At 44.5% G+C, this 288061-nt stretch overlaps 9 protein-coding genes and 1 long non-coding RNA gene across 14 annotated transcripts; 3 read left to right on the top strand and 7 right to left on the bottom strand.

Annotated features, from left to right (window-relative positions):
* Window positions 1-13684: 13684 nt before the first annotated feature.
* On the bottom strand, window positions 13685-24056 carry COX4I2 (cytochrome c oxidase subunit 4I2). Its single transcript, XM_060285448.2, is given in 8 exon segments — window positions 13685-14723; window positions 16690-16821; window positions 17629-17793; window positions 19351-19432; window positions 20492-20527; window positions 22019-22172; window positions 22174-22641; window positions 23301-24056. Coding segments are annotated over 7 exon segments (750 nt in total). The 5' UTR covers window positions 22218-22641; window positions 23301-24056; the 3' UTR covers window positions 13685-14586.
* Window positions 24057-41023: 16967 nt separating this feature from the next.
* ID1 (inhibitor of DNA binding 1) lies at window positions 41024-42222 on the bottom strand. The gene is made up of 2 exons (XM_030830974.3): window positions 41716-42222; window positions 41024-41477 (listed from the first exon to the last, which is right to left on the bottom strand). Exons 1-2 carry the CDS (start codon window positions 42136-42138, stop codon window positions 41436-41438), a joined length of 465 nt encoding a protein of 154 aa, XP_030686834.1. The 5' UTR covers window positions 42139-42222; the 3' UTR covers window positions 41024-41435.
* A 24292-nt stretch (window positions 42223-66514) lies between these two features.
* On the bottom strand, window positions 66515-107818 carry HM13 (histocompatibility minor 13). 4 transcript variants are annotated; one of them, XR_004034039.2, is made up of 13 exons: window positions 107518-107818; window positions 100399-100497; window positions 94933-95015; window positions 88292-88380; window positions 86595-86680; window positions 86377-86502; window positions 85493-85550; window positions 82296-82379; window positions 76953-76989; window positions 74467-74569; window positions 69669-69754; window positions 67777-67979; window positions 66515-66924 (listed from the first exon to the last, which is right to left on the bottom strand). XR_004034039.2 is itself a non-coding variant. In XM_060284438.1 (13 exons), exons 1-12 carry the CDS (start codon window positions 107698-107700, stop codon window positions 67829-67831), a joined length of 1185 nt encoding a protein of 394 aa, XP_060140421.1. In that variant the 5' UTR covers window positions 107701-107818; the 3' UTR covers window positions 66515-66924; window positions 67819-67828. The 4 variants fall into 4 exon arrangements, 3 of the variants coding, with proteins under 3 accessions (XP_060140421.1, XP_030686837.1, XP_030686836.1); XM_060284438.1 differs by having other exon boundaries at window positions 67819-67979; XM_030830977.2 differs by having other exon boundaries at window positions 67833-67979.
* On the top strand, window positions 106466-181713 carry LOC138842322 (uncharacterized). Its single transcript, XR_011376713.1, has 3 exons — window positions 106466-106554; window positions 136839-137050; window positions 181322-181713. It is a non-coding gene; the product is annotated as an uncharacterized lncRNA (long non-coding RNA).
* Window positions 132448-141027, bottom strand: REM1 (RRAD and GEM like GTPase 1). 2 transcript variants are annotated; one of them, XM_030830978.2, is made up of 5 exons: window positions 140917-141027; window positions 139474-140056; window positions 138363-138451; window positions 134278-134479; window positions 132448-133005 (listed from the first exon to the last, which is right to left on the bottom strand). In XM_030830978.2, the coding sequence occupies exons 2-5, from the start codon at window positions 139811-139813 to the stop codon at window positions 132734-132736; spliced, it is 903 nt and encodes a 300-aa protein (XP_030686838.2). In that variant the 5' UTR covers window positions 139814-140056; window positions 140917-141027; the 3' UTR covers window positions 132448-132733. The 2 variants fall into 2 exon arrangements, with proteins under 2 accessions (XP_030686838.2, XP_030686840.2); XM_030830980.2 differs by having other exon boundaries at window positions 139474-140027; window positions 140917-140986.
* Window positions 143630-145609, top strand: DEFB124 (defensin beta 124). Its single transcript, XM_030830982.2, has 2 exons — window positions 143630-143687; window positions 145455-145609. Exons 1-2 carry the CDS (start codon window positions 143630-143632, stop codon window positions 145607-145609), a joined length of 213 nt encoding a protein of 70 aa, XP_030686842.1.
* Window positions 163231-181342, bottom strand: LOC115839201 (beta-defensin 36). The gene is made up of 2 exons (XM_030830575.3): window positions 181047-181342; window positions 163231-163522 (listed from the first exon to the last, which is right to left on the bottom strand). The coding sequence occupies exons 1-2, from the start codon at window positions 181102-181104 to the stop codon at window positions 163377-163379; spliced, it is 204 nt and encodes a 67-aa protein (XP_030686435.1). The 5' UTR covers window positions 181105-181342; the 3' UTR covers window positions 163231-163376.
* A 45975-nt stretch (window positions 181714-227688) lies between the features above and the next one.
* On the bottom strand, window positions 227689-235179 carry DEFB125 (defensin beta 125). Its single transcript, XM_060284051.1, has 2 exons — window positions 235122-235179; window positions 227689-228089 (listed from the first exon to the last, which is right to left on the bottom strand). Exons 1-2 carry the CDS (start codon window positions 235177-235179, stop codon window positions 227689-227691), a joined length of 459 nt encoding a protein of 152 aa, XP_060140034.1.
* A 34732-nt stretch (window positions 235180-269911) lies between these two features.
* Window positions 269912-271784, top strand: DEFB127 (defensin beta 127). Its single transcript, XM_030830577.1, is given in 2 exon segments — window positions 269912-269960; window positions 271531-271784. Coding segments are annotated over 2 exon segments (303 nt in total).
* Window positions 271785-285017: 13233 nt separating this feature from the next.
* On the bottom strand, window positions 285018-287613 carry DEFB128 (defensin beta 128). Its single transcript, XM_030830578.1, has 2 exons — window positions 287565-287613; window positions 285018-285253 (listed from the first exon to the last, which is right to left on the bottom strand). Exons 1-2 carry the CDS (start codon window positions 287611-287613, stop codon window positions 285018-285020), a joined length of 285 nt encoding a protein of 94 aa, XP_030686438.1.
* Window positions 287614-288061: the final 448 nt, after the last annotated feature.

Here is a 288061-nt window from a genome sequence, read left to right as displayed (position 1 = left end):
GAAGAACAGTTGCTGTGTCTGGAGGCTCCTGGGTCAATATGATGCCAGACAGGTGGAATGAGGGGAGTGTACTTGGTCCTGAGGGCAGTGAGAGCCAGAGAGAGGTTGTCAGGGAGTGCTACACCACTGAGAGCCCCCAAAGCACCCTCTGGCTGCTATGTGGAGAAGGTTCTGGAGGGGGAGCAGAGTGGAGAAGCCATGGTTTGGTTAACACTCCAGTTCTGAGAGTGGACAGGCCAGGGGTGTATCCTGGGTCGCCATTCCTGGTCTTTGGGCAAGTTACCTAGCCTCTCTATGCCCTAGCTTTCCCATCTATGAAATGGGTAAGATAGCAGTACCCATCTCAAGCGATTGTGGTTAAAATTGAGTAAGATAACCTAACGAAGACTGGAAGTTGAGGGGGGAGGCATCAATGACCTCGCCATCAAGCAGACCCCCAAGAGGAAGAAGGAGGTGCTCCACACGGAGCTCCACGTGGCTGTACCCGGAGGTCGGGGAAGGGCCTGGGAAAGGGAGCAGGACTCCAGAGGCAGGAGCTCCGGCCGGGGGGCGGGCCTGGAGGCGGGGGACCTGCCTCGGGTGCTCCTCCCTGCCCGCTTCCAGGAGCGAGCTTGACTGCCCCCTGGTGGCCGGGGGCTGCCAGCTGAAAGCCGCTCCAACCCCAGATGCCCTTGCGCGTGCCCACGACCTGTGTCTCCCGCCTGACCAGCTTTCCGTGGCGTCCTCCATCCTCTGTCCTGCTCACCAGAAGGACGTCTACACTACCACCCCTTAGGTACCGGATTCACAGCTTGCCACGGCTCTCTCAGGGCTCAAGGTCACCATTCTCCAAAGCCTGCAGGCTCCCGCCACCTCTAGGCCCATGACGCTGGCCCCCATCCCTTACCCTAGCCACTCAAGTCCCCTCCCCAGTTTCTTGAGATCCTTCCAGAAACGTCTTTTCACATAATACATAAATATAAATATATTCTGACCCTTTTTTTTTTTCAAAAATGGTAACAGATACACTGTGCCTTGCTTTTCCCACCTATAGTGTATCTTATAGAAGTTTCCATGTTCATACACAAATCTCCCACTGTTGTGCAGCTTCAACAGTTAACTCATGGCAGATTCATTCTTTTTTCTAGCCATGTAATATTCCACATTTTTTTAACCAGACCTTGAACTCAGTTTAAGATTCCAACCTTAAACATGCCATGGCACACACACAAAATATTGGAAATGCACACTGAGGAAAAGCTGGAAGTGGTTTTGGACTGTCTGCATGGGTCCTAGGGAAAAATTCATTCCATTTCTATATATTTTTATGATGAGAGATGAAATACAACATATTTCATCAGATATGAAGAATTAACTTTGATTAATATATCTAAATACACTATTTAAATTTTTTTCCTTGAGACACTTGATCTTGTTCCTATGAACACAACTTTTTTATATGAGGTTTTATGATCAAAATGGTTTACACAGTTCCTGATCAAAGTTTATTAACAATGATCTCTTCAAATTCTTGGTAGTCAGCATTGACAAGACTTTGTAACCTCAAGTAGGTGACAAAAGAAAATGTTAAGCCATTCCAGAACTTACAGTTGAAATTATATTTTAATGTTTTAATAGTTTTTCCCTTTCTTTAATTGACAAGTACAGTGTTGTAATCAAGTGGATTTCGAATCCAAATGAACTTTTTCATTTTGGGTATTTTAAAGTAATTGTGAGTTCCAGAGCACAGGAAATGACCTAGAGCTTTCAAACTCTTTTTCTTTTTTTTTTTGAGAAAATTATATAACTGTTATTAAAACGGAACAAGGCTGTATAGCGCAAAGGAAGAGAGGGGAGGCAGGAAGGCAAGGAAAGGAAAGCACATTCTAGGCCAATTTACTTATGAACATGCAAGCCAAAGTTCTAAGTATAATATTAACAAATGGAATCTAACAACATATAAAAAGAATAATAGTTCATGACCTAGTAGGGTTTATTCCAGGTAAACAAGATTGACTCAATATAGGAAATCTTTCGATGTAATTCATTGTACCGTAACATTCACAAAGAAAATCCTTACGGTATTTCAGTAGATGTTAAAATAGTATTTTGTAAAATTCACACCTATTTATGATTTTTAAAAAACCTTTTAGCAAGCCAAGGGTTTAAAGTTAGCTTTCACCCTTCTGAATTCCATAAAAGTTTAAGGTAATGATTGTGTGCATTGCTTGTGCAATTTTTAAAAATTAACAAGTTTTTCACGAAAATCAGCAACTTATATCATGATCAAATTCATTACATAATATCCAGCTCTCCATTTTTCTATCTCCACCATCACAGCCTTTGTCATGAGGTAAAAAAAAAAAAAACCAAGAACTTTTTCTTAATATATAGACAATAATAGAAACAAACATATATGATCCCTACAAGTTTGTCCTCTTTGATGTTTAATAAATATCCGTGCACTAATGTTACAATTCAGGGCATATGGAGTATTAATTCCCTCCTAAATTATATGGAGTATAATTCCCTCCTAAATTATTATCCCATTTCAGTAGGTTCACACGTGGATAATTAGCTTGAATAATTTCATGATAACCTTGCGAATTCTTATGACTTTAAATGGTCTTACTACAGAATTTTAAGAAGTCAGTCTTAAAGTTTGAGGAAGTCAAACACTAAGGTACCGAGAATAGGGACATAAAGAAAACGGTCTTCTACGAATAAAATTTTAAAATATATAACATAATGTAGCGGCCTGGCCTGCTACATTTGTCTTACACGTTTTACATGGTTTGTAAATTTGTTACTGAGTGGGAAATGACCAGTGCCCGCATCAGCTTGGCTTAAGTTGCACTGGTGTGAAAAATACTGCCCCCAAACCCCAACCCCCTACACCCCACCAAGCAAAACAACTGTGTTCTGTCCAATTGCACTGTAAAAACAATAACAATAAAAACAATGGTAAGGCCCTTATTTGCAAACTATTTATGTGGTGGGGCATCCCCCAGCAGCTAGTTGGCCATCCTTTTTAGGAACATCAGTCTCTCCTAGGCTTCGTGCCAAGCTCCCTGGGCACCTGGAAAGCAAACTTCTCCAGTGGCTCCATGGACTTTGTGGAGGGTCCTTGTGGAGGGTGGGTGGCCCTCCTAGATGGGTGGCCACATGCTGTGCAGGTGATCACTGCAGTTAGGTATCCAGGAAGGAAGAGCCCAAACTTGGCCATGCTTAGCTCATCCTGGTGGAACAGTGGGGGCCGCAGGAGAGACAGGCTGTGTAGTGGTTAGTAGCTGGACTCTGAAACCAGACTTCCAGGGCTAGCTGGGTGCCCTGGGACAAGTGACTTAACCTCTCTGTGCCTGAGTTTCTTCACCTGTAGAATGGGAATGATAACTATACCTACCTGATGGGTGGTTATGCAGATTTAATGCTAATTTTATGCTTGTAAAGTGCTTAAGAAGGGTTTCTGGCACCATAAATATTATACAAACTTCATCAGTCTATGCTGTCAGACCTCCCACCCCTCACCACCAGTACTCTGGGGACGCCTGAGGTGGCTAGTCTGGGGGCTATTTCTAACCTTATTATGGATACCCCCCAAATGCAAAGCCTAAAATAAGGATTCAGGTATAAGTAGTTTAAAAGGTGATCCCAGGGTAGTGGGGACAGTGAGTCAGGGAAGGACAGGAAGTCAACAGAGGATGCAATGATGAGTAACCTGCCAACTCAGACAATGGGGCTCCTTCCCAGGGGATCCTTGAAAGACCCGTGGAACATTCTAGGGGAAAGAACACGAGGTATTTATACACTAACTCCCATCCCTCATCAGCTGAGGGCTGCTCCTAGGTCATTTCTCCTCAGTATTTGGCACTTCCTTCCTGCCAAGCATAAACCTATGGTCAAGGAGGCACAGGCACCTGTTTCTTTTTTTTTTTTGCGCTACGCGGGCCTCTCACTGTTGTGGCCTTTCCCGTTGCGGAGCACAGGCTCCGGACGCGCAGGCTCAGCGGCCATGGCTCACGGGCCCAGCCGCTCTGCGGCATGTGGGATCTTCCCTGACCGGGGCACGAACCCGTGTCCCCTGCATCGGCAGGCGGACTCTCAACCACTGCGCCACCAGGGAAGCCCAGGCACCTGTTTCTTGAGTGAGAACTGTCCACCAAAGCTGCACCTGACCTTCGAGGGTGTTCTGAAGGCACATGGTGGGGGTACCATCACATCTACCACAACTTATGAAACTTAGTAGCATATCAGTTGGGAAATTCTGCTTGAGGGAGGAACAGTTGGTGGTTAGCCACTTTGCTAATCCAAACAATATGCAATAAAGAACCTCACTGATCCATCATTTTGCACACACGTGTGTGTATCCACAGGATATTCGTAGAAGTAGAATTGCTGGGCCATTTGTCATTTGGAAGGGGATGCCCAAAACCGGAATCCTGTGAAACTGCCTGTCTCCTGCACACTTGCCAACATCCATGTTAACACTCTTTGACCTCTGACAATCTGGCTGATGAAAAAATAGTATCCCATACTTTAAAATTTCATTTTCAAACCTCTAATTGAGATTGGCATCTTTCAATAAGTTGAAAGCCATCTGTACCCCTAATAAGTTAATGAATCTACACAATGACCAACGAAGGCTGCCAATGGCACACAAGGACAGTGAGGCAGCATGTGCCTCCTGGCAAAAGAACACCCATGAAATACGCTTGCCAGGGAGGGATAAACTGGGAGATTGGGATTGACATATACACACTACTAAATATAAAACAAATAACTAATAATAACCTACTGTGTAGCACAGGGAACTCTACTCAGTACTCTGTAATGGTCTATAAGGGAAAAGAATCTAAAAAAGGGTGGACCTATGAATATCTATAACTGATTCACTTTGCTGTCCACCTGAAATTAACAACACTGTAAATCAATTATACTCCAATAAAAATTTTTTAAAAAAAGAAAAAGAAAGAAAGTCGGTCCCAAAAGGGTACATACAGTATGATTCCATTTATGGAACAATCTTGAAAGGACAAAATTAGAAAAGAAGACCAAATGAGTAGTTGCCAGAGTTAGCAGGGGCTTGGGAGGGAGAGAAGTGGGCGTGGCTAGAAAGGAATCTTTGTGGCGATGGAAATGTTCTGTACCTGACTGCGTCCATGTCCATATCCTGGTTGTGATTTTTTATTTTATAAGACATTACCGTTGGGAGAAGCTAGGTGAAGGGTAGATGGGATCCCTCTGTATTATTTCTTACAGCTGCACGTGAACCTACAATTATCCCAAAATAAAAAGTTTAATTTAAAAAAAAAAAAAGAAATACTCTTGCCAAAAAGTCAAATCTGCATCTGACCAAAGCTTCTAAATGTGACCACCATTGATGGAAAATGCAGGGGACAGAAGGACACAATAAATGATACATGGGAATGCAATCAGTAAAATGCAAACTGGGGGAAACTCCTCAGGACAGATGACCCCCCTCTGTACTTCCATGTCTGGGAAGATGGCTAAGTAAAACTAAAATCCCTGGACATTGTATATGCAACAAGCATAAGAAAACTGAAAGGTAAAGAGAAGGCAGGCTGCACGGGGACCTCAGGACCTGAGGAACAACACGGTGGTGAGTTCCCTAGTTTTTCCTCTCTGCCTCAGAGACCCCAGACTTGGGGCCAAAGAAGCTGGAGTGGGCTACCCAAAAAAGCCAATGGGCACAGAACAGAAAAAACAGCCCCAACCAAAGCCGGCTCTCTCTATTCAAAGGATTAGGAAAGGATCATCCTAGCAGGACAGAAAAGTTTTAGACAATAACAGCTCTATTCCAGCCAAATACCACTAAAAAAACTATGAAGACTATGGCCAGCCACATCAGCAAAGGCTGAGTGGGGAGCCTAGGCTTCCACCCTGATTCAAGGTGCCCTGACCCCACTCCCACCAATGTGGGGTGTTGTGAGATTAGGCCAAGGGAGCCAGGACTTTCATCTCTGCTGGCCAGTTAATGAGCCCTCTCCTGCTACACCTTCTCCCCACAATGTCAGTGGAGACCACATTGGGAGCCTGGAATTCCACCCCTACCTGGCAATAATGAAAGTGGGTAAAGAGACATAAAGAAAGGTAAGCTTTCTACACTTCACTCAAATGGGGAAAATGATAACATCAGTAGACTGTGACAAATTATGTATATGTAATGTAATACCCACAGTAACCACTAAAAAAGCTGTACTTGAAAACACTATAGATAAATTAAAGTGGAGTTCTAGAAAACAATCTTCAAATAACCCACAGGAAGGCAGAAAAAAGAAAACAGGGAAATGAGTAACAAAGAGAACACACAGAAAGAAAATTAGGAGATATGTCTTAACGTATCAATAGTTATATTAAGTGTAACGGTCTAAATATACCAATTAAAAGACAAATATTGGCAGAGTAAATTTACAAAACCAACTATATGTTGTCTATAAGAAATCCTTTTAAAATATATAGGCAGGGACTTCCCTGGTGGCGCAGTGGTTAAGAATCCGCCTGCCAATGCAGGGGACACGGGTTCGAGCCCTAGTCTGGGAAGATCCCACATGCCACGGAGCAACTAAACCCATGTGCCACAACTACTGAGCCTGCGCTCTGGAGTCCGCATGCCACTACTACTGAAGCCCGCCCAGAACCCATGCTCCGCAACAAGAGAAGCCACTACAATGAGAAGCCCGTGCACCGCAATGAAGAGTAGCCACTCGCCACAACTAGAGAAAGCCCGCGCGCAGCGATGAAGACCACAGCCAAAAATAAAGAAAATTAATCTTTAAAAAAAATATAGATAGATAGATAGATATAGGCAGGCTGAAAGAAAAAGGATAAAAAAATATATCATGCAATCAACAATCAAAGGACAGCAGCAAAACTGATGGAACTAAAAAGAGAAAGAGACAAATCACAATTAATACCCTTCTTGCAACAAGTGATAGAATAACTAGACAGAAAATGACCAAAAATATAAAGAGTTCAACAACACGATCAACCATCAGGATTCGTTGACATTTATAGAACACTTAACACATTCTTTCCAAGTGCCCATTAAGTATATACCAAGATAGACGATAGTGTGGGCCATACAAAAACCTCAATAAATTTAAAAGAATTGAAATCATACAAAGTGTGTTCTCTGACCACAGTGGAATCAAACTAGAAATCAGAAACAGAAAGATAACATGAAAATGTCCACACTTGGAAACTAAACAACATAATTCTAAATAACTCATTGGTCAAAGAGGAAGTCTCAAGGGAAATAAAAAAAAAAATACATTGAACTAAATGAAATGAAAATTCAAGATATTAAAATTTGTGGGACAGAGTTAAAACAGTGCCAAGCGGGAAATTTAGGCAATAAGTGTATACATCACAAAAGAGAAAAATTGTCAACTCATTAATCTAAGTTCTCACCTCAAGATGTAGAGAAAGAAGAACAAAGTAAATTCAAAGCAAACAGAAAGAAGGAAATAAAGATAAAAGCAGAAATCAGTGAAATTTGAAGACATATGAAGAAATAAAGAACTCTGATAAAGACAACTACATAGGTAATATAAAGGGAGTATTGGGCTTCCCTGGTGGTGCAGTGGTTGAGAGTCCGCCTCCCAATGCAGGGGACACGGGTTCGTGCCCCGGTCCGGGAGGATCCCGCATGCCGCGGAGCAGCTGGGCCCGTGAGCCATGGCTGCTGGGCCTGTGCGTCCGGAGCCTGTGCTCTGCAACGGGAGAGGCCACAACGGTGAGAGGCCTGCGTACCGCAAAAAAAAAAAAAAAAAAAAAGAAGTATTAATGTATTTTTGGTTTGTAACTCTTATTTCCTACATGATTTAAAACACAAATGCATAAAAAATTAGAAACCTATGTTATCAGGGCACACAATGTATAAAGATACAATTTTTGACAAATATAAAGGGAGAGGTACAGAGTGGTATAGGAGAAATTTTTATGTTATTGAAGCTAAGCTAGTAACAATTCAAACTAGGTAGTTATAAATTTAAGATGTTAATGGTAATTAACTGTAACCATTAAGAAAATATCTTAAATATATACACAAAAGGAAATGAGAAGAAATAGAAGACTTTGGGACCTCCCTGGTGGTCCAGTGGTTAACACTCTGCACTCCCAATGCAGGGGGCCCGGGTTCAATCCCTGGTCGGGGAACCATGCCACAACTAAGAGCCTGCATGCCACAACTGAAAAGATCCCACATGTCGCAACAAAGATCCCACGTGCTGCAACTAAGACCCGGCACAGCCAAATAAATAAATATTAAAAAAAAAAGAAAAGAAATAGAGGACTTAAGCAAACTACAAACCAATTAGACTTAACAAACATCTATAGGACACTTTACCAGCAACAGCAGAATACACATTCTTTAGTGCATATGAAATTTTCTCCAGGATAGACTATATGTTAGTTCGCAAATCAAGTCTCTATAAATTTAAAAGATTGAAATAATATAAATGCATCTTCTTTGACCACAGTGAAAAAAAACTAGAGATCATAACAGAAGGAAAATTGGAAAATATACAAATACGTGGAAATTAAACAACACACTGTTAAGTAACCAATTAGTCAAAGAAGAAATCACAAAGGAAATTAGAAAATACTCAGAGACAGATGAATCATAACACACCAAAACTTATGGGATGCAGTAAAATCAGTGCAATATAAAAATTACCCTACCCCACCCCCAAATCTCCAGGCCCAAATGATTTCACTGGAGAATTCTACCAAATGGTTAAAGAAAAAGTAACACTATTTCTAGATAATATTTTCCAGAAAATAGAGGGAAGGAAACTACCCTGATACCAAAACCAGACAAAGATTCAGATGACCACCTGCAATCTAGATTTAAGGTTGATCCTCATTCCAAGAAAATTCAAATAAATAAAAATGTTTGAGACAATCAGGGAAATCTGCATACTGAATGGATATTTGATATTAAGGAAATATTAGGATTTTTTATGTCTAGTCATAGTATTTTGGTTATGTATATTAAAACAGTCCTTAATGACATACTGAAATATTTATGACTGAAATGATATAATGCCTGGGATTTATTAAAATAATTCAGGGGCAAGGGTGGGAAAATGAGGACCATGTGCAGATAATTGTGGACTCCCGGGAGACACATGGAGGTTTATTAAACTATTCTTTTTGTATGTTTGAACTTTTCCTTAAGAACTGTTTAGGGCATTTCTATTCTTTTTCTGTAATCTCCTTGGTCATGACTTTTGTTTACTTTCTACTGCATTCTTGTTTTTTTCTTACTGATTTGTTAGATGGGTTTAAAAAAATCTTTTTTTAAAGGAAATCAGCCCTTTATCTGTCATACAGGTAAATACTTTTTAGTTCCTCATTTGTCTCCTGAGTTTCTTTCTCATTTTTTACAGAAAATTTCAATATTACAGGATAATTTGACCCAAATGTTTTGACCTCGTATATGTGTTTACCCCAAGACTATTTTGACTATGAGTTTTGAATTCAACTATTTTAATCAGAATTACACTAATCCAATACATCAAGAAAGAGTTTTCTTGGGCAAGCTGAACGAAACAAATTTAATCCCTCCATCAGTTATTTTATGACCAAAATTAAATTCTTTCTAATGTTGCCCACTTTAAATTTAATTTTACGAAATTATTTTTTCATGAAAATCACTTAGTCTCATGGGGTAAATGCCACCATGAAGATTTAATTCTTCTCTCAGTCATTTTTAGTCTATATCTGATTTCACCAGTTTCCTGCCATTGTGCGTTGTCTACTATGTCCATTAATTTTAATTGGTCCAATTTTTTCAGGTCACATTTGATTATCTAAATGTCAAAATTGTACTCCCTGTTTGAATTTTAGTCAATATCTAATTTAACATGTCAGTTTTCGTTTCTGTCAACTTGATTTTGTGTTGGTTATTTCTATACATCTGTGGTAGTTTGTATTATTATTATTATTTTTTTTTTTTGGCGGTACACGGGCCTCTCACTGTTGCGGCTTCTCCCGTTGCGGAGCACAGGCTCCGGACGCGCAGGCTCAGCGGCCATGGCTCACGGGCCCAGCCGCTCCGTGGCATGTGGGATCTTTCCGGACCGGGGCACGAACCCGTGTCCCCTGCATCAGCAGGTGGACTCTCAACCACTGCGCCACCAGGGAAGCCCAGTTTGCATTATTTGCTCACACTTTGCCTTCCCTCCTCACGCTCTCCACATACCCTCTACTGGAGGACATTTCTCTACTCATTGATGTTGAACTTGACTGTGTTGGCAGTCTATATTTTCCAAAGATGACCACAATGTATTTCCCATCTCACATTCATCTCTCAACATTTTTAAAAAAATTTTATTGAAGTATAATTGACTTACAACGTGGTGTTAATTTCTGCGGTACAGCAAAGTGACTCAGTTATATACATACATATTCTTTTTCATGTTCTTTTCGTTCTGGTTTATCACAGCATGTTGAATATAGTTCCCTGTGCTGTACAGTAGGACCTTGTTGTTTCATTCATCTCACATCTTACATTGACTTTGATGTCTTCCCATCAAGTAGGGGAGGTCTCTGTCCTCTCCCTCTTGAACCTGAGTGGATCTCTGTGAGAGCCTTGAGCAACAGGGTTCAGAAGTGATGTGTCTTCTGCGGCTAGATCATAAAAATACAATACACTTCCCCCTGGCTCTCTTGGAACCCACCCACCATGCTTTGAGGGAGCCCAAACTAGCCCACACAGAGAGAACACCTGGGGAATGCCACAAAGAGTTGTTCTGGTTGACGGCTCCAACTGAGGTCCCAGCTGACAGCCAATGTTAACCACCAGATGTGTAAGTGAAAACACCTCCAGAAGATTCTGGCCACAGCCTTGAATGTTTCCAGCTGGCGGCGCAGACAGTCTAGAGCAGAGGCAAGCAGTTCCCAGTGTGCCCTGCCTAAATTCCTGAACTACAGAATCAGTGAGCATAAGGAAATGGCTGTTTCATGCCTTTAAGTTTTAAGGGGGGTTGTAATGTAGCAGTTGTAACCAGAGCACCACAGGACTTGCTTTGACTGGTGGAATGCGGTGCTGGTTCTGTGTGTGGTTCTGAGCTTGGGCTTTCAGAGCATCGTGGGTCCCCACTGTCTCTCTGTCCCCTCAGGAGTCTCTGACTACTGTCATGACAAAAACATGTGCCTGCTGGTCCCAGAAAAAGGAGATACATGAATAACCCTGAACCCAACTGTTACGGGCTGAATTGTGTCTCCTGCAAAGTCCTATGTTGAAGTCCTAACCCCTAATACCTCAGAATGTGAAAGCACTTGGAGATAGGGCCTTTAAAAAGGTGATAAACTTAAATGAGGTCATCAGGGAAGGCCCTAACCTGATCTGCCTGGTGTCCTTATAAGAAGAGGAAATCTGGACACACATGGAGACACCAGAGATACAAACAGAGAGGAGTGACCACATGAAGACACAGTGAGAAGGAGGCCATCTGCAAGCCAAGGAGTGAGGCATCAGAAGAAACCAATCCTACCAACACTTCAATCTTGGACTTCTAACCTCCAGAACTGTGAGAAAATACATTTCTGTTGTTTAAGCCACCCAGTCTGTGGTATTTTGTTATGGCTGCCCTAGGAAACCAAAACACCAACCCAGAGCCTGGAACTAAACCTGGAGGATCCCAGCAGAGCCTCAGCCAACCCACAAGCCCATGAAAGATAGAAATAAATGCTCAAAGTTATAAGCGATCAAGTTTTGGTGTTGTTTGTTACACAGCATTATTGCAGGCGAAAAAATGACTAGTATGACATCAAATTTTCCCCAGGCCAATTTTGACAATTTTCTTTATTACCCACAACATAATTCCTCAGTAAGTTATTAATCTAAACAAAGTTTATCACCTGCATAGTTCAACATCTTCAGTTATGTCGAAACTGCTCCTGCTGCTAGCAAAGCATCAGGGTCTGGGTCAAAATAATGGGGTCAAAACATACTATCAAACATTTCTATAGCTCTTATCCCCCTTAGCCTCCCACTGGCCATGTTCATGCCAGTCCTGCCCGCAGGCCAGGAGACCCGAATGCCAGGGCTCCTTTCTGCTCCATGTCTGCATCCCCAGCATCTTTCATGCTAAGGCAGTGAAATGGATCCCTCAGGCCAGACAGAAACTTGCACCAAGGCAGCTGTCTTTCTCAAATAAAAATTAAATGGATGTTCAAGGATTCCCATCCTCTGGCCCCCACATACTCCCTCAGCTCCATCTTTCCCTGCTTTTCCCCAGACTTGTGTCTTCAATAGAGGCAGCAGAGACTCCAAGGCCCTATATGAGTCTCCCACTTCCCTGTCTCCCCTTGTTCATCTCTTCCTTATCCTGTGACAGCCCACTGGCTTCCTTTATTTCCTCTTTCATGCCATGGTCCTCACTACCACAGGGCCTTTGCACATGCTTTTCTTTGCCTAAAATGCTGTTCCACCACCCCTTTCATCTAGTTTACACCCAGTCATCCTTCATATTGTAACCAAGCAGGACCCTATGAGGCCCTCCCTGAATAGGTCCCCACCCATGTCCTCCACCTGCTTTTTGTCTGTAGAAAAACTTTAGTCAAAGTTTTAAAGAATAAAGTTAATCACAGAAGTGAGAAAATGCAGAAAGAAAGGAAAACAGTCAAGCAAGACAAAATAATAATACTTTAGCCATTAAACAAAGTCAAGGACCTTTAGTTCTTCCTCGAGGACTATAGATAACATTCTGAGCCATGTCCTTTGAGCTGTTTTGCAAATACTGAAACCCCCACCAGGTGGGAGAAGTTAACTGTAGGCTGCCCGCAAGCATGTAGACACCAGTCCACTTGGAACAAGGCGGCTGATGATGCTGACTCCTGATTACCTCCCCACCAACCAGTCAGAACAATGTCCATGAGCTGATCACACCCTGCTCCTTGAATACTATAAGACTCCTCACTACCCCCTCCAGGTCAGGACACACATTCTTGAGGGCGTTAGCCTACTGGGGCCCCCTTTGCCTGGCAAAGCAATAGAGCTATTTCTTTCTACTTCACTCAAAATTCTGTCTCTGAGGTTTAATCTGGCACCAGTGTACAGAGGATGAATTTCGGCAACAATATCTCAAATATGAAGACACTTCTTCAGGGAAGCCCACCCTGACTTCTCTAGATTAGGTCAGTCCAAGTACCATGTATCTCCCCTTCTTAGCACTCATCTGTTCTATAATTTATTAGGGTAACCATTACCGACTTTCAGATTCATGAGGACTGGAAATCACGACACTGGAATGAGGTCTCATTCACTCTGTCCCCAGAGTCTGGTACATAGTGGATGCACAATAAATATTTGTTGATTGAATGAATATTGTCCCAATTGCCCTGCTGAATCCCTCCATTGGCATCCAGAGTGTCCTTGGAGGTGTGCCTCCAAGGATGTCTCTTCAAGAGGACCTGCTATGAAGAGGATAGGTGTATGACCACCTCCAGCTGCTGCACTTTCAGAGCTGCTGCAGTGTTCATGCCAAGGCCACAGCCCCCCCTAGGCAACCAAGGACTACAAAGGACAGAGCACAGTGGGACTCTAGGGATGGGTCAATTTTGCCCAACACAGGACTCATCTAATGGGCTTTTTCTGCTCTAAGCCTCCCCATTGGCCTGGCCAAGACTTTCTCAAAGATGCTGTGCCAGTTATCAATGTATTGCCCCTCCACCCCAAATTCACCCCTCAGTGCCTGCTCTAAGATAATGAGCAGGACTCTGGGCACCGCCCTCTTTACAGTGAGATGCTAAACTTCTCCAGTAGAGGGTGCTGGAGGAGACATACCAAGAGGAAAGTAGGCTTCTCTTCTTGGTTCTGGGGTATACGAGTGTGTATTCCTATATAATCTGCTTTCTGCCCCAAGACCAACCCTCTCCCACAACACACACCTTCCTACTATTCTCCAAGTCATTCTACTCCAGTCACTGTGGCCTCCTTGATGTTCCACGTTCCACAAACTAAAATCCTGCCTCAGGATCTTTGCACTTGCTGTTTTGTCTTGTCATATGCCACCTCTTCTAAGAGGCTTCACCTACCACCCCCAAACCCCTTTTAGCTCTGTCCCTTTATCCTGCTGTTTTGTTCCTTCATAGCACTGATTACTGTGTAACATACTGTATATTATACTTACTTATTCCTTTTTCTGTCTCCCCCCCTACACACACACACACACACACACACACACACATAAAGAAGCACCTCCTCCATGAGGCCAGACACTTTGTGTGTCTCGTTCACTGCTGCATCCCCAGGGCCTAGATTAGTACCTGGCACACAGCAGATAGTAAGTATTCTGCCTTTCCTAATCCCACCTATCATTTAAGGCTCAACCCCAACCTCTACTCCTCCAGGAAGCCCTCCCTGATAAGTGGGGCCCTGGAAAGTGGCTTACTGCCTCTCACCTACTGTCCTGCCCAATTTTAGGTGTAATGTAGGCTTTATGGCAGGTAGAGACTGCGGTGGAGACTAAAGGCAGATGAGAGCAGGCCAGCTTTATTGGGGTTAAGTGGCGGGGAGGGGCCTCCATAGGCTCCGGGCCAGGGCAGAGCTGCAGCGCGAGCAGCTGGGATGCCACGTCACTTCTTCCACTCCTTCCTTTCATAGTCCCACCGGGAGGCCAGGCCTTGCACGGGGTTGCCCTTCATGTCCAGGATGCGCTGGAGCTGCTGGGCCTTCCACTCATCCATCAGGGTGATGGGTTTCTTAGGGAACACTGCAGGGAAGGAACCGGGTAGGGACAGGGGCATGCGGGACCCTGCCAGGCCCACCCCCTCCCGCTGAGCCAGGGTATCCAGGCACAAGGTCAGGGTGCCCTGCATGAGGACCCCTCGCCACCCTGTCCATCCGCCACCAGACTCCCCACTAAAGCTGCACTCTGGGGACCTCTGAGTTATGATCCCTGCTCTGCCTTAGACTTGGTGTGGGAACTGGGCCAAGGCCCTTCCCCTTTCTGAGCCTCAGTTTCCTCACCTACTCTGTGACCCAAGGGTAAGAGGAGCACTGGTTTGAAGTCTTTCTGGGTCCAAATCCCAGCTCTACCACTACCTTGCTGTGTGACCTTGAACAAGTCACTTCATCTCTGACCCCCAATTTCCTTACCTGTCAAAAACAGGTCCTGTCCACCAGGGTTGTGGGGATTGAATGTGTTAGTATTTATAATGCAATTGGCAGAATGAGGGAAGATATGAAAACCCCTAATACATGATAGCTACTATAATTACTGAGTTTGCTCCCACTTATTGGGAAGGGTCCAGGATGAGACAGTTTCTTATGCTTCCTGAAGGGGTTGGGAGTGGGAGGTAGGATAGAGGTGTTCACTTTAAAGCTATGGGGACCCAAAGGGTGAACTCACGGAGGCATTTTAGGTGCCTTCATGTGTGGACCTAGAAAGGCCTGGGGGACAGAGCTCCCAGCCCTGCTCACATCCTACTTCCTGGTCCATCTGCCCCTGAGGCCAGCTTAACCTGCCTGACCTTTGTCTCTGGTACTTTCTATTCCAGTGGGTGTGAAAGAAGGGAAAGATCTTTATGGGCACCTATTAGTACCAAACATTGGACTAGAATAGAATTTTTCCCAAAGGTTCTCTCATTTCACCCTCCTGCAAGGTAGGAATTCCCATCACACTTTTACAGAAGAAGAAACAAAGTGAGGCCTCTGGAAGTGAAGTCAATTGAGGCAGAGACTGCCAGCTCATCCCCAACATGCTCCCCTCTACTTCCAGAGCAGTGCTTCTCAAACCTCAGTGCACATCAGAATCACCCAGAGGGATATTAAAACATAGATTGCTGGGCTCCAGCCTCAGAGTGTCTGACTCAGTAGATCCAGAGTGGGGCTGAGAATTTGCATTTCTAACAAGTTCCCAAGTGAAGCTGTTGGTCCAGAGACCCCACTTTGAGAATCACTCTTCTGTAGTAATAAATCACTCTTCTGTAGTAACAAATGTAGTAATAACATGGTCGGTTGGGTACATGATCACTCAGCTAAAGACTATATTTCCCAGCTTCCCTTGTGGCTACGCACGGTCATATGATCACTTCTAGCCAATAGGATGTGAGCAGAAGTGGTGGTGCAAATTCTGGACCTTAGAGAGAGTGTGTCCTCCCTTTCCCTCTTCTTGGCTGGAATGTAGGCTTTATGGCTGGAGCTGGAGCAGCCATTTTGTATGTCAAGAAGGAAGCTGCATGTTAAGGATGGCAGAGCAACAAGACAATAGGAGTCTGATATTGTGGAATCCCCATACTCCCCCTGGCCTTTTTTGTGAGAGAGGAAAAAAACTTCTATCTTGTTTAAGCTCTTGTACATTGGAGACTCTTTGTTACAGCAGCCAAAACAATATACTGAAAAGTTCACGGTTAGTAACAGCAATCAGTAACAACATCGTTCATAACTATGTGCCAGGCACTAGGCAACAGTTTTATAATTAAATCCTCACAAGAACCCTGAGATGTGGGCACTATTATTCCCATTTTACAGATGAGAGAATTGAGGCCCAGAGAGGTAGGGTCCCTACATTGCAACCCAGGCAGCCGTGCTCTGCCCTTCCCCATACACCTCTTTGGGGGACTTTTCAAAACTCTTCAGATGAGTGCCAGCATAATTCCCTTATCAAAGCTTGGCTGGTGGCTGTGGCCACAAGGGCATGGCCGAGGGCTGCGGCCAGCTGAGACACTGCCACTCACCATAGACCCGCTGCCACCAAATCAGCAGACCTGTGAACCCAAAGAAGAAGAAGACACAGCCCAACACTGTCTTCCACTCTTTGGAGCGACGGTTCATCTCTGTGAAGGTCTCATGGAACTGGAGCCGGTACACTGGAGGCAGGTGAGGGGTGGGGAAGGAGGGGCCTCAGGTGCATCCATTCCAAGGGCCCTGGGCCAACTCTTGGCCTCAGGGACCTCCAGCCTCCCCCTCCCTGCAGCAGATGCTGTCCATTCAGCAAATTCTTATTGAGCATCTAGCATGTGCAAAGCATGGCCAGGAGCTGATGGCAAAGCTGGCTCCCAGGGGCACTTCTGGTGGGCAGCACTTGGGGTCACACGTCCCTCCTGCTTCCCAGGGTCAGGCCCCTGCTCTCCCACCCACCTCACCTGCCTCTCTCTGCTCCATCTCCCCACACCACTCAGTGATGCCCAGGACCCTCCATGCTCTCCAGCTCTTACATCCTTCCCCATGCTGTTCCTACTACCTGGCAGCCCCTCCTCTTCAGCATCCAAAGCCGACTGGAACAACGCTCCTCTGGAAGGCCCACCAGGATTCCATCTTTCTCTCTCCCTTGGGTTCCCACAGCCCCCTGAACACACCTCACCCAGCCGCATATCCCGTATTACAGCTATCTGGGCTTGCGTTGGTTCCCCCACTGGACTGGGAGCACCCTGAGGGCAGGAACCCTCAGGGGGATTCACTTCCGTGTCCCCAGCATCGCCTAGCACCAGGCTGTGCACAAACAGTTCAATGAATAAAAAGATGAATGAACAAAGGAATGAATTTCACCCCTCAGGTACGCATTCGAGTCTTTGGGTGGTTCTGGCTGTCTTGTTGGGGGCTCTCCCTGCCCACTGCTCCGTGACAGGCCAGGCCCTTCTTTGCAAAGTTGCCCCCAGCCCCACCCTGAGACCTACAGGCCACCTTCTCAGCGTGGCTCAGCTGCGTCCAGCTGCCCTTCTCCTTCTCCTTCAGGGCCTGCTGCTCTGCGTTGAGCTCCGTGCAGAAGGGCTCATCGGGCATGGGGTAGGAGCGCTGGGCATGGTAGTTGGTGTAGGGGGGCATCTTCTCCTTGCCGTGGGCTGCGGGCACAGGGAGGAACTGAGTTCAGGCTGCCCCTGGGACGTCCTGGCACTAACCGCAGTATTAGAAAGTGGGTGGCACTTACTGAGCACTTACTGTGTGCCAGGAGCCATGCTAAGGCCTTCGGGCGAGTTGACTCATTGGCTCGGCATCACTCTGAGACAGTGATATTTTTCTCTTCATCTTACAGAGGAAGAAACTGAGTAGCTAAGGGACTTGCCGAAATTCACAGAGCAAAAGGGAGCCGGGCCAGGGCTGCAATTCAGCCCCTGTGGCTTCAAATCCTGTGTCCTCTGGAAAGATCTGGGGTGAGGAGGGCACATCAGGCAAAGGCAATGGGTAGGGAAAGGTTCATTGTGATGAACCTGAGATGGCAGATGGGAAACTGCCCCACAAACTGTAAAGCATTATCCCTATGCTTGTTTTTTTTTTTTTAGAAGATGTTGGGGGTACGAGTTTATTAATTAATTTATTTATTTTTGCTGCGTTGGGTCTTCGTTTCTGTGCAAGGGCTTTCTCTAGTTGTGGCAAGCGGGGGCCGCTCTTCATCGCGGTGCGCGGGCCTCTCACTGTATCCCTATGCTTTTAATGAGTGGTCAGGGGCACAGCTTTGGAGTTGCGGAACCCCAGTTCCACCCCGGCCCAGCTCTGACGAGCCCCTTTACCTCACTGTGTTCCACGTCCTCATCCGGAAAGTGGGGAGAGTAAAAGATCCAACTCCACACTGTTGTGGAAGCTTCAAGATAATGCACTCGAAAGGCTTAGCACAGCGCCTGGCACACAGTACGTGCTCCACGAATTCCACTGATAGACAGCGGCTGGCTTCACCTCTGGCTTCCATTCTTGGAAGCTTTCCCTGATGGCTAAGCCCTCAAGGGCTCCATGTGAGTGTCCAGAACAAGGCTGGGCACTCGAAGGGTCTCAGTAAAGCTTCTTCTGTTTATTGTCACCAGAGATGCCCTCAAGGAGGGCATTGGTACCACCGTGCCCAAATAGCATGGGAACTGCTTTGGGCAAAGAGTCCTGGCTCTGGGCCTGTGTGTTTACCTGAGCAATGGAGATGACAGCATAGTATCCACTTCATGTGTTTGCTCTGAAGTCTAAATGTGTTAATCTCTGCAAAAAGTTTATCACGGCTCAGGGTACATAGTAAGGGCTCAATAAATGCTATCTGTTTTTATTCTCCAGAGGGTCAGGAAGGCCCTTCTATCTGGCTGAAGTCTCTCCTACTTTAGGCCTCTTTCTTCTGACTAGCATGGACACAAGGGTCTGGAAAGGCGGTCCAAAGTTCTGTCAGCACCCTCAGCCTCAGGACACAAAGGTCTTAGGGGCCTGAGATACGGGGGTCAGACCCTGAGAAAGCTTGGGAGGAGGGGACGGCTGTCTCTATTTCCTGGAAGAATGTGGCCCCGGACCAAGGGGTAGGATCATGGGAAATGGTTTGGGGCAGGCCCAGGGCAGCATGAAAGGGACCAGGGGCAGCCTGCAGACAGGACCCTTGCCCCTGGCCTTGCAGTTAGGCGAGGGTCAGGGCGGGGTGGGTGTCCAGGTCTTACCAGTGCCTCCCGGGCTGTGGATCCCTCGCATTCCAAGTCCTCCTTTCCTCAGCACCAAGCTCCAGGCAGCTCTAAAGGACATCTGGTGGGGGGGGGGGGGTGTGGGTGAGTCCTGCCCTCTGCCCTCTGCCCTGCCCCTCAGGATCCAGAGGAACAGCTTTTTCACAGGTGTTGTGGCTGGGGGACTGGTCCCCAGGATTCCAAGGTCACAGCCTGCCCCTTCTAATTCTGTATGATATCCCTATGGGGGTTGATGGGCATCCTAGACATTTGGACCCCCCCTCCTGGGACCTCAGTTTACCATCTGAGAAGTGGGAGGAGGCCTAACTCTTAAAGGCAGGACCTGAACAGTTTGGGTCTGGGAGCCTGGGTTCCGATTCCAGCCCCAGCTCATGGTGGCTAGGTTGGGAAACCTCTCTCAGCTGTTTGTCCTCTAGAGGAAACAGGGTGGGAGTCCAGGTAGGGAGGGAGCAGGTCCTGGGATAACTCTCCTCGCTACAGGGCCATCTGCCAAGGTCTCCTGCAGATGGTTTGGCCCCCACCCCTTCCCCCATAATTGGCTGCCTACGTGCCTGGAGAGCCTGCTCTGCTGGACCTGGTGGGAGAGGGAGACAGGCGAGCCCAACCCTCCATCCCCAGGGAAATCTCAGGGTCTGGCATCCCAGGGGGGCAAGGAGGGGACTTAGAGGAGGACACGGACCAAACTGGGACAGAGGGAGGAAGAGAGGCACACATCTGGGGAGAAGAAGGGGGTATCCCACTTCTGGAAATTGAAAGAGGCCCCACATCTAGGGAAAGAGAGGCACCCAATCATTAGAGAGAGGGAGGGGTGTACCATATATGGAAAGTGGGAAGGGGCTGCACATCTGGAAAGGAAGGGCTCCCCATCAGTGATAAGTGGTTGAGAGCCCCATCTATGGGGAGGGAAGGAGTAATCTACATTTGAGGAAAGAGATGGCTCCCCATATGCGGACGGAGGAAAGTTCCCCTCAACTCTGAGCTGCCAGTAGCTGCCCGCCCGCCCCACCCGCCATGCTCCTCTATAGCAGCGCCCCCACGGATGGTAAAAGCCGGAGTCCCAGCCGCGTCTCCCACCGGCCCGGATTTGGGCAGCCGGGGCTCTTCCCACCCACTCACTTACCGTGCGGCTCAGCGGAAGCCAGAACGCGACCCGGGTCTGCGGAGCAAGTAACGGAGAACAGGCTGCAGAGGGACCGGAGCGCTGGCGCCCGCCTCCGGGCCCGCCCCACAGCCTTTCCCAGGACCGCCCCCGCGTGGGAACGTCCTGCCTGGGAGAGCCTAGCCCGCGTCCCTGGGGTCTCCCGGGCTGCGCAATGACTCCCCGCCTCAATTTCCCTGCCCACCGGGGTCCTGCCTCTGGAGGCCACCAGCTGACGCAGCCCTGGGACCAGCTGGCTGTGTGCCCTGGGCTGGCCCAGCCCTGTGAGTCCGCTTGTCCCAGGAGCTGGATCTTCCTGCCTTCACACCTTTGCTCACCGCTGTTTCTTCCACCTGCAATGCTCTCTTAGGGCTTTTGAGGACCCAAGTCTTGGCAACTTTCCAGCCCAGACCCCATGCCTTCCTGCTCCAGGAAGCTACAAGCATCTAGAATCTGGGAGCTGTCCTGTGGTGTACCACCTGGCACGAATGCCCTCATACTCAATGACAGGTGAAAAAAGCCTCCCCCTGGGTTCAAATCTTAGCTGTGTGACCTTCAACAAATGGCCTAACCTCACTGACTTCCTGTTTTCTGAAAAAGAGAGCTAATGATATCTCTTACCTTACATGATCGCTGGAAAGATTAAATATGTCAATAGAAAAATGTGCAACAGGCACATTTATTCAAGAACTATTTATTAAGACCTATTACAGCTGGCATTATTGTCTACTGTTTAACAGGTTAAATGCTTGGGGATTTAGAGACAAACAAAATCAAACACGGTCCCTGCCATTTTAGGGCTTACAATCCAGTTTCAAGCAGAGAGAGGCCTGTGCAAAGGCCCAGAGGCAGAAAAACACAGGTGTGTTCACAGAACAGAGAGAGGCCATCTTGGCCAGAGTGTAATGGGCAAAGGAGAAAGCTGGAGAGAGGCTGGAGTACCAAGCAGGGCTTCATAAGCCACGGTGTGGATCTTGGATTTTATTTTAAAGCTGGGAAGCCAAAAACGGTAAGTAGGGTAGTGATGTGGTTAAATGGAGCAGAACATGCGTCCAGTAAATATGGCTTGGAATTGTTAGAATACTGATTCTGGACTGATGGGTGAAGGCTGTGAATTCTTTCGTGGCCTGGGGCCAGAACTTTCTAGGTCTGCAAGCTCTGGTCCCCTGAGGTGTGCCGAGCACCCACCCACCCATCAGGGTTCCCGTAGCCCATTGAAGCCATACAGACCTGCTCTAGCCAGTGCCTGGAGGAAGGGGCTTAGTGCCCTGGAAGCAGATGAGTCTTAAAGAGCAGGGACTCAGGGGGAGGTGCTAGAGAGACCGTAGAGAGGGCAGGATGCATGTCACCTCCATTCTGGGAGGTGAGAAGGCAGTGTGGGAGTCTGCTGGATGTCAAGAGACCCCAGCTCCCAGGACTGGCCATGCTTACTCCTGGGGGCTGCTCCTCCCCCTTCCCCATGATCAAGGGAATTCCAGATTTGAGAGAACCCAAAGAGGACCACCTTACCCCTTGGATGCTGTCCAGGGTGTCCTGAAGATTAGCCCTAAGGACAGAAGATGAGGTAAGGCCCTCCCTCAGGCAACCTGGGGAGGACACACCTTGAGTCTTGTCAGATCTTTCCAGGGGCAGGTGGGTGCTGGCTGCATTGGGGTGAGGGCAATGTGTAGGCTTTACTGCTGCCACACTCGTGACTAAGTGGCTCCATTTCTGGGCCTCAGTTTCCCCATCCATTACAAGGGCCTCCCAAGGGAGAACTTGACCCTGGAGAACTTGACCCTCTGTTCTTCTCTACCGTCTCCCACCCCCATCTCTGCGGGAATGCCAGGCTCCAGATGTGGAGCAGTGCTGTGACAAGGAACATCTGTTTGGGAAGCCGGCCCCAGGGCTGAGGGTGATGGGGTGATGGCAGGCTCCCCGGCGGCTCAAGGTTGATATAGGGCAGCACCACTGCGTAGAGGGCGATGCCCAGCAGCGTCTTGAGGTCTGGAACCTGGAAATAGTCAGACTCTCCCATAAAGCAGGTCACTCAGGTGTGCTGGGGCCTAGGAGTAGGAGTCTTCCGTGGGAACCTTGGTGGGCACAAGGTGGGCTCCAGATGAGGCATTACACACCACTCACGGCAAGGGGCCCTACATGTGAATGCAGGCTGAGATTTCAGAAACAGCAGGAATAGGAGGTGAGAGGGATCTGTCCCTTTCAGGCGGCCCTGCGGCTCCAACCCCCCAGCAGGAACCCATACAGAAAGGAGCAGCTCTCTCTCACTTGATCAGATTCAGGGAGGCCCTGAGTTTCTGCTCAGACACAAAGACCTGAGCCACAATCTCAGCATCCTGCTGGTACGACCCCTTCCCCTCCCATTCAGGCTTCATGCAGGACCCACCTCTGGCCTCCCAGCCCAGAGGAGATACTGAGGAAGAGCTAGGCCTCATGGAGGACACAAAGCCGAAAGTAGGAAGAGGTGTCGGACAAAGCGTTGCGGACCCGTATCCCCAGCCCCTGGGGAGCCCCTGGAGCCATTTGAACATGGGGAGGAGGCCTGGGATAGGAGGGGGCGAAGCCAAGAAGTGCAGGGACTGGGGAGGAGATATAGGGTAGTCGGAGACCGGAAGGTAGGAGTAGGCGGGGCTTATCCTTAGGGGCGGGGACTGCGTGTAAGAGTGGGCCAGGGAAGAGCAGGGCAACCGAGGCACTAAAGGGATGGGGCCAGTTGGGCGGTGGAGGGGGGGGGGCGGGTGCCGGTAAACAGAGGGGACGTGTTAAGGACAGAGCAGAGCCCGATCCCGCCCACCAGCTGGAAAGCTGACTCCCAGCAGGGACACTGTGATTCCGGGACACTGCGGCCTTCAGGCGACGGGCAGCGCCAGCATGAAGGTGCCCGGACGGCAGCGCAGGCTCGGAGGACGTCGTGCGAAGATCCGCAGATCCAGCAGGGACCAGTCCAGAAAGCGCTTCTGCAACTGTAGACAGGAGGGCCGGCTCAGAACCGACGCCGAACCAGGGCTACCACGGGAGCGGTCGCTAGTGGCGCGTTTCCCGGCCCTAGGAACGATCCCGTGGCGCGATCAGGAGCAGGTGGACGCCCTCGGATGGATTTCATTGGGACGGGACGAGACCGCTGGTGGCCTGGAAGATGGAAACCTCCTTCCTGCAGGTCTGTTATCTCTGCACCACCACACCTGGGGCACGAAGTGAGCGAAGCCCGCGTTGTTCAGCCGGAAGAGGAATTCCTCGCAGAGTTGCAGGGGAGACGTTTGAGGCCGACCCCTCTGGCTGTCACTCATGGCCTCTTGGGCCCCCCCCCACAGGCGGCCGTTATTCTAGTTCCCGCCACCTGCCTCACTCTACTCACCTACGTCCCTCGTCTCCTCCCTCCTTCCCCGTCCTCGAGCTGCCAGTCATCTTTCCCTGGCCCCTTGCACAGTCATTGTGCCCGCACCTCTGGACTCTACGTAGTAGTCTAGCGTTCCACCATCTCCAGCCCTACCCCAGTCCCGTCAGTTATCCCTGGCCTCGCCCAGCTCGCCTAGCTGAGCCCGCCCGCCGGCCCCGCCCGTACCCTGAGGCTCCTCCTCAATCGCTCAGCCCGCGGCCGGCCCCTTGCCCAGTTAGTCCTTCCCGCACTGCCTTCGCAAGACTCGTTAAACCCTCTTCCTGGCTCTAGCCTTGCTCTTTCAGTCATTCTGTGGTGCCGCCCACTCCCGAGCCCCGCCCTTACTGTCAGCCTGCTCGCCACAGCACGCCCCAGCCGAGCCCCCACCCTGTCAGCAAGCCCCGCCCCCGCAGGGCACAGCTCACTTTCCCTAGATCCTCCCCGAGGCCCTGCCCATTCTGTCACTCCCCTCAGGCCCGCGCCTGCTCCGGCCTCGCCCCGACTGTCACGCAGGCCCTCCCTGTCCGTCCCCAGGGCCCCGCCCCCTCCAACCCGCTCAGGCCCCGCCCCCACCACGTGGTCAGTGAGGGTGCAAGCCGGAGCCCCCACGTTGCAGGCGACCTCTGAGGCAGAGGAGGCGAAGACGTTCCCCGAGCGGAGCAGGACCGTGAAGCCCTCAAGCTCTGACCGCAGGAAGGGCACGAAGCGGCCGGACAGGTATCCGAACTCGCCTCGAGCCAGGAGAAGGGGCGCGGGGGTGGGGCTTCGACAGAACTCGCTGCATTGGCATCCCGGGCCTGGGGTCCGGGTCCTCATCAGCACCACCCCCGACCTGGGCAGATGTATACAAACGACATCAAAGGACCCCCTGGTTATCAGGGGCCGTGAAACTGAGCGCTTAGGAGGCCCACATCTAGGATTCTAGTCCCAGCTCTATCCTCTGCTGGTTTCAACCCCTCTTCGTGGCTGCCTGCATGGCCTCCTTTCCACGTTTCTATAATGCCAGTCACACCCAAACTCTGCTTGGGGACCAGGAGGGTGAATGCGATGGTCTAAGCGGAGCTTCTCCTAGAGGTGCCCACAGCAGTGACGTATCAGCCAAGCTATGGATGGAGCTATGGGCAGTGTGGGCATTGCCTTGAGGTCCAGCCCAGTGCTCTGCTCTGACCACCAAGAGAATAGTCCAACTTGGCGAAGGGCTGTGGCCGTGGGATCCTGGGGGCGCAGGGGGTCAAATTAACTCTGGGGTAGGCACTGGTCCCTTCAGATCCCGCCCTGGGGCTCCACACGGAATGGTCTGCTGCTTCTGTTCCTGATCTCCCAGGGCCTTCTGCACCACAGGACAAACCAAGGGTGCACAGGGCAGGGTGTGAGGGACCCTGGCCAAGTCCCAAAGCCTTGTCTTCTCAAACTCAACTGCCTCATGGGCATGGGGATAATACCCCCTGATGTGACTCTGGCCCTTGTGGGGACAGCTTCATGGCATCCTTCAGACTTCCTTAGCACCCACTGGCCTCCCAGCAAACTCCTTAGCCTGATATTTAAGGTCCCTCCTGCCAAACTCAGCAAATGCAGCTCCCCCATCAACCTCTCCTCCTCTCCCACCATGCCCCAGCCATGCTGCCTTTCAGGTCTTGGAACATACTCCACTCTTGCCCATGGCAGGGCCTTTGCAACTACTCCCTCTGCTGAAATGCTCTTCTCTCAAGAACAAGGCTCATTTATTCCCACTGGCGTGTTCCCATGAGAAAGGCTTTACTGGAGCAGCACACCTCACTTCTCACCCGCAGACTTAAACTCTGGTCTACAAACAAGTTTATCAGTTATTGTGGCCTTAACAGTATCTCCAATTCCACACGTTCTCTTTACAATGTGACCTTGACACTCCTGTCATCAGGTGGTGGCATCTATGTCCCCATTCCTTGAACTTGAGTGCACCTTTGTGACAGCTTTAATCATAGGACATGGTCAAAGTGATGCTGTGTGACTTCCAAAGCTGGATCATAAAATGCCATGGACTCTCTTGGGATGCTCTCTCTTATAACCCAGCCACCATGCCGTGAGGAAGCCAAACTAGCCCATGTCATATCTAGGTGCTCTGGCTGCAGCCCAGCTGAGGTGCCAGCCTACACCCAACCTCAGCTTCTAGCCGTGTACGTCTCCAGACAATCCCAGGCCCTAGCCATCAAGTCCGCCTCAGCCATCGAGTCTTCCCGGCTAAGATCCCAGACATTATGGAACATCTCTGCTGTGCCCTTTCTGAATTCCCAACCAACGGAATCCATTAACATCAGACAGCTGTTTTACAACTAAGTTTTCAGGTGGTTTGTTATGCAGCAGTAGTAACTGGAATGGTAACAAAATGTTATTTGGATTCAATATATCTGACTCCTCATTTGACTCAGTTGTTTCAGAACTTGGGCAAGAAAGAGGGTATTAAGTATTGACACCCCAAACCCCACCGTTGTCCTCCCAATTTCAACTCAATATCATCTCCTCAGAGAGGCTTTCCTTGACCCCCGTGGAAAGTACCCTCTCTAATCAGTCCAAAATTACACACATAAAAACCCACAGGCTCACTTTTCCTGCATGCTCTACCCATCAAGCCTGTTCACTCAGGTCCCTCTGCTTCCAGACTGGGATGAAGTGGGATCTAGCTGTGCAATGGATTATTTTGTTATTCTTACTCTTCCATTTTTATTTACTTATTGGCCTTTTGGCTGTATATCTTTGTATTAATTTTCTGTAGGTTCTGTGTTTCTCTAGGGATTACAATATACATACTTAACGTTTGACAGTCTGTTTAGTGTTCATACTTTACACCTCAAGTAAAAGATAGATGCATTACAACCATAAAGGTGCCTTTACCTTTTCCCCTTTATAATAGTTATCATATATGTATTACATCTACATTCATTGAAATACCCCAAAAAATGTTAGGATTTTTGCTCTCAAGTCATATATATTTTAAAGAACTTAACAGGAGAAATACAATCTATTATACTTATTCATATTTTTACCCTCTTGTTGCTTTTTATTTATTCCTAAACTCCCAAGTTTATCTCTGGGGTCATATCCCTTCAGCCTGAAGAACTTCCTTTAACTTTCTTTTAGAGCAGGCCCATAGATGATAAATTCTCTTAGTTTCCTTCATTGAAAATGTCTTTATTTTACTTTCATTCCTGAAGGATATTTTTGCTAGATGTAGAGTTGTTGACAGTTCTTTTCTTGCAGGACTTTACTTTTTTATTATTATTGTTATTATTTATTTATTTTGGCCGGGTTGCGTGGCATGCGAGATCTTAGCTCCCCAACCAGAGATTGAACCCATGCTCCCTGCAGTGGAAGTACAAAGTCCTAACCACTGGACTGCTGTGGAAGTCCCTTGCAGCACTGTATTTTTATTTATTTATTTACTTATTTATTTATGGCTGCGTTGGGTCTTCGTTGCTGCACGCGGGCTTTCTCTAGTTGTGGCGAGCGGGGGCTACTCTTCGTTGCGGTGCATGGGCTTCTCATTGCAGTGGCTTCTCTTGTTGCGGAGCATGGGCTCTAGGTGTGTGGGCTCAGTAGTTGTGGCTCACAAGCTCTAGAGCACAGGCTCAGTAGTTGTGGCGCACGGGCTCAGTTGCTCTGCGGCCTGTGGGATCTTCCCGGACCAGGGCCCAAACCTGTGTCCCCTGCATTGGCAGGCGGATTCTTAACCACTGTGCCACGAGGGAAGTCCCAACCTGCAGCAATTTAAAGATGCTGTTCCACTATCTTCTGGTCTCCATGGCCCCCTAAATGTAAAGTGTTTTTGGCTTTTGGTTCTTTTTTTTTTCCTGGCTGCTTTCAAGATTGTTTTTTCCTTATTGGTGGTTTTTAGTTTGATTATGAGATGTGTGAGTGTGGGTTGTCTTTGAGTTTATCCTGTTTGGCGTTTGCTGGGTTTCTTGAATCTGTAAATTTAAGTTTTTCACCAAACTTGAGAAAATTTCAGTCGTCATTTTAAAAAATTCTTTTTCTGCAACTTTAAGGGACTCCAATTTCGTGCATATGAAATCTTTTGATATTTTCCCACATGTCCCTAAGTCTCTGTTCAGTTTTTAAAATATTTTCTCTCTCTCTTCTTTAGATTGCTTCACTCCTATTGATATAGCTTCAGGTTTACTGAGTCTTTTCTTTGTCATCTCCCTTTGCTATTGAGACCATCCTCTGAATTTTTAAGATCTGAGATATTGTGCTTCTTAAGTTCTAAAATTGTCATTTGTTTTTTTTTTTGTTTTTTCTTAGTATAATTCAGTGATTCTTTTTTAAATCATTTTATTAAGGTATAATCGACATAGAGAAAGCTACAGATATTTAATGTATACAACTTGATGAGTTTGAAGGTAAGTATACACTACTGAAAATTTCACCACAATAATCAAGGCCATAAATTTATGCATGACCTCCAAAAGTTTCCTCCTGCCCCTGCCTTTAAAAATATTGATTTCCTTTGTGTGGTGAGAGCAATTAACATAAGATCTACCCTCCCAGCAAGTTTTTTTCTTTTTATTCTGTAAAACTTTTTATTTCATTTTATTTTATTTTATTTATTTTTTTATACAGCAGGTTCTTATTAGTTATCCATTTTATACATATTGACGTATATATGTCAATCCCAATCTCCCAATTCATCACACCCAGCAAGTTTTTAAGTATACATACAATACAATACTAACTACAGGCCCTGCGCTGTACAGATCTCCAGAACTTGTTTGTTTTGTATTACTGAGGCTTTGTACCTTTTGACCAACACCGCCTGTTTTTTGGCTCTTTTTTTATGGTTTCTATTTCTCTGCTGAGAATGTCTGTTTTCACATTCATTCTAAAGCATCCATCTTTCCCTCACAGTGTACTGTTATAATAGCTGCTTTGAAGTCTTTGTCTGACAATTCCAACATCTGGGTCTTTTCACGGTTTGCATCTATTGTCTTTTGCTTTGAGAATTGGTTGGATGTTCCTTATTGAGCAACTTTTTATTGTATCCTGGACATTTTCAATATTATCTTCTGAGACTCTGGGTACTGTTAAAAAGCCTCTGGAAATTTGTTCTTTTTTAGTAGCAGGCAAACCTGGTTAGGTGCAGACTGCATGTTCTATGTCACCTGCTGCAGGCAGTGATTCTAATCAGTTTTACTTTCAAAGCTTTGCTATGTGGTTTGGGTCTGCCTGGTGCAGGGGTTAGTCTGGGATATGGGCAGTGGTTTACACGGTGTCAGTACCCAAAGCTTTGCTCACCTTCTTGGGGTGTCTTCCATACAGGCTCAGCTTGGAGTTGAGCCCAGGACTTGTGTTGGTTCATACACAGAATTAGAGGGTTTCCTTCATCCATTCTCTCCTCTCCAGCATTTTATCTACATTATCTGGCTCTACAGGCCCATTTTTTCTGGTCCTCTGGTCTGAAATATGAAGTTCTCTCAGAGTTCTAACCACCAGCACTGTCACCACTGGGCCTACCCCTGGGGCAAAGCATCAAGAGAAAAGACAGAAAACAGAGAAAAGACAGATTCGCCCCACAGTATTTACACTCAGGGGTCCCTTTTCCAAGTTCTTTTCTCCAGCAGGTGGGTTTTCTCAAGACTCTTCTCTCAACGACTTTGGGAACTGCAGAGCAGACTGGGGCTGAGAGCAAAGATTAAATAAAAATAATAACAAGGAGGGCTTCCCTGGTGGCGCAGTTGTTAAGAATCCTCCTGCCAATGCAGAGGACATGGGTTCAAGCCCTGGTCCGGGAAGATCCCATATGCCACAGAGCAACTAAGACCGTGTGCCACAACTACTGAGCCTGAGCTCTAGAGCCTGTGAGCCACAACTGCTGAGCCCGCGTTCTGCAACTAATGAGCCCGTTTTCTGCAACTACTGAAGCCGGCGCCCCTAGAGCCCATGGCTTGCAACAAGAGAAGCCACCGCAATGAGAAGCCTGCGCACCGCAACAAAGAACCAACACAGCCAAAAAGAAATAAATAAATAAATACATATATATATATATATTTAATTAAATTAAAAAAATAATACCAAGGAATTCCTCACACTTTCCAGCTTCCGGAGGTCCATTTTCCCCATTCTCTGGCCAGAATGTTGGGCTTCTCTATGGGAGTTTTTGCTGCTCATGTCAGGTGTGCAGTTTCCTGAACTCAGAGTACCCTGGGTCTAAGCAAGAAGATACAGGAAGAACATTTACCAGGAAACTCACTACTGCTGTGTGGGTTGTCCTTCATATTTTGACTTTTCACTCCAATCTGCTCTCTATTATTTACTTTACAGTGTTCTTTCTTATTTATTTATTTATTTATTTTTGGCTATGTTGGGTCTTTGTTGCTGCACGCTGACTTTCTCTAGTTGCGGCGAGCGGGCGCCACTCTTCGTTGCGGTGCGCGGGCTTCTCATTGCAGTGGCTTCTCTTGTTGCGGAGCACAGGCTGTAGGCACGTGGGCTCAGTAGTTGTGGCGCACGGGCTTCGTTGCTCCGCGGCATGTGGCAACCTCCTGGATCAGGACTCGAACCTGTGTCCCCCTGCATTGGCAGGCAGATTCTTAACCACTGCGCCACCAGAGAATGGCTTTCTTAAGTAGTTGCTTTTTGTATTTGTCCAGAGTTTTTAGCTGTAACCAGTGGGAGAGTTGGGCTGTAGGAGGCTTACTCTAGCTTAGCCTTCATTCTCTCTCTTTTTTATTTTAATGTTTTTTTCTTCCTTTTGAGGTAGTTTTAGACTTACAGAAGTTGCAAAACTAGTACAGAGTTCCTGTATGTCCTATGCCCAGCTTTCCCTTCTGCCAACATCTTACATAATGATAGAACCCTTATCAGAACTAAGAAATTAACCTTGGATATTACTATTAACTAAAGTTCTAACAACAGAAGTTATCTGGGTTTCATCAGTTTGCCTATTAATGTCCTTTTTCTGTTCTGGGATCCAGTCCAGGAAGGACCCCACATCACATGCGGTTGTCATGTCTCCTTAGTCCCCTCCAATTTGGACAGCTCCTCTGTCCTTCCATCTTTTTCATGATCTTGACACATTTGAAGAATACTAGCCAGCTCTTTTGTAGACTGTCCGTCAATTTGGGTTTGTCGTAGGTTTTCTCGTGATCAAATTGAGGTTACGCATTTTTGGGGAAAAACACCACAGAAGTGACATATGCCCAAGACTTCATGAGGTTGATGTGTATAACTGGTGACATCACCTTGATCCCTTGTTTAGGGGGGTGTCTGCTGGATTGATATTAAAATTAATATTTTACTCTTTGTAATTATTAAATACATTAAGGGGGATATTTTGAAACTGTGAAAATATCCTGTTTCTGCTTAAAGTCTGACCCGCTGAATTTAGCGTCCTTTAGTGGACTGTTACCTTTACAGTCAGTACTTTAAGAAATTACAATCATAATGTTGACGATGATGAATTGGATCCCAGAAGATTACTTGCCAGCCATGTACCTGGAACTTATTTTTCCTCTTGGAACCTCAGCTTTCTTATTTATAAAGTGAGATAATTATGAATCTGACCTCACTGGGTTGTGGAGGTGTTGAAATGAGATACTGGCAGCAAAACACCTAGCAGAGGGCTTGGCACATAGATATCTCGGGATGGGGCTGTCCTTGTCAGGGGACTGAACTGCAGGAAAGAGGGCTGTGTGTCCTTGTTGGGAGATAACAGTATAGGGCAAAGAGGTGTTCTGCAGGCGCTGAGCAGGAATGATATTAGAGAAATCCCTGGAATTGTCTGTGATCAAGAAGCAGTTGAGAGACTTCCATCGTGGCGCAGTTGATAAGACTCTACGCTCCCAATGCAGGAGGTCTGGTTTTGATCATTGGTCAGGGAACTAGATCCCACATGCATGCTGCAACTAAGATTTCTTATGCCACAACTAAGGAGCCCATGTGCTGCAACTAAGACCTGGCACAACCAAATAAATAAATAAATATTAAAAAAAAATAAAGAAGCAGTTGAGGGGACTTGTTTCTGGAGGTCAGGTAGAGAGCCTGGGAAAGTTCCCAAAGTGCACCAGCTTTCTGGAGGAAGTGACTTCAGGTAAAGGAAGCTTGAAAGACATCATTGGAAGGAACTTATGCAAAGCCCACAGGCTGGACCATAGAAGAGAGGTCATGGCAGGTGGGCACTTACTGGAGAGGCCCTGAGGCCCCAGTGGGCTTTGGTGATCAAAGCAACTCTCAGTACCCACTTCCAGAGCTAGGGACTGGGCTGCCAGGGGATGGCAGGAACTTGGGTACCCCTCTTCCCAATGCTGTCCCCAAAACCCCACCCAGCAGGGTGAAGGGAGCTGGAGCGGAGTATAGTGTGAGTACCTCTATTCATCCACGCTGTCTTTCATTCAACAAGTACTTACTGAGCGCCAATTGCATGCCAGGCTTTGTGCTGGACAGAGGTCATACAGCAGAGAACAAAGCAGCCCATGGAGCCCCCGTCCTAGAGAAAGGAGTCACAATAAACAAGGGAACAAACACACAAGATTGTTTTGGTTTTATACTGTTTGGTAACAACTACTCCAAAACTTTGCGTCTTAAAAGACAACAGCCATTTTATTATATCTCACAGATTCTATAGATCAGGAATTCAGGCAGGGCTTGGTTGGGCAATTCTGCTCCCTGTGGCGTCAGCTGTGGTCACTCAGTGGGATTCAGCTGACAGACGGGTTAGTCCAGAGGATCCAAGATAGCTTCTTGTAGACCTGAATGACCGGATGGCTGAGCTCAGCTGGCAGTGTCATCGGGAGTGCCTGCCCATGGCCGTGCCAGCAGGAAGGTCTCATGGCAGGCTCACCTGGCTGCTGCTTCCTCCAGAGTGAGTGCCCCAGGAAAACCAGACGGAGGCTGAAGGCCCTTTCCTAATCTAGCCTTGGAAGTCATGTAGCATCAATTGCTGTAAACTATTGGTCAAAGCAGTCACAGAAACCCATGCAGGTTCACAGGGAGGGGACATAGACCCACCTTTCAAAGGAAGGAATAATTGTGGCAATTTAAAAAACTGCCACAGGCTTCCCTGGTGGTGCAGTGGTTGAGAGTCCGCCTGCCGATGCAGGGAACACAGGTTCGTGCCCCACTCCAGGAGGATCCCACATGCCGCGGAGCGGCTGGGCCCGTGAGCCATGGCCGCGGAGCCTGCGCGTCCAGAGCCTGTGCTCCGCAGCGGAAGAGGCCATAACAGTGAGAGGCCCGCATATTGCCAAAAAAAAAAAAAAAAAAACCTGCCACAAGGATAATGAGTTGTTCTAAGTGCAACGAGTCCAGAGAGGTTAAGCAGATTTCCCCAAGGACAATTACAGATGTGAATGGTGCTAGGAAGGAAACAAAAAACAGGGTGAAAGGCAGGGAATGAAAGGAGATGGTGGGAATTCCCTGGTGGTCCAGTGGTTAGGACTCTGTGCTTTCACTGCCGAGGGCCTGGGTTCAGTTCCTGGTCGGGAAACAAAGATCCCACAAAAGGAGTGGCCAAAAAAAAAAAGAAAGAAGGGAGATGGTGGGACTTCCCTGGTGGTCCAGTGGTTAAGACTCCATGCTCCCAATGCAGGGGGCCTGGCGTCCGATCCCTGGTCAGGGAACTAGATCCCGCATGCATGCTGCAAATTAAGACCTGGCACAGCCAAATAAACAAATAAATAATTTTTTTTTTAAAAAAAGAAAAGAGATGTTATGGTCAGGAAGACCCCTCTGATGGAACATTTGGGATGAGACCTGAGTGACAAGAATGTTTATTTGTGGGGCATAGAATTTCAGGCAACAGGCACAGCACATGCAAAGGCCTCCCAGTCAGGGAAGAGTAATTGGAAAGTGACCAAAGTGACAGGAGAGCAGTGAGGTGAGTGCAGGCGAGTGGGAGAACATAGGCAGGAGCCAGGCCTTACTGTGCCTTGTGAGCTGTGGTACAGAATTAGGATTGTATTCTAAGAGCAACTGGAAGGTACAGGAGACTCTTATGCAGGCAAGTGATACGTTCTACCAACATTTTAGAAAGATCCCTCTGGCTGCCATTTGTAGAATGTTGGGGGGGGGGGGGACAGTGCTAGAAGCAGGGAGACCAGTGAGGAGGCTACTGCAACGTCCAGGTGCGAGGTAATGGAAGCCAGGGGGATGGGCAGAAATGCATGCATTTGGGATACATTTAGGGGGTTAGAATTGGCAGGACTTGGAGATGGAGTGAATGTGTGTGTGTGTGTGTGTGTCTGTGGCATGCTTTCCAAGGAGTGTCCTTGTTTCTACTTTGTCCAGAATTCTAAAACCAGCCCAGAAGACAATTTTAACGATGAAATAGTCTTGCTGATCCTCAAAATGGGGAGGTCAAGGCTGGGGACTCTGGGCAAGTCACTTAACTTCTCTGCGTTTTCCTTTTCTTATCTCTACAGTGAGTGTGTTGGGTTAAGTGGTATGTAAGGGACTTCCCAGTTCTGACTCCTCTGTTTAATCAAAATAGACTCCAGTCCAACCTAGTAACATTTAAACTGTGTATGCCCTGTGATGCAGCCATCTCACTCCTTCACACACATCTTCACTGGGAGATATGCACAAGGACATTCGGAGCAGCCCTGCTGATAACAGCAAAAACAATGCAACAACCCAAAGGTCCAGCAACAGAGGATTGGGTAAATAAATCACATTAGAGCGACTTCCTTGGCAGTCCAGTGATTAAGACTCCCCGCTTCCACTGCAGGGGTTGTGGGTTCGATCTCTGGTTGGGGAACTAAGATCCTGCATGAGGAGCAGCACGGCCAAAAAAAAAAAAAAAAAAAATCACATTACAGAATACTATACACAGTGAAAAGTGAGTGAATTAAGGCTACACACATCACTGTGGATGGCTCTAGTGTAATTCATATTACATGAGAAAAGCAAGTGACAGAAAACTACACACAGTATGATTCTATTTATTTATTTTTTAGTATGATTCTATAACAGAAAAAACCAGGTAAAATTAAGCAATAGATTATTTAAGGATGCATACTGGTACGTATGTGGGAAAAAATAAAAGAAAAGTAAATGATTAAATAACACAAAGTTCTGAATAGTGGTAATGTCTTTACAGGGAGAGAGGGGATTTTATCCAGAGGGGCACCGAAAGATTTAATATTCTATTTCTTAAGCACGGTGGCTGATACTCAAGTGTTTATTTTATTATTGTCTTTAAACTGTATGCATTCGTGATATGTACCCTTTTGTATGTATAATACATTTCACAATTTTAAAAAATTTCAAGAATTTGCCTAAGATCTCCTCCTCTTGTGGATAAGGTAATGAGGCTCAGAGGGGGCTGTCATACAGCAAGGAAGAAGGAAGAGTATGAAAGAATGGGGGACAGAGTAACTAAGGCCCTGATCAGAGCAGGAGCTGGGTGGAGATTTCTGGATTCGTCACCTGCTGTGTACATGTACACAGACACACAGTCACATACCAGACACAGAAATCACAGCTCTGGCTGCAGTTCCCAGACAGTCCGCCAGAGGCCGCCAAGGCACCAGCCTTCACAGCCCTCGGGAACCAGGCCTGGTTTCTCGCCGGCGCTGGCGCAGTTCCGGGTCTTCCCGGCAAGGGGGGCCAGTGGTCCGAGAAAGGGCGGAGCGGGCAGGGCGCCCAGGTTTGCTGTGAGCTGAGTGAGTTCAGCTGTGCTGGAGCTCGCTGATCCACCCAGCTCCTCTCTGCCGCTCAGAGACCGGGGTCTCAAGCTGAAAACATGAACTACCGAGTAGACATGATTCTGCTCCGCCTCCAGCAGCCTTGTCTTCAAGCTTGGATCCTGTTGCATGCCCTCTGCATATACAGGAGAGAATCTAGGTTTTGTGGGCCTAGATTTTTGCATCTAGGCACAACATCTTGCAAATTTTACAAAAATACACCCACACAAAGAAACAAACAAACACACAAAACCCCACATAACTCATTGCTAGGACTCCTTCCAGATGTGAAGACCTGAAATGTAAGCTTCAGTCATTTCAGGGTAAATCCACCTCTGATTATGCTTATGCGTATTTATCTACTGTCTGTCTTCTTCCACTAGGAACGTAAATTCCAGTAGGGCAAGGATTTTTATCTAAATTCTTAGCTTCTGCAACCCACTCCTAGCACAGGTAGAAACTTTGTAACTACCGTTGACCCTTGAACAATGCGTGGGTTAGGGACACCGACCCGACGCAGTGAAAATCCGCGTGTAGTTTATACTCAGCTCTCCTTATCGGGGATTCCGCATCCGTGGTTCTGCATCAGTGGTTTCAGCCACGCACCGATCTTGTAGTCCTGTAGTGCAGTGGTCCCCAACATTTTCGGCACCAGGGACCGGTTTTGTGGAAGACAATTCTTCCACGCACCGGGAAGGGGCGGGGGGGTGGTTCAGGCGGTAATGCGAGCGTGGGGAGCTGCAGACGAAGCTTCGCTGGCTCGCCCGCCACTCACCTCCTGCTGAGCGGCCCGGTTCCTAACAGGCCCAGGACAGGTACCGGTCTGCGGCCCGGGTGTTGGGGACGTGGACTCCGTGCAGGTCAAAACCACATTGTTCAAGGGCCAACATGTTTGTTGAATGAACCAGTTGGGGCCGGTACAGTTTTCCAGGTAGAGATGACAATGGCCTGGCTTGGGTGAGGCTTGAGGAGTGGATGGGACGGGGATGATGTCACTGAAACCTCAGAACAGTGGCTGTAACACCCATTTTAAAGCTGAGGATGATGAAGGCCAGGGAGGTGACAAGTGCCAATCAGAAGTGGCACTGGACCTAGAAGCCAAGTCCCACTTCGCTTGCCCCCTCTTGGCCTGCAGCATCGCCCTCCCCGCCAGCTATGCCTTGCACAAGGCCCTGATGCAACCCTGTATGGCCCGCGGTGCCCCTCTTGGGGGCAGCGCTGGGAAATCCATTTTGCAAGAGTTGGGGCAGGAAGCGCCAGCCAGGGCGGGTCCCGGGAAGATAAGAACGCCCCACCGCCTTGTGCGCCTCCAGGCCTTTTGATTTCCTCTCTTCCGTTCCCTTCCCTTTCCCGGAAAGCGGCGCCCGGGACCCTGGCTGAGCCATGACTCACCTTTCCCTCTGGTAGTCAGGCTGGACTCCCAGGCCCAACTGTCAATGGAAAGCCTTGCAGTGTGTGACCTGGACAGCCGGGAGCCCTCCCTGTGTGCAGTCCCTGGGACTCAATAAGAGTAGCTGGTGTGAGGAAAGGTTTTACCCCTGAGTCTTAGGCTCAGGAGGCAATGTTGGGGGGCGGGGAGGCAGCTCCAGGGGCACTTTGAGGTCTGGGTGACTCAAATTGGCAAGTGTAAGGTTGGTGTTTGCGCATGAAACCCCCTTGACCTCTGTGGAGGGGGGCATGTGCCTCCAGAGGTCAGGGCCTAGTGATCCCTAGCCACCAGGATCCAAGCAGACGTGTCCACAGTTTGGTTGGTCACTACCTGGTTCAAGACTGTGCCCCACTGTGGGACCTGTCTTCTCAGAGCCAGGTCACATTGGACCTGGCCCACGACCTCTTAGAGGAAGAGAGAGCCTGGGCCATTTCCATCTTTCAAGGCTCTCATTAGATTTTTTAAAATTAAGAAATGCCAAAACATGAGTTGCAAAAATTGTGATATGCGTTATGTCTTGCGTTTTTCCAGTTTATGTGTTTAAAACAAAAATATATAATGACCCGGTGTGATTTCGATTGGAAATAAGATGAAAAAGCTAAATTGGGTGCCGTGGAGCAACTAAGCCCGGGCATCACAACTACTGAGCCTGCGTTCTAGAGCCCAAGAGCCACAACTACTGAGCCCATGTGCCACAACTACGGAAGCCCACATGCCTAGAGCCCATGCTCCGCAACAAGAGAAGCCACTGTAATGAGAAGCCCACGCACTGCAATGAAGAGTAGCCCCCCCCCACCACAACTAGAGAAAGCCCGCGTGCAGCAACGAAGACCCAACACAGTCAAAAATAAAAACATTAAAAAACAAAAACTGGTTTAAAAAAATTCATTCCTATTTAAAAAGAAAAAAGAAAAGCTCAATTGGATGTCCAGTGGGAATGTGAAGCCCCTCAGAAGCCTAGTTTCCAGAAAGTTCTAAGTCAGTCCCTGTGTGGCCTTGGGTGGGTCACTTCTCTGATGTCTCCCTTTTATCATCTGAAAAGTAGGAATAGCGATGGGTTCACACATCTGATAGGGCTCATGAGACAATCCCCTTAGTGAGGGCACAAAACATTTTATACCAACATATACCAAGTGTCTACACTGAGCCAGTCCTGGTGCCAAGCTTTCCATTCACAACCCTTCAATTGATCCTTGAGGCTGAGGTTCTGGAGCCCATTTCCCAGATGAGAAAATGGAGGCTCAGACAGGCGAAGTGAGGAGCATCAAGGCTGATTCAGAAGCTGTGTTCTACCAGCCTCCCTACTAAAATGTTATCTTACCTTTACTGTTGTGCTGCTGTTGTTGCTATTATTAAAATGAGCATATGATAGCATTGCCCCCTTACAGCTGTGAGGAGAATTAACCAAATTAATTTTGAGTTTAATATAGTACCCGGCACAGAATAAGCGCTCTAGAAGTGTTTGTTAAAGAAAAGAAAAAAATCCTTCAGCTCTTGGGCCCCAAAGCCCTGGAGAGGCAGGGTCCAATGCCCAAAGAACTTTGTCCTGGTTTTTCTCTGCGGTCTCCCCCACCCCCTCCCCGCGCCCAGCTCCTGCCCCCTGTCTGGCAGGGTTAAGGAGTTAATGATTTCCCCAGCGGCGGCCCAAAGGAGCAGGGTTTTGTGTGCTACACACACACATACACACACACACACACACACACACACACACACACAAACACACGCAGAGAGCAGGGTTTTCAGTGCTGTACATACACACACTCGCAGCAGGGTTTTGCGCGCTGCGCACACGCACGCACACACGTGCACACACACACACTCTTGCTCTCACACCCCCCGGCGGCCCCCGTCCCCCGCTCGCCCCTCCCTCCGCGGAGCGCGAGCCTCTTATGCAAGCCGCCGGCGCCCGCCAGTTCCCAGGCCTGGCTGCAGCTGCGGGCGGAGGGGCAGGGCGGGGGCGGCGCGCTGTTTGTCTAGCGCGGCCGTGCCAAAGGCGGCGGGCCCCAGACAGCCAGGCGCCTCCGTACACCTGGGGATGCTCAGGTTAAATAGCTCCGCATTCCTCGGGCCCAGCTGATGGAAACGCTCCCAGGCCGCCGCCGAGCCGGCCTCCAGATGGGCTGGGCCCGGGCCAAAGGGGAAAAGAGGGAAACGTGGAAGCCAGAGTGTGCCTGCACTGCGGGGGAGGTGACCCGGGCCCCCACCCCTCCGGCACAGCCCCTTCCTCTCCTGGAAAAGGGTCGTGCCGTGGGGGAGTACTCGCGGGGACACGCCCACGGCCCGGTGGGTGGGCTGGTAGGCGGGTGGGGGGGCACGCGGGAGGGAGTGGGGCACACGTGTGCCTCTGAGGACACTGCAAGGACGTTCAGGGGACAGTTAATAATAACTTATAGCTCGCAAACACTACGTGCTAAGTGCTCTATTTCATTTATTCTCTACAACAGTTCTGTGAAGTTAATGCTACAAAACAGTAGCCGGTGGGGAGTTGAGTGGGCAGTAGCGAAGGACACGATTTACCTCCGAATACTGGGCTCTTTGATGAAGTCTAGAATGTGCTCGGAGAGGGGGTTGATATCTGGCTTATTGTTAGTGCTCATAGTTGATAGTCTTCATTATTATTATTATTATTATTATTATTATTCAGAATCCTGCCCTTAGCCCCACAGAGATCCATGAAATCCTTTCTGTAAAGGGTTTAGAGCACAGTGGGGCTCGTGGGGCTTGGTGCTGTTTATTTTATTCTATTTTATTTATTGACAAAATATATTAACAGTCCTTACACTCTCTGGGACAAGTTCTTTGCCTTTTCTGGGGCTCAGTTTCTACCTGTGTAATATCTGGCAACTGCCTGGTAGGGATACTTAAGGGTTGGTGTCCCCAAGGTCCTAACAATTGCCTGGAAAGGTGGTACTTGAACATTTTAGGGTTTTCCTGAATAAACCTACCACCCCACCCCCACTCCTAGACCAGCAGAGACCCAGGAATGCCAGCCAATTTACAGACATCTACTTAGAAACCCAGTGCAGTTCTGCAGCCCCCAGACACACAAACCCGTCCATCAAGCCAGAGCCAGGCCAAGAGCCGCACAGTGCATTTCAGCAGAGCACACCAGCCCAGACAGCTGGAGTGTGCTCACTTATCCTGCAGAACACACGTGTGCACATTTGCCCTTCTGCACACATCCCCCTGTGTATCCTCACCCACACCCCCAGGCCAGCACACCAACAGATGACCCAGCCCCACAGGGTAACTACCAGTTCACTCACGTCACACACACAGGTCCAGACACTCATATGCACTCCCCCATGAGTACAAACTTCACACATGTCCAGGCAGATAGGTCCTTGTCAATGACACCTTTTTCCTGCTCAGGAGCTGCAGACTGACTCGCGCACTCCTCCTCAGAGCCCACACAGGAGCCCTGGGGGAGAGAGAAGTTCTGTGAGCTGCTGGCATAGCCAGGCCAGGGTGAGGGGGCCGAGTCCAGACCCAGAGCAGGTGGCCCAGCAGCTGTGCCCAGGCTGGCCCTGCCAACTTGCTCACCCACTTGGACAAGCCTGGAGCCCGTGGGGGGGGGGGGCACCTCCTACAGGGGAATGGGGCAAGATGGAAGTCCTGCCCCCGACAAGCTGAGGTTCTGGGAAAGTCCCTTTCCTGTGGGTCTCGCTTCACCCATTTCGGCCAAGATGCAGGTGGTCCGGTGACCTGGTTCTCCAATGTAACTGACTTGTTGAAAACTCTTCAACCCAGAGGAGGCCTTGGCAGGTTGATCTGCATTTAACAACCTCCCCAGGTGACCCATACGACCCAGTGACCACTTTGAGAAACCCTAAAAGTCTAAAGGATTTAATTTTATGACACTAGGGAGCGGGGAAATGGCCAGGGATGGGGGGAAAGAATAGACTTTAAAGACACCGGAAACACTCATTTCAGGTCAGTAAAAGCGACAGTCCAGATGTGGCCTTCCAGTCCCCTCCCCCTAGCAGCAGCTGCGAAAAGGGTCAGGGGTCACCCCAGCCCAGACCCCTCCCCTCAATCCAAGAATTCACTGCAACTTCACCATCGAAAGTATTTGTTTAATAACAACAACCAAAAAAAAAAAAAAAAACCCCACAGAACTATTGTAAAACAATATTCTCAGTCGGTGATCATTGTAATATACAATACAAAGCAATTAATTTCCTCAGAAATCTGAGAAGCACCAAACGTGACCATTTTTTAAAATGTCTGCTTTTCAAAAAATAGAAACACACGGGGGGACTCCCCCAAGTCTCTGGTGGCTGGTGGGCGAGGAGGGAGGGTCAGCCTGCCCTGTCAGTCCCCCAGCCCCGGGCTGGATCCAGCAAGCGCCCAATGGCCGCCGATCTGTCTTGTTCCTCCCCAGCTCCGGCGAGGCGCTTGGAAGGACCAGAGAACAGTTATTCCTCTCGCCCCTTGAAGGGCTGGAGTCCGCCGGTCCCTGAGGGCGGCACTTCAGCGACACAAGATGCGATCGTCCGCTGGAACGCACGCCGCCTGTGATGAAACGGAGAGAGAAGTGAGACGGGCAGGTTGGAGGGGACAGGGCTGCAAGCCCCTCTTCCCCAGGAAACACGAGGAGGCAGCACCTCTTCCAATCTCCTTGGGCATCCTTGAGCAGCTAGGTGCCCGAAAGGATGGGGCGGACATAGGGTCAAGTAACCCCTCCCTCTCTGGGCCTCAGTTTCCCCATCCGTAGAAGGAAAATGATCTCGTACTCCAACTCGGACCTCACCTCTGCCGCCAGGGCGCTGATTTCGTCGTTAAGGGTGCTGAGCGGAGCCCGGACGGGGAGTCCCCGGCCCCCGGGGGTCCCGACTTGGGATTCCGAGTTCAGCTCCAACTCCAGGTCCCAGATGTAGTCGATGACGTGCTGGAGGATCTCCACCCTGCTCACCTTGCGGTTCTGGGGCAGGGTGGGCACCAGCTCCTTGAGGCGCGAGTAGCAGCCGTTCATGTCGTAGAGTAGCACGTTCACCTGCTGCTCGTCTAGCAGGGCGGGCAGGCGCGTCCCGGGGCCGCCGGCGCAGCGCGAGATGGCCACGCTCTGCTCGGACAGGCAGCGCACTACCTCGCCCGCGCCGCCCGCAGTCTTGCCCGCCTTCAGCGCGCAGCTGGGGCCCGCGGCGGCCGCGGCGCTGCCACTGGCGACCTTCATGATTCTGGCGTCTGGGTGAGAGAAGGTGAAGCGGACGGAGGAGGCGGACGACGGGAGTGCGGGATGAAGTTGAAACGGTAAAAAGACTGCTGTAGAAAGCTAGATGCGAGCCCCACCGCCCGACTTTTATAGAGACGCCGCGGCGCACCCACCCGCCCACCTTGGGGGCGGCCTCAGACGTTCAAAAACAGCCAATGGGAGGTCTGGAGGCGCGGCCTAGAGAGCTTCTGGGTCCCGCCTCCTGCTCTACTACTGCACCTTCACCGGCGTGGAAAGGGACCCGAGACTCAAGAACAGAGAGAGTGGGAGGACACGGTGCAAGGTCGCTAGTGGAGGCAAGGGCTGCCTTGGGCTCCTCGGGAAGGAGGCTAAACCGGTATTACCAATAACGAAAAGATTCCAAGAATCAGTTTTCCCAGGTTCATTTTCTCACTTTTCCAGCCCCATTTTACAGATGAGGGAAACTGAGGTCCCGATGGAGAAGCAGCGGGATCTGGGTCGCCCAGTACTTGAGCCTGGGCTTCTGGACCCTATTGGAAGATTATCTCTGGGACCCTGATCTCCCAAATATTTGAGCTGAAACTTAAAGCGGGCCCTCCTTTACACTCTGCCCACCGGGGCGGTGTCCTTTCCCCATTCCCAGAGAATGTTGCTGGTTAATGTTCCTGGGACCAGGCGGGCTAACCCAGGCCCCTTGGGATGGGAGCAATTAATTCTGGAAAGTCTTCCTCCAGGATTGGGGACTGGGTCTCTGGGACCTGAACAAGATAGAAGGCGCCCAGAGTGGACTGCCTTCCCTGATGCTCCCCTGGATTTACAGCCCCCTGCAAAAATTCCCCAAATCTGCATCATTAAGTAATTAAAATTTTTTTCTCCCTTTTTGCCTTTCCCCCCAAAGACCTCGGATCAGGGTCTCCCTCCCACGGCGCGGCAGCTGCGGAGCTCGAGTCTCCCCCCTCCCACCCACCCCACTCCCGGGGCTGCTCTGTGTCAGCGTCTGAACAAGCGGCTCAGACCGTTAGACGCCAGGCCCGTGACGTCACCCATTCATAAAACCCGGACGGGCTGTCAGGCTGGCGCCGCGCGGGCGGTCACCATGGAGACGGCAAACCCAGCCCCGGAGCTCCCCAGCTACCCCCAGCTCCGCCAGTCACCTGCAGGCCTCGGGTGGGAGGCCTGGGAATGCCCTCCTCGCGGGCGCGGTCGCTGGGCACCTTACCTCCCCGCCCCACACCTCTCCACCAGGCCCACAGCTCCGGCCACTTGGGAGGTTTCTTCACTGCCTCCTCCCCACCTCAAGCTCCCAGCTCGCGCCTGGGGAAAGAGTTCCGATTCCAACTCTGCTGCAGGATGAATTTAGTTGAGTCTCGGGCCCTCTCTGAGCCCGAACTTCTGCCTGGTATCTCGATAATGACAAAGGTGACGATTTATTGCATTCTTACTTGGTGCCAGGCACTGTGTGAAGAGTTTGCTTTGTCAATCTTACGCGGTCCGCGCCACAACTCTAAGAGGGGAGTTGTTTGGTTTCTTTATACAAAGGAGGAAACCGAGGCTCAAAAAGCTTCCCAGGAGCCAGAGCTGTTGTAATGGCTGCATTATTATAACAAGGGCACTTTATTGTAATGCAGTTCCTTCCTGCCAGGGTAGGCAGTCTGCCCCCAGAGCCCTGGATAGGCTAGAGGCGGGGAAACTGAGGCTCAGAATAGCCATCCAAGGTCACACAGCGTTAGCGGGGCTAAAATTCTGTGCTCACATAGGAGAGGATGATATTATGGCCCCTTTTCCCCCTGCAATTAATTCACTGGATATCAGCGAGTTTCCTTTTCCCACAGGTTGGGGGAGGGGCCGATAAACCGGCCCCCTGCCTCCACATCTGGAAACCAGGAAAGCTGATCAGCGAGACCAGCTTCAAAGGAGAGAGATCACTAATTAGCTGGACTCCTCATCCCCTTAGCACTCCCCTACCCCAAACTCTCCAAACGCCCTAGTCCTTCTTTAGCAATCCTCTAATGATTGGAGAGAACTTTTTGCTGTGCAAAGGAATTGGAAGGACAATGACCAACCAGAGGAAATTAGAATATTAATTCATTACCTAGTGTTTATTAATTGATCCAGCAATTCTACTTGCTGGAATCAATTCCAGAGAAACCTACACACAGGGGCACAAAGGATGTCTGTTCAGCCTGTTTCACTGAGGTGCTACTTGCAAGAGAGGGGAAGTTGAAATAACCTAAATGTCCATCAACATGATATAAATTATTAATGGAAGTCAATGCAGTGGCCTGGCTATGCAGCAGGTGGGAAGCATGGCTCGGAGAGATATCTAGATCCTACTGTTGATGGAGAAAGCAAGTTTTAGACTGGGGGTCAAGGTAGGACCTCTTATTGCTCCTGAGTACGTGTGTATCTGGAAATGAATTTAAAACAAGTGAGGAAATTATGCTACAGAAAAAAATTTCAAACACAGTACTGTGTGATTGCTCTTATTTGAAGTTCTAGAACAGGCACAGCTAATCTAGGGGAAAGAAATCAGAATGGTGGTTGCCTCTGGGAGTGGAGGGTGAGAATTGCCAGCGTAGGGTGTGGGGAACCTTTCTGGAGGGATAGAAATGGTCCATATCATGATGAGGTGCGGGTTACACAGTGTATGATTTAGTCAAAACACTTCGAATTATGCATTTCGAATTGTGCATAATTATGCACAATTATGCATTGTGCATTTCGTTGTATTTAAATTCCACCTCAATAAAAAATATTAGAAAGAAAAAAAAAGTAAGATAAACAACAAATTATTAACGTTACCTGAGAAGGGAAGGGGAACAATATGAAATCAGAATTTCACTTTGATCTTCACAGGGGTATTTAATTCTTCTGTTTTTTAAAAAAACAGTGTTTTTGTTTTTTGTTTTTTTCTGGCCATGCTGCTTGATTTGTGGGATCTTAGTTCCCCCACCAGGAATTGAACCCAGGCCCTCGGTAGTGACAGCACCAACTCCTAACCACTGGACTGCCAGGGAATTCCCTAAAAGAATGTTACTGAAGTATAATTGACATGCACAAAGTGCATATATTTAAAGTGTCCAACCTGATAAGTTCTGACATACATATATACTCATGCACCATCACCACATTTAAGAAAACTGTATACTTCATCACCCCTAAAAGTTTTAATCTGTCCCTTGTAACCCCTCCCTCCCCTCTCTCTTACCCAGTGCTCAAGCACTCTATAGATCAGTTTGCATTTTCTAGAATTTTATATACTCGAGTACAGTATAGACAGCATATAATGTATAGAGTATATACTATTTTTGGTAGTTTTTTCAGCCTAGTTTCTTTAAATCAGCATAATTATTTTGAGAATGTTTGTTCCTTTCTATTGCTGAGTAGTAGGAGGATGTGGATATACTTCAATTTGTTTATCACTCACTTGTTGATGGGCTTTTGGGTTAGTACAAATAAAGCTGTTATGAACACTTGTATACAAGAATTTCTATGAATCTATGCTTTCATTTCTTTTAGACAGATACTTAGAAGTGAAATGACTGGGTCACATAGTAGATATTTATTTAACTTTATAAGAAACTGCTAAACTCTTTTCCACAGTGAGTGCACCATTTTACATTCCCATCAGGAGTGTTAAGACTCCAGTTCCGGGACTTCCCTGGTGGCACAGTGGTTAAGACTCCAAGCTCCCAATGCAGGGGGCGCAGGTTCGATCCCTGGTCAGGGAACTAGATCCCATATGCTGCAACTAAGAGTTCACATGCTGCAACTAAGACCTGGTGCAACCCAATAAATAAATAAATATTCAAAAAAAAAGACTCCAGTTCCTCCACATCTTCTCTAACAGTTGTATGCTCATTTATGAGAATGGATAATAAAAGCTAAAAGTCACTCTAACAGATGTGTTGTAGTGTCTCACTGTGGTATTAATTTGTATTTTCCTAATGACTAGAGATGTCGAGCATCTTTTCATGTACCTATATACCATCCATACATCTCCTTTGGTGAAGATATTCATTTCTTTTGCTCATAAAAACATTATTTTTAGATAATTGTAGATTCACATGTAGTCATAAGAAATAATAGAGACCCCTTGTATCCTTCACCCAGTTTTCCTAATGGTAGCATCTTGCATGACTACAGTACAATATCACAATAAGATTCCTCTGATTTCTGCTTAAATTCAGATTTCACCTGATTACATGCACTTGTGAGTGTGTATTTTGTTCTGTGCAATTTTATCACATGTGTAGATTTGTGTGATCATCACCAGAGTGAACACACAGAGCAGTTCCATCACAAGGATCCCTCGTGCACCCTTTAATTTTTGTCCATTTCTTTTAATTTGGTTGTTTGTTTTATTTTTGAGTTTTGAGAGTTCTTTATATATTTTGAACAAATATCACTTGTGAGATATATGATTTATGAATGTTTCTCTAGTGTGTGTCTATGCTTTTTATCCTCTTAATAATGTCTTTTGAAGAACAGAAGTTTTAGGACTTCCCTGGTGGCACAGTGGTTAAGAATCCGCCTGCCAATGGAGGGAACATGGGCTCGATCCCTGGTCCAGGAAGATCCCACAGGCCATGGAGCAGCTAAGCCCTTGCTCCATAACTATTGAGCCTGCACTCTAGGGCCTGCGTGCTGCAACAACTGAAGCCCACGTGCCTAGAGCCCATGCTCCGCAGCAAGAGAAACCACCGCGTTGAGAAGCCTACGCACCGCAATGAAGAGTAGCCCTTGCTTGCCCCACAACTAGAGAAAGCCATGCACAGCAACGAAGGTGCAACACAGCCAAAAAAAAAAAAGTTTTAAATTTGATGAAGTCCAATTTATCAATTTTTAATTTTATGGGCTTCCCTGGTGGCGCAGTGGTTGAGAATCTGCCTGCCAATGCAGGGGATACGGGCTCGAGCCCTGGTCTGGGAAGATCCCACATGCCGCGAAGCAACTGGACCCGTGAGCCACAACTACTGAGCCTGCGCATCTGGAGCCTGTGCTCCGCAACAAGAGAGGCCGTGACAGTGAGAAGCCCGTGCACCGCGATGAAGAGTGGTCCCCACTCCCCGCAACTAGAGAAAGCCCTCTCACAGAAACGAAGACCCAACACAGCCAAAAATAATAAATAAATAAATAAAAATTTAAAAAAATTTTAATTTTATGAATCATGCTTTTCTTGTCGTATGTAAAAAATCTCTGCTTAACCCAAGATCACAAAGCTTTTCTCTTATATTTTCCAGAAGTTTTAGGTTTTAGGTCTATGATCCATTACACATAGGTATTTCTTGAATATATTTTTAAACAGAAGTGTTTTTCATGTACTACTTTGTGTAATAAAAAGCAACCTCCAAATGTTTAATATACCTCCCTCTGGCCTGACTGCTGACTAGGATGAGGTGGAATGTCAAAGACACTTTGCAGACAAATAGGGAGAGAAAGAAAGTCAAGGGACAATTAGGACCCCCAATAGCTAAGTGCACTTCACATTCATGAGCGTCCACCTCCTGTGCTAGCCATATCAAGACTGTATTACGAAAATTGCCTGCTAGGTGCCTTAACCACACAAAGAAAAGATGAGTTCTACTTTGGAGGAAATCAGGGAGGCTTCCTAGAGGAGGTGACTTATCCTCTGGGCACTTTATATGGGAAAAGCACAAGGAGAAAAGGCCTGAATGAACACATGTGAATGGCACGTAAAGCTTTGACAGTTTGAGGAGAGACAGTTGGCTGTGGAATAGTGTAAAGGGCTGGGGCTTGGGGTCCAAAAGCTTGGGATTTAAATCCTTGTTATACTATGTGATCTGGAGCAAGACCGTTCACCTCTCTGAGCCTCTGCTTCCTCACTGGCAAAATGATAGAAGTTCCTACCTCCTTAGGTTACTTCGAGGAGTCATTGAGATTAGGCTTGCAAAACTCCTACTGTGGTCTTAGCACAGAGTAGATGCTCACTAAACAGTAAAAACATCTGTTCAAGTCTAGGCCCGTCCCTCCGGGACCCATTTGGTTGTAATTTTGCTCTCAGGGGTTTTTAGTGAGCCCTGGAAGGTGGGCTTTCAGACCCCCCTGAAACGTTCCCTTCACTCTGCTCCCCTCAAACTTCCCAACTGAAATAATGACACCCCCCCTATACACACACCCATCCTAAGCCTCTGGGGAAAAGCTGGCTTCATTTCACTCCAGAAAATTTTCAGTACTTCCAGACATTGGTTTTTATCTCTAGCATTTTCAAGGCCTGACAAGGAATTTAAATAAAGACTGCCTGTTTATAGTTTTGCCAAATGGCCATTTTTTCTGGCCCTCTCCTTGGTAGTGGGAATTGAGAGAGTGTTTGCCTCTGAACCCTACTACCAGGTCAGCTCAGGAAAACAGACCCTTCTTTTGGTGGCCAGGAAGTTTGGAGGACTCATTAAATGAACCCCCATGGTCCCACCCCAGGGTTCCGCTGTCTCTCAGAAAGCCCTTCACACACACCTGGCACCATCTGAGTTTCACAGCTGCTCCCTGGGGCTGGCAGCAGCTGTGTGATTATAATGCACCATTTCACAGATGGGAATACTGGGGGCCAGAGAGGAGAAGGGACCAGCCCTTCACACCTTCAAATCCTGGCTCTGCCACTGACAAGTTGTGCCTCACTTTCCCCCTGTGTAAACTGGACCTAACCCTTATTCGTCTCTGTGGAGCGGTTGTGAGAGTGAAATAAGCTACGCCAGGAGGTGATGAATGGGAAGACCTTTCGTTATTGTGCCTCTGTCATCACAGCTCCCTTTCTGCCTTTACAATCCTTCCTCTGGCTCCCAGGACTCAAGGCAATGGCTCCCATTTTCTAAGTGCTCAGTGTGGGTCAGGCCTGGTTCCAAGTTTAACCTAAGACAGTGAGCTCAGGAGGGCAGGGACCACTGCTGTTCTCGTCATTGCTATAACCCAGGGCCGAGTACAGTGCCTGGCACGCAGGAGGCACTCAATGAGTATTCGTTGATGAGAGAAAAACCACCCATGACGGAGGTGGTAGTATTGTGTCTCCCTTACAGCTGAGGTCACCGAGGTCCAGAGAAGTTGAGTGACTTGCTTCAGATAGATCACACAGCTAGGATGTGGTGTCGAGCCTAGGTGGTCTGGCTCCTGAGGCAGTGGCTGTGAGGGGCTGTGGGGCTTGTGTGCACGTGTGTCTACACTGTGGGGATTCGGGTACATGTCCGGCACTTTCCCCACTGCCCCTCCAGGGAGTCTTGGCCTTGTAGGCTCCAGGGCGGTCCTGCCTGTGCCACGTGACCCGCTCTGGCCTGGCCAAGCAGCTGTTCCCCAGATGTGCCCACAGCGTAGTCTTCCAGCCGCCAGGCCGGCGCCTCTGGGCTGGGGCTGCTGGAGCTGCAGGGGAGAGACCTTTGGCTCTGGCTGTCCCCGCCCCCCATAATGGGAGACTAGAAGCGCCCCCTCCACACTCTACCCCCAGAACTGTGTGCTCAGCCAGCACTCCTCTCTGCCCATCATGCTGAGAAGAAAATCCAAACTCCTCCCGGGCCTGCAGCCCCTGCAGGCACCACCAACCACACCAACCACATCTCCTGCTCCTCCCTTTCTCTCACCAGCCACACAGCCTCCTTTACTAAACTAGTGCAGTCCCACCTCAGGGCCTTTGCTCTTGCTGTTCCCTCTGCCTTGAAGGCTCTTCCAGATCTTTGTAAGACTCTTCAGTCTTCGAGTCTCAGGTCAAGGGTCACCCCCTCAGAGGCCTTCTTAGAATCTCCCTTGGCTATTCACTTTCTTTCACATTCTCCTAGTCTTCATTATTCATAGAATTTATTACCATCTGAAATGATCTTTGTTTTCTTGGGAATTGTCCATCTTCTTCGCACCCTCCCCAGGCTGTGAGTTCTAGTGGGGCAGGAACCAGAGCTCCTTCGGTCACTGCTATGTCCCTAGAGCTGAGCACAGGGCCTGACCCAGAGAGGGTAAGTGACTTGCTCAAGTTCACACAGCATAGTACTTAAAATAGAGTGATATTTAGAGTAATAACTGTTGAATTCATGAATTGTTAACTTATGGTCCTCGGTTACCTCATGTGCAAAATGGAGCCGAAATGTGAACTGAATCCACAAGGTTATGACTCTTCAGTACTCAGCACATGGAAAGCATTCAGAAATGGGAGGCAGAACACAGTTTGGTGTCCTTCCAGGGGTCTCATTTTTTCATCCCCCCAAATCAGCAGGAGTCTATGGAGGAGTGCATGAGCGTGTGGGGACTTCAAGCTATCTGTCCTTAACAGCTGTAAAACCTCTGCCAAGTCCCTCTCCCATTCTGGACCTCAGTTTCCCCATCTGTAAAATGAGGCTTGTCACCATCCCTCCATCCTAGGGGTTCTGTGCTGGACTCCTGGGTCATGTCAGGGAATACAGGGGTTCAGCCTTGGGTGCACCTTTAGCTTCCCATCCCATTTTCCAAAGAGACCCCAGAGCAATGAACAGGGAAGCTGAAGCCTGCCTGTCTGGGCCGCTCCCTGGGTCCCCTGCAGATGTGGGGAGGGCTCTCTTGTGGCCTGACAAAGGACCACTGCTGCCCTGGGGTCTCAGGGCCAAAGGGAGGCACAGAGTCGGGGCCCAGGGACGTCCCATCTTAGGTCACTCAGCCAAACCTGCAGGGCTGCACAAACACACTGCTACACACACACACTGAGCGACACACCTATACGACCAACACAGCACATATGTGCAAACTGACATGACTGACACATCAACTGACAGCAACACCTCAATACACACAACCAACAAAGCAGCCTGCCAAACCCACAACACAACACTACGTGATAGGGACAACCAACACACAACCCAAACCCGAATCTGCACAACCAACACATCAACAAACATAAGAGACCAAGGAGGCAACACATCCAAATACCCAACTGTCACACCTAACAGAACACTAAAGCAACACACCACAGCAACACCCTCAAGAAACACAACCCAGACGCACACCTTACACTGCAACACACATTCACCAAACACAACAAATACTTACACCTAGATCAGTATTGTTCACACAGAGATGCTGACACACAGTGCCCGCATCTTAGAGAAAACAACCAAACAAATCAAGAAGCCAGCTTCCCCTGTGCACCGGCTCCCTGCAAGGCACATACCTAGCCAACACCACCTTCACCGGTTCAAAGACCCCGTATTGCCTCCTGCCACCCCCAAAGTCTTTTTATTTATTTAGTTACTGGCCACGCTGTGTGGCTTGAGGGATCTTAGTTTCCCGACCAGGGATTGAACCTGCACCCTCCTCAGCGAAAGCACAGAGTCCTAACCACTGGACCGCCAAGGAAGTCCCCCAAAGTCTTTTTAGATGTAGACACCTCCCCCAACACACACACACACACTTACTTCAGAATCCTATATAAGCCCTAAGGACACACAACCGCTCAACCACACCCACACAGACCCCAGGAGCTCATGCTCAGGAATGTGGACCTGGGCTCTGCCCAGGGCAGAGGCATGGGAGCCCGTCTGATCCTGGCAGCCACAGAAGCTGATGCCACCAGCCAGGCATGCCTCAAGCCAGGGTGCCCTCTGCAGAGACTGCAGAGACCACCACCCCTGCTGCAAGGCCCACGAAGGCCCACGGAGGTGGAAGGAGGGAGACTGGGCAAGAGGCCTCCGGTGTGGGGCTTCGGTGGGCTCCCCATATGTCCATAAGGGATGCACAGGAGGCCCCACAGCTCCCCTTTCCAGACACAGAAATCTCCACCCCTGCCAGGTGCCCAGCCCAGCCCTCCCTTGACTCACTTGCCCCAGTACACCTGGGGCCCCCTCCTGCCCTGGGGCCCGGAACCCGAACCTGCTGAGGGTGTGTCTCTCAGGGCCTGCCCATGTCCCTATCCACCCAAAAAAGCCTGAAGCAGTCCCACCCTCTCCGGTCTCCCCAACTCTAAGTGCCATTCGAATGCACCCTTGCCTCAGGTCATGGGTGAGGCTATGCTCCTCAGATACTGTGACTCAGGTCAACCTCTCAGGTCTTTTAAAAAGTCTTATTATTCTTTGCTGATGCGAAAGCAGAGCTGCTCTGGTTAAAAAGGAAGTCGACACCTCAGAGGCACTTAAGGAAGAAAGGGGCCCTTTTCCTAGAAGACTGCAGGGTGAGGTCTCTCAGGAAAAGAGCTCTGGGTTCACATCCCAGTCCACTGCTTATAAGCTGTGGGTCTGTAAGTCACTTCATTTCCTTGTGTCTCAGTTTCCCCATCTATGAAACTGGGGTCGGCAAGAGTTCCCATCTCTATGAGGATTAAATGAGTCAAGTCACATAAAGAGCTTAGAACAGCGCCTAGCAAAGTCGGTGTTCAATACACACTAGTTATTATTATTACTGTGACTCTTCCACCTCTCCCAGAGGTAACCCCATTGAAATAGTCCGGTACGTGCTTCACCACTGAATTATGGAACTTTAGAAGCATAAAGTGTCAGCCATTCATTCTGTAAACAATTATTTCACACCAACTCTGTGCTAGACACAGCGTTGAAAGAACAAGGTGCTAGTTGGTGCCTTCAGGGAACCAGGTGGTTGGTTCCTGGCTGCTGAGTCCACATGCTGGGGACCCAGATGCCATCGATATGTGAGCTGCTGCCCTCCCAAGGGGCACTTTGCAGGAGCTAGAAAGAGAAGGCCCTTATTTTGAGGGGATGAAGCCTTCCAGGAGCACTCTCTGTAGCACTTTCAGGCTCCTCACAGCCTGCAAACCTGGTCCCTGCCTGGGGAGCTCATGGTCTGGTGGGGCAGGCAGTCAACCCCCAGTTGCCAGAGCTGAGATGGGGAAGCACAAGGGGCTGTGGGAGGCATGGCCTGGGAGATATCCCAGTCAACTAAGGGAGCTCAGGGAGGCCTTCTTGTAAGAAGAGGCGATTTGCCAACTGAGATGAAACAAAGTGAGGAAGGACAAGGCAGAGGCTCCTGAGCCTGAACATTTGCACATCTGGGAGGTACAAAGGAGGCAACTGCCACATCAAACTGCAAAATCTTCAAAATCTGATCATGTAAATTGATGAGGATGTTGGTGACAAATTGGTGGCAAAAATTCTCATCCACCGTTGGTGAGTATGTAAACTGGTGTGATCACTTGCGAGCTCAGTTCGGCGATATTGAGTAAAAGTGATCATGGGAATGCCCTATGTCCCAGCAGTTCACTCCCACGGACATACCCTGACAGTCCTGCCCTCAAGATGCCAAAGACACAGGCAGCAACACCGCGGCTGTGCCGATAGCAGAGCAGATTGAAAAGTACCGACCCGTCCAACAACAGGAGGACAGGGAAATGAAGTGACAGTGGAGTGGTAGGCAGCGGTTAACAGGAATGAACTAGACGTGTATGTATTCTGCTGGATACATGCAAAAATATGATGCTGCTTAGGGAAAAACGCAAAATGATTTTTTTAAAGTGTAAATCTAAAAAAACCACAAACAATGTTAATAAATTTCTGTGTAGTAAAAGTATAAGAAAACATGGCCTGGAAGAAACATGCTCACGTCGTGTTGTTAACTGGGAGGTGGAGGGGTGGCAGGTAGTCTTGGAGAAAAGGGCAGGGACACTGGTTACCAGAAAGCTAGCACTACCTGTAAAGTTTTATTCTTTATAGAAGATGGGAGGGGGGAATTCCCTAGCGGTCCAGTGCCTTGGACTCCATGCCTCCACCGCAGGGGACTTGGGATCGATCCCCGGTCGGGGAAGTAAGATGGTGGTGGGGGCTGGTTTTTTCTTTTAAAGAAGATGGGAGGGGAGCAAACACATCAAACTGCCGGGTTGTTAGCTCTGGGCGGTGGGAATAGGGTACTGGAAACAGAAGTCGCTATATTTGTGCGTCATTTTTACACCTCACGAAATGAAACGTTAGGCAAGCAAGGAGGGAAAGGGGCGTTTCCAGGCAGAAGGGCCAGCGCAGTTAAAGGTTGGGGGCTAGAGGTGCAGGGGTGCGCGGGGAACCCGGGGCGTCCGGGGTTGGCGGGAGAGGTGGGGGTGGGGCGGCGAGCAGGTCATCAGGGAGGCGCTTCGCGAAGAGGCTGGGAGCCCGGGTGCCCCCGGCAACCCCGGCAGTGACTTTGGGCCGAGCGCGCAGGGAGCGGCCCCGCACCTCGGGCTTTGCTGGGGCGCGCATCCGCCTGAAAGGGGACGTTCCGCCCCTTGCGGCCGCCCGGCGGCCGGACCCGCCGCGCCAGGCAGATGGGCCGCCCCGCTTCCCGCGCTCACCCCGTGGGAACCGACCGGGCGGGCGGGGGTATCGGGAGCCGCCCTGCGGGAGCGGTTCACAGGTGGGCGGGGACCGCGGGCGGCGGCAGGCGGGTGCGAGGCCGGCCTGGGGCCCGGAGACAAAGGCTAAAGGCAGATGTTCGCAGCCAGATGTTCAGGGGATGGGGGATCGTGGGAAAAACAGGCTTGCCTTCCCGCCGCCCTCCCACCAAAGCTTCTCCGGGCGGGCAGGCGGCGAGCGAGGTGCGGCTGGTGTGGCCACCGGCAGGGGCAACTGGGAAGCGGGGAGCCGAAGTCAGGGTCTAAGGGCTTCTCTGGTGGAAGCATTTTACCTCTAGCTGCCCCCCACCCCAACAGTCCCATCCTCTTGTTGTAAAGTACCAGTGAGACATCTCAGGACTCTGGTCTGAATGTCCCTCCCCCACGTGACCTCCTTCCCCAGGAGAAGGGGCATCTGCGTGTGGAGGTCGCAGCACACACCCCTGTCTGTCGGCATCACCACCACCACCACCACCACCATCATCATCATCATCATCATAGCAGCAGCAATGCTGGCTGACTTTTATTAAGCACTTATCAGGGCTTTAAATCATTATCTTGTTTCATTCTCACAGCCACCCTGAATAGAGATGCTCGAGATGCTCTAAGCATCACCTCCAATTAAGGGATGATGAACACGGAGGTCCTGAATGACAAGTGACTTGGCGAAGGAGAGAGTGGCGTGGACATATATACACTACCAAACATAAAATAGATAGCTAGTGAGAAGCAGCCACATAGCACTGGGAGATCAGCTCGGTGCTTTGTGACCACCTAGAGGGGTGGGATAGGGAGGGTGGGAGGGAGACGCAAGAGGGAGGGGATATGGGTATATCTGTATATGTATAACTGATTCACTTTGTTATAAAGAAGAAGCTAACACACCATTGTAGAGCAATTATACTCCAATAAAGATGTTAAGAAAAAAAGAACAACAGTTAAAATTCAAAGCCGCATCTCCAGACTCCAGATAGAATGCTCACTTATCACACCATTTTGCTTCCCTGCCCCACTCACCAAAATTCAAGGCAACTGATCTGTAATAAAGCTCTATATAAATCCTGGAAAAAAAAAAGGATTGGGTGTAGGGCTAGGGTTGAAGTCTGGGGTTCTCAAAGCCTGTGGGTTCCCGTATATCACGCCTCCTTTAGCTTCCTGTGTGCTAAGTGCTTTGCAAACCTCATTGCTTCGTTCAATCAACAAATATTTGTGGAGCACCTACTGCGCCCCTGGCTCTGGGCCCGCGCTGGGATATTATAGTGAACAGAACAGACAGAACTCACTACCCTGTGGAGTTTATATTTAGGGGAGGAGGGCACACAATGAGCAGGGTAAGTGCAATATTATCTCCTCTGGTGATAAATATTATGGAGGAAAATAAGTCAGGAGACGGGGATATAGGGAGGACTGGGATTAGGGTGGGTTGCTGTCTTGGGTGGGGGTGATCAGTAAAGGCTTCTCTGAGAAGGTGATATCTCAGTAAAGAACTTATTCTCTCACTTCCTTCAGCTACTGGGGGCAAAACATTTCAGGCAGAAGTCACAATCAGTGTAAAGGTCCTGAGGCAGAAAGGTGCCTGGTATGTTCAAGAGGCTAATGTGACTTTAGCTGAGTGAGCAAGGAGAAGGCTGCTAGGAAGTGAAGGTCAGGGAGATATGGGGGAAGGGGCATAGCTGGAACTCAGAGGCCACAGTGAGGACTTTGGTGAGATAGGAGCCCTGGGATGGCTTTGAGCGAGGAGGATGGTGGCCCGACTCACTGAGCGGAATCTCAACAACTCTGAGCCCACTGCTGCAGGGTTGCTATCCCCGCTGTACTGGAGGGTTGTCCCTGCTCATCTCCGGCCTTGCGTTTCTCTGTTTGTGTGACAGCAGTCGGTTTAGATCAGAGTTTCTTAACTTTGAGGCTCCTGGTTGGGTTTCGATGTTGGGTGAATTTGATGCATTTTTTGGGGGGGAAAAGCTCCACAGCTTCTAACACATTGTCAAAGGGGTCTGCGAGGAATCTATAAAGTGTTCATAGCAGTCTTGTTCATAAGAGCAACCAATTGGAAACGATCTAAATATCCATCAAAAGGAGAATAGCTAAATACACTATGAAATACCGTGTGGCTCTGGGAAATCATGAGACAGCACTTTCACTTTCAGGAATTTATACTAAGGATATACTCAAATGTGTGAAATGATGTATGTCCAGGAAGAGCAGCCAACTGGAAAAAACCCATATGTCCATCACTAGGGGATTGGTTGAATAAAGGCTGTTCTCTCCATGTAGTGGAATATATACATGCAGCTGTGAAAAAATGAGGAAGCTGCCTTTATCCTGAAATACTAAGGTCTCCAAGTACTTTGTTAAGTAGAAAAACAAAACAAAACCGTTTGCAGAGTTGCAGGGTAATATGCATAGACTGCCACCCCTTGTGTTTAAAAAGAATAAAAAAGAAAATATATGCATTTACTTGTAACTCACTAGGAAACTGATCACCGTGTGGCTGCCTCTGGGGGTGAAAAGGGAGATGTCTGTACTTTTAAAATTATATACCATGAGAGTGTATTACTGATTCAAAAACGAAATAAAATTACAATGTAAAAGGGAGAGGTTTGGACCCAGAAAAGATTAAGGGAGAATGCTTGCTTTGTTTCTGGGGTTTCCCCCAGTCTGAGATTGTGTGGTAAGGAGACATCTGTGAACCAGTCTGAGGAACTCACCTGGACCCGTGACTGGACCTGAGAATCACTCAGTCACAGCCACCTGGAGGTGGGACCCGGGGCTTGGAGGTGGGAAACACCCTGTCAGTGGGCTGAGGGCTCCGAGGTAGGAGCATTTCTAGAATTTACTTTTTTTTCTTTAACATCTTTATTGAGATATAATTCACATATCATATTATACAATTCATCCATTTAAAGTGTACAACTCAATGGTTTTTAGTATATCATAGAGTTGTGCAACCATCACCACAATTAATTTTATAACATCTTCATTAACCCCAAAAGAAATCTGTTAGCAATCACTTTCCATTTACCCCTACCTCTCAGACCCTGGTAGCCACTAATCCACTTTCTGTCTCTATAGGTTTGCCTATCCTGGCTCCTTCCTATAAATGGAATCATACAATATTTGGTCTTTTGGGACTGGTCTCCTTCATGTAGCATAATGTCTTCAGGGTTTCTCTAGAATGTACTTTAAAAAGATTTTTTTAAAAAATTTTTTTACTTTTTATTATTATTTTTTAAAAAATATTTGTTTTATTTATTTATTTTTGGCTGCGCTGGGTCTTTGTTGCCATGCGCAGGCTTTCTCTAGTTGCGGCAAGTGGGGTCTACTCTTCGTTGCGGTGCATGGGCTTCTCATTGCCATGGCTTCTCTTGTTGTGGAGCACAGGCTCTAGGCATGCGGGCTTCAGTAGTTATAGCACACGGGCTCAGTAGTTGTTGTGCACGGGCTTAGTTGCTCCGCGGCATGTGGGATCTTCCAGGACCAGGGCTCGAACCCGTGTCTCCTGCATTGGCAGGCAGATTCTTAACCATTATGCCACCAGGGAAGCCCTAGAATACACTTTTAAAATGCCCAGAGAGGGACTTCCCTGGCGGTCCAATGGTTAAGACTCCACACTTCCACTGCAGAGGGCACAGGCTTGATCCCTGGTCAGGGTCCCGCATGCCATATGACGCGGCCAAAAAATAAAATAAAATGCTCAGTTACTCCAGCAGGATGCATAGGGGTTGTCTCTGGCGTTGGGATGTGGGATCAGGTCGAGGACTCAGATTGAAGGTGGACCTTCCCCTTTCTGTGGCATGTACTTCTACATGACTTGTTGTTTCATAATAATGTATTCCTTATATTAAGGCTGATTAAAATGATAACACATATTCATTATAGAGAGTTTGGACATATAGATCAGCTCTAAACAAGATAAAAATCATCCTGTCCCCACACCTATAAACGCACAGAGATAACTTCTGAATATTTAAGGATTTGGGTAGGGTGCAGGAGAGGCAATTTCTGCACTGGGGAGCAGCAGTGTGTGTGTGTTGTGGAGGTGGTGTGGTCCAGGGATTTCCAAGATTCCACTTAAAGAGGTCGTGACTTTGATTTTCGGTTACTTGCTGTGAATGCCCTCCCCCTCCCCGCCTTCGTCTCTGTTTACTTATTGCAAGTTGGAACTATGCATTTATTTGGGGAATCATTTATTCGTAAGCATTTTGCAGTAGATGCTCAACAGAAGGTAAGAGATAATGAAACAGACTCTATGACCCAGAAATAAATGTGTGTTTCATTTTTCAGTTATGTCACTCATGCAATCCTCAGTTATTAATCACCTACTGTGTGCCAGGCTCTGGCTAAGTCCTGGGGAGACAGAGATGAGTAAAGCCACCCTTCTTGGCTTCCCTAGGGACTTTCATGTGGCCTTTTCCAGGATCACTATCTAATTCAATAATTGTGATGTAATGATGATGGTAATGATCTAAAGTGGTGGTTAGGATTTCAGGCTGTGGGGTGAGGCAAACTGGATTCATGGCTCTGTGGCTTTGAGAACTGTGGTGCTCCGGGCACGAAGTCCATCTTCCCTGGGCCTCAGTGCCCTGTTCTACAAATGGATCCTAGCTGCGCCAACCGCAGGATTGTGATGGAGATGCACTGTGACAATGATGCAACGTGCTGCGTCTGGCCTGGTCCCATGTAAAGTGGTGGTGATCGCTGAGAGCTTAGCATTGACTCCACTCCCCCTTTGTCTGCAGTTCACTTAGCACCACTCCCAATGGAATCCTTCCAGCCACCAATGACTCAGGTACCACCACCTGCATTTTGCGGATGAGGAAACTGAAGGTGCAGTCAGCTAAGGAGGGAGTGAGGACACGGGCTTTCTCACTGTCTCACTCCCAGGTAGAAGGGGCCAGTGGGCTGCGGGTTGAGAGGAAGGAGTTCTTCTCCTTGACCCTCTCTCTCCCTTCCCTGGGAAAATCCAACAGGTGGTGGGGCCTCCGCTCTGGGGGGCCATTGTGTGGGGGGCCTGGGAGGGTCGGAGGGCCCAGTGTGTGTCTGGGAGAAGATGGATGCCTTCATTACCATGTGAATCCTGGGAAACTGCCTCCCAGGCTGGGTGGTGGGTGGGCGTGGGCCACGGGGCTGGGGGGCTGGGTGTTCTCAGGCCTGGACCACACAGCGGCTGGGAAGGGGGTCTGCGTGGAATCCTGAGGGACCCATTAAAAAGATAATGGGGTTTCCCCTCTTGTTTAATTTCTTATTTTAGGACATCTCCATCCTGTGGGGCTTAAAAGAGACACAGATTGAAAACAAAAAGTTTTTTTGTTTTTTTTTTTTTCCCCCTCTCAGTTGCAACTTTCCCATTGATGTGCTGCATATCTGGGCCTGAACAGTTAGAGTAGGAGACTTTCACAGCATAAAGCACAAATCAGCGTCTCTGTGGGGGCATTTCCCAGTGCTGTTCCCTGAATGGCTTTTTCATTCATGGAAAGTATGTCCTAGGTAAATCCAGGGTGATTAGCAAAGAGTTGCTGAGCAAATTGGGAGAAGCAGGTTTTAGGCTTAAAAAACAAGGTGTCATCAATTTGACTGGAGCGGTAAGGACTGGCCAGCATTTGGACAGAAGGCCGGCGGTAGAGAGAGAATAAGGTAATCAGAATCAAAACAGCACCCGGTGACTGGGTGTCCTCATCTGTAAAATGGGGCTGAGGCTTTGGAAGGACCCAGGCAGAGGGGAGCACAGACCATAGCACGAGACCTGGAACACAGACCTACTCACACACGAGGGCAGAAAGCAGGTGGATCAGCGCACGTTCACCAGCTCGAACCAGCAGAGCCTTTCCGCAAACCCCTTCCCACAGTCACACGGGATCGTCCTCTCTTGCTCTCTCACACACACACCAATGCAGGCCCTGGCTCACAAGCGTTCTCACAAACACACACTCTTAAACACGTCAAGATAGATCCAGACGCATAAGCATGAGTTCACAACCACCACCAGGTAGAAACACATCTGCAGCTGTGCCCCACGTAAGTTTTCCACATCCTCACGCTTACCCACACACTTCTACAAACCCCAAACTCACACAGATTCCACAAGAACACACACTCTTTCACCCTCACACACAGGTATAGTCGCACAGAGAACCTCTCAAGCAGAAAGGGGCCTGGCCCCTCCCCCCAGCTCCACATCATGGCAGCTGGCTTGCCGGCCTTGGCCCCTGGGTTTTCTCTACTCTCCCCCCAACCCCATCCCCCACGCCCCACGCCCCATCACACCTTTGACGCATGTGTCTTGTGTGCCTCCACCTCCCCTCCCCACTCCAGGGCCCCAGCTGGACCCTAGGGTAGCCTGAGTGGGGGTGGGCATGCAGCTCTTAGCAGCAAGGGGGGTGCCTACTTGCGGGGCACGGGCACATGGAGAGGCCCAGAATGCAGTGCCGAGGGCTGGGCCTTCTCTTGGTCCCCTCTGCCGCCGCCCACCCTCCCCAATAGCTTGTCTCAGGAGGGCAAGGGTCTGGGCCCCTCCACAGGAGGGCAGGGTGCAGTGGGGAGGAAGGGCCCATCACTGACCCCAGCGGGCCTCATCCGCCTCTCAGGCGTCCGCCTTCATATGCAGATGGCTTATTTGTCTCACCTGGTCTGCCTTAAAATGACAAAGAGGTTGGATGCTGTCTGGGTATTACAGAAGATGATACCTGACCAAAGTGAGAAGGGGAAGATTGTCAACTACGGAAACAAAAGAGATGTCAAAATAGTTTGCACTATAGATATTATTTGTGCTAAAAAATACATAATAGAAAATAACCCTGAAATCTATGTTTAGCTGTTAACAGCAGTAATCTCTGGGTGGCAGGAATACGCTGTTGTATTTTCCCATTTTTTTAAACACATATTCTAATTTTCTACAAGGCATGGATGTAACTTCTAGATAATAAAAGGTTTTTGTAAATGAATTTTGAATGACATGAAAAATGACAAGGGGGTGGTGGCCTCATGTGAACTCAGAGCTGGGGAAGCTCGTGGTTGCTGTGTGGGCAGCTCCCTTCTCTGTGCCTTTATTTCCTCATCTGTATGATGGAGACTTACCACATGGAGGATGTAAACACTTGGGATGGTGCTTGGCACACACTAAATGCTCAATAATGGCGCTGCTGTTCTTCTTCGGCCATGGCTCAAGGGCCCAGCCACTCCGCGGCATGTGGGATCCTCCCGGACCGGGGCACGAACCATGTCCCCTGCATCGGCAGGCGGACTCTCAACCACTGCGCCACCAGGGAAGCCCCATCCATGAAGGTTTCTGTTCACACTGCCCAGTACATGTTGGACACCTCCTGGGTGCCTGCAAGGACGAGTGTGCACGAGGCCCCTAGGCTGGAGCACATGCAGGTTCACACACATATAGGTCTGCCGTGCACTTATGTGTGCCTTGGGCACACCCAAAGCTTGCACATTGCACTAAGAGCACTGCACTCCCATGGGGGCATCAGGCATATGCACAAGTGCCTGCAAACAAGATCACAGGCCCTTCCCTCTGAGCACATGCTGGGGTGGAGGAAATGCTGTTTCAATCAGTTATCTACACCAGCATGCTCTCATCCCTTAGTTCCCTTCAGCTCAAAGCTGCTGGGAATTTAGGCTTCTTTCCTGGCACCAGACTAGACTCAGGGCCCCTTCAGGGGTCTTAGGACATTTTTAAGGGTGGGAGTGGTATGGGTTGAACAACCTCCAAGGAAGAGGAAATTGGTAAGTAGAGTTGGGACACGTGGGTTCATGGCCCTGCCATGCTGCTGAGGGATATCTGGATGACCGTGGGTCCACTCTCTGGCCTGCTTTGATTTCTCAATCTCTCTTGTTCATCTGCCCCCGGGGCCCTTGCCCTTTTATCACTCAGCGCATCACTATCACTGACCTGGGGCCCCATCCTTGGCTTCCAGGCCTTCCCAATTTTAACGCTTAGAAAGGACTATGTCACTCCCCGGCTCAGAATCCTTCCTTTGCTTCCAACGCCTCCAGAATGAAGCCAAAGCTCCACGGCCTGGCCTTGTGAGATCTGCTCGCCTTTCCTTACCTCTCACTCTTTTCCACTTTGCTGGCCTCTTCCCTCTACTCAGACAGGGATCCTCTCTTGGAAACAGTAATGAAGGCTAAATGAGCTTCCTTTCCTCACTCCTCTGTTTTTAATTTCGAGTCCGACAGATTTGTGTTCAAATCTCATCTTTGCCATTTCCCAGCTCCTTGTGACTCAGAAAGGTTTTGGACCCTTTCTGAGTTTAAGGGGCTTCCTTTGACAGTTGGAGATAATAGCTGATACTTCTTTTTGCCAGGGATGGATTTATTTTTATTTTCAATTGTATTTGTCTTTGAAAAATTCAAAAATTAAAGAATACAAAGTATACAAAAGATTACATGTACAGTAAAAATTTCCTTCCAAGCCACCTTCATATTTTTCTTGTCGTCAAATTTACCCAAATTAGTATCTCTTTTTACACATCTTGTAGACTCTTCCATACATATAATCTATTGGGGACCTGCTGTATGTGCTTTCCATGGATTATTTCCATGGATTATTTCAATTAAATCCTCACAGCCACCCGTGGGGCAGACGAGGAAACTGAGGCTCAGGTACCGGAAGCTGCTTGCCTGAACCCACGCTGTGGGTAAGCAGCAGACCCAAGGCAATGTGAGTGTGTCCATTTATGAAGTGCTTTCTATGTGCCAGTCCCCTAGGATTGTCCTAGACCTGGGACATTCAACAAGTCATTCAACAAATACTGAGTGCCACTCTTTAGGTCACTGGGCCAGATGCTAGGTTACAACGGTGGGGAGGAAAGCAAAGGCTCAGCCCTCCCAGAGTTTTATCTCAGTGGAGATGGCCCATCGCTGTTGCCCCATTTTCTGGGTAAGAAAACCAAGGAACAGAAGGGAAAGAAACTGACCTGAGGTCACACAGTGATAAGAAAAGAGCTGGGATAAGCAGACGCATTTTACTGGTGGGGAAACTGGGGGATAGAAAAGAGAAGTGACTTGCCCAAGGAAACCCTGATATGTAGGCGGCTGAGTCGGCATTCCACGGCTTACAGGGTCTTGGCCGCGCCTGCGCCTGACCCCTCCCCTCAGGGGCCGGGGCCACTTCGGCCCCGCCTCGCCACTCGCGTCCGCCTTCCTGGCAGCCCTGGTGGCTGTTTCCTGCCTGCGTAGCTGGGCGGGCGGCCGGCCCATCTGGCGGCCCCAGCCGGGCGGCGCGGGGAGGCGGCCCAGACTCGCTGGAGCCAAGCGCCGGCCCGGGCCCCCCTGCCCGCCTGGAGAGACCAGGTGTGGCCGCGGCGGGGGTGGGGGTGGTGCCTTCCTTCCCGCTCGGCCCTTCCTGACGCACCCGGGCAGGATGCTGCCTCCTCCCCAACCTCCGCCTCCCACGACCCGGCCTGGAACGTGGAGGGAATCCTAGCGGTGGGAGAGCCGGGTGGGCAGGGAGCAGCAGGCCCCGCCTCTGGTCTCCACTCCTTATGAGACCCCGGGCAAGTCTTGCCCTTTTTTTGGCGTGGGGCCGGTGGCACCTTTCCTGCCTGAGGTCTTGACATTATCATTGACTTGACATTATCCATTTGTTCAGCCGTTTCAAGTCTGTTTCCCTGATCACAAGGTCAGCTGGGGAACCCGCGCTTGCCCTGTGTTCCCTGCTGTGTCTAGCGGCTTGACCGATGCCCAGCTCATAGATGGTGCTGAAGCCCCAAAAGGGCATCTCAGGGCTTTACTCCCAGATTTGGAGCCACCCAGGAGGGTCTTACCCATTTCACAGCTGAGGAAACAGGACAGAGTGGGTAGGCCTGCCCGTCACATTGTGGTAGGCAGCCCTGCTGTCAGACGCTGACCCTCTCCTCCAACACCACCACAAGACCGGAACCCGGAATTTAGCATCCTGACTTGCAACAACACCACCTGTGGTGAATATCATGATTCTGGAAGCCAGGCACCCTGGGTTCAAATCCTCCCCTTGGGCACTTAAATGTCTCTCTGCTTCAATTTCCTTTACCTGTAAAAATGATAGTACCTACCTCACAGGGCTGTTATATCGATTACATAAATATTTCTAAAATACATAGCATAATGCTAGACACGTGAAATACAAATGAAATAATGTACTGGAGCTCTCGGCAGGGCTGGCCTCCCTTCCCCTACATTAGACCCCTCCCACCTACCATAGTCAAGGGAGACTGAGGCCACAGAGAGGGACACCTAACAAATCAGGGGCAGAATATGGGGGCTTTGGAGCAGTTTCCTAAGAACCCACTCCCACTCCAGGGTGAGGCTGGCACTAGGCCCACCCAGGGCCGTGCCCACCCCCCCCTCCGGCGTGCGGACCCAATCCGCGCCCGGCCTGGTGCCATTTTTCCATGGGACTCTGGCTGTGGCGGTTCACATCTGGAGTCTAGACTCCGAGGCTCTGCGGGCCGGGCCTACCGCCCGGGCTGGGCCACCGCTGCCCGCTGTTTGCTCAGCTGAAGCTGGTTAATTGGAATTAGAGTGGCCTCTGCGGTGCCGGCTGGCCGGCGGGCCCTGGCCGGCCACTGCCGAGGTCTGTGGAACATCTGGCCGGGCCAGGACGGCCATTAGGTGGCAGGCGCCCGGCGCCACGGCCACCTCAGCCTCCGCCGGGGGCCGGCGGTGACTCAATGAGGCCTTTGTGGGCTCCGGGCTGCAGAACCAACCGTGCTGTGTGCCTGGGCTGCCTGCCCCATCTTCCGCCCTCAGAGTGGCCTTGTTCCAGGACCACACGGCCTCCCCTCTGGAGGCGGCTGGAGTCGGCAGAGATACGAGAAGTCCCTGAAAGGGACCCCCTGGACTGGGAGAGGCTTTTGAGATTTCCTACCCCTCCTTTCCAGAAGGCCCAGAGAAGCTGGTAGGGATCAGGCCCAAGGGTCTGCAGAGGAGTTGCAAAGTCCTTAGGAACTCTGGAATTTGATTCAGATGGCTCAAGGTCAAATCCATATCTATTAGGTAATCTGCCTCAACTCTCTCACTTGTGCAATGGGGCTTATACTAGCACCCACAGCCTGAGCGTGAGAATTAAGTGAAATCCTGTATTGAGGTGCTCGGTACATGTAACAGCTCCCCTTCTCTGCTCCTACCTGTGCTTTAGCTCCAAACTGTCTGGCATCCCCTGTCATCTTCAGCCTTTAAACCTGAAGGTCAGGCAAGAGAGATCTCTGGGTGGGGTGCTGAAGGTCCGAGTCTCGGGCCAGCGGCCACCCTCCCCCACATCAGTTTCTCCACCCAGTGACCCCACCCTAAGCAGGCAGATGAGGGCTGTGCCCACCCCTGGCTTGGTCCACTGGGGGTTCTCCTACAGGCCAGGGCTGCTGTCTTCAGCAAACCTTGGAGAAACCCTAGCTATGGGATCTTCAGCTATCGGGCCTGGATGGCCTCTCGGAAGCACTGGGCCCAGTCCCTCCACCCCCACCCCACAGCCTCTCCAGGGGCCCTGGGGGCGGCTCCTAGAATCAGGATCTTTCTGGCCTTCTAGTAGTCGTTTTGGGAAGAATCTCAGGAATGGGCAGAATGGGAGCGGTGGGGCCTTCATCTCTAGGGCAACCTAGCGTCCAAGTGCTCTCCAGCTGAAGCCATGGGGACATCAGGATCACAGAGGATGACTTCTGCCATCCTGGGAATAAAATCCAAACTTTTTCCTGGGGCTCACACGGCCCTGCCCATTTCCCTGGCTTTGCAGATAATGATCCCCTTGCTGAGTCAGGTCAGCCTTTTGGTACCACGGCCTCCTCCCTGCAAACCTTTCCGCCTGTAGGTAATGCATCCAGCACCTGTCCACACCCTCACTGCCCCCAAGTATTGGGAGCAGCGTGGCAGGAAAACTGGATGGCAGGGGAGAGGGCTCGAGGGCCCCCTCTTCTGGCCAGAGGGTATCCTGGGGGCGCTGAGCTGGCATACTGGCCAGGCGCTGGGTGGGCATACAGGAAGGAGGGGCCCAGAGGTCAGGGCCTCAACACAGGTTGCGACGGTCCACAGTCCCCTTCCTTACAGAAAAGTCCCTGGGTGGGAAGGTGAGACCTAGTAAACCCATTGTAAGATACTGGGTAAGAACCTTCCAGAAGCACAGTGGACTGCCCGGGCAATGGGATGAGTTTTTAATGTGAGGCAAAGTCAGTCCACAATACAAAAGTCTAAAAATCAGACCCACTTTTCCCACCTGGCACCTGGGGGGGTGGGGGCAGTTGGGGGCTTCCTTTGCGGGCAGGGATGGGGAGAGGCAGAGCGAGGCCAGAGATGGCGGAGAGGGAACCAGGCCCCGGAGGCCCTGTTGGAGGGAGCCTGCTGCCCCTGCCCCTCTCCTGGAGCTGCCGTTCCCCTTCAGCAGGACTGCGGCCGTGTGGGCCCGTGTGTCTGGCCCTCAGAGGGTCAGGCACCAGCCGCATCATTTCTCCTTCTTCTCCAGCCCCTTCGATGTCGAGGCCTCTGTTCCCTCTTTGGATTCTGTCACTGCTGCTGGATCCTTTGGATTTGACTCCTCATAACTGACCAAAAGAACAAAACAACAACGACGACACATTTAGAGGAGGGAAGAGCAGAATCGTTGTGCCCCACCTCCCACCATCGCGGGGAAACCCCTGGGCGCGCACATCCTTGGCCCAGCACCTTCCAGGACTTGGCCCGGCCCCACTGTGCGCCCTCCTCAGACAGGCTGCCTGCTCCGCTTTCTCTGTGCCTGGTGGTGCCAAGAGGTGGCAAGGGCAGCGGCAAACGGGAGAGGTTGGACTTGGGCTTGTGAAGGCCAATTTTAAGCTTCTTGAACCTTCCACTGGAGAGAATGGGGGAAAAAAGGGGCAGCCAGGATGAGGCTACGGGAGATGCGCTGCCTCCCAGGGCACACGGCAGGAGTCAACCAGTTCAGCCCCAGGGGTGCGGGCAGGCAGGGGGCTGCTCTGCTGGCAAGGGGCAGGGTGCCACTCTCCCAGGCGGACACCCTGCTTAACTCTTACTATGGGCTCCACTTACTGAGCAAGTGAGCTCACGCCAAGGACAACACTCACATTTCCTTACCAGATCAACCACACAAGGCAGGCACGTGCCCGCTTACAGATGGACAGAGAGGTTTCTGAGAGAGGAAAGTGACTTGCCCAAGGCTATATGTATACGGTATACGGAGAGTGGTAACGGTGTCTACTGCTGCATGACAAGGGCTGCTGACACCCACTCTCACATGAGTCCCACCGTACTGGTGAGGACACCAGGGTTCTGAGGCCCTGCTCCCCCACCCTGCGGCTGGGCACCGTGACTGCCTGGTGGTGGTGGAGGAGCTGCCTCTTGCCGCCTGTCCCTGGCAAACCTCCCTGCCCTGTACACTGGAGCTGGGGTGTCTGCCCTACCTTGGGCCCCAGGGCAGTGGGGGGAAGTGGGCAGGTGGGCACCTGCTGGGCATTACATGGCGCTGGGATTCTGCGGGCGCCGGCGGCGAGGGCCAGCTAGCTTCTGCTGCATGGAGTCCGCCAGGCTGGCTGGGGAGCCCGAGACTGTGGGGAAGTGGGTGAGCCTCGGGGTATGAGGCAGGATTTCCGCTGAGGACTCGTAGCTGTGTGAGAGACAGACAGAGAGACAGAAAAAAGAGATGGAGAGGAAGAGACTAAGGGAGGACAGAGACTTCTCTTCCAAGGAGCAGGGAGCAGAACTGGGTCTTATTTTATCTATCTCTGCACTTTCAGGCTCTGTGGAAAGAAGCCAGTGTTACTTGGAGAACAAAGAGAAAAAGATGCACCTACATAGGGGGACACTCTGCAGAAGAACTAGGATGCCCTAGATGTATACGTGCTGCTGCGGAAACATCTCTCAGATACACCCTTGTGGGAAAAATCAAGATGTAGAATGCTCCGAGAATGCCACCATCTACACAAGAATGTGTACACACATTATGTGCTTTTAGGTGCAGAGATGTCTCTGAACGTCCAGGGACAGAGCTGGCCTCTGGGGGTGGCTGAGGTCTGAGGGGTTGTCCCTCTCATGCTATGGAATTTTTTTTTTCATGCTGTGGAATTTTGACCGATGTGCATGTGTTACCTATTTAAAAAGAAGTAAATGAATTTTTTAAAAAAAGGGAGAGTGCCAATAAAAAGAAAAGTAAAACCAAAGGTAAGGTGGAGAATTAGGGAGAGAGATGGGCAGAAAGAGAAGAGAGAGACCATTTGCTTTATCACCTCAATCTAAGAACCTCCTGGGGAGTGGGGGACAGAAAGGTGGGGCGCCCATGTGGGCGAACATTTAGAGAAACAAAGCACCAAGTGGTTAAAGGCAGGCACCCTCTGTCCTGGCTGGGGAGGTGGCCCCGAGTGGGGGCTGGGAGCCGAGGGTGAGGGTAGGGACTGAGCTCAGGGCTCAGGTCCACCCCTGCCCCCAGAGCTCCCCCAGATCTGCCCCCAGCCTTGCCTCAGAGGCCACAGGGCTCTGCCAGGCCGGGAGCCACGAGCAGGCAGGTTGGGAGCCTGGGGCTCCTAGGAAGGGCAGAGGCAGGTACGGGGGAGGGGTGAGTCACAGGTCCCCCTGCAGGCAGCCAGGTGCGCAGAAGGCTCGGCCAGGCAGGTGGAGCTGGTGGGAGGCCCGAGTGGGCAGCTTCAGTTGCAGCCGGCAGCTATTTCTGGGTCCCTGGCGGGCGGGGTCAGTGCTGCTGGGGAGCAGACACCTGTCGGAGTCATGCAGGCCTCGGGGTCAGGGTGGGGCTGATCATCGGTGTGGCAGGTGTGCGGATGGCCATGGGCAAGGGGTATATGTGCGACTGAGACAGAGAGAAAGCAGCTAGCTGTGGGTTACAGCCACAGAGGCGACTGGATGGGGATTGACACCTGACTTCTAACAGGGCATTTCCATCACACTAGGGTCCCCTCTATTACTCACATGTAGAAACTGAGGCCGGAGGAGGGGAAGGACACGCCTGAAGTCACATGGCAGCAGAGTCAGGAATGGGAACGCAGGGTTCCCCACAGTGGGGCCGTCTGGGGGGGAATCTACACCAGCCAGTTCCTTCTCAAGACTCAGCTGGCATCTGGGTGTGGGGGCTGCCTCGAGAGCCCCAAGGCCTTGCCCTCCCCTGGCTCCTGGCCCCCAGGAGGGTTCTGCTGGTGCCCACGGGTCTGGCACCCATGTGCTGGTGGAAAGGGCGAGGGGTGAGGCCGGTGGTGGGAACAGTGCTCCCCTGGAGACATGTACCAACAGCCCTGGCAGGCTCCACTAGCTGCCTGCAGGTGCACCTGTGCCCCCTGCCGCCTCTTACCTGAACATCTCTGTCACTTCTCCCTTGGCCAGTGCCACCAGGACAGGAAAGCCGATGCAGGCGGGGACCAGGTACAGGAGCGCAGGCTGAGAGAGAACACAGGCTGGTGAGGCAGTGATGGGCAGGGCACACGCTCAGGGCTGTGCCCATCACCCCAACCCTCTCCCGGTGTGACTGAGGGACACTGACTGCCCAGGTTCACAGAGCAAGTCAGTGGCTGGGCCCAAACCCAGGGCTCCTGACTCCAGACCAGGGCGGTTCTTCTCTGGGAGGGAACACAAGAAACCCAAAGAAACTCAAGTATGCAGGGCTTTAAGGGCGCCCATGAGTCTGGATGGCAGCATCCCAACTGCCCAGGACATCAGGTTCAAACTTGCAACCTCCTGAGTTGGTCCTATTCCCAGAGACCCTGCTTGCCTAGGTCTGGGGCTGGAAGTCTGCACTTTTAACAACGCTCCAGGAGATGCTGTTAGAATGACAACGATTACGACATAGCTGCTATGGATGGAGTACTTTCTGTGGCCTGGATTGAGGTCATTGGCTCCACCGGGATTCACGCCCAGGTGGTCTGGGCCTGGAGCCTGTGAGGAAACGCCTGGCGAAGCTGGGTCTGGAGGACGGGACAGTTTCACTAACAGGCCCTGCTCCCAGAGTACCTACTGTGTGCACCGAGCTCAGCCTCTGGGGAGCGCTTCAGTCCATCTCCACACCCGCTGTGACCATCCTCCTTGTGTACGGAAGGAAGGCTGATGCTTCGGGAGGAGAGGGGGTAGCCCAGGCCTTGGAGGCCTAAATGGCAAACTGGAGGTTGAACTTGGGCACCCCCCAGACTCCAAAACCATTCTTCTCCTTGCAGCATCTGAAAGCTGGACCTCATGCTACCGATCAACCCTCCACGGCCCCCAATGCTCCCAGCAGCCTGAAGTCCCCATGAGATGTGACCCCTGCTTCCTTCTCCAACCTCACCTGCCCTGCCCTACTCTGGCCACACTGGCCTCATTTTGGTCCTCCTTGTCACCTGAAGCTACAGGACCTCTGCATGTACCATTTCTGGGATGTTCTCCCACCTGTGCCTAGGTTCCTCCTCCATCAGACCTCGGCTCAGCTGTTACTTCTGTGGGGCAGCCTTTGCTTGCATGGAGTCAGGCCCTCTTGCTGCATACTCTCAGCTCCCCCACTCCCCCTGCAATTCTTCACAACATTCTCTGGCAACTTGGACTGAAACATCCCTGTGCCATTATAGGCTGGAGTTTCTCTCCTGTTACGCTGTGAACTCCATGAGGGCAGGCTCCACAGCTGTCTTGTTCACTGCTGTATTCCTGGTACTCAAAAGAGGGCCTGGTAAATACCAAGCCAATGGCTTCCTCACAGATGCTCACAAAATTAAGGGGGTGTCCTGGAGATAACTAGGGTGAGGGTGAAGGAGACATCGTTCCAAAGGCAAAGCCAACACCTGGCTAGAGAACACGGCTCCAGTCTCCTGAGGCTGACCATCAGACCATTTCCTGGCTCCTGCCATGGGTGAGCTGTGAACTATCCTACTTCATATATGTTATCCTTGAAACTAATAACACCCTAATCATTTGGATCTGAGTTTTACAGATGATGCTATTAAGGTTCAGAAGGAAATGACTTGCCTGAGGTCACACAGGGTGTTAAGTGGCTGAGTTGGGATTTGAACTTGGGCAGCTGAGCTTCTTCTCCTGCATCAGGTCTTTGCTATGAGATAGGCTTTGGGCCAAGAATGATAGAAATCACAACGACAAAGGCGTGCACCAAGACTTGTGAGAGGCAGCCAAAGCAGTACTCAGGGGAAAATCTGTAACCCTAAGTATATTTGCTAGAAAGACTGGAAAGAAACAATCTCAGTTTTCAAATCAGGAAGCCAGAAAAAGAATAAAATAAACACCCCCAAAGGAGGAAGAAAATAATAAAGGCAAAGCAAAAATTAATGAAATAAAAATAAAACAAATACAAACTGATTAAAATTTAATTTCTGAAAAATAGATCACTTTTATAGATGAAGAGACTGAAGATCAGAGGAGAAAAAAGGATCTGCCCTAAATCACACAGTTGGTCAGGATACAGACCCAGGTTCCTCTGTCTCTAAGTCCAGTATATTTTCTTCACCAAGGCCAGGCTGGGCCAAATAGAAGGCTTCCCAGGAGGAGGGTGCGTAGAACTCTGGCCCCACCATGGCCTGCCTCACTTAAGAGCTGACAGCAACTGAGGGGCTCTTTTTTTTTTTTGCGGTACGCGGGCCTCTCACGGTTGTGGCCTCTCCTGTTGCGGAGCACAGGCTCCGGACGCACAGGCTCAGCGGCCATGGCTCACGGGCCTAGCCGCTCCACGGCATGTGGGATCTTCCCAGACCGGGGCACGAACCCGTGTCCCCTGCATCGGCAGGCGGACTCTCAACCACTGTGCCACCAGGGAAGCCCTGAGGGGCTCCTTTGGGAAGAACTGAGTTTGCTTAGTATCACAGGGATACAAACCTATTCTTTTTTTTCCTCTCAAGGCACCAGGGAACCTCTCCAGAGAAAGTCAGTGCTAAGGAGAGGATGGGATGTACAGCTTGGGACAGTGAGCTGGGGGTCAGGACTCCTGCCTCTCCATCTTGCCTTGGCTTTGCTGTGTGACCACAGATAAACCACTTTCCTTTCTGGGCTTCCCTCTCCGTCCGTATGATGAGGACACCTGATCATCATTAAAGGTCTTTCTAGGAGGCTGCTAGTCCTGGCTTGGAGCGCATTTTTCTTTTTTTTTGCGATACGCGGGCCTCTCACTGTTGTGGCCTCTCCCATTGCGGAGCACGGGCTCCGGACGCGCAGGCTCAGCGGCCATGGCTCACGGGCCCAGCCGCTCCGCAGCATGTGGGATCTTCCTGGACCGGGGCACGAACCCGTGTCCCCTGCATCGGCAGGCGGACTCTCAACCACTGCGCCACCAGGGAAGCCCTGGAGTGCATTTTTGATAGAAGCCAAATGGGAACACAGAGGCAGAAGTGACCCCTACATAGGGAACTGCTCGCACTGGGACTGCCTATGTCTTGGAGAGGGAGAAGGAGCTCAAAGAACAGGTTTCTCTTGTGTCCCAATCCCCATCCCAAAAAAGATTTTCAGAGAGAAGCCCGTGTGGGTGACTGAGAACAGCTGGGCTGCTGCTGGGGAGTAGCAGAGGCCTGAGACCAGGAGTCTAGGGCTCCAGCCAGGTCTCAGCTTGACTTGCTGCATCACCCAGGGAAGGCTCCTTTTCTCTCTCCCTCAGAGAGGACCACCTCTCCCACCTCTGCCCTGAGCCTGTGTGAGAGCTCCCACTGGAGCCTTCTCTGAGTCTAGCCCAGGCAGAAGGCAAGCCTGCCACCTGGTGGCCCTCTGTGGAATAGCTCTGGGCTTGGACTCTCGCGGGACTGACAGCTGGAGACGAGACCGCTAAGGAGGCCCAAGCACTCTCTGCGCCCTCTTTGCCAAGGGCATGTCCCTCTTAGCTTGCGGAGCTTCCAAGGCCATTTGGGGTAGAAGTGAATGAGAGGTGCTTCCCCACTGGTTCTTGGTTTCTCTATGGGCCAGGGGACCTTGGACCTTCTGTAAAACGTAAGTATCAATTTCACAGACATTGTAGATATAAAAATATTGTAAGGACTAAATGAGTTAATGAGCGAGAGGGTTTAGCACAGTGCCTGGCACAGAGTAACTGGCCAGCAGCTCTTGTGATTAATTTAAATGTGGCTTCCCTGTGGCCGGTGCCCTGGAGAAGCGGGAAGGGAGGGGGAGGAGGGGAGGGTGGAGGGGGGTACAGTAATGCTAACTGGGCCGGCAATTCTGAGCACTTTACTTATATTAACTCATTTCACCCTCAGACGACCCCAAGGTGGCTACTATTATTTATCCTCATTTTCCGTTTTCACGAATCAGTGAGGAATCCTGAGTATAACTTCAGCAACTTGCCCAGAGTCCTGCAAAAGCAGATGGTGGAGCCTGGATTCACACCAGGGCTCCCTCGGCCTCCACTCCACACTGCCTCTCCCATGGCTGGGGGTTCAGAGCCTGGGCTTGGTCTTCACGTGACACAGGTTTGCATCCTGGCTCCACCACACACTTGCCACATAGCACCTGAACTCCAGTTCCCTCATCTGTTCACAGGATCCTCCTGAAGTACTGAGCAGAGCCTGACACATGGGGAGTGCTCTTATTTCCGGTAGAGAGCAACCTTGTCTGCTGGCTTTCCCCTGCCCAGCTCCTCTTCTCCAGGCCACACTGACAGCTTTCAGCCCCAGCCCAGCCTGGTTCACTCTGTGGCAGCTCAGTACCCATCTAGGTGGGAGAAGGGGGCAGAGCCTGGCCTGCTTGGGAAGTGATGGAAGGGGGGCCCTGACATCCTGTCACTTAGCTGGTGGGTGGACAATGGGCTGAGACCCCCAACACCCACCTGATCCTGTTCTTCTGTCCGCTCCCACTACCGAGGCTGAGAAGCCATGGCCACATTACAGCTGGGGCCCAGGGACACTGATCTGTCCCAGGAGATGTGGGCAAAAATCTGCTAAGAGGACTCGGAGAAAGGTGTCATCTTCCTGATGAAGGCGACAGGCATGCTGGCATCCTTCCTCCTCCTCCTTGCCACCAGTGTGCATGTGCTGCCTGAAGGAGGGCAGTCACCTTGCAACGACCACAGGTGAAAAGGCCAAGAGAAGTACAGACACGCCTGCTCTACACCACTGGACCGCTTGCATGTGGGACAAGTATGTGCCCGTCACTTGCAGTGAAAGCACTCCCGATACACCGAGGACAGTCATGCTCACCTGGGCGTGTTTGAAGATGTGCATGATGAAGATGGTCAGGCCCAGGCCGAAGATGTAGGCTGCAAAGCTGGTGTAGAAGTAGGTGTGGGTGTTCTTCTTCAAGCTTCAGTGATGGTGTGGGGAGAGAGGAGGGTGAGACTGAGGCACTGCAGAGCAACAGTGAGGAGGGGGGGAGCTGGGGAAGACCCTGGAGGCTGTGTGGGGTGGCTGAGAGCTCTGGGCCGGGGGCTTGGAGGTGAGCATGCACTCTGATTCTGCCCCAGCTAAGTGTCTTTGGACCAGTCACTTTCCTTCTGTCAGTCTCAGTTTACTCATCTGCAAAATGGGAAAACCACGAGCCATCTCCCTAGTGGTTGCTGAATGTCAAGTGCTATAACCTAGAACAGTGGCTAGGAAGCTCAGGCCAGCAGAAAAATCACCTGGACAGCATGTTAAAAAATAGAGCTGTATGGGAGTTCCCTGGTGGCCTAGCGGTTAGGATTCTGGGCTTTCAATGCCGTGGCCGGGTTCAATCCCTGGTCGGGGAACTGAGATTCCACAAGCCACGCAGCATGGCCAAAAAACAAAACAAAAGAAACACCCAGAGTTCTAGGTCCAATTTCCAGGGAGTTGGATCTAATAGGTCTGGGGCTCTGCATTTTTTTTTTAATTTTGTAATAACTTTATTTATTTTTGGCTTTTTTTTTAAATTGAAGTATAGTTGATTTATAATATCATATATAATATATGATATGATATATATATCGTATTATATATATAATACGTATTATTATTATATGTATAATATACGATATAATAATATAATTACTTTCAGGTGGAAAGCACGGTGATTCAGATATATATATAAATATATATATATATATATATATATATATATATATATTCTTCTTCAGATTCTCTTCCCTTACAGGTTATTACAAAATATTAAGTATAGTTCCCTGTGCTATACAGTAGGTCCTTGTTGGTTTGGGGCTCTGCATTCTGAATCTGATACAGGTGGATCATGCTCTGAGGAACACTGATACAGAAACTGAACACTGATACAGAAACTGCACAGCAAAGTTCTTCTAAGCGCAGTGGAGCTAATAGCTCAGTAACCTCAGTAATACTGAATGGATGCTGATTACATGGATAGAATGCCAGTGGCTTTCTGGGCGATTCACCCAAGATCAGCTTCAGAAGAGCTGACCCGTGCAACCTGGCACTGCCATCACTTGATGCCCTTTCACAATGGCAGCTCAGGACCTTTGCCTGTGTCCAGCAACATCTGTGGAATGAATGAGTACTTCTGATGCCCTTCCCTCCTTACCCTGGCGGCTTCTGAGCCTGGAGCTGCAAGTACACTGAGACCTGTCCTGTTGTGCAGCCTGGAGGGTAACGGATTCCCTTTGGGAATGTCACGCAGATTCTGGAACCACCTCGGAAGGACTTGCTTATCCTGCAAGTCCAGGCCAGGAATGAGCTCCTTCCTCCAAAGGTGCTGCCAGCTGAATCTGTATCTCTAGCAAATGGCCGGGAGACTCTCGTGGGTTGCTCTTTGTATTACCTCTGAACATCTAGGGGCAGAGCAGCTGGCACAGCTGTGCTTCTACTTACAGACTGGCCAGGTCCCTTCCAAAGGCTCCACAGTGGTACTACCCAAATAACCCAGATCTACGTCAGTGAGCAAAAGTTGAAGTTTCACATGCAACTTGGATTTCCACGCACTGGCACTGAGCTTCTCACGACCACTTGCAACACTATTGCTGTTTTGGCAACTACTGGGCACAAGGAGATTAAGAAAAGTTCATAAACCACCTCAAAATTAAGTGCACACACAGCAAGCCCTCCACTGGGAAGGCTGAGCACCACCTACTGGTGGCGGGCCCAGATGACCAGGTGCATTAACTCGGTGTGACCTTTTCTGAGTTTTAAGGGGTGGCTCAACTTGGCCCCCTTCCCTTGCCCTTGTGCTTTCTACAACGGACTGAAAATGTCTGAGTAAGGAGAGGGCGTGGAACAGCTAGAGCAGCTGGAACACGGTGACCTGACCCCGGCTGATAAAGAGCGATAATGATGATGACGGTGCCTGCAGCTGGACTTCCCTGGGAGCCGCTGAGGTCAGCCTGTGCTCAGCACTCCCTCCACATCTTCTCGGTCAGCCCCGGGCAGGAGCTCCTGTTTACTACTAACTTAAGGATGAGAAACCTTCCCTCAGAAAGGTCAGTTCACTTGCCAAGAACACACGGTAAGAAAGCTCTATGGGTACCACCAGGACCCTCTGGGTTTAAATCTCACTCTGTGATTCATACCTCCCCCACCCTCTCCAGGCTCTTTGAACACTTAGAACCTCAAGATGCAAAACGCAGATAAAATTGGAATTGCCCTGGCTGCTGTGGGGGTGGAAGTTGTGGTCCCAAGTTCTCTGTGGTCCCCAGAGAACCTCCCTGCCCAGGGGAGGCCCCTCACTTGTGGAACCTGAGCATTAGGGTGCCTAAGCGGCTTACCTGATGTCAAAACGCAGCAGCAAGGCGATGAAGATTCCTGTGGGGAGAAAGCCAGGTTAGACAGTGGTAGAGGAGGAGCAGGGTAGTCAGCTAATATGCAACTGGGTCCCCACTTGTTCTCAGCCACGGAGCAATCAACAGGGGCCAAGGGTGTGGCTGACGCTGCGAACTGCCAGCAGAAATCCCGTTCCTCTACCTTCAGGCCACCTGGAACAATGAGACGGGCCCAGGATTTTGCTTTGGTCTGGGACCACGCTGACCTGGCACCTCAGAGCACCACAGTGTGGCACACTGGGCCCACCCTCCCAAACATTTATAGGGTGCCTGAGCACTAGGCACTATACGCAGTACAGGGGGAAGCAAAACCACTGCTCTCAAGAGCCCAGCCGAGGGGGCAGGGCATGCTGACCGAACATTAACAAAAATCAGTGTAAATAAGTGGAAAAGAAGAAGTAAAGCTGTCACTGTTTGCAGATGACATGAGACTATACATAGAGAATTCTAAAGATGCTACCAGAAAACTACTAATCAATGAATTTGCTAAAGTAGCAGGATATAAAATTAATTCACAGAAATCTCTTGCATTCCTATACACTAATGATGAAAAATCTGCAAGAAAAATTAAGGAAACACTCCCATTTACCATTGCAACAAAAAGAATAAAATACCTAGGAATAAACCTACCTAAGGAGACAAAAGACTTGTATGCAGAAAACTATAAGACACTGAGGAAAGAAATTAAAGATGATACAAACAGATGGAGAGATATACAATGTTCTTGGATTGGAAGAATCAACATTGTGAAAATGACTATACTACCCAAAGCAATCTACAGAGTCAGTGCAATCCCTATCAAACTACCAATGGCATTTTTCACAGAACTATAACAAAAATTTTCACAATTTGTATGGAAAACACAGAAGACCCCAAACAGCCAAAGCAACCTTGAGAAAGAAAAATGGAGCTGGAGGAATCAGGCCCCTGGACTTCAAACTATACTACAAAGCTACAGTAATCAAGACAGTATGGTACTGGCACAAAAACAGAAATATAGATCAATGGAACAGGATAGAAAGCCCAGAGATAAACCCATGCACATATGGTCACCTTACCTTTGATAAAGGAGGCAAGAATATACAATGGAGAAAAGACAGCCTCTTCAATAAGTGGTGCTGGGAAAACTGGACAGCTACATGTAAAAGAATGAAATCAGAACACTCCCTAACACCATACACAAAAATAAACTCAAAATGGATTAAAGACCTAAACGTAAGACCAGACACTACAAAACTCTTAGAGGAAAACACAGGCAGAACACTCTATGACGTAAATCACAGCAAGATCCTTTTTGACCCACCTCCTAGAAAATGGAAATAAAAGCAAAAATAAAAAAATGGGACCTAATGAAACTTAAAAGCTTTTGCACAGCAAAGGAAAACATAAACAAGATGAAAAGACAACCCTCAGAATGGCAGAAAATATTTGCAAACCAAGCAACTGACAAAGGATTCTCTAAAATTTACAAGTAGCTCATGCAGCTCAATATCAAAAAAAACAAACAACCCAATCCAAAAATGGCCAGAAGACCTAAACAGACATTTCTCCAAAGAAGACATACAGATTGCCAACAAACACATGAAAGGATGCTCAACATCACTAATCACCAGAGAAATGTAAATCAAAACTACAATGAGGCATCACCTCGCACCAGTCGGAATGGCCATCATCAAAAAATCTACAAACAATAAATGCTGGAGAGGGTGTGGAGAAAAGGTAACCCTCTTGCACTGTCGGTGGGAATGTAAATTGATACAGCCACTATGGAGAACAGTATGGAGGTTCCTTAAAAAACTAAAAACAGGGCTTCCCTGGTGGCGCAGTGGTCGACAGTCCGCCTGCCGATGCAGGGGACACGGATTTGTGTCCTGGTTCGGGAAGATCCCACATGCCGCGGAGCAGCTGCGCCCGTGAGCCATGGCTGCTGAGCCTGCGCGTCGGGAGCCTGTTGCTCCGCAACGGGAGAGGCCACAACAGTGAGAGGCCCGCATACTGCAAAAAACAAAACCAAAACCAAAACCAAAAAACCCCCCAAAACCAAAAAAACTAAAAACAGAACTACCATATGACCCAACAATCCCACAACTGAGCATATACCCTAAGAAAACCATAATTCAAAAAGAGTCATGTACCACAATGTTCACTGCAGCTCTATTTACAATAGCCAGGACATGGAAGCAACCTAAGCGTCCATCGACAGATGAATGGATAAAGATGTGGCACATATATACGATGGAATATTACTCAGCCATAAAAAGAAACGAAATTGAGTTATTTATAGTGAGGTGGATGGACCCAGAGTCTGTCATACAGAGTGAAGTAAGTCAGAAAGAGAAAAACAAATACCATATGCTAACACATATATACATGGAATCTAAAAAAAAAAAAAAAAAGACTCTGAAGAACGCAGGGGCAGGACAGGAATAAAGACGTAGACGTAGAGAATGGACTTGAGGACCCGGGGAGGGGAAGGGTAAGCTGGGACGAAGTGGGAGTGTCATGGACATATATACACTACCAAATGTAAAACAGGTACTAGTGGGAAGCAGCCGCATAACACAGGGAGATCAGCTCAGTGCTTTGTGACCACCTAGAGGTGTGGGATAGGGAGGGTGGGAGGGAGATGCAAAAGAGAGGAGATATGGGGACATATGTATATGTATAGCAGATTCACTTTGTTATACAACAGAAACTTACACACCATTGTAAAGCAATTATACTCCAATAAAGATGTTAAAAAATAAAATCAATGTAAGACTGCCTGTGAAAGGGTGCTTCCTGTGTCATGGGAAGGTCTATCAGGGGATGAGACCCAGGCTGCGGGGAGGTGGGGAGGAAGGAGGGCTTCTTTGAGGAAGTGACACTTGCCAGGGAGAGGGAACAGCGTGTGCAAAGAGGAAAGAGGGCTCAGGAGGTGTGGCAGGGCTCAAGGAGTCAGTAAGGCTGCAGCCCAGAGCAGGAGATGCTGGGGATGGACCAACCATGCAATGCAGGGCTCCATGGGTACGAGGAGTGGAAGTCAGGGGACACACCGGAAAAATTCTAAGTGGGAGAATAACCTAAATAGATTTTGAGAAAAACCTCCATGGCAGTTGCTTGGCTGCAGGGAGAAAGAGCAGGAGCAAGCAGCCCACCGGAGGCTCTGCAGGAGCTGAGGCAAGGACGGTGAACTCTGTCCACCCACTGCACTATCTGCACTTCAGAACCAAGCCCAGTCACGCTGGAAACCTGAGTCCCTGAGACACAGCCAGCCAGTCCGGCCTCTGCATGTTGCACACACGTCCATCTGTGTGTCTGTCTCCCTGACTTATCTTGGGGCTCAGACAGAGCAGGGCTGAGCCTCATTCAGTTGACAGCAGGTTCTCAGTAGCCAAAACATTCTGTGCTCATCAGAAGCACTGACTGGCAACATGTGATTAATTTCAAAGAGGAAAATGAGTTAGTCCCCACTGAGGACTGTGAGTAGGGAGCTGGTGGGTGGTGAGAACAGACAAATGCTGCCGTTCTGGAAAAAAAACTGGGAACCCAGTGGCCCCTGGCAGCTGAATTCTACAACTGTTCTTCAACTAATCCATGGGCCAGAGCTCCCAAGAGCTTTTACTCATAATCATGCAACTCATCCTCAAAGCAACAGCCCACAACCCATTCTTCCCTCAAGATCATCCCCGAGGCTCTGTGAGGGTGCAATAACTCACACTGATTGTGACTGCTGAAAAGACTCAGAGACACAGGAATATGGGGACATGCAGAGATGTCCCATGCAGGCCTCAAGCCCAGAACCACCCAACAAGGACAATGGGGAAGTCTGCAGGTGCCTGTGACAGACCCTCCCCCGCAGGGCGAGACGAATGCTTTATGGGACTCAGTTTCTTCAGTCCCTCCTCCCAGCACCACAAGCTATGGGAACACCTGGCTTCAAGACCATGGCCCCACGGCCTTAGGCAAGTCTCTTTGAACCTCAGTTTCCTCATCAGTAACATGGAAATACCCTCTACCTCATCGGGCTGCTAGAAGTAGCAAAGATAACATATTAGAAAACACCCAGCATAGTGCTTGGCCAACAACAGGTGCTTGACAAATGATAGTTCTGGGACTATCTTATTGTTATTACTGTCATAAAAGCAGTTCTGATAATATAACATTTTTTGCAGTCAGAGAGACCTGGTCTGAGTCTTGGCCCTTTTGCTTCCTAGTGTGTGAATTTACCTTAAGTCCCTTCATTTCTGAGCCTCAGTTTCCTCACTGGCACAAGAGAGAAAGCCTTTGCTTCACCATCATACGTATCACAAAAGGAAGGTATCACAACACAGTGCCTGTACCATCCCAGCTTACTAGCAGAATTGCTATTATGTCCTACACTGGAAAATAAAGTGGCTTTTAATTCGTTCCAAACTTTCTTCTTTTAAGCAAGCACCAGGGGTGCTTCTAACCCTCTGACTCTGAGCCTCTGGGATTAGGGGAGTAAGAATGCTCTTTGGATGTTCCGTGCCCGTCACCAGGCCTGGATCTCGCAGACACACAGAATCCAAGCCTCAGCCATTTCAGCTGCCCTCAGAGAGGGAGCTCAGCTTTGCCCCCAGGTAGCTCGGGCTGCAGGCCGCCAGGGATGTATGTCCAGGCTCAGACCTCCACACAGGGCACCTGTCCCTGTGTCCACAGGTACGCTGACTACCACCCACACACGGATAATGGGCTCAAAGGCCAGCTTGTGCAGTCGAGCAGGTGCGTGCCACCCATCCCTCCGCTAACGCTGCAGACAAAGGAGCCCACAGCCATGGTGCCCCGTGTCCACACACAGTGCACGTTCTCCCTGAAGCCCCCCCAGCACTGGGGAGACGAGGACCTGTGGCAGTTCTAGCACATTTGTGTCACCTGAAAACATTGGGAAGGGGTGTGTACACATGCAAGTGTGTGAGGGGATCAGATTCCTTCAACACTGCCACAGAAGGTGCTTGTTTAGAGTGTATTGCAGTTTGTCATATACCTTTATTTCTGTAGTTCCTGAGTAATGTTTGCTCACCCAGTCAGAAGCTCCATGAGGGGCAGTCTTGCTCACCCTGTCCCTCCAGTGTGCAGCCCATGGCCTGGCCCAGGACCGGCACTCCACAATGTGTGCTGAGGTAGACCCCTTCACCAGACCCCTGGGCAGGGGGCGGGGGTATCTCCCAGCCTAATGCTTTCTCCTTCCCTCTCCTGGTGGGTAAGGCTGTGTTTCACAGGACTCCTCCTTCTCCAGGGAAGCCCCCTCCACCCTTTGCACTGTGGCCCCCACCTCAGCGTGGTCACCTGGAATGACGATGTCTCCGAGTCCCAGCATGGCAAAATTGTCCGCTTCCAGGCCCTTCTCCAGCAGATCCTGGGGAAACACCACTGCAGGGGGAGGCAGGGATGCGAGGAGGTGGTGAGAGCCCAGCTCACTCTGACTCCTAGCCCTCCACCTCTGGTGTATGGAACTCACACACTTGCATTTCTGGGTGGGGGGATGGGAATGGGGAGCTGAGAGGATGCCGAAGGGCTGAAGGGCAATGTCTCCATCTGGACTCACAGCTGGTTAGAGCAGGGAAGAATCTAGGATCATCTAGGCTAAAGGTTTAATGCCTTTATTCAGCTGTAACTCACATGTCATACAATTTCAATGCCCTTGTATAGCCAGAACTCTGGTTAAATGGGAATGACCCTAAAGCCTAGTATATAAAAGATGAAACAGCCCACACAGTGCTGGCATCTAATAGGCTATGCATCTCACTGCAGCTGGGGTGTGGGCAGACCCTTGTTCTGAAGCAGGGAGAGCTTGGGCTACAGGCTGTTTCTGTATCTGCTGAGGGTGAAGAGGTCACATACCTATAAATTCCTTGCTAGAGCTCCTTACTCAGAAATCCTACTGGCCAGCTTGTTTGGATAAATACAGATTGAGAGAAATGCCTCCCTGTATGTCCAGTTATGGCAAGGGGCAGCTGTAGCTGGATTTCATCCATAGGGGCCTGGAGCAGAGAGCAGTTATGTATGGGCTTCAGGGTCAGACTGTGTGGGTCTGAATCCTGGCTCTGCTGTGTGACTGCACAGTTTACTTAACTGCTCTGGGTCTTGGTTGTCTCACCTATAAAATGGGTATAACAGCTGAACTGACCCCACAGGACTGTGGTGAGGATTAGGTGATTTGCACACATTGTTAACGTCACGCCTTCTTTACTAACCCAGTCCTGCTTTTGTGTGTGGCCGCCCTCCCAGGGGATGAATCAAGTGTGGCATAAGGCTAAGACAATCAGGACAACCTGGTCCCCAAATTCCTGACTTCCCTGGCAGCTAGGAGTGGTCACGTGACCCAGCTCTGGCCACTGGTATGTAAGCAGAGGTAAGCTGGGGGTTCTGGGCAAGCTTGTGCTTCCCTAATGAATTGCAGAGGCCGTTCCTTGCTTGCTTCTTCCTGCCCTGAATGCACAATCAAGTGATTTACAGCTCTCCTCATCTGATCCTCCCAAACCTGGTACCATTCAATTCTGAGTGGCAGGTGTGGAAACCAGGGCCCAGGGAGGTGAAGCCTCTTCCCTCAGGCCACGCAGCCAGCGAATGTCACATCTGGGATTCAAGTCCAGGCCTCCTGACTTCAGCATCTGTCCACTTAACCACTCTGTTAGACTGCCTCTGAGCTCTACTCCTAGCAGTGGAGGGCAACGGACTTTCTCCCCAAGCCAGAAAACCAAATTTCAAGCACCAGAAACCAGAGGTGACTGTCATTTCCCTGCTCAGAGTCTTCCAAGGGCTCATCCACTGCCTGCTGGGCAGTGTCCAGGCTCCTTGACATGCCATCCTTGGCTTCCCCATATCCGGCCTCTTTTCTGCTGCTCCCCTAAACTCAGCCACATTCCCTCCCCGATTCTCTGCTCCCTCCGTGCATTTTCCTAATTGTAGCCCTTGGCTGAAGCTGTACTCTCTCTTTCAAATGCCCCTACTGCCCCTGCATGCTTGGTAAACACATATTCATCCTTCGTGACCCAGGAGAGCTTTCCTGACACCCTGGCTGGCTTCATCCATCACAGCACGTAGGGCACAGCTGCTCTTCTTTCTGGCTTGCCCAGCATCTGTTCTCTTGCTCTGAAGAACTGCCCTCACCGTACACCCTTGGTTCTGGGAGGCTGCTGATTCAAATACTCTGCCCTCCGGCACTGGAGAGGGCAGTGACCCTGGCCTTTCCACCACTCCCGGCTGGAACGCTGAGCTCACGGGCCAGGCTGGCCTCCATGGGTTCGTCCGAGCCAAAGCTGGGAGAAACTTGTTCTCCTCTAGGGTCGCTAAGCTGCGACTGCGGCAGCTAGGAACAACGAGTGGCCACCAGCCTCTCTCCAGCTCACAGAGAGGACCTGTGTGCATCAGGGGAGAGTCAGACCGTGAGGACAGTCATTTCTTCACTCTTGGGGCTGACCCCACCCCATCGGCCCGCTGCCCAAGCAGCACTCCTTGTGGAGCTGTGACGTCTTCCTGACAGGATCCCCCTGCTCCCTTCCATCATGTCTGACTGATTCCGCTCCTCCTCTTTGGGTCTTGTGATGCCAGGAGGTGATTCCTGATTAGTCTAAGGCTTAAACTCCAAGCTCATCATGCTTTTCCCATCCCCCTTGATGATGAATGACAGAATTGGGCCTGTGACCCAATTCTGGCCAGTGAAATATGAGAGAGGCTACAGGGGGGATGGGGGAAAAACACCCCTCTCTGATGAAAGAGAGACATAAAGTTCCCCCCTTCTGCCCCTGAACATGTTGAGAATGGTGGGGTGGAGGGCTGAGGTGACCTTGGCTCTTGGCAACGCCACTGAGGGTCAGAAACCCAACTCTAGATGCTCTGCCACTGGGCTTGCTGCAGTGTGAAGTAACAACATTTCCACTTTTTTTTTTTTTTTTTGCCACGCAGCACGGCATGCAGGATCTTAGTTCCCTGACCAGGGATTGAACCCGCTCCCCCTGCAGTGGAAGGGCGGAGTCTTAACCACTGGACCGCCAAGGAAGTCTCCACGTTCTTTACAGATGCTTGGAGGTGGGCTTTCTAATATTTATAACAATGGATACACTGAAGAACAGAATCAGGGCAGTGTGAGAGGCGTGGGGCAGACAGCACCTGAGATTTATGTGCCAAAGGGATCCAGGGAGAGGGCTCCAGGTCTTGGCGTGGGGGATATCCTCCTCTGGAGGCCCCTGCCTGCCCTGCACAGGCTGTGTCAGACACCCCTCTCTGTGCTCACCCCCATTCCACACAGCGTCCCACAGAGCCATGCACTGTGACCAGACGGCTGGAGGCCAGGGCCTGGGAGGAGGATGGCTGTGCAAGAACACAGTGGATGAATCAAAGGGGAGAAGGAAACCAGGCTGGAGACACAGGGGAGCTTGGAGAAGGAAGAGCTAAGGGAGGGTATGGACCAAAACAGGGACCACGAGGGGATGGGCCACCAGGGTGGGGGCAGACGGGCTCCCCATGGTGGGGTGGTCACTTACATTTTATTGGTGCCTCAAAGGACTTGGCCACTGTCACCATCACATTGGTACCAAATACCTAGGAGGAGGAGAGAGGAGTCTGGAGGGAGGTGAGGGCTGGGTGGGAAGGAATGGTTGTGCTTGGGCTTCTCAACGTGCTGCTGCCTGGGACGGGCGGGAAAGGGGCAGGGAGCCAGGAAGGGCTCCAGCGCAGATGTGAAGTTGAGATGAGGTGGCCACCGACACTGGCCATGTGGACACTTCACGGGGTTCCTTGTTCTAGGTAGCAACGAGGGGCAATTCCAAGGAGTTGGTAAAGGGCCTCTGATGCCCCCGGCCAGGCATCCTATGTTAGTTCAGGGGTCTGCCCCTCCCAAGAGAGAAAGTCCTCCAGCACCACGTACTTAAGGGGAAAAGAGGCTGCCTGAGGCCACGGAAAGGGTGCCTGAGTCAGGCTGCCCTCGATCCCTCAGCGGGGCCCCTCAGAGTGAGTGTGGCAGGTCTCTTAGCCCAGGGCTGGCACGCAGCCTACGTCCTCACAGTCGGTACCTTGCTCACCAGCGTCCACTCATCTGCTTTAACCACACTTGCCTCAACGTCTGAGCCTCAGCTCACTTGCCGGAGAGACACAGGATAAGCAATACCCCTGCTGGGGCCACCATGAGGAAGAGAGGGCGGCTGGAAAGCCCTGGGCATAGGGTGGGCTCTCAGCAAGTGAGGACTCTGCTCTCTCATCCATTCCACAGCTGAGGGCACTGGGCCCAGAAAGGACGTGCTCTGGGGTCTTACTTCCAGGTCAGGGCAGCTTCCCTCTATCAGACAACCGCTGCTTGGGCCAGAGACAGGGGAGGAGGCGGCGAGGGGGCCCGGTAGCCAGACATCCTTTGCGTCCCTGCCCAACTCACCCAGAAGACATCGTAGATGAAGAGCCCGCCCAGCAGGATGCAGCCAGTGCTGACGTTGTTCAGGTGCAGGAGCTCCACCCCATTAAGGGAGAAGGCCAGGCCGAAGAGGTTGTTGGCAATCCAGTGCTGGGGAAAGATGTGAGTGAGTCCAGCTCTCCTGCCCCCAACCTGCCCCTCAGGCGCTTCCCCCAACACTGCCCTGGGCCCTGGCTACGTACCTTCCTCAGCAGGTACCAGACACCAACGATGCTGCTCAGGCCCAGGCACACCAGGTCCTTGGTGTCAAACTCATAGTTGATGATCTCTGGGCAGAGAGGCCGGGTAAGTCCACTCCCCGGGGCGGGGCTGCCCCTCCCACCTGTCAGCCCCTGGACGGAGGAGGGCATGGCTGTGGGCTCTGTCAGAGATCCACAGGTCGGGGGTGCTCACTGGAGCCCCCCCACCCAGCCCCTCCAATTTCCTAGAGGAGGGAATGGAGGCCCAGAGAGCACACAGGCCTGACACAGGGTCAGTGGGAGATGGCTCATGGTGCTGGAAGCACGGGCTCTGTGCTTGTAGCTGGGCGGCCTCGGGGGAGGCAGTTCCCTCTCTGAGCTTCAGTTTCCTCATCTGTAAAAAGGGGATCACAGCACCTCCCTGATAGGACTGCTGTGGGGAGCAAGTGAGACGGCCCTTACCCAGCGCTCAGCATGGAGCCTGCACACAGTGGGTGCTCAATCAATGCTGCCTGCACCGAGCCCAAGGCTTTTGCAAGGTCCCAGTTCATTCAGGAATCTTTCCACTGTGCCACCAAAGGAATCAAGAAGCTTGCTGGCAGCGCTGTGTCAACAGCACAGGAGGAGGAAGGTAAGAGAGGGAGGCCTGGAGAAGCAGCAGGCAGGAGGACCCCAGGGTGCTCTGGTGGGGAGCCTGTGGCAGACGTCCTGATGTTAGACCTCTTCTCCACCACCTCCAAGTGTCCTACTGAGGAAGCTCAGAGAGGCGGTGGAGCTTGCCCAGGGTCACAGAGCACAGCATTTCCTTTCAGATTCCAGAATGTAGCAGACTGCCGGTTGGCCCCAGTTGTTGTTCACTCCTTTGTGCTAACAATACCCTGATGATTTTCCCCTGGACACAAGGCCAACTAGCTCTCGGCCACATTTTCCAGCTTCCCTTTAGCTAAATGGGCCCGTGATACAGTTGTCTCTCCTTCCTCCGGGAGGGCCCGTGGAGCAATGGTGCGCTCTTCTGGATCCGCGGGCCCCCGAGTGCGGCAGAGCACAAGACAGGTGAAAAAACTCAACAGTCACTGACTGGGTACAGATGCCTAGAAATGCACAAAGGAATCCTGCTCTCCAGGGACGAGGCAGAACATGCTAGGCACATTCACAAGTGCGACATTCGCAAGCTCAGACTTTGACACGAGAGAAATACCTTCCATCTGGCCGAGCCGTTGATAATCCTGTCACAGCAGTAGAACCCACAACCTAACTAACCCACGTGACCCAGGCTTTCCCCAATTCCCTGCAGTTTTCATTTTTTCGAAAGCCACGGAACTCCCCTTTCAAATCGTAGGTGGGGAATAATCACACTAAAAACTGACATGATCAGAACAGCCACGAGAGCCAACTGTTTACTGTTCACTGTGAGCCGGGCAGTGTGCTGAATGCCTTCTACTCATCACTTACTCATAGTCCTAACAACATGCCTATAAGGGAGGTACTAGATTATGATGTTCACTTTACAGATGAAAAAACCCCAACCAAACCACTCAAGGCTCAGAGAGGTACTGGTGTGCACCCAGCGGCAGAGCTGGGATGTGATCCCAGAGCCCACCTTTCCCATCACTCGCTGTACCGGGGAGTCCCAGTATTGGAGAGACAAAGGCGGGGGTGGGGGAAGACACCCAAAGCAGGGGAAAGTGGGCAGCACTCACCTTCCTTGTTCTCCCCAGAGCCCTGGGTGAAGAGCAGCTGGTACTGTCGATTTGGGAAGTTGGCTGGAAAAAACTTATTCATGAAGGGGCTGGAAGGAAAGACAAAGCAGGTTGGCAAACAGAGCCCCCATGGGCAACAGTCACTGACGCCCTCCCCAGGCATCTGTTTACAAGCTGTTATCTCCCAACAGCCTCACAGCTGCCCTGAGAGGTAGGTGTTATTGTGCCCATTGTACAGATGTGGAAACAGGCCCTCAGAGGGCAAGTGACTGCCCAGGTCACATAGGAAGTCAATATCTGAGCTGAGACCTGAACGTAGGTCTCTGGACTCCTAGAGCTTCCATACTGCCTCCTAGTTATCACCCAAGAAACACAAAGCAGAGGCAGACTTTCACATAAAACAGTTTTTAGGCGAGCAATAGATTCCAAAGTCCAGTTTATGTACCATCTGTATCAGAGCCCCTTGTCAAGAATGCATATTCTGGCTCAAGCCTGAGTAGGGCAAGTCCTCATTCTTGAAGGAGACCCACTGAGTCTAGGCAGATGGCAGAGCTGAAATGAGGTGCCAACCAGTAGCCTGGGGTGAGATCTGACTCCTTAGAGGGTGAGCATGCCTGGGCCCCATACTGCTTAGGATGCTGGAAGGCTAGCAGCCGAGAGGGGCTCATTAACCTCAGATGGTCCTAGATAAGCCACTTTCTCCTTGCCGGCTCCCCTGCAGCCAGAGGCAGCTGACCTGGCCTGGTCCAGAGTAAAGCAGAGGATGCGCCAACCGTGGCCAGGCCCACAGAGGGAAAGAAGATCTGCAGCCCTCTCTCCTGGGCTGGAGGTAGAGAGGTAGATGGGTGAGGAGGCATGAATTTTTTTTTTTAAATAAATTCATTCATTTATTTATTTTTGGCTGTGTTGGTCTTTGTTGCTGCGCGTGGGCTTTTTCTTTAGTTGAGACAAGTGGGGGCTACTCTTCATTGCGGTGCGTGGGCTTCTCATTGCGGTGGCTTCTCTTGTTGCGGAGCATGGACTCTAGGCGTGCAGGCTTCAGTAGTTGTGGCACACAGGCTCAGTAGTTGTGGCTCGTGGGCTCTGGAGCGCAGGCTCAGTAGTTGTGGTGCACGGGCTTAGCTGCTCTGCGGCATGTGGGATCTTTCAGGACCAGGGCTCAAACCCGTGTCCCCTGCATTGGCAGGTGGACTCTTAACCACTGCGCCACCAGGGAAGTCCCATGAATTCTGCTTTTGACTCTAGGAACGGAAAGATAAACCCCTTGTCCCAATTCCTCAGAAGCCTCTTGTTTATTCCCAAAGCCATTCAGATGTGTTCAATGTGGCAACTCAAAGCTGCAGCATTCCTTTGCATTTTGAGGCTATTAGAGACTTTCCATTAAAATGTCCATCCAGGGCTTCCCTGGTGGCACAGTGGTTGAGTCTGCCTGCTGATGCAGGGGACACGGGTTTGTGCCCCGGTCCGGGAAGATCCCACATGCCGCGGAGCGGCTAGGCCTGTGAGCCATGGCCGCTGAGCCTGCGCGTCCAGAGCCTGTGCTCCACAACGGGAGAGGCCACAACAGTGAGAGGCCCGCATACTGCAAAAAAAAAAAAAAAAAAAAAAAAGTCCATCCAATCACTCTTTCAAAGGTAGCCTGTTGAACTATTTTAAAGTTTTTGAAACCCCATAAAAATCTAGCACACTCCTCTCTCTCTCTAGCAGTTAGCAGACCCAGAGGCAGCCGGAGTTGACTATAAAGTACACTATTCTGGTGATTTGTTTTAACTATTTCCTTTAATTTTCAGTTTCCCAGAACACTTAGCTATGTTGACATGAGGCAATTCCTTCTAGGTGATCCCTTAAATAGTATATAAACTATGCCAACACAGATAAAGCATAAACAGTATAATGTGAATTATTGTTACCTGCACCTCTTACTTCAATAATAAGCATGGTGTCAGCTTTGTAATCCAAATAAAAGGAATTAAATATGGGGAAAAAAAAGAATGCATATTCCTGGACTCCCTTCCAGACCTATTAAGTCAGATGACCTGATGGACACCCCACTCCATGACCTGTCAGGCCTGGGATTTTTACGAACTCAGCCGGACTTGATGAGCTAGATGAATCACAGCCCCTTGGGTGGGAGCAACCTCACGTTCACTCCTTCCGTGAGGCCTCTGTTGCTCACGATGGGCTTGGCCCTGTCTCTGGAAGCATTCTCTCTGATTACTCAGCATGGTCCACTTCCTGCCCAGGCAGGGAGCAGAGACTTTCTTTTCTGGATCACCTTCAGAGAAGGAACAGAAAACTACGGGCTTCTGCTCAGCCTGGTGCGGCAGCATCGTGGAGTGGACACAAGCTTGGGGGGCCCAGCCCCGACACGTGCTCTGCCATGTGAGGCCCTGGGCGAGCCACTTTAGTGGCTCAGTCTCCTTGGTTATATGTGGGGATAATACCACCTGACTCAAAGGGTTGCTGTGAAGGTAGGAGAGAAGGTGGGGAGAAGTTTAGCCCAGCACTGGATCCTCAACAGGGGTCATAAGAACTGTGAGTGCCCATCATCGCTGGCACTTGTCCAGAGCCTGAGCTCGAAAGCAGCTGGCAACACCAGAACAGACCGACAACGACTGATGGGGTAGGCAAATCCAGAATGGTGCTCCCAGCTGTAGGAAAATGGACCCAGGCCGAGTGGTACCGAGGGCACAGTGGTAAAGGCAGGGAAAAGGGAGCTGTCCAAGACCCTGGGGCTTGGAGGAAGACACTATGGATTAAGAACCACCTCTGGGCCTCAGTTTCCCCACTTGTCCAACAGCCAATCCCTCCCAGTCTGCAGGGCTGTGGCGTGAATGATGAGGGCTTCGTGATTCTGTGGAGACATGGTCAACACAAGGATGCAATTGGGAGTGGGTTTCTACAAATGGGCTCTGAGCAGGTGGGAGGCGGCAGCTGGGATGGACGAGGCTGGAAGGTACTTTCAGCTCAGTTTGCTGAATCACTTTTAGGGAGTTTGAAGCCAGAGGGTGTGTGCAGAGGCAGAGAGAAGGCCTGAGGCGCTAAGCCCTTCACTCCAGCCTGGCATCTGCCTTAGGAGCTCAACCAGCAGAATGCAGTGGTTAAGAGTATGGACTCTGGAGCCAGGCTTCCTGGGTTCAACGCCTGGCCCTGCCACTGAGCTGTGTGACCTTGGCAAAGTTACTTAACTGTTCTGTGCAACTGTTTCCTCGTTTGGAACACTATAACAATATCTTTCTCATAGGGATATTAAGAGGATTATACGAATGCTTGGCACCCTGTAAGCTTAACTGCAGCTTCAACTCCAAGTAGGAAGTCTGTAGACTGATGTCTTTGTTATCTCGAGAAAAGAGGGGCTGCTGGGTAACACATGGTAAGAGTCAAGCAATCTGGCCGGTGTGAGCCTGCCTTGAGGGCAGGAGTCCCGACTTATCACCTTCGCTACACTCAGGCCAGGCTTGGGGCCTGGGAGGCAGCTAGTAAATGCTTGCGGGACGCCTCTGAATGCGGGCTTTTGTAGCAGGCAGAGACTCCTTCCGGCCCTCGATGGCTCACGCCAAGCCTAAAGGCCGCTGCTTCCTGCTGGGAAATCACATCCTGGTGCCCTCCTCCCCTGGGGGTGAAGGCAAGGGTCAGTGAAACAGGTGATGTGGCCTCGCCCCCCTGGGGTGGCAGAACCTTTTCGTCTCGTCTAAAGGTCATCTGGGTGGGATATGAACTCAAGAGGTGATAAAAATAAGCTGTGGTTCCCTTGGCAGGAAGGGTATTGGCATGGGCTTGAGTCTTGGTGACCGTACAAGGTGAAGGCAGGCTGTGAGCCCTCGCCTTCCTCCAAAACCTCAAGCTGTGCTATCTTTGCAGGGAGGCTTGAGGCGGCCGCGGGAAGTGGAAGGAATCCCACGAGCGTCTCTGCCTGGGCTACGCAGCTCCGGGCTCAGCTTCTACAGCCTCTCAGCAGGCCTCTCCTCCGCCAGTCCTCGGGAGACCACAGGCCCACCAGAGAGGGTGCCCAGGCCCCCGTCTTTAAGTTCCCTCTCCCCCTCACTTTTGCCAGACCGGAAAGAATACCTGGCCGTGGAGTTAGACAGACCTGGGCTCAAAACTTCACTCTGCTCCTAGTAACTATGAAGCTCTCTGAGCCTCAGTTTTCCTGTCTTGAATCTCCAGACCTTGTTTGGATCCTGAGGCAGGTCTGAGTTGGTGGATACATATAAACAATTCATCAAAATCCTAACAACACTGTAGACCTCTCTGAGAAAATATTTAAGAAAATTCAATTTGACTGAAGAAAAGTCAATTTAATTCTTAGATCAACTACCTAAATAGCATGATTAAACTATGCCCTTCCCCTTTTCTACTAAAATTATTTTCATCTGATTCAGTTCTTTTCCATGTACATTTTACAGTAATGAGTTCTTTCATCCCAGCTCTTAGCCCGTATCAATTTTTTTCAGAGGACAGCTCGGACCCTGAATGGTGAGTACCCTTTATGCCCATGGCCACCCATTATTTTCATAAGGTCTAATCTTCCCAGGTCAAACTGTGTGCTCTAAATCTTATCAAGAAAATGATTCTTCTGTTAATTTTTAGTCACTAACAAATTTTACCATGTGCAGTTTTAGTTGCTTTGGTTCTATTTTCTTTGATAATTTCTAACAGTAAAAATTATGAATTGGTTAAAAGATAGACAACTGTTTCTTGGCTAATCCACGGGAAATTTGGGACATTGTTCCTCAGTTACTATTCTAAAAGGGAAAAAAAGGTCTCTGGTGTCAAAATGACACAGGCTCAAAATACCCTGCTCGTACTGATCGTAGGATTGTTGAGATAAAGTGAAATAATCAATTCCTCAGCACATGGCTGAACAAAATATACTGGGTTCTTGCACTCTGAGGTGGTGGCTGGGCTGTGGGGAGGACTGGGCTCTTAAGGCTCTTGTAGATGCTGGGGGGTGGGGGGAGATGGGCTAGAATTGGGGGGGGGGATCCAAACCAGCATGGGAAGTGACTGCTCCCACACCGGTCCACCAGGAAAGGACAGGTCTGTCCCTTGAGGAAGGGTGACTGGGTCCTGCCACTATCTTGCTGGGTCCTGGTCAGTCAGGCTCTCTGGGTTTCCACCCTAAAAGGATGGCGGGGCTGGCGGGAGTGGGGGCGCTAGAACAAGGCCTTGTGGGTGAAGGTAGGTGTAGTTGGAGACAACACTGAACTCAGTCCCAGCTGTGTGAATTCGGGCCAGCCGCTCACTCTCAGTGCGCTTGGCACTTGCTCTGGGCAGGTCACAGACATGCTCACTTGATCCTTCCCACGCCCCTACGAGGAGGTACTCGCAGCATCTCCATTTTATAGGTGAAGAAACTGATGCTAGGAAAGCTTGAGTAACTTGCACAAATAACAGAGCCTTGGTTCCAGGGCCATGTGCCTTTTGAGCCTATGCTCCTGACTTCCAGGGTCCTGCTTAGAGGAACGAGGCTAAACTCCCCCTGGCTCTGCACGCTTCCGCAAGGATCCTGCTCTTTCTCTCTGACTGTTCTGGGAGATCCCGCCTGCACTGTCAACGTGCACAGGCCTTCCAGCTCCTGGCCTGGCACCTCCCTCCTACACCCTCTTCCGGGTTTCCTACCCTTCGGAGTTGAGTCCAAGTTGTGTTCCTGCCTTCTGGAAACTTTTCCTGGTCTGCTGACCACCTCTGTGGTTCTCAGCCCGAGGCTGTACCTCCTCAAGAGACCAGATGGAAATAGACTGGGATGCTTTTGTAGTCACAGTGAGGGGGTGTGCTGGGGGCGCAACTCCCATTTGGTAAGCAGCCCCACCCGAGGACCAGGGGCTTAGACCCTTCATCTCCACTGAACTGACACAACATGCGGCAGTCTGAGCAGTGAAAAGAGGATGGGCTCTGGGGCCACAGAAACTTAGGTTTGAATCTTGGCTCTGCTGCTTATCAGCTGTGTTGTCCTAGCAAATTTCTTAACCTCTCTGAGCTTCAGTTTCTGAATGTAACAGATAATAATAATAATAACAACGGCTAACATTTATTGAACACACTGAGTGCCAGATACTGTGCTAAAAGCTTTCCACATGACCCATAAGGAAGGTACTATCAGTTTTCTTCACGTTCAGGTGAGGAAATTGAGCCCAGAGAGATTAAGTAAACTGCCCAAAGTCACAGGGCTATTAAGTGGCAGAGTCTGGATTCAAAGTCAGATAGTGAAATTCCAGAGCCTGTGCTCCTAACTTCTCTCGATACTGCCTCGCTCTCTTATGAGCTGAGACCACGTGTGAGAGGCCAGCTTAGTGCGTGTGCAGCAACTATGACACCTCGCAGGTGGCAAATGGCATCACTCTTCTCAGTACTGTGACAACTACCATGACATTACTGTTCACAAATAACTTTCCCAACAACCGTGGTGGGAAATACCCACTGGATATTCTTACCATTCCTTGTAAAGAAACTGTGGCCCAGAGAGGTTATGGTTCTTGTTCTAGGTCACCCACGGTATAACACAGGGGAAAGATTCCCTTGGATTTTACAGCCAGGATTCAAACCTGGCTCTGAATGACGCCAAAGGTCATGTTCTCATCCGAGACCCTGTACTTGCTCTTGCGAAAGCCGCTTCAAATGCCGCAGAGATGCCTTCTGACCTGATGGTGTGCGACAGGGCCAGGATTCCCAGCACGAAGAAATACATGGACAGCAAGAGGTTGATGTACTCCTGGGAGAATATCTGAGGCAGAAATACAAAGAGAAACAGGAAGTCAGGGTTGCCAGTGGCTATGAGGAAACCAGAGTCCACGCTTCTCTTCTGGAGTCGGGGAACGGTGTCAGAAAGACTCTCAAATGGTACTGGGGGGCCTTCTAGTTTCTATGGCAACAGGGAAAAGGGAAGGAACTTCAAGCCCTCAGATGCACCTCCCAAAGGAGTCTGTAGGTTTGCGCTTGGTGGCTCCATTATTTGCAGACAGGCAATATTGTGTGCGTGTCGAGGGTCCTGCATGGGGGAGGGGAGTCTGAAGTTCAGAGTCCCAAGAGAGCCGTCTGAACCTCAGAATGCACTCTTCCAAGCCTCCTTCTCTCTGCTCAAAATCTAGGGAGCCCCCTACAGCGGCCACACAGTTGAGTCATCTGCACCCTGTTCCATTCTCCATGCTCTTCTGGACGAGCCCTCCCCCAGTGATTCTGAAGCTCTGATGGCAGGCCCTCACAGCTGCTTCTTGGTCCTGTTATTGTTAGGTGAACCCAAGGAACGTTGTCTCTCGCAGGGCTAAAGCCAGTGGTCACATGTTGTTAATTCTGGACTTCAGGCAGGCTGCGCCATATGGCTCCATGGTTGCTGCACTGTCTTTTTTTTCATAAATTTACTTTTATTTATTTTTGGCTGTGTTGGGTCTTTGTTGCTGCATGTGGGCTTTCTCTAGTTGCGGCGAGTGGTGGCTACTCTTCATTGCGTTGTGGCGCGCGGGCTTCTCACTGCAGTGGCTTCTCTTGTTGCGGAGCACGGGCTCTAGGCACGTGGGCTTCAGTAGTTGTGGCACACGGGCTCAGCAGTTGTGGCTCACGGGCTCTAGAGCGCAGGCTCCGTAGTTGTGGCGCATGGGCTTAGTTGCTCCACGGCATGTGGGATCTTCCTGGACCAGGGGTCAAACCTGTGTCCCCTGCATTGGCAGGCAGATTCTTAACCACTGTGCCACCAGGGAAGCCCTGCATCGTCTTCTAATTTGTTACCGTGAGGCTTTCTAACTGGGAGGGAATAATGTGCTGTGGTGTGGGGTCTGGGGCCACTGGCCACTCTCAAGTAGGGACCTGTTTAAACCTCTGTCTGAGCCCCTCGATCTGCTGCTTAATGCCTCTCAGCAGCTTCCCTCTGCTCCCACGAGCTCAAGGCCCACATCCTCCCCCTGGCCTCTCGTGCTCTCGTGGTGACCACCACAGGCCTCCTCAGCCGCTCCTTCTCGTTCTCCATGCTGTGGCCACACTGGCCTTGTTGTGCCACATTCCCACCCGCGGGCAGCCCATGTACATGCCTCTCTGCTGCCCAGGACGCTCTCCTCTCCTCACCCAGGTTGCCAAGCAGTTTTCCTTGACGTGACCTCCGTTAATTCAGCTCATGTTTACCGACTGTCTGCTACGTGCAGTGCATCGTGCTCAGCACTGGAATAGGCAGAGAAGTCCCTGCTCTCATGGAGTTCATGTGCCAATGAGGGAGACTCTCACGAGATGAACATGCAATACACTGTCCGGTGGAGATGGGCGCTAAGAAGAAAAGCAAAGCAGGGCAAGGAGGCCGGGGGTGGGGGTGGGGCATCACACAGGTGGCCTGGGAAAGCCTCTGACACTGACTTCATTTAGGAGTAGAGCCCTTAACGAAGTAAGGGAGCGGCTGTGAGGATACCTGGGGGAAGAGCCTTTGAGGTGGAGGGAAGGGTGAGTGCAAAGGTCCTGAGGTGGGCATGCGTTCATGTGTGCAGGGGACGGTGAGGGTCTGTGGCCAGGAGCCAAGGTAGGAAGGAGAGTGTCAGGAGACGAGGCTGGGAAGGTAAGAGGGAGATGGACCGTGAAAAAGGCTTTAGCTTCGTCTGGGTAAGCCAGGCCGGTACTGCAGGGCTGAGGGCAAGGCTGTGATCTGATCTGATGGCCTGAGAGGATCCCTCTGCTGCTGTGTGGAAGGCAGACTCCACAGGGCAAGTCAAGGCCGACAGCCCAGCGAGTGAGCTGCATCCAGGAGGATGGTACCCTGGGCTGGGGGGCAGGAGGGATGTGATGAGCCGGGGTCGGATCCCCGATCAGCTCTGGACTAGCAAAGTGGGTTGTGCCCAGGGCTGCGTGCTGAGAGGAGGGAGGAACCCTCCTAGTTCGGCCGAGCAGTGAGGTGGGTGAGGTGCTGCTGTCTGAGACTGGGGCGTGGGCAGGAGCAGATTCTTCCTGCTCTTCTGGTGCTACAGACCCCGCCTTCACACCACTTTCTAGGACTGTCACTTCGCATTTATCTGTGTGACTGCTTGACCGATGTCTGTCTCCACCACTTAACAAGAAGCTCCCTGAGGGCAGGGGTGGGCCAGCTGTTTTCCTCACTGCAGTGTCCCCAGCACCCAGCACAGGATCTGGTGTGTGTTTGTAGAATGACCGAATGGACGAGCACATCAGTGGCTACAGTGTGAATGCTCCTACCCACACAGGTGTGTGGACCGTGTTTACCCGTGAAGACATGGTGTCCTCTCACACAGTGTTCTTTCAACGTGGGTCCTGGGGAGAAATTTCTCTCTGGCCACACCTTTGAGCTTCTGGTCGGCTTGACTGTGTGGACTATGAATTGTGCACCAAGTCTCACTTTCTTTGTGCTTTGGCTGCTAGAAAATCAGAGTCACGCCTGTGTCAGAGGCACTTCTGGCAAGAGTACAAGTCTTTAGACTTTAGAGCATGGGGTCTGGGTATGGTCCTCACCCAGAGCTTCACTGTCTTTTCCTATTTTATTTTTTCTCCTTTACCCCAGTTTCTTCCTTTATTATTTTTCTTATGCTGTTGGATTTAATTTTTATAAGTTGCCTCAAAGCAATCAGGTTTAAATGAGGTGGGATAAGGTAAATTTTATGATTTTGAGAAATGCAACCAACTCCAGTGCCCCAACCAGGAAAGGAGGAGGAAAGGGGCAGAGTGAGAGCCACTGTTAAGCAAACCACAACCAGCGGTCAGTCTGGAGTTTGGAAGGGATCTGGTGGCCGTGCTATCCAGGCAGCTGCCTTTCAGACATCTCAACAAGGACACTCTGGTGACTTGGGAGGAGGTATGCTGTGTCCTCTGGCACAAGGCAGGCTGGGGCTTACCTGCCTGGAGAGGAGGACAGGCTGAGCAACAGGCGTCCGGAGCCTTAAATAAAAATGTTCACACCCTCTGCTGCCAGAAAGTCCTTTCTGGGGAATCTAGCCTAAGGAGAGAATCCTAAATACTAAAAACGTTAGATGGTCCTGAGGCAAAGGCCTGGGTGTATATTCCTAGCACTTAGCACAGCAGAGACTCGAGAAATATCTGCCAAAAGCCAAGTCGGAGGCAATGAGCTAGATGTGTACAGAGCCACAGAGAGATCTCAGGAGCACAGGGGAGAGGAGAGGGAACACAGGTCTACTTACGGAAACCAGACTCTCACTAAATACACACAGATACGTTAACACCATATATTTTATAAAAAGAAACACATCCAAGGACACAAATCAAACGCATTAGGGCAGGTGCCTCTGGTGAAGGGAAATGAAGGTGGCAAATGGAGATGGGCATCAGGGTGAAGGTGGTGAAGGAAACAAGGAGGGGGCCCTCGCGTGGGCCGATGCCAGTGTGCTGTGAACCAAAGCATATGATAAATTCACCTCTTCTCCCGAGGTCCAGGAAAAAAAAAAAATCAGTGAATACCTAACGTTATTTGATGCACTCTTACTTATAAGAGTAAAAATCAGAACGATATTTTCTGTTTAAAGTGAGGGGGATGCTATAAGTCAGTCGTGGTGTATCTGCTTGTGGGGATATTCTGAAATCATTAAGAAGAGCAGTTCTGATCCAATAATGAGGGAGTGATGGAACAGGAAGCAGACGTTAAAAATTATGTTTCTGACTCACTCACAGACTGGTAAAAATAAAGAATTTTGATGCGAGTCAGTATAGGTGGGAGTACAGTGAAGCCAGCACACTTGTAACTGTTGGTGGAAATGTAAATTGGTACAATCAGAGGGATTTGGCACCAACTACTCCAGATGCTGTTTGATCTGGTAATGCTACTGCAGATATACTTGCCAGATACTTACACGAGGATGCTCATGGCAGCAGTGCTGGGACATCCCACCACTGAATGCCCCTCAGGGGCACATCCACGAAACACAACCACAAGCAGCTGTTACAAAAAATGAGGTAGCTCTGACTGTGTGGATACAAAAATATCTCCCTGGTAAGAACCATATGTTCGATACATATATTTGTTTTAAAATTGTTACCTAAATGTAGACCTATGCATAACAGAATGAGGCACAAGGAACTACGCTGGGGAGAGGACTATGGCTCGTTTGCACCTTCCCTTAGATTGAAAAAAATTTTCTTAAACTATGTTTATGTATTTTTAAAATGTGAATTAAAAGTTATCCTTGAGGAGGGATTTCCCTGGTGGTCCAGTGGTTAGGACTCTGCGCTTCCACTGCAAGGGGCATGGGTTCGATCCAAGGTCGGGGAACTCAGATCCCATGTGCCGAGCAGCGTGGCCGGGGTGGGGTGGTAGTGGTGGTGAAAGTTATCCTTGAGGAATTTTCAATGACCAGGAAAAAAGTGCTTGTAATGTATTATTAAAAAAAAAACAGTTATAAAATGATTACCATTAGGTTAAAAATACGATTATGAAAAGCCTGAAAGGAGATATGCCAAAACGTTAATAGTGATTACCTCTGTGTATTTTTCCCTCTCTTTAAGTTTTCTGCATATATTACTTTTATAATCAGAAAACAGTACATGTTATATTAAAAAAAAAAAAGTTTGAGAGTTTGCAGTAACATGAGAAAATGCTCACGATGTAATTAATGTGAAGTGAGAAAAGCAGCTACAGGACTGAATACACCACATGTTCACAGCTATGGAGGAACCATGCACAGGGAAAAGCAGAGGAAGGACACACCTCCAAAGGGACTCTGTGACTGTCTCTGGCAGGGGGGTTTTGGATGGCTGCTGTTTTCCCCTTTTTACTTTTCTGTGTTTTCCAGGTTTTCAACACTGAGCCTGTGTAACTTTTATTGGGAAAATAAACCTCGATAAATTAAAAAAAAAAAAAAGCAATTAGTATGGTAGAGGTATGTCCGAGACATAGCTATACCCCACCCCAATATGAAGAGTACAATGAAACCAAACCGGTATCAGGAAAACAAAACAGAAAGCTCCTCGAAGAAGGGAAATAAAGACTGGTGGGAAGGGGCCCCCGACATCACAGTGGGGTCTCTGGGTAGTGGGCCTAAGGGTAAATTGTTATTTTTCCTGCTCTCTATTTTCTATAAATGAACATTCATGTCTTCTGTGATGGGAAAAATAAAACAAAATCAAATAAAGTTATTCAAACCGAATGCTACAACAGGTGACAAAAGACTTACTTTGAAAAAGAGGTAGAGCCCCAAGAGCGTGCAGCTGGCGATGATGGGGAACCGGGCAGCGTCCCGGCTGGTGATGGTCTCGGGCATGTCCGAGGCGTTCTAGACGAGAGAAGAAAGGCCCTGCTGAGTGCGGGGAGTGCTTCTGGCCTCTGAGGGTTGGATGCTGGCAGGAATTTGGTGCCCCAACAGCTCGTTCATCTCCTTCCCCTCCTGCCATCACTGAGTTGCCTCAGGGCTTTGCAAGTGCTGTTCCCTCTGCCCAGGCTGCAGACCACCCAACCTGGGGCAGGACGCTCTGATCCCATCGTCTTGCTATTGAGGAGACCTGCACTCCAACAGGGACAGTTCCTGGGAGGACCCAGGGCACATGCGGCAGAGGCAATGGGTACATAATAACTGAAAGAGAAAACCCTGGACACTGGTGACGAGAGCGCAGTTCTGGGCCTCGCGAGGACTACCTCCAGTTTTCTTATGGATTAGCTGAGATGTAAATATGATCAGTCTTTTATCCAGTAGGCAGTGAATATTATGAGTGGAAATAAACCAACAACACACAAAACTTAACAATGGCTAAAACCGAGTATGGGAAGACACCAACTGCAAGGAGAAGCAAATCTGGACAACACTCAACTCAAGAAGTGTGACTGCGAAAACTGAATCTGGTCAGAGTAAAAGCCACCTTTAAATTCACACTGGCAGAGGCAATAGTTGGCAAGAATGTGATCTAGGTAAAGAGCTGACGGAGGATAAATATTTACATGAAAAACAACTGAAGGCAATCAAAATCATTTCAGTATTATCAAAATGGAAAAAAACTGGAAATAGAGTAACACTGCAACATAGAAAATTAAGTCAGCTCCACAGAATTCGTGACAGAAGACTTTCGAATGCAAATCCATCATCATAGTAGTATAATTCTGGTTTAAATTTATATTAAAAATGTTTTTTAGTCAAGTGGGGAGGCCCTTAACCAAACCCCAACATATGCATGGCTGAGGCGGCCCAGGCACAGGGCTGAAGGGAGACCCGCCCTTGTGGAGGGACCAGGTAGCTCTGTGTGAGTCACTCTCTGGCACCTTTGCTGGGAGTGGGGTGGCATGGGTGAGCAACAGTGACATGGAGAGGCAGGGTCATCTTCCTTCCCTCTTCTCTCCCAGCCCTTGGTTTCTGCTTTTGGCAGCACTGTGCTGTGGGGTCTGGGCAAATTCATCGCCCTCTCTGTGTACCTCTATAAAATCATATTTCCTGTGTAGCAGCAGGGTGGGCACAAAAATAAATGAGCTCCTGACCATAAAGAGTTCACAGGCAGGCAGGCCAAGACCTTGACATGTAAACAGAGTATCACCGCATACTGTGACATGTGACAGAACAGAGACACGCATACTGCGGTGGTACGTGGCCTGAGCGCCCAGTGGTGGAGGGAGGGCTCTGATGTCAGCAGGTCCAGCTGCACTCCCAGCTCTGCTTCTTTCCAGGTTTGGGACCTTGGGGAAGTTAACTTCCTTCTCAGAGCCTCAATTTCCTCAGCTGTAAAATGGGGTGACAGGATTTGATGATTTTTTTTTTTCCCACAGCACTGGAAGTACTTGTGTTGTGCCTTGAGCTTCCTACAAGTTGTATAAACTATTTGTATTATTCTTATGTAGAAGGGAATCATGAGAAAGCAGACAGGACACTACTTTCGCAAGGCAGCAGGGGAGTGTCAGAGGTGGTTAGAGCAGATATCACTTAAGCAAGGCCTTGAAGGCCAACCATAGGGTCTGGTATGTAGTCGAAGCCAGATAAACGCTGACTAAGTTGAGGAGTTTGCTTTGTGTACGAGGAAGGGAAGCGCTTACCAAGCAGAGGGGCCTGTAGATGCAGGCAGGGCACATGGTATGAGAACATTCACGGACTCTGGCTTCACCTACAAACCAGTGTTACCACTCATTTCCACAGTCATTTCAATTCAGCCCAGGATCCCGGGCGGGAAGAGGCTTAATATTATTCGATGACAAACCAGGCTGGACAGATGTTCCATCACACAGAGGAATCTGGTCTCCTCTGTGGGTGGCTACTGGAAATATCCCACGTGCAATGTTGAGTGAGAACAGGAGACTTGAAATCTGACCAATGATGACAGTAACACGGATAACACTTACTGAGAGCTTTCTAGGTGCCAAGCATTGTTCTAGGTGCTTTACATGATTTCCTCCTCACAGTAACCCCAGGAAGCAGGTACTTTTAATAGCTCCACTTTACAGATGAAGAGACTGAGGCTCAGAGAGGTGACATAACTTGCTTTAAGGTCACACAGCTGACGAGTGGCAGAGCCAGGATTCACACTGAGGCAGTCTCGTTCCAGAGCCCAAACTCTTGGCTATTACCCCCTAGACGTCCTCTACCTTTTCTATCTGGAAATTTCTGCTGGAAAGTTGTGACAAGAAGCTCAGGGAGCCTATGACCTTTCTGAGGAACAGAATCCTGAAGGCAACAGAATCTTTGTAGTTGGAAAAATACAAAAAGTTGTCAGGATTCTCCACTGATTCAATTTGGATTTTTAAACTAGACGTTCTTATGCAAATGCAATGGCTCCTGAAATGCAAAACATACTTGGGGGCGGTGGGGGGGGGTTGGGAACTGACACAAAGAGCAGAAATAAATTCAGCTTCCAGTGACATTCTGCACGCTCGGTTATCAGGGCGGAAGCAAAAGGAGCGAGGGAAGATGGCTCGCTCAAGTCGTTGGCTCAGCTGGAGCTCTGGGAGTTCTGCTTCCAGGCCATGCCCTAGAAAGGATCTGGAATTCGTGGGCCATTCTGTTACCCCAGGGTCTCCTCTCCTCACTGCCACGTGCACTCACTCACCTGAGCATCTCCTGAACTACCCCCACCCCAGCCCTTTGCCCCTACTGCAGTCTCCACTAGCACCACCTCACCAGCCCCCTTCCTGCCTGTCACCTCCCCTATCAGGAGCTCTTTCTGAAGGACCTGATCGCAACCCACAACAGCTCAGAAACCTCTGGAGAATGGACTACCAAGCAGCCATCAAACAAGAACTGAGGTCACTGCAGGTGGGAGTATAAACTGGTACAACCTCTATGGTGGATAATATGATAAAATCCGTCTAAATCAAACATGCACAGAGCCCTTGACCCTGCAAATCGATTTTAAGGAATTTATCCTACAAATACACAGGAAAGTGTAAAGTAACAAATGTATAAGGAGATTAATTTCAGCATGGTTTGCGATAGCAGAAGACTGACACACCTAACTGACCAGTGGAGGACTCCAAATCAGGGGCCCTCACACTTGGGCTCGCATCAGAATCGCCAGGAGGGCTTGTGAACAGATCTGCGTTTCTAACAAGTTCCCAGGTGATAACTGATGCTGCTGGTCCTGAGATTACATTTTGAGAATCATGGCTGGGGGGTACAGGTGGACACCACACAGCTGTTAAAGAACACAACCGTGCCATGTGTACTGACATATTGGATCTCCAACATGTAAGTGGTGAAAACAGCAAGGTGTAAAAAAGAGTGTATCTATAACAAAATGTAAGTTATGTAGCAAAAAATGGGGGGAAGCATATGCTTATTTATTTGTAAAGGCACAGAGGCTCTGGATGGATAGCTAAGAAACATGTCACAGGGGCTGCCTCGGGGGAGGGAAACTGGGAAGCTGGGGTGGGAGGGAGATTTCACTTTGTCCCCCTGTACCTTTGGAATTCTACACCTTGGGTGTGCGTGACCTACCCTCCCCGCCATAAAACAAGGTACATCTACATGTACTGACATAGGAAAATGACCAAGACATACTGTTAAGGAAAAAAAAAAGAATCAAGTTTCAGGGCAATTATGTACCGCAAAATCCCACTTTTATATGTATGTGCACACAGGCGCATACATGTTTGTATATATGCAGAAAAAGGTCTGGAAGCTGGCACACCAAACAGCTAACTGGGTCACTTCCACAGAAGTGGTACTGGGGGGGGCGGGCTTTTCCTTTATACTTCTGCGTTGCTTGAATTTTTACAAATGCAAACATGTAGTAACTACGAAGATTAACTGGTGCGTTGCCCTCAGGATTCTGGACCTCAGAATGGCCGCAGGATCCTAGAGCATCTTCCTGTTACATCACCCGAGTACCTGTACTGGGCTCACATCAAACTGCTCACTGCCTCCTGGAAAACACCTGTGGGCCCACGCCTCCCTCTCCTCCTGTCCTGCCTGCTGAGCTATCCACCCTGCCAAAGATCACTGCTGCCACCTCTAGCAGTCGGCTGGTCACACAGCTGTTCCTCCTTGGTGACTGCGCTCTGTGAGGGGAGGGCTTGGCCTTCTTTGTCTTGGCACCCCTGGTACCCAGCCCAGAGCAGGAACCCAGTCCAGCTGGCTGAGGGGCTCCTCTGAGTTACAGGCCAAAGGCCTTTGAAGCGATGATGAGTAGCTGTTGCTGGGATTTGCCCCCTTCTGGGAACAGAGGTCTCTGACAGGAATGGGCACTGCTCTCAGATGGCTCTGCCTATGGCTACTTCTTCCCAACACACTCCTGGACTTCTCCTCCCATGATTTCACAACTCGCCCTTTCTGTCATGGACAACTTGCCCCCAGGGAGAATTCTGTCCTCACATGCCCTCTCAGCTGGCTGTGGGGGGTCTAACACTAGCAGGAAATCAAAACTCCTGGGCCCCCAAGCTAACTTTTCTCTCTTTGGCAAATGATTAGAGAAACAACTCAGGGTAGAAAAAGGGAGTCGTTTGGCCTGTCCTCTCCCTAGGCCACTCGTATGGGTCTTCAGAGGCACCTGCATCAAGGAGAGCCCCGGACTAGGACCAGGGACACCTGGTTCTGCCCCTAATTGGCAGAGAAGTCATTTCTTTGACTCTCAGTTTCTCTGTACAATGGTGTTAATAAAACTGGCTCTGCCTGTCTCACTCAGTTGCTGGGAGAATCAGAGGGCGAAGGCTTGTAAACTTTAGAATACCCTGGTTACTGGTGGTGGGAGGCTAAGGGTCAGGCTGTTTGCAATTCCATGCACAGTCTTCCAGCACCCCTGTCTTGCCGGAGATGCTGGGGAGAGGTATTTAGATGCTTCAGTAGATCGAAAGCTCTCTTCTATCCCTACCCTCTGCTCCAGCCACTCCAGACTTTCCACCATCAACTAAACTGCCTCGTACAGCTGCTTTCCTGGTTTCCTCTGCCTCGAATGTCTTCTGGGGGAAATTCAACCTCTACCTCAAGGCTCCAGCCCACCTCCAGCACAAAGCCGCCCTGCCCTGCCCCAGGTGTGTTCAATCTTTCTCCCTAAAGCCTGCAGCACTACCTGTACCACAATCACAGATCTCGTTATTCCTCTCTCATCCAGACACCTAAACTCCTTGGTGACAGCGCTCTGACCCACTCATCTTTGCAGCATCCGTCTGCCCTGGACAACAGTGGAGGTTCAGGAAATTCTGTTGTCTGGAAGGCGTTTTCTGAAGAGGTTACTAATCCATGTGTAGATGGTGCCAAGGAGAATTACTCAGTATAGGGAGCCCCTCACATCAAGTGCCCAGCTCACTCCTTGCTGCCCTTCACCTTCTTTGTCCTGATCTATTTCAGAACATCCCCCTGTACCAAGTGTTTGCCCGAAGCAAAGGTAGGGAGGATGAAAGCCACCAGAACTCTGCTTAGAAGAGGCAGAATTGTACGGAAAATGGGGCCACCTAAGCGTGACCAATCCCCTTTGCATCTGACCACAGAGGGAACCAGCCTCAAGCTCTCTGATCTTGAGAAAGGAAGGTGGCAGGCCTCGGCCACTGCTCAAGTTGGGTAATGTTTTGAGAACCTGGGCTTGAGCAGTTTCAAAAGTGGCAGCTCCTCTATGGGTCTGCCCTCTTTGGGTACGACAGCTTCCGCTAAGGTTCAACTTCAGGTCTGGGTGGGGGAGGAGCAGCAGGGAGCTGCAGATCAGGAGGTGGTGGAGGATGATGGGAGAGGCTGCCAGGAAGTGAGAAGTCACTGGTGCAACGGGCTAGAGAGGGCTTAATATCGGGAAGAAGGGTGACAGAGAGGAAGTCAGAAGGTGGAAGGCCCTGGGGTCCTCTTAGGTATCCAATGGGACAGATGTTGAAGGACAGGGATGAGCTCTGGCCCAGTCTCACAAGAGAGGCCTACAGCAGCTCAGTTACTCAGCAGGTAAGCCCAATTTGGTGGAAAGACTGTCTTAAGGGGCATGAGAAGAGCTACTTTGAGGTAGGGTCTGGGGTGGGAACAGGGTCAGGGTTAGGGGTTAGGAATAGGGTCTGGGCTCAGGCTCGGACAGGTCCGAGCTTGGGTGTAGTCAGGGAGAGGAAACCAGCAAACCAAGGGTCTATGGCTGGTTAAAAAGAGAGGCACCAAAGTGCCAGGTCCTGAGGAGTTGTGTGACCGGAATTGGTTCCAGAAAGTGATGCAAAAAACTAGGAGCTGAGCTGGGGGTTCCAGGAGCTAATATTCCTGTGTTAGTTTTTTTTTTTTTTTTTTTTTTTTTAGGTGGGGCAAAGGTTTGATCTGGGGGTTCTAGGAGAGCACTCTATGGGTCACAGATTCCAGCTGGGCAGGTGTCAGAGTCTAGGGATGAGCCTGGGTGCCAGAATTTGCCCTGGGTTAGGGTGAGGAATGACAAGAGGCTGTACTATTCAGGAGGTGTCAGAACCAGTGCCCCATCAGATACAGATGGATGTTGACCCAGAGCCTGGGATGGGGTGACTGTCCCAGATGGGATGAACAGCCAGAGCAGAGCGTGAGGCTGGTCTGGCTGGGTCCAGCAGGCTCAAAACAATTAGTACCCGAATCACAGTGTCAGGGTCGGCCAACAGTGCTTCCAGCATGGTGCACAGAGGGAGGGATGTGTCAAGGTCCGAACGGGGTTGGAAACCGCTCCCTATTTGAGAAACGTGTCAGTACCCGGTTCGCGGATCGGTGCCCAGATCCTGGGGCACCTAAGGTCAGCCCCGGGATGTGGGCCCGGGTTGGGGATGCGGTGGTGAGCAATGCTGGGAAGGGTCAGTGTCCGGGCAGAGGAAGTGTCTGTCCCGTCCAGGGCGGGCGGGGGAAGGGTCCGTGCCAGCCGTGTCAGGGTGGGAGGTGGACAGCGCCCGGCTGTGCCGCTGACCCTACCTTGCCGCGGGCGCAGCGCACGGAGCGCAGGGCGCCGAAGAAGATGGGCAGCAGCGCCATGAGCAGGAGGCTGCCATAGGCCAGCGCGATGCCCTCGGGCGTGGAAGGCGGCCGCGTCGTGCCGTTGGTTGGGCCGCCTGCCTCGACACTGCCGTTATGCGGGTCGCTGAGGGCCGAGTCCATGGCAAGGCTGCACTCGGGGTCCGACTCCAGGTCCGGCAGCTGCAGCAGAGACGCAGAAGGGAAGACGGGCTATGCGTGGAAAGCCACGTTCCCCTAAAGAAACAGGAAGTGACGTGCTTCCCTCGCCGGCCTGCGCCGCGCACGCGTGCGCGTTCACGTCTCCCCGCCCGCGCGCCCTCTAGCGGTGGCGGAGGGACAGGCGGCCGGTTGCTAAGCAACTTGCTGGTAGCAGGGAGAAGAACACTGGACCACTGCGGTGGATATCCATCCCTAGGGAGACCTGAGGACCCCATTCCCTAGTCCCAGTCAACCTCCTTAACTCCAGGACACTAATAACTAAGAATTTGTTTACTCATGCAGGCATTCATCCAATATTTAATCATTCCCTCACTCCTTAAGTATTTGGGTATCCCATCATATCCAGGCACTGTCCTAGGCTCTGGGGACACAGAAGGGAACAATATAGGCAAAAGTCCGTCCCTGCCCTCATGAAGCTTATAATTTTAGTGTGGCGGGGGGTTGTTGGGAGGATAATAAATAAAATGAATAAAATAAATAAATCAAAGTCTATAGGATGTTAGTGTGTAGTTATATGTTACATAGCATGTTTTTTAAAAAAAATTATTTATTTTAGGCTGCATTGGGTCTTCGTTGCTGTGTGCGGGCTTTCTCTAGTAGCGGCGAGCGGGGGTTATTCTTTGTTGAGGTGTGTGGGCTCTCTCATTGCGGTGGCTTCTTTTGTTGCGTAGCATGGGCTCGGGCTTCAGTAGTTGTGGCACGCCGGCTCAGTAGTTGTGGCTCATGGGCTCTAGAGTGCAGGCTCAGTAGTTGTGGCGCATGGGCTTAGTTGCTCCGCGGCATGTGTGATCTTCCCGGACCAGGGCTCAAACCCGTGTCCCTTGCATGGGCAGGCAGATTCTTAACCACTGCAGATTAAGTAATTTAGAGGGAGATTAGTAATTTAAGTAAATTAAATTAAATTAAATTAAGTAATTTAAGGGAGATTAGTAATTCAGAGAGACATCCCTCTCTAGGAACCTAGTGAAGTTTTGTATATGGCTTGGGCCAGGGTGGTTCCAGCCAGTTCCAGAGGACAAAAGTCAGGTGGCTTGCTCTGCAGATGGCCAGCTCTGTCAGGTTCCCAGTGTATGTGTGTCCAGGAGTGAGGAGAGGGTATAGGTAGGAGTCACCTGAACTTGGGTGCAGGCCCAAGCTGTCTGGGGCTCCTGGCTATGCTAATGGTGCTCTAGTTAAGAGCTGGAGAAAGTATGTAGCAGACAAATTGATGAAAGCTGTACCCTGCAGGCACCTAGCACTGGAGAAACCCTGCGCCAAGCAGTGGGAAAAAAGCATGTTCTCCAGGAACCCAGGAAGTGAGCCAACCTCGAACCAGGAAGGGAAGGTCCATTCTCCTCCAGCGTTCCTCTAGTACACTCTACTGAAAAGGCTTAAAGTATGTCAGCTGGCAAGGAAGAAATATTTACGAGGTCTGGCTCCATTATCACAGAGCTGGCAAAAAGAATGGTTTTAGAGCAGAGAGGCAATAAGTTGATAAGTGACACTGATAGTTTAAAATCGCATGGCCTGGTCCAAGCTGGGCAGGTGGTGAGGTGGGGTTGGAGTATAGGGTTCACAGTGAGAGGAGACAAAGGCAAGGAGTCAGACTATTAAAGTTTGCATAATGGAGTTTGCCTAGTTCATGCCAGGCACTGTACTGGTAACTTTATAGGTGTTTTCTTTGGTCTCAATAACACTGGTAAGATATGATTAGTCCCATTTTGCAGATAAGGAAACAGGCTCACAGAGGTAAACTAGCCATCCAGGTCACACAGTCCAGCAGAGGAAGAGGAGAGACTTGAACTCAGGTCTGTAGGGCTCTGAAGCCTCTGCTCTTTATAATATCCCAGCTACAAAGAGGGCTAAGGAGTTTGGACCAGAGTGACTTAGTTCTGGGCAGATGGTGTACAGTTTCAGGCTCTGTTTTTCAATAAACTGGACATGACCTGAGTGGATGGGTGAAGGCAGTGTGCCTGATGAATTCATCCATCAATAATTCAGGCCACAGGATTTGCCCAGCAGCTGGGCCTCATGGCTCCGAGCCTCTTCATCTGAGAGCATACAATTGGAAATCAGAGACACTCCTGCTTCATGCAAGGCTGAGCACTTGATTTAGTTTGGTCTGGGGCAGATCTGGCCATCTCCCTTTACACTCATGGGAGACTGTGAATATGACCCAGGGAACTGAGGGGTCGACTCAAGTTCAGAAAGCTCCCGTCAAGGCTTCTGGAGGGTTGGATTTCTGGCTTGGAGCCAGCCTGTCTTGGTATTCTCTGGAGACAGGGATAAGACAATCTTGTGCGTGGGGGGGTGGTGCCCCGAGGCTTCATCTGCCAAGCCTCCTGTATGGTGTTACTTTCCCAGAGGAGATCTGAGCTGAGGTCAATAATGGAGCCTGTTTAGAGCCTGGGATAGTTAAATTACCAAACACTTGTTCCAAAGAAAGATGCAGACTTACTCCCACCCCATTTCTCTTATTACTGTGTTCAGTCACTGTGAATGGATTTCAGTTTTTCCATTTTTTTTCTCATATATGCGCACACACATATACACACACACTTACACACACTATTCCATGCTTAAATAATTCTTAAAATAGTAATCAAGGATCATTAGTGGATGCTAACCCTTGGGAGAAAGGTTTTTGAGGGACAGGATAGTCACACAATTTACCCCACAGATTACTAGTTATTTATAAAAGGAAAAACTTCCCTTTAAAGTGGAGTGACCTGGTGGACACTCCCTTAACCAGCCGATCAAATTTAGCATCACCGAATGGGATGGGACAAAATGACTAGACGTGATGCAATGCGGGGGACATATCACCTGCGTAGTCTTCTTGCCAAACATGTTTAACCTGCATCTACTCATGAGGAAACATCAGGAAAAATAAGAAAAAGCCAGACTGTGGCATATTCAGAACAACTAGCCTGAACTCTTCAAAAATGTTGGTGCCATGAAAGAGAAAAAAACCAAAAAATCCATGTTGTAGATGAAAGGAGAATGAAGGGAGGGGGAAAAGCAAATGTAATCTATCACCCTTGATTGGATCCTGGATCACAACATTTTTAAAAAGCCTATAAAGAAAATTTTCGGACACGTGGGGAAATGTGAATGTGGATTGTTTGGGAGTGATAACGGTATCGTGGTTCTGCAGGACCTTGCTAATCAGGGCGTGATCCCCAGACTAGTAGTAGCAGCTGGGAGCCTATCAGAAATGCAGAATCTCAGGCCCCACCCACACCTACTGGATGTCCCGGTGATCTAAGTGCACATTTAGTTTGACAAATGCTGGTGTAGGAGATGCACTGTATTGTAGGAGGTATAGTCCTGCCTCAGGAGCCCAGGTGATCCTGTGTTCTTGATTCTTGGGAGAGAATGGGCAGGGAAGCAGTAAAACTGTGTAAATGTTTACTGTTAAATTACCTACTGAGGCTACAGGACCTTTAAATATATGTGCTCAATAAATATTTATATGTGAAGGAATGAGTTTATTGTTCCCTCCACCTAACCATGTTTATCTTTCCTCACAACACTGGTTAACCCCTACTCATTCCTCAAAGCTTGAGTCAAATGTGATTTCCTCAGGGAACTTCAGGGAACTCCTGTATTTCTAGCAGTGTGGAGCCGGCAGTAAGCGCCACAGGGGTTTTACTAAGATAGAAGGAACAGGGTGAAACACTCTCTGTGCCCCTATACCTCCTTACAGTAAGACTGGAATTCTCATTTGGGAAGATGTTTTTGGAGGCTAAAACTGCTCATGTAGCTTGTGTTTTCAGTTCCATCATCCTAGAGAAATTCTCACACAGGTCTATTAGGGAACATGTCTGAGGATTTTCCTGCAGTTTTTTTTTTTTTTTTTTTTCCTGGTGGTAGCAGGAAGTTAGAGTGAACCTAGGTGTGTGTCCCTGAGGAACAAATAGACAAAGTGTGCTGGGCGTATACCATGGGATACTAGGCAACAATGAGAAGCAACGAGCCAAGTGCCTGCTCGGTCAGTGCAGTCAGGACAGTCATGGCTTCTGCCCTTTTCCCCGGACGACTTTTTTTTCAATATTTTTTATTTCAATATTTTCAATATTTTTTTCAATACTTTTTCAATATTTTAAATTTTTATTTTCAATATTTTCATTGATTTACAATGTCATGTTAGTTTCTGCTGTACAGCAAAATGATTCAATTATACATATATATACATTCTTTTTTTTTAATATTCTTTTCCATCATGGTTTATCATAAGATTGCCCTGGCTGATTATTAATAGAACCCCTTGCATTCTCAAATGTGTACCAGTTTGGATGATAAAGCACGGTCACTCCCATAGGTCAGAGAGCCAGAGATGAGGATTCTTGTTTAACTGCCTTTGGTGGGAAGTGTCCTTAGGAGGAAGGGAAGAAGGAAGGAAGGCAGGAGATAAAAGGCCAAGTGAGGGGCTTCCTTGGTGGCGCAGTGGTTGAGAGTCCGCCTGCCGATGCAGGGGACGCGGGTTCGTGCCCCGGTCCGGGAGGATCCCATGTGCCGCGGAGCGGCTGGGCCCGTGAGCCATGGCCGCTGAGCCTGCGCGTCCGGAGCCTGTGCTCCGCAACGGGCAAAAAAAAAGGCCAAGTGAGGATGGGGTCTCTGCCGGGGACTCGCTCCAGCATGACCTCATGGGGACCTCTGTGGCACAAAGTGTGCCACAGACTTGTTCCCGCCTTGAGGCCTCTTGTAATCCTGTATCTGTCCATCACTGGCCAAGTCTAGGGGTCAGGGAGGGAGGCGGGGAGTCTCCCTGACCATTTGGCTTCTGTTTGACCAAAGGCAATTCTCCAGAGAAGGTGGCAGCTGTGAGTGTTTTTTAACCAATACTCACAACAGCTGGTGGTCAGGCCACTATGTCTGGTAAAGGGGATCTGGGTGGGGCAGCAACTGCATCCCTCATAATCCCCCTACCCTCGTCAACATGTGTAGATCTTTAAAACATAGAGCTGAGCATTAAGAAAAATGTGTGATATGATTTATGTAGATTAAAAGCACATATTAGGAAAAAAAATAAAATAAAAAAATAAAAGCACATATCAGGGACTTCCCTGGTGGCGCAGTGATTAAGAGTTTGCCTGCCAGCGCAGGGGACACAGGTTCAAGCCCTGGTCCGGGAAGATCCCACACGCCACGGAGCAACTAAGCCTGTGTGCCACAAATACTGAGCCTGTGCTCTAGAGCCCATGAGCCACAACAAGCCACAACTAATGAGCCCACGTGCCACAACTATTGAAGCCCACGTGCCTGGAGCCCGTGCTCCGCAACAAGAGAAGCCACCGCAACGAGAAGCCCGCGCACCGCAATGAAGAGTAGCCCCTGTTTGTCGCAACTAGAGGAAGCCCGCGCACAGCAACAAAGACCCAATGTGGCCTAAAATAAATAAATAAAATAAATAACAAAATGTTAAAAAAAAGCACATATCACACTGATAAACCCTAATGGAAAAGAATATGAAAAAGAATGTACACATGTATAACTGAATCATGTTGCTGTAAGTAGAAATTAACACAACATTGTAATCAACTATACTACAATAAAATAAATTTTAAAAGTACATATTACATAGCAACATTGCAAATCTAACAAGGATATTTACATATTAAAGAATACATATTGAGCATACTAGAATGGTTGCCTATAGAGGGATGGGAATGAGGGTGGGAACTGGTAATTAAAACAAACAAAATATGTACATAAGTAAAGTAAAACAAGGGCCTTGGGGAAAAGAGTGATGATGGTCTACTATGAAGGAATGAGTGTGATGAACCCATCCCTCTGCTCCTGACATTCAAAAAGGAAATAAAAGATCTTTGAAGACTAAAGAAAAAGTTGTCACTTACAGTTCCCTTTCTTCCTCGCTGGATTGGGGACAGAGGCTGGGTTTGCCAAGGGAAAGGCAGTGCCTCTGACGGCGAGTCAGGGCGCTGTGGTTGGTGGAACCAGGAAGGCCAGCCGGATGCACTTTAGGCAAAAGCGGCAATGTATAGGCTCCAAGGAAGAGGTGAAAAACCAACCCCTGGACAGGACAGGCAGGGACAGAGCTGGACCTTGGTTAGCCCCCGAAAACCAGGATGTCTATATTGCCAGGATCCTTTCTCTGCATTGTGTCTTTGTTTTCTTCCACAGCATATCTGTGCGCTACAATGGCAGCCCCCATGAGCTGAGTTAACATGCTGTGATTTGCCTCAGGAACCCGGAGGCTCCCTTGTGGTCAGGGTGTCCAGTTCTACCGACACAAGTCCTCTGAGGGGGATGAAGCATCCATTACATGGTCTGAGTCTGGGCTCAGCGGAGATTTCAGTAATCTCAGGCCACGCCATAGGATGTTGGAATGATGGAATGTTAGTCATAGAATGTTAGCACCACGCTGTACTCAGGTGAAAATGTTATTGTCTTGGTATTGGTATTTCTCCTGGGGAGGGAACTGTGTATATGTATAGTATGGGAAGATAACCTTGACAATCCGCTTGAGGGGAATGTGAGACCCCAAGAGCCCTCACTGGCAGATGCCAAATAAACAGAGATGGCAAATGTGCTTTGCATTAAAAATGATAAGGAATTTGTGGGAGGGAGAGAATGAGGCAGACAGAAATGAAGGGGAGGATGGAGGAAGGAGAGGAGCCAGTGAGATGGTGAGGCTGGGACACCACGTGGAGAGAGGGGAAAATTCCCGGTGGTGGGCGGGCAAGTACGTTTGTAAGGCTCGGATATGAGCACCTCTGTTCTCCTGAATCTTCATAAGATTTTCCATGCCTGCAGAGTGCCCAGGGTGGATGGGGCTGTGTGTATATCAGGGATTTCCCTATTTGGTTCAACATTGAATGGTATGAGGAGCTATACACTGAGGAGAAAGGAGTTTGGAGTCAGAGTATACCATGAGCACTGCCTGCTGAGTGGGAAATGGATTGGCCAGGACAAGAGTGACAGTGAACAAATCGGCCAAAGAAGAGATAGTGGTGGCTTTGGCTAGGGTGTGTCTGGTGGAGATGGAGAAAAGTGGACGTGATTAGATATATTTAGGACATTTCTGATTTAGGATTTTATTCAGAAAATAGAGTCAAAAGGACTCCCTGATGGGGAGTGAGGGAGAAGGAGGAACTGAGTCCTGGGTTTCTGAATTGAGCTACCGGATGATAGAGATTCTACTAACTGAGACGGGGAAGATGGGTGCTGGTGAGGTATTCTCTTTTTTTTTTTTCCCACAGTTTAAAGTACTTTATTTTATTTTATTTTTAACATCTTTATTGGAGTATAATTGCTTTACAATGGTGTGTTAGTTTCTGCTTTACAACAAAATGAATCAGTTATATATATACATATGTTCCCATATCTCTTCCCTCTTGCGTCTCCCTCCCTCCCACCCTCCCTATCCCACCCCCCCCAGGCGACCTTTTCATTGAGAATTATGCAGCTTTGGGAAGCAGCTGCTCCCCTTGCTCTAGTGCCCTCTTCTGCCAGCAGAGGGCAGCTGAGGCCAGTTAACAGATTCAGTCCAGGTGAAATGGGGGTGTCCAAGATGGGCCTGGGGGACACCGGCTATGGGAAGGCCACTACCTGGCTGATGTAAAAGCAGCGGGTTTGCTTTGAGGCTTAAATCCAGCCTCTGATTTTGAGGCCAATCCAGACTCAGAAATCTGGGGCTGTCCACGTCCAAGGCTGCTGGCCAATCCAGGCCACATCGTCTCTCCCAGGCTATTTTAACAGTTTCCTAATTTGTCTCCTGAAGTCAACTCTGTATCATACCTCTTTGCTTGAAACCCTTCAATATCTCCCAATGGCCCTTAAAATAATCTCATGCTCCTCACCATGGCCTTTGAGGCCCTGCATGTACTGCCCCTGCCTACATATCTGGCTCATCCATTACCACTCTCCTCTTTTGCATTAAGCTCTTTTATGCCTCAGGACCTTTGCATAGGCTGTCCCCCCACCCACCATCTTCTCTCTTCCTGATTGTTTGTTAAGCTAGCTCCTTATCCCAGGTGACACCTTATACATTACCTTCCCCACAACCTTGCCTATTCTTTCTCAGCTACTTAAAAAAAAAAAAATCCTCATAACACACAGCACTTCAATGTGCAATGTGCTATCTACCAGGATAATTCGATATGTTAATTTTTTTTCCCCTCTATTTTCTCCTCCCCTTCCTGTATCACTTGCCTAGGAGAGGTTTGGTCACGGGGTTCACAGCAGAAACTGCCTCTGACTCTTTCCTTTCTGGCTTCATTTTCTATGTGTTTAAACATCATAGAGCAGATATTGCAAACTGCATTTCCTAGGCCCCATCCTGTTCATAGAGGTGCTCTGTATGCCCTTCACCAAGGTTTAACAACTGTCTTCACTCAGTTGCCAAAGTTAAAAAACAGCAATTTCAAAATAAAGATTTGGATATTTGGATTTTCTTGAATATTTAGAAGATCTGGCAGTCTCAGCCCTGTATTTTCATGAGATGAGCACTGATAGTTACTGAGTACCTACTAATGTCGGGCACTGTTCAAAGTGCTTTCTCACAGGAAGTTGTTGTACAGGAGGTACGAGTATTATTCCTTATCATGGTTAAGGAAATGGGCACAGAGTGGTTAAGTGACTGGCCTAAGAACTCACAGACAGTAGACAGCAGCATCAGAATTTGAACCCAGGCAGCATAGCTCTAGAATGTGGGGTCCTAACCACTGGGCAACACTGCCTTACGGCTGTTTGGTGAGCTGAGCTGTGCTGCCCCCTTTAAGTGGGACCTGTGCTCTCCAGTCACCAAGTCTCACACTTTATTTTTTGGTTACCAGTTTGTCTCCTGGAGACTCAGAGTTTGCAAACCTTTGGTGTAGAGAGAGTGCTCATTTTTTCTGAGGTCAAGGACAGGGGAGAGGAAGGAGCTCTTGGAGGCTGTGAACTGAAGGAAGATCAGTGGAGTCTGGGGTCAGGGGATCCTCCCCCTTCTTGGCCAGACTGTGGGGATGAATGGACAGGGCGTGGGGAGGCTGGACCCAGTCCTGGTGATCCCAGCCTCCAGCAAGACTCCCAGGTCCCTCCTCGGCTTAGAAGCAGGGGCTGCTGGACTCAGGTGTCCTTGAGGCCTTGGGCACTGTGGTTAGAAGCCCCACATGGTCCAGAGCTACCGAGAGCCCCCAGCTTCCCTCCCTGTCCCCTGGCAGGAGCAGCCTCCAGTAAGGATGAAGACTGAATTTCCCTCCAGTCCAGAAGGGTAGGGGAATAGTAGAACTTAACTTGGTTTTTGAGAAATGAATATTCCTTGCCCACCTGAGTTTGGGGGTTAAGATTTACATCTGATTGCAACAATTTGTAATTATTTTTTCTGTTTTTATGAAGTTTTCTGTTTTGTGTTTGTCTCCTCCATTAGACTGTGAGCCCCTTGAGGGCAGAATAATGTAGAGTGTTTACCAGTGTTCACACTGTACATCTACTGTCTAGAGGGTTCCAGGCACATAGTAGATGCTCAATAATCATCATAATTATAACACACATTTATTCCTATGCACTGTGCTTAACATTTACATGTATGTATTAACTGACTCATCTGAGCCTCACACCACCCCTTCTGTGGGCAGGCATCTTCACACAAGAGGAATCTGAAGTGCAGAGAGGCCAAATAATTTGCATAAGGTCACACAGCTCAGGTTGTGTCTAACAGATACTCACTGAATGAATGGATGAATGGTTCCCTGTTCTCTTTGCTCTCTTTGCCTCCAGGCTGTCCCTCATCCTACCTAGTTGTATCCCACAGTATTGGAATTACGTGGGTCAGACCCAGGCAGGGGACTGTCTCAGAGCACTCAGTGAGTCCCTGAGGTCCATGGGGCAATGTCCTCACACCTGGGACTGGTGTGACTGATCCTTTTCCATCACCTCTGGCCTCTCCTTGTAGCCTCCTCTCTTCATTCCCAGCCTTACACCCTACACTTCAACACACAGACTACTCAAACGTTCCTAGATTCTTTCCGGCCTCCCTGCCTTTGCTCAAGCTCTTCCCTATGTGGGGACCATCCTTCCAAACCTGAGATTCCATAATTCTAGAAGAAGATAACAGGAAGGTAGGCAAGTTCTTTAAACCACACCACTCCTTATGTGGTGATACTACGACGCCAAATTTCATCTGGTCCCCAGCAGCCTCAGGATGGTGGTGGTGATGGAGGCGGTTATAGGACAGTATGCTCATCCCCATCTCTCTGGAAGGATACAAGTCCCAGAGAAAAGAAGGGACTTGAATAAAGCAAAACAGGGGTCAGACTCAGAGCGGGGAGGGCTAGAATCCAGGCCATTGGCTTTCCAGCCCAGAGCTCTCTCCACAATGAGGCAGCTCTGTCTGGCATCACACAGGGCCTGACTGCCCAAAAAGAGCTCCTCAATTCTGAGCTAACAGTGCCTGAAATTCCACCATTGGAGATCATTTCTTCTGGGGGGGGGCAGAGGGTGTTGAAGGCTTTTCAGTCTTCAGGGAGCCCCAGCTAATGATGAAAACCCCTGTGATGGGTCCTACACTAAGCTCATGTCAGCCTGTTCCCAGGAAGATGAGTGGCTGACAGGCAGCCAAGGGTGAGATGCCGTGGGAAGGAGATCCTGACCGAGGGTCGAAGGAATATGGGAAGCACTAAGGCAGGCAGAAAAACAGGGGCAGGGGTGGGGATGTCAGCCACAGAAAGGGCGGGGCAGCTGTGAGCCTTGGGCTGGGGACTCAGGAAACCTGGCTTCATCACCAACTTGCTGTGTGATGTTGGACAAGTTTCTTTCCTACTTGGAGCTCTGATCTGGGTCAGTGCTATGGAACAAACTTGCTTCTGGGTTTATCTTAAGGCTCTTGGTGTCAGGAAGTTGGGGCCCTGGCTGGTGGTTGCCATGACAACTATCTCTGTGGCGATAGTGACCAAGGAGACTGTTGCCAAGACTATAATTACCAGGTACAAGAGTCAAGTGATTGGTTCTCAGTTCTGTCTTAGGACAGGTTCCTCCCTGTCACCTTCTTCCATTACCTGCTAGAGTTTACTGTTTGTGGGGCCAGATGACGTGACACCCAGGGAATTGTCAGGAGTCTGGAACCTGTGTCCTATTGTCCTCGCTTATGCTGACAGGCTGTGTGACCTTGGGCAAGTCTCTGCTTCTCTCTGGGCCTTAGTTTCCCCATCTGGAAAATGAAGAGTTTGCACGAGGCCCTTTCACCTCTAAATTTGTATCAATTTGCCTTTAAACAAGGGACAAATTTATAAGTGAAAGTGTTGTTTCTAGGAATGATATGAAAAGTGTTAACAACTGTTATGACTGTCACTCACCAACATATCCACACAGTCTTGGACGGCCCTGCTATGGCAGGGATTACCCCTTCAGTGGTTGTAAGTGGGGAGGTCTGTGTGGTCCCAGAGGAAGCTCTGGAGTGGCCATTACTTGGGGGACATTCGGGACAGGGGTTCGTAACAACTAGTAGGAATGTATCTAAATATTTTGACAACTGGTACAGCCATACTTTGCATCCTGGCTGAACACCAGCCTTAGTCAAATCTATAATGGTGGAATTGCAGGCACTGTGAGTAGCAAAGGAAGATTTTCCAGGCAGAGGGGCTGCACGGATGAAGCCAATGGCTTTCAAGCCCAGCCCTGGTCAAGATCTCCAAGAGTAAGACCAGTCCTTCTTCCTGGCCACTGCACCTCCCTGAGTCAGCTGTGCACAGTCCCCAGAGAGTCGGGTTTGCCAGTGTCTCAGTTCTAGGATGGCTGATGCCCAGACAAGCGGGCAGGGCACAGCAGGAGCTGGCAGAGGGAGAGAGCCCAAGGAGGAAGTGGGGAGCTCGGGGGACGCCTGCTCCTCCTCTCCCAGGAGACGAGGCCCTGGGCAGATGCCAGATCTTTGGCCTCCCGGGTCTACTCCCCCTCCCCCTGCATTCCCCTCCTTGCATCTCCCAGCAGGACTTTGCAAACAACCTCTCCGGATGGGGATGGACGTGGCTGCCGCCTCCTCCCTGCACACTTTCCATTCCCAGCCCTGAGCCTCAGCCAGGGTTCCTCAGGAAAATTGGCTGAAAGAGACATTTTCCATGCTCTTGCCTCCTCTGCTGGGTGGCTGTCCCTGCCTCCACTCTCTTGTCTCTTCTGCAGCTGGTCACCCAGACCTGGAAGGAGGGGAAATATTTGGTCAACTGGTTGCTGCTCGCTCACCATTTAATTTTATATGTTATTTTGTCTCCCTGGGCTTCAGTTTCCTAATCTGTGAAATGAGCTAGCTATGCTGGGAAGCAGGCTTGGGAGTCAGACATTGTTGTTTTAATCCTTAGCTCTGCAGGTTACTAACTGAGTGACTTTGGACAAAATACTTAGCCACTTGGAGCCTCAGTTTTCCTCATCTGTAAGATGGTGTTGTCTCTTATTGTTGTGAAGATTAATGAAACAGCTCTGGTATCTGGAAGAAAGAACACCCCTCTACTCCAGGCAGATAATGAAGAGTGGAGTAACCTAGGCTAAAAATTTAATCTGGTCCTTGGAAGCTGTAATTTCAAAGTTTCATTGGGATTTTGGGCAGCGAATAGGCACACTCATTGAGAGAAATATTGCTCAACTTCAGAAGAATCAGAGAAATGCAAAGTAAACGATGAGACATCTTTTTCCCCCCAGCCTTCCCTCATCCTGCCCCTGAGAGAATGTCAAATGAGAAAAGACTGGTCTTTTGGGTTCCTAGACCCAATTCCAACGTGTGTGTGTGTCTGTGCGCGTGTGCATCTGTGTGTGTGTGTGTGTGTGCTTCCCCATACCAACAAGCAATTCTTGGATACCCTGCTGGTGTCAATCCTGACACCATCTACCTGGAGATAGCATCAGATCTCCTAGGTACAGGGCTCAGTCCCACAAGACAGCCCTCCACTGCAGATGCCGGGTTGTTAGCTGTACTTCTGTCTGACTGGCTATAAATTAGAGGTTCCCATGACCCCTTTCTTGGGTTTGATTAATCTGGTAGAACGGCTCACAGAACTCAGGAAAACCTTTTACTCACTAGATGACTGATTTATGACAAAGGATATTAAAAGGACACAAATCAACAGCCAGATGAAGAGGTGCATAGGGTGAGGTCCTGAACAAAGGACTTCTGTCCTCGTGGGTCTTGGGGCCCAGCACGGGGACACGTGGAAGTGGTCTGGTTCCCCAACTTGGAAGCTCTCTGAACTCCCTTCTTTTGGGCTTTCACCTGGGCATGTTTGATTAACTCATTGGCCATTGGTGATTGATTCAAACTCCAGCCCCTCTCCCCTCCTAGGAAATCACATGGTGGGACTGAAAGTTCCACCCCTCTATTCAGGGTTGGTTCCCCTGGCAACCAGCCCCAATCCTTAGGTGCTTTCCAAAAGTCACCTTTATGAACATCAACACAGTTGTGGCAGAAAGGGGCTTGTTATGGATAACAAGTCACCCATTTCACCTTTATAGCTCTGAAGCTAGTTTTCTGGAACTGAGGACAAGAGATCGAATATTATAACAAAACACGCTCCCATTGCTCTTATCATTTATAAGGGTGTTGGGAGCTATGAGGCAAGAACTGTGGATGAAGACCAAATACACATGAGGAATATATTTTCGTTGTCTGAATGACCAAATATATATGTTTCCTATAAATTACAATATACTTGGGCTTCCCTGGTAGCGCAGTGGTTGAGAGTCCGCCTGCCGATGCAGGGGACACGGGTTCGTGCCCCGGTCCGGGGAGATTCCACATGCCACAGAGCGGCTGGGTCCATGAGCAATGGCCGCTAAGCCTGCACGTCCGGAGCCTGTGCTCTGCAACGGGAGAGGCCACAAGAGTGAGAGGCCTGCGTACCGCAAAAAAAAAAAAAAAAAAAAAAAATTACAGTATAGCAACTGGTAACATCTAATGTGGGGAACTGGGCACTGTTGATATGAATATAAACAAAAAGAGCCCTTTTGGAGGGCAAGTTGGCAGTCTGTCAAAATGTAAAACGTACATGCCCTTTGACTCAGCGAATGTGAATTCAGTAATTTCTCCTCTAAGTGCAAGAATATTCACTGCCTAAAACAAACAAAACCAAATAAACCCTAAAGGGACTTCCTGGTGGTCCAGTGGTTAAGACTCCATGCTCCCAATTCAGGGGGCCGGGTTTGATCCCTGGTCAGGGAACTAGATCCCACATGCCGCAACAAAGAGTTCGCATGCTGCAACTAAAAGATCCCGCACGCTGCAATGAAGACCAGGCACAGCCAAATAAATAAATAAATAAATATTTAAAGAAAAGAATATTCACTGCCGCACTGTTTGTAAAACAGTTACACTAACCTAAATTCACTCACCTTCGACTGGTAAAGTATGTAATCCATATTGTGGAATATTTTGCAGCAGTGAAAAGAACAAGTTAAAGAAAAAATGTACAGACTGAAAGGAGAAAAAGACATATCACGATTATAACTGAAGATTTCAACACTCCTTTCTCAGGATAAAACAAGTAGACATAAAATCACTAAGTATATGGACGACTTGAACAGCATTTTCTTTTTCTTTTTTTGCAACAAAATGAATTTTTTTTTTTTTTTTTTGCGGTATGTGGGCCTCTCACTGTTGTGGCCTCTCCCGTTGCGGAGCACAGGCTTTGGACGCGCAGGCTCAGCGGCCATGGCTCACGGGCCCAGCCACTCCGCGGCATGTGGGATCTTCCCGGACCGGGGCACGAACCCACGTCCCCTGCATCGGCAGGCGGACTCTCAACCACTGCGCCACCAGGGAAGCCCCAAAATGAATTTTTATAAGCACTTTTCTTTTAGGCTATAGCATTATTTCAACATCTCATTGATTTTTTAAAAAAACTTTATTGGAGTATAATTGCTTTACAATGGTGTCTTAGTTTCTGCTTTACAACAAAGTGAATCAGCTATACGTATACATATAACCCCATATCTCCTCCCTCTTGCGCCTCCCTCCCATCCTCCTTATCCCACCCCTCTAGGTGGTCACAAAGCACCGAGCTGATCTCCCTGTGCTATGCGGCTGCTTCCCACTAGCTACCTATTTTACATTTGGTAGTATATATATGTCCATGCCACTTTCTTACTTCGTCCCAGCTTACGCTTCCCCCTCCCCGTCAAGTCTATTCTCTATGTCTGCAACTTTATTCCTGTCCTGCCCCTAAGTTCTTCAGAACCTTTTTTTAGATTCCATATATATGTGTTAGCATACTGTATATGTTTTTCTCTTTCTGACTTACTTCACTCTGTATGACAGACTCTAGGTCCATCCACCTCACTACAAATAACTCAATTTCATTTCTTTTTATGGCTGAGTAATATTCTATTGTATATATGTGCCACATCTTTATCCATTCATCTGTCGATGGACACTTAGGTTGCTTCCATGTCCTGACTGTTGTAAATAGTGCTGCAGTGAACATTATGGTACATGACTCTTTTTGAATTATGGTTTTCTCAGGGTATATGCCCAGTTGTGGGATTGCTGGGTCGCATGGTAGTTCTATTTTTAGTTTTTTAAGGAACCTCCATACATTCTCCATAGTGGCTGTACCAATTTACATTCCCACCAACAGTGCAAGAGGGTTCCCTTTTCTCCACACCCTCTCCAGTATTTATTGTTTGTAGATATTTTGATGATGGCCATTCTGACTGGTGTGAGGTGATACCTCATTGTAGTTTTGATCTGTATTTCTCTAATGATTAGTGATGTTGAGCATCCTTTCATGTGTTTGTTGGCAATCTGTATATCTTCTTTGGAGAAATGTCTTTTTAGGTCTTCTGCCCATTTTTGGATTGGGTTGTTTGTTTTTTGAATTGTGAGCTGCATGAGCTGCTTGTAAATTTTGGAGATTAATCCTTTGTCAGTTGCTTCATTTGCAAATATTTTCTGCCATTCTGAGGGTTGTCTTTTCATCTTGTTTATGTTTTCCTTTGCTGTGCAAAAGTAGGCCCCATTTGTTTATTTTTGTTTTTATTTCCATCCCCTAGGAGGTGGGTCAAAAAGGATCTTGCTGCGATTTATGTCATAGAGTGTTCTGCCTATGTTTTTCTCTAACAGCATTTTCAATCACCTAGGCCTAATTGACATTTTTAGAAGACTACACCAAACAATGGCAGAATGCAGATTATTTTCAAGTGTACATGGAACATGGATTACGATAGACCCTATATACAAAACCACTCTCAAATTTGCAGTTGGATTAAATTAGAAATCAATAACAAAAAGCACCTATAGGAACCCCTCAAATATTTGGAAATTAAACAATATATTTCTGAATAATCTATGGGAAGAAGAAATCACAGGGGAATTTGGAAAATATTTTAAACTGAATGATAATGAAAACACAACATACCAAAATTTGTGGGATGCATCTCGAGCAGTGCTTGGAGGAAAATTTATAGCTTGATATAAATTATATAGCTTTTTTTTCTAATACAGCTTTACATGCTTGTATTATAAAAGAAGAAAGGTCTCAAATACTTGATCTAAGTTTCTATCTTAAGAAGCTAGAAAAAGAAGAACAAATAATAAGGTAGATTTATGTGTACTGGCATGGATAGAAAGCCAGGAGAAATAAAGTGAAAAAAGCAAATTATACATGATATGTCCAGTATCGAGGCAGCAATTGCTTGCTGCCCCTTGCTGCTCTTCTACCTTTCCTTCAAACATAGAATCCCTGATTTTTTTTTTTTTTTTTTTCTTTTCAATACGCGGGCCTCTCACTGCTGTGTCCTCTCCCGTCGCGGAGCACAGGCTCCGGACGCGCAGGCTCAGCGGCCATGGCTCACGGGCCCAGCCGCTCTGCGGCACGTGGGATCCTCGCGGACCGGGGCATGAACCCGTGTCTCCTGCATCGGCAGGCGGACTCTCAACCACTGCGCCACCAGGGAAGCCCTAGAATCCCTGATTTTGAGCTGGCACATGGCTATTCAGAATAAAGTATTCTAGACTCCTTTGCAATTAAGGGTGGTGATGTGACTAAGCTCTGCCAATGAGATGTAAGCAGAGGTGATATGTACATCGTCTGAGAGGCTTTGCTTTTTTTTGAGCTCCTAACTACTTCCTGCTGGCTGAAATGTGGATGTGACTACTGCAGCTTGGGCAGCACAGTGGATTGAAGATGGTGGAACCACAAGATAGAAGGAGCCAGGGTCCCTGCACTGTGGAATGCCATGCCTGCCTTGGACTGCCCGCTTCTGGACTTCTTTTGCATGAGGGAGACAAATACTTCTATTTTGTTTCCATCACTGCTAGTTTGGATTTCATCCCTTGCAACTTTTCAGTCCCTTGTAGCAACTGTGCAACTGAACACATATAACTATGACCCCATTTATGTGAAAAAAAAGCGAAGAAACCTATGTATGTGTACCAGATGGACGATTTTGACTTTGGCACAGAAACCCCAAGGTAACTTGCTTCAACATTGAAGACATATTATTATCTTACATAACAAGCCCAGAGGTGGGGCAGCTTCAGGGTTGGCTAATTCGGTGGCTGGACTTCATCACCAAGGACTCAGGGACTTCCCATCTTTCAGCTTTGCCATCTTCTGACTAGATCCCATCATAATTGCCAGATGGTGGCTGCAGTTCCAGGCAACTCGTTCATATATTTCAATTACCAGAAGATAAGGGACTCCCCTTCTGCTGCAGCTCTTTTTTTGTTTGTTTGTTTGCTTGTTTTTCATCTCTTTTTCAAAAGCAAAGAAACTTTTTTCTAGAGCCCTCCAGCCAACCTTCCCTCGCATTTCATTGGTCATAGCTGGTTTGTAAGTCCGTCTTTATTTTATTTATTTATTTGTTTGTTTGTCTGCACTGTGGGGCTTGTGGGATGTTAGTTGCCATATCAGGGATTGAACCTGGGCCCTTGGCAGTGAGACAATAGAATCTTAACCACTGGACCACCAGGGAATTCCCAGGATTTATTCTTGATCCCATGAAAATGAGAACAACAGAGCAAAATTGTGACTCTGACAGTACGGAAGAAAACAAAGATGGCCAAATGTCTGCTACAATATATATCTAAGTGTGCTGAAAAATCGGGAAGGATACACTCCAAACTGCTAATGGTGGGTACTTCTGGGGAGAGGAGTGGGATGGCGGGGAAATGAAAGGAGTTCTGTGGAAAATACTAAAATTGCTATCCAACAACCCTTACCCACTTCTCTGTTGCTCACAAAAGAGCGGCAAAGGGATGAACCATTATTGGCCCAAGCCAAATGTGGCGATCTCATTCCTTTTTGCCTGTTAGTTGCTTTCTCAGCCTCCCTTGCAGCTAGAGGTGGCCATGAGACTCAGTCTGGCCAGTGAGATATGAAAGGAAACTGCTGGGAGAATAACTTCCTCCTCGATAAAAAGAAAACCTCTTTCTGACCTTTCCCCTCCCATTCTTGCTTGTAATACTGGTGTGAGGATGTGATGCTTGGAGTTGTTGTAGCCATGTTGCAACCATGAAGGAAATGCCTAGAGAATTATGGAGATGCAGACCCAGTGTCCTGACATTTTAAGGCTGATGAATCAACCTTAGAATTGTCTACTTCTGGACATTCTGTTAGAAAATATCCTTATAAGGGTTTCTCTCATGCGTAGTTGAGGGCAGCTTAACAGATAAATGCATTTTTACTTTTACCATATGTTTTCTGTTTTTCTGATTTATCCTTATAATTAAAATGTATTATTTATGTAATTCAAAGTTCAATTAAAAATATGTACCACTTGGCATTGGGCACCTTTGGAATCCCAATAGGCCTGAAGAGGCACTCTGGGAAAGGAGATTGGGAGGAGCTGAACAAAAAGAACAAATCGTTCTTTATAATTAAGTCCTAACTACATGGTATGAGGTGACCCTGCAGGCTGGGGAATGGCTGAGAATACATTTCTTTCTCACTATTTGGGTTTAGGCCAGAGGTTACAAACTGTCAGCCTCTGGTCAGAACCTGGCTGGGGGACATGTTTTGCTTCTCCTGTCCAGGGCTTAAAAAAATTGGAATTAGCAATAGTGATTTAGGAATTGGGATACTGCACATAAATATCTGGCTTGCTGCTTTTCTTAGAAAAAATGAAATATCTGAAAAATATTTTTCATTTCAAAAAATGAAATATCTTAGAAAAAATGAAATTTCCTAACAGGAGTAATAGGCAGCTTAGTTCTGTCATTCCTTTTAGGTAGGAAAGGACTTCCAGTTTGCCACAGACCTTGATGCTCCCTAATGTTTGTCACCTAGTCTACGTCATTGATTTATATTACCTGATTCTGTGAGCATCTGCATTTGTGACCCCTGGCTTAGGTTTTGGATTCAAAGTGCACATGTGCATACGTGCACGCATGCATGTAAGATTCACAGACAACTGACTGTGTGGAAAGGCATGCAAACTTATTCACACAGGTGGGCAGACCTTGAAGAGGACTGAGTTTGGAGTGGTCACACTTACTCTGGACTCTTCTGTAAGACTAGAAGAGCTAAGAACACCCTTGACTGCCCTGCTGGGGCACCTGGAGTCTTAATCCAGCCCCAATAACTCAGACTTCTGAAGATTACTGCTAGGGGTGGGGGATAATTCTGAGGCAAGACCTATATCTGTCGGTAAGGAGTAGTGTTTTCTGAAAGGTGGGTGGAGATTTGCCCAGTGCAGGCTTGAAGAAACTGGTGATCCTGGAGAGAGGCATGGGTTTGAGGAAGGGAGGCAAGGTCAGACCCTGGGGACAGTGTCCCAGTGCCCCCGACATCCCACTAGGAAGGAACCCCTTTACCTTAGGGCCTTCTCTCTGTACTCATTAGAACAAGACTGAGTTTGTGTGTTGGAGGAGAGTAAAGACCCAGCCACAGCCTTCCTTCAGCCTCCACCTTATTCTGCCATGGGTTGGCTCCCCCAGATGTCCACATGTTAGTCTCTGGAACCTGTGAATATGTTTTTTTAAAAAAATATTTATTTACTTATTTATTTTGGCTGTGCCAGGTCTTAGTTGTGGCACATGGACTACTTAGTTGTGGCATTCAAACTCCTAGCTACAGCATGCATGCGGGATCTAGTTCCCCGACCAAGGATCGAACCTGGGTCCCCTGCATTGGGAGCATGGAGTCTTACCCACTGGGCCACCAGGGAAGTCCTGGAACCTGTGAATATGTTATGTTACACGGCAAAGGAGAATTAAGGTCACAGATGGAATTCCAGGCTGCTAATCTGCTGACTGTAAAACAGGAAGGTTATGCTGTTGCTAATCACAAAGGTGGAAGAGCGAGGCAGAAGAGAGAGAACCAGAGAGATGGCAGCATGAGATGGACTTGGCTCGACATTGTTGGCTTTGAAGATGGAGCGAGCGCCAAGGAAAGCGGCTTCTAGCAGCTGAGAAAGGCGAGGAAGCAAAAGCTTCTCTAGAGCCTCTAGAAAGGAATGCAGCCCTGCAGACACCTTGGTTTTAGCCCAGTGGGACCCAAGTTGGACTTCTATTTGACAGAACTATAAGATAATAAATTTGCTGTTTTAAGCCGTTAAGTTTGTGGTAATTTGTTACGGCAGCAATAGGAAACAAAAGCACCAGGACACCTAGAGAGTCCACGTTGTAGGTGAGACTCCACTTTACTGCTGGAATCAACCTCCAGACGACATGTGAGATGATTCCAGTCGCTCCAGGCTTTGTGAATTTCCCAGCTGAGGTCCCAGAGAAGAGCAGTACCCACTTCGCCTTGCCCAAATTCCTGACTCACAAAATCTATGAGTATAATAAAATGATTGTTTTTATGCCACTAAGCTTTGGGTGGTTTGCTATGCGGCACAGAAACTGGAACAGCGATCCATCTTAGCCTTGAACTTGAATCAGACGGAACTAGGAAAACAACACACACTGTTGAACCCAGAGCTCCCATCCCATCATTAATATTATTTTTAACTAAACCCTGAACTGAACGGAAGGAGACGGCGCCGAAATTGAAACTGAACTTGTATATTTTTTCATGCTGTTGAACTAGAATATTCAAATATTCTTGAGACAGTCGCATAAAGAATTCTACCCTAACCCCTTCACTCCGTATATTTTGATTTGCCTAAGGTCACATGGTCATGGCAGAGCTTAGAGATTCTTAATCTTTAAAAACATTTTGTTTTACAAAGCAGCCAGCTGTGACTCTCTCTACCCTCCTTACCTTCCTTCAGAGCACATACCCTTATCAAAGTTTGCTGAGTAAAGGAAGGACTGAGCTGTGCCTGGGAGATGTGAATTTCTCACCATCCAAGGACAAGGGAGTTCCAGCCTGAACCTGATTCCTTGGGGGTCCCCGAGTGGAAGCTTCGTGCCCTTGGCTGAGAAATTGGAACTTTCCGTCAGGGCCAGTGATCCTCGGTATTTGAGTAGCCAGGCTGGGGTGTGCTGGGATCCAGGTGGCCTTCATCTCGTCTGGATCAGGACAGCACAGTTTGTGGCCTTCCCCCAAAGCAAAAGGAGGGGGGAAACTCTGAGGAGACTTGGGGCCCCTGGGGAGACATTCCTCTTTCCAGAGCTTTATCACTTTTTCCATAACAGTGCCCTCCCTTCAAGGTGGAAAGTCGCAGCTGGCGGCTGAGTTTATTCTCAATGTGCTTTTGTTCTCCACCCTGCCCCCAGCCCCGGCAGCAGGGTGCTGGGCAGACACCAGCCTGCGCCGGACTTGCTGTACCGTCGGACGGTGCGATATAGTTGAGCCTTTCACACCCTGGGACTAGACTTCCCTGGTTCGAATCCTGGCTATTTGCTAATTGTGCAACCTTGGCCGGGTATCTGCTATAGTTTCTCCATCTGAAAACTGGCATGGTGATAATATGAGAAGTTTTGAGGATTTAATATGCGAAAAGCACTTAACACCGCACCTGATACATGGTAAGAGTGACGGAACTGTTTGCTGTTGTTATTACATGACCTTGGGAGATTCTTCTTTCTCTGGGCCTCAGTTTCCCCAACTGTACAATGAAGATGGCAGTTCCTACCTGCCTCTTGACAGCCGATCTGGGTGTGAATCCTGACTACACTTTCTTGCTGTGTGGCCTTGGACAAATTTCTTGTGTTCTCTTAGCCTCAGTGTGCTCATCTGTTATCTGTTAAATGGTACCTATTAAGCAGATGGTGATGATGAAATGAGAAGATGTGTACCAAGCATGGAGCATGGGGCCTACCACATAGAAAGAGCTAAAACAAAGTTAGCTTTTTGCTTTTTTTTGGGTTTTTTTTTTGGTTTGTTTTTATGTCTGAGAAAGAACTTTCTAAACTATAATAGGCCATGTCCCTGGGAGGAATATTGTGGTTTTCTTACATGCTTTCCCAGCCATGCCTTATTTACAGGCTCCTAGAATCAGAGAGATCAGGTTTGGAAGGGCCCTTTAACAGATTGGTTAATTCATCCATTCCACAAATATTTAGTGATCCCCTATGATGAGCCAGGTACTGAGGCAGGTGTTGAGGAGAGAGCAGCACCAAGGGTTTTGCCCTTGCGGACCTCTCATTCCTGTGGGGGAGGCAGACAGCAAACGTGTGAGTACATGAGTATATGCTACAAGCTCAGATTCAATCCCTTTATGTTACAGATGGGAAAACTGAGGCCCAAGAAGGGAAGAGAGTTTCCTAAAGTCCTCCAGTGTCTTAATAGGGCAAATACTCCCAAGCGAGTCTTCACGGTCTCAAAATATCTTACCCTAAACAAACTCTGGTTTCCCTAATGTTTTAAGATATGATAGCAGGAACCAGCATCTCCTGAATCTTCCTAGACACAGAAACTGTTATAAGTACTTGACACATCTTAAGTCATTTAATCCTCACATCAATCCTGAGGGAGGGAATTGTCATGAATCCCATTTTATAGATGGGGAAACTAAGGCACAGAGAGATGGAGGAGAGCAGGGGTTGAATACTGACCCCCTGGTTTAGGGCCCATGCCCTCCACCACTGTGCTGTCTCGCTGTGTTGGCTGCATACTCACCCCTGCATCTAGTCTGCACTATTTCTTTCTTTCTTCCCTCCTCTGCCTTCCCCCAGTCCTGGTCTCAATGATTTCCTCCACAATCTGAGTAGCTTTGGGTACTCCCTTTCTGGCCCTCAATTTCCCCATCTGTGAATTAAGAGGATTATTTTCATGACCACCCTGCTTTTTAGCACCCTGTCAGTTTGTAATTATTTTAATCATATACGTGTTTTCTAGTCTGTTTTCCCCACCAGACTGTGAGCTCCAGGGAGCAACACCCTACTCCTTCTTCACCACTATGTCCCTAGAACCAGGCACTGTGCCCTGCACTTAGTAGGCCCTCAGTTAATATTTGCGGATGAAGAAAGGAAGGAATCACGCTGATTGTCCTCAGGTTTTTCCAAACCAGCTCCTGCGCTCTCTCCCTGGCCCTCTTCCTTTCTCAGCCTGTGGGGCCTCCTCCCTCCCTCCCTCTCACCTCCCAGGGCCGGCTTGGGCCCTCCATCCGGCCTGCATTTTTCTGGGTTTGATATCATTTTTTCCACTCTCCCGGGCTGCTGCCGGCTGCCTCTGCCAACTTTCCACAACTATAGCCCCTCCCCCCATGACCACAGGCCTCCAGAGACAGCTTAGGGTGGGGGAAGACCCTCCTCCTTTTCCCTTCCCCGGGCTGGAGTTGGGATAGGAAAGTAAGTACCATCAGTGCCCTGCTGGCAAGATTGGGGGGTCACAGCTGGGGACGTGGCCGACGTGGGGGGCTGAGGCATCTGGGCAGGCAGCTGGCTGGGGGCAGGGGTGTCAGGCATCAGGGACACAATGGTCCAAACTGTTTGCATCATGTTCTCCTCTCAAAGTAGTGACACCACTTCCCCTTATGCTGGAAACTCCTGACCTGACCCCCAAGGCCCATCCCCAGCCATGGTGCCTCACTACCTCCTACTTCCCACACAGACATAGGAGGAGGCTGGGCCCTGAGGTCTGGTCCTTACCCTTACTGGCTGGGCGACTCTGGGGTGCTCACTTCCCCTCTCTGGGCTTCAATTTCCAAAGTTAGAAAACGGAATGAGTCGGACTAAATCGGGGGTCCATCCCGGGGATTAATGGATTGAGTTTCATGGAGTCCACCTGCCCCCTTTCAATTGTGTGCAAAATTGTGTTTGAAAGTCCATTTCCCTGGGAGTCTATAGTTTTTTGTCACATTCTCCAAGAGGACTGTGGATAAGCTGGCCACAGACTCTAGCCTCACAAGCCTGGGCTGGAATCCTGGCAACTTCACTTATAGCTGCTGTGTGATCTGGAGCACAAGCCTTCACTGTTCTATGCCTCTGTTTTCTAACTAGTTAAACATGGGTCGTGAAGATTAATAGTTGTGACAGCTTAGTACCCAGTCAGCTCCCAACAAACACCAGCTATTATATTGCTAGGATGAGGGCGAAGATTTTTTTTTCAGAGAATATTTTGTGAATTTATAATCTAAAAAAACGAGTTAATGAGAGAATAGGAGGTCATCACACTAAACTGTGGTTGCTTGTGCTGCACTGTGTCTCCCTCCAAGTCGTGGGGCAGGGGCTGTGCCCAGTGGTTCAGAGAAGGGCCTGAATGCATAATTGGTCCAGTGATTTTACTGACTAACCCTGACACCCAAGTCAGCAGGCCAACCCAGTCTGCAGCCCGTGTAGATGGAAAAGCGGGAGGTGGAGACGCCTGGAAGAGCCCAAAAGAAGAGATCTGGGCGCTCAGACAGGACATCCTTCTGGTCTAGTTTATTGTGGGGGAATTTCTGAGGGTTGGCCAGAGCCCAAGGACAAGGAAGACTTTTTACAAAAAGACACGCACTGCATGAAAACCCCAATTTAGGCTTTGGCCCCATGGTCTGTCCATCACTTGCCCAGGGCAGAGAGGTCCGTGAAGTTGCGGCTGGGGAGATGCTCTGTACGTTGAGGGAGTGGACGGCCAAGGCCCACGATGTAGACTGCAAGCCACAGAGACTCTGCCTCTCCGTGGCCCTGGTGGAGGCTAGAATGCACCCCAGTGCCCCCCACCCAGAGAGTGGGTGGGTGGCCTCAGAGCACGGCCAGGTTGTGGCAGGACTTGGAGCGGGCCTTGAGTGCCCGGCGGCGGGTGCTGCGGGCAGTTAAGCGTGCCAGGAAGTGTCGAGCCCGCTGGCCTAGGCTTGCCCGTCGTCGGGGGGCCGGTGGCTCCCGGCCTGCGCAGTTCCTGCGGCGCAAGCGCAGTTGGCGCACTACGCCTTCGAAGAGCTCCGCCACGTTGTGCTGCAGCGTGGCTGACGTCTCGATGAATTTGCAGTCGAACACCACAGCGCAGGCGCGGCCCTCTGATGGGGCGGGGTCAGTGAGCCAGGGCGGAGCCACAACCGGAAAAAGGAGATAAAGGTAGCAGGAGGTGTGTTCAATCTCAACCGGAAGCACGATTTTTCCTTTCCCCATACCTCGTGCTGCGTGCCAGGGGACTCAGGGATAAATCTGGCTTTGAGGAGTTAGTTCACAGGTTAGTGATCGATACTGATAGCAGAATGAGGCTGGGAAGACCGGGAGGTCCCACGGAAGGGTCTTGACTGCCAGGGAAGGGGTCTAATCTGTTCATCAGAATTGTCTGGGGGAGCATGTTAAAATGCAGGTCGCTGAGCCCACCCGCAGATATTCTGATTCGGTAGGTGAGGCCTGGGAACTAGCGATTCAACAAAATCTCCTGGGGATCATGTTGCAGAAGTTTGGGACGTCTGCTCATAAAGCATATGGTCTTCCGTCTCCAGGATGCCACTGGGCTGGATGCAGGGGCCTGGGTTCTAGTCCTCAGTGGCTGGTGACCCTGTAGAACTGGCCTCCCCACTCTGGGTCTCAGTTTCCATATTTTTTAGATTTCGCCCTGTGAGTAGGGCCATTTTTAGATAGTTATGGGTCCCACCTGATACACCAATTGTATTAAAATATTCCCCATCCCACTTTAAATACAATTTAAGTATAACTTTAAGCATTTTGGTTTGCAGTTGCTGGCTGACACAATATTATGTTTTGTACGCAAAGCTCTGTGAAATCTGAATTTATCATTTTCTCACTGTATTTTGGAGTCAATAATTGTCTTTTTCAGGTCTCAGATGTAAGCCCTTGGAAAGCTTACAGGAACTGAGCCTATCATGCCTGGTGAATAAAGTGTCTCAGACTAAGGGCATTGGGGCACATAGGGGAATTTTTAGGCAAAGAAGTGACAAGGTCAGCTCTGGTTCGGGAAAACTCTGGCAGCTGGTGAGGAGAACCGATTGAGTGGGGATAGAGAAGTACCGGGGTTGGCCCAGGCTAAAGTGGAGATGCCAGGATGGGGCAGAGGCTCTGGGCATGGGGACAGGAAGGGAATGTGGGGTTAAGGGAGGTGGACTGACAAGGTCTGGGGACTGGTCTGAGGGAATGAGAGAGGACGCAAGCCAAGAATGGTTTCTAGCTTTCAGGCTTAGGCAAGTAGATGCAGGATGGAGGTGGCCGGGGTGGGGGTGGTGGGGCACGAGTCACTGAGATCGAGGAGCACTGGAGGAGACGCAGTGACAACGGGGCTAAGAGAAAGGTGGAGGAGGAGGGTGGAGTGGAGGGCTCACCTTCCACGGAGACTTCCCGGCAGCGTGCCAGGTCCGCCTTGTTGCCCACCAGGATGATGGGCACGTGGTCTGCCTGATATGTGCGCCGCAGCTGAATGCGGAGCTCAGAGGCACTCTCGAAGCTGCCCCTGTCTGCGATGGAGTACACGATAACGTAGGCGCTGCCCACCTGCAGGCACGACTCCTGGCTCCAGCTTTCATCCTGTAGGGGAGGGAACCCAGGCCCATCCTCAGACGGTACCTAGGCCCTGGCTGAGAAAGGAGGGGCTGGGATGGTCTATGGGTGGGATGGGGCTGAGGTTGATACTTTGGACAGGTTGGGGGACAAATTCTGCCATATTTCCCTGTGTCACCCTGGAAGACCACCGATCTTCTCTGAGTCACAGTTTCTCTGCTTGAAAAATTGGGCTAATGACACTACCTCACTCCATTCTCTCATTCATTGGTTCCTTCTGTAGGCCGGGCACTGGAGACAAAAGATTTATTGGGTTCTGCTAAGGAGAGTTCTGGCTTTGCCTTTTCAGCGCCTTTGTCTGGTTTGAGGAGGGTTTGGTCTTGCCAGACAGTCCTTTTGGCTTTTTGCAGTCCAGAGTTAAGAAAAAAAAAGGAAGGGAGAGAAGTGGGGACAGGAGGCTGTCTTCCAGGGGAGGTTTTTTTCTGGATACTCTTGAAGAGAGAGTTGAAGGAGCAACTGTGGCGTGTAAGGGAAGGGGGTAGGAGAGGCAAGGGTCATTTTAAGAAGTGGAGTCCATTCAAGATGTTTGACAAGGAAAGGAAAGAACTGGAGTAATTTTGATATTGTTTTGGATGACGCTCTTTTGTCAGGGACAGCACTCCGAGACTGAACCACCTAGGTAATGGCTTTCTAAGTGTTTCTAAGTGTTTAAGGAGACACAGTACCTGCCCTCCAAAAGCTCATGATTAGGAAGGGATGCTATGAAAATGGAGAGATATAATGCGGTGTGATAAGTACCATTAAGAGAGGCATATGCAGGGACGTCCCTGGAGGTCCAGTGGTTAAGACTCGTGCTTCCAATGCAGGGGGTGCGGGTTCGATCCCTGGTCAGGGAACTAAGATCCCACATGCTGTGCAGCTCAGCCAAAAAAAAGAGAGCCATATGCAAGTGGCTGGAGGACCCATGGGGCTTGGGGCGGGGGTAGACCAGAAGAACTCAACTGGGCAGAGTGTGGGAGGGCTTCACAGTGGACTGGTGAGTGGGGTTAGAAAGAATGAGCGGCTGAGTAGTGGGGAAGAGAGTGGGCAGGAGTGGGAAATGCCGAGCGTGGTGGAAGTATTGTTTGTGAGCGGAAAAGAAGCCAGAAAAGTTTTCTGATAACCAAATAAGGTAGATAAATAGGAAAGCATCAGATCCATGGTCAACATCATTGTCAAAAGGGGTAAGTTCTGAACAGCTGTACTGATCCTTCCCCGGGGCCAAATAACCCTGAACTGAGTCAGACAGATGTGGGTTCTTATTCTGGGTTCTTAGCTGTGACTATGGACAGGTTCCTTCCTCCCTCGGAGTCTGTTTTCTCATTTGTAGAATGAGAGGGTGGGTCTTGACCATTCATTCATTCATTGCACAAATATTTATGGAAGATTTGCTATGTGTCAGCATCACAAAAGCTGGTTGGTACATGGATTGGTGGGTAAGAACCCCTTGGGGGTGTGATTAAAAATGCAGATTCCAGAACCCCACTAAGATCCCAGCATGTGGGATCTTAGTTCCCTGACCAGGGATCGAACCCGCACCCCCTGCATTGGAAGCACGAGTCTTAACCACTTTTATAGGTTCTATTTCATTAGGTCTGGGGTGAGACTTGAGAATCTGATTTCTAATACTCTTCAGGTGACCCTGATGGTCAGCGAGGCTGGGGTACCACTGGATGAACCAAAGGCCCTCCCAGTTCTGTCAGATTTTGCCTCTCGGACATCAACATGGACCCTCTCTGTATGGACCCTCTTTGGGAACTGCCTTCACAGACACTGGCCAGGGAAACTGTAGGGAAATCAAGGGCCAGAGAAGAGAACACTTTCTCAAGGCCACCCAGCCAGCTGGGCACAGAATTCCAATTCCTGCCTTCTAGTCTGTCTCCCAAATGGGACTCCCAGTCTGATCACTCTTGTTAATTCACTGGACTCTGTCCCATAGGATTCTCAACTGCATCCAAAAAGTAGACCCTCCTTCACCAGTCTGAGCTCCATGAGGCCAGGAGGCATGTCTGCCTTAGTCACTGATGGGTCTTCAGTGTCCTGGCCCATTATAAATATCCAGCCAGTGTTTCTTTCTTCTTCCTTCCTTTCTTTTTTTAAAAATAAAGCTTGGGTGTGAGCTGGCCACTGGATCCCCAAGGCCTTCCGCTGGCCCTAGGATGTGGGACCCTCAAGGCTGCCGCCCTCAGGCTGGCCCTGAGGCTGGCTGTGTGTGATGGGCCTGCAGGGACCTGACGTCAGACCCCCGGGCAGACTTTGCATATCTGGGTTTGGTCATGGTGCCCTCCCTTCACCCTGGCTGAGGTGGGGACCAGCCAGCCAGTGTTTCTTTTTTTTCTTTTTGCAGTACACGGGCCTCTCACTGTTGGGGCCTCTCCCGTTGCGGAGCACAGGCTCCGGACGCGCAGGCTCAGCGGCCATGGCTCACGGGCCCAGCCGCTCCGCGGCATGTGGGATCTTTCCGGACCGGGGCACGAACCTGCGTCCCCTGCATCGGCAGGCGGACTCTCAACCACTGCGCCACCAGGGAAGCCCCAGCCAGTGTTTCTTAATAAACAAGTGAGTGAAGGAGTGGAACCTCAGATGGAGGTTCAGAAGGTGATGCTCCCAGTGGGGATGGTCCTAGTGCATGAGAGTGTAAGCTTTGGGCTATTATAAATCTGGGTTTGAATCCCACTTGCTATCTGAGAACTTGGGACACATAACCTCTCTGAGCTTTGATTTCCTCATTGGTGGGATGGAAATCAGAAATACACTCATTGTATAGTTTTTGTCTTGACCGAATGTCAAAATATATGTCTAGTGTTTAGCACAGGGGCTGACACTTAGGAAGAAGGTGCTCCATAAATGTCAGCTGCTCTTAGAGAACCATCATCATTATTATGATGCTCATTTGGACCTGGGTTTCCTTTTATGCTAGTTAAAAGGAATTGGTCTCATAGCTCCTTCATCCCTAAATTTGGGCCTATCTCTGGAGCTGTCAGCCATTCTTGTCAATCACCCAACACTGCCCTCCTAAGCCCCACCCTGTGGGCAGGGCCTCCCTGAGTGTTAGGGGAGGGGCCTACCCCCTGGAGAGATGGGATCCCAGGTGATTTTTAGATCCTTTTTGCTTAGTTGCATTTCTTCAAAGTTCTACAATGAGCATGTGTTACCTGTATAGCAAGAAAAAAGACTCAACAAGATAAACAAAGGTAAGAAAACTCAAGCAAGATAAGAAAAGCATAATGGGGACATGTCCCTGCCCAATGCTCTCTTCCTGCTTTGGAATGGGCTAGGGAAGGACATCTTTGGTGTCCTCTTTTTACTAGCTACGAAGTCACGATCGATAAGAATTATCATTATTTACAATTCTTCACTCACGTTCAGCATTTTTGCATGCTCCACACTGTGCTTATCTCAGTGAAACTGCGTAAGAAGTTTAAAAAAACCAGCTGGTAAGGAAGGCAGGAATGATCCACCCATTTATTAGGTGAGAAAACTGAAGCTCAGAGCGGGTAAGTCAGGTGCACAAAGCCAACTGGTAAGACAAAGGAAGAGGGGGTTCAACCTCAGGCTAAATCTGGTGTTCCTTTTTCTGTACAATGTGGGTGGGTGGAATGGGATAAGGGTGCTCATGAGGGGAAGATTTGCAGGGGGAGAAGCACATCCTGGGATGGCTGTGAGGAGAGGATGAATGGAGTGAGAAAGGGGGGTCAGGGTCATGAGGTCCTCCTGGCTTTGGTTGGAAAGGCTGCTTAGGAGCTGCGGGTTTGGGGAGGTGCTGAGGATGGGCCCTGCCCTGTCCCTGCTCTGTAGTGTCCTAGAGGGGACAGGAGTCTGGTACTAGCCTCAGCATCCCTCCCCCCAGATCCTGCTTGTTGTGCCATACCAGTTTCTCAGCCTCCCAGGTGTCCACGACCAGCAGTGTGGTATCCTCTCCGTCCACCGTGAGGGTCCTCTCGTACACATCTTCTGCAACTGAGGAAAGACACGGATTTCAGGGAGGAGATGCAGGCCTGGGGAGGATGCAGGCCTCGCTAACCCCTCTTTCCGCCCCCTCCACTTCTCCTTGAAGTGCTCACCATATTTGTTAGATGTCTGTCTCTCCTGATAGGCCAAGAAACACCATGAGGAGCCCCTGTCCCACCAGCTGCCAGCATGGTACCTGGCACACAGTAGGTGCTGAGAAAGGTTTTGTTGGTTTGGTTGATTGAATGAGTGTGGGGCGGTGGGGTTAAATTTGGGCTGGGAGTTCTCCCTGGCTTAGTGTATGGTTCAGGCAGGTCCCGTTATCCTCTCTGGAACTCTGTCTCCCTATCTGTCATACATACCGGTGTACGTGTGTACATGTGGGTTCACGCTCTGAGCAGTCAGGGCTGGAGAAAGGGCGTGGTCAGAGTGTCCCTGCCTCCTCTCTGCCTTTAACCTGCCCTCTCCCCCCCGCTCACCCTGGGTCCTCTCTGCCAGTCCTGCAGGGACTCATCTTCATTTCCTCTGTCCGGTCCCTGATCCCCATCATTCTGGGACCCCAGGCCCTCTCAGCTCACTGCACCTCTTGGGAATAAAGGAACCCAGGGCCCAACTTAAGAGTCTGGGAGTCTCCATTTTGGGTAGGACCTTAGTTCGGCTGCAGGTCATGGTGGGCATGGATGGTTGTGGGGCAGGGTCTGAGAGTTGGGAGAAGTTCACCATTTCTTTCTACTTGGGACTTGTGGAACTCAGAATCGCTTCCCTTATGACATGAAAATGCATCACACACCTGTGAGAAATTAGCACAATTCTCATTCACTATTCAAGGAATTTCCCTCCTGTGGATCTTAGTGCAGGCTGTGCCCTGCACAACTCCGGGGGGTGATCATCACTTCATAGTCTGTGTGAAAGATGCCCCTCAGAGTTGAGCAGTGCATGAGTTGTACACCTGTTCTTGGCAGCGTTATGCCCCAGATAACAGGGATTTCACTCCATCGACCGCATCCCTTCCCAGCCCACAGGGTCCCTACCTCCCAGCTGTTCATGGAGATCCCGCTCTTGTTTTCCTGCAAAGAGGTTGGCCAGGCTGGTCTTCCCTACGCCAGGATCTCCAAGCAGTACCACACGGTAGAGGGCCTCCCAGGAGCCTTCAGAGTCGCTGGATTCAGAGGACCAACCACTGGGGGCAGATGAAGGTTGCCGGGTGGGGGTGTTGAGGGAGGCTGATTGGCCCAGTCGGGGATGCTGGGACTGTGTAGAAGGTGCTGTGCCCAGGAGGCCAGGCTGGTGGCCCCGGGTGGACAGGGGCAGTGGAGTACTGGCTCGGCGGCGCAGGGGGGTCTTTGCCTCTTGCTGAGTATTTAGTGTCATCCTTGGGAAGGGGGGTTTCCTTCTTTCCTTCGGCAGGAAGGGGGAGTGGGTGGTGAGCCAGGTGCTTTGAGCCCCTTCTCCTATGGAGTCCTGATGAGCTGCTGCGACGGCTTCCTCCAGAGCCGTCCTTCTAGTCCTTCTAGCAGTCCTTCCTTCCTTTGAGCTCAAATGGGAGGAGGAGGCGCCTCAGATCCTCCCTGTGGGGGCTTTCTGGCTTCAGGCCCAGAGAGAACCTGGGTCAGGCTGGGAGGGGTGAGTGCGTGTGAACACACACATGCATGCACACCCAGAGGCCATTTCCTATGCCTTGAGGATAACCCACTCCCCCATGATACACAGATAGGCAGAGGGGCAGCAGCCAGATAGGATGTCCACACAAGCACGCACACAGAGCTGCCCCAGCCATTCAGAACATGAGACCCACGTTCACGAAAGACACCCGAATTGCCCCCTTCTCTTCTTCCCCACAGGTCTCTTCCCCACGGTTCGGTTCGGGGTTGGGAGGTACGGAGGAGGGTTGAGAGCCCCGGGGGGATTCACTTCCGCTGCCCGATCCCACGAGGGCTGAGGAAGAGGCAGGACGGGCAGCTTGGTCCTGCTAAAGGCTAGGGGGTCTGGGGGTTCCCTCCAGCTGAAACCTGAGAGCCCCGGTGCCATGGGAACAGCGTGTCCGGCCCGCCCCCTCCGTGAAAAATTCAGAAGCGGCTGGCACTACGGCCTCCAGCTGCTGTGGGGGCGCGGGGGCTTCGAGGCAGCCGGACCCCAGATTTGGTGACAGGAAGGGGTCCCGGCGGTGAGGCGGGTGGAGAGGAGACCTACAGGGCCCAGGAGGGCATGCCATTCCCGGAGTCCGAGCTTCCCCGGCCCGGGGGTCCTGGGTGTGAGTCCACAGATCCCGGGAGGGTTCCCTGTCTCAGGGAACAGCCCTCCGGGCCCGAGATCCGGGGGCCCTCACTCCGGGACGCGGGTTCGAGGCCCCCCTCTTCCCTGCCTGTGCCGCAGAACCCCCCCGCCCCCCCCCCCCCCCCCGTCGCCCCATACGGGCGCCTGGCGAACTCCGCACCAACTTGACTAAGTTGGTGGCGGGCTGCGCGGGCCTTTACCTCGGTGTGGGGAGGGGTCCAGGGTCCCCGGCCGCCACAGCTGCCGGGTGCACCAGGCTGTACCACTGCCTCGCAGCATTGCCCCTCAGGCCGGTCCCGCCCCAACGCCCGGGCCGGGGGAGGAGCCGCGACCCCGCCCCGTCCAGCCCCGCCCCATTAGGGCAGCCCCGGGGTCTCCGCCCCAAGGCCTTGGCCGCTGAATGACTTTTCGCAGAGCTCAGCTGACCCGCCACTTCAAGTACTTAGCCAGGGGTGGGGGGCGAGAGAGGGGAAGGATACGGGTTCTGAATTCCTGAGCCTGGATCCCCTCTGCATCTGCATCTATCCACTCCAGCAATGGGGCACACCAACTTTAGCCTTCACGAAAACCGCTTGAGGAACTTGTTAACTCTTCAGATTCCAGGTCCCACCCTGCAAGAGAGGCAGATTCAGCAGTCCTGGCAGAGAGGGTGGGGAATCTGCATTTTAAACAAGTGTCTAAGTGAGCCTGACCCAGAGTTCATAGACCCCACTTTGAGAAACTCTGCTTCGGATTGAGAATTAATTTTGGGAAGTGGCTTGAGGGGCGGAGGGAGCCCAGGAAGTCTGCGCTGACGGGTTCTGAATGTCTTGTTTTGGCAGCGGTCATTCATTCTTTCAGCAGATTCTAGGGTAAGCGCCCCTTATGCAGCTAGGGCTGTCCTGTGCCTGGAAGAATGGCTGTCCCCTACTTGATGAATACCTACTGGACTCCTGTGCTGTGCCTGGCATGGTTGAGCACTTTGCCTGGATTATTAGCTCATTTAATCCTGATACCACACTAAGAGGATGAGCAAACTGCGGCTTACCTGGGCTTGGCACTCAGGTCTCTGCCTATTGTCCCATTCTATCACGGTCTGTGCTTCCCCTGCCACCGCCCCCTCCCCCCCCCACCCCCCCGCCCCCTCAAGTCTTCCTAGGCCTGTAGGAGGAGAAAAGAGACACTGTGAACTTGGTACAGAAGAGAAGTTGGCTGTAGGGAACTTGTGATTTTGGCCATCCATGGGTCTTTGAGCAAGGTGCTTCCTTTTAGGTCATGATGGACCGGGGCAGGCATGTATGTGGGCCCCACGGCGACCAGCCTGTACCTGTGGGTGGAGCTCATTGTCATGGCTGAGGGGGTCCAAGTGTCCAGCTCAGAGCAACTCCCACAGCAGCCTGGTAGACTAGCTCAGCCCCTGCAGGTCTTTGGGCAGATGCTAAACCCCCTCACGCCTGGTTTCCTTGTGTGGCTTGGCCCTCTAAGCTTTCCTTTGCCACCTGCAAGATGGGCTGTGAGCGGTGCAGCACTGTCTGGGAGTGAGACAACTCAATTGCTGTATGGCCTTAGGCAAGTCACCTCCCTTCTTTGGGTTTCAGTTTCTCTATTCAAAACTGAAATCTGAACAGTTTACATCCTTGCTACAAAACTTACAGTTGTCTACAATACAAAAGCCTGAACTTGGCATTCAAGACCCATTGTGCTCTGGCTCTGGTCCTCTACAAGGTCATTTCCAATCTCTTCCAACAAACTCCTTGCTCTAGCCAATACCCTACTCTTTCAGGCACATTCTGTTCCTTCTGCCTGAATACCCTCCCCGCTACTCATCTTCCAAGATGCAACTCAGATGCCTGTGTACCAGACACTGTTCTAAGCTCTGTACCCATATTATCTCAGTGGCCTCAAACTTTAGTGGTGCATTGGAATCACCTGGAGGGCTTGTTAAACCATAGCTTGCTGGGATCCACCCCCAGAACTTTTGATTCAGTGGGTTTGGATTGAGCTTGAGAATTTGCATTTCTAACAAGCCCCAGGTATTGCTGCTGCTTGCTAGTCTGGGTACCACACTTTGAGAACCATTGTATTATTTCCTTTAATCCTCTAAGTGAGCCAGGTATCCATTACTTTCTGTGAGGTTTGCATTATTACTCTTCGCATTTTCTGAGTAAGCCTAAATACAGTTGGCCCTTGAACAACACAGGTTTGAAGTGCGCAGGTCCAGTTAAGTATTTTTTTCAGTAGTAAATACTGCAGTACTGCATGATCTGAGATTGGTTGGATCTGCAGATGCAGGACCTCGGATATGAAGAACTGCAGATACAGAGGGCCAACTATAAGTTATAGGCGGATTGTTGACTGCCGTTGAGGGTTGGCGCCCCTAACCCCTGTGTTGTTCAAGGGTCAACTGTACATGCTTGTTTGAACGCGTCAGTGAGTTCCGGTTCCGTGTCTTCGGCATGGGAAGGGAACCTCCATGTATTTAGTCTTGCAAGGGAGGCTTGTCATCATTTCCATGACAACCTGGAGCTCAGAGAGGCTAAGTGCCTTGTCCAAGGTATCATAGTGATTAGAGGGAGATGCTGGCATTGAACCAGGTCTCTCTGAAACCAAGGCTTTCCCCACCCTCTCAGGTGGGGAAGAGGTACAGTTTCTGACCCCAAGCATTGCTTCAGGACATTCTGTCCCCAGATTCAGAGCTCAGCAACCTCCAGACGGTATGGCTGATCAGTTCCCCACGTAGCTGGCTGAGATCCACTCTATCATTGGGGCCACAGGGCCTCAGGCTCCCACTTAGGTCTCCTGCTGCCCACACTCCTGCCTTGATCTGCAGCCCAATAAAGGCTGGGCCATAGGCAGCAAGACTCGGTGTGCTTGGTTCCTCCTCTCTTGTGTTCTCCCCAGTGGCCCCCTGCCCCGCTCTAGAGCCCTGTGGCCATGACACAGCTGCTTCTGCTTTTTGTGGCTTTCCTGGTCCTGGTTCATGTGCCGCCAGGTAACATCACCTGTGTATGTGTGTGTGTGTGTGTGCGTGTGTGTGCGTGTGTATATGTGTATGTGTAGAAATGAAGGATAGGTTCTCAGCTTCTGGGGGACAGAGGAGGCCTAGACCAGCGTTTAAGTTCTGGCCTCACCACTGACTTGCTGGGCAGCTTAGAGTGAGTTGCTGAATCAGCCCATACCTCTGGTTCCTCATTTTTAAAATGGGATTCACTCAACAAATATTCATTATAAAGACATTTACTGTGTTCCAGGCACTATTACAATGTCTGGGGATCAAGCAGTGAAAGCAAACAAGGTTCTTGCTTTCATGGAGCTGATATTTTAGTCAGTAGAGACAGAAAATAACCAAATAAACATACAATATGTTAGAAATAAGTATTGGTACTATGAAGAATAAAAGCAAGACAAGACGCTAGTGTGTCAGGTGCATGTGGGGAGTGATGGAAGAGCTGATGGGGATGGTTGAAAAAGACCTCTGATACTTTTTTTTTTTTTTTGCGGTATGCGGGCCTCTCACTGTTGTGGCCTCTCCCGCTGCGGAGCACAGGCTCCGGACGCACAGGCTCAGCGGCCATGGCTCACGGGCCCAGCCACTCCGCGGCATGTGGGATCCTCCCGGACCGGGGCACGAACCCGTGTCCCCTGCATCGACAGGCGGACTCCCAACCACTGCGCCACCAGGGAAGCCCCTTGGGATCTCTTTTAATCCAGGGTGAGGCAGGGAAGCTTTTTCCCTCCCTCTCCTACTCAGTCCCAGTTCTTCCGAGTTGCTGGGTCATATATCTAGAAATATCACTGTGACAGGCCTAAGTGGTCCTCCTCTCTCCTCACTTCCCACACCTGCCCTAATTGCATCACAGCACCCTGATCACTTATTTCAGGGCACTTACCGCAACTCTACTTACTGTATTTATTTGCTTGGGTTTTAACCCCCTTCTCTGTCAGGTGGAAGCTCCTTGAGGGCATGGACCATGGCCACCTTGTTCACTGTGATACTCCCAGTGCCCCATGTTTGCTGAATTAATAAATGAAGGAGGTGCCCCACACCATACTATGACCAAAGACCCTTGGAGGGGATATTGACCCAAAGCCTCACCTTTTTCATGGCCCATGGTTGGGAATTTCTTCACTAAATCGTAACATTAAACAGGTCCCTATGTGTGCAATGCAGTTTGAATAGTGGTTACAAGTCTGGGCTCTGGAGCCAGATGGCCTGGATTTGAAGGCTGGCTCTGCTCCTTTAATGGCTGTGTGACCTTGGGCAAATTTGTTAATCTTCCCGTGCCTTGGTTTCCTTAACCCATATACTGGGATTATAATAAGACAAACTATAATCGAATACTGTTTTTATGAAAAGTGCTTAGAGTGTACTTGGGGTGTGGGTTAAGCTGAATGAGAAATTCATCTCTGATTTGTAACCAGTGGTTAAAATTATGATGTGTGGGTTAACCTCGACTGAGATCTGTGGTCTAAATTATAACTGATTGTATTATTTATGAGTAGTGTTCTAGCCTGTTACCTCTAGTCTAACCCTTGACCTGTGGTCATAGCTCTTGTTTTGTGGCCTAACTTATGACCTGAGGGCTGCTCTACGACCAGAGTCTATCTAACAAATGACTACAGAGCTAATTGGTAGCTTGTAGTCTAACTTGTGGTCAGTGGTCTAATCTGTGACCTTGATCTCTTGTTAAATCTGTGACCAGTGATATAACCTGCAACCCCTGGATGGCTCTGTGACCCGGCGTCTTCCCCTGCATAGGGAGAAGTGAATTCAAACGGTGCTGGAAGGGCCACGGGGCCTGCCGGCCTTACTGCACGAAGTACGAAACCTACGTGCACCTGTGCCCGGATGCCTCCCTGTGCTGTCTCCCCTATGGACTTATGCCTCTGGCCTCCAAGCCTGAAAATGTTTAGCTGGTTCTGGGGCTGACATCCTTGCTCTCCAGTAAAGCACAAGCTGCCAGCTGTCTCCTCTTGTCATTGCCTCGCCACCCCTGGGGCTGGGGTGAGGGGTGGGGGAGGTCCAGAATGTGGGAGGGATGGAGGGATGGTTGATGGAGGGAAGTGAGGTATCCAAGGAGAGTGGGCATTAATGACCATTGTAAATGGTTCCGGTTCAGCCTGTATCACTTTCACTCTATCTAACTCCGGAAAAATTACTCTACTTCCATAAGCCTTCCCAGTCTCCTCATCCGTAAAATGGGGATAATGATAATATCAGGAGATTAGGAGTTTATAGAAGGAATGCAAAAAGAAAGATAGAGTTAATAGTAATGATAACAAGTTAATAATGGTAATAATTAACTTAATAATGGTAATAACTTAATAATGGTAATAATTAGTAATAATAGAGTTAATAATAAGCCTCTGGTATTCAGAATGAGATGGTACATTCCGCTTGAAAGGCAGGGCCTGTTGAGAGTGAAAGGATTTTTCTGTGTTCATTTATCCTCTACGTTAGTATTTCAAGAGGCTATCCAGGTAGGAAGGACCACGAGGATTTTATGAAAGTGAAGTTTTCACATATGCAGGGAGGGGTGACAGAGGAAAAGTCTGTTTCTCCCAGGACCAAGGAACTGGGAACAGCAAGGCAGGGAGAAAACATGAGCAGAGTCCGGGAAGTGGGTAGACAGACATGCATTCTAATTACCCCGTATCGGGATTGTGTTTGGCTGAAAAAAATAGGAAACTCAACTTGTAGGGGCTTATGATTCTTACATCAAAAGAAATCTGGAGGTAGGCAGCAACCATGTTACCTCCAGATTCAGGGCAAACATCTGGGATCCTCTTGGGTAACAAACGGCTACCAAAACCTCAGGCCTAACGTCCTTGTTTAAAGCAGGAAGTGGGGGAGGGTTGGCATGGGCTAGTTTCTCACTTGCACCAGGAAAGCAAAAACTTACCCTGGAATCCCCCTCAGCAGACTTCTGCTTACTTCTCATGGGCCAGAGCTGTGTCACATGGCTACTCCTGCTGTAAAGGGAGGCTGGGAAAGAAATTATCCAGCTGTTTTAGCCTCTATAGTAAACTTGAGCTTGGGAGAAAGGGAGTTGGAGAAGGCCCTCGGTGTTTGCCCACCTTCTCTCTGGGACTGAGCCCGGAAAGGGGCAGGCACATTGCATAAGTTGAGGGGAAGGCCAAGGGCAGAAGGGCTCTTGTCCACTGTCCTTTGAGAGTTTTTGGAGAAGGTCAGGGTAGCCTTGGAATAGGAGAATGGACCTTGCATGGCCAGGCTAAGAGAGGAGTGGTGAGTTTCAAAGTACTTAACCTCAGAAGGGATGCTGAGCCTGAGGCTGGAGCACAGTCTTGGAGGCTGCCTGCTGTGCCAGGTGTTAACTCCTTAGTTTCTGATATGAGAGGGATCTGGGGATCCCTAGGTCAGACAGAAGCAGCTGGAGTGGAGGAGGAGACACCTAAGGGCTTGGGGCAGCACCTTCTACCAACCAGGAGGGAAGCACTGCATTATTTAATAACAAAGCATCCCACCGGAATATCAGTCCTGCCTCCGTACCTTCCTTAGTTTCTGGGTGGCCTAGACATTGAACTGATTGCCAGTGGGCCTGTTTTAGGACCCAATGTGTTGGGGGCGAGGTGGGCTTGATGTTTAGAGCCTAGAAAGAGGATAAGAACCCCAGACAAGGCCACAGAATCACAGGGAGCTGACATGAAGTGACGTGTCAGTCTCCTGTCCCACTAGGCCTCAGTGAGTCTGAGGGATGCCAAGACCAGTTCACCAGCGACTTGACCTTAGCTGGAAGCAGTGGGTGTTCTCAGTGACAGACTCAAACTACCCAGACTCCAGCAGATGCCAGCCAGCACTGGACCATCGCACCTCCTCATTCCCGGCCACCACAATTGGGAGGAGCAGGGAGAGGAGAGGAGGAATCCGAAACCCTGAGCAATTTTACCGAATAGATTAAGTCCCTCAGAACTCAGGAAACCTCAAGAGACTATTTAAATTGTTGAATTAAGCTGGATTGAACTAAATTTAGTTCTGTACTCAGACCCCTTCCCCCTCAGTTGTTTTACAAAGAATAAAGAAGCTGTGTTTTCTTTGTATACTCCCAGACGTAGTGCAAGGGAATTTGTGACCTTCATGCGGTGGAGATGGTAATGATTTCTAGGAGTGAGGAGTCAGACAGACTCAAGTTCATACTCGGACATATACAGGCCACAGGCCGTGTGATTGGGGCAAGTCACTTCCCCTGTCTGATGCCAGGATCCTGCTCTTCAAAATGGGCGTAATGACAGGTCTTTGTGGGGTAGCTGTGGGGTCAGATGGGAGCATCTGGCACATTATAAGTGCTCAGCAAGTGAAAGCTGCTGCAATCGCTATCACTTCTATGGAGCGAGAGGCCCGCCGCTGGCCTTCTGCATGGAATTTCAGACCTACCGAAAATCTGTAAGAATAGCGCAACGAATTCCTGTAGACCTTTCACGCAGTTTTTCCAAATATGAATATTTTACCACTATAACCTTTTCATTTCCTCCCCATATATATATACATATATACACATACATATATAATTATATGTGAATATAGTTTCATATATATATGAATACATATATATACATATGCACACATACATATGTAATTATACATGAATATAACTTCATATATATATATATATATATATATATATGGCAGATATGATACCCTTTTATACCTAAATAGCTCAGTGGATTTTTCCTAAAAACCAAAGGCATTTTCTTATATAACCACAGTACAATTATAAAAATCAGGACATTAACACTGACAAATTTCTATTGTCTGATCTTTAGATTAGCTGCAGAAAATCCCTGGATCACATATTCCATTTAGTTGTCATGTTCCTTTGATCTCTTTTAATCTGGAATAGTTCTTTAGTCTTTCATGACATTGATGGTTTTGAGGCATCCAGGCCAGTGGCTTTGTGAAATGTCCCTCAGTTTGAGTTTGTCTGATGTTTCCTCATGATTGGCTCTAGCTTTGGCATTTTTGGTGGGAATTCTACAGAAGTGATGCCGAGTTTCTCTCCGTCACATCAGAGGTAGCCATTGTCCTTCTGAAGGTTGAAACAAGACAAAACAGATGAGATAGTTTTCTGAAGCTTACACATTTGCAGGGCTATTTCCCACCCAGTATCCTAATAGACCCTCATCTAAGCCTATGGCCAACCTTCTAAACCCTAAGAATACACCTAAGAAGCCAAGAGAAACAAGGCAATTCTAGGGTGGAAGATTCCTCAAGATAATTTACAGATGAGGCTCCCAAGACCAGAGAGGGAAGGTAACTTGTCTAAAACCACAGAGCTCCCAAGGCACAGAGCTAGGACTTGCACTTAAAGCTTTGGACCTCAAGTCAAGACCAGTTCTGACACAAAAGACCCTGAATAGACAAAGCAATCTTGAGAAAGAAAAACGGAGCTGGAGGAATCAGGCTCTCCTGACTTCAACCTATACTACAAAGCTACAGTAATCAAGACAGTATGGTACTGGCACAAAAACAGAAATATAGATCAATGGAACAGGATAGAAAGCCCAGAGATAAACCCACGCACATATGGTCACCTTATCTTTGATAAAGGAGGCAAGAATATACAATGGAGAAAAGACAGCCTCTTCAATAAGTGGTTCTGGGAAAACTGGACAGCCACGTGTAAAAGAATGAAATTAGAACACTTCCTAATACCATACACAAAAATAAACTTGAAATGGATTAAAGACCTAAATGTAAGGCCAGGCACTATAAAACTCTTAGAGGAAAACATAGGCAGAACACTCTATGACATAAATCACAGCAAGATCTTTTTTGACCCACCTCCTAGGGGATGGAAATAAAAACAAAAATAAACAAATGGGACCTAATGAAACTTAAAGGCTTTTGCACAGCAAAGGAAAACATAAACAAGATGAAAAGACAACCCTCAGAATGGGAGAAAATATTTGCAAATGAAGCAACTGACAAAGGATTAATCTCCAAAATTTACAAGCAGCTCATGCAGCTCAATATCAAAAAAACAAATAACCCCATCCAAAAATGGGCAGAAGACCTAAATAGACATTTCTCCAAAGAAGATATACAGATTGCCAACAAACACATGAAAGAATGCTCAACATCATTAATCATTAGAGAAATGAAAATCAAAACTACAATGGGATATCATCTCACACCAGTCAGAATGGCCATCATCAAAAAATCTACAAACAATAAATACTGGGAGGGTGTGGTGAAAAGGGAACTCTCTTGCACTGTTGGTGGGAATGTAAATTGATACAGCCACTATGGAGAACAGTATGGAGGTTCCTTAAAAAACTAAAAATAGAACTACCATACGACCCAGCAATCCCACAACTGGGCATATACCTTGAGAAAACCATAATTCAAAAAGAGTCATGTACCATAATGTTCATTGCAGCTCTATTTACAACAGCCAGGACATGGAAGCAACCTAAGTGTCCATCGACAGATGAATGGATAAAGAAGACGTGGCACATATATACAATGGAATATTACTCAACCATAAAAAGAAACGAAATTGAGTTATTTGCAGTGAGGTGGATGGGCCTAGAGTCTATCATACAAAGTGAAGTAAATCAGAAAGGGAAAAACAAATACCGTATGCTAACACATATATATGGAATCTTAAAAAAAAAATGGTCATGAAGAATCTAGGGGTAAGACGGGAATGAAGACGCAGACCTACTAGAGAATGGTCTTGAGGACACGGGGAGGGGGAAGGGTAAGCTGGGACAAAGTGAGAGAGTGGCATGGACATATATACACTACCAAATGTAAAATAGCTAGCTAGTGGGAAGCAGCCGCATAGCACAGGGAGATCAGCTCAGTGCTTTGTGACCACCTAGAGGGGGTGGGATAGGGAGGGTGGGAGGGAGGGAGACACAAGAGGGAAGAGATATGGGGATATATATATGTATAGCTGATTCACTTTGTTATAAAGCAGAAACTAACACACCATTATAAAGCAATTATACTCCAATAAAGATGTTAAAAAAAAAAAAAAGAAAGAAGACTAGTTCTGAAGTAGAACAAGAGCCACCCATTGGTAGGACAGGCCAGAGTGAAGGGGAAGCTTTGGGAGGAAGGGAGCTCCATGGCACTGGAGATGTGCAAGGTGAGCCAAGTGGATGGGGGATGCTAGAGAGGAATTTTTGCTCTGTATAGGTGCTTAGAAGTACTACTCAGAGCATAGACATTCCCCAGAGAATCACTGAATGGCCGAGCTAATGATAATAGATCAGTTTAGTAAGTACCAACAGCTTTACTTACATCATCTCACTTAATTCTCACAGTCGTAGGATATTATTATCCCCTCTTTTTCTATAAGGCAACTGAAGCTCTTAGTTAAGCAAGTTGCCCAGGTTGTACACCCAGTAAGTGGTGGAGCTGGCACTCCACTCTGGTCCTCTGGACTTGATTTTGTCTTCCATGCTCATCCTTTTTGTACTTTTTTTTTTTTGCGGTACGTGGGCCTCTCACTGCTGTGGCCTCTCCCGTTGCGGAGCACAGGCTCCAGACGCGCAGGCTCAGCGGCCATGGCTCATGGGCCCAGCCGCTCCGCGGCATGTGGGATCTTCCTGGACCGGGGCACAAACCCGCATCCCCTGCTTCAGCAGGCGGACTCTCAACCACTGCGCCACCAGGGACGCCATTTTTGTACTTTTAAAATAACATTTTTCTTCTAATTGTAGAAGTAATACATGTTCAATGGAGAAAACTTAGAAAACAGAGAAGCACAAATAAGAAGGCAAAAGTCGTCAGTATTTTTGCTATACATAAATACCCACAAATAAAAAAATACATAAAATGTGATTTACAAATAAAATGGAATCAAGCTGTACATTTTTTTTGTCTTCGTTTTTTTTTTAGTTGCCAGTGTATCATGAACATTTTCTATACGTGCTTAGTCTTCCAAAACAAGATTTTTAGCGCTAAAATGCCTCCTGAAAATTTTTAAAAATTTCCAATTTTTATAACTTGAGTAATATGCTTAGAACACATTATGGGAAAATAAAACATAGATGAGCTTCAAAATATTCACCACTTTTTCATAATCCCTGTTAGCTTTTGTTACATATTTTGTCAGAATGGATATATACATTTTTATATAACTTTAAAAATGTTATATGTATATTTTAAACAGTTACAATATGTTTGTGTATATATAGTGCTCATATATAAAATATGTAATATTCATACATATGTGTATTTTCACATGCGTCAGAGTTTCTTCAGTTAGAATAGAGGTTAGAGGAGTTTCTCATCCTGCTGGTCAGCTGGATCCCTTTGGGCTTACAAGAAAGGAAAAGAACAAAGTTACAATGATCGATAGCGTAGGAGGTTCAGGGTGGGTTTTTGTGACTCCCCACCCCCTTCCCCACCTGGGTTCTTGATGGCAGAGTGTTGAGTGGAATTTTTTATTGTGCCAGAGCTACATTTAAGTCTGAGAGCCAGGCGACAATCACATATGGCCCAAATTACTCTTGAAAATGGTTCAGGAAGTTGCCTTTCCGGAGACTGACATAGAGAGCTTTCCTCCATCAATGGAGCACATTGTGTTTCTCTAGTGATAACACCAAAGGAAGTAATAGTTTATGTTTAGGGGCCATTTTTATGAAAGATAAATATCTCTGTGCAGTGGAATCACACAATGAAGTGTGATGTCTTCATTGACAGGTACCTTCTTTGTGTAGGGATTGAGACAATTCCCTTCTCCCACTCATGCAGCCACTGGCTCAAGGAGGGATTCTCCTGGTTTATTTGGACTGCTATTGTTCATATTTGCAAAACATTTATCTGACAAAGGACTCATTTCCAGAATATTAAAGAATGCCTACAAATCTGTAAGAAAAAGGCAATCTAATAATGGAGTGGCCAATATTTAAACAGACATTTTAGAAAAGAAGATATACAAATGGCCAATAAGCCCATGAAAAGATACTCAAAATCAGTAGGCATCAGGGAAATGAAAATTAAATTCACAATGGGATGCCATTACATACCACCAGAATGATTAATGTAAAAAAGACTGACCATAGAGAGTGTCGGTGAGGATACGGAGCAACTGGAATGCTAATATATGGCTGATGGGAATGTAACATGGACAACCACTTTGGAAAAATAGTTTCAGAGTTACTGACAAGAATAGAAATATGTATATACAAAGACTTCCCTAATGTTTGTAGTGGTTATATTTATAATATCCCATAACTGGAAATAACCCAAATGGATTGTATTTATTTATAATATCTCATAACTGGAAACAACACATGAATAGATAAATTGAGTTACATCCATATGGTACGATAACAGTAAACAACAATAACAATACACTGAAACATACAACATGAATTAATCTCAAAAAACATTATGCTAAGAAAAAGAAGCCAGATACAAAGGTGTACATACTGAATGATTCCATTTATGTGAATATTTGAAAATCTCCCAAGTGCCCATCAACAAATGATTGGATTAGGAAGATATGATATATATCAATGGATTATTACTCAGCCATGAAAAAGAACGAAATACTGCCATTTGCAGCAACATGGGTGGACCTAGAGAATATCATGCTTAGTGAAATAAGTCAGACAGAGAAAAACAAATATTATATGATATCACTTACATGTGGAATCTAAAAATTAATACAAATGGATGTACATACTAAACAGAAACAGACTCACAGACATAGAAAACAAACTTGTGATTACCCAAGGGGAGAGGGAAGGGGGGAGGAACAAATTAGGGGTAAGGGATTAACAGATACAAACTACCATATTTAAAATAGATAAGCAGGCTTCCCTGGTGGCGCAGTCGTTGGGAGTCCGCCTGCCGATGCAGGGGACGCGGGTTCGTGCCCCGGTCCGGGAAGATCCCACATGCCGCGGAGCGGCACGGCCCGTGAGCCATGGCCGCTGGGCCTGCGCGTCCGGAGACTGTGCTCTGCAACGGGAGAGGCCACAGCGGTGAGAGGCCCGCGTACCGCAAAAAAAAAAAGATAAGCAACAAGGACTTACTGTATAGCACATGGAATTATACCCATTATCTTGTAACAACCTATAACAGAATTTAATCTGCAAAAATACTGAATCACTATGCTGTACACATGAAACTAACACAATATTGTAGTCAATTATACTTCAATTAAAAAAGAATCCTGCTTGAAGGGTCAGGTAGACAAAGGAAAAAAAAAGAAGGCAAAATTAATTTGATTTAAAAAGTAAGAAAATATCAGTAAGTTGAATAAAAAATCAAAACCCCCCTTGTCTCGTTCTCTCTCTCTGAGCACGCGTAGTTGAATTTGGGTAAGTTATCTTGTTTATGATGCAGCTCCATTTGTCTCAAAAGAATAGACGATTCTGGGAGAGAGGACTGTTAATGGCCAGATTCTCAAAGGGGAGATACTGCCCTCTAGGGGTTACTTTGGGAATTTTCCGGGGGCAATTTTTGATCATCCAAATTAATGGACCCCCTACTGGAATTTGTAGATTGGGGACCCGGGAAGCCAAACGGAGGGGGAAGGGTAAGCTGTGACAAAGTGAGAGAGTGGCATGGACATATATACACTACCAAACGTAAAATAGATAGCTAGTGAGAAGCAGCCGCATAGCACAGGGAGATCAGCTCGGTGGTTTGTGACCACCTAGAGGGGTGGGATAGGGAGGGTGGGAGGGAGGGAGACACAAGAGGGAAGAGATATGGGAACATATGTGTATGTATAACTGATTCACGTTGTTATAAAGCAGAAACTAACACACCATTGTAAAGCAATTATACTCCAATAAAGATGTTAAAAAAAAAACAAAAACAAAAACAAACGGCATGCAACATGCATGACTGTCCTGGAAAATGAAGTATTGATCCATTTCCTCCCCCAAATTCAAATGTCCTGTTAGATATTTATGTAGGTGAGAGCCCATTTGTAATTCTCTGAGCCCAGAATCTAAGGCTGTTTTGCAAGTATTTTTTGCACATTGAATTTTCCTGGAATGACATTACGGTGTAAATCAAGGAACAATTGTATTTTGTTTTGGTTAGAACTTTACCGTTTTGGAAAGCTGTTCACCGCTTTGGAAAGTCAGGACACAGATAGCAAACACTTTAGGTTGTACTTGAATTTGCACACATAACACACCCATTGGGGCATGCATTTGTGGGGTTTTTTTTGTTGTTGTTTTGTTTTGTTTTGTTTTGTTTTGCGGTACGCGGGCCTCTCACTGCTATGACCTCTCCCGTTGCGGAGCACAGGCTCCAGACGCGCAGGCTCAGCGGCCATGGCTCACGGGCCTAGCCGCTCCGCGGCACGTGGGATCTTCCCGGACCGGGGCACGAACCCGTGTCCCCTGCATCGGCAGGCGGACTCTCAACCACTGCGGCACCAGGGAAGCCCTCTCCTTTTATATTATAGTTTATTTTTCTTGAAATTTTGTGAGTAGATAGGTTACAATATTTATGAATTTTATTTTTTAGGATAGAAAATATTTATTATAAACAGGAGCACTGGGTTGAATAGGAGTGAATGTCAAGCTCTTACTTAGTGGGATTTCATGAGGGGGATGAAGAGAGGAGCCATCCCCTTCCTCAGAATTCCATCAAGAATCCCTTGTTTCATTGATGTTCATTTCTCTCTAAGCATAGGGACTCACTGTTTCATGGGGAGAGGAGCAGACATACGTATTCCTCCCTATAGAAGTCATTGTAAGGATACAGGGAAGTGTGAAGATATGGGACACTGTGCATGTGCCGGCCATTTATACTCTTCTCTGCTCACAGCCTTAGCTGAAGTGCCAGTCACATGTATAACACAAGGTCCCCTTCCCCTTGCTCCAGACACAGTTGATTGGACACGAGATGTGCAAGCCAAGCTAATCCCATAGGCTGGCCAGTGACCTATGAGATGGGTTGGTACAAAATGATTAACTGGATCAATCAGATTCTCTGTCACAAGAATTTTAATTGGGAAATACAGAGAATAAAGCAGTTTATAAATGGAGTTGAAGCTGAAAAGATGCCTTGGGAAAAGTCAAGACTGAAGAGTAGGGCGGGTAGTGGGAGGAGGGATGACGTAAAGCATATATGAGGAAGCAGAAACTGTGAGTAAATACAAGTGATTGGAGGGAAGACAGACAGTTCTCTACTTTAAAACATAAACTTGTTCCTGAACTTGTCTTTTAAATCCAGATATCAAAGTATTGTGTGACCTACCACACTGCCTGCCTCACAGATCTCATTTTGTATCTCTCTTCCCTTGTACACCTTTAGCCACACAGCCATTCTTTCAGTTTCTGGAACACGCCACCCTTCCCTCAATGGCCTGAGCACATGCTGCTCTACCTGAAATACTCTTCTGCAAATCCCCTCCCAACTCTTTGCAAGCACGATTTCTCATCCTACAGATCACAGGTGAAATGCCACCTCCTCAGAGAGGGTTACACTCGTTACTCATGGAGATCCACCTCCCTCACGACCTCCCTCCCTTATTCTCAATCACTATACTCTTCATAGCCTTTACCACCATATGTAATTTGAATTTATTTCTTGTCTCATGTCTTTTTCTCCCACAGGTTGTAGACTCCATGATGGCAAAGACCATGTTTGTCTTATTTACCAACATGGTGCCTGGCAAATTGTGGGTGATCAATAAATATCTGTTATATGATTAAATGAACAAATGAGTATATGTTTTATGGAGATCATGGTTCAGTAGATCTAAGACATGGTTAAAAAAATCCTTAGTTTCCCAACATTTTAGATGCAATTTTCAATGATATATTTCAGCATTATATACATGTTCATTAATTTTGCTTCACTTTTTCCTAATTTGAACCTACAGTCCAACAAACATCTGGTTGAGGCTAAGGACCCCTGAGTTTGGCATGCCTAATGAGTTCCATTGTCCCAGTTGTATTAAGATTATGATTCCAATCTTTCATATCACTAGCATTAGCACTCTATTTTTTCTGTTTTCCATTAATTCAACCAATATTTATCGAATACCTACTATGTGTCAGGCATTATTCTAGCTACTGAGGATTCAGCAGTGGACAAAACAGACAAATTTCTGCTCTTATGGGAAAAATCCCTTACTGATTTGCCTCAATAGAGAATCATGGCTTCTCCCTTAAATTCACAAACCAAGAGGCCCTTGGCCGAAGTGGAGACTGGTCCCTTAGAGGAAGGAAGGACTCTGTAACAATGCTACAAGTATATACTGAAAATCTTCCTTCAGGCTAAAGCACCTGTGGCCATCTACCAGGGTGATTTTATACCTTGGAAAGGCAGTGCTGTTTCTGAGTTGACACTAATAACTAGGGACCCAAAATGCCACGTGTCAAAATTGGAGGATGTATGGAGGTCAGATGATACATACATTTTTGGACCAAGAATATCTCACAATTGAACCATTGAATGCCCCTGAACCCTTCGGTGAGTCCACTCCATTTCTGAATGTATAATTAGAACAGACATATTTTGTAGTTGGCAGAATTTCACATTGGCTCCCTGACCTATGGAGTGAGGGCTACTATTGTAGAAATGGACAAGTGGAAGCCACTGAAACTTTCCCTACATACTATAGTAGAGAACCAACAGCAATATTGTTTCCCTGCGGAATTGCAGAGATTAGAGCCACCATCAAACACTTGAAGATGCAAGGGTATTGATTCTTATCACATTCACATTTTATTTTTCCCATTTGCCCTGTGCAGAAGGTAGATGGAGCTCAGAAAATGACTGTGAAACATATCTATATATCTGTCTATATCTAGATATCTAGATCTATCTATCTATCTATCATCTACCTGTCTATCATTTATCTATCTATCTAAACAAAAAATGATTTATTTGCAACATAGCTCAGTCCTCATCACTTCAATACAGCACAGGAGTAGAAAAGAGTCACACTGCAAGGATGATAGTTAACTAATTCAGATGGCAACTCTGCAGAGACAGAAGTGGTAAATACCCGGACTTCACTCTCTCCTCCAAAAATCTTGCTGAGATCACCCCACTCCTTAAACCAAATGGGAGGCCAGAGGCAGGAGATCCTATTCATGCAGTCCTTCCAGGGGGTCAGACAGCTGGGTGGAGAAAGGTGGGGAATGGAACTGGAAGAACTGGAGGGCAGAGGGAAGGGTCTCCCGGCCTTAGGAGTTGTGGCCCCTTCCTGTAGTTACTAACACCTGGATAACTTCAACTTCATTTTTGGCTTCAAGTGTTCCAACAAATGTGTGACCAATTTCCTGTATTAAATCCCTTTTTTGGAAATACCTACTCTGTTTTTTGTTTTCCTGACTGTACCCTATCTTTAGGTAAAATAAAATATTTATTTTAATGCTCGGATCTTTGACAGATAACCGTAACGTATATTCAGTGTACGTTTATCACATTCTCATGGGGGGTAATAAACACAATAAAGAAAAAAATATGGTAGCTACTGACACATACTGTGGAGAAATTCAAGCCCAAAAGAAGCAAGGGAGAGCAGTTTTTGAAGAAAAATTTAAAATAAGGTATTTAGGAGAAGGCTGCAGTGAGAAGGTGATATTTGAACAGAGACCCAAAAGATGTCAGAAAGAGTCATTCAGAGGATTGGGGATGAGAGTGCCAGTGAGAGGGAACAGCAACTGCAAAGGCTGTGAGTTGGTGAAATGGAGCAGGACCATATGGTCCTTGCCCCCCATGTCCTCAACCTGTCTTTTGTCTGTGGAAAAACTTTAGCCAAAGGATAAGCTTAATCAGAGAAGTGAGAAAATGCAGAAACAGTCCAACAAGGCTAGATAATAATAGTTTCATCATTAAGCATCGTCAAGGACCTTTAGTTCCTCCTCAAGGGCTGTAGATAATATTCTGAGCCATATCCTGTGAGCTATCTTGAAAATACTGAAACCCCCCTGTTGCCAGCATCTGAAATAAAATAAACTTTCCTTTCCTCCAAGCTTGCTCTTTATTAGCTTTATTGGCTTTTGAGCGGCGAGCAGCCGGACCCCACTTATGGTTACATTTGGACGATGCCTGGTGCGTCCGAGGAATAGCAAAGAGGCCAGGATGGCTTGAGTGGAGTGAACCAGTGGAAGAGTAATCGAAGATGAGGTCAGAGAAATAATGGAGTCCAGACTGCGGGGGTGCCTTGTAGGCTATTGTAAGGGCTCTGGCTATACTCTGTGTGAGATGAGAAATCACAGGAGGGTTTTGAGGAGAGGAGAGCCAGAATCACTCTGGTTGCTCTATTGAGAATAGACTGAACGTGGATAAAGGCAGAAGGAGGGAAATCAGTTGGAGGCCAGTGTAACAATCCGGGTCAGAAATGATGGTGGTTTGGACCAGGGTAGTAGCAATGGAAGTGGTGAGAAATGGTTGAAGACTGGATGTGCAGTAAACTGCTATAATGTGACAAGTGGGGTTCCATAAATGTCATCAGGTAAAATACGGGTCTCATCATTGAAATGAGGAGTGCCTGTGCAGCTAGCAGGCTGGAGTTCTCGTCCTGTGTGTGAGGTCCAAATTTGTCTTTGTGATAGCTGGCATATCAAGCCATCATGAGGCGGTGTGGCTTCAGTTTAAATATTGATGGTGAGGATCCTGAGTGAGGGCAGCGGGGGAGTGGGGGGAGTGGAAGGGAAGAACTGGGTGAACCTTCCAGGATATCAGCAGTGATTCCAGGAGTCTTCCAGTTAGATGGTGCCCAATTACCAAATGGGCAATAGCTATCAGGGAAGATTGGGCTGAAGGAACACCGAAGATTTGGGGTTGATCTGTTGCCTGAAATGGGTTGTCTGCCATTTGTATCTATATTTGCAAAATAATTTTTAACTTGGGAAGTCCTCTAAGATCTAGCCCTTGTCCACCTCTTTGGTTTCATCACATACAGTTCAGTTACTCTATCTCTTTTTAAAAATATCTATTTTCCTTTAGCCTTTTTTTTCTCCTAAAAAACATTGTTTGTTTATTTACTTTATTGAGGTATAACTGACATATAATAAACTGTACTAATTTAAAGTGTGCAATTTGATGTTTTACCATACATGTGCACCCATATGAAACTATCACCAAAATCAAGATAATGGACATATCCATCATCCCCAAAAGTTTCCTTGTGCATCTTTGTAATCCCCTCTTAATACCACTCCCTGTTTCTCCTCCTCTTGCCCTGTTCTAGTACTGATGTACTTTCACTACATATTAACAGTTTCTAGAGTTTTTTACAAATGGAATAATACAATATATGTTCATTTTTGTCTGTTTTCTTTCACTTGGCATAATTATTTGGAGAATCATCCATAATCATTCATGTTTTTCAGAGTTTCAATAGTTAATCGCTTTTATTGCTGAGTAGTATTCCACTATATGGATACACCACAATTTGTTTATCCATTCACTTGTCAATGGACGTTTGGATTTTTTCCAGTTTTTGGCTACCACAAATAAAGCTGCTGTGAACATTTACTTATAAGTCCTCGTGTAGACATGTTTTCATTTCTTCTAGGTAAATACCTAGGTGTGGAGTGGTTGGATCCTGCGGTGTATTAAACTTTTTGAGAAACTGCCCAATTGTTTCCAAAGGGGTTGTATTACCATTTTACATTCCCACCAGCAGTGTACAATAGCTTCAGCTGCCACCCCTTGTTCCTCATCAGCAATCATTACGGTCAATCGTTTTAGACACTCTGATATGTGTGTAGCAGTATTTTATTGTGATTTTAATGTGCATTTCTCTAATATCTATCTATTTTCTTGTGCCTATTTGTTACATGTGTAACTTTTTTGGTGAAGTGTCAGTTCAAATCTTTTGCTCATTTTGTTATCAGGTTGTTTTGTTTCTTTTTATTGAGTTTTGAGAGTTCTTTACGTATTCTGAAAAAATATTTTATAGGATATGTAATTTTCAAATATTTTACTTTCTAGGATTTTTAGCTGATTTAGTTTTTGCATTTTTTTCTGTTCATAACTTTTATCTCCTTTTAAAAAAGCTTGATTTTATTATATATTGAGAAAGCAAAATAATATTTTAAAAATATATAAAAGTATAAAAAGCAATAAGACAACAAACATCTCTATAACTACCATCCAGATAAAAAAATAGAATATTAGCATTACCTTTTGCAATTCCTATATTCTTAGAGTAACCATTATCCTATATTTGTGCTTTATTGATATTTTTGTCATCTACGTCTATGTCCCTAATAAAATATTTGTTTATATGTGCACAATTTTGAACAGATTCTGGAAAAAATTTTGTTAGTTTTTTGACTGGAATTTCAATGAATTTAGGAAACAATTAGTGTAGAATTGACATCTTTAAGATACTGAGTTATCTAAGTTGTGAAATATTATGTCTCTATTAATTTAGGTTTTTTATAGTGTCTTTCAATAAGGGCTTCTAATTTTCTCCATTAAATTCCTGAACATGTTTTGTTTGAAACATTCACAGTTATCAGGAAGTACTTTTTCTTTTGGTTGTTAACAGTTTGATTATGCTATGCTATTTTGATTTTCTTTGTGTCTATCCTGCTTGGAGTTCCCTAAGTTTCTTGAGTCTGTGGATTAATGTCTTTCGACAATTTTGGAAAATTTTCAGCCATTATCTTTAAAAAATATTTCTTCCCCATTCTCTCTTTCTTTTTGTTCTGAGACTCCAACTATATATATGTTAGACCATTTGATATTGTCCCATAAGTTTCTCATGCTCTGTTCTAGTCTGCATTTCTTTTTTCTCTCTGTGCTTTGACTGTATTTCCTATTGATCTGTCTTTGAGTTACTGAGTCTTTCTTCTACTATGTTCAGTCTGCTGTCAAGCGTAACCAATAAATCCGCAATTTTAGATTTTGTATTTTTCAGTTTAAAATGCCCAGTTTATTCTTAGAGATTCCATTTGTGATAGACTGATACACCAATGATCCCCAGTGAATCATGCCTGCAGTATTCATGTCCCTGTGCAGTTTTTTTTCCATATTGACCCTGGGTCACATGACTTATAAGAAAACATAATAACAGAAGTTTGATAAATGATGCATATTGGGGCTTACCCTCTTAGACCTAGCCATCATGTTAGAAGCCAAGGTTAACTTCCTTGAAATGCGGAGGCCACGCCACATGGAGAGAGATGTAGTTACATCAGTGACCCCAGATTAGAATATCAGAAGAACCACTTAATTAACACACATAATTCTGAGAAATAATGAATGATTGTTATTTTAATCCACTGAGTTTTAGAGTGCTTTGTAATGCACTGATAGAAAACTGACACACTATTTTTCTGTGTATTGGTTTAAATTATCCTTTCAGTCAATCTTCTCCTCTAATTTCCTTGAAATATTTATAATGGTTATTTAAAGGTTGTCTGTTGCTTCTACAACTAAAGATATAAAGAAGGAAACACAATGAGATGGGTAGGAGGGGTGGAGTCAAGACCCATAGCCCCTGGGGTGGGCGATCCACCAATAGGAGGGTAATTACCACTGCAAGGTTCTCCCCAAGGAGCAAGGGATCTGAGTCTCGCATCAGGTTCCCCAGCCCAGCAGTCCTTCATCAGGAACATGAGCCCCCAGAATGTTTGGCTTTGAAGGCCAGTGGGGTTTACTTTTGGGACAGCCAGAGCACTGTGGGAAATAGAGACTCCAGTCTTAAAGTGTACACACAAAATCTCACACACTCTGGGACCTGTGGCAGAAGCAGTAATTTGAAAGGAGCCTGGGTCAGACCCACCTGCTGATCTGAGAGAGCCTCCTGGAGCTCACCCTGGGACACAGACACTGGTGGCAGCCATTTTTGTGAGTTAATCCTAGCATGTGGACACTGGTGCTGGCAAGTGTCATTTTGGAATCCTCCTTCTAGCTCATTAGTTCTTGGAGACCTGGCTCCACCTACTAGCCTTTTGGCACTAGTACTGGGACACCTCAGGTCACGCAACTGGCTGGGCAGGGACACAGCCCCACCCCAGCAGGCCTAACTGCCCTAAGGCTCCCTGAGCCCACAGCTGCCTTGGGACATGGCTGTGTCCATGGACCCAACCCTGCACACGAGTGCACTAGCACTAACCCTAGGACCCCAAGAGCCCTGCGGCCAGAGACCCTGGGATCCTGCTCCACTCACCAGTGGGTGGGCACTAACCCTAGGACCCCAGCCCTGGGACTCCCAGATCCTGCAGACTACAAAATGTTTTTAGTTTTTGTTGTGTTTCCACATAGGTAAAAGGAAAATTTTGAAATTTCAAAGCAGTGATTTATTAGATGATAACGAGGTTCCAGAGATTAATAATATAGCTAAAGATAGCTAATAAGAGTACCATAGAATTACTGAGAACAACCTGAGTGAATCTCTGAAAATGAACACATTTATACCTTAAGGTTCTATCTTAAAAAATTCTAAAAACGTAAGGATCCATACGCACACCTTTCATTAGCTGCCAGAATGATGATGTTATTGTGTGTCATGTAGATTCCAGAAAATTTCACACTTGTGAGAAAGTGAGATAAAATGGCAAGTAATGTCTTATTATTATAATGAAAATAGTTTTGACTTAATGGACCATCTATAAGAGGACTTCCTGAGAACCGCTGGATAGACTAACAGGCAAACATAGGGGTCAGCCAGAAGTGTTTATTGACAGAGATTGAGAATCCACTGTGGTCAGACTCAGCGTAGCTTCACCTGCCTTTTGATGACTTCAGGTTTCAAGGAACTTAAGCTTTCCATGGAAGGTTTTTTGGCTGGTACTTGGGCTTCACACAGCACATTTTATTATTTGTGCAGTAAACATAGACCCTTTCCTTCCTGAAACATTTCTGGCGGCATTTGCCATGACGATTCCAGCATTTTCGAGTGCTACCTGAAAAGAAAGAAGAACAGAGACAGTGTCAGTCCTAAGAAGAGGTAGATTCTGGATTTGAAATGTCTGTAAAAGGATTAGAACAGATGTGATAGAGGGTGCTCAGTTTCCTTTGACTCTGACCCTGGTCCTCTCTTTTATTCCCTTCTTCTCCCTTTCGAAAAATTGTGGTAAAATACAAATAACGTAAAGTTTATCAGTTTAAGTATTTTAAAGCGTACAGTCCAGCGGCATTAATTACACTCACAATGTTGTGCAACCATCATCACCGTCTAGTTCCAGAACTTTTTAATCATCCCAAACAGAAACCCTGCACCCATTAAGCATTTTCATTTCTCCTCTCCTCATCCCTGAGCAACCACCAATATGCCCTCCTTGCTATAGACTTGCCTAATCTAGGTATTTTATGCCAATGGAATCATATAATGTGCAGCATTTGGGGCCTCGCTTCTTTTTACTTAGCATAATATTTTCAGCATTCATCTGTACTGTTTTTATAATTTAAAAAATTGAAGCATAGTTGATTTACAATATTGTGTTAGTTTCAGGTGTACAGCACAGTGCTAGATATTCTTTTCAGATTCTTTTCCCTTATAGGTTATTACAAAATATTGAGTATAGGGCTTCCCTGGTGGCGCAGTGGTTGAGAGTCCGCCTGCCGATGCAGGGGATGCGGGTTCATGCCCCGGTCCGGGAAGATCCCACATGCCGCGGAGCGGCTAGGCCCGTGAGCCACGGCTGCTGAGCCTGCGCGTCTGGAGCCTGTGCTCCGCAACGGGAGAGGCCACAACAGTGAGAGGCCCGCGTACCGCAAAAAAAAAAAAAAAAAAAAAAAAAAAAAAAAAAAAAATATATATATATATATATATATATAGAGTATAGTTCCCTGTGCTATACTGTAGGTCCTTGTTGGTTATCTCTTTTTATATATAGTAGAGCATATATGTTATTCCCAACCTCCTAATTTATGTCTCTCCCCACTCTCCTTTCCCCTTTGGTAACCATAAGTTTTTTTTGGAAGTCTGTGAGTCTGTTTCTGTTTTGTAAATAAGTTCATTTGTATCATATTTTAGATTCCACGTATAAGTGATATTATATGATATTTGTCTTTCCCTATATGGCTTCACTTAGTATGATCATCTCCAGGTCCATCCATGTTGCTGCAGATGGAATTATTTCATTCTTTTTTATGGCTTAGTAGTATTTCATTGTGTATGTGTATATATACACACACACACTATACATATATATATATTTGGCTGAAATTCCATCAGTTTCTTCATATCCTTATTTTTGTTTTGTTTTGTCTTTGCCAAGGCCTATCATCAAGAAGGTGGCTGTACTTACGTTTTTTCAAATGGCGGTAAAATACACATGACATAAAATTTATGTTAACTATCTTAAAGTGCACAGTTCCGTGGTATTAAATATGTTCATATTGTTGTGCAACCATCACCACCATCCATTCCCATAACTCTTTTCATCTTGTAAAACTGAAATTCTATTCCCATTAAACAATAACTCCCCATTCTCCCCTCCTCCTAGCCCCTGGCAACAGCCATCCATATTTTTTTTTTTTTTTTTTTTTTGCGGTAAGCGGGCCTCTCACTGTTGTGGTCTCTCCCGTTGCGGAGCACAGGCTCCGGATGCGCAGGCTCAGCGGCCATGGCTCACGGGTCCAGCCGCTCCGCGGCATGTGGGATCTTCCCGGACCAGGGCAGGAACCCATGTCCCCTGCATCGGCAGGCGGACTCTCAACCACTGCGCCACCAGGGAAGCCCCCATATTGTTTTTGATACCTTTCCTGCCCCAGAATCTTGACTAACTGACAAACTCAAGACTTGCAAAAACAGCTCTCAAAAGAACTGCTCTGACAGTTTTGGGGATGGGATTGCACCAATGGCCTCAACCAAGAGGCACAAAAATCTGGAAGTTTCTCATTATTCCAAACACAAGTTTTGCAGCAGTTAAAGATGAAATCTGCTACTTGACCCAAACAAGAACATGCAGCCCTCTCTTCTCTTTATTCTATCAAAACTCCAAGCTGCCCTGACTTGGGTCTTCAGCTGCTCCCTGATGTCCATGAGCTGAATAAAGTCTGTAACCTCTATCTGTGTCAGTGAAACTACTTTCTTTAGGCAGTTTGGTGCCGTGACTATTCTTTATTTCATTCATTTTGTGTTTATTATTTCCTTCTTTCTGTTGTAGGTTTAGACCAAGTTTATTTTGTGATTAGGAATAAGTTTTCTTTGAGATTATTTTTTTGACCAGTATGGGGGAGACTAGGGAAAATTCGTGCTTTAGAGGAAAACTTGGCTCAAATAGGGAAATTTTGCTCGCCAGGGGATGTTTGTCAATGAAATGTTCGGAGACGTTTTTAGTTGTCACAACTGGTGTGGGGTGCTACTGGCGATTAATGAGGCCGAAGGTTCTGCTAAATATCTTGCAATGCACAGGACAGCCACAATAAAGAACTGTCTAGCCCCAAATGCCAACAGTGCCAAAATGTCAGTCATTGCCAATCGTGTCAGAAGTCCCTGGTCTAGACAGGTCACAGACTTCAGAGTTATCTGATTCTGTTTATGTGGGAGTTTTACATCTGTATGAGCTCTTGATTCATGATTGTAATGCAAAAATAATTATTTCCTATATATTCAAGTAAATTCTGTTCCAGAGGGGTTCAATTGACTCCCTCCCTTCCCCTGCCCCATGGGGGAAAAAAGAACCAGTTTCTGTCTTGTAAATTCATTTCAAGAATCCCTTACTCCACTAATACCTTTATGCTTTTTAAAATTTTTCTAAAAAATATTTTATTAGAGTATAGTTGAGTTATAATGTTGTGTTAGTTTCAGGTGTACAGTAAAGTGATTCAGTTATACCTATACATATATTCATTCTTTTTCGGATTCTTTTCTCATATAGGTTATCATAGAATACTGAGTAGAGTTCCCTGTGCTATACAGTAGGTCCTTGTTGGTTATCTATTATATATAGTAGTGTGTGTGTACCTTTATGCTTTAAACCAGTTACAAAATCTGCCTTGTTCTCTCATTATGAGTTAAATAAAATCTCTAACATGTGTTCATTTTTGTATCTGTATGAGAATCATTAGTTTACTTTAAAAAATTATCTTTTACAACTTCTCTGGAACCTTGAGCAAACTGTCATCACAAGCACCAGATCCTGAAAAAATAAACTGAGAGAAATCTGGGGTTTTATTTCAGTCAGATGGATTATGGAGACACTAAGATGGCTGTGGGGTATTTCTCAACTGCCTGAAACGAAGCTTGGTAAAGAATTTGACCCATCACACTCTTTAAGTTCCTTTAAAACTTAAAAGCTATTCTAAGACAATATTGGTATGGAACTTTTAATTTGACAGTGGGGATTGCTCCAGGAACTGTCCCACCTATTGAAACCCCCAAAGTCTGGATTTGAAAGCTCCACCACATGTAAACTGGGAGATATTGAGCAAGTGACTTCCCTTCACAGAGCTTCATTTTTCTCTTTTGAAAACAAAAGACATAATAGCACCGATCTTAGAGAGCTGTATGTAGTAAATAAAATATTATAAAATCCACTAGCATTAAAGATTTCAGAAGTGCAGTGACAGATATAATTAGCAATTAAAGAAAATTCTTTTCAGAAAAAAGTCTAACTTGAAAGGGATACAAAAGCAAATAATCTCAACGGATAATATTTTAAGAGAAATAGAAGAGAAAAAAGAGAAAAAATGTAAAAATTTTAAAAAAGAAATGGGATATCTTCTTCAGGCTGAGATGGAGTGATAGGAGTCATATTGATTTTCCTGCTTTAAACAACAAGATAATTGGACAAAATGTATAGGAAACAATGATTTTCAAACATGATCCCAGAGATAAGGGGAACAAACAAGATGAGCCCTCTGGTTGCACCAGTTTACGGACTAGAAGCAGTTTCTGGGCTGTAGTGCAGGAAGAGGAATTCAAACAAGCTCTGGTGATCTTACTGAATGGAGGATATAGAAATTGAGGTTCGAGGAGTTCAAGGAGGTCAAGTCAGCTAGAATCTGTGGGTCACAGAATCAAAGAAGAGGGGGCTATACACAGATAGAGAGAGACACACACACAAAGGGGGCGTACTACAGAGCTCTGCAGAGCACTCCTCTAGTCTTTAGGTATTATCTGTGCAAGTGTAAGAGGAAACTACCAAAGGCCTAGGAAAGAACCACCAAAAAGAAGTAGGCAAAACAATTCCCAGCGACACACAGGGCTGGGAATATCTTGTGTCCCCACCTGCCTGAGTGGAAAGACCTTGTAAAATCTTCAGCACGGTGGGGCTAAATTACCCCTAGGTTAAAGGATGTCCCATACCCATCCTAAAAAGATTAAATGCCAATCTTGAAAGGATTCATCTGATTCCAGCTAACTTACTGCATACCAGAACAAAAACCAATACTCTTTAAAGGAAAAAAAAAATTCCAGTAACCAAAAGTATAAAATCCACAGTGCAAAGAATCCAAATAATTTTCCAGGCATTAAAAAAAAAAAAGCAGGAAAGTATGAACGACAACCAGGATAAAATCAATCAACAGACCCAGAAATGACAAAGATTATGGAACTAGCAGACAAGAATGATGAAACGACTATTATAAATACACTCCATAAGCTCAAGAAGATTGAGGAAAACATGACATTATGAGGAGAGAAATAAAGATGTAAAAACTTCACATGAAAATGTTTGGCAGATATATACTACTGTATGTAAACTAGGTAAACAACAAGAACCTACTGTACAGCACAGGGAATTATATTCAATATCTTGTAATAACCTATAATGGAAACAATCTGAAAAGTTACATATATAGTCATATATATAAAACCGAATCACTTTGCTGTACACTTGAAGCATTGCAAATCAACTATACTTCAATAAAAAATATTGGAAAAAAAAGAAAACTTTTCTAGTTTATCCAATGGTAAATTTGTTCAAATGATACCTGTAAGTAGTAAAAATCAGACACACAAAACTGAAATAAACCCCTAAATGATTAAAAAAACTTGAGATGAAACATTAAATATTAAATGAAAAACATACTTAGTGATGTTAACAATAGAGTACACACTGCAGAAGTAAAGATAAATGAACTTGAAGACATAGCAACAGAAACTATCCAAAAGGAAGTAGAGAGAAAAAATATTGAGAAAAAAAAACCCAAAACAGAACATCAGTAACCCATGGGACAATAATAAGCAGTATAATTTACATACAATCAGATTACCAAAAGGAGAGGAAAGGGGAGGGACAGAAACTTTTCTTTTTTTTTTTAAATTTTTGAATTTTATTTTATTCATGTTTTTATACAGCAGGTTCTTATTAGTCATCAATTTTATACACATCAGTGTATACATGTCAATCCCAATTGCCCAGTTCATCACACCACCACCCCCAGCCCTCTGCCACTTTCCCGGCTTGGTGTCCATACGTTTGTTCTCTATATCTGTGTCTCAATTTCTGCCCTGCAAACCGGTTCATCTGTACCATTTTTCTAGGTTCCACATATGTGAGTTAATATACAATATTTGTTTTTCTCTTTCTGACTTACTTCACTCTGTATGACAGTCTCTAGATCCAACCACGTCTCTACAAACGACCCAATTTCATTCCTTTTTATGGCTGAGTGATATTCCATTGTATATATGTACCACATTTTCTTTATCCATTAGTCTGTCAATGGCATTTAGGCTGCTTCCATGTCCTGGCTACTGTAAATAGTGCTGCAATGAACATTGGGGTGCATGTGTCTTTTTGGGTTTTTTTTGTGTGTGTGTGGTACGTAGGCCTCTCACTGTTGTGGCCTCTCCCATTGCGGAGCACAGGCTCTGGACGCGCAGGCTCAGTGGTCATGGCTCATAGGCCCAGCCGCTCTGCGGCATGTGGGATCTTCCTAGACCAGGGCACGAATCCGTGTCCCTTGCATTGGCAGGCGGACTCCCAACCACTGCGCCACCAGGGAAGCCCTGCATGTGTCTTTTTGAATTATGGATTTCTCTGGGTATATGCCCAGTAGTGGCATTGCTGGATCATATGGTAATTTTATTTTTAGTTCTTTAAGGAACCTCCATACTGTTCTGCATAGTGGCTGTATCAATTTACATTCCCACTGACAGTGCAAGAGGGTTCCCTTTTCTCCACACCCTCTCCAGCATTTGTTGTTTGTAGATTTTCTGATGACACCCATTCTAACTGGTGTGAGGTGGTACCTCATTGTAGTTTTGATTTGCATTTCTCTACTAATTAGTGATGTTGAGCAGCTTTTCATGTGCTTCTTGGCCATCTGTGTGTCTTCTTTGGAGAAATGTCTATTTAGGTTTTCTGCCCATTTTTGGATTGGGTTGTTTGTTTTTTTAATAGTGAGCTGCATGAGCTGTTTATATATTTTGGAGATTAATCCTTTGTCTGTTGATTGGTTTGCAAATATTTTCTCCCATTCTGAGGCAGAAACAGTTTTTAAAGAAATACTGGTTGAAAAGTTTCAAGTTTGATGAAAATTATAAACCCATAGAATCCAGAACCTCAGTGAACCCCAAGCAGAATAAAATCTAAAGAAAACTATGCGGGCTTCCCTGGTGGCGCAGTGGTTGGGAGTCCGCCTGCCGATGCAGGGGACACGGGTTCGTGCCCTGGTCCGGGAAGATCCCACATGCCGCGGAGCAGCTGGGCCCGTGAGTCATGGCCGCTGAGCCTGCGCGTCCGGAGCCTGTGCTCCGCGACGGGAGAGGCCACAGCAGTGGGAGGCCCGCGTACCGCATTAAAAAAAAAAAAAAAGAAAAGAAAGAAAGCTATGCAAAGCCATAACATAATCAAACTTTTGAAAATCACGTTAAAAATCTTAAAACCAGCTAGAGGAAAAGACACGTTAAGTACGTGGGAAAAACGGTAACAATAATAGAAGACTTCTTATCAGAAACCATACACAAGAAGACAGTAGAAAGATATCTTTAAAACAACAAAAGGAAAAAAGACAATCCAGAATTCTTTACACAGCAAAAGTCCTCCCCAAATGGAGAAATAGACTTTCAGATTTTTAAAAACTAAGAAGATTTGAAGAGTAATGTCAGCAACATTACTACTCTCCTCCTACAAAAACACCAATTTGGCAACCATCCAAACATGAAGATATAAAACTTAGAGCAACCATTAAAAAAAAAGAGGTATAACTATTAAGGCAATACTGGATACAGATTGGAATCATAAAAAGAGTCAAGTAATCTGAAAGAGGGGAAGCAAAGAAGATAAAGTGAACAAAGAAAGGATAGGCAGATAGAAAACAAATAGACGGTAGGTTAAATGCAACCATATTGATAATTATATTAAGCATAAATGATCTGCACATCTCAATTAAAAGGCAGAAATTGTCAGATTGGATGAAAAAGCAAGACCTAATCACATGCTGTCTATAAGAAATTCATTCTAAATGTAGAGACGTAGCTATATTAAAAGTAAAAAGATAAAAAAAATACCATGAAATCACTAATCAAAGGAAAGCTGCAGTATTATTAACATATTAGCTATGCTAATATTTAAAAAGTAGATTTCAGAACCAACTAAATTACTAAGTATAAACAGGTCATTTCATGATGACAGTCTCAATTTATCAAAAAGACATATTAATCCTAAATCAAATACACCAAAAAACAGAGCTTGAAAATACATGAAACAAAAAGCTGAAAGAACTGAAAGGAGAAATAGACAAATTCACAATTATAATTTCAGATTTCAACATTCCTTTCTCAACAATTGATAAAACAAGTTAATAGAAGATATAGAATACTTGAACTAATGAGTTTATCAACTAACTTAATAGATATTTACAGAACACTCCAAGTGCTCACAGAATAGTCACCAAGATATACCATTGGTGGTATATCTCAAGATATACCAAGATATATTATTGGTGGTATATCTCAAGATATACCAAGATATACCATGTATTCTGGGTAATACAGGATCTCAATAAAAATGGAAGGATTGAAGTCTTACAAAGGTGATGTCTGTCCACAATAGAGTTAAACTAAAAATTAATAATAGATATGCACCTGGAAAATCCCTAAATACTAGAAAATTGAACAATGTACTGGTAAATAACTAATGGGTAAAAGAGAAATCAGAAGAGAAATTCGAGAAGTTTGAATTGACTAAAATTAAAAGTACAATACATAAAAATATTTGTGGAACCAAGATAAAGTAGTAATTAGAGGGAGAGTTATACTTTAAAAAGCGTATTTTAGATAGAATGGTCTTAAATCAATGATCAATACTTATATCTTAAGAAGTGAGAAAAATAAGAGCAAGTGATACCTCATTGTAGTTTTTTTTTTTTTACATCTTTATTGGAGTATAATTGCTTTACAATGGTGTGTTAGTTTCTGCTTTATAACAAAGTGAATCAGTTATACATAAACATATGTTCCCATATCTCTTCCCTCTTGCGTCTCTCTCCCTCCCACCCTCCCTATCCCACCCACCTAGGTGGTCACAAACCACCAAGCTTATCTCCCTGTGCTATGCGGCTGCTTCCCACTAGCTATCTATTTTACGTTTGGTAGTGTATATATGTCCATGCCACTCTCTCACTTTGTCACAGATTACCCTTCCCCCTCCCCATATCCTCAAGTCCATTCTCTAGTAGGTCTGTGTCTTTATTCCTGTCTTACCCCTAGGTTCTTCATGACATTTTTTCCCCTTAAATTCCATATATATGTGTTAGCATATGGTATTGGTTTTTCTCTTTCTGACTTACTTCACTCTGTATGACAGACTCTAGGCCCATCCACCTCACTACAAATATCTCAATTTCGTTTCTTTTTATGGCTGAGTAATATTCCATTGCATATATGTGCCACATCTTCCTTATCCATTCATCTGTCGATGGGCATTTAGGTTGATTCCATGTTCTGGCTATTGTAAATAGAGCTGCAATGAACACTTTGGTACATGACTCTTCTTGAATTATGGTTTTCTCAGGGTATATGCCAAGTAGTGGGATTGCTGGGTTGTATGGTAGTTCTTTTTTAGTTTTTTAAGGAATGTCCATACTGTTCTCCATAGTGGCTATATCAATTTACATTCCCACCAACAGTGTAGGAGTGTTCCCTTTTCTCCACACCCTCTCTAGCATTTATTATTTCTAGACTTTTTAATGATGGTAATTCTGACCAGTTTGAGGTGGTACCTCGTTAGAGTTTTGATTTGCATTTCTCTAATAATTAGTGATGTTGAGCATCTTTTCATGTCCCTACTGGCCATCTGTATGTCTTCTTTGGAGAATTGTCTGTTAAGGTCTTATGCCCATTTTTTTATTGGGCATATACCCAGACAAAACTATAATTCAAAAAGATACATGCACCCCTCTGTTCATAGCAGCACTATTCACAATAGCCAAAACATGGAAACAACCTAAATGTCCATCGACAGATGAATGGATAAAGAAAATGTGCTACATATATACAGTGGAATACTACTCAGCCATAAAAAAGAATGAAGTAATGCCATTTGCATCAACATGGATACAACTAGAGATTATCATACTAAGTGAAGTGAGTCAGAAAGAGAAAGACAAATACCATATGATATCACTTATATGTGGAATCTAAAATATGGCACAAATGAACCAATCTACAAAACAGAAACAGACTCATAGACATAGAGAACAGACTTGTGGTTGTCAAGGGAGGGGGTGGTGGGGGAGGGATGGACTAGGAGTGTGGGATTAGTAGATGCAAACTATTATATACAGTATGGATAAACAACAAGGTCCTACTGTATAGCACTGGGAACTATATTCAATATCCTGTGATAAACAATAATGGGAAAGAATATAAAAAAAGAATGTCTGTATGTGTATAACTGAGTCACTTTCCTGTAGAGCAGAGATTGGCACAACATTGTAAATCAACTCTACTTCAATAAAAAAGACTGTATTTCAATACACTAGCAACAAACAACTGAACCTTTAAAAATATCATTTACAACAGCTTAAAAATACATAACAGTGATGAATTTAACAAAATATATGTGTATTAGTTTCATATCGTATTGCTGCTGTAGCAAAATTACCACAAACTTAGTGCCTTAAAACAACACAAATTTATTGTTTCACTGGGCTAAAGTCAAGGTGCCAGCAGGGCTGGTTCCTTCTGGAGACTCTCAGGGCAGAAGCTATTTTCTTCCCCTTTTCACTTTCTAACAACTACCTGTAATTCTTTGCTTATAACCACTTCCTTACATTACTACAACCATTTTCTTATTTCTCCTCCACAATCTGATCTCCTGCTGCCCTCTTATTAGGTCTCTTGTGATTACATTGAGTCCACCCAGAAAACCCAAGATAATCTCCCCATCTCAAGACACATGCAAAATCTCTTTTACCATGTAAGGTAACATATTCATGGGTTTTGGGGATTAGGACTTGGACATCTCTGGGGAGTCATTATTCAGCCTACTACAATATGCAAAATATAAAAACCACAAAACATTTCAGAGAAAGAAAGGAAGACATAAAGAAATCGAGAGAGATACCATGTTCATGGATTCAAAGACTTAATTTTGATAAGATCTCAATTCTCCTTAAATTGATCAATGCAGTCCCAAGAATATTTCCAGCAGGCTATTTTGTAGAATTGAAAAGCTGATTCTAAAATTTATATGAAAATGCAATTGACCTAAAACAGATAAAACAATCTGAAAAAGAATGAAGTTGGAAGACTCACAGTACCTGATTTTAAGGTTTACTGCAAAGTCATAGTAACCAAGACAATGTGGTATTGGCATAAGAATAGACATGTAGGCCAGTGGAATGGCAGAGAGAGTCCACAAACAAATCCCAACCTATATGGTCAACTGATTTTCAACAAAGGTGCCAAGGTAATTCAAAGGGGGAAAAGGAAATTCTTTTCATTAAATGATGCTACACATCCATATGTAAATAAGTGAAACTCAACCCTTACCCCACACTGTACACAAAATGAATCATGGACCTAAAATGTAAGAGCTAAAACAATAGAACACCTGGAAGAAGCCATAGGAGAAAATGTTTCTGACCTTGTGTCAAGCAAGATTTTTTTTAGATAAGATACAAAAACATGAGCCACAAAAGAAAAAATGAACACATTGGACTTCTTCAAAACTAAAAGTTCTTACCTTTCAAAAGACACTGTTAAGTAAATCAAAAGGTAATTTACAGTCTGGAAGAAAATATTTACAAAGCATACATCTTTTAAAAAATGTTTATCTAGAATATGTAGAACACACAACGCAACAAAAAACCTGATTAAAAGTGGGCACTACAACAAAGAAGACATATACATGGCAAATAAGCACATCAAAGTGTGTTTAATATGATTAGTCATTAAGTATTTTAGCCATCAGTAAAACAACAGTTAAAACTACATACCCACTAGAATGGCTAAAATTAAAAGACAGATAATACCATGTGTTGACAATGATGTGAAGCAACTGTAAATCTCTTATTGCAAATGGGAATGCAAAATAGTATAGCCACTTTGGAAAACAGTTTGCAATTTTTTATAAATTTTATCATAGACTTATCATACAACCCAGCAACTCCACCCTTAGGTATTTACTCTAGAGAAATGAAAACTTCATTGGACCATTCATAGTAGCTCTATTTATAATAGCTAAAAACTGGAAACTGCTCAAATATCTAAAAGCTAGTTAATTGATAAACAAATTGTGGTATGTATTCATACAATGGAATACTACTCAGCAACATAGGGTAACAAGATATCTATACATGAACAACATGGATGAATTGCAAAAGCATTATGCTAAGTTAAAGAATCCAGGCACAAAAGCCATCCTGTTGTTTAATTCTAAGAAGCCAAACTAAAGTGACACAATGTAGATTAGTCATAGCTGGTGGCTGGGGGACCGGGGAGGCGACTGCAAAGGGGCATGAGAGATCTTTTTGGGGTAACGGAAGTGTATTATACTACAACTGTGGTAGTGGCTACATGGATGTATACATTTGTTGAAACTCATGTTGTATACTTAAAATGTGGACATTTAGGGCTTCCCTGGTGGTGCAGTTGTTGAGAATCTGCCTGCCAATGCAGGGGACATGGGGTCAAGCCCTGGTCCGGGAAGATCCCACATGACGCGGAGCTACTAAGCCCGTGCGCCACAACTACCGAGCCTGCGCTCTAGAGCCCGCGAGCCACAACTACTGAAGCCTGCGTGCATAGAGCCCGTGCTCCAACAAGAGAGGCCGCCACAATGAGAAGCCCACGCCCCACAACAGAGCGGCCCCCGCTCGCCGCAACTAGGAAAAGCGCGCGCGCAGCCAAAAATAAATAAATAAAATAAATAAACTTTTAAAAATGTGGACATTTAATCTTATGTAAATGATAACTCAATAAAACTGTTGAAAAAGAAATGTTAAGGAAAAAATTCGATAGAAGGTGAGAAAAATCGATAGAAGGTGACAAATACTGAGGATAGGAAAAGGAGATTCAACAGAGACAAGGTGAGGCCTTGAGAAAGAAAATCAGAGCAAGATGTCAGAAAAAATACTACAAACTATAATTCAAGAAAACCTTCTTCAAATAAAAGATGACTTGAAAATTCCGAAGAAGTACACAGCATATCTGAGAATATTGGTGCGGAAGAAAGAACATACAGAAGTAATATGGAATATTTAAGTACAAATCCTGATGTCCTCACTTTGAATAGGAGTTATCAATATGAAATCATGAGGTATTTCACATATATTCAATGTGTTGATTTTCTCACCTGCTCTGAAAAGATATAGAAAGAAGGGCTAATTTAGTAGCATTAATGTCTCTAGCATCTAGATCACAGTTTTTAAATACCATTTTCCTACTTAAAAAATTAGGGCCTTTTGAAGAAATGGCTAATTCAAGGTCTGGTGCAGGAGTTGTACAAGATAAGCCCAGAATATCTTGTCACACCAGATAACCAGTTGTGTACCAGTGAAACTGCTTTTGTAAATTAATAAAAGGACGAAGTGCTAAGAAACCCTGTTTTCTCAAATCACACTTATCAGAATCTTTGTATCTGAAACCATATCGGCAAGGCTGGAACGTTACATTTTTCCCTGAGGAATCAAGTCTTTTTATACAGAAGAACAACCTTGATTTCAGAGCCAGGGACAGAGTGTCAGAGAAAGAGTTTGGGGATATAAAATTCCACATCTCTCTTAATTTTGTACTTCCCATGGAAATGGGACCTAGAACAGATGTTAACCTCTTTACACACCATCCTGTGGCCCTTGAAGTCTATCAAACTCTGCTTCATTTACATTTTATCTAAAACTCTGCTATTCTCCTTAGTCCTATAATAACCTTATTTGTTCCTTCATTTGATGAGATGTTCCACAGTTCCTTTGGTGCGTATCTTCCTTTGCTTCAGTAAGTTAATATGCTTAACTTTGTCAGACCGCAGGTGTGTCCCTCGTGGTGTTTATAAGATGGACTTTATCACAAGGAAACTACCAAAGACTAACAGGGATACGTAAAATAAGGCTTAGGCTTCCACTGGCTGAGTTTCAGTAAGAATAAAGACTGCAGTGGGGACTTCCCTGGGGGCGCAGAGGTTAAGAATCTGCCTGCCAATGCAGGGGACACGGTTCGATCCCTGGTCCGGGAAGACAAATAAGCCCGTGCGCCAGAACTACTGAGCCTGCATGCCACAACTACTGAAGCCCACGTACCTAGAGCCCGTGCTTCGCAACAAGAGAAGCCACCGCAACGAGAAGTCCACGAACCACAACACAGTGGCTCCCGCTCGCCGCAACTAGAAAAAGCCCGCGTTTAGCAATGAAGACCCAAATCAGCCAAAAATAAAATAAAATAAAAAACTTATGAAAAAAAGACTGCAATGAATGAAAAGTCATCAAATATATTTAAATCTATGAGTTTATGATGATATTAAAAACTATTTTGTCACATTTGGTGGATGATAAGAAAAGAAATCATTATCTTGCAGATTCATATGTAAAGAAAAATCGCCAAGCATTTATTCTGTCTTTCTTACATGAACTGTACTGCTGCGTAACCAAATAGTAGATGATGAGGAGTGTCTTTATTATATTAGTATTCCAGCTAACTAGTGAAAATCACATAATAGAATATCACCGTTTTGCAATAGGCAAAGAATTAACGCATCTCAGCTTTGAGCATTAATTTGTCACTAAAAGAGAGATAACAAACATATTATTTGCCTTCTGATGAAAAAGGCAAATACCATCCCCCAACGTTTTGCCAAAAAGCCTAGAACTTGAGCCTGATCAAACCTCTGGATCCAGTCACCAATTTGCAGGAAATACAGAGGTCCGAGGAACACGTTGAATTCACTTTGAATATGCGGTTAGCAAAATCTGTACTGTGGGAAACTATGGGTCAAATGACCCAACAGATAAATTATAGAGACAAGAAAGGGAAGAAGATATAACCAGTAAATTAAAAAGCTAAAAATCTTAAGAAATGTTAGATTTTAAAAGTGGGCATGGCAAAAATAGGGTTTCTAGGGATGCAGCCCTGGCAATGAAATTATAAAGATGCGCAAATAGTTGATCGCTATAAAAGTCAGGACAGTACTTAATTTGGGGAGAGAGACAGTTGTGATGGGGCATAGGTGGAGGGGTTTTTGAGGTGACTGTCAACGTTCTGTTTATTGACCTGGATGGTGTTACAAGGGTGTGCGCTTTATAACAGTTCATTAAGCTGCACATTTGTTTTATGTGGTTTTCAGTATCTGTAATTGTGTTTTATTTTACAAAAAAGGTAAGAAAAAAGTCCCCACCATTTAACAATGAAATCTCAATTTTTTTTTTTTTTTTTTTTTTTTTTTTGCGGTACGAAGGTCTCTCACTGTTGTGGCCTCTCCCGCTGCGGAGCACAGGCTCCGGACGCGCAGGCTCAGCGGCCATGGCTCACGGGCCCAGCCGCTCCGCGGCATGTGGGATCTTCCCGGACCGGGGCACGAACCCGTGTCCCCTGCATCGGCAGGTGGACTCTCAACCACTGTGCCACCAGGGAAGCCCACAAGATAATACTTTTAAGAACCGAAATTTATCTAGAAAGGTCAGGGATTTCCAAATTTCAAAGAGCTCCTTTATATATTATTAGCTGAGCCTGGTGGATTCAGATAATATCACCTCACCATAAGCCACAGGAGGCAAAGGCTTGAGGGTCCGGCCAAAGAAACTTCCATTTAATATCCTTTACCATCACCATACCCAATAGGAAGTAGAGGGAAATACTCTCCCTAGGGGAAACTGGAGTGCTTAAATCCACTTCCTGCAGCAGCAGCAGGAGGAGGCCTTAGAGCTCCACCAGAGCCCACACCTTGCCTCTGCCAGCCAGGATGATGATGGACCCACCAGCAAGCTAGAGACAGAGGCCTTCCTCCCCTCCCCCACTAAGGCCTGCTGGTCGACCTGAACATCTAGGAAGTAGAGATAAGTAATATGAGAAGGACAGGGGCAAGAGAATCTCTTGCTACATACACCCAGATTGGTCTGGAGAAAGTGCCAGAGAAGAGGGCATTTACTTTTTGCCCTCAGACTGCAGCCCAGGAAAATTGCTAACAGCATCGGCACAGCACATTATGGTGCCACCTGGAGGGGGTTTTAGAAATGGCTGAGGGAAGTGGCTGAGCTTCTCCCTCTCCTCTCCTGTGGCATAAAATAGACCCAGAAGGTCCCCAAGTTCCCTTGTGTCTCTAGTGAAGACAGGAAAACCAGTGATGAGCTGCGAGCCCGAGAGACCCGTCAGGAGTAGATCCCTATGCAGAAGGCAGTGGGAGGGGCTGTGTGTGAACAGCCTAAACCTAGGGATCCGATGGAAGATTTGGCTGAGATGAAGGGCTGAGTCAGTGGGGCGCTCGACAGGACCAAGAGGTTTCATCAGTCACGGGATCACACACAATGAGGGACATCGTCCTAGAAGTCAGTGAAGGTCCAGCGCCGAGCCCTACCTCCTCACGCTCCTGCCCCAGGATCTTTGCACTTCATGTTCCCTCCAGCTTGAATGTTCTTCTCCACAAATCCACATGGATCACCCCTTATTCTCCCTCAGGTCACAGTGACCCATTCCATGAGCACCCCTTTAAAACAGCAAATCCACATCCCCCTGGTATTTGCTATCCCCTTTCTCACCTATGCTGCTCATTATACTCACCACCTGACATTTTGTATGTTTCAGTTATTTAAAAAATTTTTTCTGTTTCTCTCAGTAGAATGTAAACTCCGAGAGGCTGAAGACTTTGCTTACCTTGTTTTGTTCTGATATGTTCACTGTGCTACCTCCTGCACCTATCAGAGTGCCTAGAACATGAAATCCATTCAATCATGTTTACTGAATGAACCAATAAATTAAATCATGACGTATCAAGTTACCTTCTCCTGAACCCAGGGGCTATCCTGGGAAGGAGCAGGGGAGCAGAAGGAGAACTGCTCAAAGACTGAGTATTTATTCAAAAGAGACTGAATTAACTTGAAATGGTTTTAAACCAGGACTGATGAATATTTATTTAACTGCTGAGTTTAGGCACAGTCCCTAAGTGCCCTCCAGCACCCCTCCCCCTAAACTGTCCCATCAGCCGGATGGAAGTTCCTGGGAAAATTTAGATGAGTTATATAAAATGAAGACGTTACACTTGTTTTTGCATACCCAAATTTCAGTGTGTTCAATGTTGTGCCCCCAAACTGATATTACTATACACACGCCTTTGCTGCAGCAGACTGAGAAGTGAGGAAATTGCAGTTCTGAGCCGCTGAGCTGCTTGCTGGAGGTCACAGAGTTAGAAAATGGTTGAGCAGTTTCTAACCTGGGTTCTAAGGCTTTCCTGTCTATCCCCAGCTGAGTGGTGTTTCAGGCATTTGCCACAGGCAAAATACAAGGGCTGAGGTGAGGAAATACACACCTTCCGATCCTGTGGACAGGTGAGCTCAAAGCCTTGGCTGGGCAGAAATTTCTGCCAGGTGAGCAAGAGGGGCCAGGTAGGTATGCTAGAGTTGGTGGAATGGGCAAGTCTGACCATGGCCCCCCTCTGCTACAGCCTTCCCGTGGCTCCCCCACCTGGCATTCAAGGCTCATCAAGACCTGGACATTGAGTGCTTCCTCAGCCTTACCCCTTGCTGCACCCTTAACCCACCCCTCCGTTCTGTGCCAGCTCACTGAAGGCACAGTGCTCTCTCCCACATCCGGACTTTTGCATTAGAGGATTTCTGCCCGGGACACCCTTCCTACTTCCACCTCTTCTCCTTCCCCTTCTAATTTCTAACCACTTTTCAGGACTCAAGAGTATCCCTCCGGGAGGACTCTCTTGGCCCTCAGCCAGGGCTGGTCCCTCCCATGTGCACCCCAGGACCCTAGATCCCCTCTATCACAGCTCACGGCACTCTGGGTTGTAAATGCTATTTCATCCCCCCTGCCCGTGGGATTCCGTGACCAGGTCTCACTCTCCACACCTCCCCCTCCCCTGAAGAGGTCCAGGTTACCTGGAGTGAGCTGGGACAAGAGGAGCAGTGCGGCCAGAGTCAGCAAAAGGAGCTTCATGGCTGGAAGTGGCCTAGTGAAGCTGCAAGTCCGATGCGATGGCAAAGCTAATGGGGGAGAGCTCTGGCCTCTCTGGCTCCCGTTCCCTTGGTCCAACCGGAACAGATGTCACCCGCACGTGCCCTCAGCCGCCCGTGGGTACAGCCCGCGCGCCCCCTGAGCCCCACAGAGTGCAGCCACACGTCCTGAAGTGGCACGCTTTCTTTTCTTCATTTAGGTCAAGCAACAAGGTCCGACCTCCAACCAAGGGACCACAAGGGGGCGCCACGCACACGGAGTCCGGAAGGTCCGGAAAAACTTCGCCGAGAAGGTGGCACTGAACCGCGCTTTGAGGAATAAATACAAAAACGCCAGGCTGATGAGCCTAAATGGTGTTCCAGGCAAAGGAAAGTCTGTACAAAGGCTTCTGTTGGTGTTGAATATGAGAAGTATGATGTAACTGGGGCGAAAACCGGCAGGAGAACGGTAGTAAGAGATGAAGCTCCCCTGACCAGCCTGGCTGTGCCGTCTCAGAAGTACTAGCAGCCACAGCCCCCTGTCATCTGAGGGCTACCCATGGAGTCAGGCCTTCTGGACGCCAGGCTGTGCCCCTTCCTCGGAGGTCCAAGAACCAGCTATTGGGGGGGGTCCCTCCTCTGAACTCTTAGGTTTTGAAAATCCGTTCTCTTCCCTCAATTTCTGCAGCCTGAGGATGCTAGCTGCATTCTGTGGTTACTAATATCTGTTTCCTCAGGGTCCTCTTTTTGCTGTTTCTGCCTTCCGACAACAGTGTCACCAATTCCCTATATTAAATATCCTACGTGGCTTCCGTTTCCTGATTGGACCCTATTTGATACAGAGGTCAAGGGTATAAAATCATATATAGGGCTTACAAGACAAAATAACATTGAAAACCATTTCTGTAAGGGCAGAAAACAGATTGAGGAGGTTGAAGACTGAAAGGTAAGTGAAAGAGAGAAGTGTAAACAACTCTTTCTAAAAGCTTTACAATGAAGAGGAGACAGTAGCTAGGAAGGGACTCAATGCCTAAGGCCTGGAAATCCATGACTGTCGTTCACTTCTGTTAAGGAGGCTCATTTTTTCAAACATAATTAAGGCTCAATCAGGGAAGCAGCAGAACTGCTATCAGCATTATGGAACAAGGAATTTATTATAAGGATGAGATTCTATTCAATTGTGGGAGGAGCTGGGAAAGTAAAGATCTTTCTGGGTGGTAGTGGGGTCACTGAAGGAGCTGGTGTAGAAGTCCGTGAAAGGTTGTTTGCTCTTCAAAACTACTGCCTGTTTGAGTTCATAGAGAAGTGTTTAGTGGAGGGTCTGGGCCCTGGTCGCTTGGTCAACAGGGCTGACAGTTGGGAAGGAGAGTAGTCACGCAGCAGAGAACAGCAAGGATAGACTGAAACCCGCAGACACCCCTCACCACCTCTAACCAATGACAACCTTCAGAGCACAAGGATGCTGCTTCGTGTCCACCTCCCCAATCTCTTGCAAAAAAAAAAAAAAAAAGAAAGAAAGAAAAAGAAAAGAGTTTGTGGCAAAGCTTAACTCAATTCCATACAGGGAAAGGAATTGTAAAATGTAATTTCATTCTGGCTTGGGCTGTCTGAGTACCCGTCAGGCTGTGCTACAGAAACATCACCAAATGCATATGTTCAAACTCATTGAATTGTATACATTCAATATATGCAGTTTTTTGTCTACTCAACAAAGCTATAAAAAATTGCAAAATGCAATTTTCTATTCTGGTGGCTAGGGAATGGGGCAGAAATGTATCTGTTGGAATCTTTCCTCCCTGAGAGAAGAGACTCTACTGTCTAAAATGTCTGGATAGTGGACTTTCCTGGTGGTCCAGTGGGTAAGACTCCGTGATACCAGTGCAGGGGCCCCAGGTTTGATCCCTGGTCGGGGAACTAGATCACACATGCTGCAACTAAGAGTTGGTGTGCTGCAGCTATGAGCCCACATACCACAACTAAAAGATGCCACATGCCTCAACGAAGACCCGGTGCAGCCAAACTAAATAAATACATAAAATAAGCATTAAAAAAAAAGCCTGGATATATATAGGATTTTGGTGTGGAGGGTGGGGAAGGCAGAGCTGAAAATATACAGTCCTGACTCTGTGACTAACTTTCTGTGTCATCTTGGGAGAATCACTTTTTTTTCTGGGCCTCAGTCTCTTCGGTCAGGTATTTGGGGCAGATCTGCAGTAGGGAATCATCATGTATACTTCTCTAGATCCTGAAATGACATAAAAAGTAAGAGAATGCGGGAATCTATGTTTTAAACACCCAAACAGGGCAAGGTAATTGGGTTTGCACCTGAGGGTAGTCTGGGTTGCCTTCAGTCTCCAAGTCTCTGAAACAGTTAGGTCAGAGGTCTTTTCCCTTGACCCCAACTCCCAAATACACCGTGTGGCTCTTGCAAAAACCACAGTCTGCCTCTGGGCCTGCTTCTTGCATAGTCAATGTACTACTTTAGCTCTGGTTTTGAAGCCTTTGTTAGCCTCCTGAGGACGCCAAAATATGTGTAACCACAGTGAGCATCTTAGTCACAGAGGACAAGGGAGGAGGGGAAGGCTCTACCACGTGTGTTCCCCTAGGCACACCTCTGACATCATAGCCTGTCCGTGGTGAGTCAGGAAGACCAACTTCCCATTCTAACCAGGAATCGAAGAAAAACAAATTCAAACGACAGTGAGGTATCATTTCTCCAAATTGGCAAGAATTCAATTTTATTAACAATTCCAGAATTTTCTATGATATAGGGAAAGAGTAATATCTTGATCATGAAAATGCAAACTGGTGCAACTTTTTTGGAAGCGTGTTTGCCAATACCAAAATCCTTAAAATGTGCATGCCCTGCACTCCAGCAACTTCACTTCCCGGCCTGTGTAGTGGCCATCTGCATGCTCAGCAGTGAGGTCCCTTTCTTCTAGTCACAGCCCCTTGATTTTCCTTTAGGGAACCACCTCTCCTTCACTCTCATATTCAGACAGGGCTTCTAACCTTGCTTTTGGACATTCCGTTCTCCACTGATCAGAATCATCATTTAAAAATATAAATTAGATAATGTTGGTTTATCTGATGACTATCCTTTGTAATTTAGGATGAAATTCAAATTCTTCTCGCTGGCCTACCTGATACAGCTGCTGTGTACCTCTCTGGGTTTATCTCATACAAATTCCCACTCACTCCCTACTCTTCAGCCATGCTGGCCTTTATTCTTTCCATTGAACACACTAAACCTGTTTGTGCTTGCTATTCCCTTCAGCTGAAATATGCTTCCTGATTTTCTTGTGATTGGCTCCTCTGTTCCACTCATGTCACTCTATTTTGAATTTATCGAGCCCCTACTGTATACTTGTCCAGGATCATGAACTTTTTAAATTTATTTATTTATTTATTTATTTATTTTGCGGTACGCGGGCCTCTCACTGTTGTGGCCTCTCCCGTTGCGGAGCACAGGCTCCGGACGCGCAGGCTCAGCGGCCATGGCTCACGGGCTTAACCGCTCCATGACATGTGGGATCTTCCCGGACCGGGGCACGAACATGTGTCCCCTGCATCGGCAGGCGGACTCTCAACCACTGCACCACCAGGGAAGCCCAGGATCATGAACTTTTAAGTCCGATAGACTTAGGTTGAGTCCCTGACCTTCAAATTGTAAGCTTTCTGATATTGTATAAATAACTTAACCTCTATGGGCTTAAGGTTTTCACAGATAAAAAGAGATCTTAATGTTATCTAGCTCACTGAATTGTTAAAAAGATTAAACAATTAAATACATAAAGTTCTTAGGACAATACTTGAAAAAGAGTAATTTCTCAGTAATTGTTAATGACCATAATATCACATATCATAATCACTTAATTAATCCCAAACTGTAGAGAAAACAGCATCTAATAAAAATGCCTGGGGCTTCATCTGGAAAGACTCGAAGCTTTTCCACTCACATCTGGCACCTGAAGGCTAGGCTCACCTGGGAATGTCAACCAAAGCATCTATGTGATCATTCCATATGATTGGGCTTCACTGAAGTCCTACATGGGACCTCAGGGTTCCAAGAGTAAATGCTCCAGCAAACTGGCAGTAGGTTTTATGGCCTTTTATAACTGAGTCTTGGAAGCATCACTTTTGCAGAACTATATATATGTCCAGATTCAAGGAGATGGAAATTTCTTCTCTTGATGGGAGGCATTTCAAAAAACTTTCAATTATATTTTAAAAGCAACTTATGCACGTTAGACTTTCAAGTGGACATGTCAAGTTAGAAACATTATGAGTCAAAAGAGATTGGAGAAGAGCTTAAGGCTATCAGGACAACTTTTGGAGTTTTCAGGTTATGGTTGGGGAAACTGAGGCTCAGGCTGTTGAAGTGATTTACCCAATGCCAGTTACATAACTAACATGAGGAGGTGATGGGATTACATACTAGCCTGAATATAGGCTTGCAAATAACTCCCTGCCTCCTGGACAATCATGAATATTAATACAAATGCATATTGTATTTATTTGAATCTCTCTAATAGAAAACTGGGGGTAGACAGCATTATAATGGGGTCCTATTTTCTGGGATTGTTAAAGAAACTGTTAAGCAGGAAAATTAATCCCCAGGCCGAATTCTCACTCCATTGTTTCTCTCTTTTTTATATTTAGTTTAAATTTTCATCAAAGTCATACATCCACATGATTTTAAAAATTCCATTTATTTAAACTAAAAACAAAACCAAAACCATTCATCCACGTGATTTTGAGTCAACTTTGAATAAGAAATTATAATAAAATATAGAAGTCCCACATTTCTCTTTCTCCATTTCTTGCTCTCCAAAGAAAACCACTTTCACATCTTTTGTTTGTTTCTTTGGATTCTATTTCCATATTTATAAGTAATATGCTTACCTGTATTGCTACTTATTATTTCTTTTTTCAGTTTCAGGTATTATCCATTGAATTCCTGCTATGAAAGATGAGAATTTAGCTGTCTTTCATCTCTTTTGAATACTTTCAGAATCATTAGTTATTTATTTCATCAATTTTATCTTCCTGGCAGCCTCTCTCCCTGGGCACTTGGACCTGCTCTTCTCTGAATGGATTGATTCTATATCTGGTGACCTGCTGCCATCCTGGATCTCCATTTATATCATCCTGGGGTTCTCTTTGAGAACCCATGGATGAATGCCCTGCTTTTTCGATCCACGGTCTTCCTTGTTCTACTCCTTTATTTTGGTAGAGCATCTCCTGGTAGCTTCCTGAAAATGTCTGACTTCATGTACTAATCTCACATTTGGTTAGTTAGTTTGGTTGCTCATCTCATATTGGAAGTGTTTTTCTCTCTGAATTTTGAAGGCATTGCTCCACTCGCTTTCTGCTGAGTACTCAATGGGCCCTGTCAATCTGGAAACTCATGAACTTGAATTCTAGGACATTGTTTTCCTTGCCTTATTTCTTTGATGATTTCCCACCCTTTGTTTTCCTGCTCCCTATTCTGGAATTGTTATTTTTCAAATGTACAATTCCCTGATTCTCTAATTTTCTTATATTTTTCTCCATTGCTTTTTTCTCTGCCACTTTATTCTTATCTCTAGACATTTCTTTGTATGTTGTCTTTGTATGTTGATTCTCTAAAGTTTTTTTCTCATTCTTTCTTTTTTTCTTTTTTTGCGGTATGCGGGCCTCTCACTGTTGTGACCTCTCCCGTTGCGGAGCACAGGCTCCAGACACGCAGGCTCAGTGGCCATGGTTCACGGGCCCAGCTGCTCCGCGGCATGTGGGATCTTCCCGGACCGGGGCACGAACCCGTGTCCCCTGCATCGGCAGGCGGACTCTCAACCACTGTGCCACCAGGGAAGCCCTCTCATTCCTTCTTTTTTCTTCTTTAAAAAGTAGCATTCTGTTCTTGTTTCATGGTTTCTCTCTTGTACTGGCCAGATTTCCCTGGGAAGAATCCTCTACAATCCTGATACATTGAATGTGTCCCCCTCTAAATTCATATATTGAAGTCCCAACCTCCAGTGTGATAGTATTAAGGGGCAGGACCTTTAGGGAGGTGATTAGGTCATGAGGGTAGATCCCTTATGAATGAGGTTAGTACTCTTTTAAAAGAGACCCTAGAGAGCTCTCTTGCCCCTTCTGCCAAGTGAAGACGCTGTGAGAAGGCCGTCTGTGAACCAGATGCTGAATCTGCTGATGCATTGATCCTGGACCTCCCAGGCTCCAGAACTGTGAGAAATAAATGTTTATTGTTTAAACCACCCAGTCTGTGGTAGTTTGTTATAGCAGCCTGAACAGATTAAGAAACACGGTATCTGTGTCTTCAGGTTTTTTCTCTGAGATTGTGCCAATTTCCCTGGGAAGAATCCTCCACAATCCTGCTCAGAAGGTATACGTTTGCCTGTCACTATCCTCAAGGTTGAGATGGGGAAGAAAGCTGGGTTTTAACCTTATATATAAAATTTTACTTGACTCTCCTGGGTTCAGTATGATACCCTTGCTCTCAACTGGCATTGTGTCCCCTGTGCCTCTAACCAGACACTCTTTGTATTAGCCTCCCCAGACAGTAACACTCTAGTTTTCTGCTGGGATAGTAGAGGGATAGTCATCACTCTACTATCCCAGCAGAGATGAGCAGATCACCGAGGTAATCTGCAGAGCTTGCCTACAGGGAATCAGATAGGGATGGAGAAGGGAGGCAGGGCTTACAGCAACCAGTGCTCAGATCTTGGTGGACCACATTCTTGCTTGCAGCAGAGGCTGGGCAGGGATCCCAGCCAGCAGATTTGCTCATCTGCAGAGCCAAGCATGTGACCCCATGTGGCCAGGGAGCTCAGTTGCCAGTTCTGCCTGATTTGGGTCCCCAGCCAATTAGCCATAACAGCCGTGAGCTCATTCTATTACCACCCAGGCAAGGAAGCAAATTCACACCCCTGCCCAACTGCTGAGTGCAGCCTCCAGTCCCCCTGATCAAGAAGCTTGGCCAGAGATCCTGGGAAGCCACAGAGCCCATTCTACAGTCACGCTAGGGCAGGGAGCCAAGCCAGCAGCTCTGCCCAACTGTTAAGCATAGCCTCTGGGCCCATATAAAAAGGGAGCCTGAACAGTGACCCTGGGCAGCCTTGGAATTCAACTTAGGGCAGAGTCTAGCCTACAGCTCTGCCCTGCAGCCCAGCCCAGCCTATGGCCTTACCCAATTGCTGAACACAGCCTGGGCAGGGAATCTAACCAGTGACACCACCCAATCATGGAGCATAGCATGTAGCTCCACCCAACCAAGGAGCACTGCCTCTAGTCTCATCCAACTGTGGGATACATCTGTAGGCCCCAACAGCAGAGCACAGCCTGTGGCTTACCTGACTGTGAAGCCCAGGCCTGTGGCCCTGCTTAACTTTGGGACACAGCTTATAGACTTACCTGACTGCAGAGCACAGCCTGAGGCCTCCTTGGATGGCAAAGCTCTGCCTGTAACCCCACCTGAACACAGAGTCCAGCCAGTGACACCATCTGGTTGAGGACCCCAGCTTGAGACCCCACCTGACCAGGAGGAATTGTGGAGCCTAGTCTGTAGCCATTCCCAGTTGTGGAGTACAACCCGTGACACCTCCCTGCCAGGGAACACAGCATGAAAACTTGCACAACCAGAAGTGATTGCAGAGCCCTTCCAGTGGTCTCACCTTACCACAGAGCACAGCCATCAGCCCTGCTTGAATGTAGAGCCTAGCCAGCAGGTCCATCCAACCATGGAGTCTAGCCTGATGCAATCCCTCCATCCCTCCAACCACAGAACATGTCACACTCAGTTGTTAAAAGTTGAAAGCTTTTCCTCTAAGATCAGGAACAATAAAAGGGTGCCCACCTTCACCACTTCTATTCAACATAGTCCTGGAAGTCTTAGCCAGAGCCACCGGATGAGAACAAGAAATAAAAGGGGTCCAAGTTAGAAAGAAGTAAAATTTTCTCTGTCTGCAGATGACATGATCTATAGCAAATCCTAAAGATGCCACCAAAAAACTGTTAAAACTAATAAATGATTTGAGCAAAGCTGCAGGATACAAAACCAATATACAAAAATTGGTTGTGTTTCTATACATTAAGAATGAATTATCTGAAAAAAAATAAAGAAAAATAATTCCATTTACAATAGTATCAAAAGCAATAAAATACTTAAGAATAAATTTAACAAAGGATGTGAAAGATCTGTACACTGAAAACTACAAGACTTTGATAAAAGAAGTTGAAGAAGATACAAACAAATGGAAAGATATCTTTTGTTCATGATCAGAAGAATAAATATCATAACAGTGTTCATACTACCCAAAGCCATCTGTAGAGTCAATGCAGTCTCTATCAAGATTCCAATGACTTGGGAGATTGGGATTGACATATATACACTACTATGTATAAAATAGATAACTAGTGAGAACCTACTGCATAGCACAGGGAACTCAACTCAATGCTTTGTGGTGACCTAAATGGGAAGGAAATCTAAAAAAGATTGGTTATATGTATAAGTATAACTGATTCACTTTGCTGCACAGGAGAAACTAATGCAACATTGTAAACTGTCTTCCAATAAAAATTAATTTAAAGAAGATTCCAGGGCTTCCCTGGTGGCGCAGTGGTTGAGAGTCCACCTGCCGATGCAGGGGACACGGTTCATGCCCCGGTCCAGGAAGATTCCACATGCCACAGAGCGGCTGGGCCCGTGAGCCATGGCCGCTGAGCCTGCGCGTCCGGAGCCTGTGCTCTGCAACGGGAGAGACCACAACAGTGATAGGCCCGCGTACCTCAAAAAATGTCTGGCTTTCGGCATTCTAGGCTCATGGTAGGATTCACTTCTTGGCCCTCTTGTGGTTGTATGGGGCCATGTCACTGTTGTAGGCAGTGAGTTATGAACTGTGCATTACTTCCAAGGTCAGGGCCTATAACGGCCAGTGCAAGGCCCTCCAGAACTCTCTTTCCATCTGCCATGGTGATCAGCAACACTTGAGTGGCTATTCAATCAGTTTGGGTTTCAGAGTGAGAAGATATGGAGAAGTGTCACTAGCAAACCTCCAATGGATATGCAGCATGAGTGAAAATTAAACCTTTGTTCCTATAAGCCACCAAGATTCTTTTTTCGGTTACTGCATCATAACCTAGTTTATCCTAATATATTGGATATTAGGGGACACTAACCTATACAGCTCTGTATTTCTGGTGCTTAATAGAGGACCCTAATACCTAGTATATGCTTAATCGAGATTCAATTTATTTGGCAAACATTTCTTGAACGTTTTCGAAAGGATATGAAGTTCATTTAAAAATGTTTGCTTTCCTTTTCCTAAAAAAGCTGTAAGCATTTTAAGGACAGGAACCCTCTTAGACAGTTCTTCTCCCATCACCTCCCCAGCGCCTTAGTCCTTAGTCCACAAGAAACTCAAAATGGCCTGGGGAGTTTTGGATGGGGTGAAGTTAAAGAAAGACATTCTAGGAGGGATGAAAATATGACCTGACATGGAGAGATCAGTGTATGGTTCCTGGGAAAGAAGACAGTGAAATGAAGTATTGAGGGAAAGAGCAACTTCTAGAAAAGTTTAGGCAACAATAAAGATAAGAAACCAGGGAAGACATCCTGGGAGGAACAAGGAGAGCTGGAACAGGGATAAGCTTGGAAACACTCTCTGATAAAATGTTGGGACCCTTCCTTATCATCTTTCACTAGAGCTCAAACAGAGTTACATCGTATACACTCCAGACACAGAGGAGAGATCTGTCCTTGAGCTTCGATTCTAAGTAATCACTTAGACTTGAGACCCAGAGTTTTGATAATTTCAACCTTGATTTGGAAAAGCACAGTGAGCAGAGAGGTCTCTGAATCACTGACAATCCTTGTCCCTTTTATTGAATATTGACTATGTTCACAAGAAGGAGAACCAGGGGAGCTTCAGGGAGGAAAGAAGTCAAGTCAGCTGCTTCAAGAAATCAAGAAAGGTGAACATTCATAGTAAATGACATTGAGGGCTTCCTGTCTACCAGGTACTGCTCTGTGTGCTTTACAGACATGACCTCTTAATCTTCACAGCAAACCTCCTGAGGTCAGTAATATTGTCTCCTTATCAGAGATGACAAAACTGAGGTTCAGATACACTGATTGGCTTGTTCAGCATCACATGGCTAATAAGTGGCAAAGGGAGAATTTGAACCCAAACTTGTCTGTCTCCAAAGCTCATGTTATTTTCATTACCCCACACAGCCTCTGGTGATAGATCGTCAAACATCATTTCAAGTAACATGAACCACGCCCATCCCCAACCCCAGCCTATCTATTGCCATTGCTAATTACATTTAGTACCAGGAGTCAGAGAGTTGGAATGTAATAGAAAGTGAGAAAATTTCTAAGCCTTATTTGGACCAGTTAGTTTCATTTTCTTTCATCACTCCCCTCCAATATCCCCCACCCCTAAAAACTAAAGAAGTGAAATGTAAATTATTTACTTCCCTTCGATGCAGTGATAGAAGCAGGAAAAACCAGGGGCTGGTGGCAGAAATCTGAGAAAGGAGTGGAAGGGTCCTGGGCAAGATGTGATGAATCCACTGGAAACATAAGAAAGTTCATTTTCTAGGCTAGGCCCACTCCAACTAGGGAGGCTTATGGTTTATGCTGGGCCAAAGCAAGAGTCGATGGCCAGGCAGGGAACAGATGCAGAGTTTTCTGAATCTCAGACACCACTAGGCCAGAGGTGGCAACAGTACCCACTTAAGGCTCAGGAAGAGGTAAATCGTGTTGAGTAAAGGCCACAGCACTGCAGGAGCATATTTAAAGAGGTCAAGCACGTTCAATTGGCCTCAGGGCCAGGTTTCTGACTACACCTTCAGTATGGGGACTTTGGGCTCCTGAACATTTCATAGCAAAGTCCACTCATCAGCGTGAACCCCTTCCTGCTGAATGCCTCCTACTTTTCCACATCCTCAGATAATCTTCTCGATGGACCATTTATAGACTCATTTTTTTTGGCTGTGCCGCATGGTCTGTGGGATCTTAGTTCCCTGACCAGGGATTGAACCCAGTCCCTCAGCACTGAAAGCATGGAGTCCTAACCACTGGACAGCCAGGGAATTTCCTAGACTCCTTCTTTCTAATTCCATAATTTTATCTGGAAAGCACACATTCTCACAAAGATTACCTCTAATCTTTATTCATTTCTCTCTCTTTTTTTCACTCTGCTTCCATAATTTTCGTTGCTCCTTTTCTTTTCTTACTGACAAGCATTCACCTCACTCATCAAGTACATATGACTTCATGTTTGCCGAAAAAGAAAAGCTCAGATTTGCAGATATCAGTAAGGGAGGCAGTTCTATTATTTTCTGTCCTTTCACAATAGTTTATCTCTATTAGCTAATAAATCAGATTCTTTTTAGCCAGTCAGATTATTTTCTTGCAGAGCTTTGAATGAGAACCAAGGCAAAATAGTTGGTTATCGGTAGAAATGAGGAAGTGGAGATGCTGAAGCTTAAGAATGCTGGACACCCCAGAGATGGAGATGAATAGCTCAGGTGTGGGGGAGCCCCTTTTTAGCCTGTGGAGAAATCAGGCATTTTGTCTTGCAGTACCTTACTCCAGATGGGGAAGGGTTTGTTATAAGAGTCTCCTCTATTGCTGAAAACCAGTGTTGATTCTGTTAAATAATGCACATAATGGATTCAGGTCATCCCTTCATTAGGCCACCTTATTCTGCTAATCAGCGATCACAAGAACAAACATTCAAGGCTATGATGGAGTTCTTTACCGGAGGAGAAGTAGATCTCAAAACAGTGGTTCAGTGTTAGGGGAAACTCTGTGCCACTAAGGGTTCTTTGGATGTACAAAGGAAGTCCTTTCTAGACTAAAGCTTCTGTAAGAACGGTGCCTCCGTGAGTTTCTCCTCTTCTCTCTTTCCAGTCCTTCAAGACTCTCAACTGGGTACCCTACCGTCTAGCTAGAAACAACTTCGTTCCTCAAGAATGGAGGAATCTGTGCCCTTTGTTGTAAACTCAAATGGCACCTCAGGTTTCTTTTCTACAGCCCTTTCTGGAATGGGAGGAGATGAGTTCCAGGGCTGATTTCCTCACTACTAATCCTTAGAAGTAAGCCCCTTGTCAATAGAGCTTTTTCTCCTTTCTTTTAGTCCTCTTTTCCCAAGGGTTGAGTTAATTATTATGGCAAATTTGTCATCATTGTTCTTATACAAAGCCTTTCTCTTGTTTTATTTTACTGATTTATTGATTTTTACCCCCGTAATCAACTCCCACCCATGTTCTGCATAGGCATCTCTTCCTATGTTTTATTATGTATATTTTAGTGTGCATATCTCTTTATTTTACATGTGTGGTTTTCTGTCATATATCTCATTCTTATTTTTCTTAATTGCTTTTTTTTTTTTTTTGGTACGCGGGCCTCTCACTGTTGTGGCCTGTGGAGCACAGGCTCCGGACGCGCAGGCTCAGCGGCCATGGCTCACGGGCCTAGCCGCTCCGTGGCATGTGGGATCTTCCCGGACCGGGGCACGAACCCGTGCCCCCTGCATCAGCAGGCAGACTCTCAACCACTGCGCCACCAGGGAAGCCCTAATTGCTTATTTTTAAAAAAAACAGCTCTAGTTTTTAAAGAAGTCAACTTTACTGAGGTATAATTTACATAAAATAAAACATACACACCCATGATGAGTTTTGACACCTGTGTTTAGAACATTTTCATCATCCTCAAAGTTCTCTCATAACGGCTTAGTAGTTACCAAAAGGGAAGAGGCAAAATGTGGAGGGGAGGGCAAAATGTGTAAAGTGGGTCAACTGTATGGTGATGATGGAAACAAAACTTTTGGTGGTAAGCACGGTGTAGTGTATACAGAAGTTTAAATACACGTAAAACTTATGTAGTGTTATAAACCAATGTTACCTCACAAAAAAGATTTGGGGAACCAGACACAGAAAGACAAATACTGCATGATATCACTTATATGTGGAATCTGAAAATTTTTTTTTTATTTTTTAAAGTCCAACTCATAGAAACAGGGAATAGAATGGTGATTGCCAAGGGCTGGGGGCGGGGTGGTGGGTCAAATCAAGAGAAGTTGGTAAAAGGGACACATTTCAGTTATAAGATAAATAAGGCCTGAAGAGCTAATGTGTAACATGGTGGCTATAGTTGATAATACTGCGTTGTAAAATTGAAATTTGCTAAGAGAGTAAAACTTAAATGTTTGTACCAAAAAAAAAAAAATGGTAAAGATGTGAGGTGTTGAGATGTGAGATGATGGGTGGCTGTGTTAATTAACTGGATTGTAGGAATTCTTTCATAAGGTATATGTATATCAAATCATCACTGTGTACACTTTGAATAAAAATTGACAGTTTTATTTGTCAATTATACCTCAATAAAACTGAAAAAGATAAGCTCTCTCATGACCCAGCCTACTCAATGTCCATCTCCTCTCACCAGCTCCAGGCAACCCCTGATACATTTTTTTATAACTGTAGATTAGATTTGTCTTTTCTAGAGTTTTACACAAATGGACTTATTCAGTATACAGCAAGTCCCCTACATATGAACGAGTTCCGTTCTGAGAGTGTGTTTGTAAGTCCAATTTGTTCGTAAGTCCAACAAAGTTAGCCTAGGTACCCAACTCACACAATTGGCTATTGTAATAGATTTATAATACTTTACACAAATAGTACATAAAAAACAACCACAAAAATAAAGAAAATATTTTAAATGTTATGGTCCAATACCTTGAAAAGTACAGTAGTACAGTACAACAGCTGGCATACAGGGGCTGGCATCTAGTGAAAAGGCAAGAAGAGTCACTACTGGAGGAGGGAGAGGAGGTGGGAGATGGTAGAGCTGAAGGATCGTCAGCAGTAAGAGACGGAGGGCGAGCTGCAATTTCACTCACATCTGACACTGATGGTACAGGTTCTGGTTCCTTGCTGGATTCAATTCTATCTACCCTCTTGAAAAAATGATCCAGCGATATCTGGGTAGTAGCTCTTTTTTTCTCGTCATAGATGACATGGTAACACTGGATTGCATTCTGAACAGCAGCTGCAAACTTTGTGTACCGTTCTATGTTTGGGTTCTGTGCCTCAAAAACTAACAATCCCTCCTCAAATAAAGAAAATCCTCTTGTCATTTCCTGCATGGTGAATCTCTTCGGTTCTTCAGTTACTTCTTCTTCTCTTGTCTCTCTTTGTCCTTTCTCTGAGCCTCCAATTCCATCAGGTCTTCATTAGCAAGCCCATCGTGTTGCACAGCAAGGAATCCAACGAAGTTGTCCTCTTGCAGATCTAGCTCCAGCTTCTTGCTGAGGGTCAGTAAGTTGCTGAAGACCTCTTTGAACTCCTCATCCACCTTCTCAAATCCATGAAAATCTTGAATGTGGACAAATGTTCTTCCAAACCCCATTCATAGTGACGACCGTAACCCTCACGCCTAACAAAGTCAATGTGTTTTTTGTTTGTTTGTTTGTTTGTTTTGCGGTACGCGGGCCTCTCACTGTTGTGGCCTCTCCTGTTGCAGAGCACAGGCTCCGGACGCGCAGGCTCAGCGGCCATGGCTCATGGGCCCAGCCGCTCTGCGGCATGTGGGATCTTCCCGGACCGGTGCACGAACCCATGTCCCCTGCATCAGCAGGCGGACTCTCAACCACTGCGCCACTAGGGAAACCCAAAGTCAATGTTTTTTATGGCCTTGTAGATGTTATAGTCCTTCCAAAATTGTCGCAAGGTTTTTCCTGATTCGTCACTCACCTTTACTGCCTGACAAAAAGTGTGATGTAAATAATATTTCTTGAAAGTCGCTATAACTCCCTGGTCCGTAATTTGGATGAGTGATGTAGTATATAGTGGCAGATGCACTACTTTGATGTTGGGATGAAAGTTGTCCATGAATGGAGGGTGGCCCAGAGAACTGTCGAGCAGTAAAAGAACGTTGAATCGGATGTCCATCTCCAAGCAATATTTCTCTACCTCCGGGATAAAGTGGTGGAAAAATCAGTCCTGGAGAACGGCCTGTGTAACCCAGGCTTTGCGGTTACTCTTCCACACAACGGGAAGAGAGCCCTTGGCTATGTTTTTAAGGACTCCTGAGTTCTCTGAATGAGAAACCAAGAGTGGCTTCAGCTTCATATTGCTGGGAGCATTGCCACCAAACAACACAGTTAGCCTATCCTTTGCTGCTTGGTAGCCTGGCGTCAACTTTTCCTCCTTACTGATGTAACTTTGGTCTGGCATCCTTCTCTAGTACAGTCCTATCTCATCCACATTAAAAACCTGCTCAGGTAAATAAGTACCTTCATCAATAATTTCTTGAAGTGTTTCAGGAAATTCCTGGGCAGCTACCATATCTGCACTCACTGCCTCGCCACTTATTTTACATTGTGAGAGTTGGTTCTAGCCTTGAACCTATGAAACCAGCCATGGTTGGCATTAAGAGATGTGCCCTCTGATTCTTCACCGTGTTTCTTCTTCAAGTCTTCATAAGGGCTTTTAGTTTTCTCTTGAATCAGCATTAAGCTGAGCGGGACTCGACACTGATGCTGATCCTATATCCACACACTGAGAAGTTTCTCCATCTCCTCCATCACTTTTCCATGCTTCTTCGATATTATTGTCGACGTCATCGCACAGCAGGCTTCACGTGTTCCGTGATCTTGTCCTGTTCTTTAGAATTGTGTTGATGGTTTAATGATTCATGTTATAAGAACAAGCAATGTCTACCATCTTTTCACCTTGCTCCACTTTCTCAGTTATTTTCACTTTTGTTTCCATCGTTATCACTTGGCGCTTCTTAGCAGGACCTGCTACATCACCACTGCTCTTAAGCTTGCTTCCGGACATCCTGGGCTTGAAATAAAGATACTGCACTCTATACAGTACTGTACAGTAAAGTACACTAAAGCACAACCACTTGTAGAGGGTGCACTCATGTGACAACATACGCCAGACACATGAACTAACTTACGTGATTGGACATGCCAACGCACGTTTGCATCTTTGAATGTTTGCAACTTGAAGGTTCGTATGTAGGGGACTTACTGTATTCCCTTTTCATCTGACTTCTTTTACTCAGTCAAATGCTTTTTAGATTCCTCCAGATCGTGTGTAGCAGCAGTTAATTCTTCTTTATTGCTGAGTAGTATTCTATTGTATGGCTATAGCATCATTTATTGTTTACTACTTGATGAATATTTAGGTTGTTTCTACTTATGATGGATAAAGCTGCTATGAAAATTCATGTGTCTGGGACACAGGACTTGATTTATCTGGAATAAATACCTAGGAATGAATTGCTGGGTTGTATGATAAGTGTACGTTTAACTTTATAAGAAATTGTCAAACTGTGTTCCAAGTGGTGATGCCATTACAGTCAGCACTAGTTTTTTTTTGTTTTTTTTTTTCCAGCACTAGTTTTAAACATCCATCCATACTTATTTGTATACACCCAATTCTCTAACTTACGACAGCTACATAACACTCTATGGAGTGTGTCCATCACGTTTTACCTTTCAACTCTCCCAGTGACGGAGTCCAGATTATCTACAAATCCCTGTCACCATGACTTTCTTTAACAGAAGTCCTGTGCATATTCTCTTATGGACATGTGTGTAGCCTTCTTTGGGACATGTACCCAGGAGTAGAATTTTTAGGTTAGAACAAATGCTTACACTTAATTGGACTGAAGGTCATTAGATTCCTACCCAGAATGGCTGCCTCTATCTCAGAGGAAGATCTAGGTGTTGTGGGGCCTTATACCTTTACAATTTGGGGATTCTTTTTAAGAAGAACACAAAATTAAAAATTCAAAGTTAGGTCCAAAAGTTAATATTTATTTAGAAGAAGCTAAGAAATTACAATAGATTATTGGGATCTCTTAAGATAATTTACCTGAAATGCTTACTTACCAATGTTTCCTGATTGCAACCTGGTTTTCCTTCCTTACCTAGAATATTTTAGAATTCCCGTCACTCACATGGGTCCAAGCAAGTGAGGGGCCCTAAACCTTCACAGTTGTTTTGTCTCTGATCTACATCCCACCAGCAGCATGTGAGTATTCCTCTATCCCATGTCCCTGACATTATTTGGCATTATTCATCTTTCTAATGTTTGCCAGTCGACATCTAGCTGGCTGCCTGATTTTGCATGGCCCATGAACTAGGACTGGTTTTTACATTTGTAAGTAGTTGAATAAAAATCAAAAGAATAATAATTTTTGACATGAAAATTATGTGAAATTCAAATTTCAGTGTCTATAAATAAAGTCTGATTGGAACAGAGCCACACCCATTTATTTACATACTGTGTATGGTCGCTTTCGTGCTATAAATGCAGAGTCGAGTAGTTGTGACAGACTGTGTGCCCTATAAACTCTAAAATATTTACTACCTGGGCCTTGACAGAAAACGTCTGAAGACCCCTAGTCTAGAGCATTAATTTTTCTTGGAGACGACAGTCCTATTCTATATCGGAAGGAATAGTTTCTGATATAGTTTGTTAGTTTGTCTTTGTTTCTACCCATTTTGAAATGATAGACCCTGCCATAATTGTGCTAAAAAGCATTTGGCTCTTTTCTGATCTAACTGCTGACCTTATGGATTAGGAAGCCATTTCTATGTAACACTCCACCCCAAAACTTTGGCTTAAAACAGCGATCCTTTATTATTGCTCATATGTCAGCAGCTAGCTGGAGTTTGGCTGGATTACTCTGCTTGAGGCTGGAGTGACAGGGGCAGCTCTATTTCTCACTGTAGATCTGTGGGTCATCTGGAATGCCTCTGCTCTCTGCTCCATGTATCTCTCACTGTCTTTACACCATCAATGCATATTCTTCTCATGGTGATGGCAGAGGCACGAAAGGGCAAGTGAAAACATTCCTCACCTCTTAAAGCCTGGGCTCAGAACTGGCACACTGTCACTTCTGCCCGTACTTCATCGACTAAAGCAAGTCACAGAGCCAGGATAAAAATGAAGGGACAGGGAGTACCTTCCTTTTAGGATGAGACCTTGACAAAAGTGTGGATTCAAGTAGGGGTGAAGGATTGGGGTCAATAATGCAATCTGCAATACATTATAAGAAATACCACAATAGTGGTAAATGGCTTTTCTCTGCTACCTACAAGGATGCTACTTGTTCTTATTAAACTTGTGCTGTTAAAAGTAAGGTCTGTGATCTTCCTGCTTATCCCACTTCACAAATGTTGACATTTTAGTTTCCAGTGGTGACGGCCATGGAGCTATCAAGGTATTTCCTTCTGCTTCTGCCCTTCTTTCAGTGTCCTTAAAATGAACCACTAACATATGGGACATCCTAAGATGTCCTATTGCTGGAAAGACCCCAAGGAACATAGAAGTACCATTTCTCTCTCTCTTCTCATTACCAGAAATGAATTAATAATAAAAACAAACATATATAAATAGCTCATACAACTCAACATCAAAAAAACAAACAACCAAGTTGAAAAATGGGCAGAAAAACTGAAAAGACATTTTTTCCAAAGAGGTAACGCAGATGGCCAAGAGGCATATGAAAAGGTGCTCAACATTGCTAATCATCAGGGAAATGCAAATCAAAACCACAATATCACCTCACAATTGTCAGAATGGCTACATTAAAAAGAACACAAACAACAAATGTTGGCAAGGATGTGGAGAAAAGAGAACCCTCGTACACTGTTGGTGGGAATGTAAATTGCCTTACAGCCTGCTACCCTGGGACCTGGCTCCACCAACCAGTGGGTTGGCAACAGCCCCAGGTGTCCCTGGCCCCCCAAACAAGCTGTACTCGGGCCCATCTCCACCCACCAGCAGGCTAGCACCAGCCATGGGCCCCAAGGGCAAGGCAGCCAGCCACACTAGGACTTGTTCCCACTCACTAGTGGGCGAGCACCAGCTTCAGATACTCCAGCTGTGCTGGGACCAAGCCCCACATACCAGTAGGCCAGCAACAACCCTGGTCACCCCAAGCCACAGAGCCAGTTAAACCAGGAGTTGACCCCATGCATCAGTGGGCTGGCAGCCTCCACATGAGACAAAGCATGACAGCCAACCAGGCCAAGGGCCTACCATCATGCCCACAGTAGTCAGCCCTCCTGCAGCAGAATGGCCAATGCAGCCCACATAGAAGGCACCCCTAGAGCATATACCACTGTTAACCAGAGGAAAATGTGCTGCTGAGTCCCATAGGATATCTCTTACACAGGGCCACTTCTCCAAATTCAGGAAATGTAACTGACCTACCTAATACATAGAAATAAAAACAGAGAATTAAGCAAAATGAGGAGACAGAGAATTAAGCAAAATGAGGAGACAGAGAACTATTTTCCAAAAGAAAAAACAAGACAAAAACCTCAGAATAAGAACTTTATGGAGATAAGCAGTCTACCTGATAGAGTTCAAGGTAATGATCATAAAGATGCTCAATGAACTCAGGATAAAAATGGATGAAAACAGTGAGAAGTCTAGGGGTGCTGAACAGAGGCCAGTGAGCCCTGTGGCTGAAGCTGGCCCAATAGTGGGCAGGTAAGCCCCCAGCAGTAATAGGTTAGGAGGGAGACTCAAAAATGGTGATGCTAGAACCAGTGTCTCTGTGGTAAAATGACTTCCCAAAATGGCTGCCACCACCATCTGTGTCCCCAGGGGGAGTCCAAGTTGCCTCCTGCCCCTCTGGGAGGTTCTCCAAGTGGGTCTGACCCAGGCTCCATTCAAATTCTTTCCTCTGTGCCAGGACTTGGAGTCTGTGAGATTTTGTCTGTGCCCTTTAAAAGCGTAGTATTTGTTTCTTACAGCTATCCAGTTCTCCCATATGCAAGCCCCACTGGCTTTCAAAACTGGATATTCTAGGGGCTCCTCTTGCCAGTGCAGGAACCCCAGGCTGAGGAGCCTGATATAAGGCTTGGACCCTTCAATCCTTGGGAATACCTCTGCAATTGTGATTATACTCCCATTTTTGTGGGTCATCTACCTGGGATCAGGCATCTTGACTATACTGTATCCCTGCCCTTCCACTCATCTTGCTGTGGTTCCCTTTTTCAATCTTTAGTTGTGGAAAATCTTTTCTGCTAGTCTCCAGGTGTGTCTCATAGATGGTTATTCTGTAAACAGTTGTGATTCTGATGTGCCCACTGGAAGAGGTGAGCTCAGGGTCTTCCTACTCTCCCATCTTGGGCACACCTTCTCTACCAGTAATTACATTAAATGTGAATGGATTAAATTCTCAAACACACACACACACACACACACACACACACACACACACACACACACAGACTGGTGAGTGGATTGAAAAAACAAGATCCAACTAAATGCTGTCTATAAGAGGCTCACTTTAGCTTTAAAACATACATAGGCTGAAAGTGAAAGGACGGAAAAAGATATTTTATGCAAGTGGTAGCCAAAGAGAGTAGAGCTGGCTCTATTTATATCAGAAAAATTAGACTTTTAGTAAAAATTAGTCAAACGAAACAAAGGTAGTCACTACATAATGATAAGGGATCAATTAAAGGGATATAACAATTATAAATATATATGCCTAAAATTGTGTTACACAAATATATAAAGCAAATACTATCACGATTGAAGGAGAAATATACAGCAATACAATAATAGTAGAGATCTTAAATACCTCACTTTTAAAAATAGATGGATCATGCAGATGGAAAATCAATAAGAAAACTGGATTTTAATAATATGGTAGACCAGATGGACCTAACAGACATTAACAGAACATTCCACTCAACAGCAACAAAATAAATATTCTTTTAAAGTACATGTGGAAATTTCCCATGACAGATCAATTATATGTTGGGCCACAAAACAAGGCTCAACAAATTCAAGAAGATAGAAATTATATCAGGTAGCTTTCCTGACAACAATGGAATAAAACTAGAAATAAGTAAGAGGAAAAAAACTATAAAATCCACAAATATGTGGAAATTAAATACACATTCCAGAAGAACCAATGGATCAAAGAAGAAACCAAAAGGAAAATTGAAAAGTACTTGAGACAACCAAAAATGAAAACTAAACATACTCAAAGTCTTGGGATGCAGCAAAAGCAGTTCTAAGATGGAAGTTTTTAGTGCCAACTATTTATATTAAGAAAAAAGACAGATCTCAAATCAATAACCTACTTTATGGCCCATGGAACTGGGAAAAGAACAAACTAAGCCCCAAATTATCAGAAAGAAGGAAATAATAAAGATTACAGCAGAAATAAAAAGAGACTAGCAAGACAATAGAAAACGTCAACAAAACTGAGTTGATTTTTTAAAAACATAAACAAAATAACAAAGCTTTAGCTAAACTTAACCAAGGGGGGGAAAAAAGACATATTACACCATACACAAAATCAACTCAAAACTGATTAATGACTTAAATGTAAGACCTGAAACCATAAAACTCTTAGAAGAAAACATAGTAGAAAGCTATGTGAAATTAGTCCTGCAATGTTTTTTTTAAATTTGACTCTAAAAGTACAGGCAACTAATGCAAAATTAAACATGTGACTACATCAAATTAAGGAAACAATTAACCAAGTTAAAAGGCAATCTCCAGAAATATTTGAGAACCATACAACTGATAAGTAGTTAATATCCAAAATATATTAAAAACTCATACAACTCAATATCAAAAAACAAACAAGACAATTAAAAAAATGGGCAGAAGACCTAAATAGACATTTTTCCAAAAAAGTCATACAGATGACCAAAAGGCACATGAAAAGATGCTCAACATCACTAATTATCAGAGAAAGGCAAATCAAAAGAAAAATGGTACAGCTGGACCTATTTGCAGGGCAAGAATAGAGATGCACATGTAAAGAATGGACATGTGGACATGGTGGGGAAGGGGTGTGGGATAAATTGGAGATTGGGATGACATATATACACTACCATGTGTAAAATAGATAGCTAGTGGAAACCTGTGCTATGTGTATAATGGAATGTTACTCATAAAAAAAGAATGAAATATTGCCATTTGCAGCAACATGGGTGGACCTAGAGAAACTAAGTGAAGTAAGTCAGAAAAAGAAAGACAAATAACATATGATATCAGTTATACGTGGAATCTAAAACATGATACAAATGAACTTATTTGCAAAACAGAAACAGACTCACAGACATAGAAAACAAACTTATAGTTACCAAGGAGAAAGAGGGTGGGGGAGGGATAAATTAGGAATTTGGGATTAGCAGATACACTCTACTATGTATAAAATAGATAAAGAACAAAGCCCTACTGTATAACACAGGGAACTCTATTCAATATCCTGTAATAAACTATAATGGAAAAGAATATAAAAAAGAATATATATATGTATAACTGAATCACTTCACTATACACCAGAAACTAACACAACGTTGTAAATCAACTATACCTCAAGAAAAAAAAATTTTAGGGACTTCCCTGGTGGCACAGTGGCTGAGAGTCTGCCTGCCAATGCGGGGGACACAGGTTCGTGCCCTGGTCCGGGAAGATCTCACATGCTGCGGAGCAGCTAAGCCCGTGTGCCACAACTACTGAGCCCACGCACCATAACTACTGAAGCCCATGTGCCTAGAGCCCGTGCTCCACAACAAGAGAAGCCACTGCAGTGAGAAGCACGGGCACCGCAACAAAGACTAGCCCCCGCATGCTGCAACTAGAGAAAGCCCACATGCAGCAACGAAGACCCTACACAGCCAAAAATAAATAAAATAAATAAATTTAAAAAAAAAAAATTTTAAAGGGCAACAATATGAGGTGGTGGCTGTGTTAATTAAGTCGATTATGTATACATATATCAAATCATCATGATGTTATCTTAAATATATATACAATTTTTATTTGTAAAAATGTAAATAAAGATTCCTCTTGAGGAAAAAAAGGAATGAATATATATGGCTTAGGGAAGGTAGAAGAACTGTTCGGGTGTTGCTTACAGAGAAGCATAAGTCTGGTTTGCAAGAAGAACCTTCTCAGCAAAAGGGGACATGTATAAAAAAGGGCAAGAAATATATTAATTCCCAAGAACACAAGTTGCTTGTGAGGTCCATGGTGGGCATTGAAAGGGACACTACTGAGGTGAGCAGGGGATTATCATAAAGGGAGTTTAGAATTGATTCCTGTAATCACTGTACAGCTTTTGAAGGGTTTGGGAGGAAAAACAAAAATGTCAGATTTGGGTTTTAGAAATGATTCCCTGGCAACTGTATGGAAAGATTGGAGTGAGTCAAAGGCATAAAGAGAGACAAAGAGGTCAATAGGATGCAAATGTTATAGTATGTGTGCATTAATCTGATAGGGTTGCCATAATAAAGTACCACAGACTGGGTGGTTTAAACAGCAGAGCTTAATTTTCTCACAATTCTGGAAACTAGAAGTCAAGGTGCTGGTGAGATTGATTTCTTCTGAAGTCTCTCTCCTTGATTTGTAGATGTCCATCTCCTCTGTGTCTTCTCATGGATTTCCTTCTGTGGTGTGTCTGTTTCCTAATCTCTTCTTATAAAAATGTCAGTCATTTGGATTAGGACTCACCCTAATGATCTCATTTTAACTTAATTACCTCTTTAAATTACCTGTTTATCCTATCTCCAAATGCAGCCCCATTCTGAGGTACCGGGGATTAGGACTTCAACATATGAATTTTGAGGGGACACAATTCAGCCCATAACAATGTTCAAGGAAAGATGATGGCTGAATTAGAATAGTAGAGGTAGGGATGGAGAATAGGTGCTATGGAGGCAGACTTGGAAGCTCTTTGTGGCTGACATGATGAGTGGGGGCAGGGAGCAGTGAGGAAGAAGAAGGTATCTAGGATGTATTTTAGGATTACGGTTTGAGTATTTATGTTGAGAGCACTCTCCTGTTTCTCAGTCTCTTTTCATTCTTCATGCCTTTGCTATCTAAGATGGCATCTTCTGAAGTCATAGGTAAAGAATGGATCTTCACCATAATTTAAAGAGTGAAAATGGCTTTAAGAGTTGAAAGGCATATGGATTTTATAATCTAATACTTCCATTTTGGGGCTGGACAAAGTAAGTAGTAAGGTGACCTAGTCCCATCCTATTAACATATCTGTATTTCCCCTGCATCCTTTTCACTTCTTTGGGACTGTGGACATGGAGTCATGTTTATGAAACTCTCTAAGACTCCTGGGTCTACTTGTGGGCATAATTCCTCTAGCCAAAAAATACATTAAAACACTTAGTTCAAGAACAGGTAGGCTTGTAGGTATTATCTGCAGTCATTGGTGTAGTCTGGGTTGGAATTGAAGTGTTAATCGGAATCACTGTGCCTAGGTAATCTGAGATCCAGTCTCTAAGCCACTCCCCAGATATCCCAAGGACATCCTTTAAGGTTTGGGACATGAATGTTACTGCACATTATCACAGTGGGAAAAAACTAGAGAACTGAAGTGAAAGTACTTTGAGAAATGAGTTGAAGGGTTAGAAATTGCCATTATTTGATGATTTATGTACCTTGTCTTCAGTGTACATTCTCCAGTTATTATGTCAACAGAGGCTAGGGCTAATATTCAACTTTAGACCTGACTGGCATTGGCCTCTAAACCAAGACTGTCTGCTAAATGGGAACAACTTCCTCCTTAACTGCGACTGGGGATAATTTTTATTTGTGCCTGGATATACCATTTAGTGCTGGGTTTGTTACACATTTTAACCACAAGGAGGCTCACAAAACTTTCCCTTTCACTACACCTTCCACATTAAGGAAGTAGATCCTGGGTGGGAAGAGAAAAGGGAAGCTTTTATTACTGCAGCAATCATTTTTCCACCTTAAGGAAGAATAATGTCTGAGTTCAGGCATCATGGGTTCAAAGTCCTGCTACTGAGCTAGATATTTGTACCATTTGGGGCAAGTCACTTAAACTCTCTGTGACTTAGTTTCCTCTTCTGACCAAAGGACACAATACTATTTCCTACCTCATGGAGCTATTGTTAGGGCAAAATGAACTTATATATGTAAAGTGCTTAAGACAAGGCCTTGCACACAGTAAGTTCTCAGTAAAATTTGAGGGGTTTTTGTTGTTTAGTTAGTTAGTTTTCTTGTTTTACTATTTTCCCCTTCCACTCGTTTGGGACAGGTAATTGTTGTCTCCTGGTCAGAAGGCATGCCAATCTTTTAACAGCCAAGTGTGATTAAGGGGTTGGGGTAAGGGGCAGATTCCAAGAGTGAGAAAATAAGGCAGAACCTTGGGGTAAACCTTGAGCCACAGAGGCAAAAAAAGATTTCTGGATCACACTGGCCTGTCTCAACAATCCAGGATGAGACATTAGATAAGAATGTGTGACCACGGTGGAATTTGCAATAGCCTGGAAAACTTCCACATTCAGAGACCTACAGCATCTAGTTAGAGGCTTAGGAATTCAGGATTCAGATTCTATAAAACTGGTTTACCATGAGAACTGATATCCCCGTCATACCATGGGACAACCTAGGGATGTTAAGCTATAGAGGACTGGAGAGACAAGAAAGAATGATAGCTGGAATGAGCATATATATATATATATATATATATATATATATATATATTTTTTAAGAAGATGTTGGGGGTAGGAGTTTATTAATTAATTTATTTATTTTTGCTGTGTTGGGTCTTCATTTCTGTGCGAGGGCTTTCTCTTGTTGTGGCAAGCGGGGACCACTCTTCATCACAGTACGCGGGCCTCTCACTATCATGGCCTCTCTTTTTGCGGAGCACAGGCTCCAGATGCGCAGGCTCAGTAGTTGTTGCTCACGGGCCTAGTTGCTCTGTGGCATGTGGGATCCTCCCAGACCAGGGCTCGAACCCGTGTCCCCTGCATTAGCAGGCAGATTCTCAACCACTGCGCCAACAGGGAAGCCCGAGCATATATTTTTTAATGGATCATGTAAGGACCCAGTATCCTTAGATACTAAAGATCTAAGGACCATGCAGGTGACCTGGATGGCCACCTTACTGACTCATTACAGTAACTGCCAAAACTCTCTTGTCAGAAGTCTTAAGTTGATACTTAGCTGTACTTGCCATAGCCCTGTAGGTCATCTCTTCTTTCTTGGCAGGTTCTGATGGTTTATGCTTTGCAGGGATGCAACAAAGCTTTCTTAACCCACATTTTTCTTTCTTCTTCTCATTTTCTTTGCAATGCTTCCTGCACCTGCCAGTTCCATAACCACACTTTCTGGTCCATCCATCTATCAAAATAAACAAATACATGAAAAAGTAAAGACAATTATACTAAAGACATTGGTAATTGTAGTAATAATGGTTAGAACAAGCTACTGAAGTGTAATGGCATTCTTGGGAATATCAAATAAAGCTGTGCGTGTAGAATGCTTACTGCTGGTCTTGATATGTATTAGATATGAGTAGTTATTGCCCTTCCTCCAACCAGATCTAATTGGACTTTATTTTTATGCTTAGGATATTTCCATCTCCGTCAATTTTCAGTCTCACCAACACTGGTTCCTCCTTGTTCCCAAATCTACATGCTTACCAAGGAATGAGACTATGCCTTCAATTACCTGTTTTTTCCCTCTGCATTCATTATTCACTCAACAGTGATTTTTTGAGCACCTACCATGTGCCAGGCACTGTTCTAGGTGCATGCCCCAGATGATGTCTGGAGCAGTACTTTGAACACTGAGTGATCAATTTGTATTGCTGATCAGCAGGCATATGTTCTAAGCTCTACATAGGTCAATAGAACACAGAGTATAGACCCAGCTTCCTCAGCACATTAAGTTCAGTTGAGAGACCATAATATCTTGGTTTAAATTATGATTACCTTTACTTGTTTTTTCCTCCAAACTCCCCTCCTGGGAGATAACTCCCAATTGTTTCTTTCTCACTAGGATATCCGGACTGGAAAAAAATCAGAGTCAGGATGACTGCACTCCCTCAGCTATTCCAATTGCCCTCACTGTAGTTTAAGGCAGGCTGAAGCCAACTCAGGATTAGCCCATGATTATCTTCTTTTGCTTCTAGAACAAATGAGTGATTAACAAATACTTTCAGTTTGAAAAGGTGAATCAAGAGAGGATGCAACTTCCAACAGCAATGACCCAAAGGGAAATCATGGAATTAGAAATCATAAATTTTAGAACCCCTGGGAAGTCCCAAGTGGAAAACATTTTTGTTAGAAAGTTATTCACCACTTGGCCATGAAGTCTGTTGTATTGTTACAGTGCTTTGGCCACGTTCAATCTGGAATCCAGAATCTTCTGTCGTAGCCCAAGCTCCACACCTTGAGCCTGTTTTACAAACCTGTAGATAACCAACATCAACCTACAAAATTTTCACTATACATGCTAAGAGCAAGATGCCCCCTCTGATTGATTTAAAGGAGGATTCAAAGACAAACAACAATGGAGAGGCAAAGTAATGGGACTGGTTACTGCAAGATGTGGTACAGAAGTGGTATCAGTTGGAAGTGATAGATGCCTGGGATGAGAACATGTTGACATTTGGGACAGGATATTAAGGACACTAGGAATTTGGGGGTTGCTTCTGCATATGGAAGGGGATTCATTCAAGAAACACTGGAGATATTCAAGATGGCAGGGGAGTAGTTGGACATGGAGTTCATCTCTCTCCACAGATACATCAGGAATACATTTATACATGCAACAATTCTCACAGAACACCAGTTGAAAACTAGCAGAAAAACTTGGACACCAGAAAGGACTATAAAGATCCCTTCATAACTAGGATCAAGAGATCAACTTTCAAGTGCTCAGATTCTTTATTTTGCCTGATAAACCTGCTGTAGAAGATCTTTCTTTCTTTCTTTTTTTTTTTTTTTTGCGGTACGCGGGCCTCTCACTGTTGTGGCCTCTCCCGTTGTGGAGCACAGGCTCCAGATTCACAGGCTCAGCAGCCATGGCTCATGGACCCAGCCGCCCCACGGCATGTGGGATCCTTCCGGACCGGGACACAAACCCATGTCCCCTGCATCGGCAGGCAGACTCTCAACCACTGCGCCACCAGGGAAGCCCTAGAAGATCATTTTTGAAGGAACTTCAAATGGCAGAGGAGTAAGACGTGGAGATCACCTTCCTTCCCACAAACACATCAAAAATACATCTACATGTGGAACAACTCCTAGAGAACACCTACTGAACACTGGCAGAAGACCTCAGACTTCCCAAAAGGCAAGAAACTCCCCACATACCTGGGTAAGGCAAAAGAAAAACAAAAAAAAACAGAGACAAAAGAATAAGGATGAGACCTACACCTGTGGGAGGGAGCTGTGAAGGAGGAAAAGTTTCCACACACTAGGAAGCCCCTTCACTGGTGGAAACAGGGGGTGGGTGGGAAGGGGAAGCTTCAGAGCCATGGAGGAGAGTGCAGCAATGGGGGTGCAGAGGGCAAAGCAGAGAGATGCTTGCACAGAGGATCAGTGCCGCCCAGCATCACCAGCCTGAGAGGCTTGTTTGCTCACCTGCTGGGGCGGTTCGGGTCTGGAAGCTGAGGATCAGGCTTCGGAGTTCAGATCCCAGGGAGAGGACTTCGTGAATACAGCCTGAAGGGGGCTAGTGCACCAAAGCTAACTGGGAGGGAGTCCAGGAAAAAGTCTGGACTGCCTAAGAGTCAAGAGACCATTGATTTGGGGTGGGCGAGGAGAGGGGATTCAGAATACCACCTAAACAAGCTTCAGAACACCACCTAAATGAGCTTCAAAGATGGACGGGGGCTGTGGCTATCAGCGTGGATACCAGAGACTGGCATGAAATGCTAAGGTTGCTGCTTCAGCCACCATAAAGCCTGTGTGCAAGCACAGGTCACTAACCATAACCCTCCCAGGAGCCTGTGCAGCCCACCACTGCCAGGGTCCCTTGATCAAGAGACAACTTCCCCAGGAGAACACATTGCACGTTTCAGGCTGTTGCAACACAACAGCCTCTGCCACAGCAGGCTCTCTCCCTGTTCCTTACCCCTCCCTCCCCCCAGCCTGAGTGAGCCAGAACCACCTACTCAGCTGCTCCTTTAACCCCCTCCTGTTTGGGCAAAAACAGACGCCATAGGGTAACCTAGATGCAGAGGCAGGGCCAAATCCAAAGCTGAACCCAGGAGCTGTGCAAACAAAGAAAAGAAAGGGAAGTTTCTCCATACAGGCTCAGGAGCAGCAGATTAAGTCTCCACAATCAACTTGCTGTACCTTGCATCTGTGGAATACCTGAATAGACAACTAATAATCCCAAAATTGAGGCGATGGACTTTGGGAGCAACTGTAGACTTGGGGTTTGTTGTATACGACTGATCAGTTTCTGATTTTTATGTTTATCTTAGTATAGTTTTTAGCACTTGTTATCATTGGTGGATTTGTTTATTGGTATGGTTGCTCTCTTTTTTTAAAATTATTTTTTAAATTTTAATAATTTAATTTCTTTTTCATTTTAATAACTTTATTTTACTGTATTTTCTTTCTTTCTTTCTTTCTCTTCTCACTTTTCTTCTGAGCCATGTGGCTGACAGGGTCTTAGTGCTCCGGCTGGGTGTCAGGCCTGAGTCTCTGAGGTGGGAGAGCCGAGTTCAGGACATTGGTCCACCAGAGACAACCCGGTCCCATGTAATATCAATTGGTGTAAGCTCTCCCAGAGATCTCTGTCTCAACGTTAAGACCCAGCTTCACTAAACATCCAGCAGGCTCCAGTGCTGGACACCACATGCCAAATAACTAGCAAGACAGGAATACAACACCACCCATTAGCAGAGGGGCTGCCTAAAATCATAATAAGTTCACAGACACCCCAAAGCACACCACCAGATGTGGTCCTGCCCACCAGAAAGACAAGATCCAGCCTCATACATCAGAACACAGGCACCAGTCCTCTCCACCAGGAAGCCTACAAAACCCACTGAACCAACCTTACCAACTGGGGGCAGACACCAAAAACAATGGGAACTACGAACCCGCAGATGGCAAAAAGGAGACCCCAAAACACAGTAAGTGAAGCAAAATGAGGAAACAGAGAAATACACAGCAGATGAAGGAGCAAAGTAAAAACACACCAGACCAAACAAATGAAGAGGAAATAGGGAATTTTGTAGCAATACAATTCTATCTCAAGAAACAAGAAAAATCTCAAATAAACAACTTAATCTTACACCTAAAGCAATTAGAGAAAGACAAAAAACAACAACAAAGTTAGCAAAGGAAAAGAAATCATAAAGATCAGATAAGAAATAAATGAAAAAGAAATGAAGAAAACAATAGCAAAGATCAATAAATCTAAAACCTGAGTCTTTGAGAAGATAAACAAAATTGAAAAACCATTAGCCAGACTCATCAAGAAAAAAAGGGAGAGGATTCAAATCGAGAGGATTAGAAATAAAAAATGAGAAGTAACAACTGACACTGCAGGAATACAAAAGTCCATGAGAGATTACTACAAGCAACTATATGCCAATAAAATGGACAACCTGGAAGAAATGAACAAATTCTTAGAAAAGCACAACCTTCCGAGATTGAATCAGAAAGTTATACATAATATAAACTGACAAATCACTAGCACTGAAATTGAAACTGTGATTAAAAATCTTCCAACAAACAAAAGCCCAGGACCAGATGGCTTCATAGGTGAATTCTATCAAATACTTAGAGAAGACCTAACACCTATCCTTCTCAAACTCTTCCAAAATGTAGCAGAGGGAGGAACACTCCCAAACTCATTTTACAAGGCCACCATCACCCTGATACCAAAACAGGACAAACATGTCACAAAAAGAAAACTACAAGCCAATATCTCTGATAAACATAGATGCAAATTCCTCATCAAAATACTAGCAAACAGAATACAACAGCACATTAAAAGGATCATACACCATGATCAAGTGGGGTTTATCCCAGGGATGCAAAGATTCTTCAATATATGCAAATCAATCAATGTGATACAACATATTAACAAATTGAAGGAGAAAAACCATATGATCATCTCAATAGATGTAGAAAAAGCTTTCAACAAAATTTAGCACCGATTTATGATAAAAACCCTCCAGAAAGTAGGCACAGAGGGAACTTACCTCAACATAATAAAGGCCATATATGACAAATCCACAGTCAACATTGTTCTCAATGGTGAAAAACTGAAATCATTTCCTCTAAGATCAGGAACAAGACAAGGTTGTCCACTCGCACCACTATTATTCAACATAGTTTTAGAAGTTCTAGCCTCAGCAATCAGAGAAGAAAAAGAAATAAAAGGAATCCAAATCAGAAAAGAAGAAGAAAAGCTGTCACTGTTTGCAGATGACATGATACTATACATAGAGAATCCTAAAGATGCCACCAGAAGACTAATAGAGCTAATCAATGAATTTGGTAAAGTAGTAAGATACAAAATTAATGCACAGAAATCTCTGGCATTCCTATACACTAATGATGAAAAATCTGAAAGTGAAATTAAGAAAACACTCCTATTTACCATTGCAACAAAATGAATAAAAAATCTAGGAATAAACATACCTAAGGAGACAAAAGGCCTGTATGCAGAAAATTATAAGACACTGATGAAAGAAATTAAAGATGATGCAAATAGATGGAGAGATATACCATGTTCTTGGATTGGTAGAATCAACATTGTGAAAATGACTCTACTACCCAAAGCAATCTACAGATTCAATGCAATCCTTATCAAACTACAAATGGCATTTTTCCCAGAAGTAGAACAAAAAATTTCACAATTTCTATGGAAACACAAAACACCCCGAATAGCCAAAGCAACCTTGAGAACGAAAAATGGAGCTGGAGGAATCAGGCTCCCTGACTTCAGACTATACTACAAAGCTACAGTAATCAAGACACTATGGTACTGACACAAAAACAGAAAGATAGATCAATGGAACAGGATAGAAAGCCCAGAGATAAACCCACGCATATATGGCCATCTTATCTTTGATAAAGAAGGCAAGAATATACAGTGGAGAAAAGACAGCCTCATCAATAAGTGGTCCTGGGAAAACTGGACAGTTACATGTAAAAGAATGAAATTAGAACACTTCTTAATATTGTACACAAAAATAAACTCAAAATGGATTAAAGACCTAAATGTAAGGCCAGACACTATCAAACTCTTAGAGGAAAACATAGGCAGAATACTCAATGACGTAAATCACAGCAAGATCCTTTTTGACCCACCTCCTAGAGAAATGGAAATAAAAACAAACAAATGGGACCTAATGAAACTTAAAAGCTTTTGCACAGCAAAGGAAACCATAAACAAGACAAAAAGACAACCCTGAGAAATGGGGAAAATATTTCCAAACGGAGCAACTGACAAAGGATTAATCTGCAAATTATACAAGCAGCTCACGCAGCTCAATACCAAAAAACCAACAACCCAATCCAAAAATGGGCAGAAGACCTAAGTAGACATTTCTCCAAAGAAGATATACAGACTGCCAACAAACACATGAAAGGATGCTCAACATCACTAATCATTAGAGAAATGCAAATCAAAAGTACAATCAGGTATCACCTTACACCATTCAGAATGGCCATCATTAAAAAAATCTACAAACAATAAATGCTGTAGAGAGTGTGGGGAAAAGGGAACCCTCTTGCACTGTTGGTGGGAATGTGAATTGATACAGCCACTATGGAGAACAGTTTGGAGGTTACTTAAAAATCTAAAAATAAAGCTACCATATGACCCAGCAATCCCACTCTTGGGCATATACCCTGAAAAAACCATAATTCTAAATGAGTCATGTACCACAATGTTCATTGCAGCACTATTTGCAATAGCTAGGACATGGAAGTAACCTAAGTGTCCATCGACACATGAATGGATAAAGAAGATGTGGCACATATATACAAGGGAATATTACTCAGCCATAAAAAGAAATGAAATTGAGTTATTTGTAGTGAGGTGGATGGACCTAGAGTCTGTCATACAGAGTGAAGTAAGTCAGAAAGCGAAAAACAAATATCATATGCTAACACATACATATGGAATCTAAATAAAACAAAATGGTTCTGAAGAACCTAGGGGCCAGACAAGAATAAAGACACAGGTGTAGAGAATGGACTTGAGGACAAAGGGAGGGGGAAGGGTAAGCTGGGATAAAGTGAGAGAGTGGCATTGACGTATGTACAATACCAAAGGTAAAATAGATAACTAGTGGGAAGCGGCCACATAGCACAGGGAGATCAGCTCGGTGCTTTGTGACCACCTAGAGCGGTGGGATAGGGAAGGTGGGAGGGAGATGCAAGAGGGAGGGGATATGGGGATATATGTATATACATAGCTGATTCACTTTGTTATACAGCAGAAGCTAACACAACATTGTAAAGAAATTATACTGCAATTAAAAAGAAAAAGAAAAGAAATCCTGGACTCTGTTGATGTTTGCCAGGTTCCCCTATGAGAAGCACCATCATGGTCACGGTTACAGTCTGCCTTTACAATGGGGCATATTCATTATAAGGCTTTTCACCAGATCTGTACCATCCCTCTGAGCTGTTCTCATTCCCATACATGTTTAGTTTTCCAATGATTCTATGAGTTGAACCCCATTGTTACTCCTTTTTCCCTCCTCTCCATGATCTTGTTACCTGGGGAAGCCTGAGTCAGGACCACAAGGACAGCTAAGGCCAGGAACAAGAGTTTGCTATATCCCGGGAGGGGTGAGGAACCATCCAGCAGCATACTGATTGTGCTAGGGAGGGTAGGTTTTCACTCTGTGTTTTATTGACTTGGGTAGGGCTGAGTCACGGACAATAAATCAGAGAAGGACAGAATGTTCCACTACCCAGGACATCAACCTATAGGTCAGCAATGTAAATTGATCATCCAGTATTCAGTGTCCTTCTCTTGACATCATCTGGGAAGGTGGAAGGCATTAGCAGAGGACATACAAGTCCTGCAAGTCTGTGGCATTGTGGAGAGAATGGACCCACTTTCCAAGAAACCTTTCCCACTCCTCTCCTTGGGCAGTTGAGCCCCCTCCCTTATATTCTCACAGCCTCTGTGCTTCCTTTTTTCTATCATAATGTTTATCATGATAAGTTGGAACTAAGTATTTTTCTAATTTATCTCCTCTATTGGATGACACTGGCAACTTTTACAGACCACGAGACCTCTGAAAGTAGGGACTGGCTGTGATTTCTTTATGTCCAGACTGTGCAGTGAACACTTGTTGAAAACAATGAATGAATAAATGCATTATGGTATTCCCTTATAGCCACATAGATCTTAGAATTGGCATTTCTCAGTTAAGAAAATGCAGGCCCACAGAGTGGAAGAGAATTGTCTAGAGTTACACTATGGGCAAGAAAGAAAAGACTGAGAGCCCTCATAACCCAACTCGTAGTCCAGCTCTTTTTAACTGCATTTTTCTCCTTATTACCTACTCCAAATCCTTGATATTAGTGCTTTGAGGCCTTTCTTGGACTCTGGCTCCGAAGAAGGGAGCAACAGAGACGGTATAGAAGGGGGCACTCCCTTGGCTCCTTCAGGACGTCTGTCTGTGAGCCCACTGGATTTTCTTTTTTGACTCCTTGGTATGTCTTATGGCTACTTTACATCTTTTAATACGTCCAGTGTTCTTCTATTATAGTCTCTTCTTTGTGAAGTTGGCAGGTGTTAGGGGCAGCATGATGGGGTTCATGAAGTCTTTTTCCCTTGATATCTAGATAGCATGCTGTCCAGGAAAGCAGTGAGCATGGAGCCACCCACTGAATCTCACTGTCTCTCAGTAACTGTGATAAAAACTTTACATACTTGACCCCTTAGAATCCTCACAGGATCCCTGACAGGTAGATGCGATATGCTCAGGGTTACATAGTGTTTAGAGTGAAGTATGGATTTAGATCTGGTTTACCTGTCCCCAGAGCATATGTTCTTTCTATCATCACAGAGGATCAATGCCTGAGTAATGAAGGAAGAAGAGGCCCATTTAACCTGAAAAGCAGTAATGGGCTGAAGAGAGTTATAGTTGTTATCTTCTGAAAAGGCATGTTCTGTGCAAGCCTAGAGGGCAGAACTAAAAGTTCTGGGTGGAAACTGCGGGGAGCAGGTTTAAGCTAATTGGAAAGACCTCTGATGATTGAAGTCATCCAGAAACAATTGGACAGTCTGGGAGAAGTGGTGGCTCCCAATGTCCAAATGCTGCAAACTGAGTCTGTGTGACCACTTCTCTCAGATTCTGTAGGAAGCACTGCTGTGTTCGCTGGATAGGGATCTATTTACTAAGCACAGTTCTAGGCACTGGGTCTAAAAGGAGAAGAGAGCAATGTCCTGCCACTCTGGTTAGGGAGAGAGACAACAAACATATGATGCCGGATGGTGACGAGTACTATAAAGAAAAATAAAGCAGGATAAGGGATACAGAATAATATGATATATGGGGTGTGTGTGTATTTTGAACAGGTTGTGCAGGGAAGGACTCTCTGAGGAAGTGATATTGAGTAGAAAACTACATGTACTGAGGAAGTGAGACACATGGATATCTAGAATCTCCAAGCAGAGAGAACAGCAAGAGCAAAGGCTCTAAGGAAAGAAAGTGCTAGGTGTGTTAGGAAGAGCAAAAGTCAAGTGTACCTGCAGTAGAATGAGTTGAGGGGATGAATAAAAGAAGCGAGAATCATACAGGCAGGCAGAACTATAGTATGTCAGATCTTGTAGGTCTCTATTAAGTACTTTGTAATTTATTTGATATATGATAGGGAATTGTGACTTACATTTTAAGAGATCATTTAAATCTGAAAGTTTGTTTTTGTCTTTTTGCCTGTAAGACATCACTTTCTCCATCTGTGAAAGTACAGTATTTGGGCTAAACAAGTGTTTTCTGGAATGTGTCACTGCCCATGTCACTGGCAGTATGTGTTTTTCATAACTTTTATTTTAATGCTTATTTGAGAAAAAAAATCACTAGACCTTGATCTGGTGATTTTACAGATAACATCACTTAGGATGTGATCAAATACAGATTTAAGAAGATAGTCTGTTGGTTTCTATAAAAAATATTAAGGAAATAATTCTACAGCTTATAGATGATAATGCAAAAAAAATTGTAAGATGATATATAAATGGCTAAAGTTTGGGCTACAAAATTGAAAAAGACCATTCTTTGGAAGAGAAAACTGAAGGCCAGAGAGGTCAGTCAACTTTCTGAAGGCCACACAGCTGGTAAGCCATGGAGTCAGGAATGGGACTTTAGTCCACCTGACTCCAAAGCCATTGCTCCTTACAACAGAGAATATTGTCTCACCAAACACATAAGTCTTCTGGCTGTAATTATGTCTTTATTTATTTATTTTATTAATTTTGGAATTGTTATAGATTAACAAGAAGTTGCAAAGATAGTAAAGAAATTCTGTGTACATTTTACCCAGTTTCCCCAAATATTACATTTTGAATAACTATAGTACAATGTCAAAACAAGGAAACTGACATTGGTACAATATATATGTATATTTCAATGTCATTTTTCACAGGTGTTGATTAGTGTAAGCAATCCATATGCAAAACTACTCAATCACCACAAAGATTTTCTTTGTGCTGCCCCTTTATAGTAACACTCAACCCCCTACTTCCTTAGCATCCCTAACCCCTGGCAACAAACTATTTTTTCTCCATCTTTCTAATTTTGTCATTTTGAGAATGTTATATAAATAGAATCATACAGAATATGACTTCTGAGATCACTGTGTATATCGATAGTTTGTTCCTGTTATTGCTGCATAGTGTTCCATAGTATGGATGTACTGCAGTTTATCTAACCATTAACATATTATAGAACATTTTGGTTGTTTCCAGATTTTGGTTATTACAAATAAAGCTGCTATGAACATTTGCATACAGGTTTGTTTGTGAACATATGTTTTAATTTCTCTGGATAAATGCCTAGGGGTTTGATTGATGGATTCCATGATAGTTGTAAATTTAGCTTTTTAAAAGACTGCCAAACTATTTTTCAGAGTGCCTGCACCACTCAACATTCTCACCAGCAATGTGTGAGAGATTCAGTTTCTCCTCATCACTGTGTGATACTGTCATGGTTTTTAATTCTAGCTATTGCAATAGATATGTAGTACTATCTCATCTTGTTCTTAAATTGCATTTCCCTAATTGCCAGTGATGTTAAACATCTTTTCATGTACTTATTTGCCATCCACATATCATCTTTGGTGAAATGTCTTTTCATTTCCCCACTTTCTAAATGTTATAAACTCTATATATGAGTTCTTTGTTGGATTTTTTTTTGTAAATAATATCTCTCAGTCTATGCTTTTTCTTTTAATCCATTTCATGTTTTTTTAATTCATTGCCTCACATAGTTATTTGTTTCTTTTTTGTGGTGAAAACAAGATCTACTCTTTTAGCAAATTTGAAGAATACAACATTGTTAACTATAGAAACATTGTTGTACAATAGATCTTCAGCACTTATTCATCTCGCATAACTGAAGCTTTGTACCACTGGCTGACATCTCCCCATTTCCCCCTCCACACAGACCCTGGTAACCACTATCTACTCTCGGCTTCCATGAGTTTAAATATGGAGATTCCACATACAAATGAAATCATAAAGTGTTTTTCTTTCTTCATCTGACTTATTTAAGTTAGCATAATGTTTTTCAGGTCCATATATGTTGTCACAAAAGGCAGATTTCTTTCTTTTTAAAATGCTGATTAATATGCCACGGTGTGTGTGTGTGTGCGTGTGTGTGTGTATACATACATATATACGTCTTCTCTTTCCATTCACCTGTCGACAGACATTTGGGTTGTTTCTATATCTTGACTATTGTGATAAATACTGCAATGAACATGAGAGTGCAAATATCTCTTCAAGATAGTGATTTTATTACATCCATAAGTGGGATTCCTGGATCATGTGATAGTTCTATTTTTAATTTTTTGAGGAAACTCCATACTGTTTTCCATAGTGGCTGTACAATATTTAATAATACTGCTTTCCATCAATGAACACAGAGTATCTTTCCATTTATTTGTGTCTTCAATTTCTTTCCACAGTGTTTTACAGGAAAAATATTCTCTGACATAAATTGTAGCAATGTTTTCTTAGGTCAGTCTCCCAAGGCAATAGAAATAAAAGAAAAAACAAACAAAGGGGATCTAATCAAACTTATAGCCTTTCACACAGCAAAGAAAACCACAAATGAAACAAAAATTCAACCTATGGACTGGGAGAAAATATTTGCAAATGATGCAACTGACAAGGGCTTAGTTTGCAAAATATACAAACAGCTCATACAACTCAAAAAAAAAAAAAAAAAAATGAAGAAGTGAGCAGAAGACCTAAGTAGACATTTCTTCAAAGAAGACATAAAGATGGCCAATAGGCACATGAAAAGATGATCAACATCGCTAATTATCAGAGAAATGCAAATCAAAACTACAATGAAGTATCACTTCACACCCATCAGAATGACCATCATCAAAAAGTCCACGAACAATAAATGCTGGAGAGGATGTGGAGAAAAGGGAACACTTCTACACTGTTGGTGGGAATATAAATTTGTGCAACCACTATGGAGAACAGTATGGAGGTTCCTTAAAAAAATAAAAATAGAGTTACCATATGATCCAGCAATCCCACTCTTGGGCATATATCCAGAAAAGATGAAAACTCTAATTCAAAAAGATACATGCACACCAATGTTCATGACAGAAATATGTACAATAGCCAAGACATGGAAGGAACCTAAATGTCCATCAACAGATGAATGGATAAAGAAATTGTGGTTCATATATACAATGAAATACTACTCAGCCATAAAGAAGGAATGAAATAATGCCATTTGCATCAACATGGGTGGACCTAGAGATTATTATACTAAGTGAAGTAAGTAAGACAGTGAAAGACAAAAATCATATTGATTTTGGAGGCTTGCAGCAGTGAGTAGTATCTGGAAGCGAGACCTTAGTTTCCTGATCAGGAGTCCTAATCACTAGACCACAGGGGCCAGCAGCTAGGGCCTAAATCCCCAGTCCTCGCCTACCTTGACAAGAAAAAATTCTGATGAGGAGGCAGAAGGTAAAGAGAAAAGTAAAATGTTTATTGGAAAAGCAGAGTAGATGTGGAAATATGCACGGGTGAGCTTTTTTATTATGGCCTGGCATCCCCTGAATTTTCACCTGCAAGGAGGCTTTCTGTGCATGTGTAGTGTCTCCCTTGCCCCAAGGAGGGCAAATATGTGTTCTCTTGATCCTTTACTCAAGCAGGGTTTAGCCCCTCTTTGTTCCTGCCATGACAGCTATCTTAAGGTGTCCATAGGAGATGAAACCTGGCTATTTACCCTGTTTCTGTTGTTACTTCCATTTCGGAGAGCAAACAGGAGGCTGATTGTAAATGCCTAACCTGGAGCCCACCTATCTCTTGTCTCAGGCAATGCAAACAGGAGGCTAGTTTTAAGTGTCCAGCCTGAAGCACACACTTTTCCTACCCCATGAAATGTAAACAGGAGGCCAGTTGTACATGCTTAACCTGGAACCCTTCTATCTCCTGCCTCAATATGATGTCACTTATATATGGAACCTAAAATATGATACAAATGAACTTATTTACAAAACAGAAACAGACACACAGAAAACAAACATACATAACTGAATCACTTTGCTGTACAACAGAAAATAACACCACATTGTGAATCAACTAGTTCAATTTTTAAAATGTCTTATAGTGTTCAGGGTACAGGTCTTTCACCTCTTTGGTTAAATTCATTCCTAAGTATTTTATTCTCTTTGTTATAATTGTATATGAGATAGTCGCTCGTGGCTCTGCCCAACAATAAACTAATTTCTATACTAAGTAGTTCTGCACACATTTATCATAAGGTAAAATGGTAGATCAAGGGGGAAACAAGTAATCAAATTATAATGTAGGGCTTCCCTGGTGGTGCAGTGGTTGAGAATCTGCCTGCTAATGCAGGGGACACGGGTTTGAGCCCTGGTCTGGGAGGATCCCACATGCCGCGGAGCAACCGGCCCCGTGAGCCACAACTACTGAGCCTGCGCGTCTGGAGCCTGTGCTCCGCAACAAGAGAGGCCGCGACAGTGAGAGGCCCGCGCACCGCGACGAAGAGTGGCCCCCACTTGCCACAACTAGAGAAAGCCCTAGCACAGAAACGAAGACCCAACACAGCAAAAATAAATTAATTAATTAATAAACTCCTACCCCTAACATCTTCTTTAAAAAAAAAATTATAATGTAAAAAAACATGTAAAATGTATATAATGGCTTTATATAGCAGATAAGTTTTCTTGAAGTCTATTCCTACCGCACACTGGCTTCTCCAAAAGTTATGCATATTCACCCTGATACTATTGCTATATATGTTACATAAATGTTATACTAAATGTAAATGCTCAATCAGGATCATTTTTCTCTGAGAGAACCTAGGCAAAAGGCCATGGGTGTAAACTATGAAATAAATCACTAACAGCAGACTTGTGGCTGACCAAATCTACACATTTCAAAAATCATCAGAATTGTTCGATGACCAGCATCTGGCAAATAACCTCTGAACCCTTAAAATATCCCACCTGAGAAAGTGTCTTTGCATTCCTGACTTGGACCATGCCAGATATTTTGTCCTAACCATGTGATATACAGTGAATACCTGGTTTATATGATTTTAGGCTAAGCTGTATCAGTTTGAACTCTAGAAGCAGGATTTGAAGATGGGTAGTTAATTTCATGCATGTGAGTGCTCCATGCCTACATGATTGATCCCCAATAGAAACCCTAGACACCAAGGGTCCAGTAAGCTTCCTTGGCTGGCAGCACTGTGCATATGTTATCACACATCATGGCTGGGAGAATTAAGCTGGGTCCATGTGACCCAACTAGGAATCTTATACTTGGTTTCTTCTAGACTCCTTCTATGTCTTTTTCCTTTGCTGATTTCAGTCTGTATCCTTTAAAGGTAATAAATTGTACACACGAGCTTATCTAGGTCTGGTGAATCATCAGACCTGAGAGGTGATGGGGACACTCCAAAATAGCTAGACATATGTAACAATGGAATAGAATTGAGAGTCTAGAAATGAATCTTAATACTTAACGTCAACTGATTTTCTATAAGAGTTTCAAGACAATTCAATGAAGAATCATCTTTTTAATGAATAGAGTTGAGAAAACTGGAGAACCACACACAAAAGAACAAATTAAGACTCCTGTGTTATATCATACACAAATTAAATTAAAATGGGTCAAAGAGCTAAATGTAAGAGTTAGAATTAAAACTCTCAGAAGAAAACACAAGAGTAAATCTTCATGATCTTGAATTAAGCAATGATTTTTTAGATATGATACCAAAAGCAAAAGCGACAACAAAAGGAAGTTCATAGAAATTTAAAACTTACACATTAAAAGATATCATCAATAAAATGAAAAAGAGGGCTTCCCTGGTGGCGCAGTGGTTGAGAGTCCGCCTGCCGATGCAGGGGACGTGGGTTCGTGCCCCGGTCCAGGAAGATCCCACCTGCTGCGAAGCGGCTGGGCCCGTAAGCCATGGCCGCTGAATCTGCACATCTGGAGCCTGTGCTCCGCGACGGGAGAGGCCACAACAGTGAGAGGCCCGTGTACTGCAAAAAAAAAGAAAGAAAGAAAAAATCCTAAAACAAAAAAAAATTAAAATAGATTTACCATATGACCCAGCAACCCCACTACTGGGCATATACCCAGAGAGAACCATAATTCAAACATACACATTCACCCCAGTGTTCATTGCAGCACTATTTACAACAGCCAAGTCATGGAAGCAACCTAAATGCCCACGGACAGACAAATGGGTAAAGAAGACGTGGTACAGATACCACTATATTCAATAGAATATTACTCAGCCATAAAAGGGAACAAAACTGGGTCATTTATAGAGATGTGGATGGACCTAGTGACTGTCATATAGAGTGAAGTAAGTCAGAAAGAGGAAAATAAATATAAATTAACTTATATATGTGGAGTCTAAAAAAATGGTACAGATGAACCTGTTTACTAAGCAGAAATAGAGACACAGACATAGAGAACAAACATATGGACACCAAGGTGGGAAAGGTGGGGGTGGGATGAATTGGGAGATTGAGATTGACATATATACGCTAATATGTATAAAATAGATAACTAATGAGAACTTGCTGTATAACACAGGGAACTCCACTTCGCTATACAGTAGAAACAAACACATTTTAAAACAACAATACCCCAATAAAAGAAAAAGAACAATTTTGAATCCTCAGAAGACCCCTGAAAAGTAGATACTGTTCCAACTTTAGAGATGAGAAAACTGTGGCTCATATAGGTGTGTAACTCACCCAAAATTAAGTCACTTCTAAGTGGTAGACTTGAAAGTCAAAGTCATATCTGTTTAATTTCATCTGTGCTCTTCCTCCCCGTGCTTTCCCTTTTCTTCTGTTCTCTGTCTTGTCCTTTATAACCATGAGGTCCTGAACAAGTGTCTTCTGTTCTGAGCTTTTGATTAAAAATTAGCAGTTCACATAGGTATAATAAACATTTATTAAAAAATAATTTTAAAAAAGAAAGCAAAAGCTATCATGCTGCATGATGGTGAAACCTATAATCATGGAAACGGAATATACAGGAATTTTTTAAAAAAACATAATGATCAGAGTATTGGAAAAACAATCATCAGTCCGAACCTGAATTTTTTGGATTTTGAGGGTGTGTTTTTTCTTACACAATTTTAAATTGAGATATAAAATATTTCATCATAAATTTATATAACAAGATGATGTGATTACTGGTATATTATAAAAATTGACATGTAAAAAATTACAATTTAAATTTTCAATTCAATCTGAATGCATAGAATTTGTTATTGACAGTAATCCATTTAATAAATATGCAAGGAATCATTTCCTTAACAATTAGCAATATTACATCATTTTTTCTCTTTAAACTTTTATTCCAGCTGTTCGTTTTTATTCCAACATACCCATAAAATTAGACCTTAATGTAATATATTTTAGTCTTTGAAACTCTACTGTTGATAATTCTATCATATTTCTCTGCAAAAATGTGGATATATATTGTAATTTTTATTGTGAAATCTGTGTAAATATAAGGCTCTAAATATTTAACAGCATATTCAAGACTGAGTCATTATTGCAATATTTGGAACAAAATTGATTAAAACCACATAAATGTATTATAAAATGTAAAAAATATTTATTTATGAAGAATAACATTTTTTGTACTACAAATGCATCCTCTTAGTAAATACATATTGCTTTCTCTCAATTAGCTTATGTGTAGTAGATGAATATTATTTTTTACTGATGAGATGAGAGTCAGTACCAAATTTCTTCCCAGTTTTTATTTTTTTAAATGTAATCACTGAGACATCTTATTCACACGAAAAGGTAAATGTGAAAGTTTAAAGATTAGGTGGTAGATAGATAAATGATAGATACATGGGGAGAGAGAGAGAGTACACAGTTCTTTTAAGTCCTTGCAATTTATATGCCCCAAATCCCATAGTAAGCTATCACTAAATTTTATTTACAAAGATCTATCACCTACCAGGTGATTTGCCCTGCTGTCATTGCTATGGTAAATGAAAAATGCAAAGTCACTTGAATTTCTAAAGGATTTGTTATCCAAAGTCTATGATTACTTACTTTCTGAATACCAGCACCAATCTTTCAATTATCAACTGGTTTGACACGTGGACCTTTTTCCACTCTGAGCAATCCATGATTGGCAGAAAAAGAAGAGGTGAGAGGTAAGTTTTCTTTCAAAGTTAAAGAACAAAAATTTACAAAGTGGAGACAGAAGAGCCTGTTAAGTGATATGGAAGCAACCTAAATGTCCATCAACAGATGAATGGATAAAGATGTGGTACATGGGCTTCCCTGGTGGCGCAGTGGTTGAGAGTCTGCCTGCCGATGCAGGGGACACAGATTCGTGCCTCGGTCTGGGAAGATCCCACATGCCACAGAGTGGCTGGGCCCATGAGCCATGGCTGCTGAGCCTGCACGTATGGAGCCTGTGCTCTGCAATGGGAGAGGCCACAACAGTGAGAGGCCTGCGTACGGCAAAAAAAAAAAAAAAAAAAAAAGATGTGGTACATATATACAATGGAATATTACTCAGCCATAAAAAAGAACAAAATGGGGTCATCTCTAGAGATGTGGATGGATGTAGAGACTATCATACAGAGTAATGTAAGTCAGAAGGAGAAAAACAAATATCATATATTAATGCTTACATATGGAATCTAGACAAATGGTACAGATGAATTAATTTGCAAAGCAATAATAGAGACACAGACATAGAAAACAAACATATGAACACCAACAGGGAAAAGGGGATGGTTGGGATGAATTGGGAGATTGGGATTGACATACATACGCTACTATATATAAACAGATAACTAAAGAGAACCTGCTATATAGCACAAGGGACTAGTCTCGATGCTCTGTGGTGACCTAAATGGGAAGGAAATCCAAAAAAGGGGGGATATATGTATACATAAAGCTGATTCACTTCGGTGTACAGCAGAACCTAACACAACACTATGCTATAGTAAACACTTTACTATAGTAAAGAAACTATAACCGAATTAAAAAAAAAAAGAATGCTCTGAGTATCACAAGATATTAAAAAATTAAGGGTCAAAAAATATTTCCCTTAAATTATCAACATGCATATCTTGGGGAAAAATGTTGCAACCAGTATTCCAGTTTGAAGATTACCACTTTATTTATTTATTTATTTATTTATTTTTGTGGTAGGTGGGCCTCTCACTGTAGTGGCCTCTCCTGTTGTGGAACACAGGCTCCGGACGCGCAGGCTCAGTGGCCATGGCCCACGGGTCCAGCCACTCCACGACATGTGGGATCTTCCCAGACCGGGGCATGAACCTGTGTCCCCTGCATCGGGCAGACAGACTCTCAACCACTGCACCACCAGGGAAGCCCGAAGATTACTACTTTATATTTTCAGATCTTCTCATATTGATTGAGATGATTTCATGAACAAGTGCAAAAATTTTTATTGAGCATCCACCATGTGCAAGGCACTGGTCTAGCAGCTTGGGATGCAGCCATGAACAGGACCACAGTGTAAGGACCCTATGTACATTATAGTAGTGATGACAGGCTATATGTAAGTAAATGATAAAATAATTTAGAAGGAGAGCAAAGAAATCTACAAAATAATTTCAAAGAATTTAAATGATAGGAAGAAAATAATGCAGAGTAGTGTGAGGAGTGGTCTTGTGGCCAAGGATTATTTCTGAGGAGGTGACATTTAAGGCAAAGGTATACAAGAAGAGTACTCTAGGCTGAGGCAGACTGGTGGCCTAGGGATGTCTTTATGGTGAAAGAATGCCTCTGTGAAGAGGTGTCAGCCATACAAAGAAATGGAGAAGAGCAATTTAGGCCAAGGTACACTAGAAAGAAGGCGATCACCTTGTCCAGGTTTGCTGAAGACTTTCTTGGTTTTGGCACTCTAATTCCCATGTTCTGGGAAGACCCTCAGTCCCAAGCAAAGTAGGATAGTTTGTCAGCCAACAAGAGGCCCAAGATCTATTGGAATATGATGCCTACTTAAAGGTCAGTGGCCTGATGGCCAATATCAAATCTACAGCTGGGGTCACTGGCAGCTTGACCCTAAGAAAATAAAAAGAATTAGAGAATAAACCTTCTTGATTCTGAGACATTTAGGCATCTGGGACTGTGGCTCTCAGTAGCACACCAGCCTTAGTTCAGCACATTAACAATTAGTCAACCTTAGAGTGAGTAACTACTTTTCTGTGATATCAGAGAGTAAAGTCGCTGATCCACCAGTTGCTGTGCAAACAGCACTCACACGCACAGAGGCAGACAAAGCATAGACCCCCTACACACAACTAGTATTTGTGGACAAAATGAACATCTGGAGAGGCACACAATGAGACCACCACAGTTGGAAGTTTTGAGTAGACTTTTGAGTGGAAAGAGCATTGGAAAGATAAGTAGAATTTGTGATGTAGCTCTTAATTTAATATGATGTACTCTTAAGGCAAGTCCCATGTGCACCTCTATCTAGTTAAATCAGTGTTTGTGGTGAATGAGGTAGTTTCTAACTAAAACTGGGTTTGTTTCCGGTTGAAGTATTAAACAAAATTTGACCTCATGATACAAACAGGGATTTAAAGTCAGCACTTACAATAAATGTTGGTGAGGACAGAGGGACAGGAAAGGGAGGACTTGTCTGGAACTTTTTATGTGCCTTCATAGGTTCTTCCATATATGATGGTAAGTGTTTCAGGTATTACTAAAATCAAAATTTCAGTCTCAACTATACAGGCAACTCCAAACTGTGGTATTTATTTATGTGTTTGTTTGTTTGTTTATTATGGAAAAATACACACACAAATATCACCTGATGCCAAATATTAGCACATGTATATTAGTATATCAGAGGAAAACAAAGAAAAAATTTAAGCCCAAAATAAAGAATCCCTATATCTTCTATACACTTCTCTTTATACATTTCTAATTGTGAGGTAACTCTCTCAGTTCTTGCCTTGGCAGTAGCATTATGTCCACCTCTATGTCATCCAATTCTCAATTGAACTGTCCCCGGTGAAATAACATCTGTAGAATTGGCTCCCTGGATATTAGTCCCAATGCTTATATAGATCTGCTGTCTCAGGCTCATGAGAAAATGTTGTACCCTCAACGCTCTGAGGAATAGTTGTCAAAGTCTGGGTAGAATCTCTCTCGGAAGCAGTCGTCCCAGTTACTGTGGTTTCTTGAGTCTTAGTTGTTTTAATTGTTACCTCATCATCAAACCCAGATACGGGAGAAAAAGGAAAGCCATCGTGAGTACCAAATCCAAAAGTTACATCTTCACCGAATGTGGGATGTATTGGCCATGGAGTGTAAGGATCGTCACTGCTTAGGGGAATGCAGCATGACAGCTTGTTCATACAAAGAAGTTTGTACCTTTCGAGATGTAAACATCGTTTTCTGCAGTGTCCTACACCATTCTTCCAGCATCTTTCAACAAACCAGCCAGCTGCAGGGTTAAACAAGCAGTCAATTTTTAAATTCTAGCCATAAGACAACAAACATTAATTCCAAAGTTTGACAACTACTACTATTGCCATCTAAAGTAATATGATAACATATACCACAAGTCATTTGGAGAGACAAAGAAGAAAACTAAAACTGTATATTAAAAACTGTGACATGTGCTATCAAGGAAATTGCTGGTGGTGGGGAGAGGAGAGAGAGAAGGAGAGGGGAGGGGGCAGGAGAAAGACCAGAGAAGAAGGAAAGAGGAGGAGGAGGAAGAAAATGAGACAGAGAGGATAGACATATGCAAAGCTAATAGTTAAGCCATGGCAAGGCAAGAAGGATGAAAGGAGGCTACAGGATACACAGGAGGCAAAGATTATTTCAGGAAAGGACCATCAAATGCTCGGTCCCAGTGTGGAGAAACAGCATCATGTCTTTAAGGTATTAAGAGAAGGCTGAAGAGTCTGAAGTATAATGTGCAAAGAACAAAGGAGCACGAGATAAAATGAGCTTGAAGTAACCATGCCATTGCCTAATCAATTTGGCCATTATTAAGCATTTTTATTTATTCCAAACCATTATGTGAGTTAATTTACTTCAGTTAGCTGGGATTTCACATGGAAATTAGATAAGGGAAAAGGAAGAATAGAATCTGGGAGACACGTTAGAAGCTTTGGCCAAGTAAAACATGAAGATGGCTGGAACCAGGGCTGTGAGAGTTGTAAAGAAGAGAACAGATTAAAGACATCGATTGTTTGGATATAAGTCAGTGGAGGATGGAGAAATCCAAGTACATTAGTACATTTCTGAGCTGATACAGGGGAGATACGTGATACTTGCTATTCATAGAATAGTAAACAGAGGAAAGAACACGATTTGGAGGGAAGAGAAAAAGGTGGTTACAAGTACTTGTTTTGGGGTATATAGCACAATATACCTCAGATGTCCAGAGGGCAGTAGGATATAGCTGTAGCAACTCGGTAGACAAGTTTGGACTGTAGATGTAAATTGTGGAATCATTGCCATGGATAGTATTTAAAACTACAGTTATAGATAAAGTACATATAGTGTTGGAATAATGTGAGATAAAAGGGGGCCATAGTTAAATTCTGGGGAGTGTCAATATTGAGAGCTCAGATAGGAGGAGAAGGCTCAGAAGGAACAGCCAGATACTTAGAGCAAAACAGGAGACTGAGACACTAGAGAATTAGATTAGTTTTCCCAAAAGCAGACCTTGGGATAAATTTTGACTACTGTATAATAAATGAGTTGAGGGCATTCAGCACTCCCCACATCGCCAAATCAGTTTGGAAATGGGGAAGTTATGGAAATAAGACAGCCAAAGAGAGGAGAGTTATACAGTTAGTTACCACTGTGATTGACTAGAGCATGACCCCATGGGGAAATCCAGCAACTAGTGTATGGCTAGGATAAAGGTCCAAGTTATCCTTCTTGAGGGTCAGAGGAGCTGGAATATTTCTCCACCATCCAGTAGTTGATAGATGATACCAGAGTGAGCTGACAATTCCCTGTCATTTCCAGACTGCCGCGTTCAGGACTGATTTGCAAGCAATCGACCATGCTTTGAGGATACTGCCAGGTGCGGGTCAGGCTGGTGTGCATGAAAATGGCATATGCCAAAAGGATACAAAGAAAGTTGTATCAGGTATGACTAGATTACGCAAGTGAGGAAAACGTTTCCTAAAGGAACACGTGGACACTTGTAGGCAAATACTGCTGTGAGGTTGAGCGAGATAACGCAGGAGCTGGAGCCTCCACTGCATTTAACATGATGAGTGTCACTGGTAATCTTCAGAGTGGTAAGAAGAGGAGAAACAGAAGTGAAGTGGTTGACATGTGAATGAGAAGTGGAAATAGCACCTGGAGACAAAACTCTTAGGAAGTTTAGCCGTGAGGAAGAGCAGAGAAATAGAGAAGTGCTCGGAGGACAATATGGAGTCAAGGGAAGGTTTTTCAGGTTTGTTTTGAAGGCTCCGAAATAAGAGAGCATGTTTGCAAATATTAAGAAGGAACAAGTAGAAAGGGAGAGATTAACGTAGAAGAGGGAAATGAGGCAAAAGAAGGGCATAGTCCTTGATTAGGTGACAAGGATTAAGAACACATACAGCATCTGACTGTATGTGATATGGAGAAGCACACTTCCTCAGCTATGTCAAGAGGGAAAGAGAAGATGGGTGAAAAGCCATACTGGTATGAGTGTTGGCAGCGGTAAAAAGTGCCATTTGAATTTTTGAAATCTTGAGATGTGGGGTAAAGTCCTAAGCTGGGAGGGAACATCACAGACAGGAGTGGAGCAGGAGAATTGAAAAGAAAGAAAGGTCAGTGCAAAAAGGTGGCCTAGGAAAGAGGAAAGATGAGCTCACACAAGAAATACAGTAGGATTACGAAGCAGCGTGTTAATTCATTGGAGGAGGGAGGATAGGCATCTACCGTGAAACTAGTCTGTTCCATTGTATGATCATTTATCAAGCAACTATATGACCATCTTTCTCAGCAAACCACCCGAGAAGTACCAAGGTTGGTGTATTCTAGGAAACAGCTAGTGCAAAGGCTCTATGTTGGAGGAAGCCAAGGATGTATGAAGAAGGTCAAGTAATTCTCAAAACAACCCTTTTTGCATTTAACTTGATAAAGTATGAAAAGTACCTTCCGTGGGTTGAGATAGAGAGAGAGCACAACGAAAACTTGGCTCCTATTTCCTCCCCTGGGGATGTTGGCTTTATCCTAACTTCTCCAATGATTCATTGTTCTCTTATTATTTTACTGGCTCCAATTCTATTGCCCTTGGTAGAATTTTCTGTAAGTTTTGAGGGTAGCCGTACCACATCTTTCATCCTGGACAAAGTCTAACATTGCTTCCTCATTCCTAACTTCTACAAAGATTACCTCTCTATGTATTTTTTTTTTTCCTCCAGGGTACCCATCCTCGAAATCTGAGTCCTGTCAGCATTTCTCTTCCATTCCCAAACACGTTAAATCATCTTGTTCTGTCAATTCTTCTTTAAACTTGCCTCTCACTTGCATTGCTCACTACTCCTTTTCAACTATTCCCGCCAGAGTTAAAATTTCGGGTACAGCCCATCACTCAACAGAGGTTTGAGCCCCTAACTATGGTACAGACTCTGTTCTAGGTGCTCAGGGTACATTTGTGAACTAAGCAGACAAAATCGCATAGAGCTTACTTTCTAGCAGGGGAAAACAGACAGTAAAGAAAACCAGTGAATTATCCTGTATGTGAGAGGATGATAAGTAGTTTTCAGAAATAAGAGAGAATAGATTTAAGTGGAATCTCTTTGGTGTGTCATGGGGACAGATGACTGTTTCTTAAACAGCAGTTAGCAGAGGTCTTGAGAGAAGGTGACGATTAAACGATGACTTGAAGGTGGTGAAGGAATTAGTCACACCAGTATGTAGGGCAAGTGCATTCTAAGCAGAGGAAAAAACAGAACTCTGTGGGTTGAGCAAGCCTGGCATGTTTGAGGAAGGGCACTGTGGAAAGCCACACTTTGCCAGTGTGGCTCTGGCAAAGTGAGCAAGGACTAGAGGACTAGAGTAGTGGGAGACGAGGTGAGAGAGGTCATAGGCACCAGATCATGGAGGGCCTGGTGGGTCACTGTAAGGACCCTGGTTATTGTTCTGAGTGAAGAGGGGGCCACTGCCAAGATTTGAGCAAAAGAGGTACATGGTCTGACTTCCAGTGTGAGCAGATCACACTCTATGCTATCTTGACAGAAGACAGCAGGAGGCAAGAGTAGAAGGACAGAGACCTGTGCGGAAGCTATAAGAAGCAGTAACAGGTGAGAGATGATAGTGACTTGAATCAGAGCGGTAGCAGTGGATGGAGGCGGTGAGATCAGTTGGTTCTAGACATAATTTGCAGGTAGATGTAAGAGATTTCCTGGTAGATATGGATATCACAGCATAGAATATCAAAGATAGTTCCAAGAATATGGCTTAAGCAATACAAGGATGGTGACTGGGAATAATCTATAACTTAATGTATTTTTTGTTTTTAGAATGACAGCCATCACTTATTTCAAAGCTCCTCAGTCTGGAATTATTATGTCATTAGGACTTGTGACCTCCATCACCAATATTTCAAAATCATAAATCTAAAAAATATGAATTACAGTGGTATTAATTCAGGCACATAAGCCATCTAGCCAAAATATTATCCCTTGTGTGAATTCTCTCTGAAAAAAAAAAAGAAAAAGAAAGAAAACAGATGTGGAATCAGATAGCATCAACTTAAATACAGCTGTTAACAGCACTCCACTGATGGACAGTTTGGCTTGGTAAAATGTTTCTTTACAAAACCCTCAGGTGCCATCTCAATTTAAAACAGAAAAATACACTCAAAACATTAAATAGTTAAGTTGCAAAATAGAACCTATAAGCAAAAATTTATAAATCAGCAGGAAACAAATCTACCGCCCTCACAATAAAAGAGGAAAATAAGCAGAACCACACACTTTATAGAAAAATCAAAACACATGATAAATATATATTTGAAGTTTGACTTCTCCATAGTCAAAGAAATAGAAAATATTATAAACTTAGGTATGTTCCTTCATTTTAAACATTTGCAATATTCAGAATTTGACAATGCACTAAGCAGACAGGAATAAGGTGCATGTCTAGGAATTTTATGTTGAATGGTTTATGTCTATGAATGGTTGTATAGAATATACTTGTATATGAAACATAAATACACTTCTTAGCAAAAATGATAAGCACATAAATGTCCAAATATGAAATTGTATAAAAAAGGTACAGAGGGACTTCCCTAGTGGTGCAGTGGTTAAGAATCCGCCTGTCAGTGCAGGGGACACGGTTTCGAGCCCTGGTCTGGAAAGATCCCACATGCCACGGAGCAACTAAGCCTGTGTGCCACACCACCAAGCCTGTACTCTAGAGCCCGCGAGCCAGAACTACTGAGCCTGCACACCACAACTACTGAAGCTCACACGCCCAGAGCCCATGCTCCACAACAAGAGAAGCCACCACAATGAGAAGCCCGCGCTGCAACGAAGAGTAGCCCCCCGCTCGGCTCAACTAGAGAAACCCCGCGTGCAGCAATGAAGATTCAACGTAGCCATTAAATTAATTAAAATTAATTGATTTTTAAAAAGGTACAGAGCACCCATTGCATGAAATTCTATGCAATAATTAAAAGTTCAGTTTTTGGAGAATATTTAATATGTGGGAGAATACTCATCATGTTTTAGAAAATTTTAAAGGAGGATATACATTTTTTCCCCACATGTTATCCAGGAATCTCAGGGAGAGCAAAAGAGCAAAACCGTATTGTTACTTCTTTATTATTTCAAAACTTTCCAAAATTTCGGTGAATAGTTCATAATCAGAATTGAGTGTAGGTGATAATTCTTTACGTCACTTACATGTGTCCATGTGAATCAAGATATAGATACATAGGCACATGTATGTCCATCTCACGGTAGTGATTACCTTTCTAAGCAAGATACAACGTCTCCAAGTTTGGAGCCCATTTTCTTAGTACATAAAGAACTCTTAAAAATCAATAAGAAAGAGTTCAGAAATACAATGGAATAGATGTTCAAACTCATTTATAATTGAAGCGTGATGAATTCAAACAAAGATGAGGCAACATTTTCACACATTGAAATGTAATACACGAAAGAATGTGATAAAAAAATGGAGTGATCAGTGTGTGGGAAGCTGACACTATCACACACAAGTGATAAGAGTGCGCATACTGTAGTCCATTCGGTCAGTTGTTTGCCAATCTTGCGTGTGTGTGTGTGTGTGTGTGTGTGTGTGTGTGTGGGCATAAGGGGAAAGATATACATTTGTTTACTAATTTTCCTAGCTGAATTTTAATTAAAAGTTTCCTGCTTAGCAGACCAATTAAAATAAGAAAGGAAATTCACAACCTCACCCCCATATATTCTACGTATACATTAAAAATAATGAAGTAGGTTCAGGCACTGATAAGAAGTCTCCGAGATATTGTGCTACTACATTTAGAAGAATCTGTATGATTAATTTACATTGGTTTTTTTTTTAACATCTTTATTGGAGTATAATTGCTTTACAATGGTGTGTTAGTTTCTGCTTTATAACAAAGTGAATCAGTTATACATATACATATGTTCCCATATCTCTTTACATTGGGTTTTTAAAATTCTAAGGTATATAGATATTTGAATCTACTCGGATATACAACTAATTGGTAAGATTACTTCATTGAATGATTCAGAGATTCTGAAAGAGAAGACTGAAGTACTGTTATTCCAGGGTAGGAGAGTCCTTTTCCTTAAACTCATATAAACCTATTGATTGCTTGATACTTTTTAATCAATTGCAAGTATTACTTTCCAATAAAAGTAGGTAAGTTTCCAAAGTAACATTATTAAAAAGAGGGAATAAGCTCATTCATTATTGATCTATTAGCAGAAGGTCCCTATTGGTCACTTACCTTTTTACTCTGTCTTAACTTATCCCCACTTCTAACTTAAATTTGTGTTATCTTTCTGATGACAGCTCTGCAGATCCTACAAAAAGTGTGATGAACTTGTTCACCATACCTCAGAACATAAACAAACGAACACCTCCTTTGAAAGCACTTTCACGACAAAAGAGAATTCAAGATGGTAGTGAGAGTTGGACTAATGAGACACAACAATAAAACAGGTGCAACAATGAAATTGTTAAAATAGAAGCAAAGTCAGGCTGAGTTAACAGTGGTTAGTTATAGAGAGAGACAGAGAGAGTTGCTCAGAAGACTGAGGAAATTCTTCCTTTGGAGAAATGTTTCAGAAGACACCCCAGTTTCATAGGTGCCTGTAACAGAGTCTTAGAGAGCAGGAACATGGAGCTGCCAGCATGCCATCATAAGAGCATTTGTGCTGCTCTTTATTGGCCCAAGTCTCTTCCTGTGGACCTCTTTCCCCCTCAAGACACCTGGGAGCCCAGGGTCAACAATTCATCCTAGTTCCATCATCTCTCCATTGTAGGGTTCCATTACCTTTGGTCACCAGATTTAGTAACCCACATATCATGAAGGTCAGCATCAGGAGATTCATGGCTTCTGGGAGAGAGGGAGCCCTGTGTCCTGAGGAATGAAGAACACTTTGCACAGTTAGGACTCTGAGTGGTCACCTTTACTGGCCTATCATGGGTGATGAACCAGAGAGGAGGAGAACGCTATGCCACCCAGAACACCAGATGATTAACTTGCACCATTGAGTGTGCATGACAAAATAATGCTCTGTTCTAGAAACTGTTATAGGAAACTGAGGCCTTATGAAATGAAGTATAATCCTAAGGATGTGTAGGGTCTGATGGAAAGAAACAACTCCCCAATAAAGTCCTCCTTAACCTTGCATGGAGCCAGTTACGTCTCCTCTGTCTGTATGCAACACTGTGTATATAGCCATGATAGCAGAATGCTATATCATGATCCAATTTGTTTCGGACCAGTAAGCTTATGATACCCCGTAGATTATCCCCTTCTCCATCTGAGTGATGCCCCAATCCATTGTGTATTAATTTTTTTATAAGTTGTGAAGTTTGCTTTGAATGGATTTTTTTTTGCTATGGATATCCAATTTTTGCAGTAACCATTTGTTGGAAGTACTATCCTTCCTCCATTGAATTGCTTTGGCAGGTTTGTCAAAAATTAGTTGGCCATACTTGGTGCTCTATTCTATTGCATGGATGTACTCTGCCAGTACAACACATTCTTGATTACTGTAGCTGTATAACATGTCTTGAGATAGTGTAGGGATACCTCCTGCTTTATTCTGCTTTCTGAAAATTGTTGTAACTCCCCCAGTTCCTCTGCCTTTCAATAAAAATTTTAGAATAGTTTTGAGTATATCTATAAAAGATCTTGTTGGGAATATGAAAGCAATTGAGTTACAGCTGTGTTGTAGTTTGAAGAATGACTTCTTTACTATGTTGAGTCTTCCTATCCATGGACATGTGTGCCCCTGTCACTTCATTTAAGTATTTTTTCTTTTTTTAACATCTTTAATGGAGTATAATTGCTTTACAATGTTGTGTTAGTTTCTGCTGTATAACAAAGTGAGTGAGCTATACATATACATATATCCCCATATCCCTTCCCTCTCACGGGCCCCTCCCACTCTCCTTATCCCACCCTTTTAGGTGGTCCCAAAGCACCGAGCTCATCTCCCTGTGCTATGTAGCTGCTTTCCACTAGCTATCTATTTTACATTTGGTAGTGTATATATGTCCATGCCACTCTCTCACTTCATCTCAGCTTTCCCTTCCCCCTCCCTGGGTCCTCAAGTCCATTCTCTACATCTGAATCTTTATTCCTATCCTGCCCCTGGGTTCATCAGAACTTTTTTTTTTTTTTAGATTCCATATATATGTGTTAGCCTACAGTATTTATTTTTTCTGTTTCTGATTTACTTCACTCTGTATGACAGAGTCTATGTCCATCCACCTCCCTACAAATAACTCAATTTCATTTTTTTATGGCTGAGTAATACTCCACTGTATATATGTGCAACATCTTCTTTATCCATTCATCTCTCAATGGACACTTAGGTTGCGTCCATGAAAGAAAAAAAGAGCTGGAGAAATCAGGCTCCCTGACTTCAGACTATACTACAAAGCTACAATAATCAATACAGTATGTTACTGGCACAAAAATAGAAATATAGATCAATGGAACAGGATGCATAGCCCAGAGATAAAGTCATGCATATATGGTCACTTTATCTTTGATGAAGGAGGCAAGACTATTCAGTGGAGAAAAGACAGCCTCTTCAATAAGTGGTCCTGGGAAAATTGGACAGCTATATGTAACAGAATGTAATTAGAACACTTACTAACACATATACAAAAATAAAAACAAAATGGATTAAAGAGCTAGATGTAAGACCAGAAACTATAAAACTCTTAGAGGAAAACATTGGCAGAGCACTCTATGACATAAATCACAGCAAGATCCTTTTTGACCCACCTCTTAGAGAAGTGGAAATAAAAATAAACACATGGGACTTAATGAAACTTAAAAGTATTGCACAGCAAAGGAAATCATAAACAGTATAAAAATACAAGCCTCAGAATGGTAGAAAATATTTGCAAAGGAAGCAACTGACAAAGCATTAATCTCCAAAATTTACAAGCAGCACATGCAGCTCAATATCAGAAAGACAAACAACCTAATTCAAAAATGGGTGGAAGACCTAAAGAGACGTTTCTCCAACGAAGTTATTCAGATTGCCAACAAACACATGAAAGGATGCACAACATGAGTAATCATTAGAGAAACGCAAGTCAAAACTACAATGAGATATCACCTCACACCGGTGAGAATGACCATCATCAAAAAATCTAGAAACAATAAATGCTGGAGAGGGTGTGGAGAAAAGGGAACACTCTTGCACTGTTGGTGGGAATGTAAATTGATACAGCTACTGTGGAGAACAGTATGGAGTTTCCTTAAAAAGCTAAAAACAGAACTACCAAAGGACCCAACAATCCCACTACTGGGCATATATCCTGAGAAAACCATAATTCAAAAAGTGTCATGTACCCAAATGTTCATTGCAGCACTATTTACAATAGCCAGGACATGGAAGCAACCCAAGTGTACATCAACAGATGAATGGATAAAGAAGAAAGGCACATTTATACAATGGAATATTACTCAGCCATAAAGAGAAACAAAATTGAATTATTTGTAGTGAGATGGATGGACATAGAGTCTGTCATATAGAGTGAAGTAAGTCAGATAGCGAAAAACAAATACCATATGGAATCTAAAAAAAAAAAAAACGGTTCTGAAGAACCTAGGGGCAGGACAGGAATAAAGGCACAGACATAGAGAATGTACTTGAGGACACGGGGATGTGGAAGGGAAAGCTGAGATGAAGTGAGAGAGTGGCGTGGACATATATACACTACCAAATGTAAAATAGATAGCTAGTGGGAAGCAGCCACATAGCACAGGGAGATCAGCTTGGTGCTTTGTGACCACCTAGAGGGCTGGGAAACGGAGGGTGGGAGGGAGAGTCAAGAGGGACGATATATGGGGATGTATGTATATGTATGGCTGAATCTCTTTGTTATAAAGCACAAACTAACAAACCTTTGTAAAGTAATTATACTTCAATAAGGATGTTAAAAATCAATTAATTAATTAACTATTTTTAAAAAGCTAATGGGTACACATGACTTGAATCTTTGCCCCCTCTCATTTAAAGTATCTTACCAGATACTCCACCAAAAATATTCTGCTTAATATCATTGGCCATAATCACATCACATTCCACTGCCGTGTGTTTGCAAAGGTTGGAAAAGAAGTTTACGTGGCCATATTGTTGCACTGAGCTATGATTCAGACACAATATGATGTAATAAGGAGCAAATAAATGGAAATGCCCAGAGAACACTCAGTCCTCATCAGATCTCAGGTAGCACACTCAGTTCTCCAAGAATGTTGGCACAACCTGCAGGGCCAAACTAATGATCCCTTTCTTCGAACATCAAGATCTAATTGAGCTGATAGCTTGCAGGCATACCACGAGTTTTGTGGAACATCACAGAGGGTCAGGGGAGGAACTGCATGTGCAGACCACAACCTATGAAAGGAGCAGGCTAGAGATGGGGCAAATAGAAGAGCTCAGTTGACAGGTGACCAGTGCCAGTATATTGTTCTAAATCAGTGGACAAAATAAAAAACAGAGAGAGAGAGAAATTTAAAGATATATACAGAGAAATGAGTTCTGTAATTGAAGGTGACCACAAAGAGTGTGATAGGAAAAAGTGAAACAAAAATAAATAAATAATATTGACTTCCTATTCAACCAAGCTGGAGTATCCCATTCCTCCCTCTTTCATCCAAAACCTCTGGACTTAATATAACAACCATGCCTCACCAGAGTCTGGGGTGGTGAGGGGACCTTCAAGATGGCAGAGGAGTAACACGTGGAGATCACCTTCCTTCCCACAAATACATCAGAAAGACATCTACATGCGGAACAACTCCTACAGAACACCTACTGAACACGGGCAGAAGACCCCAGACTTCCCAAAAGGCAAGAGACTCCCCACGTACCCAGGTAGAGCAAAAACTAAATAAAGAATAAACAGAGACAAAAGCATAGGGATGGGACCTGCACCTCAGGGAGGGAGCTGTGAAGGAGGAAAAGTTTCCACACACTAAGAAGCCCCTTCACTGGTGGAGATGGGGGTCGGGTGGGGGGGGGAAGCTTCAGCGCCATGGAGGAGAGCACAGCAACAGAGATGCAGAGGGCAAAGTGGAGAGATTCCCACAAAGACGATCAGTGCCGACCAGCAATCACCAGCCTGAGAGGCTTGTCTGCTCACCCACTGGGGTGGGTGGGGGCTGTGAACTGAAGCTCGGTCTTTGGAGGTCAGATCCCAGGGAGATGACTGTGTGAACACAGCCTAAAGGGAGCTAGTGCATCACAGATAGCTTGGAGGGAGTCCAGGAAAAAGTCTGGAACTGCCTAAGAGGCAAGAGACCATTGTTTTGGGGGTGCACGAGGAGAGGGGATTCAGAGCACCACCTAAACTAGCTCCAGAGATGGGCGTTAGCAGCGGCTATCAGTGCGGACAACAGAGATGGGCATGAGACACTAAGGCTGGTACTGCAGCCAACAAGAAGCCTGTGTACAAGCGCAAGTCACTATCCACACCTCCCCTCCCAGGAGCCTGTGCAGCCTGCCGCTGCCAGGGTCCCGTGATTCAGGGACAACTTCCCCAGAAGGACACATGGCACACCTTAGGCTGTTGCAATATCATGCCGGCCTCTGCCACTGCGTGACCGCCATTCATTCCATACCCCTCCCTTCCCCCAGCCTGAGTCAGCCAGAACCCCCTAATCAGCTGCTACTTTGACTCTGTCCTGTCTGGGTGGGGAACAGATGCCATCAGGTGACCTACACGCAGAGGCAGGGCCAAATCTAAACCAGAGCCCCAGGAGCTGTGCGAACAAAGAAGAGAAAGGGAAATTTCTCTGCGGAGCTTCAGGAGCAGCGGATTAAATCTCCACAATAAACTTGATGTACCCTGCACCTGTGGAATGCCTGAATAGACAACGAGTCATCCCAAAATTGAGGCAATGGGCTTTGGGAGCAACTAGAGACTTGGGGTATCCCGTCTGCATCTAATTTGTTTCTGGTTTTATGTTTATCTTAGTTTAATGTTTAGAACTTATTATCATTGGTAGATTTGTTTATTGATTTGGTTGCTGTCTTCCTTTATATATCTTTATATCTATATATATATAGATTGGGCTTCCCTGGTGGCACAGTGGTTGAGAGTCCGCCTGTCAATGCAGGGGACACAGGTTCATGCCCCGCTCCGGGAAGATCCCACATGCCGCGGAGCAGCTAGGCCCGTGAGCCATGGCCGCTGAGCCTGCGCGTCCAAAGCCTGTGCTCCGCAACGGGAGAGGCCACAACAGTGAGAGGCCCGCGTACCGCAAAAAAAAAAAAAAAAAAAAAAAAATCGGCAGAAGAGCTAAATAGACACTTCTCTCCATAGAAGATATACAGATTGCCAACAAACACATAAAAGGATGCTTAACATCACTAATCATAAGAGAAATGCAAATCAAAACTACGAGATATCACCTCACACGGGTGAGAATGGCCATCATAAAAAATCTGCAAACAATAAATGCTGGAGAGGTTGTGGATAAAAGGGAAACCTCCTGCACTGTTGGTGGGAATGTAAATTGATACAGCAACTATGGAGAACAGTATGGAGGTCCCTTAAAAATCTAAAAATAGAACTACGATATGAACCAGCAATCCCACTACTGGGCATATACCCTGAGAAAAGCATAATTCAAAAAGAGACATGTATCACAATGTTCACTGCAGCACTATTTACAGTAGCCAGGACATGGAAGCAACCTAAGTGTCCATCGAGAGATGAATGGACAAAGAAGATGTGGCACATATATACAATGGAATATTAGTCATAAAAAGAAACGAAATTGAGTTATTTATAGGGAGCTAGATGGACTTAGAGTCTGTCATAAGTAAGTCATAAAGAGAAAAACTAATACCGTATGCTAACATATATATATGGAATCAAAAAAAAATGTTCTGATGAATCTTGGGGTAGGACAGGAATAAAGACACAGACATAGAGAATGGACTTGAGGACACGAGGAAGGGGAAGGGTAAACTGGGACGAAGTGAGAGAGTAGAATTGACATATATACATTACCAAATGTAAAATAGGTAGCTAGTGGGAAGCAGCTGCATAGCACAGGGAGATCACCTCAGTGCTTTGTGACCACCTAGATGGGTCGGATAGGAGGGTGAGAGGGAGACGCAAGTGGGAGGGGATATGGAGATATATGTATACATATAGTTGGTTCACTTCGTTATACAGTAGAAACTAAAACAACATTTTAAAGCAATTATACTCCATTAAAGATGTTAAAATAAAAAATATCTGGCACAAAGTGACAAACTAGATTTTGAGAAAGACCTTCCTAACAGAAAGAGAGCTGTTCAATAACCTACAGCCTGCATCTAGAGATCGATTTTGTTCTCTTATAATAGAAGACTGTTCAGATTGATGGATAAGAGAAAATTAATAATAGTATGAAAGTTGCCTCAGAATATGCTTCTGGTCTACAGTATCTTTGAAATTCTATAAGTTTAGATTACATGATTTCTCTCTCTGCCTCTGGGACATTGATGACATACATCACATACACACAGGGTGTTCTACTTCTAAACTGAAGGCCCTGAGAACACTCAGGTTCCCTTTCTAGACAAATACAAGCAATTCACAATTATTCTCTGAGATTAACCAATCCATCCAAGATCTGGTAGCGTTAGAAATGGAATGCTGGGACTTCCCTGGTGGTCCTGTGGCTAAGACTCAACACTCCCAATGCAGGGGGTGTGGGTTTCATCCCTGGTCAGGGAACTAGATCCCACATACAGCTACTAAAAGATCCCACCTGCCACAACTAAAGATCCTACATGCCACAACAAAGATTCCCTCATGCAGCAAAGAAGACCCGGCACAGCTAAATAAATAAATATTAAAATAAATAAATGAGCCTTTTAAGAAAAATAAATGGAATGCTTAGGAAGGATATATGGGAGAGAAAAACTCAACAAAACCCAAAAAAATGTGGAACATTAGGAGTGGAAAGATGGAAAATATAGACTTGATCTTAGATCTCCATCCAGATTTCCCAGCTGAGGAAAGACATTTGAGTGTCACATTCATAGAGATGTTTGTGACAGTGAGGAAAAAGTGGATAATAGATGGAGCAGCTGGAAAGGAACTTTTAAGTCCAAGGACCACTGTGGGGAGCCTTGAAGCGTGCAGAAGAATATGAAGAGGAAGAAGAAGAGTCATTAAAACAACAGTTCAACAGATACATCAAGCTTTTCACCAGCTCATGGCCTTGCAAATACAAAAGCCCTTTGTTTTTAACAATTTTCTTCTAACTCTTCACATAGCTGGATCGTTTTCATCTCTCAAGTCTAACCTTGAATGTCACTCCCTCAGGGATAATTTCCTATATCACCCTGTCAGTAGTAGCTCTACTCAGTTACTCTGTGTTACATCACATTATTTCTTTCCATAATTATATTTATATCAATCTGTAGTTATTTATTTTCTTGTTTATTTTCTTTCTCCTCCTTTCTAATGTAAGTGCCTGGCCTTGTCTGTCCTGCTCAGTAGGGATTGATTTCATATATATATATTGAATAAAACAATAAATGGACTCAACATAGAGAAAGGCAAGAAGAGCTCCAACATCTCTTGAAGCCCTTCTATATGTCAAGCCAAGTGACGGGAGATTTTATATATGTATATAGTATATATATATATTTACAGGCACACCCTGAAGAGTGTCTCTCTGATTAATATATTCCTAGTAAAATGTCTCTTGTATATTTTATTCCTAAAATTACCAAAAATGTGCATATATCTCAATATTATATATAATCCATGTTTATACATAAAAAGTTTATATGTACTTGTCTATCATTCAATACATTTTAATATAATATATAAGGCAAGCATAGAGTTACATTCCAAATGTAATTTGTAAGACCTCACGAACATGTAAAGACCTTTTGAAACTCCCACCAAGTGTCAAAATAAGCCATGTGTGTTTTGGATAATGCTAAGAATCATTACAACAATAATTTAAACATTTTATATTTTAAGATGATAGCTTGTGAGTTCTATCTAGATGTATAAGTGTGTTTTGGTTACAGTTTAGGAAATTGGTTGGGGATTTTGTGTTGATGTGTAATGATGTGTTATATTTTTCCCATGTGGTTAAAAAAAAAAGAGAGAGAGAGAAATAGGATTCTGGTGAAAGCTGGCATGCAGAATTCTGATTTCAGGAGTGGTAAGTCCATACATATATCTACATATTTATGTGTGGGTGAAATCTCATTTATTCCTCAGAGGAGGTTTTCACTATTAGAACAAATATAAGAAAGCAACTGGTAAAGACTTGAATAGTCAATGCTCAGAAAAGCTTGTTGGGCTTCCCTGGTGGTGCAGTGGTTGAGGGTCCGCCTACCGATGCAGGGGACGCGGGTTCGTGCCCCGGTCCTGGAAGATCCCACATACCGCGGAGAGGCCCGTGAGCCACGGTCGCGGAGCCTATGCTTCGCAACGGGAAAGGCCACAACAGTGAGAGGCCCGCGGACAGCAAAAAAAAAAAAAAGCTTGCTGTTTTAAATTTATTTTGATAAATATCTTTGGCTTAATGATTTATATAATTCCTTCATGCAGAGAATTTACTTTTGAGAAAGTGTGAAAACAAAATCAGATATTGCAAGAAGAAATGCAAAAGTGGAGAGTTTCAGAAAGATCATTTTAAAGGGAAATGTGGCAAGCAGAAGGTGAGCTCTGTTCTGGCTATCAACCACAACTTGAAACCCTCAGCTTCCAGTAATAAAACATCTACCCCACTGTTAGAATCAATTATCAACTAGGAAATGAACCAAAGTAACGATGATCACTGCTTATACCTAGGATGCCTGGTTCATTAAAGCAAAGGAACTTAATCTGGGGTCAGTCTTCTCTCTATAACCTCTTTCCCATTGTCTCTCCATTCAACAATGTTTGGAAGAGCATCATATTTCCATAGCACCAGCAGTTCCAGGGTAGGGATGAAAATAAAATAGAGGCCAGGCACAAGTGAAGGTTAATCCGAAACACTCATTAAGACTAATGGACAGAAATGGTGTCAACCTTGAAAACAGTTCCCAGCCCATAGGCTCCCAACCTGCCTTAGCAGTATTACCAAACTTTAAAATGCATCAGAAACATCTGTAGGGCCTGCTTTAAAATAAATTAAAAAAAAAGATTTCTGGTCCTCATTTCCAGTTTCTGATTCCATGGTGGAGCCTGAGAATTAGCATTACTCACTAGCTCCCAGGTGATGCTGATGTTGCTGGTCAAAGGACCACACTTTGAGAACCACTGATCTGTAATATAGAATGATTGAAGGTCTCCTCCTACAGATCGAAGGCATTCGCTACATACTTTTGAAGTGGCTAGTAATACAAAAGCATTTCTACAGAGTGCCTTCATATCCATTCTCTTATTGGATTTCCTACAACAAACTTACGATGTAGATATTGGGACCTCAACTTCAGAGGAGAGAAATATTGATTTTTAGCTATTAGAACTGAGACAGACTTAATTGACGATTAAGAGCACTTTGATATTATGCAATTCTCTTTCCTCCCTGGAAATCTACATTCATATAAATTGCAAACTTAAAGAGGATAGAAGGGAGATCAAGAGTTCTGTACTGTGACTTAAAAACCATAGGACTTTTCTCGTAAGAACTCTCCCCACATAAGTCAGAGAAGGTAATCAGAATGAAATATCACCTTCATTTATTCTATCTTCACCAGGAAACAAGCCCTACAGGTGTTTCTGATGCATCTCCTTCAAGAGATACATCTATGATATATCATTATCTAGTAGAAGAGATTTGAGGAATGGATTATCTCAACTAGTAGGACATCATGGTCTTTTATACTCATGTCTATCACTGTAGGTAGAACTCCTGAACTCACACAGGAAGGTGGGAGGACAGAGGCAGGTCATTTCAGCAAAGGAGGGTAGTAGAAAAAACCATGAGCTTTTTGGTCAGACATATATGAGGTTATTCATGGTCTCACCATGTATTCAGTCTTGAACTATGGACAATTGATTTCTCATCTTTGAGCCTAAGTTTATGAACTTGAAGAATAGAGAAAACATTTACTCCCACTCAGGGTACTTTGAGATACTAAGGTAGTATATTCAAATTTACTCACATTATAGGGATTTTGGCTGTAACAAGTTGATGATTCCTGGATGAAAAGCAAAAAGGCAAGTTTCCTGAGGGCCCTGCCCATCTTTGCTCTGCATGGTTATGGGTGATTATAAGCCATTTTTCACCTGTGGGAAAGTTCATTACTATGCAGAGAAGAGTGTGACAGAGGTTCGGCTGATCCTAATATGATATTTAAAAGTTTGACTCCAAGCCTCATGACAACCACAAAGCAAAAACCTATAGTAGAAAATACACAAAATATAAAGAGAAAGGAATCAAAGGATACCACTAGAGAAAATCATCAAATCACGAAAGAGGAAAAAAGGAACAAAAGATCTTCAAAACACCCAGAAAACAATGAACAAAAAGGGCAGTAGTAAGAACCTAATATTCAACCTTTAAAAAGAAGGAAATTCTTCCATTTGCAACAATCTGAATGAAACTGGAGGACATTATGATAAGTGAAATAAGCCAGACACAGAAAGGCAAATATCACATGATCTCACTTATATGTGGAATCTTAAAAAAAAAAAAAAAAGTTGAATGCTGTAGAATAGAATAGTGGTTGCCAGAGGCTGGGTGTGGGGGGAAAGGAAAATAATCAAAGGGTACAAATCTTCTGTTTATAAGATTAATAAGTTCTGGAGGCCTAATGTACGGCATGGTAACTATAGTTAATAATAGTACATTTTATACTTGAAACTTGTTAATAGAGTAGATCTCAAGTGTTCTCATCAGACACACACACACAAATGGTAAGTATGTGTAGTGATGGGTTTGTTAATTAATTTGATTTTGGTAATCACTGCACAGTGTATATATGTATCAAAACATCATGTTTTATACATGATAATAAGAGCAATTTTTATTTATCAATCATACCCAACAAAGCTGATAAGATAAAATCTTCTGAACTAAATTATATTAGAGATATAACATATCAACTAGAGTTCTTTTTTAATTAATTAATTAATTTTTGGCTGCGTTGGGTCTTTTGCTGCTGTGTGTGGGCTTTCTCTAGTTGCAGCAATCGGGGGCTACTCTTTGTTGCGATGTGAGGGCTTCTCATTGCAGTGGCTTCTCTTGTTGCAGAGCACAGGCTCTAGGTGTGCAGGCTTCACTAGTTGTGGCGTACAGTCTTTACTAGTTGTGGCACACTGGCTCAGTAGTTGTGGCTTAGTTGCTCCACGGCACATGAGATCTTCCCAGACCAGGGCTTGAACCTGTGTCCGCTGCATTGGCAGGTGGATTCTTAACCACTGCGCAATCAGGGAAGTCCCTCAGCTAGAGTTCTTAGAGGAAAATTTATACCATTCAATCCATATATTAAACAAGGACATAAGTTTAAAATAAATTTTTAGAGATTCATATTGAAAGAGTAGAGAAAATTTGGCACATCAAACTTAAATACAGCAAATAAAATAAATAGTAAAAATAAAGAGAAGAAATCAAAATACAACACAAATTTTCAATAAAGCAAATTTTTTATTAAGAAAGAGATGAGGGACTTCCCTCGTGGTGCAGTGGTTAAGAATCTGCCTGCCAATGCAGGGGACATGGGTTTGATCCCTGTTCGGGGAAGATCCCACATGCCACAGAGCAACTAAGCTTGTGTGTCACAACTACTGAGCCCACGCTACACAACTCCTGAAGCCCACGTGCCCTAGAGCCTGCGTGCTGCAACTACTGAGGCTGCGTGTTGCAACTACTGAAGCCCTTGCACCTAGAACCTGTGCTCCACAACCAGAGAAGCCACCGCAATGAGAAGCCCACGCACTACAACGAAAAGTAGCCCTCACTTGCCGCAACTAGAGAAAGCCCGAGTGCAGCAATGAAGACCCAACACAGCCAAAATAATAATAATAATGATAAAGTTTTAAAAAGAAAGAGATGAGACGAGAATAGAATATCTAAGCAAACAGAAATTACAGAGACAAAAAAATGGTCAATACACAAGTTAATTCACAATGGCTAATAGAAAAGCAGGACAAGTATATAAAAATACATGAATATATATATGGTCTTTATTCAACTAAACTATAAGTTATATAATATCCCTTATGTCACTCTGTCTTGCTACAGTGTCACATTCAAAGAAAAACAGACCGGTAATCAAAAGTAAACAAAATCCAATCTAGTCTTAACTGAGCCTGTGTTGGCAAAATACTTTATCTCATTACATTTCATGATGTAACTATTTCACAAAGAGTTATTAATTCTAAGCCATAGATGTACGTGATGAAACATTTTCAAATATTATTGAATGAAATAAAATATGAAGTAAAAATCCGCTGAAACATTCCTCAAAAGGAAGATTTCCGAAGTTTGATATTCTAATGGTTCTCTTCATGTCTGAATAGTATAAAACCTTTTCTTTACTTATGAAGTTAAAATTGTACCTAGAGCTCCTTGTTTTCACTTATGTAGGAGGTTTTAACTTAGCCCCACTTTTTGTTAGTAATATTATTCTTTAGTTCTCCTATTAGTTAGCTTTATAATATGAAATTAGATATGCAAATATTTTATTACCATCTATTAACTTTAGACGTCACTTTGGATTCCTCATGATGTTAAATACACCTCATCTCCTCAACCCAACATCTCTACCTACTTTGTCAATTATTCATTATGCTTACATGGTCAGGGCTGTCATTTCTGTTGTAATGTTAGAAGACGTGTCTCAAGGGATTCTTGGAAGTTGGTGACCTGACTTTCATTCCTTGCTCCTCTACTCTGAATTTCAATGTATCTAATTCTCCTGTGTCAAGGAGCTGTTAATACTTCTGGGCAGGTGCACAGGTAAAGACTTAGCTCTACTGGGCTACAGGCAAAGAGAAATGCTGTGAGGTTTTTTCCCTTGACTGAGGTAGAGAAATTCCTGGCAGTCCTTAAGAATTTCCCAGTTTTCAGAGACCTGTGAAGGCTGTGGAGAGTCAACTTTGGTCCCACATGAGTGTATGAGGCTTATGTCCACCAAAGAAATTAAAAAAGGAGTTGAATGAGTATACCGACCTCTCCCTGATTTTAGCTTGAGAATGCATAGGTTCAGGTAAGCTGTAAAGGTTTCTCACAACAAAAAAAAATCCACAAAAAACTGGCAGACAGTTTACTCATACATTGCCAAATGGAATAGAAGGGCTGCTTCAAATTCACATGCAGAGAAAAGATTAACTTAATTTTAAAACCATGATTTCCCAAATGAAATATTCAAGGCAAAAATGTACGACCACTACTCAGACCCAATTTAGTAACCTGGATAAGAAAGTGCTAAAAATGCCTTAAAGCATCAACAAAACCCAAAGGATGGAAATAATGAGGGAGTAGATGAGAACCTGGAGGAGTCATCCAAAAAACGTCAACAGTTTCAGAAGAATGCATAAAGGATAAAAAATTAAATTGAGAAAAAAATTTTAACAAAATAATTCCGTAATTTAAAAATAAGACTTAAGTCTGCAGATTTAAATGTCATTGGATCCAGGATAGGTTGATGATATGTCACTTTCCTAAGCAAATCCAGGTAAAATTCCTGAAGTCTAGGGTAAGAGAAGAACGTCCAAGCCTCTAATTAGAAAAAACAAATTATTAACAAAGGAAAAAAGTAATTAGACCAACATCTCACACCTTATAGCTAAAATATAGGAGAATACACAGACTTCTGTGAGGAAGTGTTGCACCCAATTATTATATGCCAAGCCAGATTTCCTATTTCAGCCTTAACATGAAAGGAGCTTGGAGGTTGTCACTCCAACATTAAAATAAGAAAAGGAACTTTTCTGGGCATGTGTCCTTCCCTCTGCATGTGTGTAGCTTCCTGAATTCCCAGTATACACATGGATTTTTGAACTCCTTAATTTGTCAAAGCAACTTTTCCTGCTAGGCTTTCAACACCTAAATAAAGGTAGCCTCAACTGTAACTTCTGCCACCAGGAGGCAGCAAATTGTTCATTTTCCTTTCAAAGTTTTCAGTGAGTGCCGGCAGTTTCTGCCTTGAGTGGGTTCTGAGTTAAGTAAAATAATGGTGAATACATTGTGCCAGTCGAGGTGTACCCCTGATAGGTTAGAACAAATAAACATAATGCTTTGAGAATGAGGTCTGCCCTGCTCTCTCTGGAACGAGACACTGGCTCACACACTACAAATCCAGGCTGCCATCTTTCAGACCACTGCTGAGTAAGGAGTTACTGGAAAGACAAGTAAAAATGCTGCAAAGTTTTCCTAATATGTTAACATTTCCTTTTTCTTGATTCAGTGTTCACTTGGTTGCTGTTAACCTTTGACTATGTTCCGGAGTTCTGACAAAGTTAATTCTGACACTTTTTGCTTGATTTTTCAATGTGTCGATGTAGGGATGGGCACTTGGAACTACTCATTCCATTATTTTCACTGATAAGACCCATCTTTCCTTTTTCATGAGTGATAGCATATATTTACTGCTGAGTAATTTTATCACCTTGTTCTCTGCCCATAGAATTTTGGGAGTCCAAAGGTCTTCTTTCATTTGTTTCTGTCTCTGTTACTTTCAGTACAATACATACATACATATGTATATGTATAACTGATTCACTTTGTTATAAAGCAGAAACTGACACACCATTGTAAAGCAATTATACTCCAATAAAGATGTTAAAAAGCAAATTGTTAAAGTCATGAATTTGTGAAAATTAAACAACACACTCTTGAACAAGGGGTCAAAGAGGAAATCAAAAGAAAAATTGGAAAATATATTGAGGCAAATGAAAACAAAAACACAACACACCAAAACTTATGAGACATAGCTAAAGCCATACTAAGAGAGGAGTTTAGAACAATAGACACTTACATTTAAAAAGAAGAAAAGTCTCAAATAAACACTTAACTTTACACCTCAAGAAACTAGAAAATAAGCACACACTAAGCCCAAATTTAGCAGAAGGAAAGAAATAACAAAGATCAAGCAGAAATAAATGAACAAGAAAACAGAAAAAAAAAAACCAATTTAAAAATCAATGAAATTAAGAGATGATTTTTGAAAAGACTCATATTTTTTAAAATGAAAGAAAAGGGATTACATCTGATGCCAGAGAAATAAAAGTGATCAGAAGAGACTACTATGAACAATTATATGTCAGTAAACGAATAACCTGGAGGAAATGGATAATATTCCTAGAAACATAAACCTACAAATTGAATCATGAAAAAATAAAAAGTCTGAGTGGACCTATAACTTGTGTAGAGATTGACTCAGTAACTGAAAAACTCTTAACAAAGAAAAGCTCAGGACCAACTGGCTTCACTAGTGAAGTCTACCAAATTTTCAAGAAGAATAAATACTAATCATTCTCAAACTCTTCCAAAAAAATTGAAGAAAAGGAAACCATTCCAAACTCATTTTACAAGGCCAGCATTACCTTGATACCAAAGCCAGTAAAAGAAAAAGTACAGGCCAATATCCCTAACAAACATGGATGCAGAGATCTTCAACAATACTGCCAAACTAAGTTCAACAGCACAATAAAGAGTTGTGCAACATGACAAAGTGGAATTTATCACTGAGATGCAAGGATGGCCCAACATACAAAAATCAATCAATGGGATACACCACATTAACAAATAAAAGATAAAATCACATGATTCATGGGGCTTCCCTGGCGGCACAGTGGTTGAGAGTCCGCCTGCCGATGCAGGGGACACGGGTTTCTGCCCCAGTCCAGAAGGATCCCATGTGCCGCAGAGCGGCTGGGCCCGTGAGCCATGGCTGCTGAGCCTGCACGTCCAGAGCCTGTGCTCTGCGGCGGGAGAGCCCACGGTGGTGAGAGGCCCGCGTACGGCAAAAAAAAAAAAAAAAAAAATCGCATGATTCTATCTCTAGATGCATAAAATTCATCTAACAAAATACAACAAACTTTCATGATTAAAATCACTCCGCAAAATAGAAATAGAAGGAAATTATCTCAGTAAAATACTGAGATTTGTGACAAAGTAAGGCTATTGGAAATCAGGACTTTCACTACCTCTCAGTGATAATGAAACCACTCACACCATGGTATCAGTAGACAATGTTAAGAGCCTGAACTTTCACCCTTATCTGACAGTAAGGAGGCACCCTTCCTACCCACTGCTGTCAAAAAATTTTAGTTATTACTTTCACCACTACTCAGGGGTAATGAGATGAACACACACAGACAAACACACACACAGAGTCAAAGTCAGTTAAATCAGGCCATGTTTGAATAAGTAATGAGATATTTGTCCCCCTCTTAGCCAGAGTTGTATCAGTGGAAGCTTTGTGGGAAGCCTGAAATCCCTCTGTTTCCCAACAGTAATGAGGAGTTCCTCCTGTCCTTCATGTTGACAGAGACCAAGTGAAGAACCTGGACTTCCACCCCCACCAGGTAGAAATGAGACTATGCCAATGCAGTTGTACCGGAGGAGGCCTGATATGAAAAAAAGATATAATTAAGATCCAGGACCTCATGATATAATACCCAAATTGTCCAAGTTTCAAACTAAAAAATTATTCAAAGTACTAATAATCAGGCAGATCTCAACTTGAATGAAAATAGAATCAATGAATACCAACACAGAGATGAACAGATGTTTGAATTATTTGACAAGAATTTTAAAGTAGCCATCATAAAAATGCTTCAACATACAATTATTAACACATTAAAAGGAAAGAAAGACTGTAAACAAATAGAAAGCTTCAGCAAAGAAATAGAAAATATAGGCAATCCACTTTTTATTGCAGTTCACTTTATTGCATTTTGCAGACACTGAATTTTTTTTTTTTTTTTTTTCCGGTATGTGGACCTCTCACTGTTGTGGTCTCTCCCATTGCAGAGCACAGGCTCTGGACGCACAGGCTCAGCGGCCATGGCTCACGGGCCTAGCCACTCCGCGGCATGTGGGATCTTCCTGCACCGGGGCATGAACCCACGTCCCCTGCATCGGCAGGCAGACTCACAACCACTGCGCCACCAGGGAAGCCCAGACACTGAATTTTTTTTATAATTTAAAAGTTTGTATCAACCCTGCATCAAACAAGACTATTGGCACCATTTTTTTCCAACAGCATTTGTTCACTTTGTATCTCTGTATCACATTTTGGTAATTCTCATAATATTTCAAACTTTTAATAATTATTGTATTTGTTATGGTGATCTGTGATCAGTGATCATTGATGTTACTATTGTCATTATTTGGGGGCACCAAAAATCATGCCCATATAAGACAGCAAATTTAATCAGTAAATGTTATGTGTATGTTCTGACTGCTTCACTAATTGGTCATTCCCCCATCTCTCTCCTTCTCCTTGGGCCTCCCTACTCCCTGAGACACAACAATATGGAAATTAGGCCAACAGATCACCTTACAATGGACTCTAAGTGTTCTAATGAAAAGAAGTGTCAATCAATGCCGCAAACTTTATTGTTGTCTTATTTTTAAAAATCACCACAGCCACCCCAACCTTCAGCAACCACCACCCTGTTCAGTCAGCAGCCATAAACACTGAGGCAAGACTCTCAACCAGCAAAAAGATCATGATTTGCTGAAGCCTCAGATGAGGGTTAACATTTTTTAGCAATAAAGTATTTTTTAATTAAGGTACATATGTTGTTTTTTAAATGTAATGCTACTGAACATTTAGTAGACTATAGTATAGTATAAACATAACTTTTATGTATACTGGGAAACAAAAAAATTGTATGATTCACTTTATTGCAATATTCATTTTATTGCAGTGTTCTGGATCCAAACCCAGAATATCTTTTATGTGTGCCTGTATAAAGAATCAAATGGAAATTTTAGAACTGAAAAAAATCAATATGTATTCAAAATAAATAACTCAATAGACAGTTTCAATAGCAGAATGAAGGGAACAGAGGAAAAACTCAATAAACTTGAAGATAGAACAGAAGAAAGAGAGAAAATAGACTGAAAAATAAATGAACTAAGCCTCAGTAGCCTATGAGATTATAACAAGAGATATAACATTTGTGTCATGGAAATTCCAGAAAAAAAAAAAGTGGAAAAGTGTGGGGCTATAAAATGATTCAAGGAAATGGTCAAAAGTCTTCCAGTTTGAAAAAAGATAAACCTACAGATTCAAGAAGATGACTAAATTAGTTATCTTAAAAATATGCACCTCAAGACTTATCAAATTAACTTTTCTGAAACTGAAAACAAAGAAAAAAGTCTTTAAAACTGCTGGAGAGAAAACACTCATACCGAAAGAAGAAAAGCAATTCAAAGGACAGAAGATTTCTCACATGAAACTACGGAGGCCAGAAGGAAGTGACACAACATTTTTAAAGTGCTGAAAGAATATTGTCAACCCAAATATCTATATCTAAGAAAATATCATTCAAGAATAAAGAGCAAATAAATACATTCTCAGTTGAAGAAAAAAATGATCACAAGTAAACCAACCTAAAAGAATGACTAGAGGAAGTTCTCCACCCAGAAAGGAAGTAAAAAAAGTAAATCTTGGTATATCAGTAAGGAAGATAGAACAGAAAGAACAAAAATATTGGTAAATACCATAGACTTTCCTTCTACTTTGCAGTTTTCCTAATTATGTTTGAGAGTTGAAGCAAAAATTCTAACACTCTATTGTAGTTCTCAATGTATGTAGAGAAGTATTTGTCGATTGTTTTAAATGGGGAAGATCAAAGAGACATAAGGGATATAATGTTTTAAAATTCACCTGAACTGGTAAAATGATGCACCAGTAGGCTGATTAACTGTGGATATAAACGTAATACTGAGAGCAAACCCTATAAAACCTATGTTAAGATGTACACTAAAAAATACTTTAGATATATCAAAATGATATTATAAATAATGTCCAAGTAACTCACAGGAAAAAGAAGACAGAGGAAAAAAGGAAACAAAATAATACAAAAATATTTAATCCTTAACATATAAGTAATTACATTTAAATTATTATATTTAAATTTAAATGATCTAAATACACAGAAATGGAGATTGTCAGAGAGTATTTAAAAATAACACCCAATATAAGTTGTCTACAAGATACTCACATCAAATATAATGATATAAGTAGGTTGTAAGTAAAAGAATGGGGGAAATAGACCATGCAGACATTAATCAAAATATAGCAGGAGTGACTGTATTAATATCAGATAAAGTAGACTTCAGAGCAAAGAAAATTATCAGGATTATAGACGTCATTACTTAATGATAAAAGGGCAAATACACCAAGAAGACAGAGCAATCCTAATGTGTATGCTCCAAACAGCAAAGTTGCAAGTGCCTTTATAGGGCACTCTACCCAACTACAGCAGAATAAGAATTTCTTTCAAGTTCCCATGAACCTTATACCAAGACAGACTATATCCTAGGCCATAAAACAAGCCTCAACTAATTAAAAAGAATTGAAAATCATACAGAGTTTGTTCCCTGTATGATTGACCATAATGGAATCTGACTAGAAATCAATAACAGAAACAAAACAGGAAAATCTCCAAACACTTAGAAACTACACAACACACTTCTAGGAAAAGAGAAAATCTCAAGGGAAATAAAATACACACTTAAGTGAACAAAAATGAAAATTCAACTTGTTCAGAATTTGTTCTAAATAGGTGCTCAGGGGGAAATTTAGAGTATGAAATGCTTATATTACAAAAGAGGAAACGTGTCAAATCATTCATCTACGCTCTCATCTGAAGAGATTAGGAAAAGTAGAGCAAATTAAACCTAGAGCAAGGAGAATAAAGGATGTAATAAAAGACAGGAGTAGAAATCAATGAAATTGAAAACAGAAAAACTGTAAAGAAAATCAATGGAACAAAAAGCTGCTTTTTTGAAAAGATCAATACAATTGGCAAACTTCTAGCAATTTCAACACAAATTTTCAATATGAGGAATGGAACAAGAGATAGCACTATAGAAACTGCAAAGGGCAAAATGAGAAGGAAATGCTATAAACAATTCTATATCCTTGCCTTCCCAGCAAAAAACCTACTAAGCATTGGCGCATTGTATTATTTCCATATTGCTTGAATTTATTTACTAATACCAGTTTAAGATGACTGTCTATGATTATAAGGGATATTTATCGGTAGTTTTCATGTTGTCTTTGTCAGATTTTGGTATATGTTATGATGGCTACATGAAACAAGTTAAGAAGTGTTTCCTCTTCTTATCTTTTCTTTAAAATTTCATGAGAAAGTCTTCCTTAAATGTTTGATATGAATCACTAGTTGAATTATCTGGGGCTAGAGTTTTATTTTTGAGATTTTGGACAATTTACTCATATTCTTAAACAGATATGAACTGTTCTGATTTTCTATTTAATCTTTTTTCTGGTCATATTTGTCTTTCAAACAACTTGACATTTCATCTCATGTCAAATGTATTGACATAAAGTGATTAATAATACTTTCAGTATCCTTTTAATGTTGATATGATCTATAATAATAACCCTTCTTTAATTCCTGAAACAAGAAATTTTTCTTGATCAGTCTTGCTAGGGCAATGTTAATTTTCTTAATTTGCTCAAAGCAAATTAAGCTTAATTTTCTTAATTTCTCTTTTGCTAATTTTCTTATTTTTCTGTTTTCTATTTCATTGATTTATGGTCATGTATTTATTAGTTCCTTCCTTCAACTTACCTTGAATGTAATTTAGTTGTCTTTTTTCTTCATTCTTTAGGTAGAAAAATTAGATCTTTGTTTTTAAACCGTTCTTTGATGATACATGCATCTACAGTTATAAATTTCCCTCTAAGCACAGTAATAGCTATATTCTACACATTTTAATAAGTTGTTTATGTTTGATATTTCATTATCATTTAGTTCAAAACATACATAAATTACCCTTATGATAATTTATATTATATTTATATATTTATATAAATATAAAATATATTTATATTATATTTATTATGATATATTTAACACATGGCTTACTTAGAAGTATTTTGTTTTTTTTGTTTTGTTTTGTTTTTTATTATTTATTTGTTTATTTATCTTGGCTGCGTTGGGTCTTTTGTTGCTGTGCACGGGCTTTCTCTAGTTGCAGTGAGCGGAGGCTACTCTTCGTTGCAGTGCACGGGCTTCTCATTGCGATGACTTCTCTTGTTGCAGAGCACGGGCTCTAGGCACACGGGCTTCAGTAGCTGTGGCACGCGGGCTCTACAGCACAGGCTCAGTAGTTGTGGCGCACGGGCTTAGCTGCTTCGCAGCATGTGGGATCTTCCCGGACCAGGGCTCGAACCCATGTCCCCTGCATTGGCAGGTGGATTCGTAACCACTGTGCCACCAGGGAAGCCCAGAAGTATGCTGTTTTGTTTCAAAATATTTTGTGTTTTTCTTACCTTATTTTTATTGATTTCCAACTTAATTATGAAATTTTTTCTGGATAACATTTTTAACTTATTTCTACTGCAATACATTGCAATATTTCAATATTTTTACACTTAAAGAACTTAGTTTAAGGATCACCATCTGTCTGTCTCCGTGAAGATTCCATGTGTACGTGAAAAGAATGTGTATTCTGCAGCTGTTTGATGTAAAGTTCAATAAATATTAATTAAGTTGAGGTGGCTAATAGTATTATTCAGATTTGTTATGTTCTTATTGAATTTTTGTCTAATTATTCTATCAGTAATTGTCAGTGAATGATAAAATTTCCAACCATGAACTTGGATTTGTCTATTTTCAATTTAGTTTTGTCAATTTTTACTTCATATATTTTTCGGATCTGTTATCAGCTACTTCATGTCTGTCTGATGGATTTCATCATTAGTAAATGGTTTTCATTATCTTTAGTAAACACTCGTTGTCTTAGAGTCGATTATGTCTGATATTAATATAGCCACTCCAGCTTTCTAATTCTTACTGTTTGCATAGTATAGCTTTTTCCATGCAAAACTGTTTCTCTCCAATTGTTCTCTATCTTGATAAGATATATCTATGTTCTTTTAGACAGTACATAATAGGATCATGCCTTTTTATGAAATTCAAATATTTATTTTTCAGGTGGAGTGCTTAATCCACTAAAATGTAATGTAAATATTAATATTACTGAAATTATGGTCACCACTTACTATTTGTTTTTGTGTAATATTGGGTTTTGGTTTTTATTTTTCTATTTCTCTTTATTCCTGAACAACCATTTTCCCTCTCTCTCTCTCTCTCCCCCCGCAATGTCTTACACACACACACACACACACACACAGGGACACACACACACACACAAATACACACACACGATTAGACAAGTCCATTTGAATAACTTATCTTTGCAATACTGAATGCTTTAATTCATGAACAAATTATATACCCCATTTGGGGGTGTATTTTTATATTCCTCTCAAAATAATTGTTGTTTTCAGTATATAAATTTAGAACACATCTTGTTAGATTTGTTCTTGGGAATTTCATGGTTTTGAAGCCGTTATAAATTGTGTTTTTATAAAAAATTCATTTTCTATTTTTTGTTGCTGATACGTAAAACAGGTTGATTATTTTATAATGATATTATATCTAGCAACCTTACAAAATTCACTTTTAAGTTCTAATAATTTCAAATTCTTTTGTATTTTCTATATATATAACCATGTTGTTAAAGAAACTATGAAAGATTTGTCTCTATCTTTCCAAACATATGCTTTTAAATTATTTTTATTGTATTATTACATAACATAGTATCCCCAATATAATTCTTGAATGATCTTGATATCAAGGAAAAACTTTGAGTAGTTAACCATGAAGTATTATGCCTTACATTATTTTAAGCTACTCCTTACCAGACTAAAAAGTTCCCTTCCATTCTTACTTTAAGAGATATTTCATCATGAATTGCTATTGAAATTTTTTAATGCTTGAACTACATCTTTTGAGATAATCACAACATTTTTCTCTTTTTTAATTTAAAGTATTGAATTGCATTAATTAATTTTTATATATTAAGTGATATACTCAAGGAATAAGCCCTTTTTATGATGATGTATTATTCTTTTTATATACAGGTTGTTTTGATTTGTCAATATTTTGTTTACAACCTTTGGTCCTAGATTGATAAAAAATGAGTTTTAAATGGCCTATTCTTATAATATTATTGACAGGTTTTAGTATTAATATTATGCTGTCCTCATAAAGAAGTTAGAGAATACTTCCTCTTTTCATAGTCTGTGAAACTCTTTGTGTGAGATTAGCAATATTGCTTCCTTAAAGAGTTTTAAAAAATTAACTGGCCGGGCTTCCCTGGTGGCACAGTGGTTGAGAGTCTGCCTGCCGATGCAGGGGACACGGGTTCGTGACCCAGTCCGGGAGGATCCCACATGCCGCGGAGTGGCTGGACCCGTGAGCCATGGCTGCTGAGCCTGTGCGTCCGGAGCCTGTGCTCTGCAACGGAAGAGGCCACAACAGTGAGAGGCCCGTGTACCACAAAAAATAAATAAATAAATAAATAAATAAAAATAAATAAATAATTAACTGGCCATCTTGGATTAGGTTATCTCTTTGGAAAAGGTCTCGATAATGCATTTAATTTATTTAAAATACATTGGAGTATTAAGATTTTACATTTTCCTTCTCACAGTTTTCTTAAATTTTTTTTTGAAGGAATTACCTATTTCATCTAAATTGTCAGTTTCTTAATGTAAAATTTTTCTTAAATTTGTTTTAAATCTTCAAATGTTTGAAGTATCTTTACTGAGACCCTAATTTTCATTATACTTATTTGAAATTTTATCCCTGTTTTATAATCAGTCTTACTAAGGAACTATCAATTTTATTCTTTGTTTAAAAACTTGACTTTATTGATTATTCTCAGTTGTGTTTCTGCTATTTCTTCATTTCTAATTTTATCTTTTATTTCCCCCCACATTTCGTGAATTTAATTTGCTGCAGTTGTTTTTTTTTTTTTTTTTTTTTCTGGCCCCTTGAAAAGGAAACTCAGATTATTGATTTTTCCACCTTTTCCCCAGGATTTGCATTTAATAAAAACTTTTAATTTCCCTCTAAGGTACTCTTTTAGCTGTGTTCTGCAAGTTTTTATGTGTTGTGGATTCATTAGTATTCAGTACAAAATGTTTCTTTTATCAATTGTAACTTCTTTAGCACATGAATTATGTAGAAATAAATTTTTCATTTCCAGGTAATTGGGTATTTTCTAGTTATTTTCTTATTTTTTATTTCAAACATCATTCCATTTTGATCAGAGAATACACAGATGATGTACATCCTTTAAATCACTTAGCTTTTTATTTAATTTTTTTTTTTTTTTTTTTTTTTTGCGGTACACAGGCCTCTCACTGTTGTGGCCTCTCCCATTGTGGAGCACAGGCTCCAGACGTGCAGGCTCAGTGGCCATGGCTCACGAGCCTAGCCGCTCCACAGCATGTGGGATCTTCCCGGACCGGGGCACGAACCGGTGTCCCCTGCATCGGTAGGCGGACTCTCAACCACTGTGCCACCAGGGAAGCCCGCTTTTTATTTAATTTTAATCACTGGAAATTGTTGAGATTGGCTTAATGTATGGCCAAGCATATGGTCACTTGATAATGTACCATATGTCCTTCAATAAAAGATTAATTGTATCATTACTGAGTGTTTTATATGCCAGTTAGGTAAAGTTTCTTAATCACATTGTTCAGATCTACTGTGCTTTTCTACCTTAATTATTCTATCAACTGTAGAGAGATGTACTAAAAACTCATTATAATTTTGAATTTTCTACTTCTCCTTTTGGTTCTTATGGGGTTTTCTATAGATATTTTATAGCCATATTGTTAGATACATATGGACTTTAAATTGTGATAGAGTCTAGTTTATTTTCCCCATTTATATTAATGCTTTTTTCCTCTTTTTATCACAAATAATGTTTTGTGGCTTAAAGTGTACTTTGTTCTGGCATTAACATAGATACACCAGAGTATTGTTTTCTTTTGTTTTACTTTCAAAGTTTTCTTTAAAGTATGTCTCTTAAGCAGTATAGAGTTTTGTCTTTATTCAACCTTATAGACATAGCCTCTTTATAGGAATATTTATTCTACTTACCTTTGATGTAAGAATTGATACAGTTGATTTATAACTACTATACTACTGGTTTTTTCTATTTGACTTACTTGTTTTTATTCCTCTTATCTTCTTACTTCTTTTAGATTACTCTTTTAAGACATTTTTCCATTTTCCCTTGTATTAACTAATTAGTTATATAACCTTTTAGTATTCTTTAAATATTTACCCTGTGAGTATAACATGTATGCATGACTTATAAGCAACTGATAAAATACCTTTACACTTTCCCATATAATACAACATTAGGACACCTTAATTGTAGTCTTATTGTTACTCTATATTGTAAGTTTAATATACTTAAACACTAGTATTCTTGTACATACTATATTTATTAACACAGTATTCTTATTCTTTCCTGCATTTCTATGTCTCTTTGTTCTCTGTTTCTTACTACCTAAAGAATTCCCTTAAATATGTCTTTTTATGCAGGGTCACAGGTAATGAATTCTCTCATTTTTTGTTGATATAAAAATTCATGAATTCACACTCACTTTTAATTCTTTTTTGAAGTATAATACATGTACAGACAAGTGAAGTACGATTACTTGATATTTTACTAAATTTTGACACACTAGATGCTAACTGCTATAAAGGGAAAATTGACAGTAACACAATAATAGTGGGGGACCTTAACCCCCCCAGTTACACCAATGGACAGATCATCCAGACAGAAAAACAATAAGGAAACACAAGTCTTAAATGACACATTAGCCAGATAGACTTAATTGATATTTATAGGACATTCCCTCTGAAAGCAGCAGAATACACATTCTTCTCAAGTGTGCATGGAACATTCTCCAAAATAGATCACATCTTGGGCCACTAATCAAGTCTTTGTAAATTTAAGAAAACTTAAATACTATCAAACATCTTTTCCAACAACAATGATATGACATTAAAAAACAATTACAGGAAAAAAACTATGTGAAAAAACAAACACATGGAGGCTACAAAATATGTTACTAAACAACCAATGGAACACAGAAGAAATCAAAAAATACATAGAGACAAACGAAAATGAGAACACAATGATCCAAAATCTATGGGATGCAACAAAAGCAGTTCTAAGAGGTAAGTTTATAGCTATAAAATCTTGCCTCAGGAAACAAGAAAAATTTCAAATAAACAACCTAACCTTATACCTAAAGCAATGAGAGAAACAAAAACAAACAAAACCCAAAGTTATTAGAAGGAAAGAAATCATAAAGATCAGAGCAGAAATAAATGAAATAGAGATGAAGAAAGCATTAGCAAAAAACAATGAAATTAAAAGTTGGTTCTTTGAGAAGATAAACAAAATTGATAAACCTTTAGCCAGACTCATCAAGAAAAAAAAGGAAGAGAAGTCAATTCAATAAAATTAGAAATGAAAAAGGAGAAGTTACAACTGACAAAACAGAAATTCATTGGACCATAAGAGACTATTGCAAGCAAATATTCACTAATAAAATGGACCACCTAGAAAACGGACAAATCCTTAGAAAGGTACAATCTTCCAAGACTGAACCGGGAAGAAATAGAAAATATGAACAGACCAATCACAAGATCTGAAATTAAAACTGTAATTAAGAAACTTCTAACAAACAAAAGTCCAGGAACAGATGGCTTCACAGGCAAATTCTATCAAATATTTAAAAAGTTAACACCTATCCTTCTGAAACTATTCCAAAAAATTACAGAGGAAGGAACACTCCCAAGTGCATTCTATGAGGCTACCATCACCCAGATACCAAACCAGACAAAGACACTACAAAAAAAGAAAATTACAGACCAATATCACTAATGAAAATAGAAGCAAAAATCCTCAACAAAATACTAGCAAAACGAATCCAACAACATGTTAAAAAGATCATACACTGGGCTTCCCTGGTGGTGCACTGGTTGAGAGTCCACCTGCTGATGCAGGGGACACAGGTTCGTGCTCTGGTCCGGGAAGATCACACATACCGCAGAGTGGCTGGGCCTGTGAGCCATGGCCACTGAGCCTGAGCGTCCCGAGCCTGTGCTCTGCAATGGAAGAGGCCACAACAGTGAGAGGCCCACGTACTACAAAAAAAAAGATCATACACTTTACTTTGGTAAAGTAGGAGGATACAAAATTAGTGCACAGAAAACTTTTGCATTCCTATACACTAATGATGAAAAGCCTGAAAGAGAAATTATGGAAACACTCCCATTTACCATTGCAACAAAAAGAATAAAATACCTAGGAATAAACCTACCGAAGGAGGTAAAAGACCTGCACTCAGAAAACTATAAGACACTGATGAAAGAAATTAAAGATGATACAAACAGATGGAGAGATATAAAGTGTTCTTGGATTGGGGGATTCAACATTGTGAAAATGACTATACTATTCAAAGCAATCTACAGATTCAATGCAATCCCTATCAAATTACCAATTGTATTTTTCACAGAATTAGAACAAAAACATTTTACAATTTGTATGGAAACACAAAAGACCCTGAATAGCCAAAGCAATCTTGAGAAAGAAAAATGTATCTGGAGGAATCAGGCTCCTGGACTTCAGACAATACTACAAAGCTACAGTAATCAAGACAGTGTGGTACTGGCACAAAAACAGAAATATAGATCAATGGAACAGGTTAGAAAGCCCAGAGATAAACCCATGCACATGCGGTCACCTTATTTTTCATAAAGGAAGCAACCATATACAATGGAGAAAAGACAGCCTCTTCAAAAAGTGGTGCTGGGAAAACTGGACAGCTACATGTAAAAGAATGAAATTAGAATACTCCCTAACACCATACACAAAAATAAATTCAAAATGGATTAAAAACCTAAATGTAAGGTCAGACACTATAAAACTCTTAGAGGAAAATATAGGCAGAACACTCTATGACATAAATCACAGCAAGATCCTTTTTGACCCACCTCCTAGAGAAATGGAAATAAAAACAAAAATAAACAAATGGGACCTAATGAAACTTAAAAGCTTTTGCACAGGAAAGGAAACCATAAACAAGACGAAAAGACAATCCTCAGAAAGGGAGAAAATATTTGCAGATGAAGAAACTGACAAAGGATTAATCTCCAAAATTTACAAGCACCTCATACAGCTCAATATCAAAAAACAAACAACCCAATCTACAAATGGGCAGAAGACCTAAATAGACATTTCTCCAAAGAAGATATACAGATTGCCAATAAACACATGAAAGAATGCTCAACATCATTAATCATTATAGAAAAGCAAGTCAAAACTACAATGAGATATCATCTCACACCAGTCAGAATGGCCATCATCAAAAAATCTACAGGGCTTCCCTGGTGGCGCAGTGGTTAAGAATCCACCTGGCCAGTGCAGGGGACATGGGTTCAAGCCCTGGTCCGGGAGGATCCCACATGCCGCAGAGCAGCTGGGCCCGTGCACCACAGCTACTGAGCCTGCACTCTGGAGCCCGCGAGCCACAACTACTGAGCCTGTGGGCCATGACTGCTGAGCCTGCATGCCTAGAGCCCACGCTCTATGGTGGGAGAGGCCACTGCAATGAGAAGCCTGTTGCACTGCCCCTGCTCGCTGCAACTGGAGGGAGCCTGCATACAGCAGCAAAGACCCAATGCAGCCAAAAATAAATAAATTTTAAAATCTACAAACAATAAATGCTGGAGAGGGTGTGGAGAAAAGGGAACGCTCTTGCACTGTTGGTGGGAATGCCAATTTATACAGCCACTATGGAGAACAGTATGGAAGTTCCTTAAAAACCTAAAAATAGAATTACCATATGATCCAGCAATCCCACTACTGGACATATACCCTGAGAACACCATAATTCAAAAAGAATCATGTACTGCAATATTCATTGCAGCTCTATTTACAATAGCCAGGATATGGAAGCAACCTAAGTGTCCATCAACAGATGAATGGATAAAGAAGATGTGGCACATATATGCAATGGAATATTACTCAGCCATAAAAAGACATGAAATTGAATTATTTGTAGTGAGGTGGATGGACCTAGAGTCTGTCATACAGAGTGAACTAAGTCAGAAAGAGAAAAACAAATACCATATGCTAACACATATATATATGGAACCTAAAAAAATAAATAAAAAGCTTATGAAGAACCTAGGGGCAGGACAGGAATAAAGACGCACATGTAAGAATGGGCTTGAGGACACAGGGAGGGGTAAGGGTTAGCTGGGACGAAGTGAGAGAGTGGCATGGACATATATACACTACCAAATGTAAAATAGATAGCTAGTGGGAAGTAGCTGCATAGCACAGGGAGATCAGCTCGGTGCTTTTTGTCCACCTAGATGGGTGTGATAGGGAGGGTGGGAGGGAGATGCAAGAGGGAGGAGAAATTGGAATATATGTATATGTATAGCTGATTCACTTTGTTATACAGTAGAAACTAACACACCATTGTAAACCAATTATATTCCAATAAAGATGTTTAAAAAATAAAAATAAAAACAAAATTGGAACCTAAAACAAAAAGATATTGTTGAAAGAAATTAAGAGGACAAAAATAAATGAAAAGATATTGTTGAAAGAAATTAAGAGGGCAAAAATAAATGAAAATATATTCCATGCTCATGGATGGGAAGAGTTAACAGGATAAAAATGTCCATATTACCTAAAGCAATCTACAGATTCAATGAAATCCCTATCAAAATCCCAAGGACTTTTTTCACAGAAATAGAACAAAAAATTCTAGAATGTATATGGAACCACAGTAGTCCCCCAAAGCCAAAGCAATCCTGAGAAAAAAGAACAAAGCTGAAGGTATTCCACTTCCTGATTTAAAACTCCTATATTACAAAGTTATAGTAATCAAAACAGCATGGTAGAGCTTCCCTGGTGGCGCAGTGGTTGAGAGTCCGCCTGCTGATGCAGGGGACGTGGGTTTGTGCCCTGGTCTGGGAAGATCCTACATGCCGCGGAATGGCTGGGCCCGTGGGCCATGGCCACTGAGCCTGCGCATCTGGAGCCTGTGCTCTGCAACGGGAGAGACCACAACAGTGAGAGGCCCGTGTACCACAAAAAAAAAAAAAAAAAAAAAAAAAAAAACAGCATGGTATTGGCAGAGAGAAATATAGATGCCTAGATCAATGGAACTGAGTTGTTATCCCATAAATAAATCCACAAATATATGGACAATTTATTTATGACAAAGGAGCACAGAACATACCATGGAGCAAGAATAGTCTCTTCAACAAATGGTGTTTGAAAAACTGGACAGTCATAAAAGAATGAAACTATAGAAACGCTATCTCACACCATATTTTAAAAATGTACTCAAAATGAAGGCTTGAATGTAAACCTGAAACTATGAAACTCGTAGAAGAAACATAGGCGGTACTCTCTTTGGCATTGGTCTTAGTAATAATTTCTGGATATGTCTCCTCAGGCAAGGGAAACAAAAGTAAAAATAAACAAATGGGACTACATCAAACTAAAAATCTCCTGCACTGCAAAGGAAACTATCAACAAAACAAAAGGACAACCTACCGATTGGATAAGATATTTACAAATCATGTATCCAATAAGGGATTAACTTTCAAAATATATAAAGAACTCATACAACTCAACCAAAAAAAAAAAAAAACTGATTAAAAATTGAGCAGAGGACCTGAATAGACACTTTCCCAAAGAAAACATACAGATGGCCAACAGACACAGGAAAAGATGCTCAACAATGCTATCATCAGGGAAATGCAAACTGAAACCACAATAAGACACCAGATGTCAGAAAGGGTATTATCAAATAGATAATAATGAGTGTTGGCTAAGATAGGGAGTACAGGGAACCCTTGTTTCCTATTGGTGGGAATATAAATTTGTGTAGCCACTATGGAAAACAGTATGGAGATTCCTCAAAAATTAAAAATAGAACTACCATACAATCCAGCAATTCCACTTCTGGGCATTTTTAAAAGGAAAAAAAAACACTAATTCAAAAAGATATATGCACCCCTATTTTCATTATTTACAGCATTATTTGCAAAATTATTTACAATAACCAAGATATAGAAGCAACTTAAGTGTTTATTAATAAATCGATGGATAAAGAAGAAGTGTTATATCTATACAAAGGAATATTACTCAGCCATAATAAGGAATGAAATCTTACCATTTGCGACAAGCCAGATGGGCCTAGAGGGTATTATGCTAAGTGAAATAAATCAGACAGAGAAAGACAAATACCTATGATTTTGCTCATATGTGGAATCTAAAAAACAAAACAAATGAACAAACCTAACAAAACAGAAACAAACTCAGATACAAAGAACAAACTATTGGTTGCCAGAGGGGGAGAGAGTTGAGGTGATTAGTGAAATCGGTGAGGGAGATTAAGAGGTACAAACTTCCGGGCTTCCCTGGTGGCGCAGTGGTTGAGAGTCTGCCTGCCGATGCAGGGGACGCAGATTCGTGCCCCAGTCCAGGAAGATCCCACATGCCACGGAGCGGCTGGGCCCGTGAGCCATGGCCTCTGAGCCTGCACGTCCGGAGCCTGTGCTCCGCAGCGGGAGAGGCCACAGCAGTGAGAGGCCCGTGTACCACACACACAAAAAAAGAGGTACAAACTTCCAATTATAAAATAAGTAAGTCACAGGGATGTAATGTACAGACTAGAGAATAATATGGTAATAACTTTGGTGTCAAATAGTAACTAAACTTATCACAGTGATCATTTTGTAATGTACAAAAATATCAAATCACTATGTTGTACACCTGAAACTAATATAATATTGTAAGTCAATTATACTTCAATAAGAAAGAAGGAAAAGAAAGAAAGAGGAAGGAAGGAAGGAAGAGGGAGGGAGGAGGAAGGAAGGAATGAAAGAAGGAAGGAAGGAAGGATGGAGGAAGGAAGGAAGGAAGAGCTTCATAAATTTTTTTAAATTAAAAAATAACAATAAAGCTGTCAGGTTAAAAAAATAGTTCAATGATGTCTTCTGGTCCTATTGAAAGTTATTTGTGTTACTGCCAAGTGATCACCTTCTCAGTAGCCCTGCTTCCTAGAGTCTTGTATAAATTCTGCTAAATTCCAAAATGCTTAGTATATGATTTGATTTTTGTTAGAAGTTAAAGAAGAGTTTTGCATCAGGGAGGGTGGATATTGTGCAAATCAGAGTTAACCTATGAAGACAGAGAATTCTGAAGGCCAGTGTATCCCTGACAATGTAAACATCTCTGGAATTAGCAAAGGTTTGAAAGACCCTAGGCTTTCAAAAGTCATGCAATTGGTGGAAGTTTGAGACAGTTTTACTACAACCTTCCTATTAATCAGGAAAATCCCATAAGCGGATATCTGGGATAAACAATAAAGCAATTTTAATTCAGCTAAAGAAAAAATTTAGAATAGTATACAATGTGTTCCCAGATGTTTTCTTTAGATAGTAGTAATGCTACTCGTTATTTTGTTCCTTCTCTTTTGTTTTGTATTTCCAGATTCTTGTTAATAGTGTACAAGTTACATGATAAAACTATTTTTAAATACCGTTTTTAGTTGACATTAAAAGGAAAATAAAACAAAAAACTTTCAAATAAACATTCTTCCTGCCTGACCCACTTAAATAAATAATTTGCTCTCAACTCCTCAACTCAATAGAGCCTGGTGGGTGAGTTATCCAGAAATTTATCACACTTACATCCTTTTATAAGTAGTATACTAAAACAATCTGTACTTTTAAAACTCCCGGTGGACTTTGAGGTCCTGAGATTTAGCAATAAGTACTGATTAGTGATTTCTTCCTCTTTAAGAAACATCATGTTCTTTATTCATCCATCTTACTCATGGGAACACCTACTCCCTACTTTATGGGATCAATCTAGGAGATTTTCCAGGCTCATAGACTCTATGGCAGCAGGGGATAGAATAGACATACACATATACATATGCATGCACACATGCAAGCACACACACATTACTGAAGTGGGAGCAAATAGACACAATTTTTTCTAAGATGTTCTTTTAATGTTATCTGTGGGACAAGGAATGTGAGTTTTCTAATCAAAGAGTTGGTGAAGAAGACAGTGCAGGTTAGATATAGAATGTTCTCCTCATTGTAGAGGCAATACATTTTGTTAATATAAATAAACTCTTTCATCTTCAAAACTCAAAGATCAATTTTTCAGCCCTACCCTCTTTGTATTTCTCATCCTATCTAGAATAGAGTCCATGATTTACTTCAATAACTAGAACTCTTTTGTTCCTCTTCTTTTAGTCATTTAAGTCCTTGGGCACACCACAAACCTGTATTGACCTGACTATCTGTTGTGTACATTTCTGTATTTAGATAGACAAGTGTTGCTGGTGGCATTACACAAAAAATACATTGATACTATGTAAATTTATGGTAATCAATCTCAACTAGTTCATCTACACTGTCCAGAGGCTATTGTATTGAACTGCTCACAGCCAGAACCAGAGTGAGAGGTTGTTAAACTAAGATGATAGAGACAGTATAATCTCCAAAAGCTTATTCCATAGATGATATTAGTGTCCTGGTTTGGATCTAAAATGAGCTGCCTTGATTCAAACGGATTTCTGGATTGGTCTTAGACATGAAAATGACTGAAAGCAATTCAAAGGAAAGTCTATTAGTCTTCCGATAATCTTTCAAAAGGAGTATAATGCCATAGAAATCAAAGCCTGAGTAACAAAATCATTCACATAGTTTCCTAAACCTGCATTAATCAGAAATGTGTTGTCAAAGTAGAACAATCCCCAGAAGAATTTTCTCCCAACCTCCTCCAAGATATGTCCACTGAAATCAATGGACAAGCAAATCTTCCCAGAGAGCAGACCAGAAAGACACAAACTAACTAAAGAATTCTCTACACTGGCAGGAAATAAACCATTGCTATTTTGGTCCATCAGGATGATGCTTTATGTTATGTTATCTCTGTATTTTCTCCCCTTTTGCTATTTCTAAATGAAAATTTTATTGTAGTCATCCTTTTAATCTTCCATCATTGTATATCGCTTGTCTGTAAATTTAGCTAGGATATAAGAATAAAAATCGGCTACCATTTGGACTGGCTGAAGTGATAGACAAAATACCTAGAGACCTAGACTTAGCCGAATGCAGTCAATGGAATAGGCTTCATTTATTCTATTTCCTTATTCATTCCTAGAAGTGAGTACATGTCTACCTTGGTCTATCTGGGCAGACAGCCAAAGTAGAGAAAGCACAGAGTTTTCTCACCAGCAGTCTACAGCCTACAGAATGGCATCAGGTGTGATGGGATGGAACACACTGTGTCTCTGAATTCCATGTGTGGGTAAAGTGGGTAAACATATTTCCTGTGCCTGCCCACGTGATAAAAAGTCCACAGTTCAGAAGTTTAGGGGCACGCTTCGTATCATAGCATCTGTTCTGGTTCAGTGCATAAGAATCTAAGTCTCTGAGGGAGATGACATAGTGGACAAAGAGCCTTGGCTGTCACCTCCTCTTGGAAGCCTGGCCATGAGGCTCCTCCTGATCATTGCAATTCTGCTGTTCCAGAACTTCACAGGTAATCCAGAGATTTCCAAGGGCTGACTCAGACCACGTTGGTTTTATAGAGGTGAGCGTAGCTGCCTTCCAGGGGCTCACTCAAATCAACAATGGATGGAGTACTTTCAAGAACCCAAGAGAATTTTATAATTCACAGTAGGAAGAGATAGGGCCCTAAGGATGGCTGAAGTCCATCCAGTGTCATCAGAAATTCCCTCTTCCTGAGCCCTTCTACTATGCTACTGTTTTTAAAAAAGGAGTATTCATAGAGCTGAAATAGGTCATAATTTCCTCTGAGAAGGATGCATTACAGAAAGACATAAGACCAATATCTGGGGATGCCCTTATTTCTTTGGATACAGATTTTACTCTGGCACCCAGCCATATTTTCTTCCAATCTCATACTGTAGATATATTTTAATCTATTTTACTACAGTGTGTGAACAGTGGAAGGAGAACAAACTTTGGATTCAGGTTTTAGAAACATGCCTTCAACATCTACTAGTTTATCGACTTTGGATAAAAGGTGAAGACTGGCTGAGCCTTAATTTCCTCATTTGTGGGGATAATGACACCTGGCTCATAGGGGATTTATTAAATGACAAAAACGTGTAAAACATCTAGCACAGGGCTTGGCACATACTAAAAACTTAAAAATTAGCTTCCTTTCCTCTTTCAAAATCAGACCCCCTTATATTTGTCCCTTATTATAGGAATAATAATGGTCTATCTGTAGCCCCTTAAACTCCTAAGAATCAAAGGAATCTCTAGAACCTGGTGTTGGAGGCTGCATCTTTGTTCTCAGTCTCATCCTCTGGGGTTTATTCCAGAGGATAGTACAAGCCCCGAAGCCAAAATGTGAACATCCTAAACTCTTAGATTATTGAAAATATTTAGGATCACTAAAGTAGACATATCAAGGTGAGCAAAGGTCTGGAGAAATTCTTTCCTCTGGAGATAGAAAGAGAATGAGAGGTCATAGAGGGATAAAACAAACCCAAGATCGTTGTGATGACATAGAAGCCAAAAGAAGATATTCATTGACAAAAATGTACAATACGGAGAAGTAATGGGGGAGGAAGAAAGTTGAGGGTAAAAATATCTGACTGGACCAAAAAAAAAGTCATTCTTGACCATGGTAGCAAGTATGAACCCAAGAGCAGAGTTTGATTCAGACATAAATACCTAGAAACAAATTATTGTATTCCGAGCAGTGGTAGGGAAGTAGTACTCTGGAAGCATTCAAATAGAGGCAGATTTTCTGGGGTTCTCAGATGGAGCATAGATCCATAGCCTGAAATCAAGGATTCAGCTCCTTTATTTTCCCAAATAAGATCTGTTGCTCTTGGTGAAGTCCATCAGATGTAGGATGGAAGCCCAAAACCTCAGAGGAATAAAATATGAGTGATCAGTTAGACATAAACACTGAAGTTCACCCTCTTGGAGAATCCTCTGTGGAATATTACTGGTATATGTTCTCTGGGTCTCCCATATACTTTATCCCTACAAACATTCTCTGTCTTCCCTATGACTAAAATTGCCTTTTGTTTCAAACACTGACCTTGGCCTATTGTTCTTTATGTGCACAGTAACCAAACAACTTAAGAAATGCTGAGGTGAATACATATGAGGATTCTGCAGGAAAATATGCAAAACAACACAAATACGTGAAGTACTATGTGAAAATGGGAGATATTGTTGCCTCAATATCATGGAACTGGAAGCACGTAAAAAAATTACCAGACCACCTCGTCCAAAGCAAGTGACATATGCATTTACTTTTCCACAAGAGTATTATGCAGATGAACAGAATTATACAAACTCCAACAAAACGTTTACATAAATCAAGCACAATTTTCTGTTAGTTTATTTCTCAACCTATTCCAATAAACTGAGGTGAAGAGGTCCACATCCTGTCCCTTCTTGTTCCTAGATCTCAGTCTAATAAATCTCATTGCCAGTTTTCTGACTCATTGCTCTTTAACCAGAGGTTGAACATTCAATATATCAAATGATGAATTGATAAGGACAACTCAGAACCTCCCCTTGAAAAGGGGATACAACCAGTACACTAAAAAATCTATAACATGGAAGACTGGAAGGAGAAACTCAGGAAAGTAGACCTGTAATTCAGGAGAGGGAAATATGAAGCTGAGTATTCACAAAAATATGTGAGTGAGTTTAGGATTAAAGTTGTGCCTTGTGAAATGGGTAGGATTTCAACAGGTGAGTGTTAGTAGAGAAGGTGCTTTGAGTGAAAAAGATGAAATCAACAAATGGAAGGAAATTAGAAAAGACAGGACATTTTAGGAGGATATACATGCATTTTGTTTGGTTTAAGAATAGAGTACCCAAAGTTGAACTATGGGGAAGTCTAATTTCCTTAGCTCCTGTGTAAAAGCAGTGAGCTGGGAAGATAGACAAGAATAACAGTCCACTGTTATGGAGCTCACCATATAAGGTGGAGGCAGACATAAATATGTAACTCCAAGACAAAGTTTTTAGTTGTTTCTTTGCTGTTGTCGTTGTTTAATGTGTTACCACTAGTAACGCATCCTTTACTGAGGTGGCTGGAGCCCTTAGGTGTTTGGAGGAAATGTAAAGGACCTAGGAACTGGTCTGAATTGCAGTATTGTATGAGATTTTATTGCTGTCTTGATAGCAAGATGACATAATGACTATCCATTTATATACTCAACCTAATTCTTAAAATTATACCTTTTGGATGTGATTAACATGAAAATTTTCTTTCCAACTACTTTTCACACTTATTTTTCAGTTTTGTTTCTTATATTATTTCACCACTGTAGTATCCATCATGAATTTATGGTATGTGTTCTCTTAATTATCCTCTTATCTCCTGTCCTAGGGCTGGGGCAGGGGAATATACAAGATGAGCCTAAAGTGTCTCGTAGTGCCATAAAGTAAGGACACGCTTTAAAAATCAGAAGGATGCTAACACACCATTGTAAAGCAAGTATACTCCAATGAAGATGTTAAAAAAAATCAGAAGGATGGCGCATATTAATGGGACATAGGAGTCACTTTGAAAGAGCTTTGAATGACCAAAATGGGGACAATTTGAGCAGTAAGATAAATAACATAACATTAGATTATAATACAAGGTAGAAGTGAACATCCATGAGTCCATACTGATATGAATAAATAAATAAATAAATGGATGAGAAGAGACAGATTTTCTGTACAGAAGAATTCCAAGTAATTTATGTAAATACTTCTTCCCCGAGGAGGTGGGGCTGCACCTCCCTCTCCCTTGAATATGGGCCGTGCTTAGTGACTTCCTTCCAAAGAGTAGACTATGGAAAGGAGCAAAAGGGTCACTTTACAATGGGTAAACCTCATAAAATCATGTTTTAGATTTTATGGAAAAATCATATGGATAGCACGAACGTGTGATGTGATGCAAATGGCATTTCACCTTTGTCGTCTTCCTCCCCAAAACCCATAACCCAGTTTAACAATGAGAAAAACCCAAACTGAGTGGCATTCTGCAAAATATCTGACCAATACTCCTCAAAACTGTCAAACTCATCAAAAACAAGAAATTTCTGAGAAACTGTAACAGACCAGAGGAAGATAAAGAGACATGACAACTAAAGGTAATGTGATATTCTGCATGGTCTCCTAAAACAGGAAAAGGAGGTTAAAGAAAAACTATTATAATAAGGGCAGAGCTTAGTTAATAACAATGTACTTAACTGTGACAAAGGCATCATGGTCTTATAAGATGTTAACAATAAGGAAAACTGGATGAGGAGTATACAGGAGCTCTCTGTATTATCTTTGTATTACTTTTCTATAGATAGAAAACTGTTCTAAAATTAAAAGTTTATTTAAATTAAAAAACTAAACACAAAATCAATTTGGCAGGAGTCTCTGTTTTCCTATTTATCCAAGAGCCTTCGTATTATACTGTCATTAAACATTTGATAGAATCAACTAAGATTCAACTCTTTATAGGAAGTATACAAATTATAGGTTGTTTCTTGAAGACTTAAAGGACAATTCTCATTTTCTATTTCTTTTAGTTAGCTTTTGTATTTTTGCTTTATTATTTTCCCCATTTTGTTAAGATTTTCAAATGTATTTCCCTAAAATAATTTGTAAAGTCTTCTTTTTCTTTTTAATGTCTGTAAGATATATAGTGATGTCTACTTTTTCATTTCACCATTGTTTGTGTCTTCGCTTTTTTCTTGATGTCTCACTATTCACTTAATTTGATAAGTCTTTACAAAAGCCAAATTTTCTTTATTAATTTTTGTTTAGTTTCCATTTCTTTAATGTCTTTATTAATGTTTTTATTTTCACTTATTTTTCAAACAACTTCACATGCAATAAAATCATCTGTTTTAAATGTGTAATATGTCTTATTTCTACTTTGTTAGTTTTAATATGCCCTTTTTTCTAACATTGTTAGATGATGTTTACCTCTCTTATTTTTAGTCTTTCTTCATTTCATACATGAGCATTTTTAAAAATTTGTTTATTTTTGGCTGCGTTGGGTCTTCGTTACTGCACACGCGCTTTTTCTCTAGTTGCAGTGAGCGGGGTCTACTCTTCGTTGCAGTGCACAGGCTTCTCATTGCGGTGGCTTCTCTTGTTGCGGAGCATGGGATCTAGGCCCGCGGGCTTCAGTAGTTGTGGCTCATGGGCTCTAGAGTGCAGGCTTAGTAGTTGTGACACCCGGGCCTAGTTTCTCTGTGGCATGTGGGACCTTCCCAGACCAGGGCTCGAACCCATGTCCACTGCATTGGCAGGCAGATTCTCAACCACTGTGCCAACAGGGAAGCCCCATATACATGAACATTTTAAAGCTATAGATTTCCCTCTCTACAAAGCTTTAGCAATATCCCACAAATTTTTAGCATATAGTATGTTTATTATTATATTAAAAATCTTCTCATTTTTCTTAGATAAGAGTACATAAATAGAACTTAGATTACATGAGGACTATGGGGACAAATATTGACCATGAAATTTTCTCAATTGTAATTACAAATACAGTAATGTTGCTTTAATTCTATGTAAACAAAATCAACTAAACATCAAAACGTAAAACAAACAGAACATATCATACACAGAAATGTTTACACACTTGTCCTTCATAGAGTTTGTTTTCATTATGATCCTCTGTCTTGACATGAACTTTTATGTGGCTTAAAACTGACATTTATGACATAGAGTGTTCTGCTGTGATTTATGTCATAGCAGAACACTCTATGACCTAAATCACAGCAAGATCCTTTGGGACCCACCTCCTAGAGAAATGGAAATAAAAACAAAAATAAACAAATGGGACCTAATGAAACTTAAAAGCTTTTGCACAGGGCTTCCCTGGTGGCGCAGTGGTTGAGAGTCCGCCTGCCAAGGCAGGGGACATGGGTTCATGCCCCGGTCCAGGAAGATCCCACATGCCGCGGAGCGGCTGGGCCCGTGAGCCATGGCCACTGGGCCTGCGCGTCTGGAGCCTGTGCTCCGCAACGGGAGAGGCCACAAGAGTGAGAGGCCCGTGTACTGCGAACAAACAAACAAACAAACAAAAAAGATTGCATTAAAAAAGAAGACCTAACTATTTGCTGACTACCAAAAAAGCTCTTTAAATATTAAAAAAAAGTAGATAAAATTTTTTTAATTACATATAACATTAATTAAAAGAAAGCTGAAGTGGCTATATTAATACTGGGCAAGGTAGATTGCAAAACAAGGAATATTAGCAAGGATAAAGATGGACGTAAAGAAGTTAATTTGCCAAGAAAATATATTCACTAAATGTGAATGCAGCTAAGAATAGAACTTCGAAATAAAAACTGGTGGAACTAAAATAGAGAAATAGAGAAATCCTCAATTATATTTGGGGATTTCAACACTCTTCTCTCCTTATATTTCTCAACGTTTTGTTCTCCTCTTAATCATCACCTTCCTCCTGCTTTACTTGCATTTAATTTTCTTTTTAAAAATTTAGGCTTTTTATCTCAATAATGTACAGCCTCTAAATAAATGCAGGAAAAGTGTTTGAAACATTCAATATCTATCTATGAGAAAACCTACAGACAATGTGTCTCTTTATTGCCTGCACCAAGGCTGACCAATCTGACCAACAGTTTCCCTACTGGTTAATAAAGTGAACCACAAAAAAAGTCATTTTTCATCAAGTTAAAAAAAATGTTAGTACTTTATTGCACAATCTGAACAACCACAGTGCACTGATAAACCAGCTCCCAAGGTGGGGATGCGGACCTGATTTAAAGTATTTGCTAATTTCCTTGTGTAAATTCTCCCACATAGTTTATTTCAAGCTATAATGTGAAGTCACTGAATATGGAGTTGGACAGAGATGCTCACAGTTGGCTCTATCTACTCAGTACAAGCCAACACCAGCACACTGTTACCCAGTATGCTAATGCAGCAATCAGCACCTGCGTCACTAAGAACCAGGAAGCTGCTGCTGCTGCATGAACATGGCCTCTTGCCTCCTCTGACTGAAGAAGATTTCCAGAGCCTGGCAGACAGCAGTGTTAACTGCACTCCTACACAACCTGGATGCCAGGATGCATATCACGTGGTCAGCGCACACAGTCCTCATTCACTCCCACCCCCCAGGTGAGGCAATCACATTAGGTTCCAAGTCTGGAGGGCGTGTTGGGAATCAAGCCTCAGGAAACAGTGAGTGAATGAAAGAAGTGACCTCAGAAAGCTCCTGGGATGCAGTCAGGACTGGGGGCTAAAGTGTGCATAAGCATGTCAGTGAATATGTGCAGGTTCTGGATGTGTGTGATCTTGTGTGCAATAATGTGTTGGAAACAACCAGTCACATGAGGCAGCCTTGGAGGGGAAAGTGTCCTAGAGTCAGAAGATGTCCCTTCCTCCATTTCAAGCCACTAGAGTTATCGTTCTAGCCTGCACAGGGAGGTGGAAGGATAAAATCTTTGAACTGGATACAAGACCGGAATTTTGGAAAAGGAAAAAAGTGGACAAAAATTTGTAGAATCCAACCAGGACGTAAGTTGTCAGGAAACACTACCCAGCATAAAAGGAGAATTTAATATAGCTCAGCTAGGAAGAAATCATATATATACACATATATAATGACATAAAAACATTTATGAGGAACTTTAATAAACTACCTTTTTTTGCCATGGCACACTCATTATACCTCCAATAATGCAATGTCAACTCCTATTAATGTTCCCTTTGCTTCATAAAGTCCCACCAGTCACTGTCTCCCCAAACCCTCTTGCTACTAGTTGAAGAAGCAAGTAACACATGCTTGAACTGACTTAAAAATGAAAGTGGTGCTTAAGTTAAATAATAAGTAGAGGGTTTTTTAAAGGACTCTATGGGGAAAGGATACAGAGAGAGAATTCAATGCATGGAAAACAACCTGTGCTGAGGCCCTGAATTAGAAGGAATACGGTATATTCCCAAAAAATGAGGCTTGTGGGCAAAGAACAAGAGAAAGGATGATGTTGGAGAGTTACTTATTAGGCTAATAGACCATGTTAAAGCTTTTGATCTTTAACTGAAGAGGAATCGGAAGCCATTAAATATTTTAAGCAGGGAGTGATGTGCTCAGGTCTGCACTTTTTAAATCACATTGTACTGAATGCATAAATGTGTTGAAACTGGGAGTAGCTATGGAGAGAACAGAGCAAAGGTTATCACCATGGGCCAGGTGAGAGGTGGTTTGGACCAGAATCAAGGTAGTGAAGATGGAACAAAGTGGGTAGATTCAAGAGCTATTTAGCAGCAATAATCATTGGATGTGGTGGGAGTGAGGATGACTAACTCCCTGGTTTCAGCCCACAGTGATATGAGAAACTGGGTTATGGTGGTATCATTCACTGAAGGATAGTCTATATCCTTGTGTTTCCTCATTATCACAACTCCAGCTTCTGTTCGAAGCCCCTTAAATGAATTCTGGAAGCTATGGATTGAACCTGTAGTATAGTTTTAACTATTATGGCACATAGAGTTGATAGTGAGTGCTCAGTGAGATCCTAACGATATACCAAGATGGCAGTAGGATCCTACATTTGATGCACATAGTAACTCTGTTGAAATAATAAATACTTTTTCTTTATTTAAATGACTATAGATGGTGCTGATTCTGCTTTCTTCAATATAGTCACCAAAGTCATCTACTGCCTCTTCCCAGAATCCACTGACCTTGCTACCATTTCATACCCCAATTCACTTTTCCCCCTTATCTAGCCCACTCGTGGAGAGAAAGGAGACTGTCTTTTCTATGTCTAGGAATAAGGTGTGATTGGAGATGAATTGGCTCTCTGAAGCTGAGTCAATGCCCTGAGAAATGCAGATTTTTTTCCTTGGACTGTGACCTAAAAGAAGTGTCTCCATTTTTTATCACTAAGTGAACACTGTAGGTTGTAGTGCAGTGTGTCTTCACAATACACCTGTAGCAGGAAACAGAGTTGCATGCATTATCTTAATGTGTGGATCAGAACAAGTCCACCACGTAATGAATGAATGCTGGTCAAGCAATGCAATAAAAGTGAGCTTCTATGGGACCAAAGTGTTGTACTCCAGATGCATAACCCGTTTGTGGTCTTATTTAGTCCTGATATAAATTTTAGTAGAGGCTGTCCTCAATTTTGTCCCAAAGCATTTCTCTTCATCAGTGTTAATGCTGTGTTCCCTCACTGCTCTCAACTACCAGTTTACCCAAATTCCTAGTCAGAATTTCAGAAAGAACCCCCTTGATGGTCTCTGCTGAGTAACACATTCCACACCTGGCAGCCCTTGGATGAACTGCATTGAGTCAGATGCCCATCCCTGTGCAAGGTATAGCCTAATGCTGCCTTCCAGAGGGAAGGCTATGAGTAGAACAATTACAGCTACAAGGAAACTACAAGGATGACAAGCACTGAACTAACTAACACACTGGAAGCTCTATCAGAATCTCCTATTTCCTGAAATATACAAGCATTTACCCAGTGACCCAAGATAGAAACCTAAGAGGAATGCTTAAATCCTCTCTTTCCCATTCTCTGGTTCCAAGTAATCAACAAATTTGGTTGAGTCTATTTTCTAATTATTTTAAAAATCTAGCCTTACCTCCATATATTTTCTAACATTGCCTGCAAACAGGCATGCATCATATCTTACCAGATGATTGCAGCTCCTTCCTGTTCTGTTTGCCTCCAGAAGTCTTTCTCTCATCTGGCCCCTACACTATTCTCTGAACTACATTTATATAATAAAACTTTATGCTTTTATCTATTTCAAACCTTTCAAGTTTCCTACAAGGTCAACTCCAAAGATGTTTAAAAGATAAGTCTGTAGTTTCACTTTTCATTTTTTTCCCCAAGCCTGAACATCTTAGCCCATATTCCCTAGTTAGGCAGGTCCCACCTTAGTAGCATCTCTAAGAACAGGCCAATTAGTCTGAATCTGTCCCTGAAAATCTTTAGCTCCAGCAATATTAAAGGAAGAGGTTCTCTGCTCCTGAATTCTTATTTCAAAGCTGGTGTAGTGGACATCTGTCAGGCTTCTCAACACTTTTCCCACACTGTTTTATTTTGGTAGTAGGAATGAGTCTGTACATTCCAAAGTTGCTCCTAGGGTACAGGCATGTGACCAGGCTATTATGAATAATGATGCAATGAACATTTGTGTACAAGCTTTTGTGTGGACATATGTTTTCCTTTCTTTTGCATGTATAACTAAGAGTGAAACACTCAGATCATATAGTATATCTATGCTTAACATTTGAGGAATTGCTAGACTGTTTTCCAACATGGCTGCACCATTTTACATTCCCATTAGCATGGTATGAGGGTTCCAGGTTCTCCACATCCATGACAAAACTTGTTATTATTTGCCTTTCTGATTATAGTGATCCTAGTGAGTGTGAAGTGCTGTACCAATGTGGTTTTTCTTTTTAACATCTTTATTGGAGTATAACTGCTTTACAATGGTGTGTTAGTTTCTACTTTATAACAAAGTGAATCAGTTATACATATACATATGTGCCCATATCTCTTCCCTCTTGCATCTCCCTCCCTCCAACCCTCCCTCTCCCACCCCTCTAAGTGGTCACAAAGCACCAAGCTGATCTTGCTATGCGGCTGCTTCCCACTAGCTGTCTATTTTACGTTTGGTAGTGTATATCTGTCCATGCCACTCTCTCTGTCCATGCCACTCTGTCCCAGCTTACCCTTCCCCCTCCCCATATCCTCAAGTCCATTCTCTATTAGGTCTGCATCTTTATTCCCGTCTTGCCCTAGGTTCTTCTGACCATTTTTGTTTGTTTGTTTGTTTTTATAGATTCCATATATATATGTTAGAATACTGTATTTGTTTTTTTTGTTTCTTGGTGTTTCTTTTGCGGTACGCGGGCCTCTCACTGTTGTGGCCTCTCCCGTTGCGGAGCACAGGCTCCAAGACGCACAGGCTCAGCGGCCATGGCTCACGGGCCTAGCCGCTCTGCGGCATGTGGGATCTTCCCAGACCGGGGCACGAACCCGTGTACCCTGCATCAGCAGGCGGACTCTCAACCACTGCGCCACCAGGGAAGCCCCATACTGTATTTGTTTTTCTCTTTCTGACTTAACTTCACTCTGTATGACAGTCTCTACGTCCATCCACCTCACTACAAATAACTCAGTTTCGTTCCTTTTTATGGCAGAGTAATATTCCATTGTATATATGTGCCACATCTTCTTTACCCATTCATCTGTTGATGGACACCTAGGTTGCTTCCATGTCCGGACTATTGTAAATAGAGCTGCAATGAACATTTTGGTACATGACTCTTTTTGAATTATGGTTTTCTCGGGGTATATGCCCAGTAGCGGGATTGCTGGGTAGTGGTAGTTCTGGTAGTGGTAGATGGTAGTTCTATTTTTAGTTTTTTAAGGAACCTCCATACTGTTCTCCATAGTATCAATTTACATTCCCACCAACAGTGCGAGAGTGTTCCCTTTTCTCCACACCCTCTCCAGCATTTATTGTTTGTAGATTTTTTGATGATGGCCATTCTGACCGGTGTGAGATCATATCTCATTGTAGTTTTGATTTGCATTTCTCTAATGATTAATGATGTTGAGCATTCTTTCATGTGTTTGTTGGCAATCTGTGTATCTTCTTTGGAGAAATGTCTATTTAGGTCTTCTGCCCATTTTTCAGTGTGGTTTTGATATGTAATTATCTGATGGCTAGTGATGTTGTACGTTTTTTCATTTGCTCAACTCTCCTACTATTACATGAAAGTCTGTTGTTAGATGGTTCAATGTGTTGAATTATATCATTATCTCTAAAGGTACCCAGCTTTCATCCAAATTTTTTTTTCTTTTTTTTTTTTTGGTACGCGGGCCTCTCACTGTTGTGGCCTCTCCTGTTGCAGAGCACAGGCTCCAGACGCGCAGGCTCAGCGTCCACGGCTCATGGGCCCAGCCGCTCTGCAGCACGGGGGATCCTCCCAGACCAGAGCACGAACCCGTGTCCCCTGCATCGGCAGGTGGACTCTCAACCATGTGCCACCAGGGAAGCCCTTTTCATCCAAATTTAATCTGTTCCTTTAAAATTTTGTCTCCTGGTGAATTGAAATCACCAGAGCAATACTCAATTTGATGACAGATTTTGGCCTCCAGAGCAGCCAGTTTTTCATTATCACCATGTTTAGCCATTGTGGCTCTTTAAGGTCCCTGTCTTCCAGAGCCATGCCAGGCACGTGATCACTAACAGTAACGTATGGCAATATGTGGACTTCCCAGAGTCACTGCTGGCTAACAAGTGTGACAAAGATGGGGGCCATTTTTGGTTCATTTTTAAATTGGGTTATTTGTCTTTTATTATTGAGTTACAATAGTTCTTTATATATTCTAGATACAAGTCTCTTATCAGATATATGATTTGCAAAAAATTTTCTCCCTTTCTGTAGATTGTCTTTTTGCTTTCTTCATGGTGTCCTTTGAAGCACAAAAGTTTTCAATTTTGATGATGTCCAGTTATTCACTGCACTCTTTTAAAATAAAGACTTAAAAAATAAAGATAGGCTACATGCAAACTCTGGGGAATGTGATGTGTGTTTGTGCAAGTCATCAACTGTGTTACTTGAAATATGCTCTTTTTCATTCTTTCCCAGCATGGTAAGGCTTACCATGCCACTATTCTTCACTAAAGAATACAGATATTTTGCTAAATTTTTATTTTACTACTTCAAAGTCATTGACTATATTTTAATTTAGTGACACACCATAATTCAGCTACATATAGCCAAGGTAACAGGATTATCTACTTTCTTGACAGGGCCCATAGAAATAGATTTGTTACCAAACCAAACTTGGGTCTGCTGACATGGGGTTGTGGTGAAGGAAAATGCAACGTTTATTGAAAGGCCATGCAAGGAGTATGCATAAAATGTTTAAACTCCTTGATTGCCTTCAGGGAAAGGTTTCTAAAGACTGGGTGAAGGAGAGGGTTGGAGGGTGTTTGATCAGCTTTCATGGACATTCTTCTGATTGGTTGGTGGTGAGGCACCTGGGAGTCAACATCATCAACCTTCTGGTTCCAGCCAGTCTGGGATCTACATGCTTGTGGGCAAACTACTGTTCCACCTGGTGGAGATTTCAGCATCTGCAAAACAGCTCAAGAATATGGCTCAGAATATTATCTATAGCCCTTGAGGAAGAATTAAAAGTCCTTGATTTTGTTTAATGGCTAAAATATTATTTTGTCTTGCTTGACTGTTTTCCTTTGTTTCTGCATTTTCCCAATTCTCTGATTAAACTTGCTCTTTGGAACTCAGGGAAGGCTTAGGAGGCTAAAGTTTTTCTACAAATAAAGGGCAGGTGGAAGACATGGAAGAGGATGTCTGTCCCAGGAAGGCCCCATGAGGTCCTGCTTGGTTACATGTTCCCTGAGGAGGGCTATGAGCAAATTTTCTAAGAAGAGGTGAGTGTGGATAGGAAATGGTTAATATCTCTGACAGCTTTCATGAGTATTGTCCAAGACTCCTAGGGAGATGGGTGGTTCCAATTGCTGACACTAAGTAGAAAACTTTACCTAGAACATTTGGCAATTTAAAAATGTTCTGTGAATAAGATTTTAGAGAGTGCTATAAGACAGATCCAAGAAAAACAAGGTACCCATAATACAGCCTATACCAAAGGGAGCATAACAAAAACATGGGATTTTCATTGAATTTTGCATATAAAAATAGGGCAGACAAATAAACATGCATCTAACAATACAAACCACATCCACTTCTCCTATGAGTATGGCAGGGATACAAGGAGGATAATAGGGCAAAAGTCAAAGCAAAAAGTAGATCCATCCCATCAAAATAGAATTCAAGGCTTAATTATCTGTTCTGTTTATTATACCCCACTGTCCCAACTCAGAAGACACTTCACTGGTTGATCTGATACCACCTTAAGCCAAAATAGATTCTTGTATCTAATCTATCAATGGACTTATGCAGAGTAGAGGACACATATAAAGACAATGGGTAAGACCCATCTTCATGTTATAGTGCCCAAATGGACCCTCCCTAAAAATGCCTCTGATGATCCACAGTGACGGAAGACTGAAAAACAGAGGAGCTTGTGGAGTGCTGCCATACAGAAAGGGCTTTTTAAAGCCTTTTTTAAAACTCCTCTGAGAATTAGGTTGATATGGTCATGTATTAGCTTCCATGGTGCTGAAATCAACAAAAAATTCTAAAATTTTATAATCCAGTCCAGTCTTTGTTTGCTACATACTTCTCCAGAATTCTCAAAAGCCACAACTACTAAAAGGAAGGTCCTTGTGGGCTCTTAAAATAGTGACATATCCATCTAAATATTTGTCTCTCTGTCCTCTCAGTGAAACAATTGGTGAGCTGCACATAGAGGGATAAGGCTCATTGATTTCTGTATCCAAGATGAGTAAATGTTAGCTCCATGAAAGTTATTTATGACAAATACTTCAAGCAAGGAACATCAATGGATATCACCACAAAAGTTTCGGTTCTGTTCATTTGGAGAGCATTTCTTATGGTCATGACTTACTGAAATTTTATCTAGTTCCTGAAGAGCTTTTTAAATATGTCCTTCTCAATTTATAAGGCTTTAAATTTCACACTATTTCTTTAATTTTTTAATTTCAGCTTTATTGAGGTATAATTGACTTACAAAATTGTAAGGTGTTTAAAGTGTGCAACGCGATGATTTGATATATGTATACATTATGAAAAGAATCTCCCCCATCTAATTAATTAATACAGCCATTACCTCAAATTGTTTGTTTGTTTGTTTGTTTTGGTGAGAACACTTAAGTTCTACTCTCTCAGCAAATTTCAATTATAGAATACAGAATTGTCAACTATAGTCACCATATTTTACATTAGAACCCCAGACCTTATTCATCTGAATAGCTATAAGTTTATAAATTTCACACTACTGAAACAAACAGACTATGAAATGATTTCAAAGATCCTACAAGTAATATTTGCCTAATTGTGTCAAATGGACACAACTTAGTTCAAATTGCTACTAAAAAAGGAGATAAAGCATGCATGTTAAATGAGCTCCAAATGATGTATTGGAATTATCACTAGCTGTCATCACTGCCCATTAGACCAGCCCCAATAACTATTGTGAAAATATTCAAATGTCTTGCCTTCCCCTAATGAATTCTTGGTTGTTAGCCAAACCCTCTGTATTCATGCCCACACACACAAAGCCAGGACGTTCAGATCTGCTTAGACCTAAGAAACTTCATTAAAAAGAGGAGTAATATGAAATGCTATGAAATATTACCTCAAATAGAAAATGGAGGGGCTAACTGCCACCTCTACTAATGTGTTCACTTCATATCTGTATCACCCATGTTGCTACTATAATGCCTAGAACATGAAAAATATTCACTTATGTTTGAAGTGTTAGAAAATGAGTGACTACATTAACAAATAAAGCCAGGGAAAAGCATAGGACTTTATTACGTAGAGAATCAAGTTCACAAAAGAAGTCGATAAATCTTTTGCCCTTGTCTGTTGGATTAGGTGACACTTTTGGTTTAAGAAGAGTGGAGACCGATGGTACAAGCGCTTGGTTTATAGTGAAATTGTGCTAAGTGTGACAGTGGGTAAGATAGCATAGTCCAAGTTCAGATCAGGCTTCCTTGAAGGTTCAGGTGGCTCTGTGACTTGTTGATATTGTCTCTTTGCATCGTCATTAATACAACATAATTTTCCGTTTACACATGCTATTTCATATGTTTCTCCCAGTTCGCATTTCTTCCTGCAGTAACCTGATATGCTACTAAAGCATCTTCTGTGTCGTGCTTCATCTATGCACAGGAAACAGCAATGAACAAGCTTAGTTCCTGAGGCAGAGAAGTTATGTGGTTCCCCACAAACTATGACATCCTGTGGTCCCAAAGTGAACCTTATGCTAAGAGAAAACTCAGAGCCTCCTCCTTGAAAATCATCCCAAGTTAAGACATCCAAAACCCCAGGTTCCTAGCCAATACCCAAAGTCAACATCCTGTCAGCCCTACCACAGTCCAGTGTCCCCAGAGAGTACCAACTTGTCACCATGGCACAATTCAAAGCCAAATTAACTTTTAAAAGAACATCACAGATAGAACGTTTGAAGTTAACAGTGTAATTGGGTTTCACACTCACTGAAGTGGACAGCAGAAAACTCCCTTTGCCAATACCTCACGGGTCTCAGCATTTATTGCTGTTGAAAACTTCCCTCATTCAGCCTCTATGATTTTTTCACAACCTGACTCTTCCATCTCTTCTTTCTCTCTCTTTCCCTCTCTCTCTCTCTCTCTGTCTCTCTCTCTCTCTCTCTTTCTCTCTCTCTCTCTCTCCATCCTCCTTTTGATCTCAGATAAACATGTTGTCCAGGGATCAAACTCAATTCCATGTATGCCTGTCTTCCCAGACATTCAAAATGTTACCTATTCAGAGCATTGCATTGAGGTCCTAAATCTGCTTTTCCAATTCTTTCTTTACCCTTGTATGCAAATGTGAACAAGCCCACAGAATAAAGATGAAGAAAAAAGACATGGTTCTCCTTATTCTAAATTCCAGAACCAAGGAGCATCTTTGAAGGTTAAAATGATATATTTTTTAACATCTGTATTGGAGTATAATTGCTTTACAATGGTGTGTTAGTTTCTGCTTTATAACAAAGTGAATCAGCTATACATATACATATATCCCCATATCTCTTCCCTCTTGTGTCTCCCTCCCTCCCACCCTCCCTATCCCACCCCTCTAGGTGGTCACAAAGCACCGAGCTGATCTCCCTGTGCTATGTGGCTGCTTCCCACTAGCTATCTATTTTACCTTTGGTAGTATATATATGTCCATGACACTCTCTCACTTTGTCCCTGCTTACCCTTTCCCCTCCCCATGTCCTCAAGTCCATTCTCTAGTAGGTCTGCGTCTTTATTCCCATCTTGCCCCTAGATTCTTCATGACCTTTTTTTAGATTCCATATATATGTGTTAGCATACTGTATTTGTTTTTCTCTTTCTGACTTACTTTACTCTGTATGACAGATTCTAGGTCCATCCACCTCACTACAAATAACTCAATTTCATTTCTTTTTATGGCTGAGCAATATTCCATTGTATATATGTGCCACATCTTCTTTATCCATTCATCTGTCAATGGACGCTTAGGTTGCTTCCATGTCCTGACTATTGTAAATAGAGCTGCAATGAACATTAGAGAAATGCAGATCAAAACTACAATGAGATATCATCTCACACCAGTCAGAATAGCCATCATCAAAAAATCTAGAAACAATAAATGCTGGAGAGGGTGTGGAGAAAAGGGAACCCTCTTGCATTGTTGGTGAGAATGTAAATTGATACAGCCACTATGGAGAACAGTATGGAGGTTCCTTAAAACACTAAAAATAGAACTACCATACGACCAGCAATCCCAGTACTGGGCGTATACCCCGAGAAAACCATAATTCAAAAAGAGTCATGTACCACAATGTTCACTGCAGATCTATTTACAAAAAGATATTTTTAAGACCACAAAAAGACAACCTACCTTCCTACAATAGCAAAGAAGAAGGGATCTCTCACTGACAGAGCTCTCACCATGAAGTTGGTGCTTCCCATTTGTAAGCTCATGTAATCCTCACATGAAATAAAATCATTATGAAATTGAGTCATTATACTCACCTGACAGATGAGAAAACTGATTTTCAAAGGGAATAATTAACTCATTTCACACAACTAGACAATGATGAGGACATATTTTAACCTCACATCTACATGACTCCAAAGCTTGTACTATTCACATTACTGTTGTAGTGTAGGCTGAAAATGAATTTGGAAAATGGAAAAAGAGATGGCCAGATTCCTGGGTGAAAACTATGTTCAACATTGTAAAGGTAATTCTAGATGATGGATTCCTTCCTGCCTTTGGAGAGGACTTCTGATAGTACAACCCTGATTTCTTACCTCCCTGGGTGCTGTCTTCTAAGGCACAGACTCAAGTCAGGGTCTGAAGACAGTGAGTACTTTTGATGATACCAGCAAGATATCAATAATCTTGAAGGCCTTGCCCCCATTCCTGTGACTAGTAATATTTCCTAGAATTTCATGGTACATTTAGACACATTACCTTTGGGTACCTCAAACAGCAGAATAATGAGAACCAGAAACAGCTTCATGTTTACAGACTTCCCAAGACAAATAGGCAGCAGAATTTCTTTGTCCAGTGACCTGTGTCACACAGTCACGAAGAGTCTTTCAAGATGAGACAGAGTTTTGGGTGCTATCAGGGTTCTGAGCTCTCATTTTAATCCACATGGAAGGACAGGAAATCCAAGTCCACCCCCACTTTCATTCCCAAATATGGAGATCACCATCACAGAACATTTGATCACATCACACTTACTCCCCCTTCCTCAAGGATATGAGCTCCCAGAGAGCAGGAACAATGATTTCTCCACCTGCGCCATCAACCCACTTGGGTCACGGTTGGTTGGCCATGTGTCCTGGTTTGTGTGGGACTGTCTTAATTTATTCCTACTTTCCCAATATCCAATCCAGCTAGTACCACTTTTCACTCACAAGGGTAATCCGTTTGGAAGAATAACTGAATCATTAACTAATCCA

Source organism: Globicephala melas, chromosome 15 (assembly GCF_963455315.2).
Source record: "Globicephala melas chromosome 15, mGloMel1.2, whole genome shotgun sequence".
NCBI classification, from domain to species: Eukaryota; Metazoa; Chordata; class Mammalia; order Artiodactyla; family Delphinidae; genus Globicephala; species Globicephala melas.
The sequence above is the reverse complement of the archived record's forward strand: the minus strand, read 5'-3'. Positions and strand labels throughout refer to the sequence as shown.

Excerpts from the sequence above, each read along its gene's own strand:
- ID1 (XM_030830974.3), bottom strand. The coding sequence starts at position 42,138 with ATGAAGGTCGCCAGTGGCAGCGCCGCGGCCGCCGCGGGCCCCAGCTGC. Across the intron at positions 41,478-41,715 it reads TCAGCGCCCTGGCGGCAGAG|GCGGCGTGCGTTCCAGCGGA; the intron begins GTGAGGTCCGAG and ends GTTTCATCACAG.
- HM13 (XM_030830977.2), bottom strand. The coding sequence starts at position 107,700 with ATGGACTCGGCCCTCAGCGACCCGCATAACGGCAGTGTCGAGGCAGGC. Across the intron at positions 76,990-82,295 it reads CGGAGACATCGTCATTCCAG|GAATCTTCATCGCCTTGCTG; the intron begins GTGACCACGCTG and ends TTCTCCCCACAG. Across the intron at positions 74,570-76,952 it reads CTGCTGCGTTTTGACATCAG|CTTGAAGAAGAACACCCACA; the intron begins GTAAGCCGCTTA and ends CCATCACTGAAG.
- REM1 (XM_030830978.2), bottom strand. The coding sequence starts at position 139,813 with ATGACACTAAATACTCAGCAAGAGGCAAAGACCCCCCTGCGCCGCCGA. Across the intron at positions 138,452-139,473 it reads TCTCCATGAACAGCTGGGAG|TTGCAGAAGATGTGTACGAG; the intron begins GTAGGGACCCTG and ends GTCTTTCCTCAG. Across the intron at positions 133,006-134,277 it reads CCGGGAAGTCTCCGTGGAAG|AGGGCCGCGCCTGCGCTGTG; the intron begins GTGAGCCCTCCA and ends CCGCCCCATCAG.
- DEFB124 (XM_030830982.2), top strand. The coding sequence starts at position 143,630 with ATGACACAGCTGCTTCTGCTTTTTGTGGCTTTCCTGGTCCTGGTTCAT. Across the intron at positions 143,688-145,454 it reads CCTGGTTCATGTGCCGCCAG|GGAGAAGTGAATTCAAACGG; the intron begins GTAACATCACCT and ends TCCCCTGCATAG.
- LOC115839201 (XM_030830575.3), bottom strand. The coding sequence starts at position 181,104 with ATGAAGCTCCTTTTGCTGACTCTGGCCGCACTGCTCCTCTTGTCCCAG. Across the intron at positions 163,523-181,046 it reads CTTGTCCCAGCTCACTCCAG|GTAGCACTCGAAAATGCTGG; the intron begins GTAACCTGGACC and ends CTTTCTTTTCAG.
- DEFB125 (XM_060284051.1), bottom strand. The coding sequence starts at position 235,179 with ATGAATCTCCTGATGCTGACCTTCATGATATGTGGGTTACTAAATCTG. Across the intron at positions 228,090-235,121 it reads ACTAAATCTGGTGACCAAAG|CTGGCTGGTTTGTTGAAAGA; the intron begins GTAATGGAACCC and ends TTAACCCTGCAG.
- DEFB128 (XM_030830578.1), bottom strand. The coding sequence starts at position 287,613 with ATGAAGCTGTTTCTGGTTCTCATTATTCTGCTGTTTGAGGTACCCAAA. Across the intron at positions 285,254-287,564 it reads GCTGTTTGAGGTACCCAAAG|ATGAAGCACGACACAGAAGA; the intron begins GTAATGTGTCTA and ends TCCTGTGCATAG.